We start from the raw sequence: 288358 nt of genomic DNA on the forward strand, positions 1-288358 counted from the left end.
AGGTGGGAGATCTCCAAGGAAGACTAGGCGTGAGACATGGAGGCAGGCAATGGCAACCCACCTATGAATATCTCTTGCTTTGAAAGATCACTATAAGTCAGCTGTGACTTGATGGCAAAAACACACACAAACAGTTTCACAGAAACTCAATGCAAACCCATCCAGCAGGCAACCAAGGCCAACCAAACAGACCCTGTGGCCAGCTGACGTCCACTTTCCACAAACGAACATACCATCTTTGAATATTTGGACACCCCTAGCTCAAACTTTAGATGTCATCCGGCTGAATATCAGCCCCCAGTTACATTTGGTGACCTGCTCAATTTGTGACAATCCCCCCCCCCCAGTTTTGAATTTTCCAAAGGTTTCGAACAGTCTTCAAAGACTGCTCTATTTAAAAGGCATTGTAGTAATCTAACCTGTCTGTGATCAGTGCCCAGAAACTGGATCTTCCTTCTCCACAAAGGTTGTACCTTCATCAGCCAAGCCTGGTGAAAAATGTTAAAATAACTCTATCCAGATCAGACTGACCACTTCATTCTTTAAAAAAAAATAGTTTATTTATTTGTATTTTAAAATCAAAATCCAAAACATACACACAAAAACAAGAGTTGACCAAATTACAAAGTACTTGTTTTATTAAAAACTTCCTGTTTTGGCAATGAATTTGAACCCTTAAACCCTCTCCCTTTCAGCACTTGGCCATTACGCATCAAAATAAAATAAAATCTTTAATATCATTATTGATTTTTTTTACAAATCCCTTCTCTCTATTGCATTTTGTTTTAAGAAACCTTGACCTTCAAAACCACTAGTCATCAATATATTTATTTTTCTGCTTTGTCTGGATATTCTCTCAAGGGTTTCCAATTGTCCACAAATAGGACGTTGGATCTTATTTTAACAGTCCTTAACCTTCAAAACCCCTAGTCATCAATTCATTTATTTCTTTTATTTTGCATTTTGCCTGGATATACTATCAAGGGCTTCCAATGATCCATTGATCACTTCATTCTCAATTGGCTATGACTATGACTAACAGCACCTCAGTGCTAGGATTAAACTTTGGTGTATTGTATTGTTGAAGACTTTCATGGCCAGATTCAACTGGTTGTTGTGGTTTTTCCAGGCTGTGTGGCCATGGTCTGGTAGATCTTGTTCCTAACATTTTGCCTGCATCTGTGGCTGGCATCATCAGAGGTGTATCACAGAGAGACGTGTGTTACACACTGTGTCCAGTGAGAAGGGAATGTTTTAGTGGGGTATATATTGTCCATGTCCCAGAGTGTGGGATCAATCAGTAAGTGTTTGGGTGGAACTTGCTATGCAAATGTGTGGTTGATAGTATTGTATTGCGGGTAGGGACAGTATTGTATTGTGGGTGGGGATACAATACTATCAACCACACCTTTGCATAGCAAGTTCCACCCAAACACTTACTGATTGATCCCACACTCTGGGACATGGACAATATATACCCCACTAAAACATTCCCTTCTCACTGGACACAGTGTGTAACAGATTTCCCTCTGTAATACACCTCTGAAGATGCCAGCCACAGATGCAGGTGAAACATTAGGAGCAAGATCTACCAGACCACGGCCACACAGCCCGGAAAACCCACAACAACCAGTTTGGTGTGTTGGTCCTCATCTGATCCCCTACCCCTCCCAAACACTTCACTGAGAACTTCAGTTGACTTGCCCAACTCTGGTGACTCTCTAGCCCTGACCTGCATGGCCCAAGCTAACCTGATCTCATCAGCTATCCCAAGCTAAGTATGGTTGACTGTGGTCAGTGTTTAGATGGGAGACCACCAAGGAAGTCTGTCACTGCTTTACAGAGGCAGGCAATGGCAACCCATGTGTGTTCATCGCTTATCTTCTCAGACCTTGGAGGTCAAGCAGGGTTGGCCCTGGGATAGTGGCTGGAGAGACCAGCAAGGAATGCTAGGGCTGCTATATGGAGGCAGGCAGTGACGAACCACCTCTAGGACTCGTCTCTTGCCTTGAAAACCCTACAGGGTTGCCGTGCATTGGCTGCAACTTGATGATACTTTCCATCACTGGTTGATGATCTCTCCCCTCCCCTTGCATGCCACCCCTCCCTCCCCTTCCCCTCCCTCTGCTAGGGTGAGTGGGCCATGTCCAGATGCCAGGTCCCCTCCCTCCCCTCCCCTTGCATGCCACCCCTCACTGTCCCCTCTCTCACTTCTCTTCCCTTGCATGCCTCCCCCTCCGACCCTTTCCTCTCCCTCCCTCCCCTCCCCTTGCATGCCACCCCTCACTGTCCCCTCTCTCACTTCTCTTCCCTTGCATGCCTCCCCCTCCGACCCTTTCCTCTCCCTCCCTCCCCTCCCCTTGCATGCCACCCCTCCCTCCCCTTCCCCTCCTCAGAATAAACAGTGTTCAGCTTGATAGACCCACGGTCTGATCCTTTGCAGAAACTTTGGTGTGTTCATGCAGATTTCTGGTAGAGCCCAGCGTGTTTCAGAGTTGGATTAGTTGCCGCTAACACGCGTAGTGGTCAAGATGGGGCCAAATCCATTTAACTCCATATTTTCCTCCCCATCTTCCACCAGTCCTCAATATGGCCATAATGAAGATTTGATTGAATGGTGGTTTATTTACATGTTTCATTCAAGTTGTCCTCACTAGCCAGAGAAACAGGGGTGGGGGGGATCCTTTTTCCCCTTTTTCTTTCTTTTTTCTTTCTTTGCTTTAAAAAAAAATACTCACTGTGAGCATCTCTTCCCCCGGGGAAACATTTTGACAGCTCTGTGCCAAAAATAACGCAAACGCTGCAGCTAGCTCTTTGCTACTAACTGTCGAAATTGTAAGGAAACAGCAAAGTTAAAGAGGACTAATGCATTCCGCATATTCAAAATATATCAAAAGAAGGAAGAAGCCGACACTGGCTAGGAAAGTTTTCAAAGCACACATGCCAATATTTTCCCCATTTTTTAAAAAAAATTCACATCCAGGCATTATTATGCAAATGGCTGTCACTTAGCACATGGATTATGATGAGTAAATGAGAGAGTGTGAGAGAGAGGAAGAAAGAGAAGAAGAAGAAGAGTTTGGATTTATATCCCCCCTTTCTCTCCTGTAGGAGACTCAAAGGGGCTTACAAGCTCCTTGCCCTTCCCCCCTCACAACAAACACCCTGTGAGGTAGATGGGGCTGAGAGAGCTCAGAAGAACTGTGACTAGCCCAAGGTCACCCAGCTGGCGTGTGTTGGGAGTGCACAGGCTAATCTGAATTCCCCAGATAAGCCTCCACAGATCAAGTGGCAGAGCGGGGAATCAAACCCGGTTCCTCCAGATTAGAATGCACCTGCTCTTCTTAACCACTACGCCACTGCTGCTCTGTGCCTGCCTCTGTGCCATGAGAGAGAGAGAGATTCATTTGGAACAGACCAATAAAACTTACTGATTACTTTCTTTCCATGTGAAGCTCAGGCTCCTATGTGGACCCAGCCATATTTGAGATCAACACTGCCAATAGAGCTACCCTTCTGCTCTGCTCTAGGCTCCCACCATCTCTCAACCGGCAGCATGGCAGAAGATGTGGGAGGTCACACTGCATGATGATGGGACGTCACTTCCTGTTGTCCACCCAGTAGAGTTGGTACAGCATTTCAAAAACACTGTAGGAATTTCTCAGCTCTGTGTTTTTTTCCATAGAGATTGTGGAAATTGCTAGAGTGCCATGCAATGCCATGGCAACTCTTCCAGGTAAACAACCAGAACTGATGTCACAAAGACACACAAGTCTCTCTGTCCCGCACAAGCTCCCAGGGGTTGCCAGTGGAGGGCTGGCAACCCTTTCACAGAGCAGCCTTGGATTTCAGGTGCTCACCTTCCATATCAGATGCTCTGATTTACTGCACTATTATCAGAGTAAGAGGCCTGTGGCACAACAGCTCCATTCACAACTTGAGTTCGAACCTGATGGAAGTCAGTTTAAGGTAGCTGGCTCAAGATTGACTCAACTTTCCATCCTTCTGAGGTACCCAGTTCACTGAGGATAAAGAAGAAGAAGAAGAAGAGTTTGGATTTATATCCCCCCTTTCTCTCCTGTAGGAGACTCAAAGGGGCTTACAATCTCCTTGCCCTTCCCCCCTCACAATAAACACCCTGTGAGGTAGGTGGGGCTGAGAGAGCTCAGAAGAACTGTGACTAGCCCAAGGTCACCCAGCTGGCGTGTGTTGGGAGTGCACAGGCTAATCTGAATTCCCCAGATAAGCCTCCACAGCTCAGGCTGCAGAGCTGGGAATCAAACCCGGTTCCTCCAGATTAGATACACGAACTCTTCACCTCCTAAGCCACTGCTGCTCCTTGTGTAGATGACTGGGGAAGGCAATGGAAAACCACCCCATAAACAAAGTCTGCCTACTAGATGTTGTGATTTTAGCAGGCTGTGTTGCACTGACACAAGCATGTGGCTGAACCGAAGACCTTGGAGCTATTGGGCTTCTTCTGAGCATCACCACTTGGCTGGAGGCAAGGCATGAATTGGATGAAGGCCACACAGAGCTGAAAGACCTCTCCACATCAATAGGCCCAAGTGAGCGATACGACAAGGCTTGATTCCATCTCTGTCCATCCAGGACAGGCCTACTGCTTCAACATGAGCTGGGAAAGAGCTGCACCATTGCAGCCTTTGTCTCGGCTTCGGAGCCCAACTTTGCCTCCTCCTTGAATCTTGAGACACCATTTTATCCTTCAAGAATGCTTCAAGACTCTCCTGAGTTCTCTCAAACAGACCTGGACAAGTTATTGTCTTTGGAGTCAGCCAAACGTAAAGTGCTGAAACCCATGGGCTCAAAGAACCTCCCAATTTGTTTGCCCACCAGAAATTGAAAACTAGGGGAATTGTCAGGAACTGAGCTGGCCACCAAATACATTTGGTGGGTTATGTTTGACTCAGTGGCTTCTAAAGTTCAAGTTAAGGATTCTGAAATATTCCCTAGCGGAAAAATTTTGAAGATAACATGGTGGACGGTTGAACATACTATTTTTTAATGCTTTATTATAGAAAAGAAAATTGAGAATAATACAGGAAAAGGAAACAAAATTATACAAAATTACACAAAAATTGATACATATAACACAAATTAATAACTACTAACAAATAATCAAACAACAAAGAAAAAACACAATAAGTATAATTTAACAATTCTATCAATTACTCTTTAATTGTACTTCCTTCTGTGCGTACTCTATTTTTAATTTAGTAACCCTTTACTTAAACAGTTTGTTTTGGATATGGTATTTCTTGTTCATATACATTTTCCATTGTTCCCATTGATTTTTAGTATTATAATTCTCTTCCAACACTTCCTGTCCTGGCAATTGCAAGATCTTAATCACTTCTAACATCTTCAGAACATACTATGTTTGACTGTAGAAAGTGGGTGTGAGCTGCTACCAGGGTAAGTTTGGTTGGCATCAGATGCCTGCTGAATAGGTTTGAATTGAGTTTCTGCCCTCAAGACACAGTTGACTGATGGTCACCTGGTCAGATTTTCGAGTCAAGAGTTGTTCAGAGGTGGCTGACCATTGCCTGCCTCTGTGTCATGGCCCAGGTAATCCTTGGAGGTCTGCCATGCAAATGCTAACCAGGGTTAAGGCTAAGAGTGTGTGGCTGGGGCCACTCAGCAAATCCCCATGCCACAGTGGGGATTCACACCTGGATTTCCCAGATCCTAGTTGAACTCCTTAACTGCCACCCCCCTCCCCCCGCTGGCTCTCCAAAATGCTACTGTTCTAAACAGAGGAGGAGGGGGGGGAGGAGGAAGAGTTTGGATTTATACCCCATCTTTCTCTCCTGCAAGGAGACACAAGGTGGCTTACAAGCTCCTTTCCCTTCCTCTCTCCACAACAGACACCTTGTAAGGTAGGTGGGGCTGAAGGAGCTCTGAAGAACTGTGACTAGCCCAAGGTCACCCAGCAGGAATGTAAGAGGGTGGAAACACATCTGTTCCCTAGGTAAACCTCTGCCACTCAGGTGGGGGGGGTGGGGAATCAAACCCGGTTCTCCAGATTAGAATCCACCTGCTCTTAACCACTACACCACGCTGACTCTCCTGTGGTTAAGGGACTACTACTTAGGAACTACTACGTAGGAACTACTTACTCAACAAACAGTAGACTTTTTTTGGTTCAGAAGGTGTTATAAGATTTGTGTTGTGATTAAACTTTCCATTTAAACAATTGCTGCCCATGCAGGAACAGCAGCACAGCAAAGGGTGGGGGTGGGGGGGTTTGAGAAATTATTTATTTATTTATTTATTTATTTATTACATTTATATACCGCCCTCCCCCGAAGGGCTCAGGGCGGTGAACATGAATATACAAATAGAGCACAAAATAAAATCAATAAATCTCAGATCATTAAATAAATCATAGTAAATGGCTCTATAGTCTTTGAATCATTAAAACCCCATTAAAAGCAGCGTATTAATATCAAATACAATAAATAATACAATAAGAGGTGACCTACTAACCAATCCCCTAAAAGAGGGGAGGGACGGCAGGATCCACAGATGTTAATGGGGGGGGGGGCATCAGCGGCCAGCCTCCCCAAAGGCCTGGCGGAACAGCTCAGTCTTGCAGGCCCTGCGGAACTCGTTGAGATCCCGCAGGGCCCGCACAGCTGGAGGGAGAGCATTCCACCAGGCGGGGGCCAGAGCTGTAAAAGCTCTGACCCGGGTAGAGGCTAGCCGCATCATGGAGGGGCCAGGGATCACCAGCAAATTGGCCTCTGCTGAACGCAGGGACCGACGTGGGACATATGGGGCAAGACGGTCCCACAGGTACAGATTGCAAGCAGAAAGCCGATTGCTCATTACTATCAGGAAGAATGAGTTGAAGCAACCTGTTGAACATTAACAAATGCCTGAATGAGCCGACGTCCACTGAATAGGTTTCCTGCTTCAGATTAACAGACAGGAGGCAGGTTGAAATGGCTGTTATTTGTTGAGTGTGTTAAATACTGTCAAGACACTTCCAACTCATGGCAACCAGATGAATCAGTGTCCTCCGAAACATCCTATTGTTAATCAACTGGCTCAAATCTTGCCAAGTGAGGGCCAGGATTCCTGGATTGAGCCAATCCATCTCAGCTGGATCTTCTTCTTTTCCTGCTACCTTTAACCTTTCCTAGCATTATTGTCTTTTCCAGTGAATCTTGTCTTCTCGTTATGTGACCCAAGTATGATAACCTTAGTTTTGTCAGTTTAGGCATCCCTATTTTGGTATGGTTTAATATTTGCCTATATTTTGTACACACTTTCGGTTCTCCGCTTCTTGATTCATTTGCTTCACCTGCATTTATATATACACAATGAAGACACAATGAAGAAGAAGAAGAAGAAGAAGAAGGAGGAGGAGGAGGAGGAGGAGGAGGAGGAGGAGGAGGAGGAGGAGGAGGAGGAGGAGGAGGAGGAGGAGGAGGAGGAGGAATAGTTTGGATTTATATCCCCCCTTTCTCTCCTGTAGGAGACTTTTCCTTCCCCCCTCACAACAAACACCCTGTGAGGTAGGTGGGGCTGAGAGAGCTCAGAAGAACTGTGACTAGCCCAAGGTCACCCAGCTGGCGTGTGTTGGGAGTGCACAGACTAATCTGAATTCCCCAGATAAGCCTCCACAGCTCAGTGGCAGAGCGGGGAATCAAACCCGGTTCCTCCAGATCAGAATGCACCTGCATTTAGCCTCCTACGCCACTGCTGCTCCTAAGCCACTGCTGCTCTGAAGAAGGAGAAGGGTTTGGACTTATACTCCACCATTCTCAATTATAAAGAGTCCAATTTACAAATGCTTTCCTTTCCTCTCTCCGCGACAGGCACTTTGTGAAATAGGTGGAGCTGAGAGAGTTCAGAGATAACTGTGATTGGCCCAAGATCACCCAATAGGCTTCATGTGGAAGAGTGGGTAATTAAACCTGGTTCTCCAGATTAGAGTCTTCCGTTCAGGTGGAAGAGGGTGGAATCAAATCTGGTTCTTCAGGTTAGAGTCCATCGCTATTAATTTCTGCACCATACTGGCTCTCAGACCATTCATATGTACAGCGCTGATTTATCAGTACATAATTAGTAGTGACCCTGCCCAAGATAGCCCATGTTGACCCAAACTTGTAAGATCTCCGAAGATAAGCAAGGTCATCCCCAGTTAGTACTCAGATGGGAAACCACCAAAGAAGTTCAGGGTTGCAACACAGAGGACAATGGCAAACCACCTTGGTTTGTTTCTTGCTCTGAAGATCATATGAGATCATTGTAAATCAGCTGCCACTTTATAGCATTTTCCACTACCAAACTGCAGGGAAACGTGCATACATGTGACAGGAAAAGGTTTAGTGCAAGGAAACAGGAAATGGCATGAAAGTTAGAAAAAAAATCGTGTGGGCTCAAATGCAAGGGAGGAGCAGATCAAAATTAGACTGTTTGGACTGAAATCACCCCTGTTTCAAGTTTTCTCATGGTAGTTTATATCTTTTGAATGAAATCAAAGCTCCGAGTTCAACCAACACCTGGTAACGATGCACTAAATAACAGCTTTTATTTTTAAAAAATAATAAAACGTACCAATTGGCACTTGAAAAGGAACATTCCGCTAATTGCAAGACATAACTTTGGGAAGATATTTTTGAAAGTTAACAGCATTGCTTTAAAACTGGGGGAGGGGGGAGGACCCATTTCATTTCAATCATCTCTCCCTTTCAGCTGCAAAAGCAAATGCATATGGCACGCAAATCTGTTGTAACCGAGCACTTTACACCTTGCTGTGTACCTGCTCCAAAACTCATTTGTCTATAAATTAATCACACATGGTGGTTGTCACTTTAAATCACTTTGTCGTGTGTTGGGAGCGAATTACCGGGGGGTGGGGGTGGCGTTTAAAAAGCTCTTTGTATGAGCTAAATAACAAACTTCTGCTTGTCAGACATCGGGAAGGCAGGAGATGAAGGAGGGGAACGGATCACCTTCTCGTCAAAATGCATTTAATTAAGCTACTAAAGAAACTTGCTACGATAGTCTTCAGTCTAATAAAAAGTGTCTGCACTCTGCAGGTCTGATGCGGAATGAGAAGGTTGGTCTACCTGAGATCTGATGTCTAGTAGGGACCAGGGACAGCTCCTGAGAATCTTTGTTGGTTGGTTGGAGAGAAGCCAGGGATTGAAGCACTCACCTCTAGTTGGCGAAAGGCTGGAGCCAGCATGGTTAAGAGCAGCAACTAATGTGGAGAACCAGGTTTGTGTCCCCACTCCTACACATGAAGCCTGCTGGATGACCTCGGACTAGTCACAGTTCTTCAAAGCTCTCTCAGCCCCACCTGCCTCACAAGGTACCTGTTGCGCAGAGAGGAAGGGAAGGAGTTTGTAAACCACTTTGAGATGTCTTATGCTTGAGAAGCATGGTGGAAATCCAAACTCTTCTTCTCCTTCTTCCAGCCAACCATTCCCAAGGACAACTTCCAGGAGTGATTTTAGTAAATGATCCACAGGGCTCTCCTGGACAGGAAATGGGGTGGCGTATAACTGTGGCCCCAGTGTAGTGCAGTGGTTAAGAGCAGTGGACTCTAATCCAGAAAAAACCTGCTTTGATTCCCCACTCCTCCACATGAGCCGCAGACTATTATCTGGTAAATTGGATTTGTTTCCCCACTCCTCTACATGAAGCCTGCTGGGTGACCTTGGGCTAGTCACAGTTCTTCAGAACCGTCTCAGCCCCACCTAGCTCACAAAGTACCTGATGTGGGGAAATGAAGAGAAGGAGTGTTTAAGTTTCTCTGAGACTCCTTACTGTTGAGAAAAGAACAGTATAAATCCAAACTACTCCTCTTCCTCTTCCTCTTCCTCTTTTTCTTTTTCTTTTTCTTTTTCTTTTTCTTTTTGTTTTTGTTTTTGTTTTTGTTTTTCTTTTTCTTTTTCTTCTTCTTCTTCTTCTTCTTCTTTTTCTTCTTCTTCTTCTTCCCTTTCTGTTAAGAATCTCAGAACCCTAGGGGGTGACAGTGAACTCCAGAATGTTCCCTCATTTTCAGCCATCAGGTTCCATTTGCTTGTTACTCCTTCTCTTTAGACCTTAATATCCAGATTGTTCAGCCAAACCAACAGGGGTGAGAATGTGCACACTGATATTTGAGATCATACAAGTCCCAAAGGCATCTACATTGCTGGATCTTTCTTGACACTCTAAAAGTAAGCCAGTCAATGCTATTTAATTGTTCAAAACAAGACAGAATCCCTTGTAGTTAAGAGTGAGAAATCAGGTCCAAGAATTTGTAAAGAGCATTCTTGATATTTCATAGGGATTTTTGCCCCTTCCCCTTTAATTATATCATGGTGAGTGTTTGGTTAAAGTAGGGTTCCTTATCATGAAACCTATAGTATGAATATAAACAGAAATGGCCGATTCCCCATTTTCATTCCCATTGATATCCTATTTCCAGAATTTAATTATTTTTCTGCATACACTTTGTGATGTTCAAATAATAAATGACCTGAAAAAAAGATGGAAGACTCCATCTCAGAAGAATCCCCCCCCCCCTTACTCTAAATATCTGAACATTATAGTTTCAGCACATTTGGAGCCTGTGATCAGCATTTTCCCCCTAAAGGAGAATATTTTCAAGCCGAAAAAACCCCTTGCAACTCAAAAGTAATTCAGCAGCAAGAGTAGATTATATATCCACCATATTAGTCACACAGAATTAAATGGAATTGGATTGACTGGGAAGGGGTCAAAGAGTTGCGGAAGACTTGAGCCCACCAGAGTTGCTGAAGGCTTCGGCGATAAAATTCAATCATACTTAAAACTGTCAGCAAAGAAACCCTTTGATCTGAAATCAAAATGTCTGTTGCTCAAACAGGGGATCTTCCAACCACTGTGCCAAGTTTAAAACAAACCAACACAGATACTGCTCCTTAAGAGAGCTATGTTGTCTTGTAAACCTCTAGATGAAAAGACAGAAAGGGGTCTATGAATCTGGGGAGCAAATCGGAAGAGTTTGGAAAATCCAAAATGCCGCTGATGATTCATGCATTTTCATAAAATGCCAAAAGACAAGACTTGTTTCATAAGCAGGCTTTATCGAGGACTTGATGTTCATTTCAGAAAGGAGGTGGAAGGAATAGGAGACAGAGGATCAGCCCAGAATGGGTGGATCCCAAATTCAATCCCCACTCAGTGGGGGGCCAAATCCTACTTTGGGCCAAACCCTCCTTTTGTAGCCTAATATTCCTCGAAGGGGTACGGTGAGAGCAATGGGAAGGAGAGGTGGTTCATATACCTTCATTTCTTTGGAGAAAGGTTGGCTTAAAATGTATAGCTGGAAGTTTGACTGATTGTCAGTCTGGTATAATGGTTAAGAGCAGTGGGCTCTTCTCTGGAGAACCGGGTTCGTTTCCCCACTCCTCCACATGAGTGGAAGATTCTAATCTGGGTTTGATTCCCCACCCCTCTGCATGAAGTCTGCTGGGTGACCTTGGGCCAGTCACAGTTCTCTCAGAACTCTTTCAGTAGGCACCGGCAAGCCACTTTTGTTAGCATCATGCCTTGAAAACTTTACATCATCACTATGAGTTGGCTGCGACTTTACAGCATACACTCACAAATAGACCAGTGGTTCCCAACCTGGGGGCCAGAGACCTCTGGGGGTCTCAGAGTTATTGCAAGAGGTTAGGCAATCCATGTGAACATTATGCATGGCCGTTCTGACCTTTACTTATTGGTTAAAATAACTTTGCCATCGAGAGGTCAACATCTGCAAACAGTTGGGAGGAAATCGGTGGGTAGCAATCGGGGGTATCAAAAATGCATGTGTCGTTTTTCTTCTGTTCTATTAAGGATATGATTTTTACTATAAATAAACTATCTCCTCTATTTGACAGCAAAAAAAAAGGCTATTCAGACCCACCCAAAAAATTGCTGAATAATTATAACTAATGCAAGTGAGATAACGGCCAAATTCTTATCATACGTCATCAAGATGATCGGGTATAAGCTGTCCTTGAGTATGTTTTATCAATATTTCTTATTCTTTTCTTACTTTGTATAATATGCCAATAAAGGTGGATTGACTGATTGATTGATTGACTATAAAAAAAGCAATCCTCATAGTTGAAAAACTGGGAACCACTGTGGGCACTTTCTCACATGCAAAATAATGCACAATCCAATCCACTTCCAGAATTCTTTGCAAGTGGATTTTGCTATTCCGCACAGTAAAATCCAGCTGGAAAGTGCCTTGAAAGTGGATTGAAAGTGCATTATTCTGCATGTGCGAAATTACCCTGTCTTAGACCATCCATCTTCATGTAGGGATTGAGCTTATGGCCAATGGAAGATGGGATCATTTATTTGCTAACAAGTTCTATTGCTACCATCCCCAGAGACAACGAAATAGCAATCAGGACGCCATTTGCGGAGAGAGAAGAGTTTGCGTCGCCACTAAAGTTGCAAGATGCAGAGACGGATCGGAAAAAGTTAGTCGGAACCAAACAAAAGCGTCAGGACAGCAATCACATCTCCCACATTTGGTGACATCCCTCTGTTTTTGAACCCCTTGCCTATTTTAATAGAAAGAATGTTTTCCACCTGAGAGGAGGAAGATAAAAGGAGGAGTCTTTGGTAACTAATAACCAGCTGACACCTTCCTGTTGATTTTGTGCATTTCTCCTCCATCCGTCAGGGAAATGACAAGTATAATTAAAGTTGTTAACTACACTGGGTGACGTGTCAGTCAAAGAAAATATCACCTTTCTAATTTCTCTCAATGCAAAAAACCAGAATACGACATGATGGGCATGAAATGAATCCCTCGTGGGAAAAAGGTTTATTCAGGTGGGAGTCACAGCGAGGGGGAGGGAATATTCTGGATAAGGAAGGCAAGACAGATCTTTGTCACATGTTTGTGAACATACAGTATAATCTAATTTACTCTCCTTAACAGTGTATATGGGGGGGGGGATGGGGGAATATTAATTTGCCTCAGTTTATTTTGACTCTGTATTTTTATTTTTTTAATGGAATTCACAGAAACACGCCTTTTCCTTTTGCTTTTCCCCCACTCCGAAGTACATAAGAAGAACATAAGAACATAAGAACATAAGAACAAGCCAGCTGGATCAGACCAGAGTCCATCTAGTCCAGCTCTCTGCTACTCGCAGTGGCCCACCAGGTGCCTTTGGGAGCTCACATGCAGAATGTAAAAGCAATGGCCTTCTGCAGCTGTTGCTCCCGAGCACCTGAACTGTTAAGGCATTTGCAATCTCAAATCAAAGAGGATCAAGATTGGTAGCCATAGATCGACTTCTCCTCCATAAATCTGTCCAAGCCCCTTTTAAAGCTATCCAGGTTAGTGGCCATCACCATCTCCTGTGGCAGCATATTCCAAACACCAATCACACGTTGCGTGAAGAAGTGTTTCCTTTTATTAGTCCTAATTCTTCCCCCCAGCATTTTCAATGAATGCCCCTTGGTTCTAGTATTGTGAGAAAGAGAGAAAAATTTCTCTCTGTCAACATTTTCTACCCCATGCATAATTTTATAGACTTCAATCATATCCCCCCTCAGCCGTCTCCTCTCCAAACTAAAGAGTACCCCTATGGAGTTTCTATGTAAGGCACAATTGCCAATTACCTACCTGGCAGGGGTGCTGTAAAGTACTGTCCAGTGGCTGCCACTATATAGTGACTCTATAGGATTTTCAAGGCAAGAGATAAACAGAGGTAGTTTGCCATTGTCTGCCTCTCCATAGCAATCCTGGATGTCTTTGGTGGTCTTCCACCCGAGTACTAACCTGCTTAGCTTCTCCTGGGCTATCTAGGTCTGCACAGAAACTAACAAAGGTGGTTTGCCATTGGCTGGCCTTCCTTCGTGGCCTCCCATCCAAGTATTAACCAAGGCAAACCCTGCTTAGCTTTTGAGAACTGACAAGGTTGGGCTCATCTGGGCTCTTCAGACAACTACTGGAGAGCCATCCTGACCAGAATTGATAAGAAGACCCCTAAGATTCCACCACTCCCCAGGTTAGATTTGTTCAGGACAGACCCATGCTTGTTTTCCAAGATCTGAAGAAATCTGGTTAGCCTTGGCCACCAAGGTTCTCCAGATTAGAGTCCACCAGCTCTTCACCACTATGCCACACTGGATGAGGAGGACCCCTGAGTTAGATTATTCCTAAATGGTAAGATTTATAACTGATTCATCTACCTAATTTTTGACCTGTTTTACCGTTCGTACAACCAAATACCTGCCAACGGGGCACCAGTACAACCAGAGGCATACCGGGGGGATATGGCGCCCAGAGATATCCGTCTTCTGGGTGCCCCCCTGTTATGCCTGATTGGTGGAAAAATTGGCCACCTCATCATGATTGGAGAGCAGGATATGAACCAAACTGATGGGTATTGAAGCATTCTCTCTCTCTCTCTCTCTCTCTCTCTCTCTCTCTCTCTCTCTCTCTCTTTCTTTCTGCTGTCTCTGTCACAGAATTCAGCCTCATTTCTATTAAGTGACTCAAGAGGATTACCCTCGGAAACTGAATTCCTTCTGCTTGTAATGCTGATTTTTCTCCTGGGATGGTTATCCATAATTTCAAATCACTGATAGGTTCACAATTAAAAATGAAATTATTTTACTGAATTGCCGACTGGCTTTGCATTGTGCAGTCTGTACATGCTGGCGGTCCATGCTCAGAACTTCCATTTGGGTTATCTGAAAACATGTCAATGTGGCGTGGGGTTTAGAGTGACAGGCTACAGTCTGGGAGACCCAGGTTCGAATTCCCACTTTGCCGCAGAAGTTTGTTGAGTGCTATTACAAGTTAGTCATGACAATAAACTGGAGGAGATGAAAATGATTTAAGCCATTTTGGGTCCCTGTTGGAGAGAAAAGTGGGTATGAATGATGTAAATAAATAAGGGGCAACACTTTCAATACTGGGGTGCTGTGTGGTTTCCGGGCTGTCTGGCCGTGTTGTAGCAGCATTCTCTTCTGACGTTTCGCCTGCATCTGTGGCTGGCATCTTCAGAGGATCTGATAGTAGGAAAGGAAAGCAAGTGGAGTATATATACCTGTTGGAGCGTCCAGGGTGGGGGAAAGAACCATTGTCTGTCAACAAGTAAAGGGTGCAATTAGCACCCTTTTCGTGTTGCTTTCTCCCAACTCTGTAGTACCCCTATGGAGTTTCTGTGTAAGGCACAATTGCCAATTACCTATTTGATAGGGGTGTTGTAAAGTGCTGCATCCTTTATTTGTTAACAGACAATGGTTCTTTCCCCCACCCTGGACACCCCAACAGTTATATATCCTCCACTTGCTTTCCTACTATCAGATCTTCTGAAGATGCCAGCCACAGATGCAGCGAAACGTCAGGAGAGAATGCTGCCTGAACACAGCCATACAGCCCGGAAACCACACAGCACCCCAGTGATTCCGGCCATGAAAGCCTTCAACAATACTTTCAATACTTTAGGGGGCTGGGGCCCAGAGATTAGTTTTGCATGCTGCACATCCCATCAACTTCTGGCATCTCCAGTTACAAAAATTAAGCAGAGTGGCTCACCGTATTTACAAACATCTCTGAATTGCATGGAAAAGTGTCTTCCTGGGACTTTCTGATGAAGGAGAAGAGTTGGTTTTTATACTCCACTTTTCTCTACTGCGAGCCGTCTCAAACTGCGCAGTGCGTTCCATCAGATTGGTGCCATTATTAAAAAAAAAAAAACCAGTTGCCAGAGATCTTCAAGTTAGTTGAAAACAATGGGTCTGGAATTCTGGAACCCGAAAAAGAAACACAAGGGTTTTAATACTGAACTGGTAATGACCTACTCTCCAAAATAAGGAATCACAGTAAAGTCTCCCCTAATCTGAGTTCGTATATTACAACTCCCCCACCCCCCACCCTAATAATCATCATAGATTATCCCTTCTGGGTAATACAGCGCTGAAATACCATCTGATTCTAAATACATTGAAGACTCGGTGGAACTCCAGTAAATAATACTGTGGTGTGTTGATTTACATGACTTAAATGAAGCATTGTTCAGTCGTTTCGGTAACTGCATTTCTAAATATGTATATCACCTGGCAGAAAGGATACCATAAAGCTGGAATGGAGGCCGAAGAAGCCAGGAATTGAGGTACCTTCTTCAGAAGAAAAAAGCTAGTGTTTGGGGAAAGACCATCCAGGGGGCAAAGGTACAAGCAAGTACTGAAGTTTGAATACTTCTGTAAGAAAGTTGCAGAAAAGGTACTTTCCACCCCTGTTTTGAGACCACCACCTAACCACCACCCCACAGCGAGAGACAGAACTGATAAGAAATGTGAGTTGCTTTCCCTTGTGAAAGTGTGCTTTCCCTTGTGAAAGTGTGCTTTCACACTTGTGAAAGTGTGCTTTCATGTGCTTTCACACATGAAATCAGTCTTTTCCCCTAATAATAATAATAATAATAATAATAATAATAATAATAATAATAATAATAATAATAATAATAATAATAATAATAACGCCCTATACTGTTATTATGCTACCTCCAGCACTGCCGGCATTGTAGCTCCATCTTCGGCAGTAGGGTCCCTTCCCCCCCTCACCAGCCTTGGGACCGGACGCCATTCATATTAATTCATATTAATGTAATTTTTAGCTAAGATTTTATGATGCTGCCTTGTTATTTTAAAGATTTAATATTATAGTGGCTATTCATAATTTATTGTTTTAGTGGCTTATGTGGCCCTTGTACACTGCTCAGAGCCCTTTGAGGATGAGCGGGTTATCAAATGTAAATAACAACAACAACAACAACAACAACAACAACAACAACAACAACAACAACAATAATAATAATGCTAGATTTCAGATCCCTCAATAAAACTGATTGTCAATTACAATAAGGCAGACAAAAGAAAGTCTTTCTTCACATACATTTACAAATCTCGTGGCCATTGGACGTGGTGACAATTATTAGCTAACGTAACTTTTTTAAAAAAAGAATTAGACAAATGCATAGAGAAGAGATTCATCTGCGGCTATCCGCCATGATGAAAGTAAGAGAACCTCCATGTTTAGAAGCAGGATACCTCTGGGTCGCATGTGTTGTCCCCAAACTAAATTGGCATTTCCCACCAATCTTCCATTCCCATTGCCAACCCTCTTCCTCTCATTCTTTTAATTCTTCTGTCTCCCAGCAGCGACATTTTGGGCAGATCAATGGGTTTGAATGGTGTGGGAAGGAGAACTGATAGAAAATTTTGCCTGGACCCTTCCCAATGACATCTGTCTTGAGGTTATTAGAAACAGAAGGGGAGACTAGATGAAACTTCAGTCTGGTCTGACCTTGTTACGGTCTTGGATTTTTAAAAAATGCCCCGCATCAATCAAACTTTCAAGATGGCCGAAAGAAAGAACGTGGTGTTGTTTACATCAAAAGAAATTGCCACCTGAGAGGTGTTTCTATTCATTATTTTGATAACTAGCACAGTGGTCACTTTTTCAAAATCCACACATATGAAACCAGCCTGCAAAGCAAAGGTGTCTTTGAGGCCATCTTGACTTGAAGAATAAACCGTAATTTTCAGTCCAAAAAATATCATGTCTCCAAGAATGCTGCAGCTCAAAGAAACCATCTCTTTTGCCCTGATAGTGACTGAAAGAATGGCTGACACCTCCTCAGTTCTGAGCCTGTTTTCAATCTCTGGAGGCTTATTTTCTTTCTAAAGATGGCGTGGGGCCTCGGGTTCCACTTAAAAGTTTCTCGCCATACTTAGCCAAGACACACAAAGTGTTGGTTGAAGTATAAACACAGGGCCCTTTTTTCTTTGACCACTCTTGCGGTGGGATGGGATAGTGTTGTTAGTTTATGTGAGAGAAAATAGTGTAGGCCCTTTGAGGGGGGGGGGGAAAGTGGAATTGGATTAAGCCTTTTGTGTCCGCCTCAATGCTGAGGGGAATTAGCAATAGTTGTAGGCACTTAAAAGCTCTCTCATGCTGAAGCTTATCCCAGATTTTACACAATAAACATTTGAATATCAACAGTGTTTTGCAACTTGGCTCACTAATGTATAAACTTCTCGCTTTTGAATCTCCCAAATCCCTCCCAATGTCCCCTATTCCCTCTAAATAAACTTCTAGGGCCCAGCGCAGGAAATACTCTGTCAGAAATGAGGGTTTGATTTTTTTTTGGTTTTTTCTTTTTTCCCTCCCTTTCTTTTATATCCTTTTTTAGATTTTTAATCCACAGATTCAAACACTCCCATCTGATTAGCCGCTTAAGAACTTCAAATGTTCTGATTTCTCTGTAATTCACCTTTTCATTTTTGTACCCATCTGTCATCTCAGCTCACCTTAAAAGAAAAAAAAGGAAGAAAAAGAAAAAAGATGTTAGCTTTGCGCAGCCTCGTGGATGTGAGAAAACCACTCGATCCCCATGTTCGCTTCAGGAGATCCCTGAACAAGTTGACAGGGCGCGTCTCTCCTGATATCAGCTCGTTTTCTTAAACAGGTCACCGTGGCCCATGAGAAGTTTGGAAGGAGGACCAGCAACGGGCAGGAAAGAAAGAGGACAGTTGGAAGCATCTCAGCTGGAGTTGCCTGGCCCTCAATAGATTTTGATGTCATTAGCATTTAAGTGAGTGCTCTCAATTAGTTCTAAGACCTGGAATTTTGTGACGTCACTGGCAGCAAATGCATGCTGACATAATCAGACTCTTTTGTGATTCTTGGTTGTAATCAACAAACGCGGAGTAAAGATTAGGGTAACGTTTTTATCCCCCCCCCCGCCGCCCCCCGAAGATGAGGCTGGGCATGACTTAATTTGAATTCCCTCTGCAAACTGCGCAGGAGAAGAAATCAGACAGATAACGGAACATTCCCTCGTTTTCGAAGAAAGCAATTTTCGGCCTGTAATACAGAAATCCCAGGCACAATATTCGGCAAGCCATTAACGCAAGCTTAGAAAATTCGTTTTATAGATCCCCTTTTCTCGAGTGCCCATTAGGGCGCGACGCTGGTAATCATTTCAAAGATGATGATATACTACCCGTTGCTTTGCTGTTTTCCAAAGAGGAAAGAGAAACTTTAATCTGATAAACAATATTTAAAGCTTCTTTTAAAATGACATATTTCTTAAAAGGCTCCATGGCATTGAGGGCAAGGGGAAAAGAGCGGGGGGGGGGGGGAGGAATGAAGACATTACGGCCTGTCCATTTCTGAAGAACATTGAAGCCTTTTGCCTATTCAATTTGATACAATGATGTGTAGATGAATAAAGTTATCTCCACTTTTGAATAGGATGGTGTCAGTGGGAGGGTAAGAAGGAAAGAACTTGGAATCTGAAAAGAATACTTAGGAGGGGGGAGAAAAAGAACTCGAAGGTCAGAGTCCAGCTGGCGTGAATGGTAAAAGGACAAACAAAATTGTGGACAGCCCTAAATAAGGACAACTATTGCTGCCGTCCATTGCTTCAAGTAGCTATTATATGAACCCACATTTCTGTAGGCAAAGAACATTTTAAAAAAAGATTTCACACTGAGGCAAACCTAGACTGACCAAGAGCATCTGCACAAAACTTTCCACTTTTAATGGAGCAGATGAAGCAGGCCAGCAAAGGTAGGAAACCAGAACAATAACAACAACAACAAAATGTGGCAATTCGCAGCGTGGTTAGAATGGGGTCCTTTTGTTCCAGATTGTATAAATGCGTGCATGTGTGTGTGTGTCCCCCACCCCACTTTTCTCAACAAACAAATACAAATTCAGAAACAGGTAATATCTCATGTGACCCACCCCCTATTTTTGCTAAATATTCCTATGCTGACATTAAGCAGGCGAAACTTGACAACGAGAATCTATAACCAATTTGTTTGTTGTGGTTTTCTAACACTTTAAGAACAAATGGCCCGGCCTTTACTTAATAACTTATCGGCATGGGTTTTGAAAGAGCTGGCGGAATGCTCCAAAGGAGTCCAAGCGGGTGGGAATCCGTTAGTGTTAAGACATCAAGTTGATCTTTGCTGGCTGTGGGGTATTGTTTCCCATCTTGTAATTATTCCAAATTTTCAGAGAGAGAAAAACTTGTTGTTTTATCATATTTGTTACTATTCTTTTTGTTTTTTAAGGCAGTAAGTACTCAGGGAGGGAAGAAAACTGTTGCGTCTGGTGGGTGGTTTTGTTCCGAGTTTCTTTTGAAAAGTGTGAGAAGTAAACTGCGGAGCGATAAGACCAGCCTCTGAGAATCTGTCAAGTTTCGTTCGCATGGCAGCCCATACTGGTGACTTCAAAAGAGCAAAAGGCATTTGAATTTTAGGTCAACTAGTTGACTTACAGTGGATTTTTTTTTAAAAAAGTTCATATACAGCAAGAGATGTCTTTTTAATGTATTTCTTAAAATCAAAGATAGCAGGAATTGAGTTCATTTTGTATATCGTTCTGTCAAGACTGTCAAAGAATGGAAAGCAATTTGATGACTGTTTGGAGTTATATCCTAGGGTCAGATTTTTGCTCTCTTTCAAAAAAATTTTTTAAAAAAATGCCTACTATTTTGTTTTGCGCCACATTGCTGAGCTAAGTGTGTATTCCAAGGAATTTTTTAAAAGTGCTGATTAGAAAGTACAAGCTACCTGCGGAGTATGGAGATGGGTGCTATGTAAAGGCCAAAGAATTAAAAAAGTGTTAAAAACTGGAATGTGACAGGGAAGAATCCCTTTAAACCAAAACTATTTTAAAAAACTTTGGGAAAGCGGCCTTAACTGGCAGGTGTGAATGACGCACTGGATATCTCAAAGTTTCTGCCTTTTGTCCCTCTCTTTTTTAAGCACGGTCCAACCTACGCTGAGAAATCCAGGGATTAAACGGGAGGTTTCAATGGGGGCTTTAAATGGTTTAGCTACAGGTTGGGCTCATCTTTATGAAAATGACAGCTGAGTTGTGTTCCTTTCCATCGAACGTCCCCCCCTACCCTCCGTTCCCCCCGCACCCCACCCCCGGTTGGATGTATCCCCCTTACAATATTGTATCTTACAATTAAGCTGTTGACAGCTCTATTAGGTTGACAGCTGAGGGAGAGTTGCAGTGGGAATTATGCAGAGAATTCTGCTGTAAAAATGTTCTGTCGCTCAAACGAACGGTCGCCGGTCCTGTGGACTCAGCTACATGCACTGCTGAGCCACTCGCAAGGATTGGTGACAGTGCGGACCAGGAGTGACAACACAGTGGAAAAAGAAAACAAAACCAAAAAAAAAACACCCAGGAAAGCCTTTGTACCAACAACTTTTTGGGAGAGATTATGAATCTGTCAGAAGGATGTCAGTGGAGGTTTAAAGATGGTTTTCTGAAGCTGTTCCGAGTTAATAATTAATGGGCCCTGCCTTTGATAGTTCTTTTCTATGGGGGTGCAGCTGGCTGCAAATCAGCCACAAAGGAAAGTTGATTTTGTTGGTCATTAATTTTGACTTTGCTTAGCTAACAGTTCCTGTGGCCTGGCATCAGAGTGGTCTTAATATAACCCTGGGAGAAGGGGGAGAGAAAAAATCTTTGATTAACAAAGCTCATCAGCCCATTTTAGGGACTGTGCCCCCCCCCCCTCTATCATTACGTGGCTTCCCGAGTAGTCTTCAAACAAGATTGTGCTACTGATACAAGGGACAGCCGTCATCAGACAGACAGTGCAGGTTAAGGATCTATGCTCTGAGCTTGTACAAATTAGTGACATTTGTACACATTTATCACGCAGATGGGTAGCTAGATGACGCCTCTCAGAGAAAACAGATGCTGAAGGTCTGGAACTTCTTGGGACTGTCTTCCCCTCCCCACCAAATTTTATCCTGGAGATGAGAAAACTCTCAACAGGAAAGTTAAATGCGAAGTGGAAAGTGGGGAAGCCGGTGTTTAAAACTGTTCAGAGTTTCAAACCTTGGCATGGGATTTTTACAATACCCCTTTGCCATTCTGGGATGACAGGAAGTGCTGCGTGGATCTGAAACTTTTGCAGTAGTTTTAAATATAGTTGTTTTGTTGCTATCGCTTCTCTAAGCACAGCCACATCAAGATTGTAGATACCCAAGACCTGGGTCTTGCACATAGCTAAAGCTTGGGGGAGAAAGAAACCTATAATGTTTTCTCTCAGCCTTTATGATGGGCAACCTGTCATGACTTATTAGTCTAGCAATGCAGATCTATTACAGTTATTTATATCCTTCTATGACCAATGAAATCAGGGTATATCTCTACCAGGGTGGCACTGCAAGCCAGGTAGGTAGAGCTGCAGGAAACCAGCATAGCCCTATGTTGGGAATAGCAAAATAGACCCCTAGATGGTTTAACCAGCGTACCTGAAATCAGCTAATTTGTATCACCTGCAAATAATGTTGGGTACAATCTGTCAGAAAGTTTGTGGACCAGAAGTCCACTGAAATATATGGAAAATCCATGAGAGAATTACTGTGAACTGACCACCAATTTCTGAGCAAGTCTCCCTGAAATAAACAGGCAATGTTTATGATCAAGATGAGCAAATAGTGTTCTCTGGCAGTTCCCGTTGATTTAAACTTCGCTTGTCCAAGAGAGCATGTCTGGACTACAAGGATCTCAGAGCTTTGGGCTGTGCTGAAAATTGCTTTTAAGATAGCACACTACAGTGCTTGAAGATTCATTGTTAAGGTCATAAATGAATGAAACCTTCATAGGGTGACCCATTTTTTTAAAAAAACACAGAGATTTTACACATTCCTTTTTCAAGCATCTGTGGGTACATATCATTTGGTTCTTTTGTAACCTGAACATTCCAAGGCAGGAATAACAACACAACTCTTACAGCTTGGCAAATATGTATAGGAACATGGATTAACATATACATTGGTACAGTTGCCAACCAAATATCTTCTCATCACTGTTCAAACCAAGGTGGGCGCCTTCATTTTCCATTTCACATGCCAGGAAAGTGGTACCCAAAGGTATTCCTGTTTCCTTAGATGTCCAGTGATTTTTAGTGAACCTCGTTTCTAAAATAGCTTAACAGAATCACAACCTTTGCTAGCTTGAGAAATCAGAGCATCTATATGCCCTGACTTCAGTCATGCAACCTCCTCCTTTTTCTTCTTTTTTTGAAAGCTCCTCTTTACTAGTTCATTTGTTCTTTCCTCAAAGTTTACTTTTTCTTCTCATGTGCTTATTTGATGAGAGACACTTTCTCCTTAGCAAGTCTAGAAAATAATTTTGGTTCCTTGAGAGGAAAGGGAAAAAAAAGGATCTTTAAAAATACCCAAAACAAAGGGTTTGCTACCTAATTAGCTCCGTTGCGGCTTTTTGACTTCCTGTGTTCATACTCTTTAATTTAGTTTTCAGTGTTCAAAGTCAGCGTTTGTCTTGCGCTCAAACACTATCTGTTGCAGGTTAATAATTTCCTGCGGTTTCGCTTTTGTGATGCCATTCCAGATTTTCTTTTTCTTTTTTTAAATGATTTTGTTCATGTTGGGGAGGGGATTTCTTTTTGCAAAATGGAAATTGTGTGCAAACACTTAAAGACAGTTTCCGAAGACCAAATTTTAAAACAAGCTTCAAAGATCTTAGAGGAAACTGTCCTGTCACTTTTAGAGATTGGTTGCAATTGAGAACAACATCTTTTGATTTTTTTCCTCCCCCCCTCTTTTTTTATATATATATTTTTAATCAGACAGGTGTCAGATGAGGAGGCTGAATAGATCGCTCTGTGTCCTTGTCTGTTTACATCATACAGGTCAGAGAAAAGATAGCACTTCGGTCTTCCTGAATATGCAATTACAAGTTGAGGTGGGTTTGACAATTTGTCAGCGCTTTGTATGGAAAAGCCACCCTATATCTTATGGGCCACAGCCCTTTCATATCTGTAGCTATAGAAACTATTCCTATATTCACACAACTTGGCCAAATGAGATTCCCTTCATACCTATCCGTATGGAAGAATTCATAAATATAAGTCAGAAACAAGGATATTGGTTTCATCTTCAAACTCCTCAGTTAAGCCAAAAATCCCCCCTTTTAAAATGTAAAAGATGTGCATAACCTAGTTAAGCAAGAATTAAAATCGATATTAACCTCACAGACATCAACTCCACTTGGTGGATGGGCAGATGGTTCCGTGGAAATTGCTGGGACCAAACTGGTTTAAACCCAAATATTCCAATTTACCTAGTGTGAGCAAAGTCCTAGCTTTGGTTCAGATTCATTTGAGCTGCGCATTAATCCAATGTGCAGCTCCTTTTCAAAGGAAACAGAAAGGTTATTAGGAAATACTGTGGAAATCAATATCAGCATCTCCATACCTCATCCAAACAGAGTTTATCTACTTATTTAATAAACTCCTAATTACAGCCCTGCAGTCCAAGAAGGTCCAAGCAGTGGAATTCCTGTGGATTTCCATGATACAAAATCAGTTTATGACAAAAACACCCTGACTTCATTAGATTGGGTGTACTTGCTAGGTAATTTAATTTCTGTCCCTTCCTGTTGATAAAATAAAATGCATTGTCCTGTTTTGGCTGGTCCTCCAAGATGACCAATTAAATGTTAAGACAAAATTGGGAAGACGGAACTTTTACCAGCGATGACCATTTTCACCCATAAGAAAACAAAGCTTATTTCAAAACAATTGCTTTAAGAGAAAGTGTTCAAATGACCTGTATCAGTCTAGAGAAGGATGAATTTAACACACTGTCTAGAGAAGGATGAATTTAACATTGTTATATGGAGTGGAAGAAACCTTTCTAACTATATGAAGTTGATGGCAACATATATACCCTCAGGAAGCCCAGAAGGAAGATTCCAACAGAAGTGATTAAATTCTGTTTCCAAAATTGCTGATTAACCATTTGCTACATCCTACGCTTTAATGTTAATCGATATATGTGAGAAAGTTACACCACGTCACTGCATATTTGTACACAATACAAACAGGCAGGAAACATGCTATATTTTTTATCCTATTTCAACAAAAGCATCCTCTTTGGAAAATAAAAAGCAAACACCATTAACTTAAATAAGAATTTTAGTAGGTAACTAAACTATTGAGCTATACTGTATCATTTTTTGAAAAATCAGCAGTCTTTCCTAAATACAGATGTTTGGTTCCCAAAAGAAAGTCATTGCTTCCTCCACAACACAAACGATTCTTAGGTTATATTTTTAAGGGAAAGAATACAGATAACAATGCCTTTCTGATCTGTTGAGAACAATCAAATTCCAGAGGACATTATCCAAATATGGAAGCATTATTAACATTTGTCTCTGTGTCGAAGAATCTGTATTGTCCTTTGCTGTATTCTTACAGTTCCTTTTGGTGCTTAGTTTGTGAAGGTGGGGAGGGGGGGCTCACAATTTGACCCTGAAATGCTTTGCGGGAGGGAATCTCTATGCGCAAATCTCTATCCTCCTGAATTTAGCCCAAATTCTCTTTCGCCTCTTCCTGCCAGATAGGCAAATACCTGACAACTCGCTTTCGGAACAAACTGTGCAGGGGGGGTCTGGTGTAATTGTTTGAAATGTTGTGCTTGAATATAAAAGCTATGTTAATAAGAACCCAGTTGAAAGCACTGCCGTCTGGGCCGCTCAGATGCCTTTTGTTTTCGTTTGATGAAAATTATTAATACCACACACACACACACACAAAATGGGCTCGAGACCACTTATACGATACGTGTACCTATCCTTCTTTCGTTAAAACCAGTGATCCATTAAGGCTTTTCTTCCTTTTTACCAAGCTGTGAGCATAGTGGGTATTTAAGTATGTGTAAGAATGAAGGTGGGGGGTAGGTTTAGTTGGATAAAAGATGGCTTGATATCTTGAGGTCTTTTGAAGACTTTTATAGGCTTAAAAACGCTCAGGGTGAATGAATGCCATTTTCTTCCCCTTTACCTCTCGATGTTATGGAAGTTTGTTAACCTGTGTTTCAATTAGGGAATAATTATTAATTATACTAATTACATGTTTAGTGGGGAGGGGGAAGCACCCTACTTTGCAGGAAAGTTAAGTCTGAGATTGGGGCTGTACCATTCAAGAGCTGACGGGCAAATGTTGTGAAGAAGGGTTTTGATTTTGTAGCTCAATCTCCTTGCCAGGAGAGGAAAATTAGAAAAGAGAAGAATAACTTTATAGAATAAAAAGAGAGCACAGACCTGGGGGGGGGGGGGAGAGAGAATTGCATCAGATATTAGAAAACCCTTTTTTCTTTCAAGAAAAGGAATTACGTGCTAATGGTTTTAGTTATGTTGGGATTTCTGCAACCAAGTAGGGGAACTGATAACGATTTAGCAATCTATGTCGGTTTTACCTGATTTCTTTAAATAAGATCTTGTGATAGAAGCATATATATATCCTGTTAAATTCCTAGTAAGTTTTAAAGTGATTTTTTAAATATATATTAAAAATCACTTTAAAACTTACTAGGAATTTAACAGGATCATAACAATACATTTTTAATTAGCAGGAGGAAACAATCCCATTTTTGATACCAGTTTCTAAATGGTTTGTACAATCTTCCCATATACTTTGATTGAATCCAGTGGGGAAATGTCTCTTTCTCTCTCTCGCATGTTTATAATTTCAATTTTAGTAGATCGTAATTATCAATATACATTAGCAGATCCATATATAATGTTTCAGTGGCAAAGCATACTTTAGACTATTCCATTAATATTTTAGATTCTTTTTAATAAAGCAGGAAGGGTTTTGTGTGTGGAGGGTAATTTTCCATACATGCATTGATGAATGATACAAATGGAAACCAAATTTTAATTGTCATTGACCTCAGTTCAAGATCCACAATTCTGAAACAAATGTACACAAATGGCTATTGTAGTTGGAGTTGGAGATGAACTGGACAGAAGAAAAAACATTAAAATTAAATGAGCAAATCCTACAACTTTTATAAATGTTTCTGAGTGAGCTTTCTCCGTATTAAACCATAAGTGTCTATGTTTTTCACAATATGAATGATTCCTCACCTCAGTTATGACTATCTAAAAACGGGGAAGAAATTATTATAAAACTAACTGTTTGTCACTAATATAAAAATATGATTAAAAATACTTGGGAGATTGGTGGATAGTTTTGAATGCGGTAAGTAGATTTTGTCCATTTACAAAGCACCAAATTTGAAGTTAATATGAATATTTTAACATTATCTAAGGTAGTTAATTATTGTTTTAGTGTAAATCTTCCTCTACAATGGCCTTTTTGAATTCCTACAATTAACTGGAAACTTAATCCATCCAAAGTACGTGCAATTAAATCAGATACAAGCTGATGAAATTAGCTTTCATATTTCTGCTTCCATGCAGATAGAGAAGCCCCAAATTAAAGCGAATTAACTAGGTTATTGAAATCCGCTTACCACGATCTTGATTTCAGAATACCAAAAAAAATATTTTTTTATGCTGTAATGGTGTTTATTCAATAAATACTTGAGGAAGGAGGAATGAAAAAGAACTAACAAGACGTGCATCTGAATTGTATTTTATCATCATGAATATAATAGGTAATTTGGGGAATCAGAAACATATATTATTTTTGTGTATTTCTGGGATATAAATTTCACTAACACACAAACGTGCGTATTTAGAGTGTTTTTATTTGAAGAAACAGTCACTGTTAAATGATAGTGTTAAAGGAACCAGAAGAAAATCTCTCCAGCACAATTTAAAAATTGCTGCTTCTATAAAAGTAAATCAAAGGTGTTTGGTATTTGAAGAAGCGTCTGACTCACACGCTGACTCCCTACAAAAACAAATCGATGAGAGTTTAATGGGAAAGCCCCAATCCTAGAACTTGATCCATTATAAGCAAATAAGAAATCAATTGGCTGCCGCATCTTTTCAAGGATCTGTCCCTTAAACACAGTTCCTGGACTGCAGAGGTCATTCCAAAACAGCTCATTGCAGTAACTTTACTAAAGGACCAGATGAAAGAATTGTGTGTGATACAATGGTGTGTTAACTTTTTCTGCTTAGGACCAATTAAGATGTCTGCATAATGTAAAAAAACAGACATTCTTCTAAAGGCCGTGGTTACAGGAGCAAACCTAGCAGCCGCTGCTCAGATTCAACACCTTCCCCACTATTATTCAGTAAATGAGTTTTGCATTTTTCTCACCAGAAATGGGATTCAGGAAAGTAAAGAGTCAGTGTCCTGAAGGCCAGAAACACAAAACTGTTTTGTGATCCCCCAAAAATGAATCTGGCGTTCAGCTTCAAAATGAATTCTTGTCCTACTTCACACTGAAGCAGTAAGGCAAGGCATTTTGAGAAAGTCCCCCTCCCTAAATTTCTTTTCACATCTGCAAACATCACACGGTTATGAGAGTTGGCCAGAGACATCATTGAGAAGAAAATTTCGTGTGTTTGTCTTGCCCGGAAACCAACAGTGCGCATAAGGTTTACTCTTCCCAAGTAAGTCTACAGAAACTTCATTCCCATCCGTTTTTGGATTTAAAAAAAAATCGGTAAAGGGAAAGTAGAATGCATAATTTGCCTTCAATTCTATAAACAAATCAGACATTCTTCAATTCGATCCACCATCTTAGTCAGAATAATATTCCATTTATCAAACATCTAACTTCTTAATATGCAACGAACAGGTTGGTTGACTCAACCGTGGCCATTCCTTTCATTTCTCCAACTACACTTCTTTATTTGGAGCTATGTTCCTTCCCCAGTAGCTAGCAAAGATATATCTTGTGTGGCATTTAAAATACATTCTTGAGTATCTTTGAGAAGATGTCTACAACAAAGTGAGTGTAAAACCTTTATAAAGATTCCACTGACTTAAAATATATAATTACTATTTCTTTTTTTCCTTTCAGTAACTAAAAACCCATTTTCTTCAGGCTTTTGCTATCAGTTTTGCCATCTGAAATCTTTATCAACCCTGAAGTTGTTGTTTGTCCTAACTTTTGAATACCGCAGTTTTGGTCCTAAAGCGGACTTCGCCTCCATTTACTGACTTTCTAGAGGGTGTGGATACAGATTGCTAATTTGGGAACGTGGGGAGGGAAGAAGAGACAGGTTGTAACAGCATAAGAGTCAAGAACACGAAACAGGACCACAATACAGGGTGAGTCATTTGCCTCCATCAAAGTGACAAAGCCTTTCTTTTTGCAAATTGCAGTCAGTCCCAGTGTTTGAAGGGATCGTTGGCCCTGGGTTAAGACTACCACAAGACTCGGCCATGTCATTTACACCAGGCTGTCTGGTGGAGTTCTCTGTTCACCGCCTGCATTGCTAGCAAAGGAAAAGTTCTCCTAGACAACTTTACAATTCTGAGCAAGTAATATTGGATGGCTGCCACTGACTTTTTAAAAGAAACCACTACACTCCCACTACATGAAAGAAGGTATCTGAAGGACATGAACCCCAAATGATGTCCTCTGCTTTGTAAGAGGAGATGCTTTTTTATCCTAATTTCTCCTGATCAAGGAGATTTTTGTTTGGCTGAAGTGATTTTTCCCCCCCTTGCCTTAACAAACGACTCAGAAACAGCCAAAAGAATTGGACCATTCTTCTGCTGGGAAGACATACACCGCTTGGACAAATGCCCCGTAATCTTTGAGCGTGAGCTAATTTGAGCATGTGAGAAAAACGCCTTGCATAAGCAGCCTCTAATTCTAGAACCACATCCCCCTTTTAAGAGCAGGCGGCCTTTATTCAGATAGGTCCAGCCCTTTCGAACCTCATACGCCAGACACTTGGACTCGGCGGTGTGCTTGGTTTTTGAAATTGTGATCCGGCAACCCTAGTTAACCACATCCGTACTTACGTTGGGAACTGCCTCCGCGCTATCCTCAGAACTCTCTTTGAGGTCATGGGGAACTTCAACGGAATAAGAAGCAGGGTCGTAACTGTATCGACCTCCGGCGACAGCATCTAATGCTTCTCTCTGGAAAATCTTAAGGCTTTCTATTAGCAGCCAACTTGGCTAAGATATCAGAATTCAAAGAGGTTAGCTTCTAGGGCTACAGAGTTAACTGCGGCTTATGGGCTTGAATAGACAGTGTGGTGAGCTGAGTAGCAAGGAAACTTTCTTTCCTCCTCTTGCCCACCACAACACTTTGTTTAAAGAGAGTAATTGGGGCTGGGGGCCGTAACACTTATAGCATTAACTTCTTCAGTTTTGTGTCTCTCGGCCGAAAGCGTTGTGGAACACAAGTGCGAGGAAAATGCGATCAGAAAACTACGACAACGACTTATTTATTTGTTGGCTGTCCTACTAGCAGTAGTAACAGTATAGCCACTGTGCGCATTGAGTAAATCAGTGTTACAAAACGAACAGGGGGAAAGCGGCAGAAGCCTTTCTCGATAAGCTTATGTCTTAAAGTTAAAGAAAGTGAAACTTTGCACAGAGAAGACAGGAGTGTGAGAGTCAAGGAGAATAATGATTTTGAAAAGAGAAGGACACACCATTAATGTATTGAGATACTCGATGATTATCCAGTGTTTTCTTTAGTTGAACACCAATGTGCAGAAACCATTTGTCTAGGGTGGAAACCCTAGACAAAACACTGATCAATAATTATCAAAAGATCAATGCTTGAATTACAGGTAGGTTCCAATTAAGCTCTCCCCTAGCGCCACTGGAATTTCACCCATTTGTGGTGAAAATGGAGAGGATGGAGCCAGGGTGACATGCAAAAGAATAATGGGCTGATCTTTACCCAAAACTCCAATAACTTTTAAAATAGGGATTATCAAAGAACGGCTTGTGATCCTTCTGGTCTTCCCAAAATGGGCTGACAAGTAAAGACCCCATTCCGATCAAAGAAACGTTAAAAATATCAAACTCGTTTTCATCTGGGGGAAAAAATGGTTGGAGATTTCGGGCTGTCCTTGAGCAGACCTCCACACCCGATCCTCCCCGCCCCAGCACTGCATTAATTTGCTCTAGGATTGGCTGATCAAATCTTTGTACCAGCACGAGAGCAAGACTCGATTTCATAAACAAGCAGAGGACCCATCCCAAAAACCCCAAATAATTAAAATTTGGGTCAGTTTACAAAGTAGCGTCTGCACAAAGAGTCGCCAATGGCCGCAGGCCTCTCGGCATTAAAACTCCACCTGTAAGTCGAAATGAAAGCTTTGGGGAGGAAAATATCGAGTTTTGATGTAGGTAACAACCTTGACAAATGCTTCTTTGGGTTGATGTGCTTGAACAAGAACTCCCTCCCACTGACGGGGAGAGGGAGGGAAGTTGACTGATAATAATTCCAACTGTCTTAGGACCATGTTATCTGCTTTCTTCATTCTATCATATTCCTGTTCCCCGTCTATCCTCTGTTGGTTATGTTGCAACATCCTCTTCAACAAAGACATCAAGTTCTCACGTGTTGCGTTCAGACAACAGCAGTCATGACTTTGCTCAGGTTGCCAGCTTTAGTTGGGAAATTCCTGGAGATTTGGGGAGTGATGTATCAATAGGAGTATAGTGTCAATAGGAGCTGTACCAATCGGAGCATTGGGCTGTATCAATAGGAGTATAGTGTCAAGATCAAGGGATGTAACTGCACATCTCTATTCTGCATTGGTTGGACCTCACCTGGAATACTGTGTACAGTTCTGGGCACCGCAATTCAAGAAGGATATGAACAAGCTGGAACAGGTCCAGAGGAGGGCAACCAAAATGGTAAAAAGTCTGGAGTCCATGCCCTATGAGGAGAGGCTTAGGGAGCTGGGGATGTTTAGTCTGGCAAAGCAAAGGTTAAGGGGAGACACGGTAGTTATGTTTAAATGTTTGAAGGGATGCCATGTCAAAGAGGGAGCAAGCTGGTTTTCTGCTGCCTCAGAGACTAGGACACGAGTAATGGACTCAAGGTGCAGGAAAAGAGATTCCATCTAAACATTAGGAAGAACTTCCCGACCATCAGAGTGTTTGACAGTGGAATTCACTGCCTCGGAGAGAGGTGGAGTCTCCTTCTTTGGAGGTTTTTAAACAGGGGCTGGATGAACACATGTCGGGAGTGCTTTGATTGTGTGTTCCTGCAGGGCAGGGGGTTGGACTTGATGGTCCTTGGGGTCTCTTCCAACTCTATGATCCTATGATTCTATAGTGCCTGAGAAGTATGGGGTCTGGGGAGGGGAGGGGCCTGATTGGGGTTTAATGCCATGAGTTCCCCTCCCCAAAGCAGCCATTTTCACCAGGAGATCAATTGTTATTGTGGGAGGTTCAGTCTTCACTGGCAGGCTGGCCACCCAAGCCCAGACAATTAGGTACAAACAGTAAGATTCTGCTACAGCACAACCTCTCCAATCTAAACTACCAGTGTTGAGAGTGAAAATTCAGTGTTTAGGTTAGAATTCAGCTGCTGACATCTGCTAAAGCAGTGATGGCGAACCTTTTCGAGACCGAATGCTCAAACTGCAACCCAAAACCCACTTATTTATCGCAAAGTGCCAACATGGCAATTTAACCTGAATACTGAGGTTTTAGTATAGAAAAAACGGTTGGCTCCAAGGCATGCGTTACTCAGGAGTAAGCTTGGTGGTAGTCGGTGGCTTTACGTTGAAGCAACTGTGCAACGCTTCGAACGGGCGAATCACGACCCTAGGAGGGTTTACTCAGAAGCAAACCCCATTGCCAGCAACCGAGCTTACTCCCAGGTAAAGGATCATGCTTTTGTTCTTCCCATGAAAATCAGTAGGGTTTAACAGCGCTTAACAGGGTTACCTACACTGCTTCCCCAAAACTAGGTCTTAGGTTTAATGCTAATAATCTCCATGAAATTATTACACTGCCAGCGTGGTGTAGTGGTTAAGAGCAGGTGGATTCTAATCTGGAGAACTGGGTCTGATTCCCCACTCCTCCACCTGAGTGGCAGTAGCTTATCTCGTGAACCGGATGTGTTTCTGCACTCCTACATTCCTGCTGGGTGACCTTGGGCTAGTCACAGTTCTCTCTGAACTCTCTCAGCCCCACCTACCCCACAAGGTGTCTGTTGTGGGGAGAGGAAGGGAAAGGAGCTTTTCAGCCACCTTTAGTCTCCTTACAGGAGAGAAAGGTGGGGTATAAATCCAAACTCTTCTTCTAAATCCAAACCAGCCATTCCTCATAGATGTCACAGCTATACATTGTGGCCAGCAGGGTTTTGCTGTCCCACACAAGCAGATTTGGTTACAAATCAGGTATATGTGCAGCCACTTTTGGGCTGCCAGACATGATCAGAGCATAAAAAAGATGACATGGTAAGGAATGCTAGAGCCAAAAACAAGGGTATGGAGGGGCTGGGGCTCATAGCACCTGCTTGTCATGTAGGTTCGATTCCCAACATCACCAGTTACAAGAATCATGTGACAGACTTCCTTCGAAGACCCAGGAGCACGGCTGCCAGTCAGAGCAGGCGATACAGACCTTGACAGGTTAAGAGCTTGAATCAGCGGTTGGAAGTTTCATGTGTTCCTGTGAAAGTCTGCAAAACTGATGTGAAAAGGTTTGCGAACTGTGCTTTGCGAATAATCTGGAGCTGAGTGGCTCCTAGAGAAAGTAATTCATGGTTCGGTAGGTCAGGGAGCCAATCAGACTCTCTGGGTCCTGACTTGGCAAGTTGAGATGCAGCTCAGCAGGAGGGACCTCATGGCTTCTTTGACCTACCCTAGGGAAAAATTGTATACTCTCTGAACCATAAGCAATATTCCAGCCGGCAGGATGAAATCCCTGGATCAGACAGGTGCAACTGGACTCTTCTGGATGGAAAACATAGCAGTCTGCATTTGGGTATGGCTGGCTACCCTCGGCCTTGACGAAATACTGCTGAACATCAGAGTTAAACTCAGGTTACTCTCAGATTATCCCATCCACTCAGTTCCCCAGCTGTTCTTTCCCCCCTGTGTCAGATGAATCTCAGGGAGCAGCAGTGGCCTAGTGGTTAAGAGCAGGTGTACTCTAATCTGGAAGAACCGGGTTTGATTCCCCGCTCTGCCTCCTGAGCTGTGAAGGCTTAGCTGCAGAATTCAGATTAGCCTGTGCACTCCAACACAGGCCAGCTGGGTGACCTTGGGCTAGTCACAGTTCTTCTGAGCTCTCTCAGGCCCGCCTACCTCACAGGGTGTTTGTTGTGAGGGGGGAAGGGAAAGGAGTTTGTAAGCCCTTTTGAGTCTCCTACAGGAGAGAAAGGGGGGATGTAAATCCAACTCTTCCTCTTCAACAGTCCTCCAATCTGTACATGGGCACGATACGCTATCAAGTTGCTTCCAACTTTCAACAAACCTATGAATTAATGGTTTTGCAAAAGGTCTTGGATTCCTCTCATGTTGGGCTTTCCTCTTTTCCTGCTGCCTTCGGACGTCCCATTTAGACAGCTCAACCTTCCGGATCGCCTTAGGCTAGCCTGATCTGGTCAGCTCTCAGAAGCTGAGCGCAGTTGGCCCTCATTAGAATTGAGACAGGAGACAGAAGGAATACCAGCGTGGTGGCATGGAGGCAGGCAATGGCAAGGCAACTCCCAGGGACCCTGACCTTCAAAACCCTACTAGGTTACCGTAAATCAACTGCGACTGGAAAGCATGCACACACAGACACACACACACAAGCTCAAACTGGGGTTTGTTTTCACTTCCAGTCGTTACATTACCACTCTGGACAAATAAGACAGGCTGCTCAAATATAGGTAGAAGGGAAAACCTAGTACATACGTTGTTGATAGATAGATAGATAGATAGATAGATAGATAGATAGATAGATAGATAGATAGATAGATAGATAGATAGATAGATAGATAGATAGATAGATAGATAGATAGATAGATAGATAGATAGATAGATAGATAGATAGATAGATAGATAGATAGATAGATAGATAGATAGATAGATAGATAGATAGATAGATAGATAGATAGATAGATAGATAGATAGATAGATAGATAGATAGATAGAAACAATGTATGTATATAATCAGCTTCATTTTCATTGTGAAATCCCGTCAGAATATTACAAATTAACTGGGGATAATGAATCTCTTTTCCTTTCCACCTACCTTCTTTTGGTTGTTATCTCAGCCCAAACTATCTTCGGCTCATTCCGCACATGCTGAATAATGCACTTTGAAACTGCTTTCAGTACTCTTTGAAGCTGTGCGGAATGGCAAAATCCACTTGCAAACAGTTATGAAAGTGGTTTGAAAACGCATTATTTTGTGTGTGCGGAAGGGGCCTTCCTTTCCTTAAATGAAGAAATTCAAATGTATATGAACCTATATTTCAAAGCTTGATAGTCTATCCCATCTTGACATACAAGAAAAGTAATGCCCAACTAATTTCGTTTTAAGTTAGATTTCCCATAATAGTCAAGGCCACACATGTTCAGACACTGAGCTGAGATTTTGCATCCAGGAGTTGTACATCATCATTTATTTATCTTTTTTACCTCAGGGAGAAGGAAACGTTTCCTTTCTCAGCCTCCGGCATCAAAATATCTGCGTCCAACCCTGAGTAGGATTTCAACAGTGTCCCACAACTAGGGAAAAACCTGCGAGGAATGAAAACCTCTGGCTTTACCCATCTCCACTTTTGCAGAATTTCATACATCAACCAAAAGTCCAATCTTAAGAAAATCAATCACTTTGTTCAGTCTTTTCCCTAACTGTGTGCTATGAGAAATAAATCTTTGAGGTGTCATCAGACTTAAGTTTTATTACATTGTTTACTGCTTCAAACGAACCTCCCTATGTAAGATCTCCAGTCCGTGGATTGTAGTTCAAAATTCAAATTACTGCTGAAGATGTGCCCTCCATATATTTGATAAAGCAAGCTCTGATTCGCAAGCTGCTGGTGTAATATATTTTGTCAGGCTTCCAAGTTCCGCCGTTTCTTTTTCTCTCGCTGCCCCAGACGAATACAGCTAACCTACAGGCATTAAAGTGGTCATAGTTCAGAAACAATGCATTAATGCCCTTTGTGTTTCTGTATGTCCCTGTTCTGGAAATTTGCATCTTTGAAATCAGGAGACACATCCAGAAAAGGGACTCATGCAGAGGCACAACAGGTGAAGAAGGAGATGTCTTACCTATTCTGCTGGGATAGTGATGTGTGCCTTCATTTTTAGTCAAGAATAAAGCTGGTCCAATTGTCAGGAACACCTACTTTCATCTGAATAATCAGTGCAGATAAAGATTCACCTTAGAAACCAGTCTGATGTAGGAGATAAGAGTGCAGATTCTAATCTGGAGAACGTGGTTTGATTCCCCATTTCTCCAAAAGAGTGGTGGACTCTACTCTGGTGAACTGGGTTCGATTCCCCTCTCCTCCCATGAACAATGGACTCCAACCTGGTTTGCTTCCCCCGCTCCTGCCCTTGAAGCCTGCTGGGTGACCTTGGGCCAGTTCTCTCCAAACTCTATCAGCCCCGCCCACTTCACCAGGTGCCTGTTGTGGGGAGAAAAGGGGACTGTGGTTGTAAGCCACTTTGAGACTCCTTATGGTGCAGAAAAGCAGGGTACAAAAGTCGCCTCTTCATCTCTTCTTTCTTCTTTATACGTCACTGGGGCCTATCAGTCAGTCCAGAAGGAAGGTTTCACAAAAGGCGGATTTCCCATCCATTGGCAAAGTTCTCCAGTGACCCGCTTTGCCCAGCTAGCAGATTATATCTTCAGCCACCCCTTTCCCTCGCCGCTTCTCCCATGCAGTTATTTTTTTAAGGGAGAATTCTGCTTGATAGACATTTCTGAGACAGGCAAAAATACAATGGCGGGTCCGGGGTAGATCCCCGGACAAAGGAATAATATTATTTCAGAGTGTCTGCTTGGTGCCCTCTCCATACAAGAGCTCAGAGTGGCAGTGCATGGTAAGCGGATGAAGCAGTAAACAGTGTGTGATCTGATGAGCTAGCCTAAGCTGGGGGGGGGGGGGGGAAGACGCTGATGGGGCAGCAGCAGCCGGCCATCTTCTCCACTACTCGGAGCTAAATTAAAAACCTCCCAGCAATTTCAAGCCTAATCACCCCCCTTGAATGCTGTAATTGATGAGGGCCGGTTAACTCCTTCCTCGCCACCTTCCAGCGAAGACCCCCCGTGCATCCCTGCGGCCCTTCCGGGGAACAAACCGTGTTCTAAATACCCTCGCAAGGCATTGGGAAATATACAGAAGGAAGCAGATATAAAAAGTATCGGCTTAGGTCCTAAGCGGCTTTGGCAGATAAAGCTGACAGGTTCTTCTCCGTTGTTTGGGTTTCACTCTGTTTTAGACACGAGAGCCGAAATTTCGCTCATTCCGGCTTGCTTTTCTTGGGTTTGAGCAGAGATGGACAATCGGGGGGACGTGGGTGAATTGGTAAATCCCAGTGGCTGATCTTCAATCATAACAACTGAAATGAATGCATCAGTATTTAAAATTTTGTTGAGCATCCCCTCAAACTAGCTAAAAGTTGAGGATAGAGGGGGAGGGGGAGCTTCCAGATTAACTGATTTCTGTTCTCAGTGAGATATTAGCAAATGGTGTCCAAATCTGTACCACGAATGCGAATTGATGAGCAACTGAGGGTTTATTTCCCCTCCCATTCCTCATGCTTTCTGAGCAAAATGTCTCCTCTTCTTTCCATATGGAAGAAATAAACAGAGGAAAGATCACTAAGACTTTTCATTCCCTAATTGCATCTGATTATTCCGAGACTTTATGAAATGTCATCTGTCCCTCTCTCCCTCCCTCCCCCCCCCACATGCAAAATTTTGACATTCATCTAATTGGCTGCTTGGCTGAAATTTAAATGCTTTTCAAATTCGCAAAGGCTGACCCCACTCTAGTGCAGAGTTCTGCAGGCTGAAGTACCGTTGATTTAATCCAGCCTGGAACATTGTCATCTGTCAACTGAAGCGTAGCCAAAATCTGCATCTTTGCTGTGTTTCCTCGCCGCTCCATCTTCTCATTCTCGGCCCCTCAACTACCTTCGAGCGAGCGGCATCCCAGCTTCTCACAAAGGCCCGTGGCCTTTCACAAAAGCTGAAGCCAGACGCTTCCATCGTGACAAACATGGATGTCATGGTGTCATCGGCTCTTAATAGCGAGAGCCCGTCTGTTTCTGCTCATCTGCCGTGATGGTCTGGTCAAAGTCCACGTCCTTACCTCTAAGCTACAAGTCACGTCTGCTGAGAACCACCAAGATCCTACAATTACAGACTCAGAACATGAACAGAATTATAGACTCACACCCACCAAGCCATCAGAGCAACTGCCAGGATTCTGTCTTTGAGATAATGAATTCTGGTGTTATTATTCATCGTTTTTTCTGGACAGCACCACGAACGTGTACCAAATACCTTACAGAGTCTCACGGGGGGTGAGGGGAACTGACCAGGTCTCTGTCCTCATGGAGCTTACAGTCTGAATGTAAGGGAGAAAGAGCAGATGGAGGAGGAAGAGAGGAGGAAGAGGAATGAATATGAGGAAACCTAGTTATATAGAAGTAGCCAGACACACACTTGTCAGGGATGCTCAAGGCTTATCCTGCTTTGAGTGGGGGGCGGGGGTTGGACTAGATGGACAGTATGGCCCCTTCCAACTCTATGATTTGGTGGTAAGGTTGGTAGGAAGTGTTGTTTACAGCTAACCATCAGTCAATGTAGGATAAATTCAAAAATCTAGATTTTGTATTATGTACCACTACCCTGATATCATATTTTGGAATCTAAGCAGGGTCCACCCTGGTTAGAACTTGGGTGGAAGACCACCATGGAAAGCCACGGTTGCTACACAGAGCCAAGCAATGACAAACCACCTCTGTGTCTTCTAGCGTCATTTTAATGCCCCAAAGGTGTCCCCCTTCTTTCTGTCAAAGAAAAGCATTACAAAGCAAGAAGGTGACAATTGTTCGTTCTCAAGCCGACAGAGAAGGTTCTCAGCCCAGCTGGCACTTGGGCGCAATCTACGTACTATAGGTTACAAAGTAGGGCTTGGCACTCCGTAAGTTGGGCAGATCCAAGCATCCAAATCCACATGAATATATGCAGTGCAGTCCAAAATATAACAACTATTAAGAACAGCATTACTGACATTCTTAACTATTGGAAAGCCTTTGTTACAGTCTTCTGATGAAGGAGCCAGAAAGAAGAAGCCAGGTTCTTGTACAGACTACCAAGACTACTATACAAGAATTCTATAGGAAGGAGGGTAAGATTTACTACATGATACTACACTATATTGGAACTTAGCATTGTTTAAGTTGATTGAAGAATCTTGCTCTGGACTTAAACTGGAAATTATACAGATACAAGAGACATTTACTTCAAGAGGAATCTAAGTACAATAATTGTTACATTATATAGCTAGTTAGTGAGTGAGTGAGTGAGTGAGTGAGTGAGTGAGTGAGTGAGTGAGTGAGTGAGTGAGTGAGTGAGTTAGAGAGAGAGATAGATAGAGAGAGAGAATAGATGATAGATAGATAGATAGATAGATAGATAGATAGATAGATAGATAGATAGATAGATAGATAGATAGATAGATAGATAGATAGATAGATAGATAGATAGATAGATAGATAGATAGATAGATAGATAGATAGATAGATGAAGGATAGATGATAGAAAGATAATAGATAAATAGATAGATAGATAGATAGATAGATAGATAGATAGATAGAGGGGCCAGAGACTGATTGGAGGAGGAATGAGGAGGGAGGAGGGACTGGAGGGTGGAGACGAGGAGAGGAGACCCGAGGAGGGTGGGCGGGAGGTAGAGAGAGTGGGGGAGGTAGAGTAGTTTGAAGTTTATTTTAAAAAGCATCGCTTATTATTTGCTTATTATCTGTGATAACTGGTACAATGTTGTTTTCGTTGCAGTATCTGTGTACCAACCCCATCTCATTCGTATCTGCATATTTGTACCAGAATTTTCTTTTTAGTTTTTTTTTTACAGAGAGGCGTCCTTAACGGCTGTGTGTGCAAACTTTGTAATGACAGGTAGCGCTGGAGGCCCGGCGCGGAACTTTCTGGCGCGACAAAGAAAAAAAAGCTCCTTCTCTGCCGTCTCCTCCTAATAAAAGTCTTTAGAGAATTATCTTGACAGTGGGAAGCGGATTGTTCAACTTTGCTCCTGTAGAGATTCTCTAACAGTGGGGAGGAAAGGGAGGGGGAGAAATCTATCAGATATGATGTATGTTTATACACTTGTGCATAGAGAGTTTCTCAGCACTAGGAAATCTATAGCATGAATTATTCTAACTGATTTATCCTGGTGCCGCGAGGAGCTCTGCCGGTGCTTACTCGGTGGGGTCACTGTATCGGCTTCATCTGACGGTTTATCTCCTGCCCCAGTATCAGACTGACAAGATGCCCCTGTATAGACTTGAGATACGGACATGGGGATCGCCCCCTGCTTTGAGGTTATAATACAAGGCAGGAGCAGAAGTCTCAACATGCACCCCGCCTCTCATAAGGCACTCTGTATCTCAGTCCAGCGTATGTCTCTATTGATTAAGGGGAGCCGTTTACAGGGTTTCTGTGTCCCTTTAACAGCACTTCAGGTCTTGGTGGTGACTGATCTCTTCTGCCCTGCGTCTGAAGCAGAGAGCAAGTGCCGCAAATTGATGATCACAAGTCCGGAGGGTTTTATAAGGGGATTAGACTGGCTCCTGGCGAAGAGGTTCATCAGGGGCTGAATGACTCAAAGGAACTATGACATCAAGCAGCAGCCGGCCTCTGAGTCCCACTGTTAGGAGGCAATATCAGGGAACGGCCTTCCCTGCTGGGCTTCCCGAGCAACTGGTTGGCCACTGTGTGAAACGGGAGGACGGGCTTAATGGCAGGCTCTTCTGCAGAATAAGAGCCCTGTCGTGCAGAGTGGTAAGCTGCAATACCCCAACCAAAGCTCTGCTCACAACCTGAGTTCGATCCTGAAGGAAGTCAGTTTCAGGTAGCCGGCTCAAGGTTGACTCAGCCTTCCATCCTTCTGGGGTGGGTTAAATGACTACCTGGCTTCCTGGGGGTAAAGCGTAGGCAACTTGGGAAGGCAATGGCTAATCACTCCCGTTAACATAGTCTGCCTAGTAGATGTCGTGATGTGACATGACCCCATGGGTTAGCAATGCCATGTGCTTACATAAGGGACTACCTCTACTTTCTAGGAGCCCTGTGGCACAGAGTTGGAAGCTGCATTTCTGCAGTCCAAGCTCTGCACATGAGCTGAATTTGATCCCGACGGAAGCTGGTTTCAGGTAGCCACCTCAAGGTTGACTTAGCCTTCCGAGGTCGGTAAAATGAGTAGCCACCCTACTTGGGGTCAAGTCTAGATGACTGGGGAAAACACCCCATAAATGGCAAGCCACCTCATAAACATCGTCTGCCTAGTAAATGTCATGATGTGGCATGACCCTATAAATACGTAATGTGCCTGTGCTGGGAGGAGGAGGAGGAGGAGGAGGAGTTTGGATTTATACCATACTTTTGTCAACCAGCTTACAAACTCCTTTCCTTCCTCTCCCCACAACAGACACTATGTGAAATGGGTGGGACTGAGAGAGTTCCTGAAAGAACTGTGACTAGCCCAAGGTAACCCAGCAAGCTTCATGTGGAGGAGCAGGGAAACAAACTCAGTTCACCAGATCAAAATCCGCCTCTCATGTGGAGGAGTGGGGAATCAAACCCGGTTCTCCAGATTAGAGTCCATCTGCTCTTAACCACTACACCAAGCTGGCTCTTGAGTTAGATATTGAACCTTAGCCCTCAGATTGTTGTGAAAAGTGCCATCAAGTCATATGGTTTTCAAGGCAAAGAGACTAACAGAGGTGGTTTGCCATTGCTTGCCTCTGCTTGCTGACCCCTTCCTTCCTTAACAGTCTCCCATCCAAATGCGAATCAAAACTGACCCTGCTTAGCAACCACGATTGGATGGGTTCAGGCTTGCCTGCTCCGTTCAAGTCAGGGCAGCCCTGAGATTAGAATCACAGAATCATAATGTTGGAAGAGACCTGAAGGGCCATCCAGTCCAGCCACCAGTAATGCAGGAACACACAATCAACGCCTTCCTGACATATGTTCATCCAGCCTCTCTTTAAAAACCTCCAAAGGAGGAGATGCCACCATTCTCCGAGGAAGTGAATTCCACTGTCAATCAGCCCTGATGGTCAGGAAGTTCTTCCTAATGTTTAGGTGGAATCTCTTTTCCTGCACCTTGAATCCATTACTCCGTGTCCTAGTCTCTGAAGCAGCAGAAAACAAGCTTGCTCCCTTTTCAACATGGCATCCCTTCAAACTTAGCGGTCATGTCCCCCTTTAGCCTTGGATTCTCCAGACCAAACATCCCCAGCTCCCAAAGCCTCTCTTCATAGGGCATGGATTCCAGACCTTTTACCATTATGGTTGCCCTCCTCTGGACATGTTCCTGCTTCTCAATATCCTTCTTAAATTGTGGTGTTCACAACCGAACACAGTACTCAAGGTGAGGTCTGGCCAGTGCAGAGTAGAGTGGTAGAATTACTTCCCTAGATCTAGACACTAGACTCTTATCGATGCATCCCAGGTTGGCTTAGGAAAACTTCAAACCAGCCGAAGTCCACCGAGCATCTTTCCTTTCGAGCGGGAGGGTCCCTTGCTTTCCTTCCCACATCTCTGTTTCCACATCTCTGCTGTAAGCACATGCCACGTTTGCAGCCACGAGCTTGCCACCTCGTCGCCCCGACCCTTACGGTGAAGCCATCGACACTGACGCGATCATTAACGCAAATGTTTGGAACATCTAGAGCTAGGTTCCAAAGCGTGGGCAAAGCTCAACTAATTAACTTTCCACAGGCAACGATAATTTCTCCGTCTCCCTTCAGCGAATATGGAGCTTCCGAAAAATAAGCCTCACACTCAGTTTATCGGTTCTTCCATCTTATTTATATAAGGCGTCCTTTTTATTTTTTTCTCTCTCCTTTGATCAGTCTCAGGCCTCCTTTTCATGAAGTAGTAGCTTTTTTTCCGTTAAAAACTGTGATGGAAGAATACTGATTTGGCCCCAGCTAATTGGAGAATTCCTATTAGCCTGTTTTCCAGCTTAAATTACACACAATTTTAAAATATATGTGTTTGTGTGTGTGTGCGCTAGATATGGGCCTGAGCCGAACAGGTCTCTATATTGGTGCAAAGTGTACTTAGTATTGATTGTTCTGCTATTTCGAGAACTATTGAGAGTCAGATACGTGTAATTAGGCTTTGAAATCTCAAAGAAAAAAAATATCGGAAGAAAGAAGCGAGGGGGAAAGATCAATATATTAAACAGGATGTGGAGAAAAACAGAGAGAATGAAGTGCATCTTGGGCAATTTAGCCAGGCAATATACACAGAGAAGCATATTAATTTCTAGGGAATTTTTTTTTTTTAAAGGCAAATGGGTTTAGACTAATTTTCAAAGAGTTGCGCTATTGCTTTGGAGTTGGTTCCCACAACTGGCTCTTAAATATATCCAGCGCCAGGTAAGATTCAGCCTAGATGTAGACAGGACTATTTTGCCACCAAACTTTGGGGTGGAGAGATCTTTTTCAGAAAGTTGTTTACTGTGAAACAAAATAGACTGTTTTAGAAACATCGCTCCCCTTGCAAGTTGTCTAAATGTTTTCTGACTAGCTCTGGAGGGCTCCCCTCTGCCTTCAATGTTACAGCTTTGTAGACTGAGATGAAAAATTGTCAGTAGGGGAGTTTTTTGAGCAAAAACATGGATGCCTTATTCAACTATCTTACCGTGTCACTTCCTAGATCTTTTCAATGTTGGGTCTTTTTCAGTAGCATTGCCGAGTTCCAGGTTGTGGCTGGACCTCACCCAAAATTACAAATGATCCCCCTAGGGTTCTGAGATTCTTGACAGAAAGGGAGGAAGAAGAAGAAGAAGAACAAGAACAAGAAGAACAAGAAGAACAAGAACAAGAACAAGAAGAAGAAGAAGAACAAGAAGAACAAGAAGAACAAGAAGAACAAGAAGAGGAGGATGAGGATTTAATAATATAATATAATTTAATAATAAGCCTTTATTTGGCATAACAATAATCATAACACAATAAAAAACCTGAGATAAAAGGTATACAAATATAAAGGTTTAAGATAGAATATAAATTACTGATTGTGCATCACCTCCAGTAAAAATCGTGCTACCAATTCACAAGTTTCATTGTCAGAATTGTCCAGAAGGAAAGGAAGTCTACCTGATTCTCCCATTTCACTAGGTATCCTAGAAAGAATATTGGAATATTTTGATCTGATATTAGCAGATTTAGGGCAGCAAAGCAGTTGATGTGCCAATGTTTCAATTGGAGGAGGATTTAAATCCTCCCATTTCTCTCCTGAAAGGAAACTTAAAGGGGCTTACAATCTCCTTTCCCTTCCCTCCTCATAGCAAACACCTTGTGAGGTAGGTGAGGCTGAGAGAACTCTGAAGAACTGTGACTAGCCCAGGGTCACCCAGCTAGCATGTGTTGAAGTGCACAAGCTAATCTAGTTCACCAGATAAGCCTCCACAGCTTAAGTTGCACAGTGGGGAGTTGAACCCAATCCTCTTGGCTTGTAATCCAGCACTCTAACCACTTTTGTTTTTTTTTAGTTTTTTAATCTCTTCTTTTTCGTGATAAAAAGCCACCCCTCTGTTTCGTCTCGTAAGATTTTTTTCCTGTTTTGTTTTCACAAGAGAACATGGAAAACATGCCGCGTCCCCTATGAGGAACTTCCTGATAGATTTTCCCCACAGCAGGGCCCCAGTTTGACCAAGCTTCCATTTTGCAGCATACTGAACATAATGGTTAAGCCAGGCCCCGACAGTGAGCAGGTGAACTCAGTCACCTGCAAACTGTGCTACTTTGGTAGCTATTTATCTGTTCTCCTGCTTCTCTTTCATTGAGCCAAACCTCTGGTGACCATGTTTAGAGATGCTCCGACACCATAATTTCCCTAAATTATGGGGTGGCTCTCTCCTCCTGGCAGACCATAATAATCCCACCCCAGGAACCAAACAAAACCGTAATGAATCGCTTCGTCTCCGTGTCATCCCCCTTCTTTCAAAGAAGTTTCTGCTAAGAAAGAGGAAACCTCGAAGAAATCCTGGCTGTGCCTTCAACTAAATGCACTCCAGGGTAGAGAAGGCAGCTCCCAATTTCAAGTGTGTAAATGCTCACTGGTTTCACTGACTGTCATCAATTACTAGGTTATCCTCTGGTTAACACAACTGCTCCCTCGGTACCCCGAGCACAGACAGGGCTAGTTAGTAACATCGGGAAAACGTGACTGAACGGGCACCCAGCATAAATAACTGGGAAGGAAGGAAGGATGGATGGATAGTGGATTTATTCCTCACTTTTCTCTCCTGTAAGGAAACTCAAGGTGGCTGACAAGCTCCTTTCCTTTCCTCTCCCCACAACAGACACCTCGTGAGGTAGGTGGGGCTGAGAGAGTTCTGAAGAACTGTGACTAGCCCACCCAGAAGGATAGTAGGAGTGCAGAAACACATCTGGTTCATCAGATAAGCCTCTGCCACTCAGGTGGAAGAGTGAGGAATCAAACCCAGTTCTTCAGATTAGAATCCCCCTGCTCTTATCCATCACACCATGCTGGTGTAGAAAGAAAGAAAGAAAGAGAGAGAGAGAGAGAGAGAGAGAGAGAGAGAGAGAGAGAGAGAGAGAGAGCATACTTGGCACTTTAATAAATTAGTATCTTTGATTACTAAGGGGAATACTGATCTCCAGGCTAGAGAGATCAGCTTCCCTGGAAATAACACACACACACACACACACACACACACACACACACACACACACACACACACACACACACACACACACAGAACTCCCTGCCCTCTCAAACGCTACCTCCCCAGGCACTGTATCCAAATCTCCAGGAATTCCCCAAGGTGCACCTGGCATCCCTAGAGAAACCCATAAGGCTACGTATGGACAGACAGACAGACAGACAGACAGACAGACAGACAGACAGACAGACAGCGTGGGGTAGTGGTTAAAAGCAGTGGAACTGGTTTGATTGCCCACTCCTCCATATGAGTGGCGGACTCTAGTCTGAAGAACTGGGTTTGGTTTCCCCACTCCTCCATAAGAAGCCTGCTGGGTGACCTTGGGCCAGTCACAGTTCTCTCTGAACTCTCTCAGCCCCACCTATCCCACAAGGTGTCTGTTGTGGGGAGGGGAAGGGAAGGGAAGGCAATTGTAAACTGCTTTGAGAGTCCTTAAAAGTAGAGAAAAGCAGAATATAAAAACCAAACCTTCTTCTTTTTCTTCCTCTGATTAACATGGCTACCCATTCTCAATATTCCATTAGTACCAGCTATCTCTACCTATGCACATGCCAATATCAATAGCACTGCAAAATGGGTCCTTGTTTAAAGACTACAAAAATTATGATGCTTAAAGACTATGAATACTATGATGCAGCATGACTTCAATTAAAACATGTGTAGCCCTCTGTAGATGTTACATAAACCATTCAATTCACATGAATTGGGAGCCTGCTAGCCGTGTGGTCACCCTCTCACATAAATTGGGCAATGTATAGATTTTCCATAGATGGTGTTAGCACTGGTATTTTTAGTGGTTTACTTGGCATTGGTTTTGCTGCTGCTGCTGGTGGTGGTGGTGGTGGTGTTTCTTCCGCTTTTTGTTTTTGAGTTTGTTCTTGTTTCTCTTGTAAGAGACTACTTGTTTTTATGGGGTAATGGGGTCTCTTTTTATGGGGTCTCTTCTGGGTAATGCTTACCATTTCATGTGGTGTTTGCTTTGATCCTTTTGTCAGTGGCCAACAACAACCCCATCATCATCCTCTTCCTGATATGGACTGCTATCTGCATCTGTACTTTCTTCTCCTTCCATCTCTTCCTCCTCCTCCTCCTCCTCCTTCCTCTGCCATCTTGCTGTCTTCTTGTTTCTTGTTATCTGTTGTTATTGTTGTGTTTGTTACTGTTGCTTTTGCTGCTTTTGTTTCTGTTTTAATTCACCCCATTATATGTTTCTTTCTGCTTTTCGCCTCGTCTTCTGGGGAGCGTGACCTTTGCTCACCTTTCCTTTTTGATTGTTTGGATTGTGTCTCCTTCTTCATGCTTTCTTGCTTCTGCCGCTGCTGCCTCTGCTCCAGTTGTTGCTGGCGATGCTGTTGTTGCTCTTTCACGTATTCCTTTCACACCTTTGGCACATGCACTGTTGCCATATTACCAATGTTAGATGTTACCAATGTGCCAAGTCTTCTGCTTCCGTTCATGCGAACCAGTTCAAGTGAAAAAAAGGCTGTACAAGAAAGTCACCCATGACCGCTATTGGAGAAAAGTATACGTGAATTATCCGGTTCTCAACACATTATTCTATGTTATTGTGTAAGATGTCCTATAAAAATGTATCCTCTTTCCCAGGAACCGAATCAATAATGACTCCAATCTTTGCAGTACCCCGTGAATCTGCCTTATGCCGAGTGGCACCCCTGGCCAATACTGTCAACTCTAACTGGAGAGACACCAGAGAACAAACCCACGCCTTCTGCGTTCAAAGCAAACGCTCTGCCCCGGAGCCACGGCCCATCTGTGCTCCGCAACGCTAGTGTGAAAGCAAAGGAGGTTCAGTGTCAACATTTTGCCATTAAGATTTTAGCAGCTGTAAATAAATTCCTGATTCACTCCCGCTAATGCCGCTTCCTTATACTTCCAGGCAAGGGACCAAGTCCTGTGAAATGTGTCTAAACATGTTTTGTAACCAGCTATCCTCCTTATTTCACCTCTGTTTGTAACAGCTCAAGTTGCCCAGATTGGTGTCGTGGTTAAGAGCGGAGGACTCTAACCTGGGAAATTGGGTTTGATTCCCCACTTCTTTACACGATCTGGTGAACTGGATTTGTTTCCCCGCTCCTCTACATGAAGCCAGCTGGGTGACCTTGGGCCAGTCCCAGTTCTCTCAGAACTCTCTCAGCCCTCCCCTCCCTACCCCCCCCCCACTTCACAAGGTATCTGGTGTGGGGAGGAGAAGGGAAGACAATTGTAAGCCGCTTTGAGGCTCTTTAAAAGGGTGAGAAAAGCTGGCTATAAAACCTCACTCCTTTTTCACATATTTCCACTGAGTCCTCACAATAGCAGCTTTCTGGGGCAGGTTAGGTTGAGGATATGTGGCTGGCCAAGTATCACTCAGCAAGCTTCCATAACACTTCAGGAGTCAAAGGCCATTTGTCCTGTGTCCCCGTCAAACTATCAAATCCATACATCAATTCTCAACTTCAACTTCAACTGACCTTTCTTAGGCATATCAATAAAACAAAATACAGGATAGAGTCAGAGGTGGGATCCAGCAGGTTCTCACAGGTTCCCAAGAGTAGGTTACTAATTATTTATGTGTGCCGAGAGGGGGTTACTAATTGGTGATTTTGCCACCTGATTTTTGCCTTAGTTACGCCCTCCTCTCAGCAGTAAATACTGCACGCAGAACTTGAAGCAGTCTAGCAGGAGGTGCACTGGCGTGCGTGGCAGCCTGCGCCTGCGTGCATTCGTTTCCCGCCCAAGGACCGGCGCAGCGGCTGCATCCTTGCCACAGCCCCGCCCAGGAATGCCCCGCCCCCGGAATGCCCGGCCATGCCCCCGTTGTGCCCCGCCCAGCCCCATTGGCGCTACACCACGGTTTGAATCCCACCACCATGGGAACCTGTTACTAATTTTTTTGGATCCCACCACTGGATAGAGTGGGTATTAAAACAGGACATAAAACTGGACAAGTCACGTAAGGTTGGTACGGAAGAGGTGGTCAAGCTTCCCTTATGTCTTTGACTTGAGCACTTCTAATCAAAATTCAGCGGTTTTTCCAGCTATCCCACCATTGCTATTATTCAGCAGGTGAATAGTCTTTGTGCCACAATTCTCGCCGTGGCAACAGAAGAGCTAGGTGAGAATCAAGCAGCATCTTCAAAACCAACAAGATTTCCAGGGTATAAACGTTGGAGAGGCAGTTCTCCTTCATCAGATACTATGGCGATATTATGCAGGGCAAACAAGCCGAAAGACAGACAGAGCCCCTTCCGCACATGCAGATTGATGCACTTTCAATCCACTTTCACAACTGTTTGCAAGTGGATTTTGCTATTCTGCACAGCTGCAAAGTGCACTGAAAGTGGATTGAAAGTGCGTTATTCCGCATGTGCGGAAGGGGCAGGAAAGGTTGCTTGCAGTTTTGGGAAATTCAGCCTTGAATATATCCCAGAGCATATTCTCGAACCTTCATTGGAATTGTATTCCTACAGAAATCTCACCCACCCCCCACCCCTATGGTCAGATACTCACAGTGTGATTTGAACTGGGGCCCCTAAGTGAGATATTTTTTCAAAAAAAATCGTTATTACACACGATTAGGAAACTGAGAAAGCAGGAAGACATTTCCCTGCTAATAAACCCCTGGAACCTCCTAAATAGGTAAATAAATGGGCAACGTCCTAATAAATAATCCGCTAACCGCGACAATAGTCGGGGAAGAGAGTTGCTTTTTGGTAATAATTTCACCCTCATTTCCCCTCCTCTGATATAAACAGGCCGTTTAGTATCTATTGTAATACTCTATTAAGCAGGAAGATTACATCCTCCGGCTTTCACAGTTCAAAAGTTCACTCTGTTCTGGTCTATTTTTAGACAACCTCACGTGGCCTCTTCGTTCACAAAGAGGAACAACATGAAATAAACCTACATACACACAAACAATCTTTAGTAGCCCATAATATTGAGAAAGAAAAAGGGCATGTGGGAATTTCTGCTCCCTTCTGCCATGCCCCTAAGCATTTCATAAGGTTTCCTGGAGTTGTGATATCAGTGACACTAAAGAGACAGACAGAGACAGACAGAGACACAGAGAGAGATCCTTTGTTCTTGCAAATACATATACGGGGGGGGGGGGGAGAGGTGTCCCCCATTAAATATTTTTTTATTCATATGGGCATTGACCAGGCTTATAAATTTTGAAACAGCATTTAAAACCTCCAAAGTTTGAAATAAGAATTCTACTCTGGATAAAAATAATCCACCACAGAAAAACTGACATCTGGGGGATTCCGCACGGCCCAAATGTAACATCTTTAGGACGTAATAAAAAGGGTTTTGGAGAAGAATGTTGTACAGCTCTCTCCCCAAAACGACGTCAGCCTGTCATATTTCTCCCAACACTGGTTTTTCAAAGGTCCCGAACCAAGCGATCTTTTTCCCCAACCAGAGTCAAAGACGATTCCTGCCTGCTGATAGAACTCAAGCAGGCGGGAAATGTTTTATTTCTCCCACACAAATCTCTTAGGCTGTTTCTGCATGGTGATAGAAGAGGCTGGACACCTGCATAATTTATGCCGGTGGAGCCTCAGGACCGATCACACAGTCCCCTGCGGGTAGTCCCGATGCTGCCACGGGCCGCAGGGGTGGCTCCACTTGGATCCACCTCCAGTTTGTTTTGTTTACCTACCTTTTCTCCCTGCGAAGCTCTGGATGGAGGAAGGGACTTGCTCCTGCTGCCCGCTGACCCCCAGGGGTCGGAGGGCAGCATGGGCATGTCCCTCCCGCCCTCCAGAGCTTTGCAGGGAGCAAAGATAGGTAAACAAAACAAACTGGAAATGCCTAAAAGCAGCGCCCTCACGCCGGTGTTTCCCACAACATTTGTACAGAATCGCTAGGAGTAAGCTCTGCAGGGTCAGTTTGAACTCTACTCCTACAGTCAGCTAGAGAAGGACAATTGTGCTGCTCCAGTTTAAAGAGATCAGAGATACCTTTAGCACTTTGCATATCAAACCAAACAATTTCATCCTCAAAGTTTGCATTCAAAAGGATTTCCTCTCCATCCCCCTTAACTTGAAGAGGAATGCTGAAAAACAAAGGTTTTGGAATTCCATCTTGAGACGTGGTCAGAGAAGGATCTCTGGGCCATGGGTTCCCGGAATGGGGACAAAGAACCAAAAGGGATATGACCACCTAAGCAAGCCGGCAGAAAGATGTCACTTTCCAAAAAACTTGCTCATTGAGCGAGTTTCGAAAGCAGTGTTTTCCCACCATGGGGGGGGGGGAGTGAGCACAGCAGTAGCTGTGCGAACAGCGCCCCAGGGACAGTGTTTTTACCATCCCTAGAGTGCTGTTTTTGGCCCGTGCAGAAATGGCCTTACTTTCATTTCAGCTGCTCATGAGCACCATATGCACATATTGCAGCTTTTCCAATCGTGTTGCCGTAGCTTCGCAGACATTCCCCTCAAAACAAAACAGAAAAGGAAAAACAACACGTGCACAGGATCGCTGGACCAAACAAACTTTATCCATCTTCTTTTTACAGTGACATTGTGCATAGATGAGCAGCGAGCAGAGGACACCTCCATGGGAAATATTCAGAGATAATCTGCTGCAGTGCACAAAATGGCGGGCGGAACTGTGATACTGACAAGTGCAAGCTTGGGGGGAGATCAATTCTGGCTGGCAACGCTTGTGTTCTCCCAGGCTGTGGGAACCCAAAATGCCAAAACAGATCTTTTTATAACATTCTGAAGATGTTCTATTTCTGCTGTGCAGAATTCACCCTTGTGAGGCCCTGCAGAGTGGCTGTCTGTCAGCGGAGACAAGACTAACCTTTATAGAGCCATGAATCCGACTCAGTCGAAAGCAGCTTCAAGGAGGTTCAGCAGCAACAAAGCCGTTTCTTGCTTAAACATTAGGACAAATTGTTAGCTGTAATGGCAGGTAGTCAAAGGCGCAGACTGCGTAGCGAGAAAGAGAGAGGAGGCCGCTGCCTTTGATGGTCAACATGGAAGAAACGAGGAAGCCCCCAGAGTCTCTTGCCTTCGGGCAAAGATTTTGACTAGAGCCCGCTCTCCCACGAGACCCCTTTCAACCCTAGAGTTGCAATTGTGCTTTGGGGGAGCAAATGAGGAACAGCTGTCAATCACAGCTCCTTATGACCTTTTGTGGAGAACACTCGTTCAGCTGTTTTATCACAAACGGGAGAGTCATGTTCTTGGCAAATCGGGAAAAGCCGACCCAGCCACCGTCACGCGGATTAGATCCCTGAGAAGTCCTTTATGCGGGGCTACCTTTGAAGGCTGTCTGGAAACTTTAATTGGTGCAGCATGGTGGCTCCATTTTTCACAGAGAACTTACCAGGCAAAACACGCAAGACGGGCATGTTATCAGTCACACCGCCTTCTGGTTGGTTGCCGGGTCCAGCTGAAATGGCTGGTTGTTCATCTTTGAAACCTCCGGCTCTGTCCGAAATACTTGAAAGAGAGCCTTTGTGTCATCGAACCAGCCCTAGATCTGAAGCTAGCAGGTCACACCAGCTCAATGACAAACACGACGGATCTATTTTTATCTCTAGCAGTGCAATGCTCAGCAGAGTTACACCTTTGTGAGTCCACTAAGTCCTCCTCCAAAGGGAGGAAGAGAATTTCATGTACTGTCTACTGACTTCAGTGGGCTGCCCTTAGAATTGACCCCTTTGGAGCTATTATAACTCTTTCTTTTGGACTTCTGGGACAAAGTAATGTAACCAGATAGTTAAAAATACTGTATTCTATGGTTGCCAACTACCAGGTGGGGTCTGGAGATCTCTTTAAACTGATTTCTAGAGCTCATTCCCCACAGTGGCACCCTCCCTACACAAGACGAAATGGTATGCACTTGAGCCACACGCTGCTGAGTCCCGCCCCCGCCCACCCCCGGCCTCCCTGCATGGCGGCTCCTTTGCTTGCAGCCCAAAGTGGTATAGTCTAGGACCGTGGTGGTGAACCTTTGGCACTCCAGATGTTATGGACTACAATTCCCATCAGCCCCTGCCAGGATGGCCAATTGGCCATGCGGGGAGACTGATGAGGTAGCAATCCACTGGCATCTGGAGATATAGGTCCCCACAATCTAAGATCAGCTTTCCCATAGAAGCTCAGTTCATATCAAAACCAAACGATGGTTTGCATATACTCACGTCGGTCAGTGTATTGTCCCCGGGCAGTCTGCTCCATCAACTACACTCCCACACCAAATAAAATGTTCAGACCAAGGCAGGAAATAAAACATTTTCTGAGAGGAGTTCCGCCTGGCGTTGAGCCCAAAACATTTTACCTCCCGCCTGAAAACATTTGATTAGCATGCTGTTCCCTAGCTATCCTTTTTTGAAGACGTTTTCACTTGCTATGTGATCTCTTTAAAAAACGTTTCTTACACCTCTTCAAAGGCCCCAGACTTCTTCGATGGCTTGCTCCGCCTGTGTTGCACTGAGTTTTCATCAGTTTTATTTTTTTTATGGGGGGGGGGGGTTATGTGTTCATAGCTATGAAAACGTGACCCCTAGAGAATGGCTACACAAGGCTTTGAAGCTTTGTAGCACTGAATCCACTAGGCTTTAAAAGAAAGAGGAAATGGAATGACCACAACATGACAGACAGGAAGTGTTTTCAAGGGGGTGGGGGTGGACAGGTTTTGAAAATATTTTGAAAACACTTGCCAAACTTTTTCAGGGGCTTGTCCAGAAAGGACCAATGATTGGTTAAGGCCCAGCTAAGTGGAATATGAAGCCATGATTTGAAGTTGGTTTTATTCATCGCAGTTAATCTTAACTGGGGTTTCATATCACATGAAAATTGGCTGGTTACGCTAGGATCCTAGTAAGAGTTATGCGCTTCTAAATACCGTGATCTCAATGTAGTTAGCAGGGCGTAATTCCCATTTAAGATCTGACTACAGAAATCCCTTCTTCACGGGGGCTAAAAATCAAACTATCCCTTGCTTTGTGCTGCTTTTTGTTGGTAATCATAGAATCACAGAATCATGGAGTTGGGAAAGACGATGAGGGCCATCAAATCCAACTTCCTGCCATGCAGAAATACACAACCAAAGCACCCTTGACAGATGGTCATCCAGCCTCTGTTTAAAAACCTCCAGAGAAGGAGACTCCACCACTCTCCGAGGCAGCGTATTCCACTGTTGAACAGCCCTTACCATCGGGAAGTTCTTCCTAATGTTTAGGTGGAATCTCTTTTCCTTCATCTTGAATCCATTACTCCATGTCCTAGTCTCTGAAGCAGCAGAAAACAAACTTGCTCCCGCTTCATCATGGAATCCCTTCAAATATTTAAACATGGCTATCATGTCACCCCTTAACCGTCTCTTCTCCAGTCTAAACGTACCCAACTGCCTGCCTGCTTTCGTGGGTAGCGGTGGTGGTGAACTGGCACTCCAGATGTTTTTTGGACCTGATCATATTCCCATTTCAGCCCCTGCCAGCATGGCCAACTGGCCAACTGGCCATGCTGGCAGGGCTGATGAGGTGTGAATTCAGTCCTCAAAGCTATCTGGAGAATATAAGAGTCTCCACTACAGTCATGTAAGAACATGGATTCCAGATCTTTTACCATTTTGGCCCCCTCCTGTCAACCTGTTCCAGCTTGTCAATATCCTTCTTGAATCGTGGTGCTGGACACAGAGCTGGACACAGTATTCCAGATGAGGTCTGACCAATTCAGAATAGAGTGATACTATTACATCCCTCAAACTAGACACCATAGCACACAGTATGTATCTCCCCGCAGATTATCACAAGAGCTATTTGGATAGCAGTCTGTACTCGATATTTAATGACTGTGTAATTTCAAAGATGGATTCCGTATTGATACTTTGTTTATCTGCAACTGTCAAGAAAGGATGTCAAGAAAGAAAGAAAGAAAGAAAGAAAGGAAGGAAGGAAGGAAGGAAGGAAGGAAGGAAGGAAGGAAGGAAGGAAGGAAGGAAGGAAGGAAGGAAGGAAGGAAGGAAGGAAGGAAGGAAGGAAGGAAGGAAGGAAGGAAGGAAGGAAGGAAGGAAGGAAGGAAGGAAGGAAGGAAGGAAGGAAGGAAGGAAGGAAGGAAGGAAGCTAAGGAAGGAAGCTAAGGAAGGAAGCTAAGGAAGGAAGGAAGGAAGAAAGAAAGAAAGAAAGAAAGAAAGAAAGAAAGAAAGAAAGAAAGAAAGAAAGAAAGAAAGAAAGAAAGAAAGAAAGAAAGAAAGAAAGAAAGAAAGAAAGATCAACATATGAGGAAGGGTTGATAAATATTTCATAACAAAGTCTCCAAAAGAAATGTGTGCATGTGGGGAGGGGGGGGGGTCCAACGATCTCTGCGCACGTGAAAAGTGGGCAGGCACATCATAATTTTAAAGAGAACCTCTTTCCACTCCTTTTGTCTGCATATCTGCATTGCCCAATGGAACACCAAGGCCAGGAAGCCTCCAGTCGTAATATCGACGCACAAATGTCACAATCTTCTCTTTCATGTGTAGGAGCCATTCAAGGTGAAGAGCCGAATTCTCAAGCGACCACCTGATGTAACGCAAAGAAACCTTGACCCCTACCTTGGCTAATTACATTAGTTCAGATTACATTGACCTTCATAGAGGAAGATTTTGTATTTATAAACCCACCCCTCCCCTGGACTTTTTCAGGTTGAGGTGCGCAAATCAAGGTTTTCTTTTAAAGCTTCTCTTGAGAAATCAAGACATTATTCCATGCCATGTTAGCTACTGTCGAAAATACTCTCTTGCTATTTAGACTGTCTGCCCTCTCCTTGGTTTGGAGGCCTAGAATTTGCTAAACTTAGCTACCTGGCTTCCCTCCTGAAAGAAGATTAGGACGTGATATTTTCATTGGCTTGGGCAATAACATGGAGCCTAATCTTATTTACCACATTACCCCGCCAGATTTATAGAAATCCCTGGTGAACTTTAGCCTTAAGGTGTAACAGTCACATCAAACCAAGCGTGTAAGAATGTGTTGTGGGGGTGGGATGGGGAGAGGGGGGGGGTCACAGGAACATTCTCCACTTTGGAGTCTAGGTAAAATCTTCATCAGCAAGGAAATCTGGAGGGGGAGGAGGGGCAAGTGAAATCTCCCAGCTTTCAAACGTGTGGCTGATTAACCAGGAAAGGGGGAAAACGGAATCAATAATGAGTTGGAAAGAAAAGATAGCCCGCAACACCAAACCTCGGGGACTCGGTTTTGACTTTAATTGTAAATAAAGCAACGATCGGGAGCCCAGCCGTCTCATTAAATAATAATTTGTTATTCCCCTTTTAAAGCCGCTTCCCGTTCTTTCGAATGGCTCTGACTTCTTAAGCCGGTTTTGACTATAATTCCAGCGTGTTTATCAAAAGGAAAGTTGTAAAAGTTTTAATGAGTCCTTGAACTGGCCACCTGTGAGCCGGAGGTAAGCGCTCGGCTTATTCTCTCAGGGAAGGGTAAAAGGAAGGACAGAAAGGAATTCTGGATTTTACAGTTATACCCCTGTGTGTCTGATCAAAGTTGTATCGAGAGATTCTTGTGTGGCAGGTGGCATCAGACACGCCATTCAACCGTCTCCCACTCTTTAATTTTGACGCTGTCAAAAGCAACATTTTTTTTCTCTTCCCTGCACCTGAATTATGTCTCTTTTGAGCCAGAGTGAAGCACTTTTACTTTTCTTTGCTCTAAAAAAAGGAGAATTTCAACCTCTCTCCCACTGACTTTGGGCCACTCATGGTTCATTCAGAACACTCTCGGCCCCACCTACATCACAAGGTGGATGTTGTAGGGAGAGGAAGGGGAAAGGAGTTTGTCAGCCACCTTGAGACTCCTTACAGGAGATAAAGGGCAGTCTCCCACTGGCAGGGGCGAATCTAGGCAAACTGGAGCCCGGGGACAAAATCTGAGTTTGGTGCCCCCCCACCCCCACCCCAGGTATGGACGACCACCCTCCCCCACAACGACCAAACAATGATTTTTTGCACCAGCTCACAAAACACCTCCCACCACCAGCAAAACATACATGGCTTTCTCCCCACCAACTCTCTTTCCTAATTGTGTCCTCACACCAACCCTATGAGGTAGGTTGTTAGCCTCAGAAAGAGCTCCAAGCCAGTGCAAGTGGGAATTAACTTTTAAGCATGTAAATCTCTCACAAGTCACCCCCCATCTGAAGGTTTACCAAGCAAACATCAGCATCATCTCTCACAAATCACCTCCTACCCCCAGCAAAACATACATGGCTCCCTCCCCACCACTTTCCTAATTGTGTCCTCACACCAACCCTGTGAGGTAGGCTGCTAGCCTGAGAAACAGCTCCAAGCCAGTGCAAGTGGGAATTAACTTTCAAGCATGTAAATCTCTCACAAGTCACCCCCCCCCCCATCTGAAGGTTTACCAAGCAAACGTCAGCATCATCTTCAGTGCTGCTGCTGCTTCTGGGCTCCCTGCTCAGCTTGCCTTTTCCTGTGCCTGCCAGCGCCGGCTGCTGGGGAGAAGGCTTCTGAGTAATGCCACACTTAATTTAAGGCGAATAAGGCATGCTGGGTTAGAGGGAGGGGAGGCGGAGCTCCCCAGTCCTGCTCCTGGGAGCCCAGTGGGACTTCTCCCCCGCCTCCTGGACACTCCAGGCCACCGTACAGAGTGGGCGGGGCTACGACAGGCACTGGGAGCAGTCGGCTGCTTCCCTGCCTGCTTTCTAGGGCTTGCTCAATCCCTCGCTCTGTAGGAGGATGTTTTGGTGCCCCCCACGTGACCTCAATCGATGCACCCAGGGACAAGGGGTACCCCATGTCCCTAGGCAGAAACGCCAGTGCCCACTGGTGATTAATCCTGGGATAGTCACCCGAAATATCCAGGTTTCCTCGTGATCTCCCCACTGCCGAACCACAGAACACAGGTCAGTCCCGTTTCTGGTGCTCCCCCCTCCCCCCTTATCACGGGATTTTCCTGGACCTGCTTGTATATACACCTTTTTGAAAAAAAAACACTCCTGGGGAGATGGGGGCTACACATTTGAGGGTCCATAACTTTGGCCCCCATGCACCAAACTTCACCAAACCTGGGCCGTATCATCAGGAGGGTCTCCTAAAGATACTCTGAAATTTTGGTCCTGCTAGCTTAGCAATTGCACCCTTGACAGCAGGCACATCCCCAAGGGGCAGGCCTAGACGTCTTCACTAGAAACATGCTGCAGTGGAGATATTGGAACCTGGATGAAAAGGTGGCGATTCTTTTGAAACTTGGTTGTATCTAGATTAAATTTTCAGTGGGAATTCGGCCAAAGGCAGGGTATAAATCCAAACTCTTCTTCTTCATTAATTCCACAAAAAGGTATTTGGGCTGAATCATGTTCTGTTTCAACTGGAGCATGTTCTCTCTAATTTCAGTTAGTTCTGGTGGTGGCAGGAAGTATGATCAAGTCATAGCTGACTTATGGCGATCCCACAGAGTTTCCAAGACAGGAGGCATTTAGAGGTGGTTTCCCATTGCTGGTGTCTGCAGGGGCTTAGAGTTTGAAGAGGACTGGCCCGTGGTTCCCCAGCAGGCTTCATGGGGAAGAGCCTGTCAGGATCTGCCAACCACCCTGCAACAACCAGACTCTTGGGTTCGGAGATTGGTTTACTGAGCAGGAACACTGTGAGCAGGATACAAGCCAATCTTTGCTGGAACTGAGTTACGCTATGCAAGTCGTGGTTAATATTCCTCTCCCCAAGCCCCCTTCTGCCTCTCCTTCCGCATCCCACTGAAATGAGATCACTAGGAATGCTCTCGAGCCGGTCAAAGCCGTCAAAGCCAGAATGGAGATAAGGTCCGGGTGCGGCTGACTCGGGAGGGGAGAAAAGAATTTGGGTGCCTAAAATCCACGAGCACCAAAATAACAGCACAACAGTCAAGTTTTCCTGGAACACTTTCCCCTGGCCCCACAGTCCCACGGCAAGAGCCAGCAGAGATCGGCAATCTTTCCTGATAGAGTAGGGAATCGCACCTGGCTCTCCAGATTAGAGCCCACCATTTTTAACCATGATACTACACTGGCTTCTATATACCCGAAGGCAGTCGTTTTCAAATCTCACTGGAAGGAATTCCTTCCTGTCCTGAATGACTTTTAGAGAAATCAGTTCTGCAGGGTTGTTGTTATTGTTTTCAGTTCCATGATCTGTCAATGGTACCTACAGCACAATGGCCCAAAGCACTGAAAAGATTATGGCATAGGTGTCAAATTCACGGCCCTCCGGATGTTATGGACTACAGTTCCCATCATCCCCTGCCAGCATGATGCTAGCAGGGGATGATGGGAACTGTAGTCCATAACATCTGGAGGGCCGTGAGTTTGACATCTGTGGATTATGGTATCCCCCAGTGGTGGGATTCAAATAATTTAACAACTGGTCGTTTACAAGCACCATTTTAACAACCGGTTCTGCCGAAGTGGTGCGAACCGGCTGAATCCCACCTCTGGTATCCCCACAGTAGTATATGCAATTCAAAATAAAAACAACTGTAAGCATTACATATACACACACGAATCATTATTTGTATGAAACAAAACATCTGTTATTCCTTGAAGATACATAGCATTTCAACTTATGCAAATCAAAGACGTAGCATAAGGTTTACTGTTACTTACTTATCACTTTGTTTATACTTCAAAAAGTTTTCTCCTGTATTTTTTTAATTGCAAAGTCTTCAGTCATGCCCTAACATTTAATCTAATGTAACAAATCTGCTTCAATACTTTGCAGAGATCAGGAGAAAGTGGGAAAAATACCCTCTATGGGGCCCTCTTTACTTGAAGTCCTCTGCATGTGCTGTTTTTGCTGAATGTTAAATCCAGGGCTGGGTACTTGTTGGCTAGACCTATAAAAAGAAAAAGAGTTTGGATTTATATCCCCCCTTTCTAGAAGGAGACTCAAAGGGTTTTATAATCTCCTTTCCCTCCCCCCCACAACAAACACCCTGTGAGGTAGGCTGAGAGAGCTCAGAAGAACTGTGACTAGCCCAAGGTCACCCAACTGGTATGTGTTGGAGGGCACAAGCTAATTTGGTTCACCAGATAAGTCTCCACAGCTCAAGTGGCAGAGCAGGAAATCAAACCCAGTTCTCCAGATTAGAGTACACCCAGTGGCGTAGCTCCAATTGGGTGGGGGGCACGACACCCCGGGCGGAGCAGCAGTGGAGATGTGGTTGGACAGCAGAGGGGGCATGGCAGGGGTGTTCCGGGGCGGGGGTGGGCAGGGGTGCAATTTCCCCTCTCTCCGCCTGAGTACACCTGCTCTTAACCACTACACCACACTGGCTCCTCTGACATGAACTAACTGATCTCCCTCAATCTGATTCAATTTATTTGTTTACCTTGTTTATATTCCACCTTTCTCCTCAGTGGGGACTCAGTTTATGTCATTCTCTTCTCTTATGTCATTCTCCCACTTTATCGTCACAACAATCCTTCGAGGTGGGCTGAGAATGTGCAGCAGGCCCAGGAACACCCTGGCAGAGCAGCAATTCAAATCTGGGCATCCCAGATCATAGTCCAACACTCTCACCACAACATAACACTGGTTCTCAGTCCCAAGTACCTTTTTGAAAATGCAGAATTCCTTTAGATAGCATGAAGGATACAAGTGTCCCTTTAAAAAATGGACTGTCAACCAGATGTAGGAAGAAAGTCCTTCACTAAGCAATGCTGACAGGATCCTTAACTATGTGTTAACTATTCACTATAACTACTGCTCATTCTGCACATGCAGAATAATGCAGTTTCAAACTGCTTTCAGTGCTCTTTGAAGCTGTGCGGAATAGCAAAATCCACTTGCAAACAGTTGTGCAAGTGGTTTGAAAACACATTATTTTGTGTGTGCGGAAAGGGCCTATGTGTTAGCCACCCTGAACCTGGCTTAGGCCGGGGAGGGAAGGTTACCAAACAAACAAATAAATTAATAGATTTAGCCTCGGCTCATTCCGCACATGCAGAATAATGCACTTTCAAACTGCTTTCAGTGCTCTTTGAAGCTGTGCGGAATGGCAAAATCCACTTGCAAACAGTTGTGAAAGTGGTTTGAAAACGCATTATTTTGCGTGTGCGGAAGGGGCCCTCGATTAATAAATTGTCAAACTTTTCCTTAAAGAAAAGGGCTGGGGCTTCTTCTTCTTCTTCTTCTTCTTCTTCTTCTTCTTCTTCTTCTTCTTCTTCTTCTTCTTCTTCTTCTTCTTCTTCTTCTTCTTCTTCTTCTTCTTCTTCTTCTTCTTCTAACTCTTCTTAGATCTGCGATGCTTAGGTCTTAGGTCTTCTGTCTCTTAGGTGCTTACGGTCTTAGGTCATCGTGTCCTTTTCTGAGGGAGATGGCTCCAAATATAGACAAGAAAGAAAGAGGGTCTCTTTTCCTCTCTTGGGCTGAAGGCCTTTCCAGCTGCACAAACCCAAGAATGGGACAAAAAGTCCGCCCAGCTCCTAATGAGGGTTGTTAGTGATGCTAATCTATGTAAATGTTATTAATTGAGAACGTCTATCTTTTATCTCCAACATTTGGTAATCAGGCAATTAAAAAACAATGATATTCCCCGGCAGTTGTTCTCCTGATTTTTTGGGGGGGAGGGTTTTTTTAAAAAAAAAGTGATCAAAGAATCCGGTATAAGGGAAGGAAAAGTCCCTTATCACGAGTTAGGCCTTGCCTAAGGCCAACAGGCCTCATTAAAGGCAGAAAAACTCTGTTGATCACCAATTAACCTGATTTGTAGGAACTCTGATAAAGACCTCAAACAACACCAGTTGTTCTTCCCTGGAATAAATGACACAGTTTATTGACGAAAATAAAAGTGTTAAACTTGAAGGGGAGAGAGAAAGAGAGGAGAGGACATAAAAGGGCTCATTTTTATTCCTCAGCCACACCAGGCATTGAAAGATGCGGTGGGAGCCTAGAGCTGGCCACTCCGGTGGCATCCAATCAGGGCCCCAGCCCAGGTAGGCCAACCAAGAGTCATGTGTCGACAACGACCAAATGTCTACATATTTAGGATCTGTCATCTCTGTCATGTCAAAGTAGTCATTATAGGCAACAGCTTGCATTAATTAAGAATGTGATTGGCTCCTGGATGGAGATGTAATTCTTCGAGTTGAGCCAGACATCTCGGACCGAGAAGAAAGAGCTGCGTTTTTTTTTAAGGAATCTTTTTTTTTGTAAAAAAAAAAAAGCTTAATTGGGGAATGTTTGGTAAGATGTTTCCCTAAGAATTTACCACTTGACTCAAATTAATGGGAGCATGTACAACCATATGTTTCTTTAACCCATTCTATCCCTTTCTGCGAAATACTAATTCTAAAATCTCGGAGTAGCTAATAATCAGCAGTAGTTACAGAGCAAGTTTTGGCTAGGATGCTATTGTCAGAGGGCTTAGAAATACCGGAGTAGCTAATAATAATAGCAACAATAACTTGAAAATGTAACAATACTTTAGTGAGGCATCAAACACAGACACAGAGAGTTGGGTTTTATACCTTGATTTTCTCTACCGAAAGGAGTCTCGGTGCTGAACAAGAAGAAGAAGGAGGAGGAGCAGGAGCAGGAGCAGGAGCAGGAGCAGGAGCAGGAGGAGGAGTTTGGATTTATACCCTACTTTTCTCAACCATAAGTAGACTCAACGTGGTTTATAACTGCATTTCCTTCCCCTCCCCACAACAGACACCTTGTAAGATTTGGGGGGGGGGGGGGCTGAGAGTGACTAGCCCATGGTCACCCAGCAGGCTGCATATGGAGGAGTGGGTAAACAAATCCAGTTCTCCAGAATATAGCCCACCCCTCTTAACCACTATTGACTCTCAGCTACTGGACTAGGAGCTGGAGACTGTGCCCATCATCTTCAAGGCCAGAGAAGAACAGGAGTGGTTGGCCATTGCCTTCCATAATAAAGCAAGCCCAGTCTCCCTTGGTGGTTCGCCATCCAAGTGCTAACAGTGTCTGACCCTGCTTAGCTTCCAAGTTTGGATGAGCTAAGCTGGGCTTATTCAGGCTGCCATTTTGGATGAGGTGGAAGCTCCTCCTTTGAAATCTTCCTTAAGCTAAATAAATGTGATTCAAGCAGTCTTTCAGATACGCCATTTGCTTGTTTCGTTGCTTTTCTGCAAAGATGGTTTTGAACTTTAAAAAAAATTCAAACAGAAATTCTCACAGGTTTTTTGGTGGCATCTTCAGAAGCCGCCTGAACTGGTCTTGTCCTTTTGGTCTGGCATGGTCCAAACTAGCTAGCTACCTATCTGTATCTAGACGTCAAACCCTCTCCATCACCCCACTTTGCTGAGGTTCCCTACAATGCAGCCTTAAGAATTCTTTCTTTGGAGTAAACTGCATTGAATAAATCTCAGTTGGATTCTAGGCAGATCTGTTTAGGATTACTCTCTAAATCAAGCAGGACCTTCTTCCATTCAACTTGGATCAAAGATAAGGTACCAGTTGTTTGTTTTGGTGTGTGTTTTTACCATCCAGTCACAGCTGACATGGCCACCCCATCGGGTTTTCAAGGCAAGAGATGTTCAGAGGTGGTTTGTCCCCATCTGCCTTTGTGGATTTCCTTGGTGGTCTCCTATTGAAGGTACGAACCAAGGCCAACCAAGGCCAACTAAGTTACCAAGATCAGAGGTGGTTTGCTCCCATCTGCCTTTGTGGATTTCCTTGGTGGTCTCCTATCGAAGGGACGAACCAAGGCCAACCAAGGCCAACTAAGTTACCAAGATTAGCCTTGGCCATCAAGTTAGCCTTGGCCATCCAGGTCTGGGTGAGTGTTTATTTTTTTTCTGTTCTTCAAGTCACAGCTGATTTAGGTCAGCCCTTATAAAGTTTTCAAGGCAAGAGATGCTCAGAGGTGGTTTGCCATTTCCTTCCTCCTCCCTTGGGATTACTTGGAGGTCTCCCATCCAAATACTTGCCAGGATCCAGGATGGGAGCAGTTGACTGGCCCAAGGTCACCAAACAAGTTTCCATGGCAGAGTGGGGATTCGAACCTGCGTTCCCCAGATCCTATTCAGACACCTTAACCACTACCCAGTGTTGGCAAACCTTCTTACGATTGTTCTCCACATTAAGCAGTGTCTTTTTCTTCTCAGTTGATCCATCCAAAGCTAATGCACTGTTTTGGAGAGATGTAAATATAACTGGAGACTGTGGTTGACTCAGCTCTGGGAACAGTCTAAAGCAATACAGTTGACCAGGCTGGATGAGAATAGCTTGAAAGGGGATTTCCACACATGTTTCACAAAGAATTGGATGAGAGAGAAAGAGAGAGAGAGAGAGGCCACCGGCTGGAGGGCAAAGGGTCCATCGAAAATCAGAGAGATTAGCAACTCATCACATTATTTGTGAGTTATCAAGAGACAGAGGTAATGAAAGTGAGACCTATATCCTTGATCAATAAGAGTTTGACTGCATTTTCAGTTCATTTTCTCCTGTAGAGAGAGAGACAGCAAGCCAGCTATTGATCACAGTGTTAATCCATAACCGGTCTGAGTTCAGACCTAGTAAAACAAGCCGGGGGTGGGGGGGAAGGGGGGATAAGATAATAAGCAGGAACTCTTGATCTTTTATTATGGTGAGCCCGATAAAGAGAACAGAAGGTTCAAGGTGGAATGCTGGGAGGTTAACCCTTTGCTTGGCTGCTGAACTTGAAGAACTCCGAGCTGAGCAAAAGGTTGAAAGAGTGTTTGTGTGTATAGGTGCCTCCTTTTGATGTTACAACACAATGAAGTAGATATCAGTTGTACGGAAAGGATTAATAGTCATGATAACTACCAGGTGTAATGGTGGACAACTTTTATTTTATTCTTTTCAAGGGCGAGACAAATTCATTGTGGAATTTATGACTACCAGCTAAAGGGAACCTCTATGTTGAGTCTCCGAATACTTGATGTTGGAAAAGCATCTTTGCTTTGATTTGTGGGCCCCTCGAAAACATATGAAGAAGTGAACATGGGGGCATTTAGGTATTTGAAGGGATGTCATGTTGGTGAGGGAGCAAGCTTGTTTTCTGCTGCTCCAGAGACTAGGACCAGGAGTCATGGATTCAAGGTGAAGGAAAAGAGATCCCACCTAAACATCAGGAAAAACTTCCTGAGCATAGATTCCACCTAAACATCAGGAAAAACTTCCTGACAGTGGAATGCACTACCTCAGAGTGTAGTGGAGTCTCTTTCTTTGGAGGTTCTTAAAGAGAGGCTGGATGGCCATCTGTCAGGAGTGCTCTGATTGTGAAGTCCCACAATCAGGGGGTTGGACTTGAGGGCCCTTCTGGTCTCTTCCAACTCTATGATTCTACTATTCTATTGGGAGGTTCCTAGACAAACATCATCCTCTGGAGGAGGTTGCTAAGTGGGTGCTCCTGGCAGACCTGTAGGTGATACCTCCTTGGTTTTCCTGGCTCTTTGCTTTGGGAAATAAGCAAGTGTGTATCAGGAAACGCACCAGTGGACTCGCGTTGTCTACTGTGGGAGGCAACTATGTGGGCTGGGGTCCATGACAAAATATTGGGCAGTGGCTATAGGCACTTTGGGTCTGCCCAGAGCACCCAAAGGAAAACAGTTGCCTCCGTGGGAGGAGGATGTTTGTCTAGGAATCTCATAATATTATCAGACTGGCCTCAACATATCATGGCAGCCATTTTGTCATGGGTTCCACTCTCTCTGCGGCAGCCATTTTGGAGGGATGACCACACCCCTTTCTCAAAATTCCACAAGAAGTCATAGGTTCAACACGTTCGGAGACCTCTGCCATAGGTCAAGCAGAAGGTCCTAATTTTGAAGGCCATATATGCCTTTGAATTAATCAGCAATGCCAAGGTCCGACATTATTGATCCACGAACAAAACCTACACATTGAAAAAGAAGCCGTCTCATCCTTCATCACAACTCAGCTGGGCTTTGATTTTATTTCCCCTAAATCTCATAGAGGGAATTTAATTCGGAATCTGCCTTGCCTGCATTTGGTTTCTTGCTCTTTTTTCTCAAACCAGGCAACAGTAACAATAGTAACGGTTATTTTTTTCCCCTAATAAACTATTGCTGGATGTTAGGAAAATTCAGATAATACAGTCCAGTCCAATTAGGATCATCAGCATTAACAAGAAATCCTTGGGTGCTTATTAAAGGAAATACAGTCAATTCAATTAATACACGTTAATCCCCAGTTGACATTAACATCTTCTAAAAACCAATATTGATAGAGATTATTAAAATGAAAGCATTAAAAGGATGTATATATATGGAGATGGCCATCGTATAGGAGAAGAGAGCCCTTCCGTAGAATTCCTGTTATTTGAAATTTTTTATTATTATTATTATTATTATTATTATTATTATTATTATTATTATTATTATTATTATTATTATTATTATTATTATTATTATTATTATTATTATTCGGCTTAATAGACCGCCCAACCCCCGAAGGGCTCTGGGCGGTGTACAATGAGACATAAAACAAATACAATATAAGGTCTCATAAAATACAATATAACGATAAAACATTAAAATACATTTAAAATACATTATAGCAGCAATTCCAGAGAGTACAAATAAAAATACATGCCCAAATGCATGCACAGATGGCGCCCAACCCAAAGTCCAGGGGGGCCAGCATTGCCCAAAAATGGATGGTATCAGTGATCAGGCAATGCTGAAGATGGCAAAACTGTCGTGGGGACTACAGACACATTTTGGAAGAAGACGAGATGCTCGTTATGGAAATATTTGAAATCCCCGTACTAAACAAAATAAATCAACAGCATCTAGAGTATTTAGCACTTTTGCATTCTCCCATTTCTTCAAGGACCTCAGTGCAGTATTCAAATGTTTCCTTCCTCCATTTTTACTTTCACAACGACCCTGCAAAGTAGGGTAGCCTGACAGACATGGCACCCTGAGGATTCAAACCTAGGTCTCCCTGGTCCTAGTCTAACCCTTAAATCAGCATTGCTCAGATTTGTAGACATATTGATTAGAAGGGATCAAATGCAAACTTTCCTGGACGTAACTTGTGTTCAAGACCAAAAAAAGGCAGGTTGGGATAGGGGGTGGAGCTAATAAACAGTAACAGTTTGGCCCCAGGGAAGTCTTCTCCCTCAGATAGGTGTCTTCATCTCTATGCTATATACTTTGGTCAGTTTGTGAAGCCACGGAAGTCCAAAGATGAATCTGTGGCTATCAAGAGCACATCCTGAAACTGATAGTTCTAGTCTCTGCTGCAGGCATTCTGGGACTCCTCTCAGTGTCAATAGAAAGTTGCCACAGAATGGCCTGCCCTCGTGGGAGGTTGCCCATTGCACCCCTGCATCAGTTGCTGTTCCAGTGTTTCCTCCTCCTAGTCAGGAGGCATGCCTGGAATTCTCACAGAAGCACGGAGAGCCATCCATTCAAAAGCAAAAAAAATCTGACATCATCTAGAAGTAATTTTTTTTTTGGGGGGGGGGTGAACTTAAAAAATTGCCTATAATTCAGAAGCAAAAAAAAGTCTCATTGTGTCTAGGAAACTCAAATTTAAATCAATTGTCATCAAGAGGGCATGATATAAACCCTGCAAAGATTGCCTCAGCTTCTTTCCGGTTTCATTAGCCAAAAAATAAAAATAAAAACCATTTTCCTCCATAACATTGCATGACATTTTTTTTTAAAAAAAGAAATCTAACTGAAATACAGGAAAGAACAGGAAAAGAACTATTCATTTGGACCAGCTTTTCATTTGTCTTATGAGAGGGTGCTCTGACTGGCATTGATTTCTGGTCCTTTTAATATTGTCAGGTTCCCTTTTAAGTGTGTGAAACAAATAAGGGAAAGTGTCGAGCCTTATCGTGAGTTTGACCTTGCTTCTTTGTTTCTGGAGGGCTCCCCCCCCCCCTCTTTTGGTAAGTCCCATTTTCCCTTATCTGGATAAATCCATTACCCTCTCCATCATAATGTGGCAAAGCAAACATTACAGCCAACTAGCAAACACCACCAAAGTTAACTTGTAATCATGTCTGGACTCTTGAAAAAGAATGGATTTGATTTCAACCTCATTGGGGCCTCATCTGATTTTGCTAGTCACACCATGAGAAAAAAAATCTGTCTTCTTTCTTTCTTTCTTTCTTTCTTTCTTTCTTTCTTTCTTTCTTTCTTTCTTTCTTTCTTTCTTTCTTTCTTTCTTTCTTTCTTGTTTAACACAGCCTAATAGGAAAACTACTTAAGAAAGGAAGCTTTGAAAAGAGTAGAAAGGAGTCTGTTATCTTCTGCTGAGTAAACTGATTTAACTCTTTCTTGGGTGCGAGGGAAAGAAAGTTTCAAAAGAAGGACAGTAAGAGAACCTGGGCAAAGCCAGAACCATCTATGGTTTCAGTAAGACATCTTCCATTTCTCCTTATTTCTGACAAAGAAAGGCTTATTCCTCAAAAGTTTATAACCTGGAAATGTCAGATACGTGTGGACTCTTGAAAAGTAATACTTTGAAAATCTTGTTGGCCTCTAGTGCACTACCGGATTCAAATCTGGCTATCTTCAAAAGGAGAGCAGTTTAATAGTCCTTGTGTGAAGTTTCTTGGATCGCATGTTGCTTTTTTGGCTCCAAATCCAGGAGCTGTTTGTGGGTTTCATTAATGGGAGAACATGCTTGAGCGAGCCCCTGTTCGCACTCTCAAGGAGCCCCTGTTCATAAATAGCTGCCTCCATCACAGGGGAATACTTGGTTTGGCTCTTCACAACCTTTTGTGTTTGCCTCTCAGAGTAGTTTTTATGTGATTGGATTCACCTCCCATGGCCGCCATTTTGTGATTGGATTCACCTCCCACAGCAGCCATTTTGTGCTTGGATTCACCTCCCAAGGCATCCATTTTGTGGTGAGCCCACCTTCCCTTTCTGAAAAACCCGGTTGTGCCTACAGGTTCGCAAACATTAAGGGCCCTGTCAACATTTTTTAAATTCTGTTTCCTTGATACAAGGGCTTCATATCCTCTCTGGGGTGTTTCTGAGCGTGAGCTGTGATCGTTACGATGACGTTCAGAGTAATTCTAAGTAGACCTACTCATTGCCATACTATTCAGCTTACTCCCAAGGAAGGGTTCCTAGCCCTGCAGCCTTGGGGAACCAACTCACTTATCTAGTAATTTATTTGTCTTATTTACTCCACTGAAATCCTGCCTTTCTCCCCTGTGGGAGCCCCAAATGGCTCCTCTGTTTTACCCTCACAACAATCCTGTGATGTTGTTTAGGCTAAGAGCGTGATTGGCCTAACGTCAGCTTCCATAGCAGAGTTGAGATTCGAACTTAAGTCTCCCAGGCAGTGGCATGTCTACCTAGGGACAAGGCATACCCCTTGTCCCCTGGCACCACACTTCTGGTCACTTGGGGGGAGTGCAAAATCGGCCCCCACGTGACCAGGAAGTCCTGCTGCCTCGTCGTTTTCGCATGCCTCAACCCCGTCCATGTGTCACCAACATGGGCGGGGTCAGGGCGCTCGAAGACCATGAGGCAGCAGGAAGTCCTGTTGCCTCATGGTCTCCGAGAACCCCTGACCCTGCCCATGTCAGTGACACATGGACAAGGACTTCCTGCTGCCTCCAAGTGCCCTCAACCCCACCCATGTCGCCATGGACTCACTCCTTCCTCCCCCCCCCCCGCTGCCAGCTAGCCTGCAGTCTTTTCTGACCTCCCCTCTGGGCAGACCAGAAGAGACTGCCGTCCCGGCCGCAAAGACTTGCTTTTATAAGCTCTGAGGCCAGGGGTGGGGCTTGGGGAGCAGGAAGTCCCACCCCTTCCTGCAGGCTGCCGGCTGGGAGCCCAGCTGGCAGGAGGAGTCTGGGGTTGGGGCGTTGGGGACCCTAGACCTTGCCCATGTCCATGGTGACATGGGTGGGGTCAAGGGCAATGGCAGTGGCAGTGGGGGGGCGGCGGTGGGGGGAGAGCCTGGGGGCGTCCTGGAGACAATTTGTCTCCAGGCCCCATTTACCCCTGGTATGCCTCTGCTCCCAGATGCTTTTCCAACACTAATCATATTCCAGTTCTCCACGAAGGGAGGGGAAAGTATTTCCTTTGAACACTTCAGCAAAGTCCTGGTTTGTTCCGCCTCAGGAAGACGAGGGAAAGAAAGCAAACTTCACCTCTGATTTTTGATTGATTGGGGGTCCTTTTATCACCTGTGCATACTCTTTGATCCTTTTCTACCGATTTCCTAGTGATTTTTCTTTCCCCGAAGAAAAGAAAAATGCCCAAGATTAGCCTGGGATAAGGAAGTTTGGTGGCTTAGAGTGAAGAGAAGGAGACATCGAGGTGACAAACGGCATGTGTAAGAAAACCGCAAGCCATTGTTTGGCCGTGTTTGTGCAGCTTACCTGTGGGAGTGGATTTACAAGGGCCAGTTTGTAAACTCAGACTCAAAAAGAAATCTTTAAAAAAACCCCACAAGATTCCTTTGAACAAGAGGCCGGAAGTTGTACTCTCAAACAAGAGTATGCTATTCACGCTGCCTTTAACAAGAAGCCCATTTGGTTTTCCTTAAGAACATGGGGGAAGCATTGCTGAAATTTTTAAAGTTGCTTATCTGCTACCTAAGTTTAGACAACGGGTGTCCATCATGGCACTTGCTGACACTTTTCTCTGTACGACCAAGAGTTTTTTTAAAGTGAGTGCTTTTGCCCAGTAGAACTTATGGTTGGCCACTGGAGATCTAATTGGCTGTCCAGATTTTGTTAAAATTGCTTCAGGAGAAGGTACCCAACACAGCTCAAAGATCTTCACTGCATAACTGAAAGCAAGCTGTATGTCTGAAAGAAAATATGAAAGAAAGAATGGAAGATTATATTTTTAAATCATAAAGTTGGAAGAGACCGCAAGGGCCATCAAGTCCAATCCCCTGCCATGCAGGAACACACAAGCAATGCACTCCCGACATACGTCCATACGTCCACGCCTCTGCTTAAAAACCTCCAGAGAAGGAGACACCATCACTCTCCAAGGCAGTGAATTCCACTGTTGAACAGCCCTGACAGTCAGGAAGTTCTTCCTGATGTTTAGGTGGAATCTCTTTTCCTGCACCTTGAATCCATTACTCCGTGTCCTAGTTTCTGAGGCAATAGAAAACAAGCTTGCTCCCTCTTCGACAGGGCATCCCAAGATGCCAGCCACGGATACAGGTGAAACGTCAGGAGAAAATGCTATTGGAGCATGGCCATACAACCTGGAAAACTCACAACACCCTAGTGATTCTGGCCATGAAACCCTTCGACAATACAATGGAAGACAATATTTTTAAGTCAATATATGTCCTGTTAAGTAGGTCTTCTGCCTGACAGGCTGAAGAGACCTATGCATGACCTCTCTCCCTGACATTTTGTGGTTAGCTCCACCTCCAGCAACAGCCATTTTATGGTTCCGCCCACCAGCCATTGGGGCCTGCAAGCTTGAAAAGGGGGAGGACATCTGCTTTCGTCTGCAATCGCCTTGGGGCAAAGACCTGTGTTTTGACCCGTGTTATCCCATAACGATTCATGAGCACTGCAAGAACTCTGGTGTTTCGTTTCCCTGGTCAAGAACAACTCGAAACAGAGGGGATTCCTTACCCTTCTGTCTCCATTTGCCTCCCTCTATGGCAGAGAAGACGCACATACCCGCTGCCTCTATAGAAAGCTGTTGCCGTTGAAGGCCAGGATTGTCCAGGCTGGGTGGTTGTGGTCTGGTAGTTTTGACTCTTAACGTTTCATGTCGATGGCTGGCATCTTCAGAGGCGTGATATGTTTTTCTCTGAGTCACAGTATATGGAGTGGTTGTGTGTGTGTTGGGGGGAGGGGCTGAGATGCATTGGCATGTTGGCACATATTGGCATGTTTGCAGCTGCACGTATATAATACCAAGATACAGAAGAGCCTGCACAATTCTCAGCTGTCTCCTCCTTCAAATGACTTCTTCAGTGAGAGACCAGGCATCACACTGAAGGACTCGGATCTCCTCTTGCCTTCAAGCAAACAAGATGGATGGAACCTTTCATTGGGCTGGAGGTACCTCAGTCCGGGTGATGTATCCCCTCACCTGCCCCCAAGGCCTGCAATTAAAGCCTGAACCTCCAGATTTGCTTGCTCCGTACCAGAAGCTGGAAAGGTCAACATGCAGAACATCCCAGGTTCAATACCCGGCATCTTCAGTTACAGGATCGGTGGAATGAAGAGCGCTGACTATGTAGCTGGAGAATTCTGACCTGGATGAACCAAGGATCTTATTCAGTAGAAGCCAACTTCATGTGTGATTGACAGGTGAGATCTGAATGAGAACCACATACTTGATCACATGAAGCGGTCTTATTCACATCACTTACCGCCGGCTCCTTTCAAATGCTACAATGGTATGCTGATTTATTGGATTCTTCATTTATTTATCGCACGGCTTGCACGGCCGGTGTCGTGTAGTGCTTAAGAGCAGCAGACTCTAATCTGGAGAACTGGGTTTGATTCCCCGCTCCTCCACATGAAGCCTGCTGGGTGACCTTGGGCCAGTCACAGTTCTCTCAGAACTCCCTCAGCCCCACCTGCCTCACAAGGTGTGCGTTGTGGGGAGAGGAAGGAAAAGGCATTTCTAGGCCACCTTGAATCTCCTCACAGGAGAGGAAGGTGAGATATAAAGTCAAACTCTTCATCTTCTTCTCATATGCAGATGTTTGAGAAATGTTAACTTAAAACCAGTTCCTAAAAGCCACCCCACGATATCATTCAGACTGATTTGAGAGACAGGCTGGGTCCAAATGAAGTGAATAAATAAAAGCCTGATGCTAATAACTCAGAAGTGGACTACTGATCCTGGGATAAACCTGTGAGGTTTAGAGTTAGGTGGCATCCTTTCTCAAAACCAGGAAATCCCAGCCTACGTGGTGGGGGGGGGGAACCCCCTGCTTGTGAGATGTGGCTAGAAATGCCAAACCATTCAGACCTGTTGTTATGGAGGAGTTGCACGCATCTGTCAGAATGTATCAGTTTGCAAAACAGATGTTGGGACAGGTTTCCTCTTTTGGGGTTGGCATTTACCCAGCTGCCAACAGAACAACAAAAAAGGCAAAAAGTTAGTTGAATGGTAACTTCGGCTAACTGCTGGAGGCAGAAGAATTAGTGATCTTGGAGGATACACAGTGTACAGATTATTTAAAAATAAATAAAAAATAAAAAAATAATAGCCGTCATTCCACCTTGCAGGATTCCAGGCGGCTCACAATGGAAATAAAAGGACTATTTAAAAGAAAAAAGGATGATGATGATGATGATGATGATGATGATGATGATGATGATGATGATGATGATGATGATGATGATGATGATGATGATGATGATGATGATGATGGGCCAACAACCAGCTAAAGAACTGGCATCTATGATATTAAACAAAATTAAACAGCAACAATAACAACCATATTAATAATAATAATAATAATATATATTACAACGTCCTAGGCCTCAACCAGTTAAAGAACTGAGATGTTAAAACAAAATTAAATAACAACAACTCAGGTGCTGCAATTTCAGGCTGCATTGAAAAAAAAAGGAAAACCATAATCGAACTTCAGGACAGAGGGGAGATTTTAATCCATGGGACAGAGTTCTTTGCTCCTGGGTGCCCTGGGTGCCTCTTACTTTCAGAAGCCTCCTGTGCGAAGCCTCCAGTCTGCTTTTGCAAGGGGGCAGAAAATGGAGAAAAGTGACTCATGTCTCAGCTGCTACTCCAGAGCTGGGAAAAGACTGCAACCAACTTAACGCCCCTAGGAAGGTTCTGGGTTAAAGGGGACTGTGGGGATTGTAGAGGCGGATGAAATATGTGGTGAAAAGTGTGCTCTCCTTCTCTGCGAATCCTGGGGTGGGGGCGGGGAGTCAGCAATGTGAAAAGATCCAACCGCAGTTTCGAGACTCTCCCCTCCAGGCGGAATGGATCTGCAGAACTCTCCGCCACAAGATGCAAGGGATGGTTTTCAAAAGAAGATCCCGAGGTTCACCATGTCTAGGGGTCGGCACACACCGGAATGGAGCCTCCCTGTCCAGATGCAGTGTACCCCTGAGTGCCAGTCGCTGGGGGCCAAACAGCTAAGGAAGGCCTTCCGGGCTTCCTCTGGCCTTTCAGAGGGTTCGGTCTTGCCCATTGTTGGCAACCAGAGGCTGGACGGGATTGAACCTTGGTTGGATGCTGTCGGATTGATCTTTAACAAACAATGGCATGCGGGAGATAAACAATCATGTGTCTCCCCCGGGGATTGTCTCCAGTGGTGGGATTCAAATAATTTAACAACTGGTTGTTTACAAGCACCATTTTAACAACCGGTTCTGCCGAAGCGGTGCGAACCGGCTGAATCCCATCACTGGTTGTCTCCCCCGGGGTTCCAAGGCATCTTAGAACCTTGTTCTCCATGCCACTGTTTCATCGTGACAACCCTGTGGAGTAGACCAGACTGAGAGTAAGTGACAGCAGAGGAGGGAACCGAACTTCCAGGGCCCTACATCCACCATCCTGTTGATTATAACAGACTACCCAGGCTGGTTTCAGAGGCAACTTGGGCTCCAACCTGCTGGCTTGCTGCTCTAGCTGAGAGGGGAAGGGGGCGGTCTTTGAGGTCTCCCCCCCCCCTTTCATCTTTCTCCTCCCCGCATCTCCTCCCCAAGATCCACGAAGCTGCTTCTCCACGCCACCATTTCTTGACAACAACCCTGTGGAGTAGGCCAGACTGAGAGTAAGTGACGGGCCCAAGGTCACCCAGCGAGCTTCCGCGGCAGACGTGGGGATCCGAACCCCCGGAGCCCTGAATCCAGAACTCTAAGAGTCCTACTGGACTCCAAGACAGCTGGAGAGAGAGCGAGAGCGGATTCTTCTGCGGAAGAGACCGATCTTTACGCAGACCAGAGAATCCCCACGTCTCTATTCTTCGTCGTTCCACCGGCTTTCCCCTCTCATTGTATTTCCCGATCGGCCCCCTTCCCACAGGCACCCCCCCCCCCGCCCCTGAGATACGCCACTGAGTTAAATTACGATCCCTAGACTTTGGGGTGGGAACAATCAATCAAGATACCTGGGGTAGCGCGTAATGGGGCTGCTCTTGCCAGCGGGGGGAAATGCCCCCGAACGCGTCCCCTAGTAGGTTAAATAAATACGATACCAGAAGACCAAACAGAGAGGATCAGATGGCAGGGCCAGTCAGCTGTTGATAAAATACAATCTTCCTTTAATACACGCTGGGAAAGTTATTTAACACTTACAAAGGGGTGGGGGGGGGCATAGCCGGCCCCTCTCTCTCCATCTCTCTCTCTCTCTCTCTGTGCCTCTCTCTCTTTCTTCCTTAGGTGAAGGCAGACTTGGAAACGTTCTTTTGAAAGAGAAAGCCTTTTGAAAAGGGAAAGAGATAGAACTATCCTTCTCTCCCCCCCCCCTCCCCTTTCCTGGGGAATACAATAAAAAATGAGGGGAGGGGGTTAGCGAGCCAGGGACGTGAGATAAAAGTGAATCTCTGGGAACGGATAGGGTCGGGGGCTTGGGCAAATATTCTCCTCGGCAGGCGCAGAGCCGGGCGTATTGATCCGGTTGGGGCGGAGGGGGGCTCGAACCCCCCTTGGCGAGGCGGTTTGCGCAAGGTCTGTCGGATTGGTTAGGTGGGAAAGGGCAGGCGACAGGAGAGATTCCTTGGTCGGACCTGAAAGCAAGGTTCGCAAGGGAGGGGAGGGGCTGTTTGCGAGCTGGATTGTTGCAGCCTGCAGAGAATATCGCGGGTTTGATGTTGCCGAAGAAATGTTGTAAGGTTTTATGGTCCTGCGACCCTGACCCTCCCAGTTAACCGGCCTCCTTGTCAGAAGAAGAAGAAGAGTTGGATTTATATCCCCCCCCCCCTTTCTCTCCTATAAGGAGACTCAAAGGGGCTGACAAGCTCCTTTCCCTTCTCCCCTCACAACAAACACCTTGTGAGGTAGGTGGGACTGAGAGAGCTCCGATTGTGACTAGTCAACAACAACAACCTTTATTTGGCATTTAAAAAATAGGTTCTAGAGCTTTGCCAGACATTTTTGAAATACAAATGAAGAGTACATTCAAAACGCAGACAGGAAGACTGTATCCATTGCTTAGAAAGTGCTGTTGTATCCATTGCTTAGTATCCATTGCTTAGAAAGTGCTGTTGTGATTAGCCCAAGGTCACCCAGCTGGCATGTGTTGGAGTGGACAAGCTAATCTGGTTCCCCAGATAAGCCTCCACAGCTCAAGTGGCAGAGTGGGGGACCAAACCCGGTTCTCCAGATTGGAATACACCTGCTCTTAATCACTACACCATGCTGACTCTAGAAAACATATTCCTTTTGTGGCTCAAAGTCAGTGCCCAGCTGGCATTTCCGATGCCCTAGCTACTCTCCTAGAATTTACACTTCCAAACTGGGTAGCGTCTTTCAATCCGGAAGAAAACCTGCTTGGCTGAAGGGCAATCTGTCCATCACTGTTCTATGAAGTAAGAACTTAACCCATAGAAATGGGATCCTTGTCTGATTCGCTCCCAGCTAAGACCTGTTTGCCGGGTCTACACAACACAGCCTGGATTGCTCCAAGTGTCTGAGCTTGGACGCAGGATGAGCCCTGATTCGGATTTGGATGGGAGACCGCCAGGGAAATCCAGGGTCAGCAAATAAGGGCAGGCTATAATAAGCCCCTCTGCAGAAACGTTTGGATTTATACCCCGCTTTTGCTCAATGTGAGGAAAAGTGGTTTACAAACTTCCTCTCATAACGGAGGCTCATTCCGCACCTGCAGAATAATGCTCTTTCAAACTGCTTTCAGTGCTCTTTGAAGCTGTGCGGAATAGCAAAATCCACTTGCAAACAGTTGTGAAAGTGGTTTGAAAACGCATTATTTTGCGTGTGCGGAAGGGGCCGGAGGCCTAGAGAGGTCGGTGGACTGTGAGAACTGTGATTGGCCCAAGGTAACCCAACAGGCTTCACGTGGAGGAGTGGGGAAACAAATCCAGGTCACTGGACAAGAGTCCAGCCGTCATGTGGAGGAGTCGGGAATCGAACTGGTTCTCCAGATTAGAGTCCACCTGCTCTGAGCCACTACACCCCACTGGCTCTAAAGCAGGCATCCTCCTTATTAGGGAAAGGGTGGTCCGGCCGTAGCCCGAAACATTTTTATCCTTTAATTCGTCATTTTGTAACATCTGGCCTCGGGAACGCCAAAGTGTGAGCTCCGTTTTGGGTCCTTGTCTTAGAAGATGTTCCGCGGACTGGGATTCATTCCTTTGGGTGTTTTCCTCTCTGGCCGTATAATTTGTGGAAATTTTTTTGTACTTGAGCGGCTGAAAAACTGAGGGAGAAAATATTACTGGGAGAAAGAATAAAAGACACTTCAGACTGGATTTTTCCCTAATCCACTCAAAGGCTCTTTCCGCACCTGCAGAATCAGGCATTTTCAATCCACTCTCAAGGCACTTTGCAGATGTGTGAAATAGCAAAATCCTCTGGCAAACCATTGTGAAAGTGGATTGAAAGTGCCTTATTCTGCAGGTGCGGAAGGGGCCAAAGTTACCCTGCCAGGTAAAGGTGTGAAGGAAACCCCAGGTGCCAAATTTCTGGGATCCTGCCCTTGCATCTGCCGAAACAGCAGGAGCATCTAGGCGAGTGGGGAATGACGTGGAAAAGGCTGACCTACTGGGACCCAGTCGCTGACCCTGTGCTAGTCAGCCTGTCCCACCTCGCAGAGTTGTTGTATGCTTCCCAAGGGAATCAAGTCAGCTTCCTTGAACTGCTGGCGGAAAATGTTGGATCGATATTATGGTCTCTGGAGTGGTTTAGTGCTGTGGTTGTGATCCCCTTCCCTCCCTCTCGCCCCCCCCCTCCGAATTTTTTTTTAGCTTTTTCACTGTCTGAATAATAGTGTGGGACCTTCAGAGTTCTCCCCTTCCCCACCTAACAAAGTTTTTGACATAACACCCTGAAAAGAAGTCCGGCAATGAAAGGGTGCTTTTCATCCTCGCTCCCCTTTTAAAGCTGTCGGCATCTTATTCTACTCCGAATTTTCAGACCACCCGGTCTGGTTTTGGCATTCGCCAGCCTCCCCACTCCGCCGTGAAATTAAAATTATTATCAATAATAAATTGTGGCTAATATTAATTATTAGGGCATGGCCCTTTACGGAGCCCCGGGCAGCTTATAAGCTTTATTTTAGCGGGACAGTTCGCTTCAGCAACGGGGACGATGCAAAATTGGAAGGCGCCTTCCCCCTTTGACACCCCCACGAGCTTCAAAACCAGAATCCACACCTCAGCAAGGCTTAAGGCTAGCCACCCCCCCCCCCCCATTCCAAAGGCGAAACTGTCTAGCTCCTTTTCGGGAGAGCAGCCTGGTCCTCGATCCACTTAAGCCGGAGTCCTTGAAAACGGACCAAGCCTTTCACGGGGCAGGTTGGTCCCAGGAATCCCAAACTGGCCAACAGTGGGTTTGGGTTCTGGGGATTTGGGGTTTCCGAAGGGTGTTTGGGACGTTTTGTGACCAGTCAGAATGATTTGTTTGGGGAAAACGTGTAAAGCGGGGTAGCTGCAAGTGGGTACACACACACACACACACACACACACAGAAAGAAAGAAAGAAAGAAAGAAAGAAAGAAAGAAAGAAAGAAAGAAAGAAAGAAAGAAAGAAAGAAAGAAAGAAAGAAAGAAAGAAAGAAAGAAAGAAAGACTCGTGGGGGAATCTCCCTTTCCTCTATGGGGGTCTTCAAATGAATTAGAAATTCCCGAGGCGGTGTCTGCAGCCAGAGTTCCATGTTATCCCGAATGGACAGACTGCCTAAACCGGTCTACTCGGAAGTAACTCCCATTCTATGCAACGGGCCTTACTTCCGGGACAGTTTACTCAAGACCCCAACCTTTCTTTTCCGGCGACTTTTTTTTTTCTGTTGTGTGGCTTCTGATACTGAAAAACCAACCAACCAAATATATATATATATATAATATTCAAGCCCCCAATCCAAACAGCGTGCAACCCTGACTCTTACTCACCATGTCCTTATAAAAGCCCCCTCTCCCGAATTCAATAAGACCCCCCCAAACTGCTGAACCTTGGTTTGCATTCCGACCCCCAAATGCTGGAGGCAAGAAAAGGCATCCCGTATCCCAGGAATGGTTAGTTATTTCCCTGGTCATTTTCTGTAGGGGGGGAAACATCTCTCTCTCTCTCTCTCTCTCTCTCTCTCTCTCTCGCTCGCTCTCTCTCGCTCTCGCTCTCTCTCGCTCTCTCTCATCATAATATCATTGAAAGGGGTTTGCCGATCATTAAAGTCACGGAGACCCTCCATCTCCCTCAAAACACAGAGCCGAATCTAGCCCATTCACAGAAAATTAATAATAATAATAATTATTATTATTATTATTATTATTATTATTCCCTCTCTCTTCCGTCCTCCGCAACGCGCACCTTGGTGTTTTCCTTCTGCACATTTGCGCCGGGGAAGGGGAACCCTCGCCATAAATGTGGTGGTTGTTCAGATGAAACGCTGCCCCCCCCTTGAAAATTGTGCTAAGGGATTGGGGAGGGGAGATAGGAAAGAGGGGGGGGAGAGACCCACAGGCTTTCTTCTTTTTCTGCTATTTGAACTTGTCTAATTTAGTCCGTGGTCAAGCCCCATAGAAAATGCCTAGCCCTTAAAAGGTGCCCAAGGTGATCAGAAACGTTGGGAGCAATAATAATAATTTTAAAACCCTCCAATATGTACAAGTTTTTACCTGTGCCCGCGGGTAGCCCCCGCTACACCTTAATGCGATTAGGATGTTCTTATATCCGGAGGGAGCAGATAGAGAGGGCGGAAAGTTTTGAAAATTTGAAATAATTTCCTCCATATGCTTATATATAAACATATGGAGGAAATTATTTCAAATTTTCAAAACTTTCCGCCCTCTCTAGACCGACCTACCTACCTACCTACCTACCTACCTACCTACCTACCTACCTACCTACCTACCTACCTACCTACCTACCTATCTATCTATCTATCTATCTATCTATCTATCTATCTATCTATCTATCTATCTATCTATCTATCTATCTATCTATCTATCTATCTGCCTGCCTGCCTGCCTGCCTGCCTGCCTGCCTGCCTGCCTGCCTGCCTGCCTGCCTGCCATGGGGGGGGGGGGGGGGAGGGGGAGAAAAGGCGACCCTTATCCCACCGGCAAGTTCCAGGGGCCGATTTATTATTTTATACCCTTCATTTATCGGCCGCCTTTCTCATTGAGATTCAAGGCGGACGACAGAATTATAAAAGCGGTACGCTTATGGATCTCTCTCCAAGGGGCATGCGACGCAGGATGAGAAATAAAGGCGCACAGTGGGGGGGAAATCCTCATCTTTCCTCCCCCGAAGTCCCAAATGCCCCTGTCTTCGACTGGCTGCAATCCTTTACGCAGTTCCTCCAGAGTAAACGCGGCGGAACCCAGTGAGTACATCATGGCTTCTAGTGATTTGTGGGTGGGTGGGTGGGTGGGTGGGCGAGCTCGGAAGTTATTCCTCTGAAATCTGGGAGACTTCAACGGTTTAGGGTAGAGTTTTGGACACGTATACCTCTCCCCTAAAGAGCTACACCCCATTTATACCCCAATGAGACCTTAAGTATCTTCCATATTTCTCCTCACCTCCCTTTTATCTTCTCAGCAACCCTGCGAAGTGGGTCAGACCGGGGCTCATTCCGCACACGCAGAATAATGCACTTTCAAGCTGCTTTCAGGGCTCTTTGAAGCTGTGCGGAATGGCAAAAACAGTTGTGAAAGCAGCTTGAAAGTGCATTATTTTGCGTGTGCGGAATGAGCCCGGGCTCATTCCGCAATTTGAATACACGCACTTTCTCGCTGCTGTGGGCTCCTTTTGAAGCTGTGCGGAATGGCAAAAACAGTTGTGAAAGCAGCTTGAAAGTGCATTATTTTGCGTGTGCGGAATGAGCCCGGGAGAATGTGACTGGCCCAAGTGAGTTTCCACGGTAGAGTGGGTTGGGGGTTCCAGCTTGGGTCTCCCCGATTCTAGTTCGTTACTCTAACCACTACACGACCACACCACTGTTGAAGCGAGGAGTCCGCCAGTTTTCTAGCAAGAAGTGTCCCACGGTTTAAATTTACCATGAGCGAATTAAATTTTAAAAAATTAAAAATTAAAAAAATAGAGGAAAAGTAAAGTGTACCAAAATGAGAGTTTTTTAATTAGCCTCCCCGCCCCCCCCCGGTCTCTTTTCTCGCCGCGGGCCTTACAACGCTCCTGTAGGGCAGGCCAATATTTGCATTTCCATATCTTGCACATGGGAAACGGAGGCCCACTCTCTCCAGCAATTCGATATGGCTTATTGAGTAGCTCAACCTCAGTCCTGGCTTAGCCGTCCCGAAAACAGGAAACCACTTTTCACACGTGCGCTCAAGCTGGTTTTAAAAGTGTCTGTCCGCCCTCCTTGCACTGCATAGAAAGGGGAATGTGAGAAAAGGAATCCGCGTGTCTGTCTTACTAGGAAACCGGAGCTGGCAAATCATAATCATAATAATGGAATAGGAGTTGGCGTGTTTATCTTTGGGCACCTCTGATAAGATTGCGGGCAGGCTGTTGCGTGAGACCTTCAGCGCGTGTGAATAGGCAACCGGGAAGAGACAGAGGACAGGCCGGAAGACACGCATCTTTTTACACGGAAGGGAGAACAAGCGGGAGTAAGAAATGAAGAGCTGGGGACGAGCGCGCGAACCCACTTTGGAAAGTCCGGGGTCTACCCACGTGCAAGTTAGTTTCACCAAGGTGGTCGTTCTCACGTGCACGTTCTCACAGGGGGTCGTTCCCATCTGGTCTCTGCCGACCAGCCCGGAAAACCCCTGGGTTTCCCCTCGGGAATCCACGCCGCTAAGGCTGCGAGCGTCCCTACTCGTTTGCGCAAACGTGAAACACTCGCACGTGTGAATGTGGCGCACGGCTCAGCGACGCCGCTGTCATGAAATTCCGCGCCACAAAAGGAGAGTCGAGGGAGAAATGCGCCAGTGGGATGAGGGCATATTCTCCTCCTCCTCCTCCTCCTCCTTGTTAGCATTAGCATTATTAGCATTATTATGAGCATTATTAGTCTTTTCTTACAGCGCTCCTAGATTATTAATATTTCATCTGAGCCGCAGGCCTGGCTGACCTGAACTCTGTCCGGGAAATTCAATCGCGGGCTGTAAATACTGATAGCAGATGAAATGCAGCCGGCTGGAATGACCAGAGCTGGGGGCGGGGGGGGAGCTGCCCCCCTCTGGGATTTCACTGCCTTGTCCCCACCCCTCCGATGAAGCCGAATCCAGAACCGCAAGTCAGATCCCCATATGGAGCCAAAGAAGACCCACCCCCACCCCAAGTTCAGTTGTTGGACCCAGTCAACTGCCCCCCCCCACCACTAGGGAGAGTGCCCCCCCCCGCTCGCAGCGGCCCGTTGGTCCGTTAGCCACTGCAGGAAAAGCGTTTTCGAGTTGCTGGGTTCTCAAGAGTGTCGGAGTGGGCGCTAGACTGCTCCTGTGAGTGGAGGCTCCATCAAGGTTCTCAGACCCGCCGTCCGCAAGAAACGGAGCCCGGCAGCGCTCCGATCTTGACTCCGGCACCAAGGTGGCCTGGCCCGGTTATTCCTTGTGCCAGGACCGACTTCACAGGGTTGTGAGGAAAAGATGAAGGGAAAGAGAGAATCAGTTAAACGGGCCTGGGATGCTCGGAGACACCAAGGAATTAAATATATATGTATTATGGGCATTTTATGTTATTTATTTATATTTGTAAAGAAAGCAATGGACCCGAGTAGCCCGGTGATTCTTTGGGAGAACCAGGTTCGAATCCCCATTCTCTCCTGGGTCATCGTGGGTCACTCCGACTCTCAGCCCGACCTACCCCACAGGGCCGTCATGAAGAGAAAACGTAGGAAAGGCAAAACAAATATCCTGAAGATCGACTGCAACTGGCCACAGAAGCTCGATTCCTACAGGCTGGTTCCTTCCCGAAGCTACCTAAACCCCCAGTTCTTTTTTGTGGGCTTTGTGTCAATGAATCCTATTGGTTAACGGCGCCTTATTCGAGGGAGGCATCTTTATTTCTTGCAGTAAATCGGAAGTAGTTCCCTTCCATTGTGCAACTAAAGAGACAGAGAAAGAGAGAATATATAGAGAGTATATAGAAAGAGTATATGTATATATAGAGAGACAGAGAGAGTATATGTGTGTGTATGTGTATGTGTGTGTGTGTGTGTGTATAGGTGTATAGGTAGGTGTGTGTGTGTGTGTGTGTGTATATATAACTATAACAACTATATATATACAATGTATTTGTCGAATGCTTTCACAACCGGATTCAAATGGTTGTGGTGGGTTTTCCGGGCTGTGTGGCTGTGGTCTGGTGGATCTTGTTCCTAACGTTTCGCCTGCATCTGTGGCTGGCATCTTCAGAGGTGTATCACAGAGGGAAGTCTGTTACACAGTGTGTAACAGTGTGTAACAGACACAGTGTGTAACAGACTTCCCTCTGTTATGAACAAGATCCACCAGACCACGGCCACACACCCGGGAAAACCCACCAGAATCAGTATATATATACAGTTTACACACACACACACACACACACACTCCTATAACTATAACTGTATATATACAGTTTAGATTATAATGATAGATAGATAGATAGATAGATAGATAGATAGATAGATAGATAGATAGATAGATAGATAGATAGATAGATAGATAGATAGATAGATATAGCAACTCCAGTATCAAGAACGAAAAGGATTTCACTTTCTCCTGCGTTTAGACTTAGCACTTTTCTGTATTTATTTGGGATAGTCTCATGCCATCTCTTCAGAGTCCTAGTGGAGGGGGTTTACAATGAAAAAGCACAGCATCCAAACACAACGCCTCAACTGAAATTGCCATGACAAGTTCTGGCCTAGAAGTCCAGAACTCTGCACGTGGAAGATGCTATTTAAAAGAGTTTTCCTCCAATACTTTCCTGAAATCGAGGGCGACCTTACAAAGAAATGAGCTTTTACTCGTGGGGAGGAAATCTGCAAGCGCAGGAATCCTACAGAAAGATTCTCACCCTTTCCCGTTCGCTGCTTTTGGATTCCAAACTGCTAATTTAACACCCCCTCCCCATTTTAAAAAATGATATTAATTTGGGAATAGTCCCTCCCCACGCAAGCGCCACATCAGTTCTGATATCAATAAAGGAGAGAATTGGCAAATTTTCCCTGCATCCAGGAGAGAATTTCTTGGCATGAGGTCAGCACATAGTAGAAGAAGAAAAGTGGATTTATATCCTACTTTTCTCAACAGTAAGAGCAGCTCACAAACTCCTTCCCTTCCCCTCCCCACAACAGACCACTTGTGGGGTAGGTAGGCCTAAAAGAGTTCTCAGAGAACTGTTACTGGCCCAAGGTCACCCAAACAGGCTTCATGTGCAGGAGCAGGGAATCTATGAGTTCTCTGGATTAGAATCTATCGCTCTTAACCACTAAACGCCCTCCCTCGTGTCCTGTTGCTTTTTTTAAAAAAAAAGAGGGGGCTAAGGCAAATTCTTGGAGCTCGGAGGAATTAGGCACAAGAGATTAATAGAGCCTCCATGTCCCGAGGCAGTGTATCCTTAAAGAGCAGTTGTTCCCACAAATTCCTTTTTCAGCGAGTCCCTGTTATGTCCGTGGTCAAGTTATCAGATGATGGTATTTAGCTGAATGCCCTCCAAAGTTTATCTTGCCCATTCCCACGAATTAGTGGGATATCACCCTCGTCTCCCGTCCAAGTTGGCAACCTCAAGATGTTGGGTGGTGTGGTGGGATAACTACTGACGGGAAGGCTCTGTCACTCCAGGATGGTGGATCCAGTCGGGACTCCAGATCCCTGGAGTTCCGCGGATTTACTCCCCCCACCCCCCGTTAAGGTTTTAAGTTGCCTTGTGACTTTTGACTGGCAGGTGGGAGATCCAGGCCAGAAACAGAGGCCAGAATGGGTTCTTTTCGCGCCTGGGTCGGAAGGATGGGTTCCTTTCACTTCGCTTCCATTTCAGATCCATAATCCAGTTCTTAGAAGGGTAACGTAGAAGTTTTAGCCTCGTTGGCTTCCCCTGAGAGGGAAACGGGGCTATTCCCGTCGGCCGGAGAGGCGGCGTGTTGATTTCCCTGGCGTCGCCTAGCCTACTTTCACAGGGGGGTTGTCATGATAAAATGGAGGGGAGTGATGCAGTCTCTTCGGAGCTGCTTGGAGGAGGAGAATCAAAAAAGTATTAAATGAATGGGAAAAAGATATTCACACATACGAAAACAAACACAAACGCACCCACTCCTGGTTTCGGTAGTTTGTGTTGGTTTCTCTTAAACGTGTTTCAGACGAGGGTTTGGGCTTTTTATTGCAGCTGCTGAGATCTGGTTTATTTATTTATTTATTTAGCTGCTGCGTCAAGAGACCGCCCCCTCTCCCCTCAGGCGATTCAAAAGAGACCGGCCTTGCAGGACAGTTGTACACGTTCCAAAGAGGATGCAGCCGAGCGCTGGAAACTCCTTAGAAGGGCTAACTAAAAGTTATGTTTGGCCCCTATCTCGACCTCCGGGAGGTGGGAAACTTGTGTCTGGGTTGCACACTTGCGAAGCAAGGGGGGAACCAGATCTGAACAAACTCAGATGCAGAAAGCTAGCATGTCAGTCAGGATAAAGGTTCCTCACCAGCCTTGTCCCTGAGATATTACTTTCTGCACGCAGGGATTTTTTTAAAAAAAATGCAGGTGCATTTACTTGCAGTCGCAGCCAAACTCACCCCTTGATAACTGAACCAAACCGTGTCAATTAATCCGGGAGAAAGCGGATAGGCATTCCCATGACGTAGGATTTAAAATCTTCGAAGGGACGGAGTTGCCCCGAGGACCCTGTTCCATCCAGTTTTAATCTGAAGCTTCAAAGAAAATTCGGGCTCCAAATGGTGGCCATTGCAACCTGGAACACGACTTTTCCTTGCTAGCTGTAGTTCCAATAGCCACCATTTGGAGCCCGGATTTCTTTGAGGCTTCAGATTGAAACTGGTCGGAACAGCGTCAGCAGCTGCCCGCTGGAAAGCGCGCCTCAGTTTCCCCATCTGTAAAATGGGCAAGCCAGTCCCCTCGCCTTGTGCTTCGTCAGGGGCTAGGTAGGCTCACCCGGCTGGAAGCGAACGTGGAGAGAGTAGACCCCCCAAGAACCCGGGCCCATAACCTCTTGCTGTGGTGTGGATGAAGGTCTGGGAGGGAGATAACTGTCGGAACCCCGAGCCCATAATAAGCCGACGGAAATCGATGGCTCTGCTCCGGAGTCCGATTCAAACTCTATTCCAGGGACACCCCCCTACCCCCCCACCCCCCACCCCCCACCCCCACCCCCTCTCTCTGTGCCATAAATATGTCATGCGCTGTCACATCGGTCAGGGCGAGTGTGCGTGAGGCCATTTGAATAAAAGACCGGGTGCCAGGTATGGGTGAGGGGGGGGGGGTTGGACCTTCGCCCCCCGACAAAGCACGAGCAGCCTCGATTTGCATAAGGTCAGGGTCCAGCCCCTGCTAGAACTTCGCCAGCATCCCCGTCTCTTAGCAACGCCCGGCTCTCTTGGTCCCGGCATCCCCCGAACCGCCGCTCTCCTTTTCTTCTGGTTTCAAAGGGAGGCTTACAATCAAATGTCACCCTCCCTCCCAACCTGCGCCCCCCCCCGCAAACCGGTCAGCTGGTTCCCTTCTACCCCCCCCCTTCCCTGCACCCCCAATTAAAGAGACACCCCCCCCCCCCAGGATTCTGACATTTGGGCTTCCCCAATCTGCGCCCATCCTATTTCTTTTTGCTCCCTTTAAATTTGGGTAGGGTTATTGGGGTGGGAGTTAATTAATATCCTTCGCGTTTCTGCTCGGGGATTAAGGGAATGGAAGGGGACGGGGGGGCGGGGGGGGAGCGGGTCGGAATGTAGAAGAAGAGAGGGAAAACCGAGGGGGGGGGGACGGGAGACACCTGCAAGACAAAAGCTAGGTCGGGCCAGTGGACTTGGAAAGGGGAGGGGGATTTTTTAAAGTCCTCCTCCACCCATTTAGTCGAGGCCGAGGTGGGGGCTGCTAATACTCACACGGATGCCTATAGAGAGGATGGGAATCGAACCTGGTCTGCAATGTTAATAGGGCTCTCCTCAAGACACCTCTGTCTCCTTAAGACACCTGGACTGATTGGGTCTGACTCTGGGATTTGGGGAGGGGGAGTGAAGGGGTTAGAATAATAGAATTATAGAGTTGGAAGAGACCCCCAAAGGCCATCAAGTCCAGCCCTCTGAAATGCAGGGTTGCCAAAGTCGAAGCCAACATTGTGTTCCAAGGAATCCGCCTGATGCCTGGTTCGTTCCCTGAATTGGGCCTCTGAGCAGGGGAGAAACCCCTTCCACACATGCAGAAGAATGCACTTTCAATCTACTTTCAATGCACTTCGCAGCTGGATTTTACTGTGTGGAACAGCAAAACAATTGTGAAAGTGGATTAAAAGTGCATTATTCTGCATGTGTGGAAGGGGCCTCTGTATGAACAAATTATTTCCCTTCTTTTGGCAATTAAAAAAATATTTCCCTTCTTTTGGCAATTTTAAAAAAAACCAGACAGATATCTCTTGGAGAAGAGATCTGACAGTTTGTTTAGATTGCCCTAAAATTGCGATCAAAACTTCAAATGTGGTATGTGGCCAGGTAGAAGGATTCATACTTGAACAGGTATGGAAATGTAGGTGATTTTAAAGTACTTCTATCCAACCTGAGTTATGTACTTCCCGGGATAGTTTCAGGCCTCTTCCACACATGCAGAATAATACACTTTCAATCCACTTTCACAATTCTTTGCAAGTGGATTTTGCTATTCAGTACAGCTGCAAAGTGGATTGAAAGTGGATTGAAAGTGTGTTGTTCTGCATGTGTGCGGAAGAGGCCTGAGTCAGTGGGTCCCTCGGACACATGTTGACATCTTTGCCATGGGAACCCACCAGGGCCTTTTAATTTAAAGGTAACACAAGAAGCCCTCATGAACCTGGAGCGATTCACACCTCTCCTAGAGCTCTTTCAGCCTCACCTGCCTCACAAGGTGTCTGTTGCGGGGAGATGAAAGGATAGGAGCTTGTAAGCCGCTTTGAGACTCCTTAAAGGTTGAGAAAAGAAGGCATAAATCCAAACTCTTCTCCTTCTAAGGAGCTTAGCCCAGGTCTTTTCAGCAAAAGTTTCAGTCTCCCCCCTCCCAAAAAATAAAAAAAATAAAAACGTGAAATATTTATTAACGAAAAAGACACCTTCCTGAATTTTGGATTTCTGCCTGGGAAGAATCGGTCTGTTTTGGGCGCTCTGCCACAGGCCATTCTTGGTCTGGAGGAAGGTGCCACTTTTGGGGGGGGGGAGCTCTCCTCCTCCAATCCATCCCATCCCCCTGTTTTCACTTTCTATCCATTCAGAGAAAGCACCCAGGTGACAGCCACCCAGAGAAAGCTGAGGTTAGAAGTCAACCGCCTGGCTCTTCAATAATGCAGGTGTCGCATTTCTTTGCCTAGTGGGTCAAAAGACAGGGAAGGCCTTCAAAGGGAAGTGCTGCCTCCCGCCCTACTTTTTTCCCCCCTTCTTCTCCTTGTCTCCTCTTAAGATCACCATCTGCCAGACTGTCCCTTCAGCACATTTGCAGAGGGAAAATAAGAGACACAGAGAGAAAGAGGACTGTTCCCGGTCAGATGGATTGGCTTACAGACTTGACTCCCTCCTCTCCGCAAGAAGAGTTCGCACACCTCGGCCCCTTCCGCACACGCAGAATAATGCCCTTTCAGTCCACTTTCACAATTGTTTGCAAGTGGATTCAGCTATTTTGCACAGTCAAATCCAAATCCAGCTGCAAAGTGCATTGAAAGTGTTTTATTCTGCATGTGTGGAAGGGGCTGATGTCTCCTGGTCCTCTCCTAGTCAAAAGTAGAAAGATTTCCTAACTTTGCTACCTTTGATTTTGGGAGCGTGGATCAAGTTTGCAGGGGTGGGGAATGAGGTCCACGGAATCACCCCAAGATGTCCAGAGGTTTTTTTTCTACCCCACTTCTCTCAACCTTTAAGGAGTCTGAAAGCCACACACAATCACTTTTGCTTCCCCTTCCTGAGGGCAGGTGGGGCTGGGAGAGTTCAGAGAGAATTATGGCTGGCACAAGGTCACCCAGCAGGCTTCATGTGCAGGAGCTGGGAAACAAATCCAGATAAGATTTGCTACTCTTGTGGAGGAGAGGGGAATCAAACCTGCTTCTCCAAATTAGAGTCTGCCACTCTTAACCATTACACCATGCTACCTCATCTGGGGCTTTTCAGCAATTCCCTTGGAAGGAAGTTCTAAGGAATCCTAGAAGGTCTTACTTCCAAATAAGCACCCACAGAAACTGGCTGTAGTACCAAATCCACCCCATTAGAAGAAGCAGAAGAAGAGGAGGAGGAGGAAGAGTTTGGATTTATATCCCCCCTTTCTCTCCTATAAGAGACTCAAAGGGGCTTATAAACTTCTTTCCCTTTCCCCCTCACAACAAACACCCTGTGAGGTATGTGGGGCTGAGAGAGCTCCGAAGAACTGTGACTAGGCCAAGGTGATCCAGCTGGTGTGGGCTGGAGTGCACAGGCTAATCTGAATTCCCCAGATAAGCCTCCACAGCTCAGGCAGCAGAGCGGGGAATCAAACCCGATTCCTCCAGATTAGAGTACACCTGCTCTTAACCACTGCGCCACTGCTGCTCCCTACTGCTGAGAGAACTGTGACTATCCCAAGGTCACCCGCTACACCACACTGGCTCAATCCAAACTCCTCCTCCTCTTCTTCTTGTTGTGTGTTTTGAATCTCCAAGCCATCAACTTCAGCAGATGACATTACATTTTACTACTAGTTGTGTTATTCCCTGTCTAATTATGGACAGCAAGGAATTTGCCTTTTTCACGACATCCGCACATTGAGTTGACATTTTCATTGAGATGTTCTCTACCACCCCAAGATCTCTTTCTTGGTCTGTTGCTGCCAGTACGAGTCCTATCAAAGCTGGATCACTGTGGCTCATTCCGCACATGCAGAATAATGCACTTTCAAACTGCTTTCAGTGCTCTTTGAAGCTGTGCGGAATAGCAAAATCCACTTGCAAACAGTTGTGAAAGTGGTTTGAAAACGCATTATTTTGCGTGTGCGGAAGGGGCCTGTGTTTGTCTTCAGTACAGGAGTAACATTCAAATCCAGGGCCAAGTTAAAAACCAACAAGGTTTCTTGGGTGTAACCTGTTATGTGTCAAAGCTCCCTTTATTAGATACTGGTGGAGGAAAGCGCCATCAAGTCACAACTGGCGTTCAAGAACCACACACGGTTTTTAAAAGCAAGATATATTTACAGATGATTTGCCACTGCCTGCTTCTTGAGAGCCTACGTGGTGTAATGGTTAAGAGCAGGTGCACTCTAATCTGGAGAACTGGGTTTGATTCCCCGCTCTGCCACTTGAGTTGTGGAGGCTTATCTGGTGAACTAGATTAGCTTGTGCACTCCAACAAAAGCCAGCTGGGTAATCTTGGGCTAGTCACAGTTCTTTGGAGCTCTCTCAGCCCCACCTACCTGACAGGGTGCTTGTTGTGAGGGGGGAAGGGAAAGGAGTTTGTCAGCCCCTTTGAGTCTCCTTACAGGAGAGAAAAGAGTGGTATAAATCTAGCTCTTCTTCTGTATATCAATCTTGGACTTCTTTGGTGGTCTCCCATCTAATATTAACCAGGACCAACACTAATGAGGTTCTGGGATCCGACAAGATCAGGCTAGCGTGGACCATCCAGGTCAGGGCAGATGAACACAGTTGGTTTTCTGTTGCCTGCCTCTGTGTAGCAATGTTGGACTTCCTTGGTGGTCTCCTGTCCAAATACTAACCAGGGACAACTCTGCTTCTGAGATCTTATACATCTGGCTAGCCCGGATTATCTGGGTCAGGGACTACCCCATCGGGACAGTCCATTAAAACAAATTAAAAGGAGCATTCTTTTTGTTCTTGCATGGGGCGGAGGGTAAAAAAAACAAGGCTCCGCAAACGTCAGGAGAGGGCTGCCTTTGAATCCACCCATTTAGGAGAAAATGCTAGCAAAGTTCATGACTTGGAAAAGGCATCTACGGCTGGTCAAAAGAATGCCTTGAGGCTCCCTCGAAGAATGTGTATGGTGCCAGTCTATCTTCGCCAGATAAAGGGGCGATTGTCTGGGGCTGATAGTGCCAGCCAGAGCCATTGTCTTCCTCCAGGAAGCCCATCGTGTTTGTCCCTCCGACATTCCTCCCACGCTTTTGGAAGGAATCAGGCCCATCTGGGGCCTAAACTCTCTCCTTCTGGGGCTGTTTGTGGCTGCGGAGAGCAGGCTCTCCTTTGGACTGGTGGGAGAGTCAGACCCCCTTCCAGCGGGCTGTGTGAATGATCCTCATGGAAACGGAGCAACGCCTCGCATGTAGAAAGCCAGGAGCTCAGGGAGAAGGCATGGCTGAGCATCTTTCCTAGACATGCCAGGGTTTTTTTTGTATGCAGATTCAACCCCCAGAGTCTCTTCCAGGCTCTTTTGATTGTGGTAGAGCTCTTCAGCAATTGTCCCCATTCTGGCTGAAGGATACTCGTTCGCTGTGCACTGATTACCATGGGGGTGGAGGACAGCCACTATCCGACTGGTGGGCTGCGCTCTTTCTCTCTCGCACAGCCCTCCACTGAAGATGCCACATTTGAAACCCTCCCGTTGATTATATCAAGGTCTCTGCTAACACCTATCATTTGAAGTCATCTTCGCTCTGCCTTCAGAACCATCGAGAGTGTTCTTTTTGATTCCACTTGTTACGACTCCCTATTGAGTTCTCTCCACAGCTCTCGGCAGCTTGTCATAACTTGTAATAAAATGCCCCTTTTTGGCCAGAGGGTATCAGATCTATTTTCCAACCAAGGGCGTGAGTGGGAAGACGGCGGCGGCGCTGTGAGATATTCTCTCTCCCTTCCCCCTCCCCTCTCTGTCTTGTTTCCCTATGTTCAGGGCTGTACTTCCACCCCCAAACTGTTATATATGTAGGAGAGTGAAATCATAGGGGAACAAACACTCATGTAGAGCTGCTAATTTTTGCCGAAAGCAAAGTTTTCCCGTGAACTTCAAAGCCCCTAACTTGGCACAGAGTTGTACGCTGCAGTATTGCCATCAAAGTCTGCTCCTGTTCTTAGTTCAATCCTGACAGAAGTCAGTTTCAGATAGCTCCAGGTTGGCTCACCTTCCATCCTTCTGAAGTCAGTGAAATGGGTACTCAGCTTGCTAAGGGGGGGGGGAGTGGGGGTGGACTGAGAACTCAGTTTGCTGGGGGAGTTGACTAGGGAAGCCAGTGGCAAACCATTCCATAAACACAGTCTGCCTAGCATGGGCGTAATGCCCAGGGGAACGTATGGGGTCAAATGTGCCTGGGCTGCTGCCATTTAGTCCCATGGGGGGTGGAAAATAATGGTGACCCCGTGCAAAAATTGTTGTTTGGTCATGGTGGGGGAGGATGGCCATTCATACAGGGTGGGGCTCACATTTTGTACTGGGCTACATTTTCCCTAGATATGCCTCTGCTGCCTAGTAACTGTTGCGATGTCACATGACCCATGACTTAGTAATGATTGGGTGCTTGCACAGGGAACTACCTTTACCTTTATCTTTTAATTGGAAGAGAATTTGGTGTCCAGGGGCGTAGCTTTAAAAAAATGGTGCCAGGCTCCCTCCCAACAGCTGCCCACTCTGGTGCTGTAAAGGTCCGTTACTCCAGTCAGCGAACAAGACTCGGGAAAGTTTCAAGAGCTTTATTGGAATTGTTGTCAACCCAGGATTCAGGAAGCCAAAGCTAGCGCTTTTTCCCCTGCACCTCGGTATCAGAGGTGGGATCCAGCAGGTTCTCATCAGTTCCCGAGAGTGGGTTACTAATTATTTGTGTGTGCCGAGAGGGAGTTACTAATTGGGTCTGCTTTTCTGTTAGAAATTCCATTAGGTCCAAAAATCATAAAGTCCTGTTGTTTGCTATGTGGCTGGTTAGCGAAGGTAGAAAACGGGATAATTCTCCCTGTTGGGCTGTTTTAAAAACATGTTTTAGAAATATGGTAAAGTTCCTTGTTTGAGGAAAGTATCCTTCGTTTGATTTCTAGAAACAAAATTAAGTATTTGAAAGTATTAAGTATTTGACAGGCAGTCAATTAGAGGAGAAGTAGTTGTTTCTGTTGGCAGTAGACGATAGGACTTGCTAGAATGATTTTAAATTATGGACAGAAAGATACCAGCTGGAAATTAGGAACTTTTTTTTTACAGAAAGAGTTTTTTACAGTAACAAAGAAATTATTAATGCCCCGCCCCCGGAAGGCCCGGCCACGCCCCCATCCTGCCCCACCCAGCCCCATTGGCACTACGCCACTGTTTGAATCCCACCACCTGGAGATTCACTAAGCAGTAGGGAAAGCGGCTCAGGAGGAACTCAGGTTTCTTGATCAGAATCCCACCACCATGGGAACTTGTTACTAAAATTTTTGGATCCCACCACTGCCCGGTGTATACCTGAAGTTTGCCCCATGGCTCATCCCAGAATCCCCCCTCCCTCACATTCCCGAAACATCAGCATAAGAAAAGATTGGTGAGAAAAAAGTATTGTTATGAAAGTTGTGGACACCTCCCTCCACCAGGAGGATGGAGATAAGGAAGTGGCTTTGCTTCTTCAACTAGTTACAAGCAAGCAATAGAAAACCTCCCCAGCCTCGAGCGAGGATGAGCGACAATAGAAAACCTCCCCAGCCTCGAGCGACAAACCCAGCTGTGGCCTTGGTGTGGACGTGCAAGATGCCAGGCCCGACATGGTTCGGGGGCCTGACAGGTGCTGGCCCCCAACAGCTGCGCGGCGCCAACAGTTGAACTCCTGCTTCCACCACCTCCCATTAGCTGCGACCCCCCCCCCTCAAAAATCCCCCATGTTGCCTTTAAAAAGCACCAAAATTCTATCCAAGGAGTGCCGAGGCCGGCAATACACTGGGAGCCAGGGCAAGACCAGCGAGATCGTGCTCCTTCCCAGGCCTTCTCTGTGGCACAAGTGTTTTGCAGACTCGGCACACCTCAAATAGAAAGAAAGTGGACTGAATATTAAAGGGATGGTGCCTTTAAAGTGCAGCTTACTTTCCTCTGTCTGAGGTGTGCCAATGACAGCAAAACTCTCTGTGCTTTTGAGACTCCTTGGATAGAGGTTTGGTGCATTTTAAAGGCACTGGGGGAGTTCGCGGCGGGGGGGGGGGGTTGGCCAGGGTGCCCCCAGGCACCTGGCGCCCGGGGCAATAGCCCCCTCCCCTTCCTCACTGCACTCTCGTTGGTATCAAATAGGAAAGCAAAACTGATACCGTTTCCCCGAAAATAAGACAGTGCCTTATATTAATTTTTGCTCCCAAAGATGCGCTATGTTTTATTTTCAGGGGATGTCTTCTTTTTCTGTATTCTGTTCCTCAGGCATGCTTCCAAACAAAAACTTTGCTACGTCTTACTTTCGGGGGATGCCTTATATTTCGCACTTCAGCAAAACCTCTACTACATCTTATTTTCAGAGGATGTCTTATATTCGGGGAAACAGGGTAAGATAAACGACATATTTGAATCGACAATCAGACTGTCAGCAGTGCTTTGATTGTATGTTCCTGCTTGGCAGGGGGTTGGACTTGACGGCCCTTGTGGTCTCTTTCAACTCTATGATTCTATATCTTTCAACTCTATGATTCTAGATACTTTGAGAAAATATAAACACAGGTGGTTTGTCAAACGGTGATCTGGATGCTTCATCATTCTTTGGCTGCCTCCAGCACCGAAGGTCCAGTTGGGATCCAGAGATGGTGAAGAACCTCCAGACAAGCCCTTGGCCTTGGGGAGAACCACTGAATTGAACCAAAGGAGAATTTGGGAGATTCATTTGGAGGATTTTGCTCCACATGAAGGAGTTTCGATTAGGGATGAGTGAACAACCCACGTTTTGTTTTATGGTTTTGAGACCGGATTTGAGTCTCTATTTTTCACCTCTGGCTTTGTAGATCCACTTGAATTGTGCGTTCGTGATTAACAGTTTTTTAATGTATTGCCAATGGTTTTCATGGCTGGAATCAACTGTCGGTTGTGGGTTTTCTGGGCTGTGTGGCTGTGGTCTGGTTGTTTTTGCTCCTAACATTTCACTGGACTCTTCAGGGGCATGTCCTGGCGAGATGTGTTCGTGCCATGGAGAGAAACACATCTCACTATGATTTGCCTCTGAAGATGCCAGCCATGGATGCAGGCAAAATATTATTGATTGATTGATTGATTGATTGATTGATTGATTGATTGATTGATTGATTGATTGATTGATTGATTGATTGATTGATTGATTGATTGATTGATTGATTGATTGATTGTTTGTTTGTTATTTCAATTTTTATACCGCCCTGTCCCCGAGGAGCAAAAATGACCAGACAATGGCCATGCAGCCTCGAAAACCCACAACAGCCAGTTTTTATATGGTATGTATATACATATGCACAGATCATTCAGATAAGACTGACATATGTCTGTATAAGGAAACTGAATGCAGAAATTGAATACATAAAGGCAAGTTGAATATACACAAAGGATATAGGATGGGTGACACCTGGCTTGACAACACTACATGCGAAGGGGATCTAGGAGTCTTAGTACACCACGAACTGATCATGAGTCAGCAGTGTGATGCAGCAGCCAAGAAAGTCAATGTGATTCTGGGCTGAATCAATAGGAGTAAAGTGTCTAGCTCGAGGGATGTAATTGTACCTCTCTATTCTGCATTGGTTAGACCTCACCTGGAATATTGTGTACAGTTCTGGGCCTTGCAATTCAAGAAGGATATTGACAAGCTGGAACGGGTCCAGAGGAGGGCAACCAAAATGGTCAAAGTTCTTGTATTCATGGCCTATGGGGAGAGACTGAGGGAGCTGGATATGTTTAGTTTGGTGAAGAGAAGGTTAAGGGGTGACATGATAGCCCTGTTTAGATATTGGAAGGGATGTCATGTTGGTGAGGGAGCAAGCTTGTTTTATGCTACTCCAGGGACTAGGACCAGGAGTAATGGACTCAAGGTGAAGGAGAAGAGATTCCACCTAAACATTAGGAAAAAAATTCTGGACAGTCAGGGCTGTTCAACAGTGGAATGCACTACCTTGGAGTCTCCTTCTTTGGAGGTTTTTAAAGAGAGGCTGGATGGTCATCTGACAGGAGTGCTTTGATTGTGTGATCCTGCATTGCAGGGGGTTGGACTTGATGGCCCTTGGGGGACTCTCCCAACTCCATGATTCTATGAAAGGAAAAGCAAATGTGAAATAAGGGTGGGGGGGTTGAATAAGACCCTCAGAATTCTGCCTCATTTCAGTGAGACTAGCCAATGTCTCAGAAGAAATTCAGCACTCCCAAACTCCTAGGCAACAAAGGACTCTTCCTGTAGAGGCTTATCTGGGGAATTCAGATTAGCCTGTGCACTCCCACACACGCCAGCTGGGTGACCTTGGGCTAGTCACAGCTTCTCGGAGCTCTCTCAGCCCCACCTACCTCACAGGGTGTTTGTTGTGAGAGGGGAAGGGCAAGGAGATTGTAAGCCCCTTTGAGTCTCCTGCAGGAGAGAAAGGGGAGATATAAATCCGAACACCACCACCTCCTCCTCCTCCTCCTCCTCCTCCTCCTCCTCCTCCTCCTCCTTCTTCTTCTTACCAGCAGTTCACACAGCTGTGTTTCTCACAAGACAGTCCAGCGATCAGAGAATAGCATGACCTGCTATTTATTTATTGTTATTTATCTCATATTTATTAAAACATTTATACCCCACTTTGGTTCATGACCTCAGGTCAAAGGCTCTTTGGGGGCTTCAGACCAAGTATATGGAAAGCTGCAGACAAAAGCTGAAATAAATATTTGGAAACGTGTGAAATGGACCAGCTCTCCCAGATTGGACATTCAGATATTTAAAGTGAACTGTCTAAGTGCTCCTCTTCACCCCTTTAAAATGTAGTCGAAAATCGAGTGCTTTAGGCTTGTGAGTGTCTCTCGAGAGGTGTGGGTTTGGACACGAATCAAATTTGGATATTGTGTCTGCCTTCGAATACGAAGTCTCATTGCATGCCAACAGTCAAATCCGGCCAAACTCTATCTGCAATCAAATACCAAACACTCAAACCAAATGTCATCGGCTGTTAAACACAGATGTCACATTTTTGAAGACCATTCCGCAAAAATGGAAGCCGTCAGAGAATATCTGACAGAACTAATTTCAGATGGCGTGGGGAGACCCGTGCTGGAGCTGCTCAACACCGAGGGAGAAAGCTCCAACCTAGGGTGGCTTCATGCAGTACTGGGGACCCCCCATTCATGAACATTAACCCCAAAAGTAACCCAACATTTCCCAGCAGCCAAGAAGAGAGTAAAGACTTGGGCCGACAGAGAGACAGAGAGCCAAACTAGAGAAGGAGGAGGAGGAGGAGGAGGAGGAGGAGGAGGAGGATTTATATCCTCCCTTTCTCTCCTGTAAGGAGACTCAAAGGGGCTGACAAACTCCTTTCCCCCTCACAACAAACACCCTGTGAGGTAGGTGAGGCTGAGAGAGCTCAGAAGAACTGTGACTAGCCCGAGGTCACCCAGCTAGCATGTGTTGGAGTGCACAAGCTAATCTAGTTCCCCAGATAAGCCTCCACAGCCTAAGCGGCAGAGCGGGGAATCAAACCCGGTCCCTCCAGATTAGAGTACACCTGCTCGTAACCACTACGCCACTGCTGCTTGTCCTAATGCTGTCTCCTAGCACTCGGATCCAAATATCTGCTGCTTCTGAAAATGACAGAAAGCTAGTCAGACTTTGAAAAGTTCCATAATCAATGAAAATATAAAGTCTCAGTCCTAACAAATTGGCTTCCCTCCAAAGCCCCACCAAAACTCAAGTTTTAGGATTCCACTTCTTAGCAAAGATTTGTTCCCACATCAAAATGCGTGTGCTGACGTATGGCGACCCCTTGGGGTTTTCAAGGAAAGGGGCAGTCAGAAGTGGTTTGTCATTTGCTGGTCTCTCTGTGAACTGAGAGAGTTGGGAAAGAAACTCAGTTGGCCCACAGTCACCCAGCAGGCCTCAGGAGGAGGAGCGGGGAATCGAACTCAGTTCTCCAGATTAGAGTCCGCTGCTCTCAACCAATGCACTACGCTGGCTCTAAAAATAAAATTAAAGGTCAAGAGCCCCGTGCAAGCACTGGATTGTTTATTTCTTTGTTAAATTTAATAGATGGCCCACCTTGGAAGGGCTCTGCCCCATGGGGGGATATCACATCATGACCGTTCCTAGGTAAACTCCGTTTAGAGGGTAGTTTGCCACTGCAGCAATCTTTACCCCCAGCAATCTGGTTGCTCGTTTTGCTGACCCCGGAAAGCTGAGAGGCCGAATCAACCTTCGAGCCAGCGACCTGAAGCTACCTGAAACCAACTTCTGCCGGGAATCGAACTCAGATTGCGAGCAGAGCCTCGGCGGCAGTGCTGTAGCTTATCACTCCAGGCCACGGGGCTCCCTCAAGACCAAATCACAGAGTAGGGTTTCAGGCCTCCTATCATGTGCCATTTATTTTCTTTCAAGGGTCACCCACAGCAAATTCCTTTCTGATTCAGTGTTTGCAATTTTGCATAACATTTACTCTTCCTTCTTGACTCTTGCCTCTCTCTCTCTCTCTCTCTCTCTTGCCACCACCCCATCCTAAGCAAAAAAAGCTTCTGTCTCAGGCGGTGTGATATCCAGGAAGGCTTCCCCCTCCTCCTGGGGTCCAGCCAAAGGGAGGTCATTCTAATAATACGCCAGGTCAGTGATGGGAGCCGCTGAGTCTCCGAGTCATTTTTCATTTGCTCGCAACACTTAATGACAGTTACAGGGGACAAAAACTTGGAGCTGTTGGCCGGGCGATGTCACTAGCACATGCCAGGGGATTATAAGGGCAGCGAGGGGGCAGAGTGGCAAAGTAATAGCCGTGCAAGACATAACTATTAACTGCTTTGCGGCACCATTTAAAAAAAAATCAAGGCACTGCTAGGATGTAGGAGAACGTGACTACTGTTGTTGCTTTATGTACTGGTTTTCCTAGTCATGGTAGAAAAGAGAACCTGCATGTTCAGAAGCAGCAGATATTTGGATCCGAGTGCTAGGAGACAGCATTAGGAGGAGCAGCAATGGCATAGTGGTTAGGAGCAGGTGTATTCTAATCTGGAGGAACTGGGTTTGATTCCCTGCTCTGCCACTTGAGCTGTGGAGGCTTATCTGGGGAACTAGATTAGCTTGTGCACTCCAGCACATGCCAGCTGGGTGACCTTGGGCTAGTTTCAGCTCTACTGAGCTCTCTCAGCCCCACCTACCTCACAGGGTGTTTGTTGTGGGGGGGTGGGGGGGAAAGGAGATTGTCAGCCCCTTTGAGTCTCCTTACAGGAGAGAAAGGGGGGATAGAAATCCAACTCCTTCTCCTCCTCCTCTTTTTCTTCGTCTTCTTCTTCTTCTTCCTCTTCCTCCTCTTCCTCCTCTTCCTCTTCCTCTCTCAGTTTGGCTCTCTGAGGCAATGGTTGGCCCCTACAGGAAAATAGGATGATGGGCAAGATGGAGCAATAGTGATCCAACAAGCTCTGCTCTGGTTCTTACAGAGTCCCAGTTTGGGATTGTAGTGAAGACGAGGGGTAGACTCTAATCTGGTTCGATTCCATATGCCTCCACATGAGCAGTGCACTCTAATCTGGAGAATCAGGTTTGTTTCCCCATTCCAATAAGCAGCAAAAACTAATCTGGGTTCAATTCCCCATTCCTCCGTATGAGTTCAGACTCGAATCTGGAGAACCAGATTTGTTTCCCCACTCCTCCACACAAGCAGCAGACTTTAATCTGGAGGACTGGATTTTTCCCCTGTTCCTCTGCATGGAACCTGCTGGGTGACCTTTGAACTCTCTCAATTGGCCATGCTGGAAGGGGCTGATGGGAATTGGGGCTGATGGGAACTCTCTCAATTGGCCATGCTGGAAGGGGCTGATGGGAATTGGGGCTGATGGGAACTCTCTCAATTGGCCATGCTGGAAGGGGCTGATGGGAATTGGGGCTGATGGGAACTCTCTCAATTGGCCATGCTGGAAGGGGCTGATGGGAATTGGGGCTGATGGGAACTCTCTCAATTGGCCATGCTGGAAGGGGCTGATGGGAATTGTAGTCCATAACATCTAGAGTGCCAAAGGTTCGCCACCAAGGCGCTAGATCAATTGTCCTCAAGTACGAGCAGTTGGGACTTTGGACTGCCTGATCAGGAAGGCCACAGGAACATTTGAGAAGTGGAGGGGCTGTGGGTCAGGAAGACACTCTGCTTGGGATGTCATGAATCCCAGGTCTGATCCCCGACATCTCCAGTTGAAAGGACCAGGCAGGAGGGGATGTGAAAGACTTCTTCCTGAAGACCACGAAGAGCAGCTGGCAGGCTTAGTAGACAACACTGAACTCAAAGGACCAATGGTTTGATTCAGAAGAGAGCAGGGGCATGGGGGGGGGGGGGGTAATGGCGCCCAGGACAAAATGTGCCCAGGCACTGCCCCCTCCCCCCCTCATGGCTGCTGTCAAGTCACAGCTGACTTATGGCGACCCTTTGAGGTTTTCAAGGCAAACGACATTCAGAGGTGGTTTGCCGTTGCTTGCCTCTGCATCATGACCTTGGTCAAAGTGGACTCAGTCACCCATCCTTCTGTGGTTGGTAAAACCAGTGTCGAGCTTCCTGGGGGTAAAGTGTAGACGATTGGGGAAGGCAAACCACCCCATAATGACAAACCACCCCATAAACATAGTTTGCCTTGTAAATGTTGTGATGAGACATCACCCCATGGGTCAGTAATGACCCAGTGCTTCCATAGGGGACTGCCTTTACCTTTACTTTTCATCCCTGATCCCTGACCAAGCTGGACTGATCTGGTCAGATCCTGGAGGCTAAATTGGTCCATACTTGGATGGGAGATCACCAAGGAAGTCCTGGGTTGCTATGAAGATTCCAACCTCCTCTGTCTCTGCCCTGACCTGGATGGTCCAAGCTGACCTGATCTCACCAGATGTTGAAAGCTAAGCAGGATTGGCCCTGGTTGGTACTTGGATGGGGGACCACCAAGGAATTTCAGGGTTTGCTGTACAGAGGCAGGCGACGGCAAAACGCCTACTTCAAAAATCTGCAGGGTCGCCATAAGTCGGCTGCAACTTGAATGGACTTCCAATCAACTCCACTTTTTCCAGATCTGATGTAGGGAAATACTGAGAGTTAATGGACATAGAAACTGCTTTCTAACACCCATTTGTTGTAGAGAATAAAGTGTCATTGAGGCCCAGGAAGACCATGGCTCAAATCCTCCCCACTCATCTATGGGTGACTTTGAGCTAATTCTCATCTAACCTGTCCTCTGAAAGCCAGTGTGGCCTAGTGGTTAGAGTGCCAGACTGGGATCTCGGAGACCTGGGTTTGAATCCTCCCTCTGCCACGGATGCTTGCCGACTGACCCTGAGGCAGCCACGTGCTTGTTGCCAAACTTGTTGTGAGCGTAAAGAGGAGCCATCTTATCCGCCACTTTGAGAACCTCCCAGAGAAGAAAAGTGGAGTATAAATTACCTTAAAAAAGAAGGATTGTTGTGTAGATAAAATGACAGAAGAGAAAGCAAAGGGAGCTGCTTTGAGGAAGGGCAGGAGAAAGGTTTGGATGCATTTCTGAAGGGCACTAGCAGGCATTATGCAAATGCAGCGGTATGATTATATAGGGCAGGGGTTGGCGCTCAATGGAAGAGTCTTCGCTTTGCAAACAGAAGGTCCCCGGTTCAATTCCTGGCATCTCCAGTTAAAAAGACCAGGCAGCAGGTGATGTGAGAGATCTCTGCCTGAGGCCCTGGAGAGCAGCTGCCAGTCAGAGTAGGTGATGTGAGAGACCTCTGCCTGAGAGAAGCCTGGTGCTGACGGACCAAGGGTCTAATTCAGTAGAGGCCAGCTTCACATCTACTCATGTGAAGGTGTTTACAAGCACCTCAACCTCTTTTGGGGATCTTGGCCACAGTCAGGTGTCACGGTGGAAGATTGTCCTGCTTGTTCTCTTCTTTCTCTTGAGATTGTAGCAGAGGATGAAAACTCTCCAGTCCCGACTAGACCCACAGTGGGTCAGCAAATAGGATTAAAGTGTCTTTCGAGGATTTGCAAACATCCAGGAGAAGGAAGAGGAGGAGAAAGAGGAGGAGGAGTTTGAATTTATACCCCACTTTTCTCAACTGTAGAGAATTTCAAAGCCACATACAACTCCTTCCCTTCCTCTCCCCACAACAGACACCTGGTAAGGTAGCTGGGGCTGGGAGTGTTTGGAGAAAACTGTGATTAGCCCGAGGTCACCCAGTAGTTTTCATGTGGAAGAGTGAAGAATCCAACCTGCTTCTCCAGATTAAAGTCCGCCGCTCTCATGGGAGAGTGGGAAATCACCAGATTAGAGTCTGCCACTCATGTGGAGGAGTGGGGAATCAAACCCTCTTCTCCAGATTAGAGCCTACCGCTCTTAACTACTACACCATGCTGACTCTCTGGCCCCTTCCGCACACGCAAAATAATGCATTTTCAAACCACTTTCACAACTGTTTGCAAGTGGATTTTGCCATTCCGCACAGCTTCAAAGAGCACTGAAAGCAGTTTGAAAGTGCATTATTCTGCATGTGCGGAATGAGCCTCTGGCTCACCTTGTGATGGTTGGAAGCAGAACACTTGGTTGGGTTCTTGTTCAGAATGCTCAGTTTGGGTGCTGGGTCGGATCCTGGGTCCAATCCGGCCGGGCAATCCTCATTCTCTTCTCCAGAGCAAAGTTTGGACAGCTGGAATCCAGGCAATTATTCCTCAGAAGCGAAGGAGGGGCCAAGACTCAAAGCCCAGGCCGACTCTCTATAAAAGAATCGTGTCACTACACTAACCATGACTCGCTTCATGTTTCATTTGTCTTTTGACTGTTATTGAATTGTTGAAAAGCAAGGGGGGGGGCAGGAGGAGGGAGAGAGAGAGAGAAGAAGACAAATTCCAGCTGCACTGAGTTCTGTTTCATTCCTTGCTTCTGTGGCCCATCATTAGATAGTTTCCCTGTCTGAACAGGAGGTCAGAGAGTATAAATATAAATTGCATTTTGCATTACTTCTAGATGACTGAAACTGTCAAAGCAATAATATAAGCTTTCAGTCCCACGTTCTACCACTTCTCTCCCGATTTTTGGCCACGAGGTCATGTGCAAATTGAACGTGACAGCGCAGACGACATGTCCAACAGACTTATATTGTTCGGCGGCCAGACTGCGGTGTTCATTGCAGGGCTTGGCTTGCCTCGGAAGGCCGGCTCCCCAATCGCGGGGCGTGCTGACAGCAGCTCAGACATCTTGGGGTCTGTCCAAAACCAGAGGTCACGATCCTGAATGGCTGGAACAATAGTCTTTAAAGAGCTCCCAAATAAATACGCCGTGGCTGTAGGGATACGTGGACAGGAGGGGAGCTGGATTTTATCTAATTAATTTATCCTCTGCATTTCTCCCCAACAGAAACCCAAAGGGGCAGACAATGTTCTCTTCTCCCATTTTATCCTTATAACCACTATGCGAGAATGTACAGATGGCCCAAAGTGAGCTGGGAAGCTGCCATGGCGGAGCACGGATTCGAAACATGGCGTAGGAGGTTAAGAGTGCATGTATCTAACCTGGAGGAACCAGGTTTGATTCCCAGCTCTGCCGCCTGAGCTGTGGAGGCTTATCTGGGGAATTCAGATTAGTCTGTACACTCCCACACATGACAGCTGGGTGACCTTGGGCTAGTCACAGCTTCTCGGAGCTCTCTCAGCCCCACCTGCCTAACAGGGTGATTGTTGTGAGGGGGGAAGGGCAAGGAGACTGTAAGCCTCTTTGAGTCTCCTGCAGGAGAGAAAGGGGGGATATAAATCCAAACTCCTCCTCCTCCTCCTCCTCTTCTTCTTCTTCTTCTTCTTCTTCTTCTTCTTCTTCTTCTTCTTCTTCTTCTTCTTCTTCTTCTTCTTCTTCTTCTTCTTCTTCTTCTTCTTCTTCTTCTTCTTCACCACCTCGGTCAGAGTACAACATCCAAACCACAACACCAGACCACAATACAAATATAAGCATATATTAGGAGCCCTGCTGGATCAGACGAGTGGTCCATGTCGTCCACCATCCTGTCTCACACAGTGTCCGAACGGTTGCTCTGGAGGGCCAACACAGGACATAAGAACATCAGCAGAACCCGGTTGGATCAGACCAGCGCTCCATCTAGGCCAGGATCCTGCCTCATATAGTGGCCACCTAGTTGCCTCAGAGCTCCAGGGCAAGGGGACTGAGGTCTCCCCCGGTGTTGCCTCCTGGCACTGAGATTCAGAGGTTGACTGGCTCTGAACTTTGAAGTTTCCTTTATTCATTGTGGCTAGTAACCCCTGACAGACATCTCCTCCATGAATCTATCCAATCTCCTTTTAAAACTGTTTATTACTTGGGCCATCACATGAGCCAGAGCGATGTAGTGGTTAAGAGCAGGTGGATTCTAATCTGGAGAACCAGGTTTGATTCCCCACTCCTCCACCTGAGTGGCAGAGGCTTATCTGGTGGGCCAGATGTGTTTCCGCACTCTTACATTCCTGCTGGGTGACCTTGGGCTAGTCACAGTTCTTCAGAACTCTCTCAGCCCCACCTGCCTCACAAGGTGTCTGTTGTGGGGAGAGGGAGGGAAAGGGGCTGGTAAACCACCTTGAGACTCCTTACAGAAGAGAAAGGTGGGGTATAAATCCAAACTCTTCTTCTCTTCCACATCCTCTGGCAAAAAATTTTTAAAAATGAAATGAAAAAAATCACATTTGAATCACTTGCTGTGTAAAGAAGCATTTCCGCATTAACCCTTTCCTGTGTGCAAAAAGTGACCTCCTGTCCCAGTTTAAACTGAGATCAAACAGATCATGTTTGATTTTTTTTAAAAGACTGATATGTGTGGAGCAATAATTCTATTTTAGCACTTTAAAGCATCCCATTGTATGATTGTTCTTCCACCTGGCGCTGAGATCACGTCGTTGCTCCGACTTTTCCCGCTCTTTTCCACTTCTCCTAGCACAATTGGCTTGGGCAGCAGGCCTCACCATACGACCAAAGTGCAATAGTTCAGTGGGACCTATTTAAGCGGGGAAAGCGGGGTGCGTAACGTGCCAGGTCTTCTTCTACGCTGCCCCTGCCCTGTCTGGAGCCAGTCCCGCCAATGCACGGGCACTGAGGTGAAGACAAAACGTGGGCATTATTATTGATCATTTCTCTGCCTTCCCTTCATTTTAACTGGGCTCCAAACACATCCGAAACGTCAGCTCATCCATCACGAGAGCCACCTTGATAGGGACATCATTACTTTCCTCTGTAGAACTGCTGTTGAAGGGAGACAGTTGCAGGTGTTCAGTGCCATCAGGCGGCTTCCGACTTCTGGCTGACCCTGTGAATTAATATCCTCCCCAATGCCCTGTTGTTAACAGCCTTGCTCGGGCCTCGCAAACTGAGGGTCGGGGTGTCCTCAGTTGAGTCGCTCCCTCTCTTGTTGGGTCTTCCTCTTTGTCTGCTGCCTTCTACTTTTCCTAGAGAGCCAGCGTGGTGTAGTGGTTAAGAGCAGGTGGATTCTAATCTGGAGAACTGGGTTTGATTGCCCACTCCTCCACCTGAGTGGCAGAGGCTTCTCTGGTGAATCAGTTGTGTTTCTGCACTCCTACGTTCCTGCTGGGTGACCTTGAGCTAGTCACTGTTCTCTCTGAACTCTCTTGGCCCCACCTGCCTCACAAGGTGTCTGTTGTGGGGCAAGGAAGGGAAAGGAGCTTGTAAGTCACCTTGAGTCTCCTTACAGGAGAGAAAGGTGGGCTGTAAATCCAAACTCCTCCTCCTCCTCCTCCAAAAAGAACATACCATGACCACCAGTTCCAGCTTGGTACAGTGGTTAAGAGCAGGTGCACTCTAATCCGGAGAACCGGGTTTGATTCCCCACTCTGCCACTTGAGCTGTGGAGGCTTATCTGGTGAACCAGATTAGCTTGTGCACTCCAACATATGCCAGCTGGGTAACCTTGGGCTAGTCACAGTTCTTCTGAACTCTCTCAACCCCACCCACATCTCAGGGTGTTTGTTGGGGGGGGGGAGGGAAAGGAGATTGTGAGCCCCTTGGAGTCTCCTTACAGGAGAGATAGGTGAGGTATAAATCCAAACTACTACTACTACTACTACTACTACTACTACTACTACTACTACTACTACTACTCTTCTTGCATGATTGTCTTTTCCAGTGACTTTTGTCTTCTCAGAATGTGACCAAAGTACAACAGTCTCAGCTTGGTCATTTCAGCTTCTAGGGATTGTTCAAGCTTGATTTGATCTAGAACCCACTTATTTGCCTTTTTGGTAGTTCACAGTATCCATAACGATTCAAATTTTTAGAACGCTGCAATGATCAGGAAGGATTTAGGATTCATTATACCACAGGACACACAACAGCTAACCAACCCTATCTTGTGCCTTGTGTCTCTTACCCTGTGATCTTGGGGGGGTGGTGATGAGTCAATCGTGACTTGAGGTCACACTATTACTAGAGAGAAGAAGGAGGAGGAGGAGGAGGAGGAGGAGGAGGAGGAGGAGGAGGAGGGGGAGGAGTTCGGATTTATATCCCCCCTTTCTCTCCTGCAGGAGACTCAAAGGGGCTTACAACCTCCTTGCCCTTCCCCCCTCACAACAAACACCCTGTGAGGTGGGTGGGGCTGAGAGAGCTCCGAGAAGCTGTGACTAGCCCAAGGTCACCCAGCTGGCGTGTGTGGGAGTGCACAGGCTAATCTGAATTCCCCAGATAAGACTCCACAACTCAAGCGGCAGAGCTGGGAATCAAACCCAGTTCGTCCAGATCAGAGCACACCTGCTCTTAGCCACTGCTCTTAGCCACTACGCCACTGCTGCTCCTACAGGAGAGAGACATTTTGGGATTTATAGGCAAATGTTCTTTTAAAAATTCTCTGACTTATTTTATTTCTTTATTTACACGATTTGCTTAATTTCCAAAATCTGACGAGATCAGACTGTACCATGCCATTCCACAGCTGGAAAACAGAACAGCTTGTCTTAAAAAGAGGGAGGCAGTCAGAATGGAACAAACATGAATATTGGACTAGTTCGGTGATGGCAAATTTATGACACGTGTGTCAAAGGTGTCAATGTTTTGGGGGACACACCTGCATTCACCAATACCCAATCTCCCTTTCTGAGTGAGTCATTTTTTAATTAGAATTATAGAGTTGAAAGAGACCAGAAGGGTCATCAAGTCCAACCCCCTGCAATGCAGGAACACACAATCAAAGCACTCCTGACAGATGGCCAACAAGCCTCTGTTTAGAAACCTCCAAAGAAGGAGACTCCACCACACTCTGAGGTAGTGCATTCCACTGTCAAACAGCCCTTAGAAAGTTTTTCCTGATGTTTAGGTGGAATCTCTTCTCCTTCACCTTGAACCCATGACTCCTGGTCCTAGTCTCTGGAGCAGATGTCCCCTCATGTTGGTGAGGGAGCAAGCCTGCTTTCTGCTGCTCCAGAGACTAGGACCAGGAGTCATGGGTTCAAGGTGAAGGAAAAGAGATTCCCCCTAAACATCAGGAAAAACGTCCTGACCGTAAGGGCTGTTTGACAGTGAATGCACTACCTCGAAGTGTGGTGGAGTCTCTTTCTTTGGAGGTGCTATGCAGTATAAAAAATAACATCTAATAATTATTATTATATGTTCCTTTATATACTGCAAAGCACTGCACATGGCCAACCTGTACTTTTTAAAATGAATGAATACCGTGTTTCCCCGAATATAAGACAGTGTCTTATATTAATTTTTGCTCCCAAAGATGCGCTATGTCTTATTTTCAGGGGATGTCTTCTTTTTCCTGTGTTCTGTTTGTTGGGCATGCTTCCAAACAAAAATTTTGCTACATCTTACTTTTGGGGGATGCCTTATATTTCGCACTTCAGCAAAACCTCTACTACATTTTTTGGGGCTGTCTTATATTAGAGGAAACAGAGTATGTAAAGAACTGTTTGCCTTTTGTTTGAAAAGGGCAGGTTGATACTTCAACAGAGTCGAGTCAGGCATTTTCCAAATTTCTGACCTGCAGAGCCGAAAAAGTTTGCCATCACCGGACTAGGATTGGGGAGTGCCAGGTTCGAATCCCCGCTCTGCCATGGCAGCTTGTTGGGTCCCCTTGGGCCATTCACACGGTCAGGACCTTAAGGCCAAATGGCAAGGACAATCTGAGCTGGCCAAGCTCGGCAAGTGGAGACGCCTCCTCGAGCGGGCCTCGATTCTTTTCTCGGTTGCGGAAAAAGTTTACGAGGAAGATTTCTTTCACCTTTGGACATGTTAAATGATGCTCCAGCTTGGAAACGGAATGTGACGGCTTACAGATGACAGCTCTTTGGCAGCTAATGTGAAATTAGCCGCCGGGTGGCATTTGCACATCACTTCAAAGGAAAGGCAGTGTTAATAACGAAGCGGCCTAATTGGTTGTGATTTGATGGGTGTTTTGGACTCCAAGGAACAGATAGACGTGAGACAGAAGTTTCTTCTTCTTCCCCAAGGTGCAGGTAAATGAAATGTGTAGGTGAGATGTGTACGTTATGCCTGCATTCTGGACTCATTTACTTGAAATCCAGTCCAACTCATTTCATGCGTTAATTTATTCATTAAAAAAAGAGTTCTTAAAACTGAGACATTTCTAGAAGAAGAGTTTGGATTTATACAGTGGTGGGATCCAAAAATTTTAGTAACAGGTTCCCATGGTGGTGGGATTCAAACAGTGGCGTAGCGCCAATGGGGCTGGGTGGGGCACGACGGGGGCGTGGCCGGGCATTATGGGGGCGGGGCATTAATAATTTCTCTCTTACTGTAAAAAACTCTTACTCTAAAAAAAAGTTCCTAATTTTCAGCTGGTATCTTTCTGTCCATAATTTAAACTCATTATAGCAAGTCCTATCGTCTACTGCCAACAGAAACAACTACTTCTCTAATTGACTGCCTGTCACAAATACTCTAATACCTTTCAAATACTTTCTAATTTTGTTTCCTAGAAATCAAAAGAAGGATACTTTCCTTAAGCAAGGAACTTTACCATATTTCTAAAACATGTTTTTAAAACAGCCCAACAGGGAGAATGATCCCGTTTTCTACCTTCGCTAACCAGCCACATAGGAAACAACAGGACTTTATGATTTTTGGACCTAATGGAATTTCTAATGGAAAAGCAGACCCAATTAGTAACCCCCTCTCGGCATACACCAATAATTAGTAACCCACTCTCGGGAACTGGTAAGGACCTGCTGGATCCCACCTCTGGATTTATACCCTGCCTTTCTGTCCTGTAAGGAGACTCAAGGTGGCTTACGAACTCCTTTCCCTTCCTCTTTCCACAACATTGATTGATTTTGGAATGTTCAAAATCCGCACTCAGTTGCAGAAGCTCACTGCGGTGACTATGGGCCAGTCATACGTCCTCAGCCCAATTCACCTTGCAGGGTTGTTGTGAGGATAAAATGTAGGGAGGGACAAGGAAGCAAGATGCTTTGGTTCCCGCTGGGGACAAAGGTGGAGTATCAATAACATGAATAATCAATCCATCTTTATTTAGGATCATAAACCAGAATAGACCAGCACAAGGTAAATAAAATATAACTAAAAGGATAAACTGTTTTGGTGTTTTTTTTAAAAAAGAAGATTTTAAATATATTTCTAAAAGAATCTACAGGTAATAGGAAATTGGAAACACAAGAAAGCCTGGAAACGTAAAACGATAGGATAAAAGCATCCGTAATAAAAAAAAGAAAGCGAAGAAATAAATACTTTCAGAGAGCCCTTTGATGTCTCCGTTTCTTATTTGTTTATTGATTTCATTTGTAAGCTGCCTTTCTCGTTGAGACCGGAGGCAAATTGCAACATACAGAGAACTAGTCAAGCAGAGAGCGTAAAGCATCCAACAAGCAGTGCAATCGTGCTAGGATTGCTGAATTAGAATATAATGCAAACAGCAACAAAACTCTACAACAAGGAGGGGGAGGAATTTGGATTTACACCTCCACTTTTCTCAATCTTAGGGAGTCTCAGAGCGGCTTCCCTTTCTCCCCCCCCCCCCACAATCGACCCCTTGTGATCTATATGGAGTTGAGAGAATTCTGAGAGGACTGTGACTGGGCCAAGGTCACCCAGCAGGCTTCATGTGGAGGAGCAAAGAAACAAGCTCAGCTCACCAGATAAGAGCCTGCTGCGTCAGCGAAGAAAGGACTGAGTTTCTAAATGCGGACCCCCTGGTAAACTTTTGAGGGCTTTAAGGGTTGCCACAGGGATTCCACTGAAAAGCCACAACCTGCAAGACCTTTATGCACGAACCTGGCAAGGCAGACACAAGGCCCACGAAAGGTTATACATTAATCAATCTGACAGCCAATTTTGAATGTTCAAAAATCAATCAATCACTGTTGTTATTGTTGCTCCCCCCCCCCCCCCCGAGGTTCAGATAGCCCACCTGCAATTCGCAATCCAACTGAGATCTGAACAGAACGGCAACAAAATATACCTGCTGAGAAGCAACCGTCAGAAAGGAGTCTGCTTCTCAACCTCCATCGTAGATTTTGTGGTACAGTCCACTGAAGATACATCTTCACCCTCTCCTTCTAACCGACACGTCACTATTTGTGTGATCATGTAATGGCTGGAGTAGTTGCAGAGGAGAACTGGGATCCAGGAGATGTCGATTCAAATCCAAATTCGGCCATGAACTCTTCCTGGGTGACCTTGGTCCAGCAACCCAGGTTCCTCCTAATGTATCGTGCAGGATTGTTGCAAAGATAAAATGCAGAAGGAAAGAACATCGTAAACCACTTTGCTTCTCCAGTGTACAGAGAGCCAGCGTGGTGTAGTGGTTAAGAGCAGGTGCACTCTAATCTGGGGAACCGGGTTTGATTCTCCGCTCTTCCACTTGAGCTGTGGTGGCTTATCTGGTGAACTAGATTAGCTTGTCCACTCCAACACACGCCAGCTGGGTGACCTTGGGCTAGTCACAGCTCTTCAGAGCTCTCTCAGCCCCACCCACCTCACAGGGTGTTTGTTGTAGGGGTGGGGGAAGGGAAAAGAGATTGTAAGCCCCTTTGAGTCTCCTACAGGAGAGAAAGGGGGGATATAAATCCAAACTCTTCTTCTTCTTCTTCTTGGAGTTGAAGTGGCAAAAGTGAAAAAAACCTTAAGACGCTGGCCAGGATTATTTCTACAACATGCTGGCATTGTTTACAATGGAAATGATGGTTTACTTGAGATATTTCTTGCATGAACCCAAGTTCATTTTATTTCCTTCATTAATCCCCCACCATTCTTCCCAGTTAAATCTTTCTCTTCTCCTCCATTGTAGCCTAACAGCCCTGTGAGGTATGTTAGGTTGAGGCAGGGACTAGCCCAACGTCACCCAGAAATCTTACTTGGCAGAGTGGGGATTCTAACCGAGGTCTCCTAGATGCTGAGTCTAACACTGTAACCACTGCACTACATTGGCCCTCTTCCTGTGTGACTTCTTCTATGTAATTTCCCACATCTCTGATGGCTTGACTATGTATGTTTGCAGTTCTGCTTGCTAAAAAATGTGAGCATGTAAGGAAAGAAAGAAAGAAAGAAAGAAAGAAAGAAAGAAAGAAAGAAAGAAAGAAAGAAAGAAAGAAAGAAAGAAAGAAAGAAAGAAAGAAAGAAAGAAAGAAAGAAAGAAAGAAAGAAAGAAAGAAAGAAAGAAAGAAAGAAAGAAAGAAAAAAAGAAAGAAGAGGGCCGGAGAGGAATTGTGAGGGACAGCCTTGAAGGACGGAAGGTAAGGACAGAAGGAGAGCACCGGGCCGGACTGGGGCTAGGACGAACTTGAAGTCTTATAGGGGCGGATCTAATGAGGACAGAGGGACGGAGGGGCCGGGCGATGAGCCGAGGGCCAACGGATGGGCCGAACAGACAGACATTTTAACAAAATGACAAACGGACAAACAACGAATGAACGACGAACGGACGAACTACAAACAAACGACAAACAAACAAACGACAAACAAACAAACGACAAACCCATGGGAAGCTTACCAATATGGTACGACTTTAGACTTACCTGTGAAATGAAACTCACATACTGATACTGAAGCTTGATCTTATCCCAATTTTTATTTGAGGTAGCTTATCAGGACTCTTTCTATTCCTTTACTGAATATGGGCTTTCACTCTGAAATGCAATATTGTACACTACGTGTTTGGAAATACAGATTTTATTGATCAAGAAATATAAGGGATGTAATATTTCAGGTTCCCTTTTGCCCAAATGGTGCGTTAGGAACATATGCACAGGAATGATTCTTCATGACAGTTCTTTTTTGTGACGCCTCTTTCTTTTGCACAATCCCTCTCTTTTGCCTCAAACAATGTGTTGATAATTTTTAAGTTAACATGATATTTCTACCTTAAAAGAAAAGAAGCAGCAAGAAAATACAGGGAAATCTGTGTTTTTGTGCTTTTGATGGGGTGTTGGTTTGCTTGTATATCCAGCTGTGTCCTGAGGTCTAAGAATGGGCTACAATTTGAATCGAATAAAAACACATTCCCATCCCAGAGATTCGCAATCTTGGCCGCTCACACTTACTTCCCACACGTTCTTCCCATTTCCGCATTGCAACAATAATCAGATTCCCAGCTTTCTCTTTGAATGCTGTAGGCATCCCGCACCGTAACCCTGTGTTTATTTCCACATCCGTCCAGTTCTTCCCCCTTCTTCCCATCTTAAACACCTTCCCCCTCAGAATTACGAATGTTCTTCCCCTTTATCCATCAAAGGGCCGGCAATGTCTGACGTGGTTCTGTGATATTCATGGGCGGGCTTCTTCCATGACAACAGAATGGCTTCTCTGTAGCTGGTAAACAGGTTTGGGGTGGATGCTATGAACACTCAAGTACGCATCGGCCTGGTTCTTCTTCATCTTACGCCGCTCCAATGAAGTGCCCTTATCGCTCGGCCAACAGGTTCCATTTTGCGCAAACGGTGTGTTAGGAGCATTAATCAGCCTTGACACAGGGCCTCTTTGAAGAGGAAATACGCCACATACACGTGAAGTGTTATTCAACTGAGCTGCATTGGAGCTGCTGTGGCGATTGGGAAGATCAAGGGGCCCACATTCGAGAGGTTTTCTCTGAACGTGGAAAAGCAAGAGGGGCAGCGGGTGCGAAAGTTGGTTTTGAAAGCTGATGCGGGGGGCAGGTTTCAAGGAACCCTCAGTAAACAGTGGGACCCCTCCTCCCACGAATGGGCACCATGAAGGCATGGGAGCCCAAGACTGGCACTGTTCCGCACAACATGGATGCCTCTCAGAGAATTTTGGAGTCCATCTTGTATGTCAAGCTTGTACAGGAAGGAGGTTGGCATTTGGACGTTTCCCCTGGCTGTGTCTGGCTGGCTGGACAATGGTTTAATCAGACCTAAGGTGGTTTAATCAGAATTCTGAGTAGACTGTTACCCTGTCTGCACCCGTTCCAACAGTCGATTGGTATTCAAGAGACTATCCCAGACATTCTCTCGGCTCCTGCAGCTCATGAAGCATCCGATTGTTCAAACCAGGGGACAGCGATCAATTCTTTTGGCTAGCTTACCCCACACTGCCTCAGGGCCCATTTTGGGGTATAAATATTGGTCCTTTAGCCATTCATAGTGTGTGTGTGTGTGCATGCGTTAGATCCATACTTGCACTCCTACTTGTGTGCAGGCCAGTGGCATAGCACCAAGGGGGCGGGAGGGTGCAATGCACTGGGCATGTGCCCCTAAGGGGGCATGGTGTGGTTTGGGCATTCTGGGGTGGGGCTGATGGGGGTGTGGCAGGGATGCAGGGCACACACGTGCCCCGGGCACAGTTCCCCCTCGCTCTGCCCCTGGTGCAGGCTCTTTCTTTTGCTTCTGGAAATGCTGCATTCCCTGAACGTCCCTTCAGGACTAGCAACTATTATCCACCACTGAGATTCTATCCAACATCCTCCTGTTACTCTTAGGCCCCTTCCACACATGCAGAATAATGCAGAATAATGCACTTTCAATCTACTTTCACATTTGTTTGCAAGTGGATTTTGCTATTCCACACAGTAAAATCCAGCTGCAAAGTGCATTGAAAGTGGACTGAAAGTGCATTATTCTGCCTGTGCGGAAGGAGCCTGTCAGCTCTTTCAATGCTTCATATGTGTGAGGTTGAGATACACTTCTCATTTTTATTCCTTAATTCTTGTTTTTATTCCTTAATTCCTTAAATCCCCTTTCAACTGGACAACCACCTACTCACTTGAGAGTTTTTACCGAGGACTGTCCTGGTATACATAGGTAATCAGTCCTAATCGCCCCCTCTCACTCACTCTCTCTCTCTCTCTACAACTAGTAATACCTCAGCAGATCAACTGAGAGCCCTCTGGGAGGGCGGTGATGGGTTTTCCCTTTCCTGAGATACACACACACACACACACACACACACACACACACACACACACACACACACACACACACACACACACACACACACACACACACACACACACACACACACCACACACCACACACACACACACACACACACACACACACCCCTAATTATTTTCATGGGGGGGGTGGGGGGGTTGGGCCGTGGGGGGGGGGGGGGGTGGGGGGGGGGGGGGGTGGGGGGGGGGGGGGGTGGGGGGGGGGGGGGGTGGGGGGGAGAGGGGGTGTGGGGGGGGGGGGGGGGGGGGGGGGGGGGGGGGGGGGGGGGGGGGGGGGGGGGGGGGGGGGGTGGGGGGGGGGGGGGGGGGGGGGGGGGGGGGGGGGGGGGGGGGGGGGGTGGGGGGGGGGGGGGGTGGGGTGGGGGTGGGGTGGGGGGGGGGGGGGGTGGGGGGGGGGGGGGGGGGGGGGGGGGGGGTGGGGGGGTTGGGGCGGGGGTGGGGGGGGGGGGGGGGGGTTTTGGGGCGGGGGGTGGGGGGGGGGGGGGGGTGGTGGGGGGGGGGGGTGGGGGGGGGGGGGGGTGGGGGGGGTAGTAGATGATACATAAAACCTGAGACTCGGGAGAGCCATTGCCCTTCTGAGAAGACAATAATAGATGTGATGGACCAAAAGTCTGGTCCAATGTCAGGTGGATTCATGTGTTCATGAGTTGATCAGTGCCCTCTTTCATGTGACAACCTGTCAGGTTCTTCAAGAGCTCAATCATGTCTTTTTACAGTCTTTTTTTCTCCAGGTTAAGCAAAGTTCCTTCACAGGGCCAGTGTGGTGTAGTGGTTAAGAGAGGCGGACTCTAATCTGGAGAACTAAGTTTGATTCCCTGCTCCTCTTCCACATGAATGGCAGACTCTAATCTGGAGGAGCAAGTTTGATTCCACACTCCTCAGCATCAACAGTAGACTCTGATCTGGTGAACGGGGTTTGTTTCCCCACTCCTCCACATGAAGCCTGCTGGATGATCTTGGGTCAGTCACAGTTCTCTCTGAACTGTCTTGGCCCAACCTGCCTCAGAAGGGGACTGTTGTGGGGAGAGAAAGGGATGGAGTTTGTAAGTCACTTTGAGATTCCATACATGCGTATGAATCCCAGTGGCGTAGCGCCAATGGGGCCGGGGGGTGCAACACCCCAGAAGCATGGAGGGGGTGTTCCAGGGCATTCCAGGACAGGCAGTGCTGCAGAAGGGGCACAGAGCATATGCTTTGGGTGCAGTTCCCCCTCGCTCTGCCCATGATGAATCCAAACTCTTCTTCTCCTCCTCTTCCTCCTCCTTAAGAACATAAGAACAAGCCTGCTGGATCAGACCAGAGTCCATCTAGTCCAGCTCACCTGCAGGATGTGAAAGAAATGGCCTTCTGCTGCTGCTGCACCCGAGCACCTGGTCTGCTAAAGTATTTGCAATCTCAGATCAAGGAGGATCAAGATTGGCAGCCACAGATCGACCTTCTCCTCCATCAATCTGTCCAAGCCCCTTTGAAAGCTATCCAGGTTAGTGGCCATCACCACCTTCTGTGGCAGCATATTCCAAACACCAAATCACACGTTGTGTGAAAAAATTCCAATCCTTATTCTTCCATGCATCTTTTTGGTGTCCTTTGTGATGTAAAACTGCATAAGTGATAATAAAATTTTACGTACAGAGTCAGTTATATAATGTGGACTCACAGTTGTCATTGCTGTTGTTTCTGCTGATCATTCTTCCCTTCCTCCAAGGAGCTCAAAACAGGATGCTTCACTCTCCTGTGTTCCATTTACTCTTTAAAACTGCCCAGCGAGGTAGGCCAGGCAGCAAGAGAGTGACTGGCTCAAAACCATCCAGTGAACTTTCACAGCAGAGCAGGGGCCTCAGAGCGGGTCTCCCCAGTTCTAGCTCGACATGTGTGTAGCCTCCCCTTACAGGTTTCAGCAGAGGCGTAGCAAGGGTGCCCCCCTCTGCCCCCCCCGTCCCACCCTGGAACTCCCCCACAACACCCTCAGATCACCCTTGTCACACCCAGTGCATCGCACACCCTCCCTCCGCCCCCTTGGAGCTACACCTCTGGGTTTCAAGGTTGTCAAGCCCGTTGTTTGTGCGGTGCCAGAGGAACGGCGGCGCATGTCACCATAATTAGCAGGATCCTTGCAAATCTGCCGCTACCTCCTCGCTTATCTTGGTTCATCCTCGCTGAAGTCACAGGGCAGTCTGTTCCCATCTGTTCCTTCCATAATAAGTATTGTTTGATTTGTTTTTCCCCCCTTAAAAAAAAATCATAATTGACTAGAAGAATATTATTAACCAAAAAAAGAAAGAGATACTACACATCAATCAAAGGCCTCATTTCAATCTCGCGTCTCCCCCCTCTTCCGACTCTCGCCGTAATATTGCACAGATCTTCCTCGCCAAATAACATGTTTCTGTTAATGAAATCTTCTGTTTGTCGAGGGCTGAGATTTCTTTCCTTTGCGCACACTATTAGCTAGAGCAGAATGAGCCATCAAAGAGGGGTTTTTTTAAAAGAAAAGAAACTTCACTGGTTTATTTAATTAATCTCACCACCCGCCCAATCCGAAGTGTTTGGAGCAGCTAGAAATATGTTCCACCTGTACGGTATGGTTGTTAGAGTGCCGGATTAGGATCTAGGAGACTCGGGTTCAAATTCCCACTATGCCAGGGAAGCTAGCTTAGGGCCCTGTTGGGTAGAAATGCAGCATGTGAATGAAGTGAATTTATTAATTAATAGTACATTCCTCCCTACCCCTAAGCATAAGGTGACCAGATGGTCACCTTTGTGAACCGAGACGGGGGTAGGCAGCCGCAGCGATGACATGCGCTGCTGCTAGTACTGGGTAGGAGTGCAGTATTCTCGGAAGCTTTGGGGCTTGCTGTTTCCCGCCCTGTGACAGGGCAGGCAACGGCAAGCCCCAGAAGGCCGTTCTCCTGAGGCCGCGCGCGCAGGAGGCTGCAGCACTGCCTTGCGCCCCAGAAGGCAGTGCGGCAGCCTCCCAATAATCAGGACAATTGAAATAACCCGCGGGACACGGGACAAATTGTTTGAAGGCGGGACTTTCCTGCCAAAAGTGGGACGTCTGGTCAGCCTGCCTAAGCACCCAAAACTAGCTTTAGAGGAAGAAGAAGAGTTTAGATTTATACCCTGCTTTTCTCAGCCATAACGATTCTCAAAATGGTGTACTTTTCCTTTCTCTCCCTTTGTGAAGCAGGTGGGGCAGGAAAGAACTCTGACTGACCCAAAAGTATCTCAGCAGGCTTCCTGTGAAAGAGTGGGGACTCGAGCCCGGTTCTCCAGATTAGAGTCTGCCACTCATGTGGAGGAGAGGGGTGTCAAATCCAGTTCACCAGATTAGAGTTCACTGCTTTTAACCACTATACTATGATCCTAACTGCTATACCACACTGAATAAAAATTGTTTTTTGCCGCCTGGAAGATGCATTTTCTTGGCTTCCGGCAGCTTTTCCAGATCCCATTTCTTTGCATGCAACCTGGTTAGACCTGGTTCGTGCACAGTGTAAAATGAGGTAATAAATGGGGTGCTTCAATGCCTCCCATTTTTGCATGGTCCCACATAGAAAACAAACTCTCCCCTGGAATACCCGGAAGTAGCATACCAAAAATGTTCTAACCCCTAACCAAGATGGGAATTGGTGGTTATGTGAGTCCCACACTTCTAAATTCTGTCTGGGTATGATTTTAACATCTCATCTGCATACTGGCCCAGGCTGGTCTTGCTGGGAAAAAGAACAAGAACATACCATGACCACCAGATCCAGCTTGGTACAGTGATTAAGAGCAGGTGCATTCTAATCCGGAGAACTGGGTTTGATTCCCCGCTCTGCCACTTGAGCTGTGGAGGCTTATCTGGTGAAACAGATTAGCTTGTGCACTCCAACATATGCTAGCTGGGTAACCTTGGGCTAGTCACAGTTCTTCTGAGCTCTCTCAACCCCACCTACATCACAGGGTGTTTGTTGGGGGGGGGGAGGGAAAGGAGATTTTGTGAGCCCCTTTGAGTCTCCTTACAGGAGAGAAAAATGAGGTATAAATCCAAACTCCTCCTCCTCCTCCTCCTCCTCCTCCTCCGCTGCTGCTGCTGCTGCTGTTGTTGTTGTTGTTGTTGTTGTTGTTGTTGTTGTTGTTGTTGTTGTTGTTGTTGTTGTTGTTGTGCAGGTCCTTGAAATCCAGAGGCTGTTGATGGAGCCTTTGGTTCCTTTTCATATAAGGCCCAGAATATAAATTAACAAGAAAGCTCTGAGCCCTGATCTTTTGAAGAGCCGGGAATGGGAATGAACCTGTCCAGACATTTGTATGCTGCAGAGTTTGAATTTCACAGAAGGGGACGGCTGTTGCTATTCAAATGTTCCTATGAAATGTCATTCCAATCCCTGTACACATGTTATTTATTTTGCTCCTGATTAGAGTTACTGCAATGTGCTTTTGCGATCATTTTGGCAGTAGTGAAGGGGGGGGGGGAATGAGTGGTTTGTGAATTTCACCTGGATGTAAACAGACATCATCTCCTTGATGTGGATGCAGTAAATTCTCCTGCTTTTGAAGTGAGAAACAGATGCTCTTGCTACCTCCAGACCCTCTCATAAAAGCTCTTTATCATCTGCATTCATACACAAGGGAATGTGTGTCAGTGTTATGATGTATACAATAATATCTTCTGTGTGCGCGGTGCTGCCCTGAGTAATATAAGCAATAAATAAATAAATAAAATCCAAAGGGCAGTTCCCAACTGTAAGGGGTTCACCATCTAGACATTATTCCTGTTCTTCCAGCTGGCACCTTGAGCCCCCACAGATGTGGGTCTGCAGAAAGTCTCCCTTGAATGCGCTGCCCAAACCCAGATCTCCTTCACTGAGATTCGGCCAGCCTACTGCTTCATCTGATGCCCGCTGCAACCTGGATTGTGTGGCACACAGTGACAGGGAAAGAGAGGGAAAAGGGGGTGAAAACATATAGATTTGGGTTGCAAGCTTTGCAGCCAACATTGTGGCGTCGTGGTTAAGAGCAGGCGGACTCTAATTTGGAGAACCGGGTTTGTTTCCCCTCTCCTTCACGGGATGCCCAAGGGGCCAGAAATATTTTACTCTAAATTCTCTCAGCCCCACCTGCCTCACCAGGCATCTGCTGTGGGAAGCGGAAAGGAAGGAGTTTGTAAGCTGCTTTGAGATTCCTTACAGGGGATAAGTGGGGTTCAGATCCAAACTCTTCTCTTCTCCTTCCAGTCTAATCCCATTGCAATGAAGGAGCATACCCTGCAGTAACTCTTTTTGACTATACTACAAGTTGATGGCAGATGAATCAATTGAAAACTTTTTGACTAACAAGACATCCTTCTCTGTAACTCCTATGCAAAACTGTATTTTTTTTTAAAAAAAAATCTTTTTAACATTCAGGGCTTCTTTTTTTAAAAAAAACTGCTAGAGATGTCCTTCTTAGACATTCCTTTTTCCTCCTTAGGCATTCCTCTTGTGAGTGAGAGAGCAGGGGGAATGGTGATCATGTGTATGCATCACCAGGAAGCAAATGCAATATACTTTCCCCCACTTGGAACTTTTATCCCCAGCCCTGAAATGGAAGAACCTCTTCTAATTCTGGGTAGTTGATGGGGAAAGACTGAGGAAAGACACAGGGTCACTTTGGTAAATGGCATACATTCGAACTTGGCTCTCACAAGAAGAGAGGGGGAGTTGCTTAATGGGCAGGGTCAGATGCAGAAGGGGCGGAGCTTCAAACCCTGGGGGTTGGGCCCGAGTGTGCAACTTTTCTCTGCCTTAAGTCTGGACTCACTGGGGTCATGGCGTAGTGGCTAAGAGCAGGTGGATTCTAATCTGGAGAACTGGGTTTGTTTCCCCACTCCTCCACCTGAGTGGCAGAGGCTTATCTGGGGAACCAGATGTGTTTCCACATTCCTGCTGGCTTCTTCAGAACGCTCCCTGCCTCCCAAGGTGTCTGTTGTGGGGAGAGGAAGGGAAAGGAGCTTGTAAGCCACCTTCCTCTTGAGTCTCCTTGTAGGCAAGAAAGGTGGAGTATAAATCCAAACTCTTCTTCTTTTCTCTTCTCTTCCCGCCCCCCCCCCCGCCCCCTCTTCTTTTTGCAGTAATGTATCCGTCTTCGTCTTGAAAGATGTCACAACAGCAATTCAATTAGGGTAAATAGTGTACATCACATTCGCAGCTGGAAAATCCGGTGACTAACTGTGACCAAACGTCGGGAGGGAAGCTCGCTTCTCGCCGGCATTACCCCCTCTCCGGCGTTCCCTCTTTCTTGTGGTTGACCACAGGTTAATGAATTTCAAGGAGCTTAGGATATCTAAACAGAAACATACTGAGATGCTGGCGAGAAATTACACAAAGCCCAAACAGGGGAAATTACAAAGATCATATGAAATCTTGACAGCCGCGGTGGGCACCTGCGAGTCGCACATCAAAGGGGTTTCCGTACCTGCTCTTTTCCCCAGCCCTCTCTCTTTCCCTTCTTGCGGCGGGGGGGGGGGGGGGGGAATGGTGACAAACCACTCAGGTGAGCCCACACCTGTACACACACAACCTGGTGCAAATGCTCAGCGCAAATGCGGTGTAGAAGTAGTCCCACTGAAGTGTGTGGTCTTGGCATGTGGTGTAGGAGCGGCGTAAGAATCCACTGAACGTTTCTGCGCGTTGTGGTGGTGGTTTATTTTAATTTTGCAGTCACTGAAGAGGTACTGGTTTCTGTGGGTTTAGACTGGGACACCTCTACATAGGATCCCACTGAACACTGCATAGGATCCCACTGAATTTCTATGTATTGGAGTGTGCATTTACTTAATAGCAGTTGCGTTTTGCAGACGCTTCATAGCGCAATCTTCCCCAGAGTTACTGGATCCCAGCTGGCCGGTGTCGGTTCTGTTTAGACTGGGCTAACCCTGCTTGGGTCCTTACCAAACATTTCTACCTGTTCTTTCGGGTCTGTGTTTTTGTGCGCGCGCGCGTTTTTAATCGCAATTTCATTTTGCCACCTCTCAACAGCGCCGTTCCCGGAGTGACTCCGGATCCAAGCAGATCGGTTTCGTTGGGTTTAGACTTGGGGTCACCCCTGAACAGGATTGCGTTGCCGACCCGCCGTAACTCTATGCAAAACCCCAAGGAGGAATTGTGGGTGCGTGTTTCAGAAGCAAAGGAATTGTGCTTCGGGGGCGGGCGTGGGGGAAAAAAAAGAGAGAAAAACGTTACAATACTACTGATCTTACAGAGCTCAGCCACGAAGGACTGTGAAATGGGATAAACAAGGAACTAAGATCAATATATGAACCACCCGACCCTATAAGAAGAAGAACGCACTAGCCATGACCCCCCCTCCCCGCCCCGCCCCGCCCCGCCCCGCCCCCACAGACAATGAAGCAACCGGTAAAATAGGCTTCGTGTATGAATGCCTGCTCGGGTCTCTTTCCCTTCCTCCCGAAAAAGACACTTAACACAAATGCTTCATTTATACGGTTATTAACAGATCACGGGCGACTTCAACCGCGCTGGCGTTTTAGTGAGAACTATTGGGGGGAATTATGTCAACGCTGCCTGCTAGGGAGTGATAGCCACTAAAGCAAGATTCCCCCCCCCCACACACACACACACCCCTCTTTCTCCCAAACCCCAAGGAAAATCCCTGACCGCACCAGCGCACTTCCAATCCCAAAGAACATTCCCGGGCAACCCAGGGGTAATTTTAAAATGGTTTCATGTCTTGAATATTTCAGGCTTTAAAGCGTTTCCTGGCAAATCTAACACAGGCTGATTCCGCATGGGCTAAAAACAGCAGTGTGAAAACGGTGTGAAAACAGTATAAACCCTTTTACACCGTTTTAAACCCTTTTACACCATTTTCACACTGCTGGTTTTGGCCCCATGCGGACTCAGCCACAGATAAAGGCTGAAAAGTTTCTACACACCTATACAGTTCGGCCTGCTTTGCTCACAAAATTTGCGGTCGGCCTGTCCTGATAAAGGGACAGTGTTTCTCCAGTGTTTTCCTTTAAAGTCGCTGTTTTCTGCAACCGTTCCCTGCCTGCCCCTCTCTTTTACTCACCCCCCTCCCAGTATCAACATTTAGACTGCAAGCTCTTTGGGTCATAACTATATCCTATAGAAAGTCAATGGACCTCTGAGTCAGTTGCCAAAGCTGAGCCTAGAGCAGCTCTTGGCCCCTTCCGCACGTGCAGAATAATGCCCTTTCAATCCACTTTCACAATTGTTTGCAAGTGGATTTTGCTAGTCCGCACAGTAAAATCCAGCTGCAAAGTGCATTGAAAGTGCATTATTCTGCATGTGTGGAAGGAGCCTAGGTCTTGGGTTTGTAGGGGGAAATAGCACTTCATGGGTTAATCAAAACTTTTTAAAAGTATTGATGAGAACTAAATATGCCTCCTGAGGAATGGAATGTTGAGGACTTCTGAGAGTCTCTTCAAGACAGGCAGATAAATCAATTTACACTCTCCTACTTGAGACTTTAAAGAATCCTGCAACTTTTCTCTTGACCTGGAGAACTCATCATCTCTGTTTAGGAATGCTTCAGGCCCCTAATTGACTAAATCTAACCTGCCATTTTGAGGGTCAGTTTCTGTCGAAGTAGGGCCTGGGAAACCCAGGTTCGAATCCTGACTGGTTCCATGGAAGTTTGTGGAGTGACCTTGGTCCAATCACACACTCTGAGCGCTGACCCTGGATGGCATTTGGATGGATGACCCTGAGGAATACCAGGGGCTCTCCAAGTCACAACTGTGACTTAAAGGCAAATAAAATACAATGAAAATCCCTTTGTCTACTCAGAATCACACTAGTAGGCTTTACTCCCGCACCCCAGTCTTTTAAAGACCTCACTGGGATTCTACCAAGCTCTCCGTTCTACCTCCCCTAAACAAATAGGAGGCTTTAGAAGGCACAAATTGTATGAAAATACCTTGAGGAAGTATTGATTGTTGGTAGCTGCATCAGAAGCCCCAAAACACTTTTAAAGCCAATGAAGGTGAAAGGGGAACTTTGTGAGATGACCTGGCAGTTGTAGCTGCTTAGAAACATGGAATCATAGAGTTGGAAGAGACCCCCAAGGGCCATCAAGTCCTGCCATGCTGGAACACACAATCAAAGCACTCCCGACATATGCTCACCTAACCTCTATTTAACAAGCTCCAAAGAAGGAGACTCCACCACTTTCCAAGGCAGTGAATTCCACTGTCCAACAGCCATGATGGTCAGGAAGTTCTTCCTAATGTTTAAATGGAATCTTTTTTTCCTGCACCTTGAATGCATTACTCGGTAATGCTTGTTTCCTCTTTGAAATAAAATTCCTTCAAATATTTAAACATAGCTATCATATCCCCTTCGAGTCTCCAGATTAAACATCCCCAGCTCCCTAAGTCTCTCTTTGTAGGGCGTGGATTCCAGACCGTTTACCATTTACCATTACTTACTACCTTGATTGATTGATTGATTGATTGATTGATTGATTATTAAATATTCAGCTCATAGGCCACCCTTCCCCATATGGGCTCAGAGTGGCTTACAACAATCAAATTATACAAAACAATAAAATCTATGTCAAACATTCTGATCCACACTTGATGTTCAAACAGCATAGAGGACTTTTATTTTCTAATGGTTTGGATTCTGGTACCAACACATCAGGCATTCACTCTTGAGAAGCAATTGCAACTGTTTTGAAACAACTGTAAAAAAGAGGGGAAATCTGTCGGGATACAGAAGTACTGTTTCCCCCCTTTTTATATACATTTAAAGAGCGAACAGGAATTCGATCTTTGGGAATCTGCCAGCCTTTTCCAATTCCGTTTCCAATTAACAGGCTTTGTTGATTGGAAATTGTCATTTTTGGACAAGGGAGGAAAGATTCGATTTCCAGTTGGGAGAGAAAAATTAGGTGGGAGATTGAACTTTGCGCCTGGCGCAAGTTTCGAAACAAAAAGTTTTTGAGGAGCTCGGCACAGAATCCGGGTTTTTTTTGGGCGGGGGGGGGGGGTGGAGGAAAGACAGAATGCCAGATTCTGGCTTTGGAAAAAATTAGTTTTCAGCTATGGCATAGAAGCCTTCGTGCTGGAGTTGGCCACTTTTCCACCTCCTAGACCTCTTTGTTTCCAGGGGATCCCTGAGTTGTCCTAAATTGATTCTAGCCCCTCAAATAGAAATGCCTTACTTGGGAGTAATTTGTGTTCATCTCAATGGCATTATTTACTTCCAAATAAGAGCATTTCAGAAGGGGGGGGTCGGATTATGCTCCCTCTGATCTGATGCAGGTTGGATTCTTTCACATGCGATTATCTGCCTGTTTTCTCCAGTATTTTCCTTTAAAGTCGCTGTTTTCTGCGGCCGTTCCTTGCCTGTTCTCTCTTTTCCTCTTCCCCCCCCCCCCCCCATTATCAACATTTAGACTGTAAACTCTTTGGGTCATGGACCTGGTTGGGGGGGCAGAAGGAATTACTCTTTAAAGAGCTCTGGGGTTGACTGAGCACAAGAAAGAACTATTGTCTGTTTCTCTGTCCGTCCCTCTCTGTCTCTCTCTCCCACTATCTATCTATCTATCTATCTATCTATCTATCTATCTATCTATCTATCTATCTATCTATCTATCTATCTATCTATCTATCTATCTATCTATCTATCTATCTATCTATCTATCTATCTATCTATCTATCTATCTATCTATCTATCTATCTATCTATCTATCATCATCATCATCATCATCATCATCATCCCTACCTTAGCTACGTTACCTACCTACCTATCCAGCAATCATTTCTGTCTGTCAGTATCTCTCTCTCTGTGCCCAAATTCTCCCCTATTGCTCCAATAATTATAATTATTGATGTACATAAATAAATAAACTAGTGACTTTCTTGACTTTGAACATTTTATAATCATTGGGTCATTTTCCACCATAGATAAAACTGATTCTTGATAAAATACTCTGAATCAAAGCAGCATTTTAAAAAAAAACAACTTTGCTCCTCTTTCCTTCCAATCTTTCGAACGTGCCACGGATCCGTACCGCTGGACCTGAGCACGATTTTGGAGACTCGTGTCCCGTGTGGAGGAACTTTTCCGCCTCGGCTCATAAATCTTGACCGAAGTCCTGCATCGGGACACACCTTTATTTTTATTTGGCTACAGACGTCCGTCGTGGCTTGAAAACCGCCCTCTTCAAGTACCTTGAAAGTCTGTTAGCTGTCGGGAGGCACACAGCCCCCCCTCCCTCGCCTCCTCCTACTGAGGTCATGTGAGACCCCCAATTTACAGACCTCTGTGGCCGGAAAACACCCACCCACACACACACACACACACAAAGCCTTCTCCACCTGAGCTGTTTCCCAACCGCCTTTCCTATGGCGTCCAAAAACTCTCACCAAATATCATTTGGAAAAAGTTTTCCCCCCAGACCTCCTCTGAGTCCCCTCCTCCCCCTCCCCCCCCCCACACACACACACCCCAATTGGGGCACTTTTTTGCAACTTCTGCCTGTTAAAACGTCAACCCTCATTTCTCCAGGGGGGGAGCCGGATTTAATTGTGGGTTATTTGCTAATTGTCTGGTTCCTTTGGACGGCAGGAGGAGGGGGCGACGCCACGTTCCCTCGGGCGCTAATTGAGAAATATTTTCAATCTGCCCCAAAGGTAACTCTGTCGTGGGTGGTGGAAACAGAAAGGGGGGGATGCAGAGGGGAGAGAAAGAAAAGAGGACTTTGGAATAGCCACCTCTGGAAATAGGGCCGAGCGCTGAAACGCTCCCGTGTGCGTGCGTTCACACTAGGGGGAACGACGGCGCTAAGGCAGAGCTGGGTGCGCAGAGGGGCTCTCTGAGGCTGATTCCGCATGGGCCAAAAACAGCAGTGTGAAAACGGTGTGAAAATGGTGTAAAAGGGTTTAAAACAGTGTTTTTACACCGCTGTTTTTGGCCCATGCGGAATCAGCCTGAGAGTTTTGAAGGAGCGCTGGAACGCTTCTCTCGTCCCAAACGCATTTTGGGAATCAGCTTCGGGTAGGTGGGGTGCATAAGCGACGCCCCCCCCCTCAAAAAGAAGTCGACGGGGTGACTTCCAGGTCTTGAACCTGCTTTGAGTGACGTCTGGCCCTGTGCGCGCCCACTGCGCAGATGGCAAAAACGAGAGGCCGGAAAGACAGAAAAAGAAACGGGGTTTGAGTCGACTGGAGCCGGCTGCACCGCGGCTGCCTCGGAAGAGTATATTATTACCCGGCCCTTTATCTCTGATATGGAAATCATCTTTCTTCGCATTCGCTGCGCGTTGGTGTCTATAATATCTCTTTTGGAGAGATCAGCCCCCAACCTATCCGGCGCCACGCACAGTAACAATCGCTATTCATTTCCCCAGGCTGCCCGCCTCGGAATAAGTTTCCGGGGGATCTTGCCCTTTCTTTGAGTTCTGTTTTTGAAGATTCCTCTGAGCCCGCCCGACACTGTTATTCCCCGTACTCCACCCCTTCCAAGTAGCTTCGCCTTCCGCCGGTCAGCCCCTCTCTAACCACTATCCCCCACGACCTGGGAGCGACTACCCGGTCGCCCCACCCGGATTACCTCTCTCAGGTGGTTCCAAATAAAATCGGGCAAGCAAATTCTGCCTCGCTCTGAACTGATTAATTGTGGAATAATAATTAATAGTAAATCATGATCGACCTTCCTTTTGCTCCCACCAAGGCACCCCTCTCGAATTACAGTCTTGACTTCACAGAGCAATAATTTCCGATCCACGCATTTAGCGGCGACTTGTGATATTCAGCAAACCGGCGCGAATGTATTAGACATAATTAAGATCCTAATCGAGCTTAATGTGGCGCCAGATTTCGCCCAATAACCCCGAGAATCTCTTTCATTGTACTTGGGACTTGGGCTGACATATAACCTAAGTCGCTTTATCCCTGCTGGGTCTTCTTTTTCCACGGGAGGCGTTTTATTTCAAAAGATGGGGGTTGGGGCAATCCTTTGATACACAAAAAATGGAAAAGGGTTGGGTTTAGGGAAAACTGAACTGAAAATGGGTAATTCATATATACTCATACTTCCATACTTATGTAGGTGTGTGTGTGTAGATATAGGCATATGTGTGTGAGTGTGTATATACACACACACATTCCTGACGCCCTCCCCCCCTTTAGCAATAGATCGGATGTCTTTTGAAAATAAACAAACATATATACATATATATGTGCATACATGTATATTTTTCTATGTATGTGTCTGTATATATTTGTGTGTGTATATACTCACTCCAGTAGCTTCTACCATTCCTCTACCCCTCTCCCCATCACAGTAATAAACTGATCCGATACCTTTTACAATTAAAAAAAAACACCCACAAGAGTCTGTGTGTGTATACTTTCACTCACCCCCAGTAGCTTTTATCAGTAATTCCCCCCCTCCAAGTAATAAACTGATTGGATGTCTTCGACAATAAACAATAATGTTTTATATGTATGTGTATGTATATACACACACACACATATATGAGCGTGAGTGTGTGTGCATGTTATATATATTAAACCTATTAATTTCCATATACCACCTATCCATCCATCCGTCCGTCCGTCCGTCCACACACACACACACACACACACACACACACACACACAGTGGCTTCTATCATCTCTCTCTCTCTCTCTCTCTCTCTCTCTCTCTCTTTCTCATCTCCTTCAACCCAGTAATAAAGTGATCGGATGTCTTTTGACAATAAACAAACAACTGCTTGATCAATTTTTTTTTTAAAAAAATGAATAAAAAAATCCGTGACGGATATTTGTGTACAGAAACCCGGAAAAATAATCTCCCCAGGACCTTTAAAGGGGGGGAAAAAGGATATGAAAGGCGGTGATGAAGGAACTGACCATCAAGACGTGGGGTGGGGGGGGGGGGAAGCAAATGCTTTAAGGTGTGATATTTTCATTAGCAAACATCAAACTCTTCTTTCCCCCCAGCCCCCTCCCCTTTTTCCTTCAGGGGGTTCTCAAAGGTCAGCTTTCTCCCCTCCCTCCTCCCCGTTGCTTAGAAAGAGGATCCCCCGGTCTCTTTTGAAGGCGAGCAGGATACAAGAGATGATTCGATATTCTCTTTTTTCCCTGACAACTCTGTCATCCCCGGGATCATAGAGATGTCAGGGGGAAAAGAAGAAGGCGCTGCAAACCCTATTTTGCATCCACGTTTCCCGGCCCTGGGAGGCGGCGGGGGGGGGGGATGCTGCGTGCCTGGGTGTCACTGCAATCCATCGGATGACCTGGGTTTGAAATGCACACCCCAAAGGACCCTCCAAAGCCCTATGACTTTCACCTCCCCCCCCCCGCAAATGGAAATCCCACCCCCAAGCAATGCGGGCTAGCCGACTCTGCTGGGGCCAGGGAGCTCCATCTCCCTACACCAGGACCCCACCTCCAACTCCCACCTCGCACCCCACCCCCACCCCCAGGCAAAGAGTGGCCTATGAAGATATCAGGCATGCTTCTCTTTCCCTGCGATAATCCCAAGTGTGCCTTAATGGGAACGAAATATTCACCAGGGGGGAAAAGGGGGGGGGCACATTTAAAGCGTTCATTTCAAAGTTGTAAATTACCTGCGCTGTACCCTAAAAGGGAGCGGGGAGGGGGGGCTGCCCTCATTATCCCGGCTGCCTGGCTGGCTTTCTCTCACCTTGATATTTTATTTATTTAAAATCAGGGGGTTGGGAAGGGGACCAGAGGGATTGGCGAATGTCTGAGCCCGTAAATAAGGGACTCCACCTCCCAAGTTCAGGAAAAGTTTTGCTTTTTTTTTTTTAATCACAGTCACCCGCAATAACTTCTCTCGTTGCGAATGACTTTTTGTTCCCGATTAAGCTATACGAGTCTGTTTGCTTTGGGTTACGATTTGTGTGTGTGTGTGTGTGTGCTTGTGCGTGAGTGCATGCGTGCGCCTTTGTTTATGTGTGTTTATGTGTGCGCGCGCGCGTGTGTGTCTGTATGAATATCCCTCTTTCTTTCTGTGTCTCTTTCTCTCTGTGTGTATGTGCGTGTGTGTCTGTGTGTTTGTCTCTTTGTTTTTATGTGTATGTCTCTGCCTTTCTCTCTCTGTCTCTCTCTCTGCTGGCTGCAATGTTTACATTCCGGTTGCTGACGCATCCAGTTCCCATTTATCATAATCCCTCCCCCACCGCAAAAGTTCATCCTTTGGTTTATTTTCAGAACTCGCTCGCTCTCCCCCCGCCCCCCCCCCAAAAAATCCTGGCTGTTCAGCAACCTAGCTGACATTTCTACCTGCAGCGCAATCCAGGAAGCTATTCCGTTCAGCTCTTCCCCCAGGTCCCCTGAAAGGTGCAAACCTTCCGCGATCCCGTCCTGATCCTACGAAGAGCCGAGAGGGGCATTTAAAGGGCCAGGACCCCCGTGGGCTCTTCCAGGAAAACGAAGGCGTGGAAGAAAATAGACGGGCGTCAAAGAAGCCCCACGTTCCAAAAAAGCCCTCAGCCCGCTACAAATGCCCAAAAAACCGTGATACTGGACTATTTGCCATAATGCCATCGCTTCCCCTTTCACGGACTCCTTGCTATCATTTTTTTTTTTAAAAAAAATCCTGTTTTGCAAAGGTGTTGATAAGGCGAGACAGGTGTCAACTATCAGTGATTTTTCTCCTCCTGTACAGTTCTTTCTTTCTTTCTTTTTTTCTTTCTTTTTTTCTTTCTTTCTTTCTTTCTTTCTTTCTTTCTTAGTCTGCCTCAACCAATCCTCTTCCATTTCTCCAGCCTTCCTTCCCTATTCAGTTGTTTTCAAAATCTCCTAAACAAATTACATCTTTTTTATTTAAAAAAACCCAAAAAAACGTTACTTTCTCCTCCTTTCCCCTTTTCTCCTCCTGGAGCCTGTATATATACATCAGATTTTTTTTTTATTATTTAAGCAATGGACCGCAGGCATTGTCATTAGATCGGATGGCATAGCTTTATAGAAAGTGTTTTGCATAATTACACACCAAAGCCGGCACAGTCACCTTCACATTTTATGGGTCACAACCCAGCGACAATCGCCACATTCTATGCCGAGAAACGCCAGGCCATTCAGCCGCGGAGCAAATCTTACTGCTTAATCTAGAACTCCAGGAGAATGAATTTTTTTTCCCCAGCCTCTAATAAGAAACCCCCGAAGAGATTACCCGCCAACTGACACCGTGTTTACATATAGTTATAAAGTTCAGAGGAGTGGAGTTGGAGAGGAGGGCAGAACCCAGCAGCCAGGGTCTCAAAGGGGCCCCATCAAAAAGGATTCGCCTGAAAGCAACGCCCCCCTTCGCCCCTTCCCCTAATACACACACACACATTACCGCCGCCCCCCCCCCCAACCTTCACGCCCCCTTCCCCTTCTCTTTCCCCTTCCCCAAATCTTCCCTTTTTTGACAGCCCGGGCCCGCCAGTAATTAAGATCTTCCTCTTGGGACAGGCAGGTCCTCTGGTAACTGAATCAAAGTTGTCAAGGTTTGATGTCAAAGTTTGACAGTTGCCACACTAGCTCTGGCCAATTGGGACCACCCTCTCCCACCACACACACATTTGGGGGGGGGTGTGTGTGTGTTAATCCCTTTATTTAAATAATAACATACACAGAGAGAGAGAGCGAGAGCAGGGGAGATGAAAACCTTTTGGGAGGAAGGGAGGAACCTACTCTGGGCACCAACGCGAAGAGGCCTACCCCCGCGAAGAGGCCTACCCCGCCACTCAGATCTCTGGCCTCTGGTACCTCCAACACGGTGCCCGTTTATGAGCCCCCCACACACACACATTTTGTCCAGCCATATACCAAAAACTCATACCAAAAACTCATCTAATGACTGAGGAAGAATGGAGAAGACTTGGTGTACAGCAAAGCCTTGGCTGGGTCCACTATATGATTCATGAACCAGAGCCACACATTCTTCTTTTTAGAAGACCCCTTCCAAAAGGCCAGCAGAAATGAATAACTTCTAGAAACTACTTTGAAATCTGGAACTTTATGTATATGGGTGTATGTATATGTTGGTGTATTCAGTGAATACTTGAAAAAAAGTATTAAAAGTCATTACCTGTAAAGAGCTGGCTATTCACAGCAACAGAGCTCTCAGTAAAATGCAAAGTAGGCTGCTATGGTTTGTACCTGTTAGCCTATTCCATTGTGTTCAATAAAGCTAAGTTACATGTATTTTAGACTGGATTCTCAAATATTCAGATATCTAGTAAGCTTATTTGTTGTATAGCATATGGAGCAAGTTCTTTGAAGAAAATAAGGCAGCGGCATAGTTAAGCCCATGTATTCAATCTGGAGGAACCGGGTTTGATTCTCAGCTCTGCCGCCTCGAGCTTTGTGGAGGCCATCTGCAACCCCAGATTAGCCTTGTGCACTCCCAATACGCCCAGCTGGGTGACCTTGGGCTGGCCTCACAGCTTCGGAGCTCTCTGGCCCTGGCACCCACCTTCAAGTGCCCAGAGCAGAGGGGGGAAGGGCAAGGAGATTGTCAGCCCCTTTGAGGCTCCTGCAGGAGAGAAAGGAGGGATATAAATCCAAACTCTTCTTCTTCTTCTTCTTCTTCATATTGGTCCATCAGAAATTGCACAAACTGAAAGTCCTTGGAAAACCTTTTCTTAGGACAGTGATGGCACGCAGAGGTGGCACTCAGAGCCCTCTCTGTGGACAATACTACCACACAGAGTTTTGTCATGGGGAGCGGAAAATACCCCCCCCCCCCAATAATAATAATAACATATCTAGGCTGGTCTGCTTCTGAGCAAACCTCCTAGGGTCGCGACTCAACGTATTCAGCCGCTACCGTCTGTTTCCAATTGCTTACTCCTGAGTAATGTACTCGCCTTGGAGCAAACCGTTTTTTTTCTAAACTGAAACCTCAGTATTCAGGTTAAATTGCCATGTTGGCACTTTGCGATAAATAAGTGGGTTTTGGGTTGCAATTTGGGCACTCGGCCTCAAAAAGGTTCGCCATCACTGTCTTAGGAGGACCTCAAACGCCCTGTAAGCTTTTGAGGGCTGGACGTTACAACATTTTTTTAAAAGATGGGAGTTGGGTTCCCACAGACCCTGATATTGAAAACTGTGCAAAGAAGAAACTGCATGTGCAGAATAACACACTTTCGATCCACTTTCACAAGTGTTTGCAAGTGGATTGCATTGAAAGTGGATTGAAAGGGCATGACTCTGCATGTGGGGGCGGGGTCTGAGACTGGGAAGATACGTCAGCCTGTCTTTCAAACTTCTGGCCCCTGTAACCTCCAACCCTGTGCTCATTTATAAAGCCCCCAAACCTTTGTCCAACCATATTGGCCCACTTGGCTAGGGTGGACAAGGAATCCTGGCAAAGACAGAACTTGAACTCAGGACTGACAAATGCCCTGTACAGCAAAACCATTATGTGAATACTAAGGCGCTTAATGCTACTAGTGCAATTAATGCTACTGCTAATACTACACAAAACAGCCATTATATCAAATTCCCACAACAAGAACAAGCAAACGACGTGAATGCCAGCCCTCTTTTGTGTAACTCAGGTGAACTGTATCGCATCTTGTTCCCACCTGGCCAGATTCCCCGTTCATCAGGTTCTTGGTGCCAACACTCGATCAAACCCCATATTTGGGATATACTTTGTGAACTTTGGCACCACTTTTCTGTAATCATGATGCTTGCTGGGCGCTGACTCCGGCCTGCACTAGACAGTACTTGGAAGGGGAAACCAGGATACGGTCTCAAGCAACACATGAACAGCCTTCACAGGATTGCGCTTGCCAGTTCCAGTCTCCTGAGATAGCATCTCGTTCTAGAAGCAGGGCACAGAAGAGGGCAGGGTTTCCATGAATACCTCTTCCCCACAGCTATTGTAGGTGCAACCCACAATATTTTACCGGCACAGCAGCCTACAAAGGTTTCCTCTGGCCAGAATGGAAAGAATGTAGTGAATACTGGTGGTTCTTCAAGCATAATTGAGCTATGAACTTGCAGGAGCTTGGTATAGTGCTATTCAGTTCCGTCTATTCATTGTCCTTCCTTCCTTCCTTCCTTTCCTTCCTTCCTTTTCCTTCCTTCCTTTTCCTTCCTTTTCCTTTTCCTTCCTTCCTCCTTCCTTCCTTCCTTCCTTCCTTCCTTCCTTCCTTCCTTCTCTTTCTTTTCTTTCTCTTTCTCTCTTCCTTTTCCTTTCCTTCCTTTTCCTTCTTTCCGTTTTTTTTTTCTTTTCTTTCTTTTCTTTTTTTTCTTTTTTTCTTTCTTTTCTTTTCTTTTCTTTTCTTTTTTTTTTTTTCTTTTTTTTTCTATTCCTTCCTTCCTTCTTCTTTCTTTTTTTCTTTTCTTTCTTTTCTTTTCTTTTCTTTCTTTCTATTCTTTCCTTCCCTCATTCCTTCCTCCCTCCCTTCCTTTTCCTTCCTCCCTCCTTCCTTCCTTCCTTCCTTCCTTCCTTCCTTCCTTCCTTCCTTCCTTCCTTCCTTCCTTCCTTTCTCTACTCTTCTCTTCTCTTCTCTTCTCTTCTCTTCTCTTCTCTTCTCTTCTCTTTCTTTCTTTCTTTCTTTCTTTCTTCTCTTCTTTTCTCTTCTTTTTCTTTTCTTTTCTTTCTTTCTTTCTTTCTCTCTCTGTCTTCCTCCTTCCTCCCTCCCTTCCTTTTCCTTCCTCCCTCCTCCCTCCCTCCCTCTTTCCTTCCCTCCTTCCTCCCTCCCTTCCTTTTCCTTCCTCCCTCCCTCTTTCCTTCCCTCCTTCCTCCCTCCCTCCCTTCCTTTTCCTCCCTTTACACCATGCGTTGGAACCCCGTAGAGCTGGGAGGGAGGGAGCGGCAGAGACCCAGATCTTAAGGCGCAGAAAGGGTACTTATATTATTTATTGACTTCAAATATACCCAGCCTTTCTTCCCAGCGGGAGCCCAGAATGGCTTGCTTCATTCTCTGCTCCTCCAAGGTACCCTGGGAGGTACTGCGAGGTAAGTTAGTAGTCTGTTAGGTAAGTTAGATTGAGAGTCTGGCTTAAGGTCACCCGGCAAGTTTCCATGGCCAAGTGGGGATTCGAACCTGGCTCTCCCAGATAATAGCAGGACTGTCTAAACACTATACCACACTGACTCTTGTTGGGGACAGAGAGTTGAGTGTGTGACTCCGATTCTCCTCCCAGTGCCCCCCTCTTCCCGCTGCAGTTCGACCCAGAGACAGAGGGAGGGAGGGAGTTTTTCCCACTGACACGTGACTCTGCGTCCACACGAGACGCGAGTTAAAGGCGAGAAAGCGGGGCGTCAACTTGGAGCGCAGAGGAGAGGCGGGGGGGGGGAGGTTTCTTTCTTTTCCTCGCTGAGATTAAAGCCCCCTCTCCCGCCGCGCCCGTCCCCACCCTCTCGGAGAATTTCTTGGGAATCAATAAAACAACTTTAATGTTCCTTATAATCTAATTATCTCCTAGAAAGTCTCTGCGGAAGCATTCACTTGCGAGGCTGCGGGGAAATCTCGATGGCTCCGAAGAAGAGACAGAGAGAGTGTGCGTGTCTTGCTGGAAAGGTGAAATCTTTACCCTCGCATGCCTTGAACACAGGACTCTACCTTATTCTGAATCAGACCACCGGTCCATCGAGGCGACTATCGCCCACTCTGACTGGCAGTGTCAGGGTGTCAGACAGAAATCTTTCCCACCACCTCTGCTTGGCCCTTTTAACTAGAGCCCCCAGGAACGGAACTTGCCACCTTTTGCACCCAAGTCCAGCCCTTGCCTTGAGGAAACTGGTCGAAACAGAAATTATGCTCGCAGAAGAGCGGGTTTTAAAAGCTCTGCTTAAGGCCAAATGCCTGGATGTGGGAAGCCATCAAACTAGCCTCTCTGAATTGAAGGCAGTCGACCTCTGTCAAAGGGCAAGATTGTAAGCTCTTGGGGGCAGGGACCCGTCTTCTACTCGCCTTACTCTGGCTCATTCCGCACACGCAGAATAATGCACTTTCAAACTGCTTTCAGTGCTCTTTGAAGGTGTGCGGAATGGCAAAACCCACTTGCAAACAGTTGTGAAAGTGGTGTGAAAACGCATTATTTTGCGTGTGCGGAAGGGGCCTCTGTGAAGCACCCCTGAGGTCACAGAACACAACTACTCTTATGGAGACGATTTAAAGCTCTAGGTGGATTGGGACCCAGGTCTATGCAGGGTCCTCTTCTCCCACATCTTCCTGCCTGGTAAATCGAAGTTGCAAGGCGACGGGGAAGGGGGGGGGGGAAGGGGCCTACGAGATGGAACTATACAGCTCTGGCCCCTTCCGTACCTGTAGAATAATGCACTTTCAATCCACTTTCACAATTGTTTGCAAGTGGATTTTGCTATTTTTCACAGTAAAACCGAGCTGTAAAGTGCATAGAAAGGGGATTGAAAGTGCCTTATTCTGCATGTGCGGAAGGGCCCCTCCTGTCTTTATCAGGAGTGGCATCCTTCAAACCCTTGGCCTTAGGGCGGGTCAGCCCGCTTTTATGGCACCCCGGGAGGACTCCTTCGATAGCCCGAGTCAGACGGAGCATCTCTATCTCCCTGTTGTATCTCCAGGATCCAATCAGTTCTACGCAGCTAAAGGGAAAGGGAAAGGGTAGTCCAAAGCTCAAGGGTAGTCCAATGGGTAGTCCAAAGCTCAAGGTGGCGAGGGAGGAAAATAGATTTCCAAAGAGGTGCGCAAGGAGGCGAAATGGTTACCTGGCTGAACAGCCACCTCCACGGCCCCTTCCGCACATGCAGAATAATGCACTTTCAATCCCCTTTCAATGCACTTTGCAGCTGGATTTTACTGTGCGGGACAGCAAAACCCACTTGCAAGCAATTGTGGAAGTGGATTGAAAGTGCCTTATTCTGCGTGTGCGGAAGGGGCCCACCTGACTCTTTACGAAGTTCGCCTTCCCCGCGGGCACGTTCTGAAATGGAGTATTATCCTATCAAAGCGGTGGCTCAAACGTGGACGGTGCGGCGACGGTTTAAAGGGTCCCCCCCCCCCCCAAGGCGCTTCGCTGCCTCTCGCGTTTGGCTTTCTTTGCGCCCCCGGCTCCGGAAACAATGCCCGGCGCTCCTTTTCGATATCGGTTCGGGATTCGATCTCTCCCCCCCGCCCCCTCCAGGTGACACGTCCCAGTTTAATTCAGAAGGAGGGCGCGATCCGGTCAGAAATGAAGCCCTCAAAATCCCATTCCGACCTTTGCTCGCATGACGTGAAAGGGTGTCAAAAGAGCCGCGTTTGTCGGGGTGGCTCCAATAATCTGAAGTGATCTGCTGGTTTTTGCGCCCCGAGTTGTATATTTGGGGCACGATCCACCGCCTGGGTGAGTGGAACTGTCCTTGATTCCAGTCCGACGGTGGCTGAAACCTCAACAGGGCAGATTCTAATAACAGTTTCCCAGGCGTCAGTATTGCGAGCAGACCTCAAAACCGCCGGATGCTTAACTTTTTCTGGATCGCGGCTATTAGTATCACTATCTGTGGTGATCTCCCAACACAACTAGCCTACTCGCCAGCATCTTGAGACGGGATTGACATCTTAGGTGTACAAATAGTCAGACGTAGCAGTGTGGTTAGCACGAGTTACTCCCTGGTAAGCACAATTAATACTGCAGTCGTCCAAGGATTTTGAGTTGCTTGGATCATGTCCTGTTATATTGGATAGGAAGACTTGGCTATCTATCTATCTATCTATCTATCTATCTATCTATCTATCTATCTATCTATCTATCTATCTATCTATCTATCTATCTATCTATCTATCTATCTATCTATCTATCTATCTATCTATCTATCATCAGCCTGTCTGTATGTCCCTATCTGTCTGCCTGTTTTCTTGATGGTCTGTCTGTCGTTTGGTGGGTCTGTCTGTCTCTCTGCGTCTCTCTGTCGGTCTCTACCTCTCTGCCTCTCCAGTCCCTATTGCTGCGTCGCCTTGTCGAGCAACGAAAGGATCCATTCAAAATATCAGTTCTACAAGCCCGCCCTGCCCCCACCAGAGCAGCCACGGCCGCGGTTCCTCAGTGAATTATTATTATTTATCCTATTATTTCACGGTCACTGGAAACCCCTCCTTATGTCCCCCGCCATTCCTAAATGCCAGTTTAGGAACACACGCGCGGAGGCAACCACTTAGTCACCCCATTCAAAAATAACATTTTTATTTAATTCGAATCAAGCGCCTGAGACTGTCAAATCCAACTTCCAGGGTAGTGAAGTGACTTCGCCTTTGGAGATAACTCAAAAACCCGGAGGAAGTTTCTGTGGTCATTCGCCTGTGGATCAGAGGCGCAACCTGTTCTAGATTATCTGCAGCTTTTTTAAAAAGGGGGGGGGTAGAGATCACTTTTCTGCTTAGATAGGCGAGACACCCCTCCTCTCCCCCCCCCCCACGCTCCCCTTTGAGCTTTTCAAAGCATTTGGGGTCTGCCACTCATTGCTCTGTGTTCTAATGGAGTTTGACAGCTTTTTCAAACAAGTCGGCCGATGGAAAAGTGAGGGTGGGGTGGAGTGGGGGTGGGGTGGGGGGTGGGAGGGCGAGGAGAAAAGAAAGGAATCGATTGCTGACTTCTGGAAAGTTTTGCCAATCGACCAGTGGGGGTGGGAGCTTCAAATGTAAATAAGAATTCAGAAGGAAGCCAGAGCCGGGGTGGAAGAAAGCCGGAGGCGCATACCTCGCCAGTGACTACTAGATCTCCCCCATTAAGAGCGCCAAGAAAAGATTGCTTGGGATCCATTCCGGCTTTGGGGAGCTCAAAACGTGCGTAAGAGGCAGGGCGGTCTATTTCCGGCTGTTGCCTCCCTGTCTCCGCTTTTCGGAGATACACTGCCGCTGCAGATGGAGGCTCAGTTGCGTGAGTTAGCCGGTCACCCCTTGGGGCAGTGAGCCTCTTTATGAACTGGGCATGCGCCAGGGACGCTTTCCCCCTCTTCTGAATGTCTTTCTTGGACTCTGTTTTTGTTTCTGCGCGTTACTTATCTGAAGCCGCATCTAACATGTGGCATTCCTATCCGACAGAGAGGAAAGTTAGAAATATGCTGTGCAGAATTCACTTTAGCGTGTTGCTGACTGCCCTGGGTTTCAGTAGTAAGGGCTTAAGGAAAAGGCGGATCATGGCCCCAGGATTCTTCGGCAGGTCCGACCCACGGGGCTGTTGAACCCCACAGCATGCGCCTTACCCCCGATTTTAAGAGCCTTCCCAAATGAAATCAGCCAAAGGTCCGCCCAGAGACGGCCTGTGAAATGGCACATAGAGAAGCAAACGTTGTTACTTCTCGGAGCGCTGTGCGATTCTATGCATGTCGACTCGAGAGAAAAAAAACCGCACCCCCCAGGTCAGTATGAATCGGGAGTGCGGCCTAGATTAGCCAGAGCGCTCCTCGCTTCAACTGGGAGTCCCACGGAGAATACATGTCTTGGAGGATGTTGAAGAAGAAGAAGAAGAAGAAGAAGAAGAAGAAGAAGAAGAAGAAGAAGAAGAAGAAGAAGAAGAAGAAGAAGAAGAAAACTGAGGACCAGATGATGGTGATGATGAAGATAGATAGATAGATAGATAGATAGATAGATAGATAGATAGATAGATAGATAGATAGATAGATAGATAGATAGATAGATAGATAGATAGATAGATAGATAGATAGATAGATAGATAGATAGATAGATAGATAGATACTGGGGAGAGTTTTATACAGTTTCGTGTTAGCCCACGTTTCCTTCAGAAGTTCCCTGAAGACACGTGTTAGGAGTCGTCCATGAGAGTTGAATACATTTCAGCATAACCTGCTGGCAATTTCCGCCGAGGCAATTTCCCCCGATTCCCAAACTCTTGAAGGGTTGAACCCAGAGCGCTGTCCGTGTCTATGCATGTGCGGATGGCCACAGAACCGCCGCCAAAACTGGCATTTGCAGGGGGAGGGGGCTCTTCGTTTTCTCCCCGGTCCCCACGGAACAAACGGAGTTCGAAGGGCCTGGGTGCTCTCTCAGGGGCACTTCTTGTGGGATCGTCCCCAACTCTCTTCCATACACACCTCGGTATTCAGCTCACCTCCAGACCAGAACAGCCTGGGGAACAGGAAAAGGTCAAGCGGACAGCTGGCTGACCAGACAGACTTCGGCCTGGCTAGCCCGGAAAAGCAGTTTGCCCCTTCCCAACGGATCCATTCAGTACCCAGAATTAGAGAGTCCGAATACGAATATCTGAATGGACCTGCGGCTCAGGGCCACTGAGAGGGATCTTCATCTGCCAAGACTTCCTCAGAGCTGTAATCCTGAAACTTTGAAAAAGGCCAAAAACCTTTCCAAGAAATACGAAAGTGGGAGGGAGAGAGAGAGAGAGATTTCAGACCAGGTTCCTTTGTGCTGGAGCGCTGTTCTTAGGAGAGAAAAATCAAATTTCTTATAACCAAGTCTTTATTTTATCTTCAAATAAACGCCACGGTGCTCTACAGCAAACGAAAAGAGAAGGCGAGGATGGATGGATGGATGGATGGATGGATGGATGGATGGATGGATGGATGGATGGATGGATGGATGGATGGATGGATGGATGGATGGATGGATGGATGGATGGATAGATAGATAGATAGATAGATAGATAGATAGATAGATAGATAGATAGATAGATAGATAGATAGATAGATAGATAGATAGATAGATAGATAGATAGATAGATAGATAGATAGATAGATAGATAGATAGATAGATAGATAGATAGATAGATAGATAGATAATAACTTTCCTTCCTTTCCCAAATGCTGAATTTGAATACTCTAAGGACAATTTCAGTATTGTCCCATTCGCCAGCATTCGTACTTATTCAGTTTTGCATTCCCTTTTGCGTAAACAGGAAAAGATGGGAATGTTGATAGCCGGGGAGAAAGGGTATACATATCTCTCTCTCTCTCTTTCTCTCTCTGCTTGTGCGGGCCTGCTTGCCGTGTGCTTTCTGTCCATGGACGATACAACCGCATTTTTAAACCGCAGATTTAATTCCCCGAACCTGGGAAGTTAGGAAACAGTTCTAATTTAAGACTCTTTTTTTAAAAAAAAAATCAGGTTTTTGCAGAAGAAATCGCGAGTTGCAAGCTGAGAGAAGGGAGCGAGAGAGACAGAGAGAGAGTTGAAACTTAAATAAATCTCCAGCGAAGACAGATCTCTGGCTCGGCCGAAGCGCAGCACCGGATTCCTCTTCGATGTACATAATTTGGAGGAGGAGGAGACAATTTCTCCCTCCTCCCTCGCCAAGCATAACCACATGTAAGCCTCGTTCTTCTTTCTGGTTGCAAATACATCGGAAGCCCAGATGTATACACATATATAAATATCTTTTTGGCAGAGAAGATGCCGTTTCAGGTCTACAGCGATCCGGTTTGAGAAGTCCTGTCCCGGCGCGGAGAGAGGGGGACGGACTGTATTCTTTGCAGAATTGCGAGGGGGGAAAAAAACCAGACCCATAAAATGTGCATTTATGAAACTTCAGAGGGAGCATCAGTGAGACGCAGGAAAAGAGGCCAGGCGGTAATTCTGCGGCAAAGAAGCCCTTTCGGAGGGGAGAGCTAGGAATGGCAGCCGCCAATCTTTTTTCTTGGAGGGTTTCGGGGGGGGGGGGGGGGGGGGGAGAGAGAGAGAGATATTCTTCTTTCATTCATTTCCCGCGTTTATTTGTAGCAACCGGTAGGTTGAGGCCGCATCTGACTTCATTACTCGCGGTAGCCGCTTGACGAATGTCACTTTTCATCACGCCGGGCAAGGGAAAGACTCGCGGGGAATGAATGGGGAGCTGGAGCCGGGAGGGAGGGATCGCGCCCGCCTTCCTCCGGCCTGGCCTCGACGCCGGCTCAACCCCACGTATTTTATTTTTAAGCAAAATAAAAACGCACAATTACGCAATTTCGGGCTGGGAAGGCAGAAGGCAGCAAAGAAGAAGGGGGGAAAAAACCCCAAACCCACACGCCAACCGCCAGTGGGGCGAATAAGGCCTAGATATCTCCAAACGATATTTTTTTAGGTCATTGCAGTGCTATAGGAAATCTACCGTAATGCCCCCAAATCGCACTTTTCCGCAAAGGAGATTTCTAATTTTCATTAGGAATCTGGGCCTTTCCTCCTGCGTTTTTAATAACAACATTCCTAGGAGGGAAACTGGGGGAGGGGGGAATGGCCCGCCTCCCCCCAGAGCTCATTCAGCTGAAGATTGAGGAGTATCCTCCCCCAATATATACATATACTTCCCCCAATATATATATATATATATATATATATATATATATATATATATATATATATATATATATATGTATATATATATTCCCACCGCCCTTGAAACCGCTCCGAACTTATTTCCTTCATTTATGTATATTTTTAAAACAAGCAAAACAGCGGCATGGGACGGTTTTTAAATCCTAAACCTCAGAAGGAAGGAAGGAAGGAAGGAAGGAAGGAAGGAAGGAAGGAAGGAAGGAAGGAAGGAAGGAAGGAAGGAAGGAAGGAAGGAAGGAAGGAAGGAAGGAAGGAAGGAAGGAAGGAAGGAAGGAAGGAAGGAAGGAAGGAAGGAAGGTGCGAGGGACACACACAGAGAGAAATGGACGGATATGTTGTGCAGTTTAGTCTTCCAGATTAACAAAATGCTCTTGGGCAGGCATCGCTTTTTGCCTTCATTTCTGGGAGCAGAAACAGCCACCGACGTTGGGTAAAGCGGAAAGGGAGAAAACCCAAGTGGCTCCCAAGGAAATCAATAAGAAGGGGCATCCTACGTGCATCTGCGCGGCGTCCCTGGACCTTGCGTCCCCCCTACACTATCTCCAACCCGGCACAACCCCTTCCCCAAAAGTGCAAACTTCAGGAGCGCGAGCAATCCGCTGAATTGATCCGCGCTCTGTGTTGCCAACAGTAGCCAAGCCAGGTTGCCTTTTCACAATTCAGAATTTTATTTCTCTCGTGGAAGAGTCCCTCGCCCCCCGCCCCCGCCTTTCCCCATTTTTGCGAACGGGTCTGCGGTGGAGACAGGGACTTTGCAACAGCCGCCTCTTTCAAACCACTCCCGCGTGGCAGTTGGCTTCGGAGAAGTCCCATTTCTACCTGCTGGTTCCTCTTTCCTTCCCCTCTCCCCACTCCGCCCTTTTTATTTTGGTCCTCCCCGCCTCCCCTCCTTAAGGAATCGACTGTTTGAAGGTTTGTTTGCTCTATCTTGTCTTTTCTCACGAGCAGCCCGGAGGAATTGTATCTTTCTCCTAATCTCCGAGGCAGGGGGAAAAAAATAATAATAATTCGCCTTACTAATAAGGGATCTCGCCTAAAGCTGTCACCTTGGAGCGCCACCTTGCCGCGGAAAGGTGAACTGCAAGCCCTATAAGAACCTCTATTTAACAGCACGCTTTATGGGGTTTCCTATAATCAAAGAGAGCTAATAGAATCGGACATTCGAAAGTGGCCATTTGCATAGAGATGGAGACACAGTGTATTTTCCGTGGCTACTTCCTGTAGTCTCAAAAGGTGTGGGTGTATGTGTGAAGAGGCAGACGTGGGAAGGGGGTGGCGGGAGGGGGGGGAGCAGAAACACAAAACCGACCCGGGTGTACGATTTCTCAAAGACCTGCAAAGTCGTAACTCGAGCTCGCATGTTTGAAAATGAAGCTGTGCCATAACAGATAGCTTTTCACGCCTGGCTTATAATTTAAAACCTGGCTGTTGCTGTTGGGTTTTTGTTTTTTTAAGTCTGAAGGTAATTAAAACTAACCCTCAGGAGTCAATGGAAATGAAAACAGGTCGAGTAACACCGGGAAGAAAATCACACCCAACCCGAGAATCGCCCCCCAACAGGGTATGAATTATATTCCTATTTGGGCAGGGAATCAAATCTAGTTCTGGGACCGATATTGCGGGCTGAGCCCCCTCGAAAAGCAAAGCAGAACAGGAAAGCAAGCATTTGCTGGAGAAGATTTGGATTTCTCTCAAAAGGCAGAAATTACCCCCGAAGAAATTCATTTGCTCTGTTTCCTTGCCTTTCCTTTTAATCTTGTTTGGGGTTCCGACAGATACATTTTAAAAGGGATGCTTAGCACGAGCCCAGACGTACGCCCGCCCGCCCATGAACACATATAAAAATCTCTGGCTTTAAAAAAAAAAATGTAGAAAATACAGAAATGACGGCAGGAGGATGAAAGGGATGCTTCTATCAAAGGCGTGGGTTGTATACGGGCGTTTTCAAAGGCCTACGTATTTTACAGTTATCACAGGCCTTCGCTGGCGTGCCTATTTTTTTTTCCTGGAGGGGGTGCGACAAAAATCCCCCTCCGACTCATCAGTGTACGGCCTCCCCCTATTTTTTCAATGCCCCCCCCAACAGAAGTGAATTGGAAAGGTTTGGCTCCTTTGAGGGTCTGGATTCTCAGCACCCGAGAACTTTAAACCCATTCAACACCAGAACAAAAAATAAAACAATGTCTGTCTTTTAGATACTCGGTTTCAGATGCGGGAATCGTTTCCTTGGATGGGTGTTACATATATTTATATTTTTATAGCATTGCCCCCTCGCGCCCCCGGCTGATCCCCCCATCATTAATACGTAGAGAGGATTCTCGGTAAGGGGTGGGTGGGGGGAAGAAAATGAGTCCAAACGGAATCTATCCTTAGAACAATACCACCCAGCAGCTGCGACAGGTGGGACCCCCTGATAACTGAACCAGACTCCTGTCTTACAATTTTGAATATTACAGAGGAGATAATGCGCAAAGAGACCCGTTTTTCTCTCCCCACCCCCCTTCATAACAAAGGACTCAAAAGGCTGGCTGCATGACAGAGCAGGACTTTGATCACGTATACACGAAAGGGGGTGATTAAAAAGAGACAAGCCCACCAGAAATTCAGAATAACAGGAAACTTCGTATAGACCCCCTCCAAATCCTGGGGAGAGTTCCTGGTCTCCCCCCACCCCCAGTGAAGGAGAGAGGAGGAGGGGGGATGAAAAGCTTGTGGGTTTTTTTAAAAAAAAATACATATATGTGTATTATTGCTGTGACGTCGTCCTACCGCAAAGATGCAAAGTAAGTCTGCGGAATTTGTATTACAACCCTATCATAGTGTTTCAGCGGTGGAAAACATGTAGCCAGAGGCGGTCGCTAATGATTCCTGGATTAGAGAGAGGGGAAAGGAAGGAAGGAAAGAAGGAAGGAAGGGGGAGGAAAGCAGGGGAAGGGGGGGCGGGTAGGGAGAGAAACGGGCTTCATCAAAAAGGCAGGTTGAAATTTAACCATTCATCCCAAACACTGGAATATATATGAAACCATCCCACACACCGTAGAAAGAAGGAAGGCGACTGTCACTTGCATCACACACACACACACACACACACACACACACACACACACACACACACACACACACCCCAGTCAAATCTTCTGCCTTCTCTTTTTCTGGGTCCTTGAAAGACCTGTGTCTGTGTGTTTAAAGGGGGATAATGCAGCAACTCTTCAGCGGATGACTGCGCACGGAGTCCTATCGACCAGGCTGGGTGGTGATCACCCCAACAGCGGCTTGGTTTAAAATAAGAGATTGGGTAAAGTGAGGACCAAGGGGAGAGACCCATTTAAGGCCTACTGGGTGAAGGGAATGTTCAGGCCTTGGGCTGTGGGATTGTGGGTGGTAGAAGAAGAAGAGTTTGGATTTATATCCCCCACCCTTCTCTCCTGTAAGGAAACTCAGAGGGCCTTACAAACTCCTTTCCCTTCCCCCCCCCCCACCAAACACCCTGTGAGGTAGGTGGGGCTGAGAGAGCTTCGAAGAACTATGACTAGCCCAAGGTCACCCAGCTGGCATGTGTTGGAGTGCACAAACTAATCTGGTTCACCAGATAAGCCTCCACGGTTCAAGTGGCAGAGCGGGGAAACAAACCCGGTTCTCCAGATTAGAGTGCACCTGCTCTTAACCAGTACACCACGCTGCCTCATTGCTGTTGTATTTGTATGATTATGACTGTTGTTCTTATCAATATTGCACATTAATTCTAAGTCCCCCTTATAAAATAACCCACGTCTCTTGGCTCAGCTTTCCTTATGCTGAACTCCCTATTTCATACCAGTGGTCATGTGACCCAAAGAATTCTTCCTGATTTTGGGAGGAAATTTCTTCCTGTAGTCATCATTCGTGGTTTTGATCTAAGCATGTGTGTATTGCATGGCCTTCATGAAAAGACAGTCTGGCCTATTGGTTATTGCTGGATGGGGAGAGGGTAGGATCCAGAATTCAGTGTGATGTTTCCATGGCGACAACCCCTAAAGAACTCAACCCTACCTCACTGGTGGGGTGGTTGTTGTTGTATTTGTTGTTATTTAATTTTGTTTACTATCACAGCTGCCATTTCTTTAACTGGTTGTTGGCCTTTCATTACAATTCGAGCTTCATCCAGGAGCTTAGGACATTGTAATGAATTGGTGTAGTATTCGTACAGATTTATTATTACTACTACTATGATGATGACTATGACTACTGCTGCTGCTACTACTACTTTTAATACCCTGCAAATAAGGTAGGGTTCCTGGGCTCTGGATGCTGATTCTACCCACTCCCAGTCCAATATTAACCAATATGACAGCCTGTCTTTCCTTAAAGGCTTTGCAATACACACTTACTTAGATCAAAACCGCTAATAATAATAGCGACTGCACAGAGACATTTCCTCCAAAAATCAGGAAAACTATTATTATCATTATTACTACTACTACTATCACCATTACTACTACTATTATTATTGTTATTTCTTCTAGATTGTCTGACCAGAAGTCACGGAGATGGTGACGGTATCTGATGAAGAAATTCCCACCATCCTTTGAGGCTGCTTAAAAGTGGGGAGAGTCGGTGGAATCTTCTTTGAAGCGAAATGCAAAGTGCGCTTGTTACAGAGGGCGGATTTCATCCCCCTAACTTGTCCTCTCTAGGAGCCAGAGACTTGCTTTGAAATCAATACAATTCGTGCAATTCATGTCTTTGGGGGACGCCGATCCATTCCAACCTAAGTGTGTCCAGTTCTTTCCTCCAGCTTTGGTAGTTTCACAATACCATTTCTCTGTTCAAAACGGATCCTCGTTTTTTTAACCCCCATCCCATCCACCCACCGAAAGGGAAAAGGGGGTTCTTAATTCACTAGTTGCAAATAAAGGGGTCGAAGGGAGCTCAGATGACCTAGCTGCAAAACCAGCTTCTCTTAAGCTACAAAAAGCAAATCAGCCGCGGCTCATTTGGAGAGGGGAGGAATCTGTTGGACTCTGATTTAAGGGCTCACAACGGTATGTCCGGGGTTTAAGTTCTTTCGCAAGCCAGACTATCTCTGAGAAGTTGGTGAGAGGAGTCAAGAGGATCCCAGGTAGCTCAAACAGTGCTTGTGTATCTGGAAGGAATGGTGGTGAAGGGCCCTTGTTGAAGATAATATCTCTTCCCATCACCCGACTCATTCCTTCTTCCCCTTCCACCCTGGGACATCAGCATTCCCCTCCGAAATCAGACCAAGACCCCTGGGAAGATCACAGGGGGTCGTGCATTTAGAATGGGAAGTTGCTTCATATCTTTGCCAACCCATCTGGACGGCAGCTGCAGCTACCAGCTCGTTGTAACTCACTCAAGCCCTTCCTTATAGGTTGTGGGAACCTGTTTGCACTTTCCTCTAACCTGATCCTGGTCCCACTCCACTTCACTGGGTAATTCAAAATTCTGGCATTAGCTCTTTCCCCTGCTCCCAAAGTCCCCTTTCCTTTATTAACAAGTTTCTATATTTTTTTTTTAAAAAAAGCTTCAATTAAAAATGTAACCACTTCCTGGAGCCAGTGCGGCCCTTTTCTTGGCATTCATTCCTTATCTCCCCCTCCCCACAAAAAAAGTCAAATTGGATCTTCATAGCAGCACTATTTTATCTCCATGACCTCCACAACAGTCCTGCAAGGTAGAAAAGGTGCCATCTTTATTTCAGTTAATAGGAAGACAACGGAAGCTGGAAGATACTAACTTGCTGCTGCTGCTGTTGTTATCAAATGAAATCATAGCTGCCAGATCTTCTGCCAGCATTGTTGTTATTCTTACTGTTGTTGTTCCAAATAAAATGAGGACAAAGGAAGCTAGAAAATACTAACTTGCATATTGATCATGATGGTGGCGATATCTCTATCTCTATAGCAGAGTTAATTTGGGAATGCATGCTTAGAATCTCTCTCTCTCTCTCTCTCTCTCTCTCTCTCTCTCTCTCTCTCTCTCTTTCTGTGTGTGTGTCTGTGTGTGTGTCTGTGTGTGTGTGTGTGTGAGAGAGAGAGAGGGGGGGGAAGAAGATCCTGGTAACCAGAACACTACGAAAATAGATTTGTGCGTCTCCCAGGCGGAGGCCCAAAGGGGGGGGCGACCTGTTGGAGATCTATTGGAAGGGAGCGGGGCAGATTCTCTCCCTAGTCTTTATTGTTCCTCTGCGTCTTTTTTTTTTTGGGGGGGGGGGATATTGATCAATACTTTCAAGTTGTGGGGCGGATGCTTCAACTCGAGGCGAGGATCTCTCCGCAGGCCTGGCTGCCAGGGCTCTTTGGCTGAGCTGCTGGATCATGTGCGAAGACACTGCGGGGAGGGGGTAAGGGGGGAGGGTGAGATGACCCCCGTTCAGACCATCTTAATGTTCCCGTTTCCCTTCCTCCCGCCCATCCTCCCCTCCCACGGTTCTCCACCTCCCCCCCTCCTGCTCCTCGCTGACGCCAGCCATCTCAGAAGAGTCCGGACCAAGTCTCCTGGGGGAGACCAGACAGATCTGGCCCGCCAGGTGGAGGGAGGAGACGGAACGCAGAAGCTGGTGGCCTTCAACTGGGGCAATTCATTCCCCTTCTCCCCAGACACATCAGGTCAAAGTCTTCCGTCCACTCCTGCCCTTGCCCCTTGGGCGCACAAACGAGGGGGTGCGCACAACTGCATGACGCACCCCTTCCAGTCTCCTTGCGGTCTTCGGTTCCGTTGGCGTCCTTGCCTTGTGGATTCCAGGGATTCTTTATTCCCCTTGAACCCCGCTGAGTATAGAGCTGAGAGTTCTTGGGGGACTGGGCCCCTCCCCCTCCCCTCCCCCCGAGTTCTTCCTGGACTCTGTTCATATCCCAAGACCCCAGAACGCAAGCCCACCCTCAGCTTTTCTCTATTCAAAACAGACTAACTCAAGGAAGACTGCCCCCCCACCCCCACCCCCAGTTAGGAATCGAACAGCCTGGCGATTCTCTGGTTTGTCTTTGGCCCCTTCTGCACATGCCTAATGATGCATTTTCAATCCACTTTCACAATTGTTTGCAAGCGGATTTGACTATTCTGCACAGCTGCAAAGTGCATCAAAAGTGGGTTGAAAGTGCATCATTCTGCATGTGCGGAAGGGCCTTTTAGTGCCCACACTAGTACTTAGCTTGCTCGAGGGTGCAGATACAGTGGGTACAACTAGATGGTACAGCATGGTGTAGTGGTTAAGAGTGGTGGACTCTAATCAGGAGAACCAGGTTTGATTCCCCACTCCCCCCTATGAATAGCGGACTCTTATCTGGTGAACTGCATTTGTTTCTCCACTCCTACACTGGCCGTGATCTTGGCCCAGTCACAGTTCTTTGGCACTCCCTCAGCCCCACCTACCTCATAAAGTATCTGTTGTGGGGAGAGGCAGGGAAAGGCGTTTGCAAGCCTTCTTACTGGAGAGAGAGGCAGGGTATAATCCAAACTCCTCCTCTTCTTTGTTCTGGCCCCGCCCCGCCCCATCCCAAACTCTCACTCCTCCATGGGGACCAGATGGCCAGCTAAGCTCTTGTCAGGAGAAAAGACATCTGTCAATCAGCCCTCAAGGAAGCTGTGGGGCAACTAAAGCATCCACTAATCATATAGGAAATCTGAGGCCCCTCCTGCACATGCGCTTTCAATCCTCTTTCACAATTGGTTGGAAGTGAATTTTGCTGTTCCACACAGTACAATCCAGCTGCAAAGTGGATTGAAAATACACTACTGTACATGTGCGGAAGGGGCCAGAGTGCGTTTTTTTTCCCAATCGTGATTTGATTCCTCTTCACCCACACTTCGCACATACTCCCTGCTACTATTTGCGATCATCGCTGATTTATTGACTACACTTCCTCAGCCATTCGCCTATCAAGAGCCACAAAACGCCTCTGAAAGAGAATTAAATGCTGGAAGAATTTATTTCCGCTTTGGCAAAATGCTACAGGTATAGCCAGGGGAGGAGATGAAGGTTTCTAACTTTCTAACCGAGTCCAAGGCTCCCTTCTTCAGACAGGAGAGCTTCCCTCAAAAACAGGAGAGCTTCCCTTCCTTCCTTCCCCAAAAACTTGTGTATCTCTAAGATGCCATTGCACTCTAATCCAATTGTGTGTTCCCTTGGAGTCTCTCCCAACTCTATGGCTCATTCCGCACATGCAGAATAATGCCCTTTCAAAGTGCTTTCAGTGCTCTTTGAAGCTGTGCGGAATAGCAAAATCCACTTGCAAACAGTTGTGAAAGTGGTTTGAAAATGCATTGTTTTGCGTGTGCAGAAGGGGCCTACGATTCTACCGCAGACGACTGACGACTGACTGTCTATCTGCCCAGGTGTCCCTGTATCTTTTCTTGTTTTTGGAAAACTGTCAGGATCCAGTTTGAAATAGAGCTAATCTATAAATAGGGGCTGATGAGTATAGAGAAGGAAGGAAGGAAGGAAGGAAGGAAGGAAGGAAGGAAGGAAGGAAGGAAGGAAGGAAGGAAGGAAGGAAGGAAGGAAGGAAGGAAGGAAGGAAGGAAGGAAGGAAGGAAGGAAGGAAGGAAGGAAGGAAGGAAGGCATCCCTTCGTTAGCCATCTCTGCTGAGTATTAGCAATGGGAGAGATATGAACAGTGAAGCCTAGAGAGGCGACGGTCGCCATACGTCATGTTCCGTCCTAGCAGCTCCTGCTGCTCCACTTAATATAATTAAGATGGAAAAAACTCAAGTGGCGTTGGAAGGAAACAGATATTAATGGATTGCAAGGGAGAACATTCGGGGGGGGGGGACGGGGAGGAGAGAGGGAGAGATCCCGGTGGCGCGTCAGTGGAGCGCGTTTTCCGATGCAGGCCTGGCCAGAAATCAACGCGCTGGCGGGGCCCCTCTGGGTGGCTCGCTGGATGCGCCAGGCGAGGGGTGAGCGCGCAGGGCAAGGCTGCAGAGGCGCCAGCCAGCACCTCTTGGCCCAGGCGGTCCACAGAGGCAGAGAGGCCGGTCCCTGGACATCCATCCGCCCAGTGAGGCATGCCAGCTTGATCAAGCGCCTGGGGGGGATGGGGAGAAGGTTCACATGAGAACTTCCTGGGAGGGGAGAGAGAGACTTGTGTGTGGTGGGCCGGTGGGGATTCCCCTTACCCCCTTTTGGGGGGGGGGTTGAGGGGTTAATTAGACCCAAGCTGCCCCCTTCATTTAGCAGCACCGTTTTGCGGACATCCCAGCCAAACCTGGATGCTTGGATCTGAAACCGATTTGATCCAACAGTGCAAATCAAGGCGGCCTGAAATTGGCTTAAAAATAGATCATGTGGCTCACTTCCTTCCTTCCTTCCTTCCTTCCTTCCTTCCTTCCTTCCTTCCTTCCTTCCTTCCTTCCTTCCTTCCTTCCTTCCTTCCTTCCTTCCTTCCTTCCTTCCTTCCTTCCTTCCTTCCGTCTCCTTTGCATTTCCCTTTCAGCAATGCATTTTCTTCCCACCTCCATAGAGTTATAATTTCACTGCCCCCCAACCCCAACCCCACCCCTCATCTTCCCTTCCTTCTCAAACCTAAGCCACACTTCAGTGAGAAATCTGGTGGAAAGATCCCTCCCCTCCCAAAACCCCTTTTGATGCGGAAAATCTGCTCTTAGGTTTTCTGATTATTATGTCCCCGGCTTCAAAATGATCTCCCCTCGCTGGAATATTAATCAAATCAATCACGGTTGACAAATGGGAAATATTGGCGAGAGGGTAGTAATTTACAACTTTGTTATTAGTTAAGAATCGCCCGTCTTGTAAGAGTAATTAATAATTCCCTTTCAAAAGGGACACGCGAGAGGCGGAGAGGAAGACGAGGCTCCTTAAAGAGAAGAGAAAGGAGGGGGAAGAGAAGGGAAGGGGAAAAGACATGTGAAGAAAGCCCTTTAAAATGTTTTTTAAGAGTGAAAAAATACTGTACAGGTGTGAATTGGCAGGAGGCCCAGCGTTGATTTCTAGGAGTGTACGGGTGTGGGTTCCTGCTTACACGTACACACACCCACACACGTGTTTGTATATGTACAGAACAGATTATGTATATGTAGTACAACTCTTGGTGTCTGTCTTCATCTTGGCCTAGACATCCCTCTGTTTATTGTCCATCACTTTTAGACTCACAAATTCTGAACAGAAGATAACCAGATTTCCGGGGGGGGGGGGAGGAGAGAGAAGATGGGCCCCTGGTTGGCAAAAGTCGGTTTCAAACCCACTCATTCCAATACTATTATTTTGCTTTTTCCCCTCAATGTCTTGCACATTTCCCACGCTTCTATCCAGGAAGATGAAACAAACCGCTTTAAAGTCGCAGAGAGTTTGCTCCGCTTTGATTTTTTCCCCCCTCTCTCTTCCTTTCATATCCTTCCTTTCATTGTCTTTCTGCCTTTCACAGACACAGGAGAACACCGCACTCACACCGGCGCTGGCAAACCCCACCCACCCCTCTACCTTCCACCCAACACCCCCCACCCTCACCCCAATCCATAAATCACCCTTGGGTGTCCAAAACTCCTTGGCAGAGGGGGAGCTGAAATCAATCGGCTTACTTCCACCGCCAGGTCCAACTTCGCCGGATTCCTTCCAACCGGTTCCAACTTCCAGAACAACAAGAAGAAGGAAAACACACACACACACATACACACACGACACCCCCCCTTCTTAATTTACAAGTGGGGAGGGTATTTTTAAAAACTTGGTGAGGGGAGGGGCGGGGAGAATGGTAGATTTCTCTCCCCCCGCCCCCTTTCCCCTATCAAGTGCCAAAAGCCCGGCTTGGCTGTACAAAAGCGAGCCCCGTTTAGATTGAGATTTATTGGTTTCCAAATGAAAAGATTCATTTGATATAAGAGGTTAACTCAAAGTTCCTCAAACCGTGACTGGCATCCGCAAAGAGTTTTTCGCCGACTCAGCACAAAGGCAGTTAAAGGGGGCTTTTAAAAACACACACAGAGAGAGAAGAGAGAGAGAGAGAGAGAGATACATGCAGACATACACTCTCTCACACTTGAGCCCGGACAACAGTTTTTCTTTTCAGCTCTGTTTCTTTCTGCCATTACAAAGCTCCCCCCCTCCCCTCCCGGCCTCTTTGTAGGTAGGTGGAGGCTCGCCCCCCCCCCCCGCCCCTCGCCAAGCTGAACTTTGCCATTTTGGTGTTGACCAGACCTGCCCTCCCCCTCCCTCTCTCTCGCTCTCTCTTTTACAACCCCGGGAATGAAAAGACTGAAAAGATGAATCGATGAATTAAAAATAAAAAAATAAAAGATTCAGAAATGGACGGAGGGAAGCGGGGGGGGGGGAATAAGCGAGAGATAAAGAGGGGAGGTAGAAATAGACGCTTATGGTAGAAAGACGGCGGAGAAGGGGGAACTAAGTTGGAAGAAAGAAACAGTAAAATTAGAATAGGTGGAGGGTACTGGGTTGGTTACTACTGTATGCTGTGTGTGTGTGTGTGTGTGTGAGAGAGAGAGAGAGAGAGAGAGAGAGAGAGAGAGAGAGAGAGAGATGGGGCGAATCCCAGTGTGGGGGGTTTGCTATGGAAATGCTAATGACAGAAAATTATCCCCGGCGTTTTGTTACATTGCCTGGGCACCGTCCCCTGACCCACAAGCCGTGGGTATAGCAGGCTGGGGGAAGCGCTGCAGCTGGGGAGGCAAGAGGGGGGGTCTAGGGGAAGGGGGTCCCTCTGTTTTCCAGCAAAGGTCCGGGACCCATCACTTTTTCAGATCCAGAAGGCCTTCACGTGCAGTGCTGGCGTGCCCCCCCAAAAAATCCCCTCCCCCCTTTCCATTGGGGGGGGAGCTTTGAAATTAAACAATGTGTCTACTTTATTCTCCCCACAACCTCTGCATTCCGTTGTCCAAAGCACACTCTCTGGGGTTCTTTGCAAGCATGAAATCCGTCGGAATCGTGGCCGAAGAGGGTCGCATCGTTGCACGTGGGAGGCTGCTGTTGTGGGGCATATCTGGGGCGGGGGCGGGGCGGGTATCCGATAGCCAGAGCCTCCTTAGTAACTCCATTGTGAATTTGGGGGTGGTGGAGAGGGATTCGCCTTCCCAATTTATGTTATAGAGGGAATCTGGGAGAGTCCTGTCTTTCTCCACTGTGGTCCATTTCCCCTCAAAGGTGGGAGGGTGGGGGTGGGGGGGAGAATGCACTTTGAACCATCCATTGAAACCCACCTAATAAACAGACCAGGGGCTTAGAGTTCTCTGCTGGCGTGGGGGAGACTGTGGATAACTTCTTGCTTAACAGAAGACATCTTGGGGGGTGGGGGCGCTCCATTACCAACCGTAGTAGGATATGAAATGAAGGTGACTTTCGACAAGGAAGCAGGAGGGGAAAACTGGATTTGGGGAGGGGGGGGCGCTCCAGCAACCGCAGAGGGTAATGAGGGCTTTCCTGCGCATAAATAAGATAATTCGAGAATCGCCTCTCCAGCCTTTCGCCTCTGAGCGACCGAGGAGCGGAGGGGGTAAGGCTGGTCAAATTCTTGTCGGTTGCGGTTGGCAGACCTCTGGTGGTCCCGTTGGGAGGAGCTCTAACCCACGGAATGGGGGCTAAACCTCCCTTTCTTCAGGGCTCGAACTCGAGGGTTTCCTCGAAAGCAGGTGTTCACTTCCCTACAAGAATTAAAAAAAACCCCAAGCTTATGTCGTGGTTATGTTGCCTGTGGGTGGGCGGGCAGGATCTCCAGATACACCGACTGGTAAAGTTCGCCAATTGATCCGAGTGTGGGAGCGAGTTTCCCAAGAACTGGGCATCTCTCGGCTGAAATGGAAGCCGAACCGTGGGGTAATCCCCTTTCCTCCCAAAGAAACGCCTTGTGGATCCATCTCTCTTGTGGATCCATCTCTCCGTGTGGATCCATTCTCTTTCCCAGAGAATTTTTTGGGGGGAGGGGGGAACTCTGGGAAATGTGACGTCTCTCTCTCCCACACACACACACACACACACACACACACACACACACACACACACACACACACACACACACACACACACACACACACACACACACATGACTGTCAACCATCTTGGGCCTGCGTCTAGCCGGAATCTGGAGTTACTCCAGCCGGCCCCAGAGAACAGCAGGGCTTTCGGAAGGTGGAAAACGCACAAAACTTTCCTCTCTTCCCTGACTACATATAAAAATTTCAGGACTTGAAATGAAGGGCAACACAACGCCACCCACGGAGGCGGCCGTCCCGAAAAGGAGGCGCATCTTCAGCACGTCCCCATCCAAGAATTCGATCTCTAGCAGGCCGGCTAAAGCGAAGGAGCCGTTTCAGGAGGCCGGGTCCGCATTTCCCACCTGCTGGGGATAAAAAAGTCACTCCCGGATGCGTAAAACAGGAAGGGGGTGTTTGGAGAGGAACGGGGGAAAAAATCGATGCAGATCTTATAGGACACCCCTGTGGGTGAAAAGCAGGGACATGGGTGGGAGGGTCGGCGTGGGTGAAGGGTTCGAATGAGAGCAGAATTCACGGCCCCCCACCTTCACCTCCGGGCCAGGAGAAGTCCACCGGAGCCTTGCAAAAACCAACCGTTTGGGAGTGAACATTAGCCAGTTTGTTCTTTCTGTGGTCCATAACATCGGTGGAAATGAGCAAATCTTTGCTTGCTTGATTCTATTGTTCCGAGGCAGTTGTCAAACGAATTTTCAGTATCTGAACCAAGGGTTTTTTGGGGGGTGGAGGGAAGGGCGTTTCCCCTTCATTCTGTCCTGAATTTCCCAGCATGCCCCAGAAACTTAACCACCAACCTCCGGGAGAATTCCCAGAATGGCCCAAAGGGGTGTAAAGCAGCATTCAGTTCCTACAAGCTAACCTATGGAAGCTGGTGGGTTTGGAGGGGTTTTTACCCAGAGGCTGCAGGTGGGGATATCTTGTGGTTCGTTTCCTGATCCGGATCCTGTTTACTCGGGAGGTGAACGGGGTTTACTGCCACTGGGTAACGCGGGCAACCGGAGAAACCCCCTCCGTTGTCAAGAAAGTGTTCTTCAGCTTCACCTGGAGTGTGCCCTGGCTTCCCCATAATCGGTTTCAACGTTGAAGCCCACACACAAATGCACACACACGGGAACCCCCATGCGCCCACCGCCTTGGAGTGAATTCCGCTGAATCGCGGCAGAAATAAACGTGTTGCAGGGTGCCTTCCATTCCCTTCACTGGCCAACCAGTTGGGACGAACGGCACCGCTCCCATGCTTAACTTTAATTAGGAAAATTAAAGGGGGGGGCAGGCATATGCACTATTCTGGTTGCCCGGGAAAACCAGCCCCAAACCCCAGGCCAGTCCAGTCAAGTCAGAAGTGGCCTGGGGTCCGGAAGATCAGCCGGATGTTGGGGGACCACTGAACCCTCTCCCCAAATCCTGGTCTCCCCTTCCAGTTCCTAGAATATGGGGGAAAGTCTAATTCAGCTCCTTTGCTCCGATGAGGAATCCTCTATGGGGAGATATTAGTAGAATATGGCTGTGGAGTTGCTCCATTGTTCAGGAAAATAACAGCACCACCACCCCCCCCCCTTTAATATAGGCCTAGTTCATCCCAAAGCAAGAGAATGTAGTCAAGTGACAGTTGACATCTTTCTGTGTGTCTCTTCCCCTCTCTCTGTCCCGCTCTCTCAACTCCTCCCTGACATCCTGGGTTCAAACTGGTCAAACTTGGCTGAGGAGAGAGAAATTGAACCAGGAGCGACTTCCCCCTTCGAGAAAAGCGAGTGGAAGACTTCGCCTTCCTGCTCTCTTTTCTTGCCTCTGTCTTGCTTGCTTTGAAGAGAGAAAGACAAGGAATTTGTACAAAATGAAAAACAAGAAAGAAAGAGAGAAGGGGGGGAAAGAAAGAAAGAGAGAAAGAAAGAAAGAAAGAAAGAAAGAAAGAAAGAAAGAAAGAAAGAAAGAAAGAAAGAAAGAAAGAAAGAAAGAAAGAACAAGAGAAAGAGAAAGAGAAAGAGAAAGAGAAAGAGAAAGAGAAAGAGAAAGAGGAAAGAAAGAAAGAAAGAAAGAAAGAAAGAAAGAAAGAGAGAGAGAGAGAGAGAGAGAGAAGGAGGGAGGGAGGGAGGGAGGGAAAGAGAAAGAAAGAGAAAGAAAGAAAGAAAGAAAGAAAGAAAGAAAGAAAGAGAAAGAAAGAAAGAAAGAAAGAAAGAAAGAAAGAAAATGCCACCCAGTCTTTCTCTGGCCTTACTCTCCCGCCGGCCCAACCCCTTGACTACATTGAGGCTGGGGGCTGTGGAGGTCTCCGGAGGTCTCCGAGAGCGACAGTACTTAGAGTAGCGGGTAGATGGCACAATTTTCTAACGTTTCGAAACGAGAAGAGGAAGCCGGGAGCCAGAAGTCCATTTAAAAGCCCTTTATTTCCAAGAAACAAAGATCACTGACACCGCAGGACAGGAGACGTCTCAATGAAATGGCTGGAGGAGATTAAAAAAAAAACCCTCTACGGGTGGAAGTGGGAGAAAAGACGAAGTCCCGGGCATGTTGCTGCAGCGCGAAGAAGAACTACGGATCCTTCCCTTCAAAATCCAGACATCGTTCACGGGTGGGACTCCGCGAACAGGAGTGTGGGGTGGACGGGAAAATGTAGACGTCTTGGGAGAGGCGAGAGTTCCCCCAAAACCTGGAAATGCCAAAGAAATTCATCCCCCCCGCCCCCACACACACACTTGAACCTGTAAATAAACTCCAGTTTAGAATAAATGTCAGCCTCTGGAGCAGTCAGTTTAAGAGGCGTAAATAACCAGGGTCCCCTTTTCCAAATGGCAAAAAAAAGAGACTCGCCTCTTCATTCACTCTTTCTTCCCCTACAACCCCCAAATACGCACACCTCGCTGAGCTCCAGCTAAGACGCAACCCTGCATGCATTTCACTCGGAGTGACTCCAAATTCGGGGGGCCTGAATGCCGAATAAATAATAGGCATCGCCTGTCCAAAGATGCACAACATACTTGCCTGCTCGACCTGACTACTGAAAAGAAAGACCCATTCAGGTGAAAAAAGTTTCCTAGAAAGCCCAAAAGGTATTCGATCGGATTTATTTTCAGGGCAAGTCGTTATAAATACGCTGTGCGGAATGACTCCCCGCTAGACCCGAGTCGAACTCCATGGCTACTGGAGTCAGTGACTTTAGACGGTCACTTTGCTCAGACTCACACTGGGGCATAAAAGTGCGCGGGATCGCAGCCCCTGGCATTTAACTTCTGCCCAACTGGTTCCTCTTTCCCATCTAACCTTCCCTGTTCTTGGCTTAATTTCTTGGAACGGGAAGCCTTCGAAGAGCCCGCAAGGAGGGCTGGATCCGATTTCGAACCGCTTCCGTTCCGCTTTGGGGAGGGCCCGCTCTCCTTTACAGCCACGCGCGGCCATTCGCTGTTTGCAGCCCTACTCGCGAAAAGCGGAGTCACTTAATCCGCCACCTGGGAAGTCAAGGAAAACAGAAAGAGAAGCAAGGGGGGGGGAGGGGACACACACACACACACACACACACACGACCAGACCTGCTCAAAGATTGACCAAGATAACTGTCACAGATCCCCCTCTTTGCCCGCAAGGATAAGGTGGCACACCTTGCCAGAGAAATACCCCGTCCCTTTTCGGCGCGCCCTATAAATAATGGAATTTGTATCGAGTAGCTCCTTTGTGGGACTCTCTCGCCTTACAGCGCTGGAAGCCGGCCCCGCTTGATAAATCTATCATTAATCCCGCTTTGGAAACGAGCAGGCAGTAAATTTACCTTACGTTTGGAGCGCCTAATAGACATTTATTAAATGCTGGGGGGGGGGGGGGGGGGGAGAGCGCGCGCGCATCTGGTTACAGGCGGCGTCTAAGATACAAGTTCGCATCGATTTGCGAGACGAGGGGAAGGAGAGAGAGACAGAAAGAGGCAGGAGAAGGTTTGGGGTTTCGGGAAGCGACCACGTTTGGGGCGACATTTCCAGGCGCCCCGCTGCATATCCTTGTTTTCTGCAAGAGAGTCTGGAAAACCGGCCTGATTCCCCCACCCCGCGCCCCCACCAGTAAGCTGCCCCATTATTTACCCAACAAATCAATCTATTTATCTGAAAATAAAGTCTATCTTTCATTAGAATCCTGATTCCCCATTCCGGCTGTTTTTACTCTTTCCTTTCCCTATGATGAGGAGGGTGAGAAACCCGGGTTAGATTCCACCCAACACTCCCTTCGTAAGGAATCAGTTCTAATCTTCACCTTCTTCCCTGGATTTCAGCAAATTTCAGCTAATAGTGAAAACAGGAGTGTTTCGGGTGGGGTGGGGGGGAGCATCCGCTGGCTTCCTCTCTCCTTTTTTCTCTACTCCCTGGTCCCTTCATAAAGGTCTCACTTCAAAGGCAAAGAAGTAGAATCTAAAGAAGGGGGGGCGGAGGGGTTTGTAAAGGAAAAGTTCACAATCCTCAGAAAATGGTGAACCAGTTTGGGGGGTTTTTTTGGGGGGGGCATCCTCGCTGTTGTAAATCCCGTAGTCTATTTTTTTAATTTTGCATCCATTGGGGGGGGGGGGGCTAAAGTGATTTACTTGCTAGTCGCTTTCTGAGAACCTCTTTGATGGAGCTTCCACAATGCGGAAGATGACATGTGTTTCAATTCTCTCTCCTTCCCTCTTTCCTTGGGCGTTGATCAAACCCTGCTAAGGTTTGACCCAGGTAGGTAATCTTTTCCGTTGGCTCCCGCAGAAATCTGCCTCAGGGCCGAGGAGAAGAGACCATCCCATCTAAATCTGGTCGCCTTTTGGCTTGTAAGAACCTGCCTTCTGACTCGGGTGGAGAGAAAGCACCGCGGAGAAGCGTGTAACCCTACTCGGAAGCACACCCCACAGGATTCAAAGGGATTTTTTTCTGGTGGTTAGGGGTCTCCTAAAATGTTATCCACAAGAGAAGGGTTAACGCCCACAATTTCAGGTGGAAGAGGACCCCCTCCCCCGCTTCTTTGCTCAGATGTTGAAGGACAACCAAACCCACCCACCCCCACCCCGCAATCTTATGGCATCTTCAAAGCCCAACAGATTTGTGGCGGGCTTCCTTAGTCAGGTGCTTTCAGTTCAAAGGGACTTCCTAGAGTATGAAGCTAGGCTGGCTCGTGGCCCTCACTCGTTTCCAGGGAAGACACCAATGGTCCTATCGCTCTGTGTTTGCCCCACCACTCAGTGAGGCTGCGACCACCACCATCCCTGCCAGTTCTTTTTCCTCCAACTTCTGGCGGAAGGGGAACGAAATCAAGAACGACCCACACCAGATAAAAACCACTGAAGTGGGTATGGTGGGGCTTCCCACGCGCCGCTGCGACAAGTGACATCAATCCGGGCGAGTTTGATTCCCATTGGAGCTAACTTGGACCAAACCCTGCCCTAGACCGGCAGCTGGAGAACGGGGAAAGGAACCTCTTGGCTGGAAAGCCAAGCCCCCCCCCCCCATTTAAAAACGAAGCAACCCCTTTGGTTTCAAAAGAGAGAGAAAGCAACCTTCCCATGGCCTTATCCTCCTTAAACCCGCAGACGAAGTACCCGAAGCGAGTGCGTTTTTTTACAAGTCCATTTTTAGGGAGGGAAACGGACCGTCGAAAATCCCTCCCCAGTGACTTTTCCCCTCGAGCTGGGAACTTTCAAAGAGTAGCCTTAAAATAACAAACCCCCCCCCCTTAATCTGAAGGGGGGGGGGGCTCTGCTGGCATCATTAACTGCGTCCCAAAGTCGAAAAGCAGATGTGTTTGCTCAGTTAATCACAAGACAAGTCCATCTATCTATCTATCTATCTATCTATCTATCTATCTATCTATCTATCTATCTATCTATCTATCTATCTATCTATCTATCTATCTATCTATCTATCCATCTATCCATCTATCCATCTATCCATCTATCCATCTATCCATCTATCCATCTATCTATCTCTCTGTCTAAAAATGCCCCCCTCCTGAGGAAACCAGATAGACAATCCCGGTTCACACGGCCTATTTGATTCGCTCCCCGGCCTTACACTTACTCCGGAGCAAACCCCGCGGGAAGCTACGGTGGCGTTTCAGCCTCTGCCAGGGAGACCCCCTCTTTCCGTTCAGACCGCCCGATCGTCAACGTTTTATTAACCGGAATTATTAATAGACCGTTTATTAATAGGGACTGTTAATTTTAAAAAGCCAGAGATGCTGCTCAGCAAAGCGTCCTTCCCCCTCCAACCCCGATGAAGATACAACAGCCTTATAAAATGACATTGACGTGTCAATCCAAGGGAAGAAGGAAAAGGAGATATATATGTGTGTGTGTACACACACACACACACACACACACACACACACACACACACACACACACACACACACACACACACACGTTTTAATGGCTGGGCTGACATATTACATTAGGCAGTTTTACAATTGGGCCCGGTCGACATGCTAACTGATTACACCCGCCTTATCAAAAGGGTAATACGATTTATAACTCTGTGCGCACGAGCCCCGGTGTCCAACAATAGGGGAAATCTGGTTTGTATTAGGGGAAGATCTGAGGCTGAGGCTGCACCGAGACCCGAGCTTCCTTCTCGGTTGAGGGCGGGGGGGTGTCTGCAGGGCTCCTTGAAAAGGAGCAGACTTCTTCCCCCACCACACACACACACACCTCAGACTTTCTAGAAGGCCTTTCTGGCCACCCCACCCCACCTTATTAAATAGGGGGTTATTTAAACCAGCGGAGCGGCCGGTTTCTTCCAGAGACCTCAGTTCACCTCTTCGATTTAACTCCTCTCCGCAGTTACTTTCGAAAAGGAGGATAAAATATCGCCCCCTCGTTCACAAACACATTATGCTTTTTGATATGCAAGAAGGTGTCCTTAAGTTTTTACGAAGTCATCCTATAACCTCTCTCTCCTTCCTTCCTTCCTTCCTTCCTTCCTTCCTTCCTTCCTTCCTTCCTTCCTTCCTTCCTTCCTTCCTTCCTTCCTTCCTTCCCTTCCTTCCTGCCTTCCTTCCTTCCTTCCTTCCTTCCTTCCTTCCTTCCTTCCTTCCTTCCTTCCTTCCTTCCTTCCTTCCTTCCTTCCTTCCTTCCTTCCTTCCCAGGAATAATCAACCGGGTGGGTAGCCAAAAGGCCATCCACTCGGCCCTGTCTACACAGCAAGCCAGCCCCGAGCTTCTCCCGGCTCAAAGGTGTCCAAGACCGCAGCCTCCCTCTCTCCCACCCGAAAAGAAGCGTCAGCTCTGGACAAGAAAATAGGTAGTCCTCCGTTACAAACCGGCTCCCAGGACTAATCGCTTTAAAATGACTGCATCATTAGATTGAGGTGAAAATTTACCATTAACTAGACAGCCGCGCTGCAGGGAGGCTGATAGATAAAAGAGAAAATTGAGGGGGAGGGGAGGGGGGAGAGAGAAGAAGGATCGCCAGCACGTCTTTGTAACAGTCCCCCCCCCCCAACCCAATTTCAATGCACCCCGGCAGGCCTACATCTTTGCCATTTTCCCCCTTACAAAGAGAGGACCCACAAGCGCGGCGCCGATTAAAGTTTTAAATGTAATTTACATTTTTAAAAAATCCCTATTGAATTTTTTTTTGGGGGGGGGGTCCTTCGTTCCTCCTGCTGTTGAGGTTCCGAAGAGTCTTTTTAAAATGAGAGTGGGGTTTTTTTTTTCCTGAGAAACCCCTCTCCCCAACACTTTAAAAAAAACAACACAACATTCAGCATGAAGCTGTGAAAAGAGATTTCCCCCATTCTTGTTTTCATTTCCTGCCTAAGAAGCTTTAAAGGGGGGGAGTGTGTGTGTGTGTGTTTAAAAAAAGAAAGTCCAGGTAATTTAGATTCGGAAGTGTGTCTAAGCTGAAAGAAGAGACCCTTTCCAAACCCACCGCCCCCTTCTCCACAATATGGATGTCTTCACTCCTGTTCGCCCCTCCGCCCCCCCCCCAAAAAGGACCCTCATTCCTGGGTCCGACTCATCTTACCAAATCCCTTTAAGTCCCTTCCGCCCAACGGGAGGGGTTGCACGAAAAACCCCTCGAAAATAAACAACCCGGCCGCCACTTCAGGGCCTCTGCCTCTGGGCTCGAGGTGCAAGATTTTTTGGGTGGGGGTGGGGGGTGGGGGTGGGGGGGGTCTTTCTCCACCACCCATTTCGCAACTCCGAGATTTCCCCTCTCAAATGGCAGAAACGCCCGAGGTGCTTCAAAAGAGCCCAAATCCCTGCACGGGGCACTCGCTCCAGGGAGCGGGCCTTTACTCGTGAGTCGCGCTGGACTACCCAGCCATCCCTGTCTGCATTTCAAATTTGCAATTTTTTTAAAAAATAAACTATTGAAGGATGAAAGGCATCTGCACTAAGACCCCTAACTGGACAAAAGGGGGTGATGTGAAATTGACCCCCCCCCTTTTAAAGATCCTTTCTTGTTGTTGAAACAGTCGGACGTGTCCAGGCTAAACGTAAGAAGGGGGGGGGCAATTTTGAGCAGCTTCAAGCTCCCCTCCTGCAGATCTCTGCTTTACTTTTTAAAACGCCTTTCTTTTTATTCCCTTCCAGAATCCAACGTGTTTCCTTTTGCTTTCTCTCTCTCTCTCTCTCTCTCTCTCTCTCTCTCTCTCTCTCTCTCTTTGCAAGGCACTTCTGGGAGACGCCATATTGGATGATTTAATCGGACAAGCCCGGCTTCGAGGCGAGACTTTCACACGCTCCATCTCTCTCTCTCACTCTGTCCCCCCCACCCCAAAACATACCCCCTCCCTTCTCCCCAAAATGCCACTTAGCGGAGAGACAAACTGCGGGGTGAGTGGGGTGGGGGGGGGGAAGGCTCCGGGCAGCGATGCATAAAAGGGTCGGAGACCACATGATCCCGCACCCCCCCCCCCAACTTCAAAAAAAGTCCGGCTGGGGTCGCCAAGGCTCGCCTGGTGTTTCCTCTATAAACAAACTGTCTCTCGCCCCCCCCCTTTTGTCTCAAGTTCAGATGGAATATTTCCCCCACCTCGGCTAGTCCCAGGTAGCAAAGTTAACTGCTGCAGAGTAGGGAAACGGAGGGAATGGGGGGGGGGGAGAGAGAGAGAGAGAGAGAGAGAGAGAGAGAGAGAGAGAAGCGTTAAGGGTGCTTGCTCCGAGAGTCGCTTCAGCAATGATCCGAATAAAAACGGGGGATTCGAAACCTTGTTTCCTCTCCAAACATTTCAACAAGTCTGCTGACATCTCAAGTCTGGGATAAGGAAAGACTCCTTTGGACAAAAAAGGAAAGTCTCAGGAAAAGAGGAAACCAGTAGCTTGGGGAAGGGGGGGGAGGAAGGGGGTCGTCAATTTCAAAATGAACAAGGGACTGGCCAATTTCAAAAAAGGGGGGGACTCGTCAATTTCAGAACTAAAAGAGGGGAGCTTGTCAATTTCACATCTCGCTCTGACCCCTTTCTTTGTCCAGCTCAACTGCTTGGGGGGGGGGGGACTCCTTTGTTCTAACTGAGCATGAAAAGGAGAGAGAGAGAAAACCCCAACAACACTGTCCTTAAACGCTGTAAACTCACACCTCACTTGAGAACATTAAAAAAAAAAACCCCACCTCTGAATCTGTCTAAATATACAGACTTGGCAGGAGGCTGGGGTGGATGGGTGGGTTTCTGACAAGCCCCGTCCTTTCCGCCTTCAGCTTAAAGTTTTTTTTTGGGGGGGGAGGGAATCCTCACTTTCCATGCCTAAACAAACAGGTATCTTTCACAACACCCCCCAGATCGGAATGCACAATCAACAAAGGTGAGTATTATTATCCAGTAATAGATCCTTCCTTGTGGATCTACTGAGTACAATGTCATGCCAGCAAACCCATGCACGGGCCATTTTAAAAAGAAGAAGAAGAAAAAAAGATCACCATCATCATAAAAAAAAGAAGAAGCAATGAATACAAAACAATCTTGCCTTCTGAAGCCAGGCTGAGAAATTCCCCTATCCATTCTCCCACCGACACAAGGAAAGTACCACAACAGCAACCCTACTTCTGCATGAAGAGCGCAAGAGCCAGGGTTTAACATCCTGGAGAGCCAGGCAGGCAATCTTACAACTGAGAGAGAGGGTAAATATATATATATATATTAGGACCAAACTTGGTCCTAACAGGGCCAAACTTGGTCCTTGCCAAGGGCAGGATTCCACAAGGGTGGCTGATGAACCTTTAGCCCGGTCAGTTCCCACACCACTGTTTTCTAGGGAGAACATGGAACATGTTTCCCCTCCGGCCCTTTGCAGACTAGATTACTTTTGAGGTGTGTGTTGGGGGGGGGTGTCCTTTCTTGCTTTGGGTCAGCACCGGGGCTACAGAAAACTTTTGGATTTGTGTGGAGTCATCCCTCTACTCAGTCTCAAAGGATTCACCGGAGTGATTTTCTGGAATGGCCCTACTGAAGTTATTTTACTCGAGTTGTGCTATGGGGAGGTTGTCCCATTATCATGGTTGCTGCCTCTCTTTCTCTTCCCGATAATATACTTTCTGTCATGTGATCCCCCCCTCTCCCTCTCCCCCCCCCAACCCCATATGGGAATTTCCATCGAGAACCTAAAACAACGCCAACCAAACATGCTTGCCCTGTCCTGGAAGAATAAGATCTCTGGGTCACAATCGCCCCCACAATCAATAGCGAACAATTTCAAAGCTATTGTTCAGGTCTACCCCACGGAAAGACGACTCCCCTCACCAGCAACCGACCTAGATTCGCCACAACAGCCACTTCATTAGAAACAAATTATATATATATATATACATATAGGTACATAACATATTCTGAAATACATAACACACCATATTGATCCTGACCTATTGCTGTCCGTTCCTCTTTCCCACCCAGGCAGGGGCAGAAAAAGTAAAATGAATGAATGAATGAAGAACAGTCCATCTTATTCGCCCCCCCCCATTTTTCATTGACTTTAACAAGAGGTGTGTGTATGTAGGGGGGGGGGGGTCTCATCTCAAGTTGCAGACCTAGGTACCTTCTGTCCTCCTCAGCATTTACTTCCGAATCAGTGGAAAACCTCTTCTACTAGAAGCTGGATCACAGCATGTGGGGTGGGGGGTGAGACCCCTCTCTGACCATACAGCATCTATTTAATTAAGGACCAAAAACTCTTAAGAGGAGAACAGTAGGATTCTTCCCACACCCACCCACCGACCCACCCAGGCATTTAGGAGAGTCATACAAGTTTACAGATATCAAATAATATTTTAATTTCTGAATACTTTCAATTTTTTTTCCTTGGAATATAACACACAAAGACTGGACCAAACAGTTTTCAGTTATTATAACTTTTACAGTATACAGAAATGTTTCACTTAAAATTAAAAAAAAACCTTCTGTTTTTTTTTCTTTAAAACACAAAAACTGTAAACTCTAAGATACTGAATCAAACACGTTATCTATAAGTGCCAACAGCAGGTGGAATTTTTTTCTCTTTCTGTCATGCTGAATTCGATGGGTTTTTTTTCTTTTTTTCTTTAAAAAAGGGAAAATATCAACAGGTATTATAATACAAAGGGCTTGCAAATATACAAACAGATAGAGGAACTCGGTAACAAGTCAGAACAACTAAGTCGAACCCAATTTCATTCAAATTACCAAAAAAAAGTTCACTTCGTGATGATTCTCTGTTGTGTGTGCATATGTGTGGTTGTGTGTTTTCACCCAAACTGTGTTGTGTCTTAGACACAATTCTGCCTCCCTCCAAGAAATCCCTACTCCCTCCCCAAATTCACTTTTTGTCTTTAAAATATTTATATTAAAAAAACCTAGACAGGCGGGGGGGGGGGGAGTTAGATGTGGCTCTTCCGGGGTCTCTATAATAATAGCTGTGGTCGCTTGAAGCTAAATGCGATTGACCAGTTTTAAGTGCGTTCCCATTTTTTTCCCCCTACTGGCTTTGGGCAACGGTATTTTAATTTTGCGTCCTTACATTCTTCTCATCAAGCCTTCCAAGACAGTTTTAATTCTTTCAGAACATATATATATATTTTTAAGGATACACATTTTTTTTAAAAAAAGCCAAGATTATATCAAAATTATTATAGAACCACAGAATAAACTGGTTTGAAACCAGGAGAAAAAAAAAGGCTATAGATACACAGACAACATATGACAATTAATAATTTGGGAGGGGGGGGGAAGCGAAAGAGACTTCATTCCGGTTCTGATAAATTTTTTTCTTCTCCAGATTGCCTTTAAATGCACTTTTTTTAAAGCGAGAAATTGTGTTTCAAAGTTTCACAGCTCCCCCCTCAACAAAACGAAAAAAAAGGAAACCGTGTTCTTTTCTTTTTTCCTTCTTTTTTTCCCCAACAACTCAAAAAGAAAAAAAAAAGAGAGAAAGCGAAATCGGTAAGCAACTTCTGAGCGACAAGAGATGTGTGTGTTTTTTTAATGCATTCTGTAAAAAGTTCATTTCTCGAGTCTTTTTTTTATTTTTAATTCACAGTCCATTCCAATTAGTCTCTTCTTTTAGTGAAACGTCCTTTCTTAGCTGAAGGACTTTCAGACAACCGCCAGACCCCAAGAGTCACTCGCAAATCCTCTGAATCCATTCCCATTAAATTTTTTTCCATTTTTTTCTGATTTGTGGTTTTTTTCCTCTCTTTCCTCTCTTCACCAATATATTTATATATTTATATATATATTCTTATTGGATGGCCATGTAAGGCCAGTTAAAACTGCTTCCGGAAAGTAACATATCCCTGATAAGGGTTTCTATGGGGGTTTTACCTACCAAACGGACGAAAAATAACTGCTCTATGACTGAGGAAGAGACGGTGCGAAGAGACGGAAGACGTAGTAACAGTTTCCCAAAGCGAGTCGGCTGGTTGGGGTACTGACTTCTAACGTATTCTTCCAACGCGCACTGCGATTTCTCTTGTAAACTTTCCACGTGGGCTACGTCAGAGAGACCACACGCATCTAGAAGACAGGGCAAGAGAGAGAAAGGCGGGTGGGGGAGCCATCATCAATTTGAGACACGTTGCATTCCCCCTCCCTCCCTTGAAAATAATAATAATAATAACAAAAGGTTATGTGCCCAGGTGACATAGAGGAAACCCCAGCTCCTTAATAATAATAATAATAATAATAACAACAAGAACAGTAATATATTTTAAAAATCTCCCTCTAAAATTGAGTAGCCTTCCTTCCTAGTGACCAACGGCAGAGCTGGAAAGAGGCGACCCTAGGAAGAGTCAGATAGAATCACGGGTTTTACATCCGCCTAACACCTCTTCGGATCGAGGGGTCAAGCCTGACTGCGCGCCTTTCTAACCCTAGCTTTCGGCTCTCCTACCCAGACCCTCAGGGAAATTAATTTTACTTCCAAAGAGTTGGATCTTCTTAGAGACCAGATCCAGTCCTGTGATAGCTAGCCTGGTTGGACACAGTCACCCTTACTTCTGAGTAAACACGCGTGGGATCCCGCATTGCTTTCTGGTGTTTTAGGGTTTTTTTAAATTCACTGTACAGAGCTCAGCACGTGTTGAAAGATGTATGAGGTTTATTTCGGCTCGGATTTTGCCTTGAGTTGCTGAGTTGGGTGTCAGGGTTTTGTTTTGTTTTGTTTTAAACTTCTGGAGTGGTTTTTCATCACATTTGGGATGCTTGAAAGGAGGTGGGGGCAGAGCGGAGGGCGTCTTCTCAGCCCCTTCCAAGACACCCTTTTCAGAAAATAATGGTGTACAAAAGAAAGAAAGAGAGAGAAAGAAAGAAAGAAAGAAAGAAAGAAAAGAAGAAAGAAAGAAAGAAAGAAAGAAAGAAAGGGAGAGAGAGAGAGAGAGAGAGAGAAAGAGAAAGAGAAAGAAAGAAAGAGAAAAAGAGCGAGCCACACACTTTCGGAGCTCAGCTTAGCCTAATGAAACTGAGCACCCAAGAAGCGATTCTCCCTAAAAGAGACACCGTGGTTTCCCTCCGTCTTTGAAAATGATGTAAGTGGTCCTTTAAAACTGATCTTGTCAGTTTAGCCTATTCAAAAGCAGCCAAGCACACTGTGATCGCTCTCTTCATTAGAGCTGTTTCTCTCTGTGTCCCCAGCTCTCCTCTCTCTCTCTCTCTCTCTCTGTCTGTCTTCTTTCTTCTCGCTCTCTTTCCCCGTCACACAAACATTTATTTTGTTTAAAAAGAACTCAGGAGGGAAAGAGGCAGAGGGTTTGGATTCACCTTTAACTAAGATACATATATGTATATATTTTAAAAAATCCCCTTGTATTTTATCATGCCCCCCTCCCTTGACCTCCTCCTCACAGGCAAAAAAAAAGGAAAAAAAGAAATACAAGGAGTTTCCTTTTGATCAGAAACCGCTTTTACTCCGGTTTTGACCTGACCTCTCCCCACCCCCATCCAGCTGCATGGTCAAAGTACTAACACATGCATGTTTGGAAAGCCATTAGAAAATAACGTAGACGCTGCTGCAAAGACACACAGGGCTACACCGCCAGTAAATAGTAGATGCCTCTCTTGGTGTTTCCAACGCACGTGCAGCTATCGGGGCGCCTAACAGGCAAATTCCCCGCATCCGATCCCCCCCCCTTTTTTTTATAACCCCACAAAACCAGATAACAGACCGCTTTATCTGAGTTGGGCAGGCAATTTACATAGCCAGGCACCTTTTACAAACAGCTATAAATTTGCCACTTCTGAAAACAGCGGAGCAGAATTTCCCATTCAGATATTGACCTTAATAGCAATAGCAATAATGATAATAATTAATAGCAGCGCTGGAAACATCTTCACATCGACAAAAAAATCAACGTCTGTCAGATTCAGAAGGCGGCCCTGCTGGGATCCGCAGGAATACGACAGGCGGATGCATGACAACTTCCTAGGCCTCTGGGTGAGGCTCGAATGGGAATGGAAGGCCAGCAACCAGCTAAAGATCTGGCAGCTGTGATAGCAAACATAATAATAATAATAATTCCTTTGGAAAAGGAAAGCTTTAAGTAAGCGAAGCGGGCCTAGCAGGAGTAATTAAAAAAAAAAAAGCCCCCACGAAGCAAAGGGGAATATTATAGAGGGAAAACTTCTTTTTCCAGCGTCTTACGTTTCCCTTTCTCGGTCTGGTGTCTGTCTAATCGATCACCTTTTTGGCGTAATTGGGACGGGCAGGGAAAGAGGGTGTCACGGTGGAAAGCGGCAGGAATATAACAAACGGAAGTTGGGTCACGACCGAAATTTTGGACAAAGTCCAGGAAAGCGCTTGAGTTCCCCAGACCTCCCTTAACACAACAAGGAGCGAATTGTCCGGCTTTGTGCGTCTTCCCTGCCACAGTTTTCTCGGCCTGTTTGCTCATCCCAGACAGGCCTGGATATCTACTTGAATACACACACACACACACACACATACACAAGCACACAAACACACACACTCTACAGGCACAGACGTCTTCCTCTTTTTTTTAAAAAAATCCTCCGATTATAAATTAATATGTCTGGCCCCAGGCATCCCTGAATCGCTTGGCCTCATTCTGGAGCTCACCCTGACTTGCAAAACAACTTCACACACACACAAACACACTCATACTCTCACACAAAAAATCCTCTGCACAAACCAGTAAGGTGGCCCAGTGAATTATTGCTTTAAAGAAGGGAAGGGGAAGCGGGTGGGGGTGGGGGGGTTGGGGGTGGGGAGAAGCCCTTGAAACGATTGTCTTCCAGAGTTAATATCGGATGTATTATTCACCTGGGTTGAACCTGGGCTAATTAGATTTCATCATACATTCCATTATTGTTTTATAACTGTCGTGCTATTTATATGCAGCAGAAAAGTTGGCAAGGAAATCTCTTTCTGCCTTTGCATTTTTTATTGTTTCAGGGACACCCTCTTCTACTTCTATGGCTTTTCTTAAGAAAGGGGGGGGGGGGACTCAGAAATTTTTTTTTCCAGCTGAGGGACTTTATTATTGCTAGCTCCAACCAAGGCTTTTAAAAACAAAACAAAAGACCCTCTGACTACTGGTAAGGAAAGGCCCAGTAGTCCCCCCCCCACCCCAAAAGAAAGAAGGAATCCTAAACCACTGTCTCGCCTTCCCAAACTCGACCGACCCTTCGCTGTGACCTTATTTCTTTTTATGCCCTTTTTCACTGTGTGCCTCTAAGAGACTCTCAGTTTGGACAGCAATTGCACTATTTTTAAATATATAAGTGTGTGTGTGTGTGTTTTTTAAACCAGCCTGTTTTAGTTATTCACCCTAGTTATTCTATGGATTGGCAACCACAGGACGATTGCTCTGTCTGGAATATGAACGACAGGATATTTTGGTTGTCTCTTTGGGCACAGGCCCCATAGAAGGTAGAAAAATATTGCAGCGCTCGATATTCTCTCGAAGGCCCCACGCTCTGCTCCTGGATCCTTTCCTTGACCCCCGTCCCCTCTCCAAGTGCTGGGCGGGCCAGGTTTCCTCGAGAGTAAAGCCTACTGCAACCGCGAGGGACTTCTCGTGGAGTCAACCCCTTGACCTGCTCACTCTCTCTCTTTCTCTCTCTCTCTCTCTTCCTCAACCCCTTGGCAATGGGGCCTGACCTCAACCCCTTGGCAATGGGGCCTCTCTCTTTATCTCTCCCCCCCAACATTTCTGGAGTTTTTTTTGCTTCTTTCTTGGGGGAGGGTTGGGGGGGGGGCATCAGGCCTTACCTGAGGTGAAGAGGACGATCGCTTTCAAGCAGCTATACTCCGCCGAGTCGACGTGTAAGGCCTTCAGCTTCTCGACCTGTTCCTGGAAGATCCGTATGTGGTCCATAAAGGCCACCACCCGGTCGGCGGACATGGGCGAGGCGTGCAGGCCGGCGGCGGCGAGGAGCGGGGCGACGTGGAGGGGCATGGAGCACTGGGCCGCGTTGAGGACGAACAACTCGCTCCAGGTGAGGCGCAGCAAGGCCACCTGGTCGGTGATCTGCAGGTCGGGGAAAAAGGGGATATTCCGGGCCCACTCGACGGCGCTGAAGAGCATGCGGGCGGCCAGCTCGCAAATGTTCTCGATGCCCATGATGTTGTTCGGCTGCATGCACTGGCTGCCGAAGCGGGAGGTCGGGTAGGGCTCCGCCCGCAGCAAGAGGGAGATATATCCGGAGAGGTACGAGTGGCAGTTCAGGGGGTCCCCGTTGGTTAAGGCGAATTGCCCGTGGGTCGGCTGTGTGGGTGGCATCCGACCCCTCTGGACGGCTGCAGTGAATAAAGAAGAAACTGCAGCTATTAATATCTGCTCGGCTGGAAGAAAGAGGGGAAAGAGGCAAGGGGGGGGGACGTTTTTCAGGTCTGGGGGTGGGGGGCAGGGTGAAGGCGCCTGGGGTCGGGGAAGGGGGGACAGGCAGGTGTGGAGAGAGCCCCCTTCTCTTCCCTTCCCTTCCCCAAACGGCTGAGGCCCACAGGCCCAACGTGTCGAAGCCAGACCTAGTGGGGGGGGGGGGAGGAGGGGGAGATCAAAGCGCCCTGGAGGGTCAAGGAGGTGAGGTCTGTGCCACGGTGACCCCCCTCCCTTCCCAGCAGCAAGGTAAACACGACGGAAGAACCCACACACCCCCTTTCAGACCTGCCTCGGTAGAGCTCTCGGCACCAAAACAATCCCCGGTTCCCCGCGACCATCTTCCGAAAATCTCTCATTTGCCTCAAATATTAATTTTTTAAAAATCTATAAATGTGGTGGTGGTGGGGGGTGAACCCTTGCCTCTCGTCCAAATGCCTCCCCCCACCCCCCCCAAAAAAAAACGCAGGGGAAAAAATATGTACAGAAACAAATCGAAGCGTCCATTATTCCGAATGAAAGAAATGAAGGCTTTTTTTTTTTTGCTTTCCAAAGAGAGAGAGAGAGAGAGAGATTCCAAACGCGTTACGTGTGCATGGATTTATAATTTGAATTGTGTGCATAAATAGGTTTGATCTGCGCTGTTAGGAGGGGGGGGGGAGCCCCCGAAAGCCCCCCTCCCCCCGGCTGGGCCGTCCTCGTAGAAAGTGGGCCTCTGGTTTGTTTCATAAATGTACGCGCTGGTAGAGAGGGAGGGAGACGGAGGGAGAAAATGAAAGGGGGGTGGGTGGTTGGAGAACGAAAAGAGCGATCTGTCGCTTCACTCCGTGCCGAAGCGGGGGCTCCGGGGGTCCCCCCAAGAAAGGGGAACGGCCCTGAAGCCACAACACAATCCAGGGACAGGGGAGGCGGCGAGGGGAGAGAGGCGGAAAACGCCATTAGCGAGCGGCCGGCGACCGCCTGCTTTCTCTCTTGAATCAGCCGCCGCGAAATGCTCCATTTTGGCCTGAAATGCCACCGCCTTCCAGGGTTCCCTATTCGGGGTCCTGTTCCCTCGGAGGGGCCGGGGTCTCTGGGGCCCTCCCCCGGCCCTCCCCCGCGGCAAAGGCCAAGAAACGCGGCGAGGGAATAAGAAAATAATAATAATGTAAAACCAGAGAATCGCGCTCCTTCCCAGCGCCGGAAGGACTCTCCGCCCGCCCGCTTCTCTCTCGCTCTCCGTTCCCCAGGACGAGGAAACTCGCCCTGGGCCTTTTCGGGGAAGCCGGGTCGGGATTGCAAAGGGGAGGCGTGGAGGGCGGACCCGCGGGGCAAATTGGGGGGGGATTGCAACCGGGGGGGGGTGCGAAGGAGTTACTCCAGGGTGGTGCAGTTCGTCGGGGGAGGAAGGGGAGAGGCAGCCCGTCTTGCGAACGGCTACAAAGGGTCGCCGGCAGCATTGCACGCTGCTTCGAGCGCCCTGGAATGGCACGAAGCTCGGCCTGTGGCTTGGCTAACCCCGAGCGGCTGCAGAGAGAAATCTGTTCCGCTTGGAGACCTTCGGAGCCGCTTGAAAGGATCCTGGGAAGCATTGCGGGGAGGGTGGGGGAGAGGGGCTCCTCCGGTCAGGACCCCCCTTTCTTCCCATCCGCCCCCCTCCCCAGTCTCACCCCTAACTCATCCCCAACTTGCCAACGAGGACACCCACCCCCGCCATCTCCCTCCAAGACGTTGCAAAAAAACTAATGCAAAATACAAGCATTGCCCCCTCCCCAAAAGCCCCATCTTGCTTCCCACCCGCCGCTGTTCCCACGCGCATCCCCACGCGCGCCCAAGTTGGAGACCGACTTCCCTCCCCCCCTCCCCTCCGGACTACCTACAGGGTGGAAAACAAATGAAATTCCAATACCTTCCCGCCTCATGCCCACTTTGAGGCATTTCTTGAGCCGGCAGTATTGGCACTGGTTCCGGTGGTGCTGGTCAATGGGACAGTTCCGGTTGGCCCGGCACGTGTAGCTGAGGTTCCTGCGGACGCTGCGCTTGAAGAAGCTCTTGCAGCCTTCACACGTGAACTGGCCGTAGTGTTTGCCGCTGGATTTGTCCCCGCAAACCACGCATTCGATGTGTTGCTGCTGCTGCTGCGCCTTGTCGCCCTGGCTTTGCTGGCTGCCCGGGTTGTTCTGGGCGGGCGTGGAGGGGGGGCCCCCTTGGCCCGGCGTCTGGGGCGTGTGGGGGGCTCCGGCGGGGGGTCCCGGCACGGGTGGGGCTTGGGGGGGCTGCGCGCCCTGCGGGCCGGCCACATCGTCCTGCGGATCTCGCCAAGCGCCCACTACCATTGCCATATCTAAAGGACACCTTGACCAAATCGCTCGCCCCCCCGTGGCTTTGGACTCCCGGCCGGCTGCGGCGACCCTGGCGGCGGAGGGCGACCTTGAGGTCCGGCGAGCGTGGCGTCCACCTTTGGAGGAAAAGTTCACCTTGACCAAGCGCCTTCTCGGGCGGGACGCGGCCGAGCCGTCGGCCTCCTCGGGTCCTGTCCTTTAAAGCGGTTCTGGTTTCGGAGCGCAACGGCGTGTTGGGGAAGCGTCTCTCTTCCTCCGGGCCAAAACGGTCCCCCCGAAAAAAGTGGACCGGGGAAGAAAGAGGGGCGGGGGGAGACGGAGAAAGAGTGAAAGGAAGAAAAGAAGGAAAGAAGGAAGGAAGGAAGGAAAGAAAGAAAGGGGACGCGGGAGGAAGTTGAGGAGGGCGAGCAGGCGATTGTCGGCTGGCAAAAGAAAAGTGGGGGGAAATTTCCAAAAAAGGGGGCGGCGGGGGGGAGAGAGAGGGGGGCGGTTCTCTTCAGGGGTCTCCCCCTCTCTCCCTCTCGGGGAGCCGGCCGGGGTGGCGGGAGAGGCGGCGGGTGCCGGGGGGCCAGATCCAAAGGAGCCCGCGGTCAGCCATTCAGGAAAGCCATCCGGATGGCCGGAGAGGCGAGCGAGCGGGCGGGCGGCGGGCGAGCCCCCCCTCCGGAGATCCCACGGCCGGCGAGGCGGAGATCGGATGCCCGGCTCGGAGTCGGGGCGAGGCGGAGACGCATCCACCGGAGAGGAAGCCGGAGGGGGACGCCCGCGCAAAAATCGAGAAAGAAAAAAAAATTAAAAAGAGGAAAAAAAATTGCCCGCTGCGCGCGCCCACAATTGGAAGTCTTCACGCGGGTCCTCCTCGGCTGGAGGGAGCCGCTTCCTGGGCGCTCCCGCGGCGTCCCTGGCTCGGCTCGCCGGTCCTCCTGCTCCCGGTCTCTCGGCCGCGGCGGCGGGTCCCCCCTTCGCCCGCTCCGGGCTGCTGCTACCTCCGCCGCCGCTCGCTGGCGCCTTATGCCTCTCCCGTTTCTTTCGCAAGTGGGTCTCTTTAGCAAAGCTACCTCCTCGCACAACACATGGGGCGAGGGGGGGAGGAGAGGAGAGGAGAGGGGGGGGGGTTAGGGAGGGAGGCGGCGGCGCTGGAGGAGGTGGGTGGGTGAGCGAGCGAGAGAGCGAGCGAGCGAGCGAGGGGGGGGGAGGGAAAGAGCCGGAGAGATAGCAAGAACTCTCCCCAAGCTCGGGAGCCCCCACCCCCAACCAGGAAGAATGATAAAAGGGATGGAGGAGGAGGGGAGGAGGAGGCGGCGGCAGAGGAGGAGAGCGTGGAGTGGGGGGGGGGGTTGAAGAGAGCCGGGCCAAAATAATAATAATAATAATAACAATAATAAAATAATCAACGGCACAATCGAGAATCGCAACAGGATTTTTGCATGCGGGGGGAGGGGGGGAGGGAGAGGGAGGGGAGGAAGCGAGCGAGCGAGCGAGCCAAGAGTGCAAGAGGGGCGACCTGGATGGCTTTGGCGAGAGAAAATAAAATAACAAAATAAAATAAAAAATAAAAGAGGGGGTTAAAAGGGGAGGGGAGCAAAAGAAGAAGAAGCAGGAGAAGGAGAAGGAGAGAAAGCGAAGGGAGAAACAGGAGGGGAAAAATAAAGACCAGAGAATCGCAATGATCAAATATGCTAAGGAGGGTTTCGGGGGGGGGGGGGTTGAAAGGAGTGAATGCGATTTATAGGCGCCGGGCTGGGGAGAGTGGCGGGCGCTTTTCTCCGCGCTCCGCTCGCCCGAGCTCTCTATATAGTGAACTTTGACACGACGGGCTGCAACTTAGCACACGTTGCCATGGCGACCGCTCGCCTTATAAGGCAAGAGGCTCCCTTTGACTGGTCAAAAGCGCCCGGACCTCCCCTCGCCCCTCATTGGGCAGTGCAGCCTTGTGCGCGGCTGGCATGGCTGGAGCCCGGGGAGTCCGCCCGGTCCTAGCGCGAGCGCGCCTCCCTCCCATCCAGCTCGCCTCTTTTCTTCCCTCCCTCCCCTCCCCTCCCCTCCCCTCCCTCCCCCTCTGGCTTTAACCCGGCTTTGAAACTCAGCGCAACCCCAAGCAAGACGCGTGTGTTTCATGCATTGTTGTGGGGGAGCAGTTTTAAGATTATTTATTAGCGAGGAGGCTAATGGCACTGAAACACATCCCTGCAGTTGTGGGGCAAGTGGGTATAAACTTGTCTGGCGGGGAGTCGAGGAGCTAGGGCCGCTTCCAGCGTGCTGGGCACGGCTTTCTGAGGAAGCAGACCTCCTGAACTGTGGGCCGGGAAAGAGTGGGGGCGAGGCCTGCCCCCTTTTGACTACTGTGGCTGAGAATATTCGGGGCAGGTTGGTGGCAGAAAGAGAGAGTCGCGGCTTTCTTAGGGGGCGAGGAAAGGTTATCTCCGCTATCTCGTCTGAGAAGCAGTGCAGGAGAGAAATGAAGGTGTTTGCTCTTAAGAAAGGGGACCAGAATCAGTATTTGAGACCGCCAGATCTGGGTGGCTGATAGACCCAAAACGGTGCTCACTTCGGATTACAGTTCTACAGGTAGGTGGGTTTAACTTTTAATTGCCCAACAACGACCAGCTACTTAAAAAAAAAAATCCACCCCACAAAAAATAACCACCACCCTTTCTTCTCGTATGAGGTCTTCCAGCCCCAGAGAGATTGGGTCTTCTTTAGTACATAAGTGTGTTTGTGTTGCATGCTAGAGAGACAGAGAATTACAATGGGGTGTCTCAAATGAGAATGAGTTCTGTTTCTAGCTTTAGAAGTCCCAGCCTCTTAGTCCCTGACAGAGAAGCAGATATACCTGATTTCCACAGCCTCTGCAGGAATCTTTGAAGGCTGTCTGTCTGACACACACATTAGATAGACATCTATCAATGTATGGGGACAGTGTGTGTGTGTGTGTGAGAGAGAGAAAGACATCAGAGGATATGGTACCCGACAGGAGAAGTATACGTACACTTCATTGTTTATTGAAGTCTCTTCTCAGGCATTCCAAACAGCTACCTTCTCAGGAACCCAAACAGAAACCAGCACATACACATACGCGCACACACAAAACGTCAGGCTGCCTGTATACCTTCACAACTGGCCACACATCCAACCCAGATGCTGTGAGAAGAGTGATGATAAAGCACCAGGGTTGGGTTTAATCAAATGCAGGGCAGGAAAAACGCACACTCAACATTTACAGTCTTTTAGTATATTGGAACAGGAAGATACAGAGGTCTTTTCCGGGCCCGCTAAAGAGTCTATTTCCTCTCTGTTAAAAGAAAGAAAGAAAGAAAGAAAGAAAGAAAGAAAGAAAGAAAGAAAGAAAGAAAGAAAGAAAGAAAGAAAGAAAGAAAGAAAGAAAGAAAGAAAGAAAGAAGTATAATCAAATCATTATATAGCCCATTTTAACCCTGACACATGATTTGATTATTTAGTTTGAAATGAGTTTTCAATTCAAGCCCTGGTCCAGGCTAAGGAGGGGGAAATTATGTCTAATGTTCTTTCTTGCTCTTTTGGGGCAAAGCTGGCCGATCTTTAAAGAGCATCAAGAGCATCACAGTTCTTACGAAATATATTGAGAGAGAGAGAGAGAGAGAGAGATTGATTGAGAGAGAGAGAACAGGAAAATAGCGAGCTAGAAACACAGCACAAATGCAGTCGGATAGACAGAGATTCCAACTTCATAGGCGTTTGTTACCTGAATTGACACTTTCGTGTTCTCTCGACACTGTCCCCCACCCCATGTTCCCACATACACCCCCCTTTTTTTCCTCCTGCAGCTATAAATGCCTCTCACTAAACTCGCAGGTGCTCTGAAGCGCGAAAAGTTGTAACCTGACCTAGCCGGCCCAAGTCTTACCAATATTGAGGGTTTCATACGTCAATTCCAAAGCGGGTGGGGGAATGTTCTATTGATCTGGACTTTGCCCCCAACCCCTCCCCACAAGTCAACAGCCGAAGATGCCCCTCTGTGATTGAGAAGGGAAGGGAAGAGAAACCCATGGGCGGCTGGAAATGCCGAGAATAATCCCATACACACTGACACCGGTCCAAACACCGTCGGTCGTGCGTACAATTTAGGAAAAGACATTTGGTTCAGGACAGACAGGAAGAGGGTTGATCTAGCCGGTGGGGGTAGCCAGTTAGGCAAAATGGCCTTCCCACCCACCCACTTCTCCATTTAAATCTTATTCCAAGAAAACCCACAATAACGTGCAGCGGATAAACCTGTTCGCACCTTTCCGCCCAACCCAAGAAGACCCCCGAATCAAGATCAGCTTCCAGCCTTCGAGGGTATATTCAGGATCTGCCCCCTCGAATGCAAGCAGCCCCTCTTGAAAAATTGTGTGCATATTAATAATTTCCCCGAATGACCCTAAAAGAAGAAAGCAACTATTTCTGCCAATAAAAGCTGAAGCGGCACCCCCCCCCCCCAAGACACCGAATTGTCGAAATAATCCAGTTAGTAACAATAGTGTGCGTGTGGATTTTAACCTTAAGAGTAAGATGCACACACGAGACAGAGAGAGAGAGGAAGGACACCAGGTCCCTTCAAGAAAACGACCGTCACTTCAGTTCATCAATAACTGCCATTTAAAAAAGGCTACCCTTATTTATTGCGTTAACAGTCGAGGTTTATCGTGCCACTTTGGGAAATGTGATCCTTTTAAAACTGCCCCCCTCCCTCCAAAGAAACCCTCCTTCGCTTCTGAAGGCAGGTGGAAAAGTTGTCGCCTGTCAAAATCCCTGAAATCGTGGCGGGAGATTCTAGTGAGTTTAATATTTTTTTTTTAAAGGAAGAAACTGCTTGTGAGAAGCTCTTTATATCCCCCCCCCCCCGACCCGTAGTCACACAGGAACACGGTCCATTTATTTGTGCGCTTGCTTTCCAAAAGGGGGAAAGACCGGAGTGCTTCAAACCCTTTTTGAAGTCAAGTTAGAACCCATCGGAGTCAAGTCCGTGGGGTGAGGTGTCTTTGGGGTCGGTGGGAGAAGAGCCTCAGTGAGTCCTCTCTCTCTTCTCCCCCCTCCCCGTTAGTCTCTCTCTTTCTCTCTCTCTCCCCCACCCCTCCAAGAAGCCGGTCCTTCATTGTACGACTCTGAACTTTCAAGTCAATGTAATTTTTAACCACTGGCTTGTGGTACTTTGAAAATCACCAGGGGCTGTCAGAGTCGGGGCCCTCTGAAAAATTTACAGTGCTAAATTAGAACATATGCTAGGAGAGGGAGGGAGGGAGGGAGGGAGGGAGGGAGGAGAAGGGGAGGGGAGGGGGGAAGCGCTGGGGGGGGGGGGGGGAACCGAGAACCTGCGTGTGGATGGCAGCATTACAGTATCCGTCTGCCCCCTAGCGAAAGCGCTTCGCCAGCCTCGGCAACTCCACTGCGAAGACTCGCAGCTCTTAAAGGGAAAGGGGGCAAAGCGCAGACGAGGCGAGGGAGAGGGGAAAGGGGGGGGGAGGGATGAGAGAGAGAGAGAGAGACCCCCAGCCAACAAACTTCTGTCCCTTTTTAAATGTGATTAATTCCGACGGATGGCCACTTAATAAGACGGCCCCCGCGTAGCGCCGGACATGGCGAAAGCGTCAGCCTTGGCTCCCGAAAAGGGGTTTTGTTTGTTTGTTTGTTTTCCTCCCCCCTTTTTTGACGGGGAGGGGGCGAGACGAGGTGCGTTTGGGGGGGGAACCCCTCTTTTTTAGAGGGAGAAGCGTGGGGGTCTCTTGCCCCCCACAGGGCTCTTTCCAGCGGATTTTCCAGTGCCCCCCCCTCCTGATGACTAGTCGTTTTTCCCCCTCCGCAATTAAAAGCGACAGAACTTTGCGCCGAGGAGGTGGACTGACAGCCGAGGTCTCTCTCGCTTCCCCCCCCCTCCCTTCGCCCAATGGTGAGTACCCTTAATTTTCTATCCATCAGAAATTCGGGGTGGGGGGAGGGGGGGAAGACGCGAAAGTCAGGCGGTTTCCACGATGATAATATGCGATATCAAACATAACAACTAATAATAATAATAAAGCCCGCACTTTGGCTAAGATTGCCAGGAGTTTCATTGTACTTTTTGCTTTAGAGACTCCCCCTATATCTCCCCCCAGTCCTTGCTTTTACCCCAAATTCGAGCATGCGATTGATTCTGACTCAGAGATAGGATGGTAACATGTTTTGAGAAGAAAGCTGAATGGGGTTTACCGATAAACAATTCCCCCCCTCCTGATCACGAGTCTACCCAGAGGGGTCCCCCCCACCCCGTCCAATCCCTCGCCCTCCCCACGTAACCTTAGAAAGGAGGGTATTCCCCTTCCCACACCACACACACACCCTCCCACCCGCGATCGGCAAAACGCACAGACTTTGGAAATAAAGTTCCCTGAATTGCATTTCAGGGACTGGCAAGTTAACACGTCCGAGACTTCGGCATTTTCCTTTTGAAAAAGGAGAGAGAGAAAGTGAGAGAGACCCGCATAATCGCAAACCAGAGAGAGACACAGAGAGAGAGGGAGAGAGAGAGAGAGAGAGAGAGAGAGAGAGAGAGAGAGAGAAATTTAAAACAATCATTAAACATACCGAAAGCATATTTGTCTGGTTCAAAATCCCAAATCGCTTGCATCTTCTTCTTTAACTAGGCAGGTGACAGGCAAAGAATTTTTTTTCTTTAAAAAAAAAAGAAGAGAGAAAAGAAATTGGAGTTGGCCAAAAGAAACCCCCCTTAGGCAGTGAAAACGTATTTTTCCTGGTGTTTATCTAAGCGATTGTGCAAACTGATTTGAGAGAGAGAGAGAAGAGAAGAGAGAGAGAGAGAGAGAGAGAGGAGGTTACTGTCTTGGGGTGGGGGAGCTGAGGAGAGAGGGGGAAGTATAAGATCTTTCTCAGTCTAGCCAGAAATTAGCATTAAGGCTCCAAGGGGGGAATCCCCTAAATAATGCTGCTTTAAAAAGAAATAAAATCCTATATATGCACACACTAACTTCAAATGGGGAGGGGGGAGAGAGAGAGTTTTCTCCACAGTAGTGGAGGAATGCACGTCTCGCCTTTAAGGAAAGTGGGGGGGGGGAGGGGGGGAGAAAGAGCCCCCACCCAAAATGTTAAGGTAGCCGATGCTTCTTTTCTGCCTCTCTTCTCATTCCTTAGAAGGAAGGGCGCTGGGCTACACCTTGTTTTGGGGCTGGGAAGAGAAGACTTTGTAAAGACACACAGGCAGATTCCCCTCCCCGAGTGCAAAAGGGTGGGGGGAGGGGAAGGAGATCTGTCCTCAAATTAACACACACTCTGCGGGGGGGTGCAGCCAGCGCTATCGGAGCAGAAAGAAATAAAAGAAGACCCCCAAATCTATTTTCCCCCAGGGAATAAAAGGGGGGGGGATCCAAGAACGGGGTGCATTTGCGTGAGGGAAAAAATAATCTGGTCCTAAACAGAAAAACCAACAAGGGGATTGAACAACCTGAGACATAGGTGAAGTGTCCGCATATCTCTTTCCAACTATCCCCCCCATCAAAGTTACTTTAAAATGACCCCCCCACACACACAACTTATTTATAGTTCTTTCACACCAGTTCAGTTGTGGTTGTTCATTTCAATAAAGCATGAACACCAGTCAAGAATTTGCCTTCCCATATTTGGAGCTTAAGGATTGGGGGGAGGTGGAAAAATTTCCGGGGGGTGGGTGGGTGGGTTGACCCCCTAGTGCCGTGTCTTCCTGGAGTCCTGCTTCTCTTGCATTCCCCCATAATAGTTTCTAACTGTGCACTGACTGCGATTGAGTGGGGTGGGAAGGGAGGGAAATAATGGGAAGAAATTAATTCTTTTCTTTTTTTAAAAAAACCCACCACTGGCGACCCTCTTTGCTTTCCTCTCTGCACGTTTGTCTTTTAAAGAGTTCATTTAAAATTTTTTTAAAAAATAAATATGTAACGATGGGAAGGAGATGTAGGGAGACCCGCTAGAGAAGGCTCTGGGGGATTGGCAGTGGCCAGCAATGTCACAGGTGATCAAGAGTTCATACCTCCCCCCCGCCCCCCCCCTTCAACCCCTTAAAAATATCTTTCGCAAGGTTTCCTTCGCTGGTCTTAAAAGAGGGAATTAACTTTGGGAGCGTTAATTGCATGTTTACGGGGGCTAATGCCAGTTACAAATGGGCTTGGCCCACCTCAAACAATGCAGGAAAACGAGAAAGGCAAGTCTAATGACTTCTCGCAAGGAGGGTTCTTTGCAGAGGGGAAGGAGGCAGCTTATTGAAGGGGGGGAGAGATAACTTATGGGCACGGGTCTTTCGACCCTAAGACGTTGGCCTGGATAACCCCCCATTTTGGGGGACGAAAATTGAAACACATCCTAGTAGGCTCAATTCTGAGCTGGGGGGGGGGGAGAACGTTAAAGCTTCCATCCCTTTCCCCTCCCCCCTTTGAAGGAATAAATACAGTGACCCTGAAAGGGGTCAGACCAGTCTTGGAGACACCATAGACGAAAGAGATCACCTCTCTTAGGGTTCACAAATCCAAATCCAACCCCTTCCTGTCCTGCACACATTCTTCCCTGCCAATTATAACTCTTTTTTTTTGTTGGGGAGGGGAAAGGGGGGGGGATGAAATCGACCCTGCAGTCGGCTGCCCCCTTTCAGAAAAGTTGGCTTCCCCACCAACACGTCTGGTCAAACTTCTGCAAGGTGGAGAATCCTGAATCCCTGATGCTCCCAAACACCTTCACTTGCCCTGTTGGAAAAGCTCTCCAGTGGGGGGGGGGGAGTATTTGCGGGGGGTAAAGGGGGGGCTTCAGCCGGTGACAAATGGTTTGTCTCCAAGCCCTGTTACCAGAGCCCCCCCCCCCCCAACACACACACACACTCCGCCTGTCCAAAGTTTGGCTGATGTTGGAAGGCTAGCCTGGGCTTTGCTATGGACGGGGTCAGAGGTGAGGGCTATTGGAACCCTCGCCGCTGGGAAGGGTGGGGATTTCTCCCCTCCGCCGTCGGGCGCCCAGAAACGACTCAGAACAAACCCCCCCCCAAGTCCGACGCCGTCCGCGTCCACACGCACACGCGAATATCCGAGCTCGCTAAGAAAACCAAGAAGAGCCCCCCAGGCCAGCAATATCCAGGGAGACTCAGCTTCGCCTCCTTCCCTCCTTGCCCGGCGCTGAGGGGCTTTGTCTTGGGAAGACCGCGGGGAGGTGGGGGCGGCGTTTGAATGGTATGAAAGGGACGGAGAAGGTCCGGGCAATCGATTCCTCCTTGTCCTCGCCGGCTTCGCGGATCAGCGCCTTTCAATGAGCGCATAGGTGCTCTCTCAACCACAAACTTGTGCGACATTTTCGGCCTGCGGTCCCCGCTCGAGACAATCAGACGCGGGGCAGATTGCACGCACCCACAACAGAGACACACTCGCGCCCCTCCGCACCTATCTCCTGCCCCACCCTTCCCTGGTGCGAAAGAAGGAAAGAAAGAAAGAAAGAAAGAAGGGAGAAAGAGAGGAAGGAAAGAAAGAAAGAAAGAAAGAAAGAAGGGAGAAAGAGAGGAAGGAAAGAAAGAAAGAAAGAAAGAAAGAAGGGAGAAAGAGAGGAAGGAAGGAAAGAAAGAAAGAAAGAAAGAAAGAAAGAAAGAAAGAAAGAAAGAAAGAAAGAAAGAAAGAAAGAAAGAAAGAAAGAAAGAAAAAGCCCCCTAATTAAATTGTTTGATCCGGTCAGTCTCAAGGCAGGCCAATTTAGTAGAAAGCAATATTCCATCAGCGTCGCTTCGACGAATCGGCGCAGATGCCTGCCCGCGCGAAAGAGGACCCCCACAAAGGACGGTTTCTCCTGCCCCCCTATTGCTGTTTCACCTGGGTGGAAGATTGGGATTTTATTTCATTTTAAAAGCCACCCCTGCTCCCAAAAACAAGCAAACCAACCCAAATCCTTAAAAGACACCTGTCCGTTTACAGGCGTGTGGAGGGAGCCAAAATAAAACGCAATAAAAATGTAAAATGATATATATATATTTAAAAAGGGCTCCCTCGGGGGAGCAGGGGAGGACGGGAGAGAGGGGGTCCCTTTTGTTAGTCACCCTGCCCCCCACCCCCACCCCAAGGCGCCGAAACATTTACAGGACCTTCTTCTAGGGGAAAGACAAGGGGCGGCGAGGCGAGGCGGCGGAGAAGTCCCGCAGACACCTAGGCGTTTATTTATGTTTGTTTTTACACGTGCATTTCCTTCTGCTGTTCCAGACATACATCTGTCGGTTGGGAGAGACAGAGACAGAGAATATGGCCGTCTCTTCCGACCCAGGCAGGAATAGGAAACTCCTGTGTGGAAGGATGCAGTGAAGGGCCACGATCCTGCCAACGGAAAGGCAATGTGAGAATGCCAGCTTAGGTAACGTTTCTCCGGGTCTTACGCTCTGAGTGAGCGCGCCCAGGTTTGGGATGCGTGTCAGGCACATTTAGGCACACGCGTCCTCCTTTCTGAGGGGAGGGGGCTTGATGTAGAGGCCGCAGACCCGCATTCACACGACCCTTCGCGGGCGTTTCTGAAAACGGACGTGCGGAGCTGCAGGGCGCTCACGTGGATCGGGGCCTTTGGCCAAAGTCAACACCTGCAGCTTCTCTAGCATGCGGGGAATGCCCGGCCGGCTTCACACGTGCGCGAGGGGGGCTCGGAACGACCACCTCTGCCCTGCGCTCCATCCTGGGCGTGGTAAAGAGGGACCCTTCAACCCTTTGCAGAGGCAGCGGGTCGGGCGGTCGGGATCGCGTTCCGTTTCAAAGGTGGCGGCCGATCGGGGCCACGCGGGGTGTGTGAGACAGACAGATGGAGGGACAGTTATAGAGGGAAGGAAGGAAGGAAGGAAAGAAAGAAAGAAAGAAAGAAAGAAAGAAAGAAAGAAAGAAAGAAAGAAAGAAAGAAAGAAAGAAAAAAATAGGAAGGAAGGAAGGAAGAAGGAAGGAAGGAGGAAAGGAAGGAAGGAAGCGAAGGAAAGGAAAAGTTACATGCATAAAATGTGTATATGATGGCTATTTATAACTACGCACTTCCAGTAGCCCTTTCTGTGCCCGGTGCGCGCTACTGTCCCCCCCCCCCTCCCCGTAGGACCGGTGAGCCCCGCCGGTGATGTCAAGACCTCCTCGAGCGTGTAAAGCACATGATGGCTTCTCACTGGAAACCTGCCGGCTGGGGGGAAAGAGCAAGAGACACCGGCAGGCCCGCCTCCCGCCTCCGGGTCTCCCGTCTCCTCCCGGGCGCTTGGCACCGGCTTGCGAGTCAGCAGAGCGGGCCGCGGGGTTGCGCGCCCTTTCAGGGGACACCTGGGAGAGGACTCTGGGGGGTCATTCCCCCACGGGCTGGAACGGCGGGGGGCATCTAGTGATGTCCTTATGTATGCATTCCTCTCCTTGGGCATGGCAGGGAGATCGCCCCCCCTGCCCGCCTGGGACGCGTCACGCGGGTCGGTTTTCCCCGGGGAAGGGAGAGAGGAGCATCAACAAAAGGACAGATCCACCCGCAGGGCCGAAGACACATCCCGGAGTCACATCTTTCGGGGGGAAGTAGGGCCAGGCGCGACATCTCAGTCCCCCCCCCCCTCCCGGGATTCTCGCCCATTCCAACCCCGCTAGGATTTCAGGAGACGCGGGAACGTCGTGCCCATCACGCGTCGAACGGACCCCCGCAATGTACACGTGTCCGCCTGCGTGTGGGTGCAAACCTGGGACCGCTTTTTCAGCCCGGGTTTGCGCCACGGGGGGAGCATCCGTCCGCCGCTGCAGCCCCGTGGGACTCGGCGGCGCTTACTCCCGAGGAGACGCGGCCCTTCCCAATCCCACCCACATCCAACCCTGCCGGAGGAAGGGAGAAGCGAGCCCCCGGGCGACCTGGCAAAGCCCTCTCCCCCCCCGACCGCTCTTCTTCTGTGGCCCTCGGGGCTCGATCCATCGATCGGCCAGAGCCGCCGCCGCCGAGATTCCCCCCCCCCCCGCCCCAGCTAAATATTTACCGATCGTACACAAATAGCCCAGTAACTCGAACGACTTTATTTCTTTAAAGCGGCGAAGATGGGCGAAGGGGGAGGGAGGGGCGGGCGAAATCGTTTCATTAGTGCGGAGAAAGCCCAGACCACATTCGTGGCGGGAGTGTTTTAAGATGTGTCTACAGCGGGATGAAAAGAGTTAGCGGGATCGATACGGAGTGATTAGGGACTCCTGGAGAGAGAGGGGGGGGGGAGAGGGAGAGAGGGAGAGGGAGAGAGAGGGGGGGGGGCCTAGGCATTTCTCCCCTTTGGTCATCGCAGGTCTGGGTCAAGGAGAAAGACCTGGCCAAAGGTTTCTTGACACTCCCTTCTTCTAGCAGAGGAGGGAGGCAAATTGGAGCAGAAGACGCCGCCTCGCTCGTTGCGGGATCCCGCCCCCCCCCCCCCCCCGGCAGCAATTTGCAAGGATCTCGTCCTCGCCCAGGCGGAGCCGATCCGTTCCGTGCCGGCCGCGCGGGTTTCTTTCGGCTTCTGCAAAGCAAACTTGAAACGCCTTCGTGGGACCAGGAGATTTTTTTTTGGGGGGGGGGAGGGGGGTGCTGAGAAACCACTCGAGAGGGGGGGGGGGGTTAAGAGAGAAGAGCTGGGCGGAGGGAGCGGGCGGCTCTTCACACCTGGATCGCAGCCTGGTTGGGCTCCCATGAGGTCCATCAGTCATATCAGCCGAACTTCCCCGGTCCCCGAGCTCGCGGTGGGGAAGGGGAGATTTTGGAAGCCCCCCTTTAAAGTGGCCACTCGTTAGCTATTCTGATAGATGGGGGAGATCGTTTAAAACCCGGTTTGGGGGGCCTGGGGGCGTATTGAAAGCCCTCTTCTCGTGCCTTTATGGGTAAGATCGTCAGGAATATGTATTTTGAAGGGGGCTTTTCCCCCCCTAAAGGCGTATCAGGGTGCTTTGAAGAGGGCGGTGGGCTTCCCTTTGCCCCGATGGGGTGCCCGTTTCGGGCCCAGAACCCGGGGGAGAGGGGAGGGGTGTGTGGAAGCCACTTTTACGCAGATCTCAAAATGAAGAGACCCATTTCATCAGGATAGGAAGGCATCGAAGGGGGCCCCATTCCCAATAAAGCTCGGGGCACGTCTGAATGGCGAATTAAATGCCCCCTCCTCACTTTCTCTTCGCCCACCGGTGGGGAGGGAGGGGCGGAAGGCAGGAATGAGAGGCAGGATGGATCTGAGAAGTTTCCCTCGGAGTCGAGGGCGACTTTTCCCCTCCCCCCCCCCAATTCCCTGCGAATACACTTTTGGAGGTCAAGCAAGAGCCAATTCAGTCAAAAGGGCTACGAAAATATGAGGGGGGGGGGGGGAGAGGAAGACGGGGCCTATTTATTTGCAAAAAAGTGCCCCCCTGCCAAATAATTACCCCCCTTCCACATATAGGTTCCTGAGGCTAGGTGGGAGGAGAGAACTGAGCCTTATCTCCCCAAAAAACCCCTTCCTCCTCATTGCCCAAGCGACCCCTTCCTCTCAACTCAATATGAATGATTAGGTAGATCCTACTAGATTTTACCAAGATGGTGTTGGGGGTGGTGGTGTGGGGGGGTATAGCTTTCTTTCCCTGTAATCTTACAAGAAAACTTCTTTGCCTAACTTCTTAGATGGAACTTAGGAAAAGTCTGACCTTCAAGGTCAAAGGAAGCCAGGTTCCATTAACTCTTGATGTGCCAGCAGGTTAACGACCCTAATTTAACCAGGGGCGGGGGTTTGAATACTCTTATTTTTTTCTAAGAAGAGGGAAGAGTAGATCCAATATTTATGTCTTTCCCCCATTGGTTTCTCGTGAAACTGAGTTCCAAATTAATGGAAGAAGATCTATTTGTAAATTCAAAGTGAAACTCGAGAGCCTGAACCAACACGAAGTCCCCTGAAGATCCCTGAGCTGGCTCCTCCTTAAAGATGTAAAGGATAGCAGGCTTAATCAGTTGAAAACTACCACTCATTAATAGGATCTCTAGAATATGCCTTTAAACACACAAACACACATACACACACCACCACCACCACCACGAATTTGTGTTTTAGTTGGAGTTTGAAATGCATTGTCCTAATGCCATATTTAAAACTTGGTTCCTGTTTATCTCCCTTACTCCCCCCAGCTCTGGAATCCCTTCTAGAAGATTGTGTGGATCGGGGCCTTCCCTAATAAAGGCATGGCTCACATAAAAGGGAGAAATGCTCAGGGGGGGAAATGTTACCTGTTTGGAGATCTTATAGTTTATGCCTTCAGTTTGATATTAATTGGAATCAATTAATTCCTTGATGAGTGAAGGTGAAATAAAATGGCAGTGAACGACCCCAACCCTTTAATAAACTTGTAATGTTTGGCTAGCTTCAGTATCGACATATCTGTCCACCTTTCAAAGATCTTTCATAAGACAGGGACTGCTATGTTTCTGGGTGCTAACACACACAGAAGTACAGAACTAGAAATCTGAGTCCTCAAATTGGTCTCTGTGGCTAGAAGTGTACAATATTCCCCCTCCCAAGTGCTATCCTATTAAAACATATATTTTAAAGAGCAGGTTCTATTCCACATGGAAATTCTCCCCAAAATACTCTCATCTACATATGCAAATAGTTTGTTCCTCTCCTGAAAAGAGAAGTCAGTCTGCAAAGAAAGGCAATTTGGGAAGTAAATAAAAATGCATCCACTTTTTAAAATGAAACACACAATCTTGTTAGTAAGTTGAAAATGACTTGAGTCTTTGCAGAGGGCTTCAGGTGTTTGAAGCAGCAGGCATTCAAAAGCAAAACTGCCCCCCCCCCCCAGCTGAAAATCCAACATGGGAAAAGCTTCACTGTTTCCCCCACCAAAAAAGAGAAAGTCAAAATAAAAAAGGTAAAGGTGTATGGAATGCTTCTGTCTGTACCAGTATACCATGCAGATGTTGAACATACAGCAACACTGATTAATTCATTTTATTAATTTATTCATTTTTATTTATTTATTCATATTATTTTCCCCAGCCTAGGTGAGGTTTTAGCTAAACAAAGACCATATTTACGTTGCAGGGCAAACCCACATTTGGGCATAAGGAGAGACCTACAGATTAAATTGTGTTTTGCATTCAGTTGATTTCCTTGATAAATTAAGTTGAAATTATACAGCCTCTTGTCAACGCTCATGGCTGGTTCATTTTGCCTTCAGCGCTCTGGGATTTCTTTGCAAATATTTTAAGTGTGTCTTAGATGTGTCCTCCACTAGATTAAGAAGAGCTGTTCCCAGACAAAGGTCCAATTCTGTCAGTCTTTAAAAGGATCCCTTGTTTAGTGTTTTCTTATAGCTTTCCAGTGGCGCTACCTTCGGTATCAAAGATTAATTCTGTGCTTTTAAAAAATAAATTAATTAATTTCCCTTATCCCCACCTGATCTTGCCTGTTTGACTGAGTTAAATTGGATAGAGATGGTATCAAACTGGAGAGTTACAGCTAAATTCGGCAACAATAAAGCACGAGGTGACAGGCGCTGTGAGAAATGACATCTGTGGATCTCTGACAAGCTGGGAGTGGAACACATTTCCTGAAAAAGAAGTCTGAAAGCGAGTCACAGGTCGGCTTCTTTCAAATCGGAGGGTTCTTGTAGTCCTTTCGCCATTTTAGAATCTCAGAATCGCTGTACTTGTGTGAGTGAAATCTGTGGACAGCCGACCAATGAAAGAATGTAGAGTTGATTAATAATTATCCCCTTTTGCATCAATTAATGGACTGATCGATTAGTCATTTGTATGCTACTAAAAAGTCAAAAGGCAGTGCTGGGCAGAGCATGGGGGAAAAAAGGCCTCGTGATGGCATAATAGTGTCATTCCATTACAGTAAAACATCAGTAAACACAAACACACATGATCAATAAGTTTATCAATTGTGTGCGTGTATACATGATGTGATGAAAACCCGCAGTTGCATTTGTAAAAACAGGTCCTCTCGGAAATTAAGTTGATTGATCTACTCCTTAAACCCACATGCCAATTCATGCACACGTATATTGTGGGGAAAAAAAATACTCCAGTGATTTTAAAAAATAACACCCACCCCTGTTTAGCAAGAAGTTACAGTTCATAGATTTCTACTGTTTACAAGTTCAGATTTCTACAGTGAATTAGGGTACCATCCAACTGGGAAATTCTTCTTTCCAAAGACCACTGAATAGAGTTCCAACCTTCGGCAGTATCTTCTAGGGGTTTGAAAGATGGTCTGGGTTTGTAACTATTTTTCTTAAAGATTACCAGTATCCATCCTGTCCTGGCGACCCAAACCAGATCTGTCGTTTTATGACTGTTCACGTCAAGTAACGTGACACAAAGGAAGATACTCTTTTAGGAGACAATGAAGCGTGTCCCTTAAATTTTTTTTTTGGTCAGTTGGAAGGGCATAAATATATTTTATTTAATGGGCAAATCTATTTGGCCTGCTTTGCATGATTGGAAAGCTGCAGGCGTGAAGACTGATACTTTGCAAATTTTCAGGGCACAGTTTGACCCATGAGTTTAACTTTTAAAGTGCCCACGTCGGTGGAAAACATCAGCCTGTTTGCCCATTGTGGGCATATTTCAGGTCTGAATGTCAATGTTGCAAAGAGCTGGCCAGTTCAATGCTAATATTTGAATGCTCGCTTGTTTTCGAAATTAAATACTTGATGGCTAGAAGGTAAGAGTATCTGGCTTGCTGGGGTAAAGTACAGATGACTGGAGAAGACAATGGCAAACCACTCCATGAACAGAAGTCTGCCCAGTCAACATTGTGATGTGACATCACCCCATGGGCCAGTAATGACCTGGTGTTTAGACCTGTGGATCTCTACATTAATTTAGAGAACTTGTGGATCTCTACATTAACTCAAAGACCACTCAAGTGAGCTCCATCCTCAGTTAGTGTTTTTACCTTTACCTCAGGGCAAGAAGTTTTCCAATTATGATGAGTGCTCATCAATGGCTCATTTTCACGTCGAAGAGGGAGCAAGCTTGCTTTCTGCTGCCTCAGAGACTAGGACACAGAGTAATGGATTCAAGGTGCAGGAAGAGATTCCACTTAAACATTAGGAAGAATTTTCTGACCATCAGGGCTGTTCAACAGTGGAATTCACCACCATGGGAGAGTGGTGGGGTGAGTCTCCTTCTTTGGAGGTTTTTACACAGAGGCTGGATGGACATATGTCAGGAGTGCTTTGATTGTGTGTTCCTGCATTGCAGGAGGATGGACTTGATGGCCCTTGGGGTTTCTTCCAACTCTATGATTCAGTGATTATTTAAATTTTGTTTGATATCACAATTGCCAGTTCTTTAGCTGGTTGTTGGCCTTTCATTACAACCAGAGGCCTAGGAAGCTGTAGTGTGTCCAAGTAGTATTCGTACAGATTCAAACAGGGCTGCTTTTGGAATCTGACAGATGCTGATTTTGTCAATTTGAAGATGTTTCAAGTGCAGCCCCAGTGTTTTCGGAACGGTGCCCAGGTTGGCCATTAATACAGGGATGACATCAGCTGGTTTGTGTCTTAGTTTCTGAATCTCAATGTTCAAATCGCGATCTTTAGTGAGCTCCTCATGTTCTTTTTCATTGACCCTGCAGTCCCCGGGTATTGCTATGTCGATGATGGTCACTTTCTTATCCTCGATCACTGTGATGTCCAGTGTGTTATATGCCAACACTTTGTCCATTTGGATTCAAAAGTCCCACTGAGTTGTTCTTCACCATCACCATCACCATCACCATCACCATCACCACCACCACCACCACCACCACCACCACCACCACCATCACCATCACCATCACCACCACCACCACCACCACCACCACCACCACCACCACCACCACCACCACCACCACCACCACCACCACCACCACCACCACCACCACCACCACCACCACCACCACCACCACCATCATCATCATCATCATCATCATCATCATCATCATCATCATCATCATCATCATCATCATCATCATGAAAATAATTTAAATAGCTATAAATTTCAGCACATCAACATCTTTCTTTTAAAATAAGAGAGCTTGTGGGTTTTGGCCCCACCCAACGCCATGTTTTCTTAATAATAAAGCAAGAAGAAACCTTACCCCTGGCTGAAGGAAAGTAGGGCGAATGTTGAATATGGTTCATATTACGGACCCTTTGACCTCTTCACTGTTGACTGCAAGGTGTCAGATGTTTGCCGCATACTGTTTGTGCGGCAAAGAAGTTGGCTTTCTATTCAACCAAGTTTCTGGGCTGCACTTATCTGAACGGCCTGACTTTGGTAACATATGTTCTGCTATCTCGGTCTCCAGAACTGGATACTGATTAAAAAGTGCTGGGGAATGCAGCTCTCTGACGCCGGGGCAGGGAGGCCTCGCTTGGGCTCTTTCAAACTTCCCTCGCCGGCTAAGGAACCTTTGCCCATCTGCCACGTTTTTGCACAGGAATTGGAGGGTGGTCTGCTGGTTGAAAGTGCTCTCAAGTCACAAGTGGGCTTATGATGACCCCCATAGGGTTTCGAGGCAAGAGCAAACAGAAGTGGTTTCAATTGCCTGCGTCCATGTAGCAACCTTGAACCTTGAAGAGAGCCAGCGTGGTGTAGGGGTTAAGAGCAGGGGAACTATAATCTGGCAAACTGGGTTTGATTCCCTGCTCTGCCGAGCTGTGGAGGCTTATCTGGTGAACCAGATTAGCTTGTGCGCTCCAACACATGCTAGCTGGGTGACCTTGGGCTAGTCACAGTTCTTCTTCTTCTTCTTCTTCCAATCCAATCCAATCCAATCCAATCCAATCCAATCCAATCCAATCCAATCCAATCCAATCCAATCCAATCCAATCCAATCCAATCCAATCCAATCCAATCCAAAAACCTTTATTAGGCATAAACCAGAAGTACCATACATTCCTCCTGCTGCTGCTGCTGCTGCTGCTGCTTCTTCTTCTTCTTCTTCTTCTTCTTCTTCTTCTTCTTCTTCTTCTTCTTCTTCTTCTTCTTCTTCTTCTTCTTCTTCTTCTTCTTCTTCTTCTTCTTCTTCTTCTTCTTCTTCTTCTTCTTCTTCTTCTTCTTCTTCTTCTTCTTCTTCTTCTTCTTCTTCTTCTTCTTCTTCTTCTTCTTCTTCACCAAAGCCAACCTTGCTTAGCTTCTGAGATCTGAAAAGGTCAGGCTAGCCTGGATTATACAAGACAGGGTGGAGTCATTTCTACAGTCTCATCAGATTTCAGAAGCTACGCAGTGTAGACCTCGGCAAATATTTGGATAAGAGACCTCCAAGGAATACCAGGGTTGTTAAGTGGAGGTACATCTCAATGTCTCTTGCCTTGAAAACCCTACAGGGTCACTTTAATCAGCTGTCACTTGATGGCAAAAAATAAGTTATCAATTCAAACACTGTTATCCTGCTGCCCTCCCCAGTGGGCCCCCAAAATGGCTTACAATATTGTTCTCTCAATCTCTGTCACATTTGACAACTAAAACTCCATCAGGTGCATCAGGCTGAAAGAGTGAATTGGCCACATTTGCCTAGCAAACTTCCATGGCAGAGCAGGGATTTGAACCCTGGTCTTCTCGGACATTCTGAGCACTACACCGTAATGACTTTCCTGAGGAGGGAGGGACAACCAGAGGCCCATAAAAGTCTGATCTGATCTGGCCAGGCAACTTTATTGGTTCCGGATTTGAATAACAACTTGTATTTGCCCATAACTTCGCTCGCTGGGAAAAGTAAAAAGTTTGCAAGACATGGAACAACTCCAGGAGCTTTGACGTCACTTTGCCTATTTTGATTTTTGCCTATTTTTTATTTCAACAGTGTCCATATTTGGAGGTGACGCTGGACTTTTGTTCCGTAAGTAGAAGGCTGTGACCAGGACTACCCAGAACTATTCCAAGAGCCCAGACAAAGGTTTTCTTCTATCCCTTCCTTCCGGGGAAGGGCTGAAGCTCAGTGGTAGAATGATAGAATCATAGAGTTGGAAGAGACCCCAAGGGCCCTCAAGTCCAACCCCCTGCAATGCAGGAACACACAGTCAAAGCACTCCCGACAAATGTTCATCCAGTCTCTGTTTAAAAACCTCCAAAGAAGGAGAGTCCACCACTCTCCGAGGCAGTGAATTCCACTGTTGAACAGCCCTGATGGTCAGGAAGTAGAGCATTTGCTTTGTACACAGACGGTTCCTGGTTCAGTCCTCGGCATCTCCACTTACAGGATCAAGCAGGAGGTTGACCTTGGAGAACTGCTGCCGGCCAGAGTAGACAACGCCAACTTTGATAGACTGAAGGCCTCACTCAGTATAAGACACCTTCACTCTGGGAGGGGCTAGGGCTTGATGTTGGAGAAGAGGGCTCCCGAGGTTCAATCCCCGGCATTGCCACTTAAAGGGATTAGGTAGGGGGTGATGTGCGAGACCTTAACTGCCAGTCAGGTGGACAATACTGACAATTGTCTGACTCAGTAGGAGACAGTTTCAACTGCGTGGTTAGCCTCCCTGTTTACGATCTTTGGTCCACCATCACTGTGCAGGAGTACAGTTAGGGCGCCATTTTATTGTAGTCAGACTAGGACAGTGGTTTTATTTATGCACTTTAATTTACAACTTATTGTTGTAAGCGCCTGGAGCCCAGCTTGCCAAAAAAGGGCCATGAAAATAAAATAAATGAAATAAATATTCAGTGTCTGTTCAGCACCGTCAGACCTAACTCAAGAGCTACAAAGATAACGTGATTCCAAAAATGAATGAACTCTATGTGCACTGTATCTGTTTCCCCCCCACTCCATTCCTCATGTTTATGGGACCTCCAAAGAGCTCAGGGAACGTTCTCCCCCATTTTAACCCAACACCAACCCCGTGAGGTAGGCACAGTAACATTTACCCTGGTTCTTGCCCTCAATAATGTCAAACAGCAGTAGCACCAAGTTCAATTTTGGTGGTCCCCAATCTACCTCTCCCCCTCAAATTTTGTCCTTTGACATCTCTGGCCATTACACTTTGATGGCGGCATTTGAATGGGAAGACCCCTCCAACAACATCCACACACCATGGAAGCAGAGATTGCTTTCTGATGAACAATTAAATGTTGTGCATCTGCGTATGCTTGTAACCTCCGCACAAAGGAATACTATGAGATACTTTTTCATGGCGGCACTATTCCAAAAGGTCTCACCCTTCGGATGATCAAATTATTGAGATTCCAGCTATCTGTAACTGAAGGCAAATCATAAAGGGAAAAGAACCCCAGGATTATATCAAGATTCAAGAATGATTCAAGATGATAAAGAATTGCTTTTTAGGGTGAGGCCAAGTGGTGGTTAGAACTGGGAAAAGCACACTGCGTCGTCGTCGTCGTCGTCGTCGTCGTCGTCGTCGTCTTCTTCTTCTTCTTCTTCTTCTTCTTCTTCTTCTTCTTCTTCTTCTTCTTCTTCTTCACTTTTCTGCTATCTGCCTTTGTGCCTTCAGGGCAGTGAAAGAAGTCTGCCGATTCTAGATTGGTTGTAGAGTTTGCTTTGCTGATGATGGATTACCATGTCAATTTAAACAGCATAGGATTAATTTGTTTCAATGATTTCTCTTTAGGCTGAATGCCAGTTCTTTTCTTTCTTCTCTCCCCTCCTTTCTATCTCTCGCCTTGCTCTTCAGAATAAGAATAAGAGAGGGGAAAAAAAAAGAATCTCTACCCACTACCCATACCCTTTCGATATCCTTTTAAAAGAGACTATAATAGAACTAGACAAGTTAAGGTGTTGGGTTGCGAGCAAGCCTCAGGTCTGAGTGTTTTTTATCTCATTCGCAAAGGCCGAAGCCTCCTGTCAGTCACATTAAAATGAAATTGGATCCAACATTTATTCAATAAATACTTCTCTTGTAGGTAATCCAGAGCAGAGTGCTTTTGACACATAAGGACTTAATTTGTCTCGGATAAGAAGTTATTAATATGGTACATTTAAGCTTGCCACCTACAATAAGGTCATTTAGATCTTTTAACGTAATTCAGAGAAAGAGTTGGAGGGTGCTTCAGGGGAAAGCAAAGTTTGTGACGGTGTGCTTTGGCAGAGCTGGGGCGGCGGGCGGGGGGCGGGGGGATAGCAATTAACGTGTGGGAATGAAGCCCAGATTGTAAAGCTACGTCTGACTGGCAATCGCTACTCCATCTGGGATTCTTTGACGGACTTTAGATCTAAAATGCAGTTTTGGAACTTCAGTTTTCCATCTGTGAAATGGGAACAATTGTGATCCCAAATGTTGAAAGGGCAAATGAGCCATATATCTCTATATATCTACAGATATAGAAATATATGTAGAGAGATTGATACTGATACACACACACGCATATAAACACACACCCCTTTATATAGATATACACAAACACACACACGTATATATGTATGTGTGTGTATGTATGTGTATATATATGTGTGTGTGTGTATGTGAATAGATAGATAGATAGATAGATAGATAGAGAGAGAGAGAGAGAGAGAGAGAGAGAGTGAGTTGTGCCTTCTTTCTCTGTGTAAACAGTGCTCTCGAGTCGCAGCTGACGTACAGCATCCCTGCCAAGGGGCTTTCAAGGCAAGGGAGAAGCAGAGGTGGTTTGCCAAAATACCAAAAAAAAGAAAAAGTACTATTATTTCAATGTGATAGCCAGCAGTCCACTCTTAAGCCGAGTTATATCTGTCTGAGTTTATTGAAGTCAATGGGTTTAAAAAGAGTGTAACTCGGAGAGCTCTGCAGGTCGCTCTGCAAACCTCCTACTCAAAAAAGCCATATAAAAACCAATCCCAAGTCAATCCACACAGGATCCTACTCAACTCTGTTCAGGGTGGCTGATTCCCAGGAAAGTTTTCTTACTTGGAATGATACTGATATTGTTGACAGTTAGTTTCGACCCTTCTCTCTGTAGCAGCCAAAGGTGGACTGAGTCAAACTTGATTCTTTCTTTTTAGGCCCCTCAAGTGTAAGTGTTTTGGAAGTAGCAAATCCACATTGATTTTAAATATGTGACTTAGAAAGGGTTTGAGTCAAGGGGGTGGATGGGCCAATAGGGGAGAATTTGTAACATTCTCTCTCTCTCTCTCTCTCTCTCTCTCTCTCTTCTCTTCTATTCTCTTCCTTGCTTCCATCCATCCATCCATCCATCCATCCATCCATCCATCCATCCATCCATCCATCCATCCATCCATCCATCCATCCATCCATCAATCCATCCATCCATCCATCCATCCATCCATCCATCCATCCATCCATCCATCCATCCATCCATCCATCCATCCATCCATCCATCCATCCATCCATCCATCCATCCATCCATCCATCCATCCATCCATCCATCCATCCATCAGATTTGATAGGCCACCCCTCCCCTTCAAGAAGTGGATTTACAGCAGTTTCAAGCATTTCAAGCAGCTGTGTACAGCTTATTTGGGCAATTTCCCCAACAGACTTTTAAAGTAGCTCGGGACAAATTAGGCTCATAATGGGTTGACGATTGTGCACTGAATTCATTACAGAGGCAGGATTTGAACTTGTACCTTCTGATTGACCGCTCCGACTTTTACAGTGCCTTCTAAGCAGAGTTATGCCCGTACTTGATGTTCATTATCCAGTTTTACTCCTCGAAAGGACTCAAAGCATAACAACAACAGCAATAATGTGTCAATATGTAGATGGCACTTGAACCATCTACATAATGATAAAATCTCCATCTATCAATGACAAAAGGCCACATGGCTTAGATCCGCACATATGCCATGCTGATACATTACAAAATCCTAGTTGCTTTGAAGAACCTCATGCATATGAAGGCCAGCACCAGCTAAAGATCTGGCAGCTGAGATTTCACAACATAATAATACTGTCGAGTTGCAACTGACTCATGGTGTCCCCCAAACCTTGGGCAACTTACAACAACAAGGAAAAAAATCAGTATAAACAAATTAAAAAGCCCAGGGACTTAACTGACTTAACTGAAAGGCATAATTCTGGATTTGAAGGCCCAGTTAACTGCCGAGCTCCATCAGCATCTGACACTGGGGGTAGGACAGATAAGATATACACATTTGCACAAATGATAAATACCATACAAGCATACTTGCCATTTCTATGAGGACTGCAGTCTTCAAAGTAGTTGGCAACTCGCCTGTAAGGTAGGCTGAGATTGTTATTCCTCATATTGCAAATGGGAGCTGATAGAAAATGCAAATGAGATAGTTACAGTGGATTTGAGATTTGCACCGGAGATTGTTTGGGCCTCCATTCTTTCTTTTTTTGTCACCAAGTTTCCCCAAATGTACCTGTTTGTTGCAGGTGTCCCGGAGGGAAAACTCGATAGATGAGGCTGAGGGACGCATTCACGTGTCCTCCAGAGGCAGAGAAACAAGACTGGAAACGTTCGAGAGACTCTTTTCAAAGTTGCCTGTCTGAGGATCTTCCCTACATTGTAGAAGAACATGCTCAAACTCCATAAATATATATGTGAAAGGTAAAGTTTGAAGAAGCCTGTGCATTTATATAAATTATATGCATGGTATGTGTGTAAAGATTGAGTAAATCAAGTCCCTGAGCTCAGTGGTGTACGGGGCCTATATGGCGCCTGGAGGCATGACCGCCTCCCGCACTCAGCAAGGAGGCTGGGGGAGGGTGGGGCTCAGGAGGGTGGCTCAGACCTGGGGAGGTAGAGCTCCAGAGAACTGTGACAGGCCCAAGGCCACCCAGCTGGCATGTGTTGGAGTGCACAGGCTAATCTAGTTCACCAGATAAGCCTCTACAGCTCAAGTGGCAGAGTGGGGAATCAAACCCGGTTCTCCAGATGAGAGTGCACCTGCTGTTAACCACTACATCACGCCGGCTCTCATGGTACTTTGATACAAGAGCATTTATAGTTCATTGAGCGACTCTCACCAATACTTGCATTTTGCAAACTGTGTCATATGGGTAGGTGCAGGCGGAGCATCCTACAATAAAGAAAGTCTGGCATATTGGGTTCTGTTGTGGAGGAATATATAACCCCACTACCATCTTTTTCTGAGACAGACTATAGTGGCCCCCACCCTGTGGAATGCACTCCCTCCAAAGGTTTCTGCTCTCTCCATTTTATTCTCACAACACTCCTGGCCCAAAGTCACGTAGCACCTGGAGAAGACCACTGCCCCCCCCCCCTGTGTTTGGCTGACTCCTGCAGCTGCGGAAAGGGGTTAGGATTACGTGTCTGTACACACCTATCTTTTTTTGTGGGCGGGTGGTGTGGGTGCTTGAGATTTTAGATTGCTTCAGGGGGGTTAGGATGGGGTTTTATTGGGATATTTTGTATGGTTTTTATTACAACCTGCACTGAGACCATGATGAAGGGTGGGGAATAAATAAGACAAATAATTAAATAAAGTTTCCATATTTTAACAGAAATCAACGCAGGTCCAGTGTTTCACCTGTCATGACTCCTTCACCTTTATACACACCACCAAAAATGCATCTGAAGAACTCTCTCTCCCCTTCATACTATTTACATGTATCTTACCAGAAAGAAAGAATGAAAGGAAGAAAGGAAGGAAGAAGGAAGGAAGGAAGAGAAATAAGACCTCTCTCCCCCCTCCTACTATTTATATGCATCTTACAAGGAAGGAAGGAAGGAAGGGAGGGAGGGAGGGAGGGAGGGAGGGAGGGAGGGAGGGAGGAAGGAAGGAAGGAAGGAAGGAAGGAAGGGAGGGAGGGAGGGAGGGAGGGAGGGAGGGAGGAAGGAAGGAAGGAAGGAAGGAAGGAAGGGAGGGAGGAAGGAAGGAAGGAAGGGAGGAAGGAAGGAAGGAAGGAAGGAAGGAAGGAAGGAAGGAAGGAAGGAAGGAAGGAAGGAAGGAAGAAGGAAGGATGGAACGAACGAACGAACGAACGAACGCACGCACGCACATTTTAACTAAGGTAGGTCTTTCATTTGGTCTATTAGTTCAGCAAATGTCACCAAAATGTCTTTAATCCATCATAAAAGCAAGTCCATAGAATTTTCCCATCTAAGGCGTCTTAGTTGATAGTTCCATGGGAATGTCAACTCAATGTATGGCAGCTGTGAAAAAGGCAAACTCTATGCTGGGGATCATTAGAAAAGGAATTGATAATAAAACTGCAAAGATTGTCATGCCCTTATATAAAGCCGTGGTGCGACCGCACTTGGAGTCCTGTGTCCAGTTCTGGTCGCCGCATCTCAAAAAGGATATTGAGGAGATAGAAAAAGTGCAGAGAAGGGCAACGAGGATGATTGAGGGACTGGAGCACCTTCCCTATGAGGAGAGGCTGCAGCGTTTGGGACTCTTTAGTTTGGAGAGGAGGCGGCTGAGGGGGGATATGATTGAAGTCTACAAAATTATGCATGGGGTAGAAAATGTTGACAGAGAGAAATTTTCCTCTCTTTCTCACAATATTAGAACCAGGGGGCATACATTGAAAATGCTGGGGGGAAGAATTAGGACTAATAAAAGGAAACACTTCTTCACGCAACGTGTGATTGGTGTTTGGAATATGCTGCCACAGGAGGTGGTGATGGCCACTAACCTGGATTGCTTTCAAAGGGGCTTGGACAGATTTATGGAGGAGAAGTCGATTTATGGCTACCAATCTTGATCCTCTTTGATCTGAGATTGCAAATGCCTTAACAGACCAGGTGCTCGGGAGCAACAGCCGCAGAAGGCCATTGCTTTCCCATCCTGCATGTGAGCTCCCAAAGGCACCTGGTGGGCCACTGCGAGTAGCAGAGAGCTGGACTAGATGGACTTTGGTCTGATCCAGCTGGCTTGTTCTTATGTTCTTATGTTCTTAAGAAAAGTTTTGAACTGTCTGCCTGTATTACTAATTTGTCGCATGTCAGCAACCTGACAGGAGGACAGACAGACAGACAGACAGACAGACAGACAGACAGACAGACAGACAGACAGACAGACAGACAGACAGACAGACAGACAGACAGACAGACAGAACTACCTCTCCTCCAATGCATACGATCATTATCGCTATTCAACAGAGTTATGCTTTTAGATGTAAACGTTTATCGCAGACGGTTGTCTCGTGGTTCCAGAGACCTGTTAAGTGGCTACTGTAAAACACGAAAAAAACATGGTTTGGAATATAATTGTATGTTCTGTTCTAATAATATAATGCTTTTATCCATCTCTCAGAGCTCAGTGTTATGTGCTCTTTCATTGGCTCAAGCTTGGCTGATACATCTTCCCCTCTCCCTTTTAGTCATATATAGCAACCCTCTGATGTTCTTCTTGGCCTCTAGCGGCTTGCTTATACCATCTTTGTTGACATCACTGGACGCATGGTAATCCCATTTTTTTCTGTATAAATACTACTTCAATATATAGATTACAGCTAGTATTTTTTTTTGCTGTGTTTCATATCCATTCCCCCAAATGGGACATTTCACATCTTTCCTTATCCCACAGTCATTTTCCTCAGAAATGATATTTAGAAGAAGAGTTTGAATTTATATCCCCCTTTCTCTCCTGTAAGGAGACTCAATCTCCTTTCCCTTCCCCTTTCACAACAAACACCCTGTGAGGTAGGTGGGGCTGAGAGAGCTCAGAAGAACTGTGACGAGCCCAAGGTCACCCAGCTGGCGTGTGCTGGAGTGTACAAGCTAATCTAGTTCACCAGATAAGTGTCCACAGCTCAGGCAGCAGAGCAGGAAATCAAACCCAGTTCTCCAGATTAGAGTGCACCTGCTCTTAACCCCTACACCACACTGGCTCTCTGATTTAGTATCAGTTCCTAATACTTGGAAATTTTAGGGCACTCAGAGATTCAGAGAGACCTGCCGGACTCAGAGATTCAGAGAGACCTTTATTAGGCATATACAGCATGGGGACAAAAAGGAAAAGGGAAAGTGTAAATCCAATAGAGAACAGTGACAATGGTGTGAACAGAAGCTGAGGGAACCTAGTTCAAAGTGCGTAGCAAACATTTGGCTGCGGTTTCTGTTATTTCAGCCTCAGGCCTGTTGAGCAGAAGAAACATCTTTGTGTTGGTAGAAAGATCCGAGAAACCAGCTGTGGTTAAGGCAGAGAAATCGGGCCCAAAGCTGTTATATTTCAGGCAGGAGAGCAAGTTGTTTTCAAGGGAGTCAGCATAGGAAAGGCAGAAAGAACAGTGTTGAGGCACGACTGCCATATTTGTTCAAAATGGAGATGTTTCCAGCTGTCAAACAAAGGGTTAACCTCCGGGTAGTGGCAGGAGGCTTCAGAATGACACCTGATCTCCAGACAATAGAGATCACCCCCTCTGGAGAAAATGGCTGCTTTGGAAGGTGGACTGGGAGACATTACACCCTGCAAAGGTCCTTCTCCTCACCAAACTTTGTCCTTTCCAGATGCCAGTAGCCAAATCTCCACATATTTCTCCACCCAGAGCTGCCAACTTTAGCCAAACCTGTTTGATTCATCAGCCCCAGTCTCTGGGAAGGAACCTAACAGCCCTCAGTGAGTTTTAACAGGGCTTCTTTTCCATTTTGACTCTTTGTTCATCTGTCTTTGTTTCCTGTGCAAGTAAGGGCACTTCCGCACATGCAGAATAATGCACTTTCAATCCACTTTCACGATTGTTTGCAAGTGGATTTTGCTGTTTTGCCCAATAAAATCCAGCTGCAAAGTGCATTGAAAGTGGATTGAAAGTGCATTATTCTGCATGCGCGGAAGTGCCCTCAGGGACCCCGATTGTTATTGTTCACACTGATTGACATCTCTGTAGGCCAACTCCAGTTCGATCTTATTGACCTGGAACACAGATACCTCCAAGTTCCCGTTTGTTAAGTATCTCTCTTCTAATAGACATTATCTTTTTTTGCTGTTTGCCTGCATGAAATTGTCAGCTCACCCTAGGTGACTGCTACTGGTAAGCGTCATTTTCTGCACTCTTTCGTACAGTTACATCATATATTCTTTTGATGCCATCCTGCCGAATCAGCTTAGAAGAATAATAGTTTGGATTTAAACCCCACCTTTCTCTCCTGTAAGGAGATTCAAGATGCCTCCTTTCCCTTCCTTTCCCCACAACAGACATGTTTGATTAGTAAGCACTGATGGGGCTGAGAGAGTTCTGAGAGAACCGTGACTAGCCCAGGGTCACCCAGCAGGAATGTAGGCGTGCAGAAACACATTTGGTTCACCCGATAAGCCTCTGCCACTCAAATGGAGGATAGGGGAATCAAACCCAGTTCTCCAGATTAGAATCCACCTGCTCTTAACCACTACACCAAGCTGGGTCTTACTGCTCCATCTTGCTCACTGAGCGCCAATCTGGCAGCTGTAGGCTTTGTGGTATCTGCTGATGGGCTTCACACTGGCTCATTCCTTCTTCCCCAAAGTGAAGACCTTGTTCTCACTTTCAACCACCTTACAAGAAGCAAGTAAGTGGTGCTTCGGAAGAGCCCAGGAAATATGGTCTGACTTTCCAGGAAACCCCACAGAGGAAAAGCTGACTCCATCATGGAAGAATGGTTGCCTTGGAAACCACCAGCATCTGCGATTGGCCTCTGCGCTCATGGCAGCCATTCTGGGCCAGGCACACTTTGTGTTCTCAACATTCCTGATGTGCCCCTAGGCTCAGCAAGGCCAGGGACCCCGATTTAACTCAGTGTCATCCTGGTAGCAGCTTTCCAAGTTCTCTGGAAGAGAAATGTGTTCCCCAACATGCTACCTGAGCTGGAAAAGTCTGGGATTGAACCTGGGAACTTCTGTTTCCAGACTGCTTCTGTGAACTTAGGCGGGTCATGAGAGGGATAATTCCATCAGTGCTCGACTCTCCTGAACTTTTATTACTTGCCCAGGGTAAAACTGACAGCTACTTTGGGCCAGGAAGGAATTTTCCTCCAGGCCAGATTGGCTGGGAATCCTGGAGGAGGAGAAGAAGAAGAAGAAGAAGAAGAAGAAGAAGAAGAAGAAGAAGAAGAAGAAGAAGAAGAAGAAGAAGAAGAAGAAGAAGAAGAAGAAGAAGAAGAAGAAGAAGAAGAAGAAGAAGAGTTTGAATGTATGCCACATTTTTCTCAATCATAAGGAGTCTCAAAGCAGCTTACAAACTCCTTCCCTTCCTCTCCCCACAACCGACCCCTTGTGAGGTAAATGGGGCTCAGAGAGTTCGGAGAGAACTGGGACCGGACCAAGGTCACTCAGAAGACTTCAGTTGTAGGAGCAGGGAAACAAATCCAGTCCACCAGATAAAAGCCTGTCGTCGTTCCTGTGGAGGAGTGGAGAATCAAATCCAGTTCTTCACATTAGGGTCAGTCACTCTTAACCACTACACCCACTGGCTCTTTTTTTGCCTTCCTCTATGCATAGAACAGGGGTCATTGAGAGGGGGATGCAATTTTGAATTTCCTACATTGTCAGGGGGTTAGACTAGATGACCCTTGAGGTGCCTTCCAGTTGTTTGTTTCTTGGATATACAGATAAAAAGGGACACAGAGACAAGAGCCAGTGGGGACCCCCTTCCAAAGGACTTGACCCAGTTGCTGTTTGGTGTTTTGATTCCTCTGCTAACAAACGAAGGATCTTAAAATGACCCCATTTAAATTCTGTGGGCTGAGTGGCAAAACATACACAACTATTTTGCATCCCTCTTGTTTGCCCACCTCCAAGATCCGGGCGCTTAATCCATCTTTAAATATGATTGGTCTAATTTGACCGAGCAATGTTTGTTCATGCCTTGGAAGCTAATGTAAAGACAACAAGAAAGGGGGGAAATCCCTAGAGTTGCGTGGTTGCAATCTGCGTGGTTGCATTAACCTCTGGTTCCTTTTTGTAGCAGAATTGGAGAGTGGGACTCCGGTTGCCAGACGTGCACTTGGACAAACTAGGAAGAACAAGGTTTGAATTTGCAATCTTTGTTTTATCCGAGGGGACTGGATAGGAGTTATAAAATTATGCACGGGGTAAAGAAAACGGATAAAAGGGAGCTCTCTCCCCTCCCTCCCCCCCAAATGCTAGAATATGGAAGTCAATGTAATGAACAACAGAAGATTCAGGACATGCAAAAGGAATCACCTCTTTACATATGGCCTAATTTTATGGTGGGATGTTTGTAGTGATGGCCAGAAATGCGGTGTAGTCGTTAAGAGTGATGAGCTCTAATCTGGAGAACGAGGTTTAGTTCCTCACTCCTGCATGTGAAGCCTGCTGGGTGCACTATCAAGGTCAAAAATATATCAAAGAGGCTACCTTACAGGGCTATTGGTATGCTCCAGTGAATAAACACCAGCTTTAGAAATAGCAGTGGACAGTGGATTTTAAATCATCAGTTAAAGGTCTATGTAGCTACTGACAGACTTTACTTATAGCCTGCCTTTCCCATTGAGTCTCAGGCTGGGCTCAAACCAAAATGGCCCAGTAGGAAGAGCGCAATTCACACACTCAACAATTGCTTCAAAGAGAATTGAGACAACTCCGCGCTAAAACTGCAGCATACTACAGATAAGACTGGAGAACAATGCAGCGAAATGTTATCGGACCTACAGTAGACAATGGAATAGACTGGGATTGCAGAGCGAGACAACGGTGAAGCAAATGCAGAATAACATATGACTGACATTACCTTGTTCTCTTGTTCAAAAAGGCCTTTGGAATAATCCTTTTAGGCACTTCATAACTCACAACAACTGCGTTTGGTGAACCAGCGTTATAACCTCCCTCCCTCGAATACTGTAGCTCAGGTGTTAAGGTTATGAGGAGATGACTGAGAAATTAAGCCCTCTCTTAGTGAAATAGTTCAATGACATTTAAATGAGTAGCACCCATTCAGAATTCTGCAGCTCCTCCCCTACGTTCGAGGGCTGCGCGTGTCCACTTTATAAAGCTTAACGCGTTTCGGCCTTTTGAGAGGTAAGAGGAAACGTTATCCCGCCCAAGGGGGTGAAAAAGCAGACAGAAGCTGGCAATTAAAAGGACAGAGAGAACTAATTTTTAGGAAAAGCACCTGAACGAGGGCATGAACGGTTTTCCGCAGGAGCAGGGCTCGAAACGAAGGCAGCGACCTTCCTCTGATGCTCGACAGTGTTTAGATGCAGGGCCGAGATGGAGACAACTATTGAAATGTGTCTGAAGAAGATAAATAGGAGTTGTCAGTGTTGGGAAAGCACTGCTTTGCGGTAAATTTCTACAAGCAGAAGATGAATTACCGATGAATGCCGAGTTATCAACCCTATCACTATCATTCGACACTAAATCAAATTGAACGGTTATCTGCAATCAGACCCCCCCCCCCACACACACACTTAAAAAAAAAAGTAGGCAATGCACACCTTTCGCTTAAGCCCCTTTAATATAGAAACACGTGGCCCGGAACAATTCCCTCTTTGCGCGGTGTACGAGACACAAGGGCTAGTTTGTAAGGCTGTTAATACATGAAAGAGTTTCTTTCAGAGATACCACTTCAAGGCAAGAGTGCGACACAGAGAGACCTTGTCGAAAAACCGGCCGCTTCCCTCAGCCAGTGATTTTGACTTTGCTGAGCAGATTTGCCCGTCTTCTGCCAAAAAAACAAAACAAAAAATCACATGCATCTTCCATTCATTTCAAAGCTTGCTCAGAAAAGGCCTTCTGGATGGGGCCAAGGGTCCATTTGGCCCAGAATCCTGTCTCCGACGCCAGCCAACTGGACACTCCAAGAAAACCACAGATAGATCCTTCCTAGTTAATGAATGTGTTTGTCACGTCTGTCTGTCTGTCTGTCTGTCTGGGGTGTTATGTGGTTTCCGGGCTGTATGACTGTGTTCTAGTAGCATTTTCTCCTGTCGTTTCGCGTGCATCTGGCATCTTCAGAGGATCTGATGGTAGCAAAGCAAGTGGAGTATATATACCTGTGGAATGTTCAGGGTGGGAGAAAGAACCATTTGCCTGTTAACAAGTGTAAAGGGTGCAATTAGCAAGCTTGATTTACATGTGTTGGGTGGGATCCACTCATTTAGCATGCGAGTAACCATGAAGATAGCATAATCAATTGAGGGCATCTGCATTGTAATAACCTGGCCTTTTGATTCCTTTGATTCCTTACTGCCTAGAACCGTGGTGGCGAACCTTTGGCACTCCAGATGTTATGGACTACAATTCCCATTTGGCCATGCTGGCAGAGGCTGATGGGAACTGTAGTCCATAACATCTGGAGTGCCAAAGGTTCGCCACCACTGGCCTAGAAACATCCTTTGTCAGGTAAAAATGCTACTAGAAGATGGCCATACAGCCCGGAAACCACACAACACCCCAGTGATTCTGGCCGTAAAAGCCATTGACTCCTATCTATCTATCTATCTATCTATCTATCTATCTATCTATCTATCTATCTATCTATCTATCTATCTATCTATCTATCTATCTATCTATCTATCTATCTATCTATCTATCTATCTATCTATCTATCTATCTATCTGTCTGTCTGTCTGTCTGTCTGTCTGTCTGTCTGTCTGTCTGTCTGTCTGTCTGTCTGTCTGTCTGTCTGTCTGTCTGTCTGTCTGTCTGTCTGTCTGTCTGTCTGTCTGTCTGTCTGTCTGTCTGTCTGTCTGTCTGTCATTTTGCCATCAACCCTGTAGGATTTCAAGGCAAGAGACTTTCACAGGTGGTTTGATACTGCTCTGCATCATGCCCTTGGTATTCCTTTGAGGTCTCCCATCCAAATTCTAGCCATGGTTGAGACAAAGGCCCCTTCCACACATGCAGACTAATCCACTTTCAATCCACTTTCTGTGCACTTTGCAGCTGTGTGGAATAGTCAAATCCACTTGCAAACAGTTGTGAAAGCGGATTGAAAGTGCATTATTTTGCATGTGCGGAAGGGGCCTAAGAGTGTGTCCCTGGTCCCTGGTCACCGGGCGAATTTCCATGACTGAGTGGGGTTTCAAACCTGGTGTCCCCAGATTCTAGTCCAAGTCTCTACCTCACTAGCTTTCACAGGATCTATAGCTAGGAGTAAATAGCCAACCACAGATATGCATGAAATAGACAAGCAAGTAATGCACCTTTAAAAGAATACCATTTCGATTTATTTCAAAGGTCCGGTCCCATCACTAGGCGAACAGTTAGGGCCAGGAAATGTGTCCCCAACAATTATGCTCTGATCAAAATGTTAAAAGCCCCCAAACTTCAGAAAAGGGAGCCGCCTTGAAGTGCAGAGTCGGATAATTACAAACCATGGACCATGATCCATGAAGTCCATTTGGGCAGCATAATACTCCAATCTGTATTTGTTACGACCGCACTCTGATGTGTCTACAACTCAAATGGCCAGATTTATATACTCTAATGGTTCCACAATAAGAAAAACCTGTGGTCTTTATCTCCCCTTTCCTGCCCCTGAGACCCTCCCCCTTTGGCATATTTGCCGGGCTTCGGCGGACCTTGTCTGGGTTTAATCACAGCTCAAGGGAGGCAGGGAGAAAATGTGCGTTATTAAGCAATATAAATATTTTCAGAAGCAATCAAAAGATCGAAAGATTGATTCAACATGTCGACCGGACATAATTAAAAACAGCTTCTTTCTAATGAGGACTACCGCAACGCGGAGGCAAGACGGCCCGTATCGCCAGCCGCCGGCCAGGATCGGCCCGGCCTTGAAGGAACTTGTCGAAAGAACCTGTGAGTCAGCAGCCCAGACCAAGGGCTGCAGTCGTTCTGATCTATAGTAGAGTATTCTGCCTTTTTTTGCAAAGGGGTTTGATGCTTGCAGACAGAGGAACCCCCCCCCCCCCCCCCCCCACAAAGATGTCTGAGGAGCAGCAGCAGTGGCGTAGGAGGTGAAGAGCTCGTGTATCTAATCTGGAGGAACCGGGTTTGATTCCCAGCTCTGCCGCCTGAGCTGTGGAGGCTTATCTGGGGAATTCAGATTAGCCTGTACACTCCCACACACACCAGCTGGGTGACCTTGGGCTAGTCACAGCTTCTCGGAGCTCACTCAGCCCCACCCACCTCACAGGGTGTTTGTTGTGAGGGGGGAAGGGCAAGGAGATTGTAAGCCCCTTTGAGTCTCCTGCAGGAGAGAAAGGGGGATATAAATCCAAACTCCTCCTCCTCCTCCTCCTCCTCCTCCTCCACCACCACCACCACCACCACCACCACCACCACCACCACTACTACTACTACTACTACTACTACTACTACTACTACTACCTGCCAAGCATATGCTCTACCACTGAGTTACAAATTCCAAATTATATACAATAAATTATGACGTTTAAAAAGGTGCAAATTAAAATCCTAAAGTGGCTGTAACTGTGCATATTGTCAGATGGAGTTTGGCTGTGAAGATATGGAACTTTGGCCAGTACCACTAGACGTGGTTCATTCACAAATGCACGTCACCCCTCACAGTGAGCCACACAGCCCAGAAAACACACAACACCCAGCTTCTGTGTTGTTCTGTCTCCCATGGGTCCTTAACTGTGTCCAACAGGATGAACTTTTGGAATTCCATCCACAGGTAGTGGGCATCACAACAAAGCGGTGTGGGCCGGATTGGATCACTAAATGCCTAGAGATTTTACAATGGAGAAAACTGCCTTCAAATGAGTGCTCCCAGAAGACACAAAGTCAGTGCTTTGGCACACTTCTTACTCCAATGAAGTGAAGAACAGGCATGATTTGCTCTGGGCTTTGTGGAGGACCTGTTTAAAGGAACAAACAAGTTGGGGCCATGAAGCACATTGGTGAGCACCCATGGGCACCCCATTGGGGAACACCAATATCACCCTAAGACAGTGATGGCGAACCTTTTAGAGACCGAGTGCCCAAATTGCAGCCCAAAACCCACATTTATCACCAAGTGCCCACACAGCAATTTACCCTGAATACTGAGGTTTTAGTTTAGAAAAAATGGTTGGCTCCGAGGCGCACGTTACTCGGGAGTAATCTTGGTGAAGCAATCGTGCAATGCTTTGAATGGGTGAATCACGACCCTAGGAGGGTTTACTCAGAAGCAAGCCCCATTGCCAGCAACTGAGCTTACTCCCAGGTAAAGGATCATGCCCAGGCTTGCCTAGATATATGTGTGTGTGTATGGGGGTGATTTTCCGCCCCCCCCATATGATGAACTCTGTGCACATGTGCCCACAGAGAGGGCTCTGAGTGCCACCTCTGGCACCCGTGCCATAGGTTCGCCACCGCTGCCCTAAGATGACCCACCTCTATCCAAATGTGAGGCTTAAACTTGGCCTGTTTGGAAGATGGAAAAGCCTACCTTCGCTGCAACCCAAGTTCATGTACAGAACAAAGAGCATGAGAGGTACTCCTCGGTATCGATTTTAGCATCTCCTGTGCAAGAGCTGGTCTTTTTGTCAGCCAGAAACTAAGCATGTGTTATTATATCAGGTTGGCCTGATAAAAGCTATCAGATAATCTATACTGCCTCCCTTGCAGGAAAAACATGGAAATTCCAACAAAAACAGCAAGAAGAAAATACGTTGATAAGAACCATCATTAAGCAAGCTGACATTTTATTGCTTCCTCTCAGCCAAGCTTTGAATTTTGGGTGGGTTTTTAATTATTATTATTTTTTTAAAGAAAACCTTTTAAGAACAAAGGAGGTTATGGGTTTAACTAGGGGAGATGCAAACTAAGTACAGAATCGTCTGCTGTTTAACCATCTGCCTTTGAAGGCATTTAACCAATCAAATTGCATGGAAGTCAATTTACTTGTTCAGAAAAAAACAGTTATTAGGAGCTTTTGTTAAAAACAACAGGGCTGTATTTAAATATAATTTGTTTAAGAAAAAGAAGAAGTGTTTGGATTTATAGCCCACGTTTTTCAACCGTAAGGAGTCTCAAAGCAGCTTACACCTTCCCTTCCCGCAACAGACACCTTCTGAGGTAGGCAGGGCTGAGAGAGTTCAGAGAGAACTTGACTTGGCCCAAGGTCACCCAGCAGGCTTCATGTAGAGGAGTGGGGAAGCAAATCTGGCTCTCCAAATTAGAGTCCGCTGCTCAGGTGGAGGAAAGGGGAATCAAACCTAGTTCTCCACCAGTCTTAACCACTGCATCTCGCTGACAGTATTGACGTGAGGTATGTCCAGACCTCAGCTCGCAAGACCTGCGCAAGGCTGTTAACAATAGGACATCTTGGAGATCTTTAATTCATAGGGTTACTGTAAATTGGAAATGACTTGACTGCACATAACCCAGGTGCATGTGCAAACTTTACTTACTATTGAAGTTGCATAGATGTCTTGTTTGTTCTATACCTCCAGTCACTCAATCCTATCTGTTTGCTATTCACATTTGGAAACAATTGGTCATTCACATTTCCATTCGGCGTTTTTTAAAGGAATGCTTTGGAAAGAATTTCAGCATGCACCTAAAAGCATAACGTATAACAAGTTCATTGTTGACGGGGTCAGGAAGACCCAAATAATCCTGCACCACTGAGGCCCCTTCCGCGCATGAAGAATAATGCACTTTCAATTCACTTTCAATGCACTTTGCAGCTGGATTTTACTGGACAGAATAGCAAAATCCACTTGCAAACAATTGTGAAAGTGGATTGAAGGTGCATTATTCTACATGTGCGGAAGGGGCCTCAGTTAGACAGGCCAAACCCACACAGGCCTTTTGGGCAAGTGTGGTCTCTTTGGGTCAAATATACATTACCCTTGGCTCAGATTCTCAATTGTGCACGTTTTCACATCTTCAAAACTCACTGCTCTGCAGATCAGAAAAGCCCCGCACTTTCCAACAGCAGGCCAGTTGTGATGTTTTCCCCGCCTGTGCAGGGAAAGCAAAGTGTACCAGTGTGCATTTTGCTTTTTGTCTCCCCCTTTTCATCACCTGCCCATGCAGGAGCAGTTTCCCCCCCCCCCCCCCCCCCCCCCCCGGCATTTCCAGGGAATTGGTGAGAAGTCTTTAAAAATAAAAAATTGAAACTCTTGATCTACTGTTCCTGCGGTAGATCATTAAAATGAACAAAAAAGAGGTGGCAAACAACTTCATGGTTCAAAAGCTGAGGTTAGGAAAAATGGTGGCCCGGCTCAGGGGAAGCCGCACCTCCTTGTGTGTAAATGAGGAAACACGGGACAGCCTAATGCAAAGCACAGAGCTGGGCTGCAACCAGTTTACAAAGGGCCACAGACACAACACACTTGTTGTATGTACACAAGCTGCCAGAAAAACCCAAGTTGGAATATTCAGGGGTTCTCCAATCTGTCTTTCCTATCTCAAAGCAAATTGGAGATTCCTTTCAAATCAACACTACTTGAGAGCTTGCAAGAACAAGTTTCCCTTTGAAGTGGAAGGTATGGCATTATCTTCTTCTTCTCTTTTTCTTTTTCTTTTTCTTTTTCTTTTTCTTTTTCTTTTTCTTCTTCTTCTTCTTCTTCTTCTTCTTCTTCTTCTTCTTCTTCTTCTTCTTCTTCTTCTTCTTCTTCTTCTTCTTCTTCTTCTTCTTCTTCTTCTTCGATAGCCATTCTGAATTAGGTCTGTGAAGGCAGGCTTCATCTTTAATTCACCTCTCTCAGCTGAAAGAGATTAGCCACGTCTAGCATGCTGCTCGTGTGGTGCTGACCTCATCAAGTATGGCCTGAAATTAATTAGCTTCGTTCATTCCAAATTGCGGGGAGGGATCATGGAGCTGCATTTCTAGAAATGACCACCAGAAATTGCACGCCGCAGATGCACAAGTTCCCTCCCCTGCATTTTAAAAGCATGTTGATTAACATACTTTCCAGCCCTGGCTATATTTCCGAACTGGAAAAGAGACGAGAAGTGGAAAAAAAAAAGATCCCTTTGTTACCTTCAAGGAGTTAGTGGGTATCTGTTGAAAAAAAAGTTGAAATGCCCCTGAAATAAATAGAGGGACATGTATCACTGGACCAGATAAGGTGTAAGAGACATGTATTGTATTGTATTATATTATTTGATTTGTATACCGCCCTCCCCCAAAGGGCTCAGGGTGGTGAACAACAACAGCAAACATCAGTAACCTTAACATCAAGCAACAAATCATTCAATAAACATAGGATCAATAAGCCCAACATTATAAACATAGAATTATAAACAAGAACATCAACAATCATAACGTCATGTGGGGACAAATCCCAGAGAGTGCTGTGTGGTTTCCGGGCTTGATGGCCGTTTCGCCTGCATCTGTGGCTGGCATCTTCAGAGGATCTATCCTCTGAAGATGCCAGCCACAGATGCAGGCAAAATGTCAGGGGAGAATGCTGCTAGAACACGGCTATACAGACCGGAAACCACACAGCACCCCAGTGATTCTGGCCGTGAAAGCCTTCGACAATAAATCCTAGAGAGATTGGAGACTGAGTTGACCCAGTTTGATGTCTATGTGGTTTGGAAGTTTGGGAACCGTGCATGTCAAGAGCGTGGTCTACTCATAGGGTTGTCTTTTCCAAACTGGGAAATCCTTGGTGATTTTGAGTGGTGCCCCCTGAGAAGTACGGGGTTGGTGGAAGATTCTCAGCAGGGCAGAATGCCACAGAGACCATCTTCCGAAGCAGCCATTTTCTCTGAGGGAACGAGTTTCTTTTATGTGGAATGAGTTGTAATTTTGAGAGATTTCTGAGCCCCAACTGGAGCTTGGCAACCCAATCAACTCATGACCCATCTGCTGGCAACGTGCTCTGAACAGGGGCAACACATAAAATCACAGAATCATAGAGTTGGAAGAGACCCCAAGGGCCAGGAAGTCCAACCCCCTGCAATGCAGGAACACGTAATCAAGGCACCCCTGACAGATGGCCATCCCGCCTCTCTTTAAACACCTCCAAAGAAGGAGACTCCACCACATCAGGCATGAGGTAGTGCATTCCATTGTCAAACTGTCAGGAAGTTTTTCCTAATGTTTAGGTGGAATCTCTTTTCCTGCATCTTGAACCCATGACTCCTGGTCCTAGTCTCTGGAGCAGCAGAAAACAAACTTGCTCCCTTTTTAACATGGCATCCCTTCAAATATCTAAATATGGCTATCCTGTCACCTCTTAACCTTCTCTTCACCAAACTAAACACACCAAGCTCCCCAAGTCTCTCCTGATAGGGCCGTGGTGGTGAACCTTTGGCACTCCAGATGTTATGGACTACAATTCCCATCAGCCCCTGCCAGCATGGCAATTGGCCGTGCTGGCAGGGGCTGATGGGAATTGTAGTCCATAACATCTGGAGTGCCAAAGGTTCACCACCACTGTCATAGGGCATGGATTCCAGACCTTTTACCATTTTGGCCGCCCTCCTTTAGACCCGTTTCAGCTTGTCGATATTTTTCCTGAATTGCGGTGCCCAGAACTGTACACAATATTCCTGGTGAATATTGTATTTTTTTAAAAGCACATTCGGCTTTGATGCATATGAATGTGAACCCTGGAAAATCAATTGTCCATTTCATGCATGCAAGCATGCAAAATGCATATACTGCCAGCGTTCCAACAACATGGTGACCACATGTATCAGGACAATCTATGCAGTGTAGCCAGCCTCCGGATATGTATGGACTCACTGTCTGAGCAGGGTTCAGCGTGCAGCAGCTGGACAGAACTGCCTGAGGTTCTATCCTGGGACACATCTAGTTGGAAACAGAATCAGCGCGGGGTCTGAACCATGGCTGGCTTCAGAAATTGCTGGAGATTTGAAGGCAATGCCTAGAGAGAACAGTTTTGGAAGGGTGGGAACTTGATGTGATGCTGTAGAAACTGCCGTTTCCTCTCCTGTAGTCTGGTGATCAGTTGTAATTCTAGGGCCTTTTCCGCACAACCAAATTATAAAATTTTGAGGCAGGAAATAAAACATTTCCTCTGAGGCAGTGGTTCTCAACCTTCCTTATTATTACTATTACTATTATTATTATTATTATTATTATTATTATTATTATTATTATTATTATTATTATTATTATTATTATTATTATTATTATTATTATTATTATTATTATTATTATTATTAATTCGATTTGATAAACCGCCCTACCCCCGAAGGGTAGGTAATGCCGCGACCCTTTAATATAGTTCCTCATGTTGTAGTGACCCCCAACCCTAACAATTATCCATTTTACAGATGGAGAACACTGATGCAGAGAGTCTTAGGCGACCCCTGTGAAAGGGTCGTTCAACCCCTAAAGGGGTCGCGACCCACAGGTTGAGATCCGCTGCTCTGAGGAGTTCCGCAGTGTTTTTAACCCAAAATGTTTTATTTACAGCCTGGAAATGTTTTAAATGCATCCTCAAGTTTAGCGATTCTTTTGTTGAAATGCTTTCAAACGTTTTGGCTTGCTGGGTGTTGTCTCTTTAAAACATTTCCCATGCCTCTCTGCAGTCCCTGAACTTCCTCCTCGACACCATTTTTCAAGCTCTCTAAGTTGTCTCACCTGTTTATTTCCTTGAAGCTTCAAGCGCGCGGCCTATCAAGAATCGCAGCACGAGGCTTTGAAGCACTGAGGCACTGGATTCACAGAGAAGTTAAAAAAAAGATGGAACAAGCACAAAATGGTGGCCACAAACCATTTCGAGGAGGTGAGTGTGAACAAATTGGGGGGAGGATTGTAAACATTTTGAAAACACTTTGCAAATGTTTTCATTGAGTTGTACAGAAAAAGCCTAGGAGAATTCCAGGCAGGAACAGAATGGGAAGAGAAAATGACCCTGGAACAAGCTATGTGGCGCCGCCCTTGTGGCGGTTAATGCCAGCACTGCAGGGTTTACTCAGCTCAGTAGCACCAGCAGCGGCAATTGCTCAACCTTGCCTTCTTTCCTTAAACTGAAAGCAGTATTGGAGATAATTGGTGAGCTGATATGAATTATTGTTGCCCATATTCTTAGCCAAGTAGCCTCTGAGGCATGGGTAGAATTGCTGGGCTTCAGCTGGGCTTCCACCAGGCCACCTATGGTCTTCCAGGTCAGTGGCCCCCTGGGTAATTTCCCTGTCAACAAAATGGCCAGTCTGGCTCCAGGCCTTCACTTGGAGGTTGGAACCCTGAAGGTAAGCAGAGCCGTCTTGTTGAAGCTGACTGGCCTCTGTATGGCAAAGTGACCACACGTGACCCACTGGATCTTCTCACCAGGTTCTATTTTTCATCTTGACCTTCATCATGCTGGGACCTCTGACGGAGAAAATGGTTCTTGGCCCAAAATGACCATAGGAATATAGGAAGAGTCCTGCTGGCTCAGACCAAGGATCCATCTAGTCCAGCACTGGACTGTCTCAGACACTGGTCAACCAGTTCCTCTGGAGGTCCAACAACAGGGTTTTACATGAAGTTACCACGGGGCACTGAGATCCAGACGTTTACTGCCTCTGAACATGAAGGTTCCCTTCAGCATGGCTAGTGGCCACATGGCTAGTGGCCACTGATAGTCGGCTAGTGGCCACTGATAGTCAGCATGGTTAGTGGCCACTTGACGCCTTGAGCCCTGTGGGGAATTGGGCAGAATAAAAATGTAAGAAATAAATATAAATAAATAAATAGACATCCTCCATGAATCTGTCTAATCTCCAGGGTCAATTACCCCACCTTTTGGCAGCAATTTCCCTATTTTAATGGTGTAGAGCAGTGATGGCGAACCTCTGGCACGGGTGCCAGAGGTGGCACTCGGAGCCCTCTCTGTGGCCACACACGTCTAGGATGGCCTGGGCCACTGAGCACGTCATGCACGCACTGCAGTGAGCAGGGAGGACTTGGCTGGCAGGCCTGATGCCTGTGCTCCAGGTGGCTGCTTTCCGAGGGGGGGGGGGGCACAGAGGAAGCAGAGATGCTAGAGACGCACAGAGCAGTGTGTGCGGGACTTGCTGGTGGCTAGAGCAGGCTGGCCCCTGCTCAAGCAGGTGGGGTGGAGGAAGAGGGAGCCAACCGGTTTTTTTCTAAACTAAAACCTCAGCATTCAGGTTAAATTGCCGGGTTGGCACTTTGCGATAAATAAGTGGGGTTTGAGTTGCAAAAAGGGTTGCCATCACTGGTGTAGAGTCCCCCTTTCTGGTGGGCTGCTCACTGTCAGTGTTACCCATCATTACCTGGTTTCTGATTTTCCATAGGTTATGTTCTGCCTCGGCTTGCCAGGCACAGACTCCCGTGTTCCAGAACCAGAGTGGACCCCCTCCCGGCGGGGGCTGGTGATCTTCTGGAATTGCAACTGATCTCCAGACGACATAAATAGTGGATAGAAATTTTGGGTTGACAGATATACCCTCATTTGAAATGATGTCGAGGCATAGGGTACGTACTAGATTTTATCCGTTTCATGGGATTTTATATTGTTATGTGATGAATTCTTTGTTGTAAACTGCCCTGAGCCTGCTTTGGGAAGAGCTGCCTGGAAGACCAATAATAAATAAATATTAAATAAATTATCTCTTTAAAGTATTTATTTTACTTCTTCTGGAGAAAATGGCTCCTTTGGAAAGGGGACCGCTTTCTACTGAGGTCCTTTCCCTCTCTAAACCCCACTTTGCCAAGATTCCACCCTCAAATATCCAAGTATTTCAGAACTTGGAGTTGGGAACTCTATTAGGGGCCAATCAGCTGGCCCGTGGGGACTTACACGGAGGAAAACAAACCCTAGGCCTACATCGCTGACGACACAGTGACATCACTTCCACGATGCACCAGAAGTGACATCATCAGGCCACCAGCATTGCAGGGACTTTCTAGTATTTGGGCAAAAACTTTATGGTCAAAATGACCTATCGTAGATCTTTAGTCCAAATACCAGAGTGGCCCTGGATTGCCAGTGATGAGCTGGTGTTTTTTTCAGGTGCAAGTGATGTCACTGTGTCGCTGATGATGCAGGCTGAGGTGTAGGGGGAGAAAATGGCGCCCAGGGCAAAATGGCACCCAGGCCTCTGACCCCTCCCCTTCCCCCATAGCCCTGCCCCCCCTATCTTTTTCTGCTGACTAAAAACAGCTTTTTCAGCTGGCAAAGCAGCCGGCTGAAAAAGGAGCCTGACTGCTCCCGGCCAGGCTGGTGGGGTGGGGCCAGGCCTGGTGAGGCGGGGCAGGGCAAGGGGGAAGGGGAGGGGTCAGAGGCAATTTTCCACCCCCCCACATGACCCACCACCACCCACCCACTCCCTTATAGCTACGCCACTGGATGCAGGCCCAGGTCTAATTTTTCTGCCATTAAGTCTCTCTCTCTCTCTCTCTCTCTCTCTCCACTCCACACTGTTAGCTATGGGTAACTGGTGACCTTAGAAATCAGTGGGACCCATTATTGGAATTTATGGGTCCCTAATACCATCAGGACCCACTATCCCCTCCCTCCTCCTCCTAGGAGGATTAGGTTCAGGTGGGACGCCATCTTGGATATAATAACTGCTGTTTTTACTGTAATTATGGATGTTTATGATGATTTTATGTGATTTTATGCTGTACACCGCCCAGAGCCCTTCGGGGATGGGGCGGTATATTAAATTAAATAAATAATAATAATAAATGTCTGCCAGATTAAGAAAAATCCATTCTAACACAAAAAAGCTACCAAGATGTTGTACACGTAACAGCCAAAAGGAAGGGGAACATGTTTCTAAGCACCATTGATAAAAACAAAAATGTGTGAAGTCCCCATCTCTCTTTTTTTGTCTCCCCTCCGCAGTATCCCAATAATAATCATTACATATTTGTATTTTAGAAAAGGCCTTGGGAAATTATTAGCGGGAAAGGAAAACTGTCCCGGGCATCTGTGCTTTAATGAACACAGGTATTCCAGGGAACTCCATTCATCAAGCGATTATGGCTTAAACAGTAACTTGTGATTGACAATGAAAACCTGGCTGAGAAGGCAGCAGAGAATAGCCGCAAGAAACTCCTTCGAGGGGCTTTGCCATTGTAGACAAGCTTGTACAAATATTAGCCAGGAAACACGGGGCTTTGATTCCGACGGAGGGATTGTTTTGTTGTGGAGCTTGGCAATATTTGTTTGCTCATGGCTGCAACTATTCATTAACACCATGAATAGTGGCCAGGGTTTTCTCCCCCCCACCCCCAATCTTTTCAGAACTGTGGTTTTCAGACCATGTTTTGGGGCAGTAAAGAAGATTTGCTGTAGCATAATGGCTGTGTGGGGAGAGTGTGGATTGGAACCAGGAAGAGAGACCCTCATTCAAACCTCAAGTGACCACAGGTGACCACACATGATCTAAGCTAGGGTGTCCAACCCTGACCCTCCAGATGTTCGTGGACTACAATTCCCATCAGCCCCTGACAGTGTGGACAAGCTAGATTAGAACCTGCTGCTCATGTGGAGGAGTGGGAAAAAAACCTGGTTCTTTAGATTAGAGTCTGTTGCTGTTGTAGAGGAGTGGGGAAATCAAACCCGGTTCCACTGCTCTTAACCACGCTCGGTTGCTATCAGACTGCCGCGACTTGGCATCAAAATGTATTAGGTGGATTATATTCTGCTTCACATACAAAGAAGACCTATCAGTGGCATTGCCAATCGTTGCTCAGTTTACGGACCCATCCCCAAACAACACTTGGCAATAAAATAAACACCTGCCAGCTGTGCAGCTACAAGCGTAGCTTTTTAAAAAGTAAACTGAATCCGTAAGTGCGCTTGCTGATCTCGGCGGCGGTCTGAAGGAAATCCTTACAAACGACTTCAGGGACGAGGCTGTTGTTACTCTAGGACCCTTAAGGGCCACATCGTAGTTCTGATAATTAAAAAAAAAAGAATCACAGCACCCCGGCATCACTTCTAGACTCTCTGCCCTGAATTTCTTTGCTCCCTCATATATCCTCAAGGAGATATAAATACTGAATGTGGCAGATGTGGGAATGATAACAGGAAGCGGGGGGGGGGGGGGGCCTCAAAGCTTCGGGCAGGGGGCACAAGCTCATACCAGGGTAGAATGTATTTTTATTTATTTGCTTGGGAGGATGGAAATAATAATGTGTTGTTAGCTTTTAGAGTTGCCAAATTCAAGCAGGGGAATTCCAAGAGATTTGGGGGTGGGACCCAGGAGAGTGGAATTTGGGGAGGGGGGAAGTCAGCAGGGATAGGTCGGAGTCTACAAAGTTAGGGCTGCCAGCTTTGGGTTGGGAAATATCTGTGGGGTTTGGGGTGGAGTCTGAGAAGGGGAGGGGAGGGGAGGGACCTCAGCATGGTAAAATACCATAGAGTCCGCCCCCAAAGCAGCCATTTTATCTGGGAGAACTGATCTCGGAAATGTGGAAATCAATTATAATAGCCAAAGATCTCTAACTGCCACCTGGAAGTTTGAAGAAGAAGAAGCATTTGTATTTATATCCCCCCTTTCTCTCCTGTAAGGAGACTCAAAGGGGCTTACAATCTCCTTTCCCTCCCCGCCCCCACAACAAACACCCTGTGAGGTGGGTGGGGCTGAGAGAGCTCCAAAGAACTGCAACTAGCCCAAGGTCACCCAGCTGGCCTGTGTTGGATGCACAAGCTAATCTGAATTCCCCAGATAAGCCTCCACAGCTCAAGTTGCAGAGTTAACCAGTTATCCAGGTTAGAGTACACCTGCTCTTAACCACTACACCACTACATCAGGTTGGCAGCCCTGCATAGAATCCGCCTACCAAGTAGCCTCCTTCTCCAGAAGATCTGGTCTCTCTTACCTGGAGATCAGTTGTAATGCCATCATATCTACAGTCCTCACTGGAGATTGGCCACCCTACCTGTGCACATGATGTGGCTTTTCATTTCCTGCCCAAAAAGTATTAAAGAGAAGAGAAAAAGAGAAAAGAAAAGAAGGGAGAGAAACAGAAACATAAGAGGTGTTGTGCTACATCACACCAGTGGTCCACCAAGTCCAGCATCCTACAGGACTATTAAATTTTTGGTGCGGTCCTAAGCAGGTTTTACTCAGAAACCTACTAAAGCCTTGTCACTGCCCTTTATGTTATATCAGGATTCCTTCCTTCCTTCCTTCCTTCCTTCCTTCCTTCCTTCCTTCCTTCCTTCCTTCCTTCCTTCCTTCCTTCCTTCCTTCCTTCCTTCCTTCCTTCCTCCCTCCCTCCCTCCCTCCCTCCCTCCCTCCCTCCCTCCCTCCCCCTCTTTCTTTCTTTCTTTCTTTCTTTCTTTCTTTCTTTCTTTCTTTCTTTCTTTCTTTCTTTCTTTCTTTCTTTCTTTCTTTCTTTCTTTCTTTCTTTCTTTCTTTCTTTCTTTCTTTCTTTCTTTCTTTCTCAGTGCTTCTAAACAGATTCCAGTCAAGGAGCAGTTCCACACCTCCCTGTTTCCACCCCATGTATTATTTGAATGCAATCCCGGATTCTTAAGAAATAGAAAGCATGTTCCCCATCTTGACATCTCCAAGCTCTAAGACAGCGGTTCTCAACCTTCCTAATGCCATGACCCTTTAATACAGTTCCTCATGTTGGGGTGATCCCCAACCCTAACATTTATCCATTTTACAGATGGAGAACACTGATGCAGAGAGTCTTAGGCGACCCCTGTGAAAGGGTTATTTGACCCCCAAAGGGGTCATGACCCCCAGGTTGAGAACCACTGCTCTAAGAGCATCTTGAGCCGACTGCGTAGCTTTTAACCTGGGGAGGAAAGGATGACCCTACTGAAGTCTATTCAATGGGGTTTTATTCCCAAGGAAGTGCTCTTAGAATAACACCTTAAAGAACTCGCAGTGAAGTACCCTTAGAAAGGCAGAACATGCCTAGCAAAATTGTTTGGGCGCTGGGCTGAAATAAACCAGATCATATGGTCCTGTCATCTCACATTGAGGTTGCAGCAAAGCCTTATGGGAGTGGTAGTGAACCAGAGCTTGCAGTGAAATCTAACAGGCAAGAGAAAGAGAGAAAATAACATGACAGTTTGCAGCGAATATTGAACTTAATAATGAAGTTCAAGAGACGGGGGTCAAGCTAGTGCTGCAGATTTCCAGACCCTCGGAAAATAGGTAAACATTCCCGTGCCTTGGACATTTATTTTGCTCAGAAGACTCAACAGTTTATGAAATTGAAACCTGGTGAAAATTTCAATGACTATTAGCAATGTTAATGACAAATCCATTTTCAGATGTTGGCTTTCATCAATACGTACAGGGAAGGGGGGCAGTGAAAGAAAACATCACTGGGGAATAGAAGTCCATTTGAAAGAGAGAGAGAAATCTACATTTTAATGAAAATATTTTCAAGCCATTTCAAATAAGAGCGCACAAGGAATAATTACAAAAGTTTGGAAAGAAAGAACATTAGCTTTGATAGCTTTCTCCTCTGTGAAGCAATTAAAATGAGCCATTTTTCAAATACTAAGCAGAAAATTACTAATGGGCAGACTTTAAAAAAAAGCTTTCATTTCAGTGTCTTGTCCTTTATTCCACTACAAAAAGAAAAGAAGAGAAAGAGGGAAAATAAGGTGGTTTTCAGACAGATTACTGCATAAAGGAGTCACTCACTAGATGTCATAAAAACTACGGCAGCGTAGAGTGAGGGAGATTAACAGCTAGATTTAAATCACGCAACAGTCCAGTTAATAGCAACGTCTAATTAAAGAACACATTATGAGTCTGTAATGTTGATTTGATGGAGAAAAAAAAAATCAACTTTGGAATTTTCCATTGTAAGTAATTGACTCCTACGGCTTTTGTATCTATGGTCGGTTCCGCACGGAAAATGTATAACAGGCTGCAGTCGTTGTGAAGGAACCCATATTCCTTTCCTCCGTTCACATGCATGCTGGGCAGGCTGAAATTGGAGCCCATGGAAACAATCCGGGCTGCTTCCACGCCTTTGCACGGAGACACTTCTCTCTCTCTCTCTCTTTTAAAAAAATTTCCTGCAACACATGCGTAGCTACGCAGGCAGGCAGAAATGAACACCCCACAGCCATGCCAACAGTCCCACAATACGATTGGCTGTACCTGCGTAACTACGCATGTGCAACACACAAAAGAAAAGAGATAGGGGCCTCCCTGAAATGGCAGGCAGATACTCCCAGGCCGTGGACGGCATGGAGGAAGGGAGGGAAATAAAGTGCCCCTTGCCTGGCTGTTTGTACAGGAGCAGCTCCAAGCCAGGATTTTTCCAAATAATCTCTGGTTTAGTGATTTTCGAAAATCCCGGGTTGAGGGCAATAAAACGGGGCAGGCTCATTTTGGGAACGGGACCTGTGTGAAGCCCCCCCCCCCAATGGCTTATATAGAGTCCTACACCTGTTATATTTTCCCTGTGTGGGGTCCTCCAAAGTCAGGGGATGCCCCACGAGAAGAGTCTTTTGATGCTTAACCTTTAGCATGATTGCCAGTGGGATGAGTTTAGTTCAGAGGTGGGATCCAACCAGTTCTCATCACTTCTCTAGAAGTGGTTACTAATTTTTTCTGAGTGCTGAGAAGGGGTTACTAAAGCAACCTCCCTGCCCAATAGGGACTGGAGGTGCGTGTGTTTGAATCCCACCACCATCGGAACCTGTTATTAAAATTTTGGGATCCCACCACTGGTTTAGTTGTCTCAACGGAGGTCCACTTTTGGTCCACTTTTGATCTAGATCTACCAGACCATGGGCACACAGCCCGGAAAACCCACAACTACCAGTTGAATCTGGCCGTGAAAGCCTTCGACAAAGCATATGATCTCATAAACATATAGAGCCATATTTAATGATTATTTACTGATTTTATCTGTGCTCTATCTATTTGTTTTGTTCACCGCCCTGAGCCCTTTGGGGGAGGGCAGTTTATAAATACAATTATTATTATTATTATTATTATTATTATTATTATTATTATTATTATTATTATTATTATTATTATTATTATTATTATTATTATTATTATTATTATTAATAATAATAATAATAATAATAATAATAATAATAATAATAATAATAATAATAATAATAATAATAATAATAATAATAATAATAATAATAATAATAATAAAGCTGCCAGTCTATCAAAATCAGTATTGGGCACCACAGAGATGCTCACCAGAGTGTTTAGCAAGTGGGCAGGGTCAGATGCACCTTGAACCTAGCAAAGCTTTTGATTGGTCTTTGCAGATCGGATCAGCTGTGCGGCCCAAGGATCTTCACTGCAGGGCTAAGGTATGCAGTGTGTGTGCAAGAACATATGCTTAAACAAAAATATTAATTTTAAAAGGCACCCTGTTAAACAGAGTTTCTGCCTGAATTGTTGAAGAAGACGAAAAGAAGAGTTGGATTTACATCCCCCCTTTCTCTCCTATAGGAGACTCAAAGGGGCTTACAAACTCCTCTCTCTTCCCCCTCACAACAAACACCCTGTGAGGTAGGTGGGGCTGAGAGAGCTCCGAAGAACTGTGACTAGCCCAAGGTCACCCAGCTGGCATGTGTTAGAGTGCACAGGCTACTCTGAATTCCCAAGATGAGCCTCCACAGCTCATATGGCAGAGCGGGGAATCAAACCTGGTTCCTCCAGATTAGAGTACAGCTGCCCTTAACCACTACGCCATTGCTTAACCACTACAAGAGTTGCTATTGGAGCTATGCATGACTTTCACCCTCTGGCATTCTGTGGTTGGCCCCACCTCTTTGTAATGGACATCTGGTAGTCCACGATGGGACCAATACATTGAATCAGGAATGCATCTCAATCACGTAGATGCTATCTCCCTGACACTAACTCACATATATTTAATGCTGACAAATATGAACTATTCGTATGAACATCTGTAGTGCAAATCATAGAGGTTCAAGTGTTATACGTACAAATTATAAAGTCCATAAACTGGATAACAAACAAGATCTAAAAAAACCCAAAAACCAACAACAAGGTGCATTTTTGAAGTCAGGTTCACAAAAGCATAATAACAGGTTCATACATTCATAAACTTCCAGGTTCACATAGACATGTATACCCAGGGATTTCCTGATTCTTGGACCATGAATTCCCCTTCATTAAGGCAGACTGCCCTGTCCACAGAAATATAGGAACACTATCTTCATGGCAGCTTACTCCATTAAGACAGCTAAAACCATGCAATATGTCCCGTAGTTGCTGGGCAATGAAAGCTGTCTCAGCAATGCTTGGAGCATTGGTTCCTTAGGGGGCTTGTGCTGGCGTCCAGGTCTATGTACGCCCAGGGACATGGGCAGTGGTGGGATCCAAAATTTTTAGTAACAGGTTCCCATGGTGGTGGGATTCAAACTGTGGCATAACGCCAATAGGGCTGGGCGGGGCACAATGGGGGCGTGGCCAGGCATTCCGGGGGTGGGGCATTCCTGGGTGGGACTGTGGCAAGGACACAGCCACTGCGCCAGTCCTTGGGCGGGAAACGAATGCACGCAGGCGCAGGCTGCCACACATGCCAGTGCACCTCCTGCTAGACTGCTTCAAGTTCTGTGCGCTACTGCTGAGAGGAGAGGCATAACTAAAGCAAAAATCACATGACAAAATCACCAATTAGTAACCCCCTCTCGGCACACACAAATAATTAGTAACCTACTCTCGGGAACCTGTGAGAACCTGCTGGATTCCACCTCTGGACATGGGTCACCCCATGTCCCCATAGGAAGTACGGCCTTGTACTCGTCTTCATGGTCATTTGGTCTAATGTGAGTAAAGTGTCAGCAAAGTCGCAACTGGCTCATGGCAACCCTGTAGGGTTTTCAAGGAGATAGACTAACAGAGGTGGTTTGCCATTGCCTGCCTCTGTAACAGCAATCCTGCATTCCTTGGAGGTCTCTCATCCAATCACTAACCAGGGCTGACCTTGCTTAACTTCTGAGTTTTGATGAGATCAGACTAGCCTGGAGCTATCCAGGTCAGGGTCTTTGGTCCAAAGCAGCCGGGCTAATCTGATGACTCTGTCTTTCTGGTTTCCCAGCATTTCAGCCGCTGGAAATCCCCTCAGAATCATGCTCATGTCCCCATACTTGTCTGATGGTGTTTACAGTGAGGAACCATAGCTCGGCAGTAGATCACATGTAGAAGGCCCCAGATTCAAGCCACCACATGCCTGGATCAAAAGACCTCTTGGAAGAGACGTTGGAGAACTGCTGCCAGCCAAAAGCAAAAACACTGTGTCACAGAGAAAATTGGGCTGAATTATAGGCAGTGCGGTGTAGTGGTTAAGAGCAGGGGACTCAGAGGCGTAGCGAGGGAGAAAGGTGCCCGGTGCACCTGTGCATCCTCCGCCCCTGTCCCACCCCGGAACACCCCTGCCCCGCCCTCAGAATGTCCCTGCCACGCGCACCTGGTGCATCACCCCCCGTCCCCTTGGAGCTACACCTCTGAATGGACTCTACACTGGAGAACTAGCCTTCATTCCCCACTCCTCCACATGAGAAGCAGACTCTTATCTGGTGAACTGGGTTTGCTTCCTCACTCTGCCACATGAAAACTGCTGGGTGACCTTGAGCCAGTCAGCCCCACCAACCTCACAAAGTGACTCTTGGGAAGAGAGGAAGGGAAGCAGTTGGTAAACCATTTTGAGACTCCTTATAGGAGAAAAAGACAGGGTATACATCCAACCTCCTCCTCCTCCTCCTCCTCCTCCTCCTGCTTCTTGTTCTTGTTCTTGTTCTTGTTCTTGTTCTTCTTCTCCTCCTCCTCCTCCTCCTCCTCCTCCTCCTCCTCCTCCTTGTCAAATAGAATTCACTGTGTTTTGGTGCAGTTGTAGAATTTCATCTTCAAAATATTTATCATACAAACCCAAAAGTCCACCTGGTCCAGGAGCCTTTCCTAGTTCATTTTTTAAAATTAAATCCACCCCCTCTCCTATGGTTATACTAGCAGCAAAGCCCATTGCAGGAGAGATCCAATGGGCCCTAGCAAACGATGGATGGAGGATTTAAAGGTCAGGCTTGGGGTGGAGTAGGGTTGGAAGGTGTGGGGAATGGTTGGTAGGTGAGTATTAGGGTGGGGAGAGTGGGGAGGGTGTGAAGGTTAGTATTGGGGAGGGGGAGTGTGGCAAGGTATGGCTAGGGGTGGGGGAGGGTTAGAAGGTGTGGCTGGGGGTGAGGGGAGAGTGGAGAGGTGGGTCTTGGGGTGGTGGGAGGATTGAATGTGGAATGTAGGGGCCTGCAAAGTGTGGAATGTGGGGGCCAGCCAAGGTGCCGCTGCTCTGTGGGCAACGGGAATCAAATATCGAGAGGATGCTCCTACCTCCTACTCATCAGTGGAGGGTTCATTGTCCCTGATGTTTGATTCCTTAGCACTTATTGTTTGGGATTAAAGAAGAAGAGGAAGAAGAGTATAGATTTATGCCCCCTTTCCTCTGCTGTGAGGAGTCTCAGAAAAGTTTACAAACTCCTTCTCTTCCTCTCCCCACACTCGAATCTGGTTCTCCAGATTAGAGTTCACCGCTGGCTCATTGGCATTCACTGCACTCCTCTGCTCCTCCGCAATCTTGGTAGGTTATTATCCTCTAAGATATTCTTCTGTTTTAAACATCGGAATCTCTTGGCCTTTGCACGCATTCTGATAATAGCTAAGAAATAAAGCTTCTACAACCACAGATATCTATGTCCACAGTGAAGGAGATGCAAGCAAAGCTGAAGAACGTAAAGCAAAAGGACTTTGCAATTGACAATAAACCAAGGAAGTGGCTGGCGTATAAATTAAGAAAAAAGGACGCTTTTGGAAATACAAGACGGGGGCCACACTGCGACCGACAATCGGTCAATGCAAAAAAGCTGGGATCTATTCCTAATGTGGTGGTTTTGCCTCAATTTCTCCTTTGTACTCATGACATTTTTGCTGTTTCGGCCCACAAGTGTTCGTCATGTGGACGATGTTATCATTCTCAGACAAGATTTCTCCATTTTCTCGTAGGAAAGTGCACATTGGCAGGAATCGCCACGCCAAGCCACAAACAATTCGGGATCAAGCCATCCACAAATTTCCTTTTGTGGTCTCCTTATTGATCTACCAAGCCCCAGAGAGTAACCTAACCCATCCAGGAAGCCTGAAACCTCCAAATAACACCAATGACCTTATGAGGAACATGCGGAGAAGGCATTTGAGTGTTGGCTAGAAGAGCATATTAAAATACAAGGCATTCACTGTAGTAAAAACAGGGTACCTCATTCCAGCTGTCTATATATATTCCTTTCCAGCACTAAATCTGTCCAGGGACTTTTCAGAAATACAGCATTAAGCCTCATAGCTTCGCTTAGTGAATAGAAATGTGAAAAGGATGGCGATAAAAATCAGAGGGACATACAATAGCGAATGTTCTATGATTTAATCACCATTACAGCTTAAAACAGCCTGGCCGACATTCACCCTTGGTAAGGTGGGGATAAATCTCAGCCGATGGCCTCCTTAAAGAGTGACGGCACCGATGTTGCGGGTCCGTTTTAGAAATGAGGGGCCCCCCCCACAAGGAAGTGCAAAGAAGATAACTGAAGGGCATCAGAAGTAGCGAGCTTCAAGAACAAAGGTCCAATTGACCTGACTGGCAATGACACAGTGGTCAATGAATGCGAGGAAGGAGGACTCAGACATCATTAGGAACATGCTATGCATGTGGAAATGTGGTTTATGCCCAGTGCTGCATGCCCTCAGGGAAAGGGGTATGCGTTTTCTGGAAGTAAGAGCCAAGCCACCTGTGATCAGGGTGGGGGGCAGGTCAAGGGCCCCTTCCGCACATGCAGAATAATCAGAGGCGTAGCAAGGGGGAAACACACCCGGTGCACTGGTGCGTCCTCTGCCCCGTCCCACCCTGGAACGCCCCTTCCCTTCCCTTCCCCACCCTGCCCCACCCCTGAATGCCCTCGCCACACCCCCACAGGGGCGCACGCCTGTGCGTTGTGCCCCCCTGTCCCCTTGGAGCTACGCCTCTGAGAATAATGCACTTTGAATCCACTTTCACAATTGTTTGCAGGTGGATTTTGCTATTCCACACAGTGAAATAAAGCTGCGAAGTGCATTGAAAGTGGATTGAAAGTGCGTTATTCTGCATGTGCGGAAGGGGCCTAAACATGACACTTTCTGGTTGATTTATTTATGTCATTTATGTCCCATTTTTCTCAACGGAGATCCCAAGTGGCTTAAACGTCTCCATTTTATCCTCACAACAATGCTACGAGGTAGGTTAAGCTAAGTATGTGGGACTGGTCACCCAGTGAGCTTCCATGGTAGAGGGGGTATCTGAGCCCAGTTCTCCCACAGCTCCTAGTTTGACACTAACCATTACACCATGCTGCCTCTCTAGAAAGAACTTTCATTAATATAGGGAAGAGGTACTGGAAGTGAATAACCGTGTTCCTTGCCCCCTCGGAGCAGCAGTGGCGTAGGAGGTTAAGAGCTCGTGTATCTAATCTGGAGGAACCGGGTTTGATTCTCCGCTCTGCCGCCTGAGCTGTGGAGGCTTATCTGGGGAATTCAGATTAGCCTGTACACTCCCACACACGCCAGCTGGGTGACCTTGGGCTAGTCACAGCTTCTCGGAGCTCTCTCAGCCCCACCTACCTCACAGGGTGTTTGTTGTGAGGGGGGAAGGGCAAGGAGATTGTCAGCCCCTTTGAGTCTCCTGCAGGAGAGAAAGGGGGATATAAATCCAAACTCTTCTTCTTCTTCTAATGACCCTGTCCACTCAGAATTAATCCTGAGTCTATCTGTATAATCCCACCCTTTAAATTGAAAATTTCTCTCTCTCCTTCCCCACACCCCACCCTCTGGTTCTGTTTCTTGGTCACTCTGAAATGCAACAGAGTATCAGGAATGCGCTCTTCTTTCCTCTCTCACTGCGCTCCTTGAGCTTTATTCAATGACACCAAAAAAAAAAATCAGTTCCCTGCCCCAATACGCTTACAATCTTCATGTCAAAATTGTGGGAAAAGACAAAAGGTGCCAAGGAAGATGCCATGCTAGAGGGGACAATATAAGTGAACGGAGCATTTTATTTCCTTCCTTCTTTAATTGCTTGCTTTTGTCCCCCAGACATAAGGCAGATTGGAAACCAGAACAATATGGGAGTGAACAGTACAGAATGTGAAGCCAACGTTTTACTCAGTAGTAATGGTAAACTAGGGATCCCAAACCTTTCTGCACCTACAGATATATTTGGGATTCTGACATGGCATGGTGGGCCCAACTGTAAAATGGCTGCCATGGTGGAGCCAGCCACAAAATGGCTGCCCCAGAGTAACTTGAGTAACTGTCAGGAAGAATCTTCCGGACATCAAAAAGGGCTCATGTTATGTTAAAGGACCTTCAGTTCACTCTACTTCCCATTTCCCACATTCCCTTGATTTGCAACAAACTAGGAGCACCCAAGTGCCGGCCCCTGGTACTATGACCTAATGACTGAAACATTCCTTCTTGTTTTACTTGGCCTTTGATAAGAGGTGTGAAAGTTGGGAGGGGGGAAGACTCGGGTATAAAAGGTTGTACTCTAAGACAGTTCTTTAGATCTGGCCTCTTTAGCCATGCCGATGTTTGTCAATAAAGGCTTCTGATTTGAAATCTAGAGTCGTATGTTGAACAGCAGATCCGGGGCTTGACAGTAACACAGTGTAGATCAGTGATGGTGAACCTTTTCGAGACCGAGTGCCCAAATTGCAACCCAAAACCCACATATTTATCGCAGAGTGCCAACACGGCAATTTAACCTGAATACTGAGGTTTTAGTTTAGAAAAAACGGTTGGCTCTGAGGCACGCGTTACTCAGGAGTAAGCTTAGTGAAGCAACCGTGCAATGCTTCATATGGGTGAATCACGATCCTAGGAGGGTTTACTCAGAAGCAAGCCCCATTGCCAGCAACTGGGCTTACTCCCAGGTAAGGATCATGCCCAGTCCAGCCTAGATGTGTGTGTGGGGTGATTTTCCACCCCCCTCCCACATGATGAACTCTGTGCACGAGTGCCCATAGAGAGGGCTCTGAGTGCCACCTCTGGCACCCGTGCCATAGGTTCGCCACCACTGGTGTAGATTGTTGTGCAGATGTTGCCAAAGCAACATTAATCTGCACAGCCAATCAAACCTCCAATAGCCAGTCAGAACCTTTGATAGGCACAGTGGCTTCACCCATTTCCTAAAAAACCTTGACAGGCGCCCGAAAAGGTGTTGATTCAGCGCCTATGGGCACCACAATAAAACTGCAATATGTTTCCCATGTAAGGTATAGGTTCTAAGTGTGGAGTATAGCCTTGTTCATGCCAATCACAGATGCAATACTCAAAGCAGTTCCTGGACTGGACCATTTCAAGCAGCAAGTATGGATGGGCGGAATGTCCTTCTTGCCAAAAACAGCAATAATCCCTCCAACTGATAAACTAGGACAGCACTTGATGGCTTCCACTCATCTACATGGGTGGGGCCAAGGAAGCCAGAGGACCCCCCAAGCCTCACCCCCCCTCCCAGCTGCCAGCTTCCCTCAAGCCCCATCCCCCTCTGAGCCAGCAGCTGGCAGTCCCTTCTGCCCTCCACTCTGGGGAGGACAGAAGCAACTGGAAGGCTCCATGCTGGGGCTTTTGCTTTTATAAGCTTGGGGGTGTGGCCCTGCCCCTCAGGGGTGTGGCCCCTCCCCCAAGTTTATAAAAGCACGGAGCCTTCCAGTTGCTTCTGTCCTCCCCAGAGGGGAGGGCAGAAGGGACTACTGGCTACCATCTCAGAGCTGGCAGCCCGGGGGGGGGGCTTGGGGTGGGCCCCGTCGTGGGCCCCGTCGTGGGCCCCGCCCCAGATGTAGTGGGGGAACGCCCGGAGAATGGATGTAGAAGAAGAAGAAGAGTTTGGATTTATATCCCCCCTTTCTCTCCTGTAGGAGACTCAAAAGGGCTTACAATCTCCTTGCCCTTCCCCCCTCACAACAAACACCCTGTGAGGTAGGTGGGGCTGAGAGAGCTCTGAAAAGCTGTGACTAGCCTAAGGTCACCCAGCTGGCATGTGTGGGAGTGTACAGGCTAATCTGAATTCCCCAGATAAGCCTCCACAGCTCAGGCGGCAGAGCTGGGAATCAAACCCGGTTCCTCCAGATTAGATACATGAGCTCTTAACCGTCTACGCCACTGATGTCTCTGGACGCCATTTTCTCCTGGTACACCTCTGCTTCTACTGGAGCCACTTAGCAAAAATTGTGCCTATATCCCCCAGGCCTATGCAATTGTAAGAAAAAAAGATTTCAGAAAAAGAAAACCTCAAGCGGGCATGAACTTCAGATGCCCCATATGAAAGAGACACCGCTCATACCTCAGAGCACTCTTCCCATTATCAAATGGGATTCCCATCCCAGCGACTTGAAAGAAACACGCATCTCCTCGGAGAATCCCTCCAAGATACATCAAGAGCTCATATTTCTAATCCTCTTCAAAATGGTTTCACTTTGGGGGAGGGGAAATAACAAACAGCCGCTCGCCCTAGAAAAAGGTGGCAAAGCCACCAAATCGTTTTGTTGGCTGGAGAGTGTGGCATAAGTCAAACAAACTCGTGCAAGATGAGAGGTTGAGCAGACAGAAGAAATGTCATTTCCTTGGGGGGAAGCGATGCGAGAAATTCAGCATTCAAAGTTCTCGTGTTTCATCGGACCAAATTCCATTACAATAGGAAGATTACAAAAACAGTTTTTTTCTTCTTCTTTTGGGCTTCCTTGGGCTGCAAAAATGTAAGTGATGTAAGCATCTTGTAACCAGTAAAAGTCAGCATATTTTTCGTCCTCAAGACCAGAGGGCTGTAGGTTTAGACCCTCATGTAACTAATACATGGGGGGGGGGGGGGGGGGGGAATGCTTCAGCAAGCTGAATGTTTTGAAGTACACACTCCTACACAGAACATCCTCTGCGGTTAGCGAGCATGAAAAGGAAGAAGTGGAGCAGTATTATTAAGATCTGTTGAAAGATGACTCTTAGGAACAATTGGTCTTATTTTTGGAAACAGTGGATAGAGGCTGTTTGCGAGCAAAGGGCGGGGGAAACACATGCTCCCTCCAAAGGCATGTGCTTATGAGGAATTCTAACCAATGGAATCTGTGTGTTGTCGGAGGCTTTCAATGACAGAATCCGTCGGCTGCTGTGGGTTTTCCAGGCTGTGGGGTAGTTTTGGGTAGTTTTCGCTCTGAACGTTTTGCCTGCATTTATGGCTGGCGTCTCCAAAGACAAATGCCATAGATGCGGCAACATGTTAAGAGCAAAAACTATCAGACCACGGCCACGCAGCCAGAGGTGGAACCCAGCAGGTTCTCACAGGTTCCCGAGAGTAGGTTACTAATGATTTGTGTGTGCCGAGAGGGGGTTACTAATTGGTGATTTTGCTACATGATTTTTGCCTTAGTTACGCCCCTCCTCTCAGCAGTAGCGCGCAGAACTTGAAGCAGTCTAGCAGGAGGTGCACCGGCGTGCGTGGCAGCCTGCGCCTGTGTGCATTCGTTTCCCACCCAAGGACCGGCGCAGTGGCTGCGTCCTTGCCACAGCCTCACCAAGGAATGCCCCAACCCCGGAATGCCCGGCCACGCCCCCGTCGTGCCCCGCCCAGCCCTATTGGCGCTATGCCACAATTTGAATCCCACCACCATGGGAACCTGTTACTAAAATTTTTGGATCCCACCACTGCACACAGCCCTGAAAACCGCAGTACTTTCTTTGCCTCAGTGATGTCGTCACGTGACTTAATCTGTTTGGCAAGTCTGCTCTATGGTTTAATTGAATTCAATGTGTGATCTCTGACTGTTTAGACTTTCATAGAATCATAGAGTTGGAAGAGGCCACAAAGGACATCCAGGCCAACTCCCTGCCATGCAGGAACACACAATCAAAGCACTCCTCACATAGGTTCATCCAGCCTCTGTTTAAAAACCTCCAAAGAAGGAGACTCCACCACTCTCTGAGACAGCGAATTCCACTGTCTAACAGCCCTTACTGACAGGAAGTTCTTCCTAATGTTTAGGTGGAATCTCTTTTCCTGCACCTTGAATCCATTACTCTGTGTCCTAGTCTGAGGCAGCAGAAAACAAGCTTGCTCCTTCTTCGACGTGGCATCCCTTCAAATATTTAAACATGGCTATCTCTGGTGACCAATACAGAAAAGTGAAGGAAGCAGCTCAAAAATAGAGAAGGTTACCACCAAAGACGCAGCACCCATGGCACCAAAAGAATTATTATTATTATTTAAGTGAATACCTGCACTTTTTTATTTTTTGCATCCATCCCCATCCTCTGGAATTGGGATTTTCTGGCTGAGAATTAAAAATGAGACTATCGTTGGCACAACCTTAGCTATGAACAAAAATTAATGCCAACATTATGGCTGATAAATATCCCATGAAAACGAAGCGATCGTTTTCTCTGGGAAGAATAACCGTGATGCGAATCGTTCATTGCTTTAGAAAAATTCCCTTCAAATGAATCGAGAGATGATCTTGCTAAAGGATGCAGAGGGATGCTTTTGCAACAAAGCGAAATGTCCCAAAGGATCCTTTACTATGCAGCCCACGTGAACAGGAGATGAAACACTTTTGTTTTCCAAAAATTTCAAAGCGCTCCTCGGAAAATCTGCACACCAATTTATCTCCAGATGTTTCCTGAGAACTTTTGCCAGTATTGATGAGATCCACTGACAACACCATTTGGTATCCACAGAACCGCAGAATCACGGAAGCGGCCATACAGGCCTTCTCGTCCATCCTCCTGCTCAGTGCAGGTTGAGCCTGTAAACATCTCTGACAAGTAATGGGTTCAAGGTGAAGGAAAAGAGATCCCATTTAAACATCAGGAAAAACGTCCTGACAGTAAGGGCTGTTTGACAGTGGAATGCACAACCTCGGAGTGTGGTGGAGTCTCCTTCTTTGGAGGTTTTCAAAGAGAGGCTGGATGGCCATCTGTCGGGAGCACTTTGATTATGGTTCCTGCATTGCAGGGGGTTGGACTTGATGGTCCTTGGGGGTCCCTTCCAACTCTATGATTCTAAGTGTTTGTCCATCCGTTGCTTGAAGACTGCCACGTCCCTAGGCAACCGATTCCTCTGCTGAATTACTATACTCTTTTCCACCAAAAGATCTAATGCTCTGCTTGGGTCCTAGTGCCTACCTAAGAGAACTAAGTAGGAAGGAGAACCCAAGTGGCGCATTCTAAAACAGTCCAGCTTGTGGCAGAGGAAGTGACAATTCTACTTAGATTTCTTGGGGGAAAAGAGTACACTAGTTTTTCCCCCCCAAATATCCATTCAATACCTTTCCACTCATAATTTCAGCCCATTATTGCGAGTCCTGTCCTCTGCTGCCAACAGGAATGGCTCCCTGGCCTCCTCCAACAGCCCTTCAAATATTTTGAGAAAGGAACCAGATCTTCCCTCCATCTCCTGTTCTCCAGACAGAACATTATTATTATTATTATTATTATTATTATTATTATTATTATTATTATTGTAGATTTCATAGCTGCCAGATCTTTAGCTGGTTGTTGGCCTTCATTACAATTCGAGCCTCACCCAGAGGTTTAGGAAGTTGTAATGTATCGGCGTAGTATTTGTGCGGATCCCAGCAGGTCTGCCTTCTGAATTTGACAGATGTTAATTTTTTCAATTTGAAGATGTTTCGAGTGCTGCCCTAGTGTTTTTGGGATGGCGCTCAGCGTGCCGATTACCACTGGGACGACCTCAGCTGGTTTATGCCATAGACGCTGACGCTCGATTTTCAAGTCGTGGTATCTAGTGACCTTCTCGTTTTCCATTACTTTCTCTGGACAATGTTCCCACCAGTTCTTAGCTGTTCTTATGTTGTAATTCTTGCATAAATTCCAGTGGATCATCTTGGCCACTGAGTTGTGTCTCTGTCAGTCTGGGCAATCTTTTTGCAGCAGATGAGGACATGATCTACAGTTTCATCAGCTTCTTTGCACAATCTGCATTTTGCATCATCTGAGGATTTTTCGATTTTGGCCTTGATCGAATTTGTTCTAATGGCTTGCTCTTGGGTGGCTAAAATCAGGGATTCAGTTTCCTTTTTCAGAGTTCCAGTTGTTAACCACAGGCAGGTCTTTTCGTTGTCCACCTTGTCTTTGATTTTCTCCAGAAATTGACCATTATTATTATTATTATTATTATTATTATTATTATTATTATTATTAATTGACCGCCTTTCCCTTGAAGGCCCAAGGAGGTTTACAACAATCATTAAAACATTACATAAAACAACCATAAATACTTTAAAACCATTACAAAAAAATTAAATCTTAAATAGCTCAGCAAAAACTCTCACAAATTCACCTTTCAATTTAATACATGGGTTCCATCTTCTATTATTATTGCTTTATTCAGTTTGATGTAAATGAGAACCGGGGGCCGGGGGGAAGGGCGGGAGGGAGGGGGGGCTATTTTGATATATCTCTATTGCTGCCTCAACAATAAGCCTGATGAAACTGCTCTGTCTTACAAATCCCGCAGAACTGTTTTAAATCCTGCAGGGTTCTTGTCTCCCCGGATGCAGCGTTCAACCAGGCAGGGGCCAGGGCTGAATAGGCCCTGCTTGAGGCCAGCCAGATTTCCCCTGGGCCAGGAATCATCAAAAAATGAAAGACTGGCTGATTGAAATGACCACCATGGGGCATATCAAAAGTCCCTCAGCCTTTCCCTGTAGAGTTTGGTCACCCCAGACCCCTTATTGTCTTCGTCACTCTCCTCTGCACCCACTCGATGCTCTCCATATCCTTTTGGAAGGGACACTGGACATTTGATTTCCGTTTGTGGCATTTTCCCACTAGTATTTGACAGAATTCGATAGCTGAGATAGTTAAAGGGGAGCTAAGTCTCAGGAAGACCCCGGATCAAGTGTTCCCTGTGCTAAGATCTCAAATGATTGTACCCATTCAACGTCATTCCCCTAAATCAGAGGTGTCCAACTCTGGCACTTCAGATGTTAATGGACTACAATTCCCATCAGCCCCAATTGGCCATGCCAGCAGGGGCTGATGGGAATTGTAGTCCATGAACATCTGAAGTGCCAGTGTTGGATATCATATCCCTGTCCCAAATGCACTCCCTGCACGAAATGATACTGATCCACCACACCAGGCTTCCATAAGGGCTTTCCGCACTACAGAAGGGAGCTAAGGTCGACTCAGTTCCCTTCAGTGGGGGGCGATTCCAGGCTGTCCGCACAGCAACTTACTTGGCCCCCTGGAACCGAGCTAAGTGCCTGTTTTATTAATCATCTTGGTGCCTGTTTCGCTCCTCAATCGTGATTGGAGCTTGTGTTACCACAGGAAACGAGAGCGTTCTTTTTTTTAGTTTTTACAGTTTACAGTTACATACCCGCCACGACTCTCCCGTTCTGCGCATGCCACAAAAGTGGTTCCTGATTGGTTGAACGGATGAGGTGTCGTTTCGATGCGTCTGCACTTCGAAGCTTCAAAGCGGTATCGACCTTGTTCCAGCAGAAAGGTGCAGTTCATAACTGCGACAGGGATGTCGCAGTTCTGAGGGGGGGGGGAACTGAGACAAAACAATGTTGAGCTCAGTTGCAGTGCGGATACACTGAGGTGAACCTAGATAGAAACCAGTACAACTCTGTCATTGCGGAAAGCCCCATAATGATTAGGGTAACGCAGTTTCTCTGAAGGTCCTCCGACGCTCCGAAGAGCTGCATTCATGAAACGATTTCAGGACAACTCCAAGCATGCTCGACTTTAAACGTCTTGCTCAGATCCCTGCAAACCACACACAACTGCCTGGCTGCAATATATCTCTCCCCCACTCAGCTGTCCGGAGCACACTCAGCATCGTAATCATGCAAATTAAATACAAATTTTAAAAATTGCCCCCATTAAAATGATCTATTAACGTTGTAAGGCTTCCGCACTTAGGGGGAATGTTTCTAATTGCACGCTCTTGCCATTGGCACATCTTAAAAGACCTGGCAGATCTTGAAGATATTTACACCTCTGGGATTAATTTTATTGTAAGGAATTAACTTTTGGCAAAGCTGTGTTGCTACCACTAGAGAGAGAAAAACTGCTAACAGCTGCTTTTTTATTATATTGCTGGGGAAAAAAATGGAACTGAACAAAGTGCCAAACCAAAAAAAAGAAGAAGGAAATAAAAGAGAAGCCCTTCCACATACACAGATTTTTTTTAAAAAAAGAGCAAAACTAGAAGAAGAACTCTTGTGGAACCTTAAACTATCAAGGCCACTAGAAATCTATAGCCTAAAAATGGGTGGTTTAATCCAAATGAGTGTGTAAACTTCAGGACTGTGTCAATGTCTGTTGGCAGCTGACAGCTTCCTTCTCTGAGTAGCTCGAATGTTTGTGAACATTCCTTGCTGACACACCAGCACACATCCCTGTACCAGTGGCTGTGTATTAATCCACTTTGAGTCACGGATTAACCACCTGATTGCTGAGAAACTGAAGTCCATGACATTGCACCAGTTCCACAAACTGGCGCATGAAGAAAAAGAAGAAGAGTTTGGATTTATACCCCCCCCTTTCTCTTCTGTAAGGAGACTCAAGGTGGTTTACAAGCTCCTTTCTCTTCCTCTCCCCACAACAGACACCTTGTGAGGTAGGTGGGGCTGAGAGAGTTCCAAAGAGCTGTGACTAGTCCAAGGTTACCTAGCAGAAATGTAGGAATGTGGAAACACATCTGGTTCACCAGATAAGCCTCTGCCATTCAGGTGGAGGAGTGGGGAATCAACCCTGATTCTCCAGATTAAAATCTACCTGCTCTTAACCACTACGCCACGTTGGCTCTCATGCTACCTAAACCTTGAGCCAATGGCCCTGAAATAATGGAAGCAGTGGTTTTAAGAGGCCAGCAGACCTGATGGCCCAGGCTAGCCTGACCTTGATGGATCTCAGAACCTAAACAGGGTCCACTTTGGTTAATACAGGGGTGTCCAACTCTGGTGCTTCAGATGTTCATGGACTACAATTCCCATCAGCCCCTTCTGGCATGGCCAATTGGGTCAGTGCTTGGATGGGAGACTCCAAAGGCCTTTCTGCAGAGTGGGTAATGACAAACCACCTCTGTTCAGTCTCGTACCTTGAAAATCCTATTGACCTCAGCCTCATGCCCTGGTCTTCCTTGGAGGTCTTCCATCCAATTACATGACCAGGTTTACTATATAGTGGCCTCCCTCCCTCCCTCCCTCCCTTCCCTTTCCTGTGCAGGCTGTGGGAATTTTTAGCATGCCATCTATTGAGATTTTGCCACAATTAGAATGTGTTTTACTAAGAGACCAGGTTGCTGTTACCGTCTACTATTTTACTGTATTTGAAACTGAACTTGTGCTATCCTGGAAGCCGGTCTGAGCCTATAAGGGGGAAAGCAGCCTTCAAACCAAACCAGATCAAAACAAGGCTGTGTATGCGTGGCTGGTCCAGGGTCACCCAACAAGTCTCCATGGCAGAGTGGGGATTCGAACCCGGGTTTGCCCACTCTGCATCCGACATCTTAATCACTACACCACTCTGGGTCTCACCTGAGTGTGCTTACCAGGGAGTAAGTCCTACTGAATGCAATTGGACTTGCTTTTGAGAAGACATGCTTTGTTGTCTTGAAACCCTACAGCAGGGGTGGCCACCCTATGGTGCTCCAGGTGTTCATGGACTACAATTCCCATCAGCCCCTGACAGAATGGCCAATTGCCATGCTGGCAGGGGCTGATGGGAATTGAAGTCCATGAACATCTGAAACACTAGAGTTGGACACCCCTGGTTTAAAAAAGGGGCCACATCTCCCTTTACCCCCTAAGTCAGTGGTGGCGAACCTTTGGCACTCCAGATGTTATGGACTACAAATTATCAGCCCCTTGGCCATGCATGGCTTACAATTGCAGTCCATAACATCTTGATGTGCTAAAGGAATTCAGTCCATAACATCTGGAGTGCCAAAGGTTCGCCACCACAGCCCTAAATTATCTTAGTTTGGGAGATGTTGCCTTAAAGAACTATTGTTGTGGGAATTGTCTGCTGCGGGGGATAGAAAGGGAAGGAATTTGCAAGCTGTTTTGAAACTCCTTACAGTTAAGAAGATCAAACTGTTCTTCTTCCCCTTGGCCTATCCAGGGGTGGCCAACCTACGGTGCTCCAGATGACCATGAACATCTGGAGCACCATAGGTTGGCCACCCCCGCCCTACAGGGTCGCCACAAGTTAGCTGTGACTTGATGGCAGTTTCCACCACATACGTGTTTAGGATTGCACCGATCGCTTCCCATGGACAGTTTCCCCCCAAAGTGGTTATCAGCCTGGGAAGTTATTTTAAAAATTGTACTCGAGACTATCAGCAAAAACGTCATTGCTCTTTTTCTCTACCCCCCCCCCCCCCCCGGCCTAGCCTGCCAGTCCTGATTTTCAACATAGTTTGTGGCTTCTAAACCAGCCCGGCGTATTCCCCCCCCCCCCCACTCTCTGCCCCCTGAACAGAAAGTGGAGCAAAGTTTAGCAGAAATGCATGTTTGTCATTGAAGGGAGCTGGAAAGAAGGAAGAGGCGACCGGATAAGATCTCACAGCCTGCAGCGCTTTGTTTATGAGAACATCCTTCTTGTGATATATGTCTGCATTGGGTGAAAGGATTGTGTCACTCCCAGCATATTTTAAATGCTCTGACTGTCAGGCACGGAGACGATGATGAGCATATTTGTACAAGATGGGGTCCCTGGAGACAGGGAGGTGTAGGGCATTGGGACACGGAGGAAGTCTGAGCGTTTGTACCACTTCCATCAGCCAGGTGTTGACGGACTTGCGGCTGGTGTGTTAGAGATGACACAGAACAGCGTGTTCATTTGCATGACAAATGCCTCCATCCTGATTTCTCTTCTGGTGGATTAGTTAAAGGATTAGTCAATGGTCAGAAAGGGACAATGGTGGTTGAAGCCTCACAGGGGAAACGTTTCTTTTCTCTCACAAGCCACACAGTGATGATTTTCTATCTTGTATTAATGGCTGCTGTGAACATGACAGCAATGGAACATTCAGACCACTGGCAAGAAGTGAAGTATTTTCCTTTACAGGAAATTGGGACAAAAACGACCTCCACCTTTCCCCTTAAATCCCTACAATAAAAAGGGCTATACTAAAAAAAAAAGAAATAAACGCTGAGAACTTGGAGGAAATAGTATATTGCAGCCAGATGTGCAGAACTTTCCTAGGTGAATAACCACAGGGCACGTTCTGGATTAAATTGGGCCGCAGCCCTTTATTAATGCTGAAGCTGAGCGAACAAGGGGAGCGCAACTTAACAGCTGGACAGCATCACAGCTGACCCAGCAACAACCCAAATCCCTATTGGGGAGGACAGAGAGGTACCAGGCCGCCGGGCGTTTGTCCCTTGCGGCCCCCTAACTGCCTCTGTGGCATGCTCCCTGAGCCCAACCCACCCCAAGCCTCTTACGGAGGCCCCCAATCGCAGGGAGGTCCGTCGTGTGATTTTGGCCTCCCCACAAGGGTGTGTTCCTCTGCCCAAGTTGCCAGGGCTGCGACATGAACAGCAGCACAGATGAAGTCCCATCCCTCAAGAGGGAGGGAGGGAGGGTGGGTCAGTTTTTCTAAAGGTGCCAAAAGAGGCTGAAGCAACCGCGTGACGCCTAATACATAGGGAGCGTGCTCCACCCATTGCCCACGTGCGTGATGCATGACATTGTGGGGTGGTCAGGCTCCGCCATTTGGCCACCCAGGGTCACACATGCTCCTTCCACGGAGTTCACCATGTTCCCTGCCCCCTGTCTTGTTGATTCAAGTGCCATTATTTATGGCAACAGACTGTTATAATGTTATTGTGTCATAACCCAATAAAACCCTCAAAAAGCCTTCCAGTGGCATGGGAAGAGGGTATTGTTTATTTATTGAAAATATTTTAGTCCTGCCTTTATGTATGATCAGGATCTGTGAGACCGTGAACATAAAAATATTAAAAATTGTGAAATAATTCAACAAAAAGATGTCAACAAACAACCAAAATGGCAGCCATGAGGTGCAGGTGGAATGGGGTTGCCACGTTTGGGCTGAGAAATACTTGGAGATTTTGGGGGTGGAGCCTAAGGAGGGAGGGGTTTGGGGAGGGAAGGGACTTCATTGGGGTATAAAGCCATAGAGTCCGCCTTCCAAAGCAGCCATTTTCTCCAGGGGAATGCGTCTCTGTTGCCAGGAGATCTAATAGCGGGAGATCTCCAGAAGTGACCTGGGGATTGGCAACCTTACGATGGAAGGAAAATGGTGCACATATGGCCGGGATTGTTGAAAATGTGCCCCTTCCTGTCCAGACAACACGCTCATGTAATTAGACTGTTTTCTTTCCTAATTAACAACAACAACAACAACAACAAAACATCTTCGAATTGACAAAATTAACATCTGTCAGATTCAGAAGGCAGCCCTGCTGGGATCCGCACAAATACTACGCCGATACATTACAACCTCCTAGGCCTCTGGATGAGGCTCGAATTGTAATGAAGGCCAACAACCAGCTAAAGATCTGGCAGCTGTGAAATCTACAACAACAACAACAACAACAACAACAATACCTCCAATATCCTAGGTCCTTGGGAAGGACTTGATATTCAGAGATGAATTCCAGACACTTGTGCTGTGTTGTTATGTGTATAACAACAACAACAACAACAACAACAACAACAACAACAACAACAACAACAAATCAGTAAAGGTGGTCCCAGTGGTGATCGGCACACTGGGTGCAGTGCCTAAAGACCTTGGACGGCACTTAAAAACAATCTGCGCTGACAAAATCACCATATGTCAGCTGCAAAAGGCCACCCTACTCAGCTCTGCACGCATTATTCGTCAATACATCACACAGTCCTAGATGCTTGGGAAGTGTCCGACGTGTGATGTAATACAAAATCCAGCATATTGATCTTGTTTGCTGTGTTTAACTGTTTTTGTATCAATATAATAATAATAATAATAATAATAATAATAATAATAATAATAATAATAATAATAATAATAATAATAATAATAATAATAAAACGACGACGACGACGACGACGACGACGACGATGATGATGATGATGATGATGATAATAATAATAGATTGTAGCAAAACCAGTTTGAGGAAGATCAGATCGAAGTGGGGGAAACCCGGGAAAGCGGGTGCTTAGAGGACAGGTCTGCATGCTTGTTAAAAAAACCCCTAAAAACAAATAAAAGGACTTTGATTCGGAAGTAAAGTCTGAGCAAACACGGAGGTGGCCGAAGAGTAGCCCACTATGGCTGTAAGTCTGAGATGTGAAAAGTGTAACCTAGTCTTTGCTACAAACTTTACACAGGTCATTTTATACTGTTCTCCACCCACCCACCCCACTCCCTGTGACAACATTTCAGACTTCTTTAAAGAGTTGCTCTAATATGACTGAGACACTACACGTGGGTAGAGTTGCAAAATAAGGGGATATTTCATCGGTGGCGTTTGGGGAGGAGCGGGACTCCAGTGGGATACAATACCACAGAGCCCACCTTCCAAAGCCACCATTTTATCCACGTCAACAAATCTCTGTTGTTTGGATATCAGTTGTAATCCAAGGAGATACCAAGCCACCGCCTGGAGATTGGCAACCTGAAATGTGGAAAATGCTGAACTCTCCAAATGCCATATAAACATTTGTCACTTTTAAAGAAGTACCGCTGGAAAAGGTTTTTTCCCCCACCTTAAATGGCCAAGTAGTAACCTTCTCACAGGAAGCGCAAGCATCTCCTCAAAGCCAACCCTTCAAATGTGTGCCTTGGCTAAGTCAGGGAGTGTGGTGTAGTGGTTAGAGATTTGTAAGAACAAAATACGAAGTTTGCTGGTGGTCCATCTAATCCAGCAACCTGTCTCACACAGTGGCCAACTGGTGACTGCGTACGACTGAAAACGGGGCACAGGGGCAGAGGCTTTTCCCACCCGGCACTGAGATCTACTTTGCTTTTAAAACTATCTATGTTTGTGGCCACCACTATGTCCTCTGGTAGCAAATTCCACATTTTGATAATGCACTGTATAAAGAAGGAAAGGTATAGCAAGAAGTAAAGACACAGCCCCTTTCCCTTCCTCTCCCCACAACAGACACCTTGTGAGGCAGGTGGGGCTGAGAGAGTTCTGAGAGAACTGTGATTAGCCAAAGTTCCCCCAGCAGGAATGTAGGAGTGCAGAAACACATCTGGTTCACCAGATAAGCCTCTGCCACTCAGGTGGAGGAGTGGGGAATCGAACCTGGTTCTCCAGATTAGAATCCACCTGCTTTTAACCACTACACCACACTGGCTCTACTAGACCATGCTAGAGGCTCATCTCATTGGTGAACAGTTACCGGGTTTGGAAAGAGAACCGAATTGATGGTTCTGAAGTTCACTGACTTTACTGGTCATCAGGAACAACGTGGGTCTACTCACCTTGACCAATTATGCAGCAGATCTTTGGCAACTGTAAACCAGACCTGCCCTCTGAGGGCATACAAATTTTGTACACATTGCCATTCAGATTCATGGCCCTAACAAAATGCTTGGTGGAAGAACCCCGAAGAAAAGAAGAGGAGGATGAAGAAGAGGAGGAGTTGGGATTTATACCCCACCTTTCTCTCATGATAGGCGTCTCAATGCCGTTGTCAAACTCCTTTCCCTTCCTCTCCCCACAACAGACACCTTGTGAGGCAGGTGGGGCTGAGTGAGTTCAGAGAGAACGGTGACTGGCCCGAGGTCCCCCAGCAGGCTTCGTGTGTAAGGATGTGGAAACAAATCCAGATCAACAGATTAGAGTAGGCTGACCAGCCGTCCCGCTTTTGGCGGGACAGTCCTGCCTTCGCACAATTTGTCCCGCGTCCCGTGGGTTCTTTCCATTTTCCCGATTTTTGGGAGGCTGCAGCACTGCCTTCTGGGGCGCAAGGCAGTGCGGCAGCCTCCTGCGCGTGCGGCCGCAGGAGCACTGCCTTCTGCGCGCAGCCGCCTACCCCCGTCCCGGGTTCACAAGGTGACCATCTGGTCACCTTAGATTAGAGTCCACCGCTCTTGTGGAGGAGTGGGAAATCAAACTTGGTTCTCCAGATCAGAGTCCACCTGTTCTTAACCACTATACCACTATAGAGGCCCATCTCATGGTGCACACTAGATTTGGAAGTGCCAAGTTCTCCAGATGGAGAGATCACCTTGTCAATTCCAAGCCGTGAGTTGTCCCAGGCTCTGAAATTGGCTCTCGGGATCCCTCTGGCAGAAGATCCTTCTCTGCAGTGAACTATTCCCACACATCTGGCTTGATGGGAAAACACCGGCTGAGGTGTTCTGCCTCTTTAAGGAAGAGTTTTACTTTAAGGCCATTAGTGGGTGTACCAGACAAAGCAGCCCCATTACTTACGCGTCTCCCTCCCCCCCCCCCACCTCCCCGACCCGTTCCCCATGCACGGGAAGGTGAAAATAATAAACATCATATACTTCATTATGATATCAGTTTACACTTCCAGGGTACACAGAAAAGAGGCCATTTCATCAAGCTAATTGCCAGAAAGTGAAAGAGAGAGAACTTTGGGCTATTAGTCTATTATGGGGCTTTTTTCTTAATCACAAATAGGGGTCTGCGAATCTCCAGGGAGGACGTGAATTCTAATTTACAATTGAACTACAGATCCGAGCAATCAATCTTGGGCAGCACTTTTACTGTGTAATTGCTGCTACATCACAAATAAAAGAACCAGAGAGGGGGAAGTGACTCTCGAGCTTGAGGTGTGGATATTTACCAGGAATGGGTTTAAGACTGGTGTGTGTTTGGGACACACACACACACACAGTCACACTCCACAGCTATGAATATGCAATGCGGGCTCATTAGTGCCCCTGTGTTGCTATGACAAATGGAATTATCCCTAGACCAGAGCAGCCTAAACATGAATTTTATAACGACCCATTTATCATGGCTTGTCAGGGTCTTTTTAAAAGTACAGCATCTTCCAGCTCCCACCTCTTTCCCCACTTGGAATTTGGCAGCCTCTTCTTCCCTTTCTCTCTTTGAGGAAAGGCAGAAAGACCTGTGGAACAGGTGGTCTTGGGACAGAAGGAAGCAAAGGGAGGGAGGTTTGGAGAAAAGGGGAGGGTTAATGTTTGTGGCATCACTATGGCCCTATGCAGATGCAGAATAATGCACTTTCAATCCACTTTCACAATTGTTTGCAAGTGGATTTTGCTATTCCACACAGCTGCGAAGTGCATTGAAAGTGGATTGAAAGTGCATTATTCTGCTTGTGTGGAAAAGGCCTATGTCCCTTCCAGAGGAAACTCAGACGTAGGGAAACTCTAGCAATCAACAGAAACTCTATGGTAAAACAACTGCAACCCATTATACACAGGTTGTACAGAATCCACCCATGTGTTACAGAATCATCAGAAACATTTCTTTTTGTTTATTTCTGGGACTGCTGGATAAAATGGATCTCAAGAGGAAGCATGGTATAGTGGTTAGAGTGTTGGATTTGGATCTGGGAGACCTGGATGATGATGAAGAAGAAGAGGAGGAGGAGGAGGAGGAGGAGGAGGAGGAGTTTGGATTATATCCCCCTTCCTCTCCTGTAAGTAGATTCAAAGGGGCTTACAATCTCCTTTCCCTTCCCCCCACAACAAACACCCTGTGAGGTGGGTGGGGCTGAGAGAGCTGTGAAGAACTGTGACTAGCCCAAGATCACCCAGCTGGCATGTGTTGGAGTGCACAAACTAATCTGGTTCACCAGATAAGCCTCCACTGCTCAAATGGCAGAGCGGGGGATCAAACCCGGTTCTCCAGATTAGATTTAAATCATACTTCTGGAACAACGATGGGCGATCTTGGGTGAGTTACTTTAGCTCAGTCCATCCTATAATTCCAGGTCATTGTGAAGATAAGTGAACAAAGTCAGAAGTTACTTTTGTTCCCCATTGAGAGGACAAGTGAAGTATAGACAGCTAAGTAAATAAAATCCACACGCACGCATATTGTAGTTGTCACGCTTACGTTGCTGCCTAGCTTCGTGCACTGTCACGCAATTGCACGCACTCTTTCACCTGACATGGACATTTCTTTACAAAATCTCCCCGTTCTCTCATCCTGTCCAAATCTAAATTCACGGTCACCAAATTCAATCGGTATTCATTACGTGGGCCTTTGGGTGCTGTTTGTGAGGCCTCTAAAATAAATTAGTGAAGATATTTTGCACTTTCATCCCTCTTTAGGGTCGAAATCCAAACAGTTTGGGTTTTTTTTAAAAAAACTTAAAAGAACTTGAGCTTCATTAATTAAAACAAGCGAGTTATGTCCCACCCCTTGCCTTTTAACCTCTTCCCATCACTGAATGACCTCTTCAGTCATTAACGAGTTAATAAGAATCTCGGCATCATCTGGGAAAAGATAAGGAGGGAAGAAAGACGACCATTGTGCAGATAATGACAAGGTTCTGTTGTTGCCTCCTATGAGGCCTTGGTCAGCCATGTCAAGAATGTGTGTGTGTCCAATCGTCTCCTGATCTTTATCTGCAAGGCCCGGAGCAGAACCTAACGCAAGCCAGTTCGGGAACCTTGATGAATAAAGAACGTGTTCTTGGCGGCCGCAAGAGGGACCGGAGGGCGGGCGGGGCTACTATATACTAAAACACGATGACATTAGTAATCACTACACCAATTACAAGACAAGTTATTGGATGAGGAAGGCACAGGGCATCTGGCGGGCTTTGAACCTGCGGACTGCAGCAGAGGCTGAGTCTGGTCAAGAGGGCTTAACTCTTCCGGCACCAGAAAGCGTTGGACTTTGCATCAGAACTGCGCAGTGTGTGGCCCACTGAGATGGGGAAATGACTCAGCGATAGAACATCCTCTTTGCATACAGAAGAAGAAGAAGAAGAAGAAGAAGAAGAAGAAGAAGAAGAAGAAGAAGAAGAAGAAGTTGGATTTATATCCCCCCTTTCTCTCCTGTAGGAGACTCAAAGGGACTTATAATCTCCTTTCCCTTTCCCCCTCACAACAAACACCCTGTGAGGTAGGTGGGGCTGAGAGAGCTCCAAAGAACTGTGACTAGCCCAAGGTCACCCAGATGGTGTGTGTTGGAGTGTCCAGGCTAATCTGAATTCCCCAGATAAGCCTCCACAGCTCAAGCGGCAGAGTGGGGAATCAAACCTGGTTCCCCCAGATTAGAGTGCACCTGCTCTTAATTATTACACCACTGAGGAGGAGGAGGTGGAGGAGGAGGAGGAGGAATTTGGATTTATACCCCACTTTTCTCAATGGTAAGAAATCTCAAAGCATTTTACAAATTTCTTTCCCCTCTTCTCCCCACAATAGACACCTTGTGAGGTAGGTGGGGCTGAGAGAGTTTGGAAAGAAGTGTTGATTGTCCAAGGTCACACAGCATACATGTGTAGGAGCAGGGAGACAACTGGTTCACCAGATTAGAGTCCACTGCTCATGTGGAGGAGTGGGGAATCAAACCTGCTTCTTCAAATTAGAGTCCACCACTTGTAACCACTATACTATGCTGGCTCTTAGAAGATCCCACGTTAAAGCGCTGGCATCTGCAGTTAAAAGAATCAAGGACTAGATTATGTGAAAGGCAGTGGTGGGATTCAGCCGGTTCGCACCACTTTGGCAGAACCGGTTGTTAAAATGGTGCTTGTAAACAACCAGTTGTTAAATTATTTGAATCCCACCACTGGTGAAAGGCCTCAGTGGCTAAGAGCAGCAGTGGCGTAGTGGCTAAGAGCAGGTGCACTCTGATCTGGAGGAACCGGGTTTGATTCCCTGCTCTGCTGCTTGAGCTGTGGAGGCTTATCTGGGGAATTCACATTAGCTTGTGCACTCCCACACATGCCAGCTGGGTGACCTTGGGCTAGTCACAGCTTTCCGGAGCTCTCTCAGCCCCACTTACCCCACAGAGTGTTTGTTGTGAGGGGGGAAGGGCAAGGAGATTGTAAGCCCCTTTGAGTCTCCTATAGGAGAGAAAGGGGGGATATAAATCCAAACTACTCCTCCTCCTCCTCCTCCTCCTCCTCCTCCTCCTCCTCTTCTTCTTCTTCTTCTTCTTCTTCTTCTTGAAGGTGAAGCTACTGCCAGTCAGAGTGGACAATACTTTGATGGACTGATGGTCTGATTCAGCATAAGTGAGCGTCCTCTATGTAGACATTATTTGGAAACATTGTTTGGAAACAGACTCTGCGTTGCATGCAGAAGTTCCCAGGGTCAATCCCAAGAATCTCTGGTTAAAAAGAACTACTAGTACAAGATGTAAGAAACCTCTGCCTGAGATCTTGGAGAGCAGCTGCCAGTCAGAGTGAACAATACTGACCTTGATGGACATAGCAGAAGGCAGCTTCATGTGCTGTAGTGGTGAAGAGTGGCGGACTCTGATCCGGACAATCCGGTTTGATTCCCCCCTCCTCCATGTGAGCAGCAGAGGCTTATCTGGTGAACTGGGTTTGCCTCCTCACTCTTCCACATGAAGCCTGTGGGGTGACCTTGGGCTAATCACAGTTCTCTCAGAGCTCTTTCAGCCCCACCTGCTGTCTGTTGTGAGGAAAGGAAGGGAAAGGAGCTATGTTTTTACTTCTTGCTACTTCTTGTCTTTACTTCTTAACTTCTTTACTTCTTCCTTCTTTGTACAGTACATGATTAAAATGTGGACTTTGCTACCTCCCAAAGTGTCTGTTGTGGGGAGAGGAAGGGAAGGAGTTTGTAAACTGCTGTGAGACTCCTTATGGTTGAGAAAAGTGGGGTATAAATCCAAACCCTTCTTAAACATATATGAAGAGTCCTCCTATCAGTCAAACCATTTGTCTATCTAGCTTAGTGCAGTGAACCCAGAAGTTCAATTTGGACAGTCTGCTGTCCCCCTTTAAAAAACAACAACAAAACAGCAAAGCATGAATGAAACAATACAACTGCAAAGACCGGGGATTGACTTTCCCAGGTGTCGCAAGCCACATCTGGATCATTGGTTTGGAAACACAGGTCTCTTCTGACTGAGTGAGGCCCCTTCCGCACATGCAGAATAATGCACTTTCAATCCCCTTTCAATGCACTTTGCAGCTGGATTTTACTGTGCGGGACAGCAAAACCCACTTGCAAGCAATTGTGGAAGTGGATTGAAAGTGCCTTATTCTGCGTGTGCGGAAGGGGCCTGAGCCATATTCTCCAGGGTCTCTCCCATCATTTGTTTTCAGCACAAGCCCCACCCACTTGAAAATTAAATTCAGCTGCCATTCTATGCAATCCCCCATTCATTTCTGTGGCGTTTGAGCCGCACATCCTGATATATTGTGCTCTTCACATCATACGTCAACTAATAGCACCACAGAGATTTCATTTAATATAGTCAAATCATTCTTTGGTCACATTATCCAAATGTGGAATTCGATACTAGATGTGCAATTGAGCACATAGCACAGTGGTGGTGAACCTTTGGCACTCCAGATGTTATGGACTACAATTCCCATCAGCCCCTGCCAATTGGCCATGCTGGCAGGGGCTGATGGGAATTGTAGTCCATAACAACTGGAGTGCCAAAGGTTCACCACCACGGACATAGCACTTCCTTTTCGCTCCTTTCTTCTGTTGCTTTCTTTTCATTCTTTTCTTCTTTTCCTTCTTTCCTGCCCTCGCTCTCTTCTGTTTCTACCTACCTACCTACCTACCTACCTACCTACCTACCTACCTACCTACCTACCTACCTACCTACCTACCTACCTACCTACCTACCTACCTACCTACCTACCGACCGACCGACCGACCGACCGACCGACCGACCGACCGACCGACCGACCGACCGACCGACCGACCGACCGACCGACCTACCTACCTACCTACCTACCTACCTACCTACCTACCTTCTTTCTTTCTTTCTTTCTTTCTTTCTTTCTTTCTTTCTTTCTTTCTTTCTTTCTTTCTTTCTTTCTTTCTTTCTTTCTTTCTTTCTTTCTTTCTTTCTTTCTTTCTTTCTTTCTTTCTTTCTTTCTTTCTTTCTTTCTTTCTTTCTTTCTTTCTTTCTTTCTTTCTTTCTTTCTTCCTTCTTCACATTGTGGGGAAAGGACTAGGGCAGTGGTGGCAAACCTGTGGCACGGGTGCCAGAGGTGGCACTCAGAGCCCTCTGTGTGGGCACTCGCGCACAGAGCTCATCATGTGGGCCGGGGGTAGAAAATCACCCCCCACAAACACATATCTTGGCTGGCCTGGGCATGATCCTTTACCTGGGAGTAAGCTCGGTTGCTGGCAATGGGGCTTGCTTCTGAGTAAACCCTCCTAGGATCGTGATTCACCCATTTGAAGCGTTGCATGGTCGCTTCACTAAGCTTACTCCCAAGTAAAGCGTGCCTTGGAGCCAACCATTTTTCCTAAACTAAAACCTCAGTATTCAGGTTAAATTCCGTGTTGGCACTTTGCGATAAATAAGTGGGTTTTGGGTTGGGCACTCGGTCTCGAAAAGGTTCGCCATCACTGGACTAGGGGGTAACAAATCTGAGATTTCTGAGCACACTCCCACCCTGCCACCCCCATTTGTCAGCTGACACTCAAAGCCCCCAGCTTGAAGACTAAGATGTTTCTTGAAAGACTTTTTATCTTTCCCCCCTCTGCAAAACAAAAATCCTTTCAAAGTTTAAAAGCGAATTTCTTGAGTATATTCCTAAGTCAAACATATGTGTCTCCTAAATGCAGATCCTGCTCCAAGCAGCACTATTCATTATATAGCAAATAGTGTTTTTTTTTATTAAAAAAAGCCAAAAGCTTAAGAACTCCTTCTTTTCGTCTAATTTAAAAATTAACTTATTGCCTGGAGGTAACACTTCTCCGTTGACAAAATAATGGTAAGAGATTGACCTTTTCATGAATGGATTACAGGCAAGAAATAATACACTTTGTCACAGAGCATTAACTGTGCCTGTTGAAAAGGTAAATAGTGTGTACAGAGCTTACAATGTCAGTGGCACCCTTAAAAATATTAATTATGTCAGTTAAAACACTTGATGTCCTTAAATCTCTGTCACACCCTGGAGAGTGGCATGTTTTAAACTCTCCCACTCAGGGCTGAGTCTCCCACCAGCCCTCCACCCCCCCCAAAACCAACAAAGGCAAGAGGGGGCAAAGGTCTCCTTTCTGTGGGTGTACTCAAGCGTCTACTGGAGTGCAGGCTGCCAAGAGGAGGAATTCCAAAGTGGGGATTTAGGGCTAGTTTCTGGAATGCGCTTGATGTCACAGGTGACCTCAGCGGAGATTTTATGGATTTGAAATGTGTTCTTTTCTGATCAAGAGTTAGATTTCCAGGCATGCCGAGCCGTGGTTCCCTTGGGCCAGAATCTGGATTTTGGTTCAAAATGGGACAAGTCCAGGCCTAGTGGGTTCTTGTGGGTTCAGCTGATTTTTGAGCTTCACACTCTGCCTGCTCCTCTTCAACCCCTCCCCCCGCCCCCACCCCAGCACCCATCTCCTCACATTGTTTTTAAAGAAACAGATCTATGAAATGGTAATGAAGCTTTTCTGAGCATGCGGTGGGGGCAGCAAGTGGCATCAGGGCGCAGCCAACCTATGGGGACTCCGTTGGGTTTTCAAGGCAAGAGATGAACAGATGTGCTTGGCCATTGTCTGAAGAGCCAGCATGGTGTAGTGGCTAAGAGCAGGTGGATTCTAATCTGGAGAAACCCACTCCTCCACCTGAGCGGCTGAGTTTGATTCCCCAGTCCTCCACCTGAGTGGCGGGGGCTTATCTGGTGAACCAGATGTGTTTCTGCACTCCTACATTCCTGCTGGGTGACATTGGGCTAGCCACAGTTCTTCAGAACTCTCTCAGCCCTACCTACTTCATAAGGTGTCTGTTGTGGCGAGAGGAAGGGAAAGGAGCTTGTAAGCCACCTTGAGTCCCCTTACAGGAGAGAAAGGTGGGGTGGTGGGGTGTAAATCCAAACTCCTCCTCCTCCTCCTCCTCCTCCTCCTCCTCCTCTTCTTCTTCTTCTTCTTCTTCTTCTTCTTCTTCTTCTTCTTCTTCTTCTTCTTCTTCTTCTTCTTCTTCTTCTTCTTCTTCTTCTTCTTCTTCTTCTTCTTCTTCTTCTTCTTAACTAACCAGGTCTCCCTTCCAAGTACTAACCAGGGCAGACCATGTTTCGTTTCCAAGATCAGTCGAGTTTGACTTCAACTAGGCCAGTGGTGGCGAACCTTTGGCACTCCAGATGTTATGGACTACGATTCCCATCAGCCCTTGCCAGCATGGCCAATTGGCCATGCTGGCAGGGGCTGATGGGAATTGTAGTCCATAACATCTGGAGTGCCAAAGGTTCGCCACCACGGAACTAGGCCATCCAGGTGGGCTTGTTGGATCCGGGATGGGAAATACTTGGAGATTTTGAGTGTGGAGACTCAGGCAAACAGGTTGGGGGGAGGGGTTAAAACCTGGTAGACCCCGGAGAGCTGCTGCCAGCCAGAGTCAACAGCACTAATCTTGACATGCCAAGGACCTGATTCAATATGAGGCCGTCTCATGCGTTCAACTTCAAAAAAAGTTCCGCTCAGCAACAAAGCCATATGAGCTGAGGGTTTTTTTATTATTATTATGCAGATGGATTCTGTGGTCGGCCCCCTCCTCCCCGCCTTTTATCCACTTTGAAATGTTTTGAATTAGAATAGCTTACTCAAGGTCACTGGAAGGCATATGGTCCTACTCAAAACTTTAAACAAAACATTAGTTTTTACAACCTTTTGTAATTTGGTATTGTATACAACAAGGCCATGGAGGGACTCACTGTAATCTTTTTCAGTGGGTGACAGAAATATGAGAGGCAAATTTATAAGCCATTTTGTGAAGCATTTAATCAATTTCATGCATAGGAAATAACGCCAATTGCTTTGCTTTATCAATCTCGCTTCCCTCCGACTTCTTCCCCTTTCCCAAAAATTCTGCCATTCGGCTCTTCAGATGCTGGAAAGACGGAACAATCGGCAATCTGGGGGCAGAATGTCCAGAAACTCTTGACGGCTGGTTTAAATCCTTTTCTGGGGGAGACTGCTGAGAAAATAAAGATTTCTTGTGTTTCTTCTTTACATAGTCGATTTTTAACCCACTCTCGTTCTGGGTAACATACCAGGACTCCAGTGCTTCATTTTTATCCTCACAAGCAGCAAGGAGCAGCAGTGGCGTAGGAGGTTAAGAGCTCATGTATCTAATCTGGAGGAACCGGGTTTGATTCCCAGCTCTGCCGCCTGAGCTGTGGAGGCTTATCTGCGGAATTCAGATTAGCCTGTGCACTCCCACACACGCCAGCTGGGTGACCTTGGGCTAGTCACAGCTTCCTCGGAGCTCTCTCAGTCTCCCACCCACCTCACAGGGTGTTTGTTGTGAGGGGGGAAGGGCAAGGAGATTGTAAGCCCCTTTGAGTCTCCTGCAGGAGAGAAAGGGGGGATATAAATCCAAACTCCTCCTCCTCCTCCTCCTCCTCCTCCTCTTCTTCTTCTTCTTCTTCTTCTTCTTCTTCTTCTTCTTCTTCTTCTTCTTTTTCTTCTTCTTTGTGTCTCAACAATCCTATGAGGTTGGTGGGCTGAGACGATTGGACAGAGGGAGCCTTTGGACTTGAGACCCCCCAAATACGAAGCCAGCCCTCTTTTCCCCTGCATCACCTTGGCTTTGCTGGTGTGCTATTGTTAGTTATCCATTTATTTTTCAGCTGCACTGAATGTTAGCAAGGTATAAGTTTTCCATGATGACATGACATGGAATAAATAACAGCAGAAATCCAAACTGTATTCGCTGCTTGTCACTTTTGCATTTCAGCATCCAGCACTGAGCAGCATGGTGCTTCCGAACAAGGAAGTTCCATTTAGCTATCACAGGCTAATTATGCATCGGATACTTACCTTGAGCCTCTTCGCGGAGCAGTGGGCTCGAAGTGGGCTCTCCTTGCATTTCCTTGTTTAGAAGAAGAGTTGGACTTATATCCCCCCTTTCTCTCCTGTAAGGAGACTCAAAGAGGCTTACAAACTCCTTTCCCTTCCCTTCCCCCCCTCACAACAAACACCCTGTGAGGTAGGTGGGGCTGAGAAAGCTCTGAAAAACTGTGACTAGCCCAAGGTCACCCAGCTGGCGTGTGTGGCAGTGCACAGGCTATTCTGAATTCCCCAGGTGAGCCTCCACGGCTCAGGCAGCAGAGCGGGGAATCAAACCCTGTTCCTCCAGATTCCAATCTGTTCACCTGCACACCTGTACACCTGTACAATCTGTTCACCTGTTCTTAACCACTACGCCACTGCTGCTCTTAACCACTACACCACTGTTTACATATGAGGAGGCAGTCCAGAGCTTGCAAAACAATTTGTCTGCCCGGCCACTGGTTCCAGTCTCCATTTGGATTGGTGGAACTGTACCTGGGAAGCAAAGGAGGGAAAGGGGGGGAGGAATGGACCCAAGGCCTTCAGTTGAAAAGGCAAACCCCCAAACTGGAAGGATGGGCTGGCATGGAACTCTTTCCCTTTTGCGATGAATGAATGAAAACTGGGAAAAAGCAGATGGAGCTATGGAGGGACTGGAGGTTTCAGGGGGTCTTGATGCTGGAGCTGGTAAACACCAGATTGGGAAGAAGTTTTGACACTTTTTGAGGGGGGGGGACTGAGAAAGCACCTCATTTCTCAAACAGCACTCGCCGATGGACAAAGCATAGCCGGAGTTATGAACACCACCCAGACAAACGGCGTTCCTAGGCAGTAACCAATCAAAGGGATCCAAAGGCCAGGCTACTACAGTGCAGATGCCCTCACTAATTGATTATGCTATCTTCCTGGTTACTCACATGCTAAATGGGTGGATCCCACCCAACACATGCCAATCAAGCTTGCTAATTGCACCCTTTACACTTGTTAACAGGCAAATGGTTCTTTCTCCCACCCTGGACATTCCACAGGTATATATACTCCACTTGCTTTGCTACCATCAGATCCTCTGAAGATGCCAGCCACAGATGCAGGCGAAGCATCAGGAGAGAATGCTGCTAGAACACGACCATACAGCCCGGAAACCACACAGCACCCCAGTGATTCTGGCCGTGAAAGCTTTCGACAATACACAGTTGGAGTGTTCACCAGCGTTTACCTCAATGGTTCTTTGCTGTGCTCCCTCTTCCAATGCACACAGCACACCTGCCTTTATTGGTACACCCACAAACCAACGCACCTTCCAGAACAGAAGTTTGCCAGTTCAGAAAAGCTTGCACTATTCCTTGCAAAAGACCACTCTGTTGTTAGTATATCGAGAGATCTATCTCCTGATATCAGCTCTTAGAGTCATAGGAAGGAGGCAGCACCATGGGGTGGGGGGTTAAGTAGCTGCCTGTGGGTGGAGGGAAGATCTCTGGGGCAAACTTGTGCTCACTGGCAGATGTCCCTGCTCTGGCAGTAAAGCAAATTTAAATTGTGCTAGAAGTGGTTTTGCTTGCCATGGAGAGAGTAAAAAGTGAAAGCAGGGCTTCAAGAAAGACACCCATACAAGAAATCTTGCTGTGACGGACATTCACCCGCACCAAGCAGCAAACACACTGTGCACAATCATAAGAACATAAGAACAAGCCTGCTGGATCAGACCAGAGTCCATCTAGTCCAGCTCTCTTCTACTCACAGTGGCCCACCAGGTGCCATTGGGAGCTCACATGCAGGATGTAAAAGCAATGGCCTTCTGCGGCTGTTGCTCCTGAGCACCTGGTCTGCTAAGGCCTTTGCAATCTCAGATCAAAGAGGATCAAGATTGGTAGCCATAAATCAACTTCTCTTCCATAAATCTGTCCAAGCCCCTTTTAAAGCTATCCAGGTTAGTGGCCATCACCACCTCCTGTGGCAGCATATTCCAAACACCAATCACACATTGCGTGAAGACGTGTTTCCTTTTATTAGTCCTAATTCTTCCCCCCAGCATTTTCAATGTATGCACAGTCACAGTTAATAATTGTTTAATTGACTTTATTTTTCACAGATTTGCCTAGTTATGCCCTCTCCTTTTTTGTGAAGCCATACAAGTTCCTGGCAATCACCCCAATGTATTGTCGAAGGCTTTCACGGCCGGAATCACTGGGGATTCACTGGAGAGAATGCTGCTAGAACACGGCCATACAGCCCGGAAACCACACAGCACCCCAGATCACTCCAATGTTGGATTGTAAGTGGGGCTTAATCATGAAACCCTTTTTTTCAACTCTCCAAATGATTGGCTGAGGGTGATGGGAGGGGCGGGACAGGAAGCATGGTATGTCATGAGGTCACAAGGCTAGGTGAGTTGCACAGGACGATGGAGAGGGAGGAGAAAACTCACCAAGCTGCTGCTGTGTTTTGGCCCATTTAGTGCAGTGTGTCTATTTCAGCTTGAAGTTCCTCAACAAAACAATTTCTCCCTTTTCTCATTTCTAATTGTTTCCAAAACGTAATATTTTATGGAAGCAATTTATACATGCAAGAGAAGAGAAGCTATTTTCAATATTAGCTTTATCTTCTAGTCCTAAAATAACAAACGGCTCCAGTAATCAAAATTTACTGCAATTGTAATAGGTTTTGGCACTGTTTATGCATTGCAAAGAACATTAACATCATCTTGACTTTCAAGGTCTGGGCCAGTAAGTTTTTTTTTTCCCTTTTCCTTTTTAAAACCCAATTTCATTGTAAGACCATATAGTGTACTTCCAACTTTTATGATGCTGGAGAGATTTAATCCCCATAAATAAGATTGCTTGTTCCTTCTTTTAATCAGAAAGCCAAAATTATCTGCAATGCTATGAACAATGGAGGGGGGGGGTCATATACTATGAAAATATTTCAATAATTAATGCATGGACCATCTATGGCAATTGGCAGGGAAGTCATGAACACAAGGACCATTAAGTCTAACCCCTTGCAAGGCAGGAACACACAGTCAGAGCACTCCTGACAGATGGCCACCCAGCCTCTCTTTAAAAACCTTTCTTTTTTAAAAAAGGAGACTCCACCACACTCCGAGGTAGTGCCTTCCAGTGTCAAACAGCCCTGTCCAAAAGGTTAGGAGGTTTTTCCTGATGTTTAGGTGGAATCTCTTTTCCTTCACCTTGAACCCATGACTCCTGGTCCTAGTCTCTGGCCAGCAGCAGAAAACAAGCTTGCTCCCTCACCAACATGACATCCCTTCAAGTCTCTAAACATGGCTATCATGTCACCTCTTAACCTTCTCTTCACCAAACTAAACATCCCCAGCTCCCAAAGTCTCCCTAAGTCTCTCCTCGTAGGGCATGGATTCCAGACCTTTTACCATTTTGGTTGCCCTCCTCTGGACTTGTTCCAGCTTGTCAATATCCTTCATTACTGACCAAGGAGTGACATCAAATCCCAACATTTACCAAGTAGACTATGCTTATGGGGTGGTTTACCAGTTGTTCTTAGGAGCCGCGTGGCATAGTGGTTAAGTGCTTGCACTGCGACTCACACGGTGAGGAGTTCGAGCCCCCTGTGGGTCAGATATCCTGGCAGCTGGCTCATGGTCAGCTCAGCCATCCATCCATTTCTTGGTCGGTAAATGAGTACCTAGCTCATAGCTAGGGGATAAAGAATAGCTGGGGAAACCAATGGCAAACCACCCCACAAAAACGGCTTGCCTATAAAATCACTGCTTGCAGTGGTATCCCCAGGTCGGACACGACTGAAGGGGAAACTTTACCTTTTCCCAGTTATTTACACTGTACCCCAGGCAAGCTGGGTAGTTATTTCACTGACCTGGGAAGGACGGAAGTCTGAATCAACCTTTAGCCATTTATCTGAAACCAGCTTCATTACTGACCCATGAGGTGATATCACATCACAATGTTTACTAGGCAGACTATGTTTATGGGGTGGTTTGGTTTTGTCTTCCCCAGTTGTCTACTTTAGAAGAAGAAGAAGAGTTTGGATTTATATCCCCCCTTTCTCTCCTGTAGGAAACTCTAAGGGGCCTTGCCCTTCCCCCCTCACACCTTGTGAGGTAGGTGGGGCTGAGAGAGCTCCGAGAAGCTGTGACTAGCTCAAGGTCCGGCAGCTGGCGTGTGTTGGAGTGCACAGGCTAATCTGAATCCCCCAGATAAGCCTCCACAGCTCAAACGGCAGAGCTGGGAATCAAACCCGGTTCCTCCAGATTAGAATGCACCTGCTCTTAACCACTACGCCACTGCTGCTCCGTTTACCTCCAGCAAGCTGGGTACTGATTGGACTGACCAGGTAAGGATGGAAGGCTGAGTCACTCTTGAGCAGGCAACCTGAAACTGACTTCTGTTGGGATCAAACCCAGCTTGTGAGCAGACCTTGGACTGCAGTACTGCAGCTTAAGACGCTTTACCACAAAGCTCCTCCAGTGGGACTTTAATCCAGGAAAGTGATCATTTGTAATTCTGTCAGCTCTCCTGTGGATTGGCCTCCCTGGTCAGAGCAGACAAGAGAGACCTTGAAAGACCAACAGCATGACTCAGTAGAAGGCAACTTCATGGATTGATGGATTCCTGCTCTTCTGTGATGTTTTCCAAGATGCCTTCCACCTGTCCCGGCTTTCCATGCCGCTTCCGTCGGCAAATTGTCTCTCTTTATCACCGACTCTTCCCTTGCGCCTGTCCAATTGCCTCTCTATCATCGGGTAATTCCGTAAACATGGATTATACAATATAAAGACATGCTTTGCTCCCCTACAATTATGGCCGCGGCTAATGGTAGTGTCTGCCTGGCTCTCCTCCGGCCCATTTCAAGTGGGCCTCCTCCCAGTTTTCCAGTCGGCATCTATCAAAACGACACATTGATTTCCTTTCTGGGGAAAACACATCTTTCTTTTCTCCTCCTAAGCAGATAAACCTGACAGCTTTTAATCAAATATAGTTGTTCACAACTAGAGAAATGTTTCCAGCACTACGGTCCAAAACAACAAATGTCTAAAAAATAATAGTGGGAAAGGAGTGGTAGGTCTGGATTTTCTTCCTAGTGCACACTTTGACAGCCGGCCCTCGCGCGCCCGAAGCTCTTAAGCGTATGCAAGAGCTGTTAGTATTTCAGAATGCCCCCAGGGCGGGTTTAACTTTACTACAATCCCGGCATAATACTTTCCTTGTCGTGGTAACCATGAATACCACTATAGTTAAAGGGCGTGCTGGTGCCTTGGCCATAAACTCTGCTGTTTTCCAGGTTTTTACAACTTCACTGTAAAAAAGAAAAGGGGGGGAAAACTTGTCTTCAAGATGTAAGAAGGACCAGATTCCGACTTGGGGGGGTGGGGGGAGAACAGGTGCTAGACAAACCTAGTTTTGTGTTTGCTTACTTGTTTTGATGTACCTTGCAGGCACTGGTGTGTGTGTCTATGCATCTGTGTATAATAAAAACAGAGTTGCATCACATGAGTTATTTTTCTGGGCTCGGTCCCAACTTGTGTTACCCTCTCCTAGGGTGGCCAGCTTCCAGCGGGGACTGGAGATTTCCCAGAAGGACAACGGATCTCCAGACTGTAGAGATCAGTTCAGCTGCAGAAAAACAACTTTGGAGGATGGATTTGATGGCTGCACATAGTTGGTGAGCTCCCGCTAGGGTCACCAAATTCAGGTTCTTTACAGGAAGTGATCTAGTGCTGCATCAAACACCTTTTCTTTAATTTCCTCCCGCTTTTGCTCAAACCTCTTCCGCACATGCAGAATAATGCACTTTCAATCCACCTTCACTGCACTTTGCAGCTGTGCGGAATAGCAAAACCCACTTGCAAACAATTGTGAAAGTGGATTGAAAGTGCATTATTCTGCATGTGCGGAAGGGGCCTCAGAGCAGTAACAGACAATGGATGCAGGGGGCAGGGATACCTCGGCCTGACTTAGCGTATCAGGTCCCATTCCCTCTCCATTTTGTAGTGGCACAATTGATATATGCACAATTGACATACCCGTAGTGCCTGGCGACAGGGCCAACAAAGGGTCAGAGTCATGGAACACTGGTTTAGAAATAAGAAGAGTTTGGATATATACCCCCCCCCCCTTTCTCAAATGTAAGGAGTCAAAGCAGCTTACAAACTTCTTCCCTTCCTCTCCCTACAACGGACACCTGTGAGGTAGGTGGGGCTCAGAGAGTTCTGAGAAAACTGTGACTGGACCAAGGTCTCTCAGTAGGCCTCATGTACAGAAGTGGGCTTTACCTGATTGGAGTCTGTTGCTCATGTGCAGGAGTGGGGAATCGAACCCAGTTTGTCAGATTAGAGTCTGCCACTCTTAGCCACTACTCCACACTGGCAATATATCATAGCATGCTGACAGTATAGCAGTGGATGGCTGCTCTACATTCGACCTGCTTTATGCCCATTTTTATGTCCATCTTAGCTTCCCACTCTGAAGATCTTGGAGAAATGTGCGCTTTGTCAAGAAGAAGAAGAAGAAGAAGAAGAAGAAGAAGAAGAAGAAGAAGAAGAAGAAGAAGAAGAAGAAGAAGAAGAAGAAGAAGAAGAAGAAGTTGGATTTATATCCCCCCTTTCTCTCCTGTAAGGAATCTCAAAGGGGCTTACAATCTCCTTTCCCTCCCCCCCTCACAACAACCACCCTGTGAGATAGGTGGGGCTGAGAGAGCTCAGAAGAACTGTGACTAGCCCAAGGTCACCCAGCCGGCGTGTGTTGGAGTGCACAGGCTAATCTGAATTCCCCAGATAAGCTCAAGCGGCAGAGTGGGGAATCAAACCCGATTCCTCCAGGTTAGAGTACACCTGTTTTTAGTCACTGTGCCACTGCTGCTCCATATGGAGCTGCATTGTACTGAATCCGACCCTTGGGCCACCCAAATCAGCATTGCCTGCTCAGACTGGCAGCTGCCCTCCAGGGTCTCAGGCAGAGGCCTTTCACATCGCCTCCAGCCTGGTCTTTAACTGGAGATATCGGAGTCTAAACTTGTGATCGTCTGCATGCAAAGCGGAAGCTCCTCCCCTGAGCTATAGCCCCGCCCTGATGCTGATCCACCTTCTGTGACAATCTCAAGACTCCTCCCCCAGGAGTCATTCACTGCTTCTGCTGTAAGATTGCCTCAGGTTGCCCCTTGTTCAAATCTTATAGAATTATAGAATCACAGAGGTGTAAGAGACCCCCAAGGGCCAACAAGTCCAACCCCCCCGCAATGCAGGAACACACAATCAAAGCACTCCCGACAGATGGCCATCCAGCCTCTCCTTAAAAACCTCCAAAGAAAGAGACTCCACCACACTCCGAGGAAGTGCGTTCCACTGTTGGACAGCCTTTACTGTCAGGAAGTTTTTCCTGACGTTTAGGTGGAATCTCTTTTCCTTCACCTTGAACCCATTCCTTTTGGTCCTAGTCTCTGGATCAGCAGAAAACAAGCTTGCTCCCTCACCAACACGACATCCCTTCAAATATCGAAACAGGGCTATCGTGTCACCTCTTAACTTTCTCTTCCCCAAACTGAACATCTCTAGCTCCCTGAGTCTCTCCTCGTATGGCATGGATTCTTACCACCCACTCTCCTCGCATTAGCGACTTGAAAAGTGAATTTCAAGGTTTCTTTTCTGCATCGTTCCAGATGTTGGGTGTCATTTGTCTCCCGGCTTTTTAGCTGACTGTGAGGCACCTTGGGAGATTTACATGACAATACCCCGCTATAAATGGATTATATTGTAAGTCATTGTGGTGTGTTGGTTTAATACTTATAAAGGTACGGTTTCAAAGTAAGATAGCAACTGATATCGAGGCGTAGAGGTTCCAGTGGGCTTTTCAACGAAATTCCTTTTGAGAAACACGAAGCACAGAGAAAACAGGAGGGGGGAAGAACAGGGCTTGGAAGAGAATTCTTTTGAGGGGAAAAAGTAGCATTGAAGTGAAGAAAAACTGAGCCAAATATGTTCTGCAATCAATCAGTCAATCAATCAATCAGTCAATCAATCAATCCAAATTTTATTTTTCCTTCCCGTCGAATTGAAGTAGATGTGTCAGATCTGGAGCTGCCCAAAGAGGCTTGTAAAAGGATTAAATATGCTAATGAAGAGCAGGGCCGTCACTGACTATTATCTTTGGTGACCAGCAATGGAACCTCCATGTTTAAGAGCAGTCTTATATCCTGGTGCCTGGGTCAAGCAGTCTCTATCACGTCCTGTGGTTTGCGAGGCTTCAAGGGGTATCTGGCGAGCCGCTGGTGAGGCGTCTCTAGTTTAAACTATGCTCTCAAACTAAGTTCCTATTGGCTGGTTACCCACTGTTGGCTGTTCCCTGCCGTTGCCTCACTTTGGCACAAGTCCCACCGGAAGTGCTCTTTCTTTCCACGCGGGAAGCGAGAAGCATGCGCAGGGCAAGAGGAAGCACATCAAGGCAAGAAATCATGCCCTGACACGCCTCCTCTCTTGGTCCACCACAAAGAGGGAGCATGTCAGGACAAGATTTCTGCTTTCAGTCAAACCGCGGATCCCAGTGCTGGTGGGTAATTGACCATTGACAGCTTCTCCATGTTGTATTTTTTTCTTTGAAATTCTTCCTTTGTTCTGGTCAATTGAGAAAGGACATCATCATCATCATCAGAAGGTTTGGATTTATATCCCCCCTTTCTCTCCGGCAGGAGACTCAAAGGGGCTGACAATCTCCTTGCCCTTCCCCCCTCACAACAAACACCCTGTGAGGTAGGTGGGGCTGAGAGAGCTCCGAGAAACTGTGACTAGCCCAAGGTCACCCAGCTGGCGTGTGTGGGAGTGCCCAGGCTAATCTGAATACCCCAGATAAGCCTCCACAGCTCAAGCGGCAGAGCTGGGAATCAAACCCGGTTCGTCCAGATCAGAGTGCACCTGCTCTTAGCCACTACGCCACGGAAGGACCGTTTCTAAGACGTCAGCTGAGTCAGTGGCTCTTATGTCAACTGGAAAGGCGGAGACATTCGAAACTTCATAGCAGCATGAGAAAAAAGTGTCCAAACTCCAGGTGGAGTCTGAAGCTCACCTGAAATGAAAAGGGATCTCTAGATAACAGAGGTCAGATCCCCTGGGGAAAATGGTTAAGAGTAGGTGGTCTGTAACCTGGAGAACCAGGTTTGATTCCCCACTCCTCCACCTGAGTGGCAGAGGCTAATCTGGTGAACCAGATGTGTTTCCGCCACAGGCATACTACTCACAGGGACAGGGGCGGGTGGCAAATGACCCCGGATGCACCCGTGGGGGGGCGTGCAAAATTGCCCCCACCCCACCCCTTCCCTGCACTGACCCGGGGTCATTTGACCAGTGGTGGGATCCAAAAATTTTAGTAACAGGTTCCCATGGTGGTGGGATTCAAACTGTGGCGTAGCGCCAATGGGGCTGGGCGGGGCACGACGGGGACGTGGCCGGGCATTCTGGGGGCTGGGCATTCCTGGGCGGGGCTGTGGCAAGGACGCAGCCGCTGCGCCGGTCCTTGGGCGGGAAACGAATGCACGTAGGCGCAGGCTGCCACGCACGCCGGTGCACCTCCTGCTACACTGCTTCAAGTTCTGCGCGCTACTGCTGAGAGGAGGGGCGTAACGAAGGCAAAAATCACGTGGCAAAACCACCAATTAGTAACCCCCTCTCAGCATGCACAAATAATTAGTAACCTACTCTCGGGAACCTGTGAGAACCTGCTGGATCCCACCTCTGCATTTGACACCCCTGACCTCGTGGTCGGTATGCGGTGCCCATCCAAGCCACCTCTTTCCCTCCTCAGGCCCTCAGGGGTGGGGCTCAGAGGTGGGGGTGGCTCAGACAGGCACTGAAGCAGCAGGCTGCCTCCTGGGCCACCCACAGCAGCGCCCTCCCCTTGCCTCCCTGTAGGTTGGCTTCTGCAGGAGGTGACCTGCAGGGAGGCGGGGTAGGGTTGCTCAGATGGGTGCCATGGCTGCAGGTTGGCCCAGGAGCCAATAAAATTATGCATGGGGTAGAAAATGTTGACAGAGAGAAATTTTTCTCTCTTTCTCACAATACTAGAACCAGGGGGCATCCGTTGAAAATGCTGGGGGGAAGAATTAGGACTAATAAAAGGAAACACTTCTTCACGCAACGTGTGATTGGTGTTTGGAATATGCTGCCACAGGAGGGGGTGATGGCCACTAACCTGGATAGCTTTAAAAGGGGCTTGGACAGATTTATGGAGGAGAAGTCGATCTATGGCTACCAATCTTGATTCTCCTTGATCTGAGATTGCAAATGCCTTAACAGACCAGGTGCTTAGGAGCAGCAGCCGCAGAAGGCCATTGCTTTCACCTCCTGCATGTGAGCTCCCAAAGGCACCTGGTGGGCCACTGCGAGTAGCAGAGAGCTGGACTAGATGGACTCTGGTGTGATCCAGCTGGCTTGTTCTTATGTTCATCTGAGCGGCCCCTGCCCCAAAGCCCTGGCCCCAAGCATGGGGGGCAGAGGGCCGGGGGGCACAGGTCCAGAGCAGGAGTTGTCCCCAGGTGCCATTTCCTCCCAATATGCCTCTGGTTTCCACACTCCTACATTCCTGCTGGGTGACCTTGAGCTACTCACAGTTCTCTCAGAACTCTCTCAGCCCCACCTACCTCGCAAGGTGTCTGTTGTGGGAAGCGGAGGGGAAAAGAGTTTGTGAGCCCTTTGGAGTATTCTTACACGAGAGAAAAGTGAGGTATAAATCCAGATCCCCAGGAATTTCCCAAGGGGGAGTTGACCAGGCTCGCCCATCCTCTGGGCCCCCTCGCAAGAAAGCCTCATGCCTTTGAAGTTCCGCTACACTTTGCCAGAACCCTTTAAAGAGAACACGGATCTCGATGTTTGCTTAAGTCTATGCAGCAGAACAACAACAGCCAGAGAAGGCGGGAGGGAGGAATTGGCTTCCACACATTATTTACCGAATAAAGAAAGCTGCCAACCAAACAGACTGCACTCTATTCCAAGTGCAGGCGCTGTTGCGCTGAAGTCAATGGGATTGCACGGATGTCAAAAAAAATTGGCGCTGAACCCTCCGGGCTTTGCTGAAAAGCTTAACCAATTCAGCACTTTAAAAAAAAAAATTTTTTTTCTACTAAGTCCCACAGTGTTTCCCCCTCTCCTTAGAAAGGAGAAAAACTATCACAAAAAAGTAGCTTATGTATACCATCCACAAACCTTTTAAAACGTTTTGCGTCGGGAAATGAAGCATTTCCTCTGTGGAGTTCTGCAGTGTTTTACGCCCTTTGCTTCCCGAAATGTTTTATTTGAAGCTGCCAAACATTTTAAATGAATCCGCTTTTAAAATGATTCTTGGGCTGAAACGTTTTGAAAACGTCTTCAATTGCTGGGCAATCTACGGACTACGTTTCCCATGCTCCTCTGCTTCCTTGAACTTCCTCCTCAGCATGTGTGTTGAGACTTGGTGATTGGCTTATATCTGACTGTCACAATGTAAAATAGAGGTTTTTTTTTCTGCATGAGATTCCCAACCACAAACTTGAGTCAACAATACTCAATGCTTGATGAGCCACAAATCTGTCTATGGGTGAGGCAGGTTCACATTAGAACTACAACTATACCTTGGGGACCTCTTGGGCCCCTCCGTTCATCAGAGGGGAATCTTCTGGTGATCCCTGGCCCCAAGGACATCCGACTGGCTTCTACGAGGGCCAGGACTTTTACTTCCCTGGCCCCAACCTGGTGGAATAAACTCCCCAGTGAGATCAGGGCCTGTAGATGATGATGATGATGATGATGATGATGATGATGATGATGATGATGATGATGATGATGATGATGATGATGATGATGATGATTGTCGTTGTCGTTGTCGTTGTCGTTGTCGTTGTCGTTGTTGTTGTTGTTGTTGTTGTTGTTATGAGCCTTTGGGGAGGGCGGTATACAAATATAAATACATAAATAAATAAATAAATAAATAAATAAATAAATGAATGAATGAATGAATGAATGAATGAATGAATGAATGAATGAACCACCCACCCCCGAAGGGCTCTGGGCGGTGTACAACAAAACCACAACTAAAACAATGTGCACAATAAATAAGTGATAAATAGTTAAAATACATAACTCAGAATAAGCAGCATTCTAAAACCCAGAAAAACAATATTAATAATACTAATGGTGGCTCCCAGTCCCAAGGCCGGGAGGGGACAGACAATACCGAAAGATGTCACATCGGTAGTGCCAATGATGGTACAGCACGCAACACAGGGACATCCAATCTACGGCTGGCCTACCCAAAAGCCCGGTGGAACAAGTCGGTCTTACATCATTCCCACAGGGCTTGTAAGACAGAGCTATTCCACCAGGCATTTCCATCAAGCCAGCCAGGCTAGATCCCATCATAGTTGGCCTTCTATCAGTGGCCTATTTGCCTAGGGACAGGGGGTACCCTCTGTCCCCGGGCCCCACTGATCTGGTCACATGGGGGGCGCAAAATCGGCCCCCCACGTGACCAGGAAGACAGCAAGGCAGCAGGAACGTTCTGCTGTCTTGTCGTCTTCTGGCACCCTCGGTCCCACCCATGTCGTCATTGACGTGAGCGGGGCCAAGGAAGCCAGAGGACGCCCCCCCCACAAGCCTCACCCCCCCTCCCGGCTGCTGGCTTGCAAATGGCAGCGAGCAGTCCCTTCTGCCCTCCCCCAAGCTTACAAAAGCAAAGGCCCAGCACAGAGCCTTCGAGTTGCTTCTGTCCTCCCCAGAGGGGAGGGCAGAAGTGATGGGGCTCAGGGGTGGGGCCAGGGGTGGGCCACACCCAAGACCTGGGGGGGACAACCAGAGAATAGATGTCTCCGGACACCATTCCCCCCGGTACACCTCTGCCTCCTGTGGGTAAGAATATCTGGCATCATTTTATTGGGTTACTGTTTTAGTGTTTTACTATGTGGTATTTTTTTTTTGAGTTTGGATTTATATCCCCGCTTTCTCTCCTGCAGGAGACTCAAAGGGTCTTACAATCTCCTTGCCCTTCCCCCCTCACAACAAACACCCTGTGAGGTAGGTGGGGCTGAGAGAGCTCCAAGAAGCTGTGACTAACCCAAGGTCACCCAGCTGGCATGTGTGGGAGTGTACAGGCTAATCTGAATTCCCCAGATAAGCCTCCACAGCTCAGGCGGCAGAGCTGGGAATCAAACCCGGTTCCTCCAGATTAGATACACGAGCTCTTAACCTCCTACGCCACTGCTGCTGTATTTATTGAATCTATTTTATGTATTGTTTTTAAATGTATTTATATTCACAAGGTTGTACGCCGCCCTGAGCCCTATAGGAAACAGGCAGGAGAGAAATATAAAAATAAAATAAAATAAATAATCAGCCAATGAAATGAACTGAGGCAGCTTCTGTCGCGCGGGCCAGAGTGCTGCGAAAAGCACACCATGAAGTTGATAGTTCGTCAGACTCCAGAGGGCTTAGGAAAGTGAAGGTTTTATGCTGTCCATGAACACAGTATTTTTTTTCACTCTAATCAATGGAACAAGAACAGATCCAAACATCTGTTCCTGTCTCTGAAATCCACATACTTGACAATTGCCAGGGGTGGGCTGAGCTCTGCTTTCCACGTTGTTTCCCAAATTAATTTGAAACATTGATTGCCAACTGGCCGACTCCCAAAGCCATCTGATGTCTAAACTCTTCATTTTGTTTCATCCTGATTTTAAGATTCCCATTTCGTAGCTTTAGCCTATTGGAGGGCAGACAAGCACTGACTACCCTGCAGAGGCCATTTCCGCGCAAACCCTTTGAAATGTTTTGAGCCGGGAAATGAAATATTTCCTCCAAGGAGTTCCACGTTGGGCAATTGCACACATGCCGCATAGTGCACGTTCAACCCACTTTCAATGCAATTTTAACAATTGTTCGCGGGGAGATTTTGCCATCTCAAATGTAAAATCCAGTTGCAAAATGAATTGAAAGTGAATTGAAAGTGCATCATTTGGCATGTGTGAAAGCACCCATTTTTGGTTCTGGAAACATTTTGTTTCCAGCCTCAAAACGTTTTCAGCGAATTCCCCTTTAAAAACATACAATCCTTCAGAATGGAACATTTTCAAGATAGTTTCACTGCTGCTGTGCGGTCTCTCTAAAATGTTTTCCACGCCTCTCAATAATTCCCAAACCTTTTCCTCAGTACCACTGTGTGAGCTCACTCTCTGTTCCCCCTTGCCTGTGCATTTCATCATGAGAGCCAACATGGTGTAGTGGTTAAGAGCAGGTCCACTCTGATCTGGAGAACTGGGTTTGATTCCCTGTTCTGCTGCTTGAGCTGTGGAGGCTTATCTGGTGAACCAGATTATCTTGTGCACTCCAACACATGCCAGCTGGGAGACCTTGGGCTAGTCACAGTTCTTCAGAGCTCTCTCAGCCCTACCCGCCTCACAGGGTGTTTGTTGTGAGGGGAGGAAGGGAAAGGAGATTGTAAGTCCCTTTGAGTCTCCTTACAGGAGAGAAAGGGGGATATAAATCCAAACTCCTCCTCCTCCTCCTCCTCCTCCTCTTCTTCTTCTTCTTCTTCTTCATCTTCTTCTTCTTCTTCTTCTTCTTCTTCTTCTTCTTCTTCTGGTTCTCAGGAGGAGTTCTTTCACATCGCCTACTGCTTGGTCCTTTCAACTGGAGATCCCAGAGATTCAACCAGGGACTTTCTCCATGCCAACCACTGAGCCATAGGCTCCTTCAGGCTGTTGTTGACTATTTAGAAAGGATGAAGTAACCTCTACCATGGAAGGAGAGGACTGAAATCCTCACATCCACATGGTCTTCTCAGCGTCATAGACGGAAGCTGCAACAGGGAATAAATTCCATGCACAGACCGAAGCGCCCACTTGGTGATCAAAGCCATTCATGACACACTGCACCCCATCCACTCCGTATCATAATGGATGTAATCGACCATCCCACGTGTGATAGTTCAGAAGAACTTTTGTCCACCGCGTTGTCGTTGGTGTAAAGGCCTTTAAATGGAAGAAAATCAATAGCCTTGATGATGTATTGTCCAAATGCATTTCTGTTGATGCGGTGAACAGATATGATGATGAAAGATCAATTTTTGTGGCGTGGCTCTCGCCTCTCGACGGCTAGCACAACATTTCTCAGACGTTTATGCGACTGACATTCAGAAAGGCGCACGGCTGATGGCCGGCTTCTGCTCCTGATATTTCATTTTTAGTAGGCCGTTTTTGGGCACTACTGTGCCATAACGCTAAAAGCTCCAACGAAGTCCACCTAACCTAAATCTATGAACCGTCTCAGCGAGGCCCCAGTGGTCGAAGCCGAGATCGGTTGCGGCAAGAGTTTGAACAAGAGCACCCTGGCTGCAGAAATGTCCAAGAAAATAATCGAAAGAGACAATTATCCCATTACCCAAGGAGGCTGCTCAGTGTCAAAATGTCGGCCAAGCAGAAACTGTGGTAAACTGGAGGATTGTGTTACAGAGAGAAGCATGGCGGATCAGGGAGAGACAGTGGTATGACAGCAACCGATTGTTATTATTATGTCTATAGTTGGCTTTTAAGGAGTCCCATGATGCAGTGTGGTCAGCTGCAGTACAGCAGACGAAGCTCTGCTCGCAACCTGAGTTCGATCCCAAAGAAAGGTGGCTTCAGGTAGCTGGCTCAAGGTTGACTCAGGTTGTGTATTTTTCTGAGGCTGTTAAAATGAGTACCCAGCTTGCTTGGGTGAAAGTGTAGAGGACCGGGGAAAGCCATGGCAAACCAACCCATAAATATAGTCTGCCTAGTCAGAGGCATAGCTAAAGGAAATGGTGCCTGGTGTTTGTTCTGGGCATGGTTCCCCTCCATTGCTGTGCCCACCTGGGGAGTTTAGAGTGGGGTGCAGTGAGGGCTGGTGCGTGGGGCTCTCCAGTCTTGGAGAGTTGAAAAAAGAACCTGACCTTTCCTCTAGCTTCTCAAACCACTCACAGATGACAACACTCATGTTGGAGGTATTCGAGTGTTCCTTAGCATTAAAGGAAAAAATTATGGGCCATTTCTCAGGTGACATGACATCCCTTTCTTTCCACCAGTTTTATGCAATTTCCTCCAAATTACTGAAACATCTTGGAATGGAACTTCAGAAGGTCCAGGAAGATCTGCCCTTGAAATCTGGTGTCTTCAAACCTTTCTCTTTAGTGAGATGTTGATTCCGAACATCCGTGGCTTAATCAACCTGTTGATTTTGTCTATTTTTTTGTCTATCCCCCCCCCCCCACTTTCATGGCCCTCTACCTCATGGCCCTCTACATCTGGGACCTGCCATTTCTCCCTCTAGGGGAGAAGATTTTGAATATGGAGCTGCTGGACGCCATTTATATTTATTATTGTATTTTTATTGTATTGTATTTATAAGATTTAGCTTTTACTGTTTTATCACTGCTTTTAAAGATTTAGCCATTTTATGTTATATTATGTTTATTGTTGTGCACCGCCCGGAGCCCCTCGGGGATAGGGCGGTATAAAAATCTAATAAATAAATAAAATAAAATATTTTAAAGTATATGCTAAAGCAGGAATATCCAACTCTGACCCTCCAGATGTTCCTGGACTACGATTCCCAACAGCTCCTGCAGGGGCAGATGGGACCTATAGTCCAAGAACATCTGAAGGGACTCATAGTCCATAAACATCTGGAGGGCCAGAGTTATACAGCCCTGTGCTAAGAGAACGCCAACATCTCTTCGTTCTTCTTCTGGAAATGGGGGAATGCTGGATTAGAAAATAAAGGGAGAGGTCAACTCTCTATGTTGGATATTTCACAGTTAAAGAAGGGTTTCACACAAGCCACCAACTTTCCCCAGTATAAATAATGCTCTGGCTTTTTGCCCTTTTCACCCCAGCCCCCAATAACCAGAGCACTTCCAGAACCCATTTATTACCCTTGCAGTGACCGGTAATTTATCCCAAATGGAGTAGGTGTATTCCAACAGAAAGATAACCATTGATGATAAAAAGATAACACTTCTCCCTAACAGATGCTTCCTTTTACGAGGGAAACGGGCAAACGCAGAGAGCTGCAGGTGCGGGACCGACATCCCGTCTGCGGAGAATCATTACAGCCTCCGTAGAGATGTAGGTTTACTCTGTGTTTAATCAGCCACAGTCAGAAGAAATGGCTTCATTTCAGCTTGATGGGAGCCAGATTAAAAAGAAAGGAAGATGGATAGCCAATAAGGCCTATCCTTATAAGCATATTGTCTTAATTTGAAGGAACAAGCTGGCGTCTTGCACAGTGGGGAAAAAGTAAAAAAGCAATATGGCAACTGGTTTCTAGTCTCTCTGCTTCCCATAATGAGAAACGATCATTAAGTATCTTTTTAAACAGAAGGGGGGGGGGGGTGCAACAACCTCAAACCACCTTTTCATTTACGCCACAAACGTCAGCGAGCGGATCGCTGTTTGCCTCCACGACTCAAGAGATGTCCTCGCTGGATGTGCCAAAAGGCTATCGAAACATCTTTACCCTTTTTTTTGTAATAATTCCCGAGACTGTCCTCTCTTTTTTTTAAAAAAATAATATTTGAATTGACTATTGATCAGAAAGGTTCTCGGAATGTAATACGAACATATGCTTTCTAAAAGGGTCACGCTGGAGCTATCTATCACGACCTCGTCTGACAGCCATGTTTTGCTGTTCCAGCAAAAGTTCCAGCCAATTTGGGGAGGTTTTCTTAAGAACTGTAAATGGGTTTTTTGAACAAGGTGGGAATCTTTCATGCATGAAGAAGTACTATTTTCTAAGGCCCAGTATAGACAGTTTAGGAGTAAGGGAGAAATAGTCTATTCAAGTAGTCATCAATGTCAGATTCATGACACTCTGGTATGTCACAAAGGGTACCTTCACACACACACACACACACACACACAAATCAGAACAACATTATTTTGTATGTCCTTAATTTTTTTTTGTTTTTAAAAAGCATATGGCGCATGGTACATTTTTCTCTGAGCGTTCTCAACCCTATGGCCAAACGTAAAAGAAAGGGATTAACATAAGCAAATCTGCATGCCACATTGAAATGATTGTTAAAGTCATTTCCTCTGCAATACTGCACGGATGCGATTGATCCTAATTCAATTAAATGCACGGACTGTTAAAAATGCCTTGTTCTGTCATACATGACATATTTCAAATTTTATTCATTCAGCGGGGGAGCCGCAAAATCAACCAGAACAACAATAGGACGTCACGTTTTTAAAAACTCTGGGAATCACTCATGTATAGGATTGTGAGGTAAAATGATGTTATATATGGTCTGTTGTGCAGCAGTGGCGTAGCAGTGGCACAGTGGCTAAGAGCAGTGGCTAAGGGAGCAGCAGTGGCGTAGTGGCTAAGAGCAGTGGCTAAGAGCAGGTGCACTCTGATCTGGAGGAACCAAGTTTGATTCCCAGCTCTGCCACTTGAGATGTGGAGGCTTATCTGGGGAATTCAGATTAGCCTGTGCACTCCCACACACGCCAGCTGGGCGACCTTGGGCTAGTCACAGTTCTTCTGAGCTCTCTCAGCCCCACCCACCTCACAGGGTGTTTGTTGTGAGGGGGGAAGGGCAAGGAGATTGTCAGCCCCTTTGAGTCTCCTACAGGAGAGAAAGGGGGGATATAAATCCAAACTCTCTTCTTCTTTTTAGACCAAGCTGACCTCACTGATTTTTCGGCAAAGGGAAGTTGAGGACACAAATGGAAGTTGTGGTGTCTGTGGGTCCAGGAGGTGGACGCTGCCACTGTTTTACAGCCAAGGGCCAGATTCTGACTGTACCCATAATGCAGTGGGCCGGGACACCCTCCTTCCCCTTTTCACATGTCAAAGCAGGCCCTTGCAGCATTTTTAAATGGCCCGAATTCAGCTGTAAAATGGTGGTAGACCAATGTGGGCAGTAACATGTAGCAGTGCTCTAAATATGGAGGCGCATTAGGACCAATTTAAATGCCTTGGTTTTGTTGCATGCCTGAGGTGGCGAACATCTGACTATCAACAGTAAATGAGTAGTGGGTGCCTTTTGGTCTAGTGGGTCAGAAGCTGGAAGGTTGTTTCTTGATGCCGTAAGTGAAAGAGTACATTTGCCGTCCAAAATGATGGTTAGGCCTGCAGCTTGTCCACCTACCACAATAAAATTCCTGCTCTCAGCCCCAATCCTCCACTCTTGAGAAACTGAGAAGGAGAAGAAAATGGCCTCCATAGTGACGTTCTAGGAATTTCTTAAATGTCTCTGAGGTATTTATCATAGACATTAAAGGAAATTTGCTAGAGTGACCCCTGGAAGGGATGACATTTCATCCCGAATTCCACACTTTCCGGACTCTGCCCCCAAATATGCTAGCATTTACACTGACGATTCTGGTGATTTGAGTTCTTAAATAGCTACAGGGGACTACTGTTTCCTCCTCTGGAATATTTTACTGATAATTTGTGGTGTACCATCAGTAAGTTTCCCCAGTAGGGCATATAGTAACTCATTAGGGCTGTTTCAGGTTAGCAAAATGTAGCCGGGACCCCTTACCTAAGCCCCATCTCTATACCTTCTATGGTCCCAATCTGAATTGGGTCCCTACACACCTGAGAATTGAATTCATAGCATGAAGTGCTCAGACTTCAGACTATCAACTGGACCATGGGTCTAGGATTGGCAGCAAAAGCGTACCAGGGCTAAATGGCACCCGGAGACAAATTGTCTCCAGGTCGCCCCGCCAGGCTCTGCCCCACCACTCTAGCTCCGCCCCTGATGCCCCCAGGCTTCACCCCCACTGCCCTCGACCCCGCCCATGTCACCATGGACATGGGCAAGGTCTAGGGTGCCCACCTCCTCCCCCAGACTCCCCCTTTCTGCTCCCCAAGCCCCACCCCCTGGCCTCAGTACTTATAAAAGAAGGTCTCCGAGGCTAGGACTGCAGTCTCTTCTGGCCTGCCCGGAGGGGAGGTCAGAAGAGACTGCAGGCTGCCGGCTGGGAGCCCAGCCAGCGGGGGGGGGGGGGGGAAGAGAGGGGGGAGTCCAGGGTGGGGTTGAGGGGGCTTGCTGCCTTGTCATTTTTTGCGTGCCTCGGATGGGGTCGTGGCACGTGAAAACGAGACAGCAGGACTTCCTGGTCACGTGGGGGCCGATTTTGCGCCCCCCACGTGACCAGAAGAGTGGCGCCCGGGGACAAGGGGTACCCCTTGTCCCTAGGCAGATATGCCACTGATTGGCAGGTACCCCCGACAACTGATAGGTGATCAAATCAAATCTGTGAGGAACTTACCGGCAACAAACTGAGGCATCAACATCATTTCCAATGAGCACCGGAAGTGACATCATTATGTCACCAGTGATATGGGGACACTAGTATTTGGGCAAAACTTCTGGTGGAAGTTATTCTTACCCTACAGTTTTTGCCAAAATAGCGGAGCATCCACGTTTCACGAGTCTCCAGCAATCTGATGATGTCACTTCCGATGAGTGGCAGAATGCGACCCGAGAAATGGTTGCATATAGTTAACCCCTTCAAGGGATTGACCCAAGGACCTTCTAAACACAAAACACAAATGCCCTTCCCTTGACCCTGAAACCCTCGCTGCTAGCACTGGACAAAAAGGGATCCCTCGCTATTGCAAATCTATTCCACAACAACAACCAGGAGACTGTATCAATATATTTCCACACTCTACCAATAAAATTTGACTATCAAATCCAGAGTTAAGGCATGAGTATTGGATCTTGAAATTTCGCCAACATATCCCAATAGCCAAGAATACTTAGCATCAACACTTAGCATCTTTACAGCAACGTTTGAGTGTTCAAAGTATGACGTTTGCATTTTCACAGGATCCCTTACTGGTAAGATAAGTCAATGTTATTTTGCTAGTGTTCGGGTTGAACCCTAATTTAAACGCACTTTTAGTTTGAAGGAGCTCTTTTGTGGATGGCTGTGATGCTTTTGATTTCTGTCCAATGACTGTGCAGCTTCAAATTCATTTTACTTTTCGGTAGATTTAGCCTTTTAAAATTATAAGTCGCTTTGTGAACTATGGTTAAAAGGTGACAATAAATGTTGTCAATATTATTTGGGGGGGGGGGGTCTTCAAGTTCAAGTTGCTCCCTTTTCTAAGGCCATCGAGAATGTTCATGACCAAGGTGAGAGCTGGACATAAGAAGAGGCCTGCGAGATCTGGAAGGATATTGACAAGCTGGGTCCAGAGGAGGGGAACCAAAATGATAAAAAGTCTGGAATCCATGCGCTATGAGGAGAGACTTCGAGAGCTGGGGACGTTTAGTTTGGGAAAGAGAAGGTTGAGAGGTGACATGATAGCCATGTTTAGATGTTTGAAGGGATGCCATGTTGGTGAGGGAGCAAGCTTGTTTTCTGCTACTCCAGAAACTAGGACCGGGAGTAATGGGTTCAAGGTGAAGGAAAACAGATTCCACCTAAACATAAAAAAAACCCTTCCTGAGAGTAAGGGCTGTTCAACAGCGGAATGCACTACCTCAGGGTGTGGTGGAATCTCCTTCTTGGGAGGTTTTTAAAGAGAGGCTAGATGGCCTCTCAGGAGTGCTTTGATTATGTGTTCCTGCATTGCAGGGGGTTGGACTTGATGGCCTTTGGGGTCTCTTCCAACTCTATGATTCTATGATTCTGTGAGATCAGACCAGTGGCCTACCTAGTCCAACATCCTGTCTCAGTGGAAAATCAACAAACAGGGCGTAGGTAGCATCATCTCATGATGTTGCCTTCTCCACTGGCATTCTAAGGTTTTAGTGCCTCTAGATGTGGAAATTCCCTTTAGAACCCACCTCCATTCATCTGTCTTTGGAAAGCCATCTAGGATGGTGCTTATTACTGTTCCCGTAAGAAAATGTTCTTGTACATCAGCACAGCTACCCACAACCTTAAAATCCAACACAATACAGTCGAACTCTGTGATTTCATGGAAAGCATCCTTTAAAAAAAAGTACAGTGTAGTTTAAATTCATCTTTCCATTATTGGATAAAATTCCAGGTCATTCCGAAAACGCACATTGTGGGGGGAAAAAAAACTTATCTCAGATGAGACAACAGTCAGTCAAGTTCCGCACAAGAATTGACAAAGTTCAGTCTACCTTCTGTGCCAAAGATGATACTTGATAACGGATAAATATTTTTACGGTTTTACCCATTTTTTTAAAAAATGTTCAGTTTGAACCTGTTCGATTATAATTTTCTAGAAACTTTTGTGTGTTTTTATCTGGTCAGACGAGCACAGCAAACTCTACTTATTTATGTGTCTATGGATGCATATGGTATATTTTAGATTTTCTTTTAAAGCGTTGTGATCCATTGAGTCTTGTAAGTGAGGCAATCTATTTTGCTAGGGGCGGGATTTTGCCATATAATACAAGAGGAAGAGGCTGGGAGAGTTTCAATCCCCTTCCGCCACTTTCTCAATTCTTTCCCACCCCCCAAATCCTTCCTCATCTCCGTGCTTCTTTGAAAAATTTCTTAACAAAGTGTGGGGATAAACACACACATACACATCTGTCCTAAAGAGGAAAAAAAAACCAAAATGAGTTTGAGAGCTTCCATTACCTCATGGAGAACGGTGTAATTCTACACAGGCCTTGCATGCACCTTGGAGGATATAATGAAAAGGTTTGGTCTGCTTGCCTTTCTAGCTCCTTTCCATGACTTCAGACAGGTGTGCAGCTGATAAAACTTAGGGTATCAAATGCTGGCCTGGAATTGTTTGTTGTGGGTATACAAGTAGCACAGGAAAGAACACCTGTGAACCAGATTCTTTGTACGCGGCCGTGGTCCACCCTGCTTATACAATTACACACTTTCCCGGCGCGGTCGTCTACAGGAAACACGAGGAAATGGAGCTGGCTGCTACAGAGATGGGCGGCGAAGCTGAAATGCACACTTCAAAACGGCGGATTAGCTCCCAGTTGTCAAAGGTAGAGGAACATCCATGACTTATTAATTTCCTTCATAGGCACCCTGCACTTCTCCCGAATTGGGGATGCCAAGTCTGAGCTTGAAAATTGCAGGAGATTTGAGGGGGGGCATAGGAGGGGGGACTTTAGGGACGGGAATCCACATGGTCCACCTAGCGAAGAAACCATTTTCTCCAGAAGTGAAATAAATGTTTGAAACAGATAGGTAATAACCAAGTGAGCCGTCTGTGTAATCTAGAGATCAGTTGTGATTCCAGGGGATCTCCACCCACCCCCCCACCAGCAGGCTGTCAGCCCTACCACCAATAGACCCCCCCCCCCAATGGCTCACAGCCTCTCTCGCACATTTTATTCCCACAAAAAATGTGAGGTGGGTTAGGCTGAGGAATGTTTGATGACATCAAAGATTGTGCTGCAAGCTTCTCTGATGGAGTGCAGACTACAGCTGCCATGCAAGCTCAAGTCTCTTCACTGTGTGACCGGAGGTGAGCTGCAGTAGCCATTTTGTGGCTGGCCCAGCATGGTGTAGTGGTTAAGAGCAGGTAGATTCTAATCTGAGGGACCGGGTGTGATTCCCCACTCCTGCACCTGAATAATGGAGGCTTATCTGATGAATCAGATGTGTTTTGGCACTCCTACATTCCTGTTGGGTGACCTTGGGCTAGTCACAGTTCTTCAGAACTCTCTCAGCCCTACTTACCTCACAAAGTGTCTGTTGTGGGGAGAGGAAGGGAAAGGAGCTTGTAAGCCACCTTGAGTCCCCTTACAGGAAAGAAAGGTGAGGTAGAAATCCAACTCTTCTTCTCCTCCTCCTCCTCCTCCTCCTCCTCCTCCTCCTCCTCCTCCTCCTCCTTCTCCTTCTTCTTTAGTTGTGGCTCCACCCACCACACTGTGCCAGAATTCCAAAGGTGCCCAAAGGCTCAATAAGGTTTTACTGGATTGGCTGGGGAGCCGATGATTGAGAAGCAGGGTTGCCAGCTCTGGGTTGGGAAATATCTGGAGAATTTTGGGGTGAAGTCTGAGGAGGGCGGGGTTTGGAGAGAGTTATAAGCCTGTAGAGTCCCCCTTCCAAATTGGCTGTTTTCTCCAGGTGAACTGATCCCAGTTGCCTGGAGATTAGTTGTTATGGTGTGAAATCTCCGGCCAGAGTGGTAGCGAGGGGGAACTGCGCCCGGGGCACGTGTGTGCCCTGTGCCCCTGCCATGCCCCCACCTGTCCCCACCCTGGAACCCCCTCAGCATGCCCCCATCATACCCCTACACTGGCATGCGCCCAGTGCAAGACGCCCCACCCTGCCCCTGGGCACTACGCCACTGTTTTGAGAGCGGTGTCACATATTTGAACATAACAAAAGAAGAAAAAAAACTACTGCACATTGGAAAACAGAGTGCCAGCAAAGGGCATCAGCTTGTCTCCAAGAACCAGGGGATTTTTATATGTGGAGGCTACAGTGGGTCGTGCAACTCCCTGCTTAAAGCGGGATGTGGTATAATCCAGACCCCACTTTCCCAGCATGGATGCTTCCCCCCCCCCCATTTTGCAAGGCCTCACACTCATTATTGTCCCCGCTGGCGTGAGCGCACAAATGTAGAGATACACCGGGTTTTTTCGCTTTTCCCTGCCGGTCTGACTTCAAATATTTTACATTTGCATACATCTGGAAAATGGCCACTGCTGCCTTGTCTTTGATGATCCAGCAGCTGTTGTGGACACCTGGAACTTTAACATCAAAGTAGTTCCTTTTTTTCTTAATTGAGAAATTGCAGACGCAGAAGACCGCAGCGGGGACCCGACAGCCCAACTCGGTGGTGGTGGGGAATTTCGGTAACAGGTAACCCAGCACAGTGCTGGATTGTTTCCCTGCCTCTCGGCACTCCGCCGGGTCTTCCTGTCTCCCATAAAAACGCTTCAGATGAATTTGAATCTGTTCGTAGCGTTTGCTGAAGAGGTTAATATTCCCAATAAATACTCCTCGAGAAAGTATCTCCTGCACATCCTTTTGACAGAAGGGTCAGGGCGGCTAATGACAGCAAAGAGTGCAAAACGCAATTCAGTCAATTACTTTAATTAAATTTCAAACTATGTAATGTCTTCCCATTTATATAGTAAACTAATAGGAGGGGGGTGGGGGAATGGGCCGTCCTTCTTGCCAGCAGCTGTTTAAGTCTGCAAAATCACGGCCTCGCATTCCTGTCCCTCACGCCGCTCTCGCAGTCCCTTTCTGGACATTAAAGATAATGACGGGTTGTTGTTTTTTAAAAAACAAATACAGCCAGAAAAGATTGTGAGCTCGCCCCCCCCTCCAAATGTTCTTGTACATGAGAGGAGTTCCCCCTTCCCCAAAACAACCCCATTCAGAGATCATAATCGGGTATTACAGGCTGGCGAACATTTGATAGTGCTGGCATTCCAGAGCAAATGGGGAGGGTGTGTGTGTGTCTCTATTTCAAGGAATCCCTTTTTAATTACATTGTTTGAAACAGGAGTAAAAGCCGTGAAAAGGCGGCAGGGGTGGGGTGGGGGAATTGTACTACCATGTTGGAGAGGAATAACAATGTGTTGTTTAGGTGGGTGAAAGGAAGGAGGCATTGAATTATGGGGCTTAGAGTCACTCGAGGTTAATCATTTCAGATTCATTACCTGCAGGGAAGACCGGAATAAAGGCAGGGATTCACCTAGAATTGCTAATTTCCAGGTGAGGGCTTAGAGATCTTCTGAAACTGCAGCCAAGTCTTCAGATCTCTAAAGAGATCCCTCAAGGGAACTGTTCCCCAGAGGACAACAGCAGGAGGGTGGATTCTGTGACTTTATGTCCCAAACCACGTCACTGCTGAACACAACTGCTGACAACGGTGCGGTCACTGGGAAGTTCCTGGTACCTCTTGTTTGCGAAAGGCAACGCTGAGGCCTAGCAAGTTTGGCTAATGCAGTATGTGAACGGCGGATAATTTTCTCATGCATTTATTTAAGATATGGGGATTCTTCAGATATCTGCACTCACAAATCTGATTTTTTTTTTTGAGTAGCACATTTGCAATTGGGTGCTGTGTGGTTTCCGGGCTGTATGGCCGTGTTCTAGCAGCATTCTATCCTGACGTTTCGCCCGGAAACCACACAGCACCCAAGTGATTCCGGCCATGAAAGTCTTCGACAATACATTTGCAATTGCTTGGCCACAGGGAAAACAATATAGAGGAGTTTTAGGGTTGCAGGTGCCAGATTGGGAAATACCTAGAGAGTTTGGAGGAGGGAAGAAGGAGGAGGAGGAAGAGGAGGAGGAGGAGGAGTTTGGATTTATATCCCACCTTTCTCTCCTGTAAGGAGACTCAGGGTGGCTTACAAGCTCCTTTCCCTTCCCCTCCCCACAACAGACACCTTGTGAGGTAGGTGGGGCTGAGAGAGTTCAGAGAGAATTGTAACTAGCCCAAGAAGAAGAAGAAGAAGAAGAGAAGTAGTGTTGGATTTATACCCCCCTTTCTCTCCTAGAGGAGACTCAAACCCTAACTCCTTGCCCTTCCCCCCTCACAAAAAACACCCTGTGAGGTAGGTGGGGCTGAGAGAGCTCAGAAGAACTGTGACTAGCCCAAGGTCACCCAGCTGGCATGTGTTGGAGTGCACTGGCTAATTTGAATTCCCCAGATGAGCTTCCATAGCTCAGGAAGCAGAGCAGGGAATCCAGCCCAGTTCCTCCAGATTAGAGTATACCTACTCTTTATGCTACTGCTGCTCCCAAGGTCACCCAGCAGGAATGTAGGAGTGTGGAAACACAACTTGTTCACCACATAAAGCTCTGCCACTCAGATAGAATGTCAATGCCATTCTGGGCTGTATCAATAGGAGCATAGTGTCTAGATCGAGGGATGTAATTGTACCTCTCTATTCTGCATTGGTTAGACATCACCTGGACCTCACCTGGAATATTGTGTACAGTTCTGGGCACCGCAATTCAAGAAGGATATTGACAAGCGGGAACAGGTCCAGAGGAGGGCGACCAAAATGGTCAAAGGTCTGGAATCCATGCCGTACAAGGAGAAACGTAAGGAGCTGGGGATGTTTAGTTTGGTGAAGAGAAGGTTAAGAGGTGACATGATAGCCCTGTTTGGATATTTGAAGGGATGTCATGTTGACAAGGGAGCAAACTTGTTTTCTGCTCCTCCAGAGACTAGGACCAGGAGCCCATGGGTTCAAGAAGGAAAAGAGATTCCACCTAACATCAGGAAAAACTTTCTAAGGGCTGTTTGACAGTGGTATGTACTGCCTCGGAGTGTGGTGGAGTCTCCTTCTTTGGAGGTTTTTAAGGAAAGGCTGGATGGCCATTTGACAGGAATCCTTTGAATGTGTGTTCCTGTATGGCAGGGGGTTGGACTTGATGGTTCTTGGGGTCTTTTCCAGCTGCAATTTAAACAAGGCACGATATATCATGATATCTAGATACAGCCTGAGCATGTGTCCTAGAATATCTATCCCGGCATCCTCTCTAATGTGTGGTATGTGTCGGGAGGCTCCCATAAGAGCCCTTCACTTGTGAAGGATTCTATCCTGGCAGAGAGTTCGAAAGTCACTTCATTTCTGTGACAAAGCGAATACCCCCGAGTCCCCTGCTTCTCTCCCTTGCCGGAGCCCTCTGTAGTTTGGGTGAACTCCGGGGCTCCCAGCCCGTGGTATCTACAATACCTTTCCCCCTTCCTGACAATATCATAAATTTTGTTCGGGAAGGTGAGTCGGAGGGTGCAATTAACTCCCAAAGTGGTACAAAGCAATCTCTTGGAGATACCGGGCCTACAGTGCATAGCACTTAACTCGGGAGATGGCGATAAGCCCTATCAACCCCCGGGTTGTGTTTAATGTTCACTCCCGCTTGCGTACCAGACATACAACCCAGCGGTCACTGTGTTAAACCTCCCCAATATCTATTACAATTAGTTTTTGATTAAGAGGCCCTGCTTGCCTTTTGAAGACTTTTTATGTTTGTGTCAACCGGCTCGTGATGGAGTGAGATGCGTAGACACCTCCCGTAACAAAGCGTCCTGTAAAAGGTTTCAAGTGAACTATTTTATCATCCTAATGGAAACCAGATGACTCCAACTCCCTCTTTAATTTCAACTATTTACTGAAGAGCCCTGTGTGTGTGTGTGTGTTTTGAATTACTTAAAGATTTATTTAAGAACACTAGCCATGTGCATTAGGAAGCAGTAATAGCAGACCTATTTTGAGATGCGGGGGTGTGGGGGGGCGGTGGGAAAAGCTTTTCAAGCGGGTTGCAAAAACATCTCTCTCTCCCCCGCTCTCTTTCACTTTTACATGTCAGTTTTCATAGGCCTCTTTGATCTTGGTTTTAATAGGGATCTTGAAGGGAAGAAGAAGATTTTGGATTTATACCCCACCTTTCTCTCCAGTAAGGAGTCTCAAAGCGGCTTGCAAACTCCTTCCCTTTCTCTCCCCGCAACAGACACCCGGTGCGGTCGGTGAGGCGAAAAGAATTCCGAGAGAACTGTGACTAGCCCAAGGTCACCCAGCAGGCTTCATGTGGGGGAGAGGGGAATCAAACCTGGCTCTCCAGATTCGAGTCCACCACTGTTAACCACTATACCATGCTGGCTACTACTTGGATGGGAGACCACCAAGGAAGTCCAGGGTTGCTACATGGAGGCAGGCAATGGCAAATCACTTCTCTTCATCTGTTGCCTTGGAAACCCTACAGGGTTGCCATAGTTTGTTGTGAGTTGACATCTCTTCCCCCCACAATTTTGCCTCCATGAGCCATAACTTTAGTGCCCCACTTAGTGTCTGACTTATAGGGGCAGAGTGAGGGGGAACTGCACCCAGGACATGCGTGCCCCCATCTGCCCCTGCCGTGGAATGCCCTGGAACGCCCCTTGCCATGCTCCTGCAGGGGCGCACGCCCACTGCATTGCATACCCCTCCGTCCCCTTGGCGCTACGCCACTGTGAATCAGTCCATGGGTCTATTGAGGTCAGCACTGTCTACTTCAAGGCTGTGAGCAGTCTTGCACCTGCATAACTGAGGGACTGCATCTCCTTGTACTGCCCCTCAAGGGCCTCCGTTCTTCGGAGGATAACCTGTTGGAGGTCCTTGTGAAAGACATCCAACTGGCCTCTTCAAGGGCCAGGGCTTTTACAATACAACAACCTTTATTAGGCATATTAAAATAGGCTCCAGAGCATTACAGACATTTCTGAAGTACAAATCAAAAGTACATTCAAAACACAGACAGATAAACTGTATCTAGCATTGGACGTTACTTAGAAAGTTCTGTCACTTGTAAAAGAAATTTTGCTACTTTTTCCAAGAGCATGGCCTCTGTGTTAATTAAAAGCTCCACAACAGAGTTGTCAGAGTCTCTTTCAAATTTGTCTAAGACCCGCCCAGGAGAGAAATTCCTAATACCCACATATCTTGGACAGTCAAGTATAACGTGAGCAAGAGTCTCCACTTGGTTTTTACAGTGTGGGCAGACCCGATCCTGGAGAGGGATAGATAAGTAACGACCCTTTGTGATGGCCAATGGAAAAGTATTGCATCTGGCCCTTGTAATAATCCATCTCTGTTGGGGTTCAGTTAATAGTTCAAGATATTTGGCTATGTGCCCCTGTTTTGGTACTATTCCGACAGAAAGGGGTGAGCATGATTTATTTGCTTGGCCCAACAAGATATGGTATTCCTGTTCTAGAAGTCTGCTTTTTAAGGTTTGCAGAATCTCTCTGGGTGACAGCATACAGAGATCTTCAAGTATTAAACCTAGAGAGTAGATTTTTGATTTAAGAAGTTGCTACCATTCGGAGGGCTTTTACGGCTCTGTCCCCTACCTGGTGGAATAGGCTCCCTAGGGAGATTAGGGCCCTGCATGATTTGCAAAGTTTCCACAGGGCCTTCGAAACGGAACTGTTTTGCCAGGCGTTTCCATCCGGCTAGCCGGGTTGATTGTACTAATCCCATATTACCACTTTGGCCTATCATGGGTGTGGGGTGGGCCGATTGCCATCTGCTATCGTTATTGTTTTCCATTTATTGCATTTTATGGAGATTTTATTGTTTTTGTCTTGTTGTTCGGCGCCCTGAGCCCTGCAGGGGAAGGCAGGTTATAAATGTAAATAAATAAATAACAAATAAATAAATCCTCAGATTGGCAGCAGCTTTCCAGCATCTCAGTGTATGGTATTTCACATCAACGATGGCGTTGTCCTTTTCAACTGGGGATGCTGGGGACTGAACTCGGCACCTTCGGGACACAAAGCAGATACTGCTCCACTGAGCCCCACCCCGTCTGTTTCTAATTCTGCATATGGCATCATCACAAAACACGCCCCGTTTACCCTGGCTCCCACCGAACTCAGAGCACAGCATTTGAGGATCTGTGTCCAAGAGGAACAGAGGTCATGGTTACTCAATCCAGCGGAAAAGAAACAAACTGTTAGCACAAAACAGTGACAATAGGGGAGCCAAAAAGTTTTCAACGACAACATATCGAAACAAAAAAGGAGCACATCCGTCTCTCTGAGAGTTGCCAACTCCAGGTTGGGAAATCTCTCCAGATTTCAGGTTGGAAGAAGAAGAAGAAGAAGAAGAAGAAGAAGAAGAAGAGGAGGAGGAGGAGGAGGAGGAGGAGGAGGAGGAGGAGGAGGAGTTTGGATTTATACCCTGCTTTTCTCAACCGTAAGGAGTTTCAAAGCAGTTTGCAAACTCCTTTTCCCTTCCTCTCCTCACAACAGACACCTTGTCAGATAGGTGGGGCTGAGAGAGTTCTGAGAGAACTGTGACTGGCCCAAGGTCACCCAGCAGGCTTCATGTGGAGGAGCGGGGGAACAAATCCACTTCACCAGATAAGAGTCCACCACTGATATGGAGGTGTGGGGAGTCAAACCCAGTTCACCAGATTAGAGTCTACTGCTCATGCAGAGGAGTAGGGCATCAAACCGCGTTCTGCAGATTAGAGTCTGCTGCTCCTAGCCACTACACCACGCTGGAAAGGTGGCATTAAAATGGCTGAAATAAAGAAACAATAACAAAACCCCAGCTGACATATGTTTTTGACCTATGCAGAGACCATCTTGATTTTTAAAAAGTGTGTGTGGGGGGGGTGTTGTTCTTTTTTCTTTCTCTCTGTCTGGTAGCAAACTCTCTCCTTCCAACATTTCATTTCGATCCAGTGTGCCAAGAAGATGATATCATGGGCCACGGACCGGAGTCGGCCGCTGACGTCTGCCTCTCATTTCCTTGACAGACTCAAGGACTCGCCGCTTTGCACGGCTCTGCTGGCAAGGAAGGATGAGACACGGTCGCCTCCGAGCCGGCCCCATCGTCCGGTCGATTCCTGAGGTGCCTTTTTAATTGTGGTCCGTGCCCTTTCCGATAAAGGGCCTCTGCCGTTATTTCCACACGCCTCCTCCAAACTGCCAGCTTTCCCGCGTTAATTATTAATGTGACCTGTTTATGTACCCATTACCCAGCTAACCATTAATATCTGTTTACATAACAATGACCTTTGCTATGTAGGCCAGGCTTCTGGCCTGGAAATGTCAACTATTTTTTTCCCCCAAAAAAATAAATTAAAAAGCTCTCCACATGTTCTAATTGTCAAAGTGGTCTTCTGTGAGGTGGGGAATGACCACCAAATTAAATGCCCTTCTGTGGCTGAGGATTACTGTTCGGGGTCTGCCAGGGCCGGAGCTAGGGGGAACTGTGCCCAGGGCACGCATGCAGTGGTGGGATCCAAAAATTTTAGTAACAGGTTCCCATGGTGGTGGGATTCAAACTGTGGCATAGCACCAATGGGGCTGGGTGGGGCACGATGGGGGCGTGGCCGGGCATTCCGGGGCGGGACATTCCTGGGCGGGGCTGTGGAAAGGACGCAGCCACTGCGCCGGTCCTTGGGCGGGAAACGAATGCACGCAGGCGCAGGCTGCCACGCACGCCGGTGCACCTCCTGCTAGACTGCTTCAAGTTCTGCGCACTACTGCTGAGAGGAGGGACGTAACTAAGGCAAAAATCACGTGGCAAAATCACCAATTAGTAACCCCCTCTCGGCACACACAAATAATTGGTAACCTGCTCTCGGGAACCTGTGAGAACCTGCTGGATCCCACCTCTGCATGCATGTGCTCTGTGCCCGTACCACGTCACTGCCATGCCCCGGAATGCCCCCGCCATGCCACCACACTACCACACACTTGGTGCATCACGCACCCCCGTGGCCCCGTGGCCCTACACCACTGGGTTTTGCAACACAAAAAAGGAAGCTGAACAGGGAAGAGGGAGTGAGACATCTCTCCCTCTCTTATGGCTGCCAGCTCCAGATTGGGAAATACCTGAAGATTTTGGGGGTGGAGCCTAAGAAGGGTGTGGTTTGGGAAGGGGAGGGACTTTGATGGGATGCCATGGAGTCCGCCTTCCAGAGTGGCCATTTTCTCCAGGGGAGCTGCCTGGAGATCAGTTGTCATCCCAGGAATTCTCGACCCACCCCTTGAAAGTTGTCCTGAGAATCAGTGTCGTTCCGGGGTCGGGGCGGGCAGTAACATGCAAGGGGTGCAGGGCGCGCGCATGTCCCGGGCGCAGTTCTCCCTTGCTCCATGTCTGCTCAGAATGTAACACGTTTTCTTCAATTGTCAACTGTTAAACATTTGAACCGTTTGGCCCCTTCCGCGTGTGCAGAGCAATGCACTTTCAACCCATGGTGGGATTCAAATAATTTAACAACTGGTTGTTTACAAGCGTCCTTTTAATAACCGGTTCTACCGAAGTGGTGCAAACCTGCTGAATCCCAGCACTGCTTTCCACACACTTTCAATGCACTTTGTAGCTGTGCGGAAGAGCAAACTCCACTTTCGAACAGTTGTGAAAATGGATTGAAAGAGCATTATTCTGCATGTGCAGAAGGGGTTTTTGTCACACAATCGCTGGTCATTTGGCAATGCCTTGGACACCAGAAGAGACCGTCCTGCCACACTTCTCATGGCTCAAGATCACTTGGCAACTGTGCTGAGGAGGGTCAGAACAGCTGACCGTAGCCACCTCTTTTTGCAATTTCCTGGTTCAACTGAATGGATATAGACAGACATGCAGGGGGTAACCACACACACACACACACACAGATTCACTGTGGCCTTTCTTTCTAACACACAGACCCATTGCAAACATCACATCGAAATAAATCACGTGACCTGGCTCCATGGGTCAAAGGGTGTCAAGGGTCCCTGGAATTTTATCTCATTAATCATCTCATCTGCAGCAGCCCCCAATGTATTCTGCTGCGGTATACCTCTGCAAGAATTAGTAAATGCAATAGGAGGCCTATGACTTATGGGGAAAAGGATTTCCCATTCCTTTTGCTCTGCTCCTTCCTACAGATGGTTTCCTCCCCACCTCCCGCCCCCATCTTCATGTTTCTTTCTGTTTCTCAGTGGCCATTTGTACTAAACGACCATTTAAATCTCATGATATGACCTCATACAATCTTGGCATCCATTTTGAATGCACCAGACCTTCGGTTTGCTCTAGGGGTCCAGCCGATCCAAAATTGATGCTGCCATCTCATGAGATCTTTGCCCAAACTATTTCATGTTTCTTTCCCTCACCTCCACCCCCCTGTTAAGTTTCCCAGGGCTTTACCTGACCTCATTGTATGGATGTTTTTGATCCACATTCTAGAGGTTAGATTCTGAATTAGATATACAACAAAGAAGGGAAAAAATATAATGGCAGCCAGGAGTCATTTTGAGCAGGTGAGTGCAGACATAGAATCATAGAATCATAAAGTTGGAAGAGACCGCAAGGGCCATCA

General features: G+C 46.7%; 1 protein-coding gene and 1 long non-coding RNA gene across 5 annotated transcripts; one reads left to right on the forward strand and one right to left on the reverse strand.

Annotated features, from left to right (window-relative positions):
• The first annotated feature begins 19408 nt into the window (after positions 1–19408).
• On the forward strand, positions 19409–147395 carry LOC125424750. Its single transcript, XR_007243271.1, has 2 exons — positions 19409–19612; positions 146056–147395. It is a non-coding gene; the product is annotated as an uncharacterized LOC125424750 (long non-coding RNA).
• Positions 147396–165692: 18297 nt separating this feature from the next.
• NR2F2 (nuclear receptor subfamily 2 group F member 2) lies at positions 165693–181226 on the reverse strand. Of its 4 annotated transcripts, XM_048519676.1 has the most exons (4): positions 181164–181226; positions 180654–180739; positions 171147–171674; positions 165693–167434 (listed from the first exon to the last, which is right to left on the reverse strand). In XM_048519676.1, exons 2-4 carry the CDS (start codon positions 180694–180696, stop codon positions 167160–167162), a joined length of 846 nt encoding a protein of 281 aa, XP_048375633.1. In that variant the 5' UTR covers positions 180697–180739; positions 181164–181226; the 3' UTR covers positions 165693–167159. The 4 variants fall into 4 exon arrangements, with proteins under 4 accessions (XP_048375633.1, XP_048375632.1, XP_048375630.1 ...); XM_048519675.1 differs by having other exon boundaries at positions 180654–181212; XM_048519673.1 differs by lacking the exons at positions 180654–180739; positions 181164–181226 and adding an exon at positions 173642–175852 and having other exon boundaries at positions 171147–171695.
• Positions 181227–288358: the final 107132 nt, after the last annotated feature.

This window comes from Sphaerodactylus townsendi, linkage group LG17 (genome assembly GCF_021028975.2).
Source record: "Sphaerodactylus townsendi isolate TG3544 linkage group LG17, MPM_Stown_v2.3, whole genome shotgun sequence".
Taxonomy (NCBI): domain Eukaryota; kingdom Metazoa; phylum Chordata; class Lepidosauria; order Squamata; family Sphaerodactylidae; genus Sphaerodactylus; species Sphaerodactylus townsendi.

What these genes read in the sequence shown, in the direction of transcription:
- NR2F2 (XM_048519673.1), bottom strand. Translation starts at nt 174,074, where the DNA reads ATGGCAATGGTAGTGGGCGCTTGGCGAGATCCGCAGGACGATGTGGCC. An exon ending in AGTGGGCATGAGGCGGGAAG is followed by an intron (nt 171,696 to 173,641) that starts GTATTGGAATTT and finishes TAATAGCTGCAG; the next exon opens with TTTCTTCTTTATTCACTGCA. An exon ending in GATCGTCCTCTTCACCTCAG is followed by an intron (nt 167,435 to 171,146) that starts GTAAGGCCTGAT and finishes CCTGTCTTCTAG; the next exon opens with ATGCGTGTGGTCTCTCTGAC.